The 230,260-nt window shown below is 36.3% G+C and overlaps 42 protein-coding genes and 1 pseudogene across 48 annotated transcripts; 19 read left to right on the top strand and 24 right to left on the bottom strand.

Annotated features, from left to right (window-relative positions):
- The first annotated feature begins 3,217 nt into the window (after window positions 1-3,217).
- On the top strand, window positions 3,218-9,015 carry LOC18610547 (Transmembrane Fragile-X-F-associated protein). The gene is made up of 14 exons (XM_007046255.3): window positions 3,218-3,656; window positions 4,614-4,704; window positions 5,064-5,148; window positions 5,466-5,535; window positions 6,032-6,101; window positions 6,618-6,687; window positions 6,988-7,033; window positions 7,121-7,373; window positions 7,466-7,671; window positions 7,807-7,881; window positions 7,987-8,047; window positions 8,188-8,268; window positions 8,367-8,446; window positions 8,741-9,015. The coding sequence occupies exons 1-14, from the start codon at window positions 3,517-3,519 to the stop codon at window positions 8,817-8,819; spliced, it is 1,407 nt and encodes a 468-aa protein (XP_007046317.3). The 5' UTR covers window positions 3,218-3,516; the 3' UTR covers window positions 8,820-9,015.
- LOC18610546 (Pentatricopeptide repeat (PPR) superfamily protein) lies at window positions 8,955-10,638 on the bottom strand. The gene has a single exon (XM_007046254.3). It carries the CDS (start codon window positions 10,625-10,627, stop codon window positions 9,191-9,193), a length of 1,437 nt encoding a protein of 478 aa, XP_007046316.3. The 5' UTR covers window positions 10,628-10,638; the 3' UTR covers window positions 8,955-9,190.
- Window positions 10,639-10,727: 89 nt separating this feature from the next.
- Window positions 10,728-13,490, bottom strand: LOC18610545 (leucoanthocyanidin reductase-like). The gene is made up of 5 exons (XM_018115860.2): window positions 12,997-13,490; window positions 12,776-12,916; window positions 12,437-12,674; window positions 11,353-11,556; window positions 10,728-11,252 (listed from the first exon to the last, which is right to left on the bottom strand). Exons 1-5 carry the CDS (start codon window positions 13,171-13,173, stop codon window positions 10,993-10,995), a joined length of 1,020 nt encoding a protein of 339 aa, XP_017971349.2. The 5' UTR covers window positions 13,174-13,490; the 3' UTR covers window positions 10,728-10,992.
- A 6,250-nt stretch (window positions 13,491-19,740) lies between these two features.
- On the top strand, window positions 19,741-24,228 carry SOG1 (NAC (No Apical Meristem) domain transcriptional regulator superfamily protein). The gene is made up of 6 exons (XM_007046251.3): window positions 19,741-20,115; window positions 20,956-21,085; window positions 22,334-22,520; window positions 22,598-23,097; window positions 23,400-23,822; window positions 23,917-24,228. The coding sequence occupies exons 1-6, from the start codon at window positions 20,108-20,110 to the stop codon at window positions 23,971-23,973; spliced, it is 1,305 nt and encodes a 434-aa protein (XP_007046313.3). The 5' UTR covers window positions 19,741-20,107; the 3' UTR covers window positions 23,974-24,228.
- A 4,970-nt stretch (window positions 24,229-29,198) lies between these two features.
- On the bottom strand, window positions 29,199-29,674 carry LOC108660746 (small polypeptide DEVIL 4-like). Its single transcript, XM_018115097.2, has one exon. The coding sequence runs from the start codon at window positions 29,548-29,550 to the stop codon at window positions 29,410-29,412; it is 141 nt and encodes a 46-aa protein (XP_017970586.1). The 5' UTR covers window positions 29,551-29,674; the 3' UTR covers window positions 29,199-29,409.
- A 3,319-nt stretch (window positions 29,675-32,993) lies between these two features.
- On the bottom strand, window positions 32,994-37,441 carry STN7 (Serine/Threonine kinase domain protein). The gene is made up of 10 exons (XM_018116335.2): window positions 36,907-37,441; window positions 36,720-36,806; window positions 36,304-36,426; window positions 36,043-36,141; window positions 35,612-35,780; window positions 35,428-35,521; window positions 34,730-34,823; window positions 34,584-34,640; window positions 33,453-33,866; window positions 32,994-33,365 (listed from the first exon to the last, which is right to left on the bottom strand). Exons 1-10 carry the CDS (start codon window positions 37,336-37,338, stop codon window positions 33,204-33,206), a joined length of 1,731 nt encoding a protein of 576 aa, XP_017971824.2. The 5' UTR covers window positions 37,339-37,441; the 3' UTR covers window positions 32,994-33,203.
- A 2,142-nt stretch (window positions 37,442-39,583) lies between these two features.
- On the top strand, window positions 39,584-46,123 carry LOC18610539 (Di-glucose binding protein with Leucine-rich repeat domain-containing protein). The gene is made up of 9 exons (XM_007046244.3): window positions 39,584-39,889; window positions 39,979-41,019; window positions 41,712-41,862; window positions 42,037-42,108; window positions 42,334-42,402; window positions 42,579-42,647; window positions 43,354-43,431; window positions 44,974-45,182; window positions 45,495-46,123. Exons 1-9 carry the CDS (start codon window positions 39,817-39,819, stop codon window positions 45,602-45,604), a joined length of 1,872 nt encoding a protein of 623 aa, XP_007046306.3. The 5' UTR covers window positions 39,584-39,816; the 3' UTR covers window positions 45,605-46,123.
- Window positions 46,124-55,422: 9,299 nt separating this feature from the next.
- LOC18610537 (AP2/ERF and B3 domain-containing transcription factor RAV1-like) lies at window positions 55,423-56,927 on the top strand. Its single transcript, XM_007046242.3, has one exon. It carries the CDS (start codon window positions 55,618-55,620, stop codon window positions 56,692-56,694), a length of 1,077 nt encoding a protein of 358 aa, XP_007046304.3. The 5' UTR covers window positions 55,423-55,617; the 3' UTR covers window positions 56,695-56,927.
- A 3,413-nt stretch (window positions 56,928-60,340) lies between these two features.
- On the bottom strand, window positions 60,341-62,126 carry LOC18610536 (anthocyanidin 3-O-glucosyltransferase 5-like). The gene has a single exon (XM_007046241.3). It carries the CDS (start codon window positions 61,998-62,000, stop codon window positions 60,543-60,545), a length of 1,458 nt encoding a protein of 485 aa, XP_007046303.3. The 5' UTR covers window positions 62,001-62,126; the 3' UTR covers window positions 60,341-60,542.
- Window positions 62,127-65,510: 3,384 nt separating this feature from the next.
- MAP1C (methionine aminopeptidase 1B) lies at window positions 65,511-70,363 on the top strand. The gene is made up of 10 exons (XM_007046239.3): window positions 65,511-65,722; window positions 65,825-65,906; window positions 66,733-66,970; window positions 67,443-67,604; window positions 67,687-67,728; window positions 68,039-68,110; window positions 68,337-68,416; window positions 68,850-68,947; window positions 69,305-69,352; window positions 70,045-70,363. The coding sequence occupies exons 1-10, from the start codon at window positions 65,581-65,583 to the stop codon at window positions 70,188-70,190; spliced, it is 1,110 nt and encodes a 369-aa protein (XP_007046301.3). The 5' UTR covers window positions 65,511-65,580; the 3' UTR covers window positions 70,191-70,363.
- Window positions 70,364-71,055: 692 nt separating this feature from the next.
- On the top strand, window positions 71,056-72,157 carry AOC4 (allene oxide cyclase 4). Its single transcript, XM_007046238.3, has 2 exons — window positions 71,056-71,431; window positions 71,521-72,157. The coding sequence occupies exons 1-2, from the start codon at window positions 71,185-71,187 to the stop codon at window positions 72,042-72,044; spliced, it is 771 nt and encodes a 256-aa protein (XP_007046300.1). The 5' UTR covers window positions 71,056-71,184; the 3' UTR covers window positions 72,045-72,157.
- Window positions 72,158-75,516: 3,359 nt separating this feature from the next.
- Window positions 75,517-77,350, bottom strand: DOT5 (C2H2-like zinc finger protein). The gene is made up of 2 exons (XM_007046237.3): window positions 76,254-77,350; window positions 75,517-76,049 (listed from the first exon to the last, which is right to left on the bottom strand). The coding sequence occupies exons 1-2, from the start codon at window positions 76,647-76,649 to the stop codon at window positions 75,570-75,572; spliced, it is 876 nt and encodes a 291-aa protein (XP_007046299.3). The 5' UTR covers window positions 76,650-77,350; the 3' UTR covers window positions 75,517-75,569.
- Window positions 77,351-84,252: 6,902 nt separating this feature from the next.
- Window positions 84,253-87,022, top strand: LOC18610532 (transcription factor HHO2-like). Its single transcript, XM_007046234.3, has 5 exons — window positions 84,253-84,980; window positions 85,095-85,396; window positions 85,499-85,805; window positions 85,902-85,978; window positions 86,462-87,022. The coding sequence occupies exons 1-5, from the start codon at window positions 84,851-84,853 to the stop codon at window positions 86,810-86,812; spliced, it is 1,167 nt and encodes a 388-aa protein (XP_007046296.1). The 5' UTR covers window positions 84,253-84,850; the 3' UTR covers window positions 86,813-87,022.
- A 3,779-nt stretch (window positions 87,023-90,801) lies between these two features.
- LOC18610531 (Metallo-hydrolase/oxidoreductase superfamily protein) lies at window positions 90,802-93,602 on the bottom strand. The gene is made up of 8 exons (XM_018114639.2): window positions 93,330-93,602; window positions 93,156-93,249; window positions 92,944-93,069; window positions 92,688-92,846; window positions 91,688-91,806; window positions 91,334-91,525; window positions 91,151-91,241; window positions 90,802-90,966 (listed from the first exon to the last, which is right to left on the bottom strand). The coding sequence occupies exons 1-8, from the start codon at window positions 93,482-93,484 to the stop codon at window positions 90,886-90,888; spliced, it is 1,017 nt and encodes a 338-aa protein (XP_017970128.2). The 5' UTR covers window positions 93,485-93,602; the 3' UTR covers window positions 90,802-90,885.
- Window positions 93,603-93,970: 368 nt separating this feature from the next.
- Window positions 93,971-97,512, bottom strand: LOC18610530 (Endosomal targeting BRO1-like domain-containing protein). Its single transcript, XM_007046231.3, has 6 exons — window positions 97,216-97,512; window positions 96,449-96,616; window positions 95,909-96,170; window positions 95,660-95,826; window positions 95,327-95,476; window positions 93,971-94,898 (listed from the first exon to the last, which is right to left on the bottom strand). Exons 1-6 carry the CDS (start codon window positions 97,258-97,260, stop codon window positions 94,551-94,553), a joined length of 1,140 nt encoding a protein of 379 aa, XP_007046293.3. The 5' UTR covers window positions 97,261-97,512; the 3' UTR covers window positions 93,971-94,550.
- A 278-nt stretch (window positions 97,513-97,790) lies between these two features.
- Window positions 97,791-107,703, top strand: PFT1 (phytochrome and flowering time regulatory protein (PFT1)). 2 transcript variants are annotated; one of them, XM_088803456.1, is made up of 15 exons: window positions 97,791-98,071; window positions 99,408-99,438; window positions 99,951-100,014; window positions 100,104-100,234; window positions 100,902-101,111; window positions 101,198-101,263; window positions 101,610-101,787; window positions 102,500-102,567; window positions 102,655-103,494; window positions 104,367-104,420; window positions 104,628-104,656; window positions 104,906-104,974; window positions 105,049-105,133; window positions 106,220-106,306; window positions 106,928-107,703. In XM_088803456.1, the coding sequence occupies exons 1-15, from the start codon at window positions 97,974-97,976 to the stop codon at window positions 107,498-107,500; spliced, it is 2,583 nt and encodes an 860-aa protein (XP_088659582.1). In that variant the 5' UTR covers window positions 97,791-97,973; the 3' UTR covers window positions 107,501-107,703. The 2 variants fall into 2 exon arrangements, with proteins under 2 accessions (XP_088659582.1, XP_007046291.3); XM_007046229.3 differs by having other exon boundaries at window positions 97,792-98,071; window positions 101,610-101,820.
- Window positions 107,704-109,347: 1,644 nt separating this feature from the next.
- Window positions 109,348-112,359, top strand: LOC18610528 (Transmembrane amino acid transporter family protein). The gene is made up of 8 exons (XM_018114613.2): window positions 109,348-109,494; window positions 109,580-109,719; window positions 109,829-110,212; window positions 110,890-111,283; window positions 111,425-111,530; window positions 111,680-111,771; window positions 111,881-111,949; window positions 112,046-112,359. Exons 1-8 carry the CDS (start codon window positions 109,408-109,410, stop codon window positions 112,142-112,144), a joined length of 1,371 nt encoding a protein of 456 aa, XP_017970102.2. The 5' UTR covers window positions 109,348-109,407; the 3' UTR covers window positions 112,145-112,359.
- A 607-nt stretch (window positions 112,360-112,966) lies between these two features.
- On the top strand, window positions 112,967-115,343 carry LOC18610527 (Ribosomal protein L12/ ATP-dependent Clp protease adaptor protein ClpS family protein). The gene is made up of 3 exons (XM_007046225.3): window positions 112,967-113,131; window positions 114,210-114,360; window positions 114,894-115,343. Exons 1-3 carry the CDS (start codon window positions 113,068-113,070, stop codon window positions 115,153-115,155), a joined length of 477 nt encoding a protein of 158 aa, XP_007046287.3. The 5' UTR covers window positions 112,967-113,067; the 3' UTR covers window positions 115,156-115,343.
- A 502-nt stretch (window positions 115,344-115,845) lies between these two features.
- LOC18610526 (GDT1-like protein 4) lies at window positions 115,846-120,939 on the bottom strand. Its single transcript, XM_007046223.3, has 13 exons — window positions 120,746-120,939; window positions 120,574-120,642; window positions 119,248-119,307; window positions 119,081-119,128; window positions 118,333-118,421; window positions 118,151-118,187; window positions 117,996-118,043; window positions 117,413-117,481; window positions 117,287-117,331; window positions 117,126-117,187; window positions 116,912-116,984; window positions 116,724-116,808; window positions 115,846-116,163 (listed from the first exon to the last, which is right to left on the bottom strand). Exons 1-12 carry the CDS (start codon window positions 120,761-120,763, stop codon window positions 116,737-116,739), a joined length of 690 nt encoding a protein of 229 aa, XP_007046285.3. The 5' UTR covers window positions 120,764-120,939; the 3' UTR covers window positions 115,846-116,163; window positions 116,724-116,736.
- A 1,835-nt stretch (window positions 120,940-122,774) lies between these two features.
- Window positions 122,775-124,833, top strand: LOC18610525 (Eukaryotic aspartyl protease family protein). The gene has a single exon (XM_018116439.2). The coding sequence runs from the start codon at window positions 123,030-123,032 to the stop codon at window positions 124,497-124,499; it is 1,470 nt and encodes a 489-aa protein (XP_017971928.1). The 5' UTR covers window positions 122,775-123,029; the 3' UTR covers window positions 124,500-124,833.
- Window positions 124,834-127,596: 2,763 nt separating this feature from the next.
- LOC18610524 (Plasma-membrane choline transporter family protein) lies at window positions 127,597-131,984 on the top strand. The gene is made up of 7 exons (XM_018115974.2): window positions 127,597-128,002; window positions 128,485-128,942; window positions 129,576-129,759; window positions 129,883-130,107; window positions 130,217-130,333; window positions 130,931-131,164; window positions 131,611-131,984. Exons 1-7 carry the CDS (start codon window positions 127,940-127,942, stop codon window positions 131,824-131,826), a joined length of 1,497 nt encoding a protein of 498 aa, XP_017971463.2. The 5' UTR covers window positions 127,597-127,939; the 3' UTR covers window positions 131,827-131,984.
- A 3,252-nt stretch (window positions 131,985-135,236) lies between these two features.
- LOC18610523 (transcription factor TGA2.3) lies at window positions 135,237-139,652 on the top strand. Of its 2 annotated transcripts, XM_007046218.3 has the most exons (12): window positions 135,237-135,470; window positions 135,703-135,809; window positions 135,894-135,967; window positions 136,080-136,274; window positions 136,717-136,794; window positions 136,881-136,940; window positions 137,472-137,549; window positions 137,749-137,806; window positions 138,326-138,597; window positions 138,703-138,948; window positions 139,034-139,158; window positions 139,273-139,652. In XM_007046218.3, the coding sequence occupies exons 1-12, from the start codon at window positions 135,403-135,405 to the stop codon at window positions 139,298-139,300; spliced, it is 1,389 nt and encodes a 462-aa protein (XP_007046280.3). In that variant the 5' UTR covers window positions 135,237-135,402; the 3' UTR covers window positions 139,301-139,652. The 2 variants fall into 2 exon arrangements, with proteins under 2 accessions (XP_007046280.3, XP_017971464.2); XM_018115975.2 differs by having other exon boundaries at window positions 139,034-139,652.
- Window positions 139,653-139,729: 77 nt separating this feature from the next.
- Window positions 139,730-140,535, bottom strand: LOC18610522 (uncharacterized). The gene is made up of 2 exons (XM_007046217.3): window positions 140,005-140,535; window positions 139,730-139,871 (listed from the first exon to the last, which is right to left on the bottom strand). The coding sequence occupies exons 1-2, from the start codon at window positions 140,417-140,419 to the stop codon at window positions 139,819-139,821; spliced, it is 468 nt and encodes a 155-aa protein (XP_007046279.3). The 5' UTR covers window positions 140,420-140,535; the 3' UTR covers window positions 139,730-139,818.
- Window positions 140,536-141,549: 1,014 nt separating this feature from the next.
- Window positions 141,550-142,535, bottom strand: LOC18610521 (PLAC8 family protein). Its single transcript, XM_018115173.2, has 4 exons — window positions 142,394-142,535; window positions 142,212-142,283; window positions 141,883-142,092; window positions 141,550-141,644 (listed from the first exon to the last, which is right to left on the bottom strand). The coding sequence occupies exons 1-4, from the start codon at window positions 142,533-142,535 to the stop codon at window positions 141,550-141,552; spliced, it is 519 nt and encodes a 172-aa protein (XP_017970662.2).
- A 1,453-nt stretch (window positions 142,536-143,988) lies between these two features.
- Window positions 143,989-145,294, bottom strand: LOC148764397 (protein PLANT CADMIUM RESISTANCE 9-like). The gene is made up of 4 exons (XM_088803928.1): window positions 144,959-145,294; window positions 144,786-144,857; window positions 144,431-144,640; window positions 143,989-144,343 (listed from the first exon to the last, which is right to left on the bottom strand). Exons 1-4 carry the CDS (start codon window positions 145,071-145,073, stop codon window positions 144,267-144,269), a joined length of 474 nt encoding a protein of 157 aa, XP_088660054.1. The 5' UTR covers window positions 145,074-145,294; the 3' UTR covers window positions 143,989-144,266.
- A 3,530-nt stretch (window positions 145,295-148,824) lies between these two features.
- Window positions 148,825-149,846, top strand: LOC18610518 (protein PLANT CADMIUM RESISTANCE 2-like). Its single transcript, XM_007046213.3, has 4 exons — window positions 148,825-149,074; window positions 149,179-149,250; window positions 149,363-149,575; window positions 149,770-149,846. The coding sequence occupies exons 1-4, from the start codon at window positions 148,825-148,827 to the stop codon at window positions 149,844-149,846; spliced, it is 612 nt and encodes a 203-aa protein (XP_007046275.3).
- A 2,294-nt stretch (window positions 149,847-152,140) lies between these two features.
- LOC18610517 (alpha/beta-Hydrolases superfamily protein) lies at window positions 152,141-153,665 on the top strand. The gene has a single exon (XM_018114696.2). It carries the CDS (start codon window positions 152,465-152,467, stop codon window positions 153,476-153,478), a length of 1,014 nt encoding a protein of 337 aa, XP_017970185.1. The 5' UTR covers window positions 152,141-152,464; the 3' UTR covers window positions 153,479-153,665.
- Window positions 153,666-157,492: 3,827 nt separating this feature from the next.
- LOC18610516 (uncharacterized) lies at window positions 157,493-165,863 on the bottom strand. Its single transcript, XM_018116437.2, has 13 exons — window positions 165,783-165,863; window positions 164,799-165,231; window positions 163,681-163,927; window positions 162,725-162,837; window positions 160,977-161,056; window positions 160,613-160,754; window positions 160,396-160,476; window positions 160,015-160,119; window positions 159,529-159,711; window positions 158,704-158,796; window positions 158,112-158,251; window positions 157,955-158,021; window positions 157,493-157,832 (listed from the first exon to the last, which is right to left on the bottom strand). Exons 2-13 carry the CDS (start codon window positions 165,189-165,191, stop codon window positions 157,713-157,715), a joined length of 1,764 nt encoding a protein of 587 aa, XP_017971926.2. The 5' UTR covers window positions 165,192-165,231; window positions 165,783-165,863; the 3' UTR covers window positions 157,493-157,712.
- Window positions 165,864-166,862: 999 nt separating this feature from the next.
- On the bottom strand, window positions 166,863-171,717 carry LOC18610515 (aluminum activated malate transporter family protein). Its single transcript, XM_007046209.3, has 7 exons — window positions 171,132-171,717; window positions 170,657-171,022; window positions 170,406-170,543; window positions 170,045-170,314; window positions 169,767-169,903; window positions 169,523-169,669; window positions 166,863-167,899 (listed from the first exon to the last, which is right to left on the bottom strand). Exons 2-7 carry the CDS (start codon window positions 171,018-171,020, stop codon window positions 167,249-167,251), a joined length of 1,707 nt encoding a protein of 568 aa, XP_007046271.3. The 5' UTR covers window positions 171,021-171,022; window positions 171,132-171,717; the 3' UTR covers window positions 166,863-167,248.
- Window positions 171,718-173,842: 2,125 nt separating this feature from the next.
- On the bottom strand, window positions 173,843-177,174 carry LOC18610514 (aluminum-activated malate transporter 4-like). Its single transcript, XM_007046208.3, has 7 exons — window positions 176,867-177,174; window positions 176,253-176,635; window positions 175,999-176,136; window positions 175,634-175,903; window positions 175,406-175,542; window positions 175,166-175,312; window positions 173,843-174,631 (listed from the first exon to the last, which is right to left on the bottom strand). Exons 2-7 carry the CDS (start codon window positions 176,593-176,595, stop codon window positions 174,005-174,007), a joined length of 1,662 nt encoding a protein of 553 aa, XP_007046270.1. The 5' UTR covers window positions 176,596-176,635; window positions 176,867-177,174; the 3' UTR covers window positions 173,843-174,004.
- A 2,352-nt stretch (window positions 177,175-179,526) lies between these two features.
- PSRP3/1 (Ribosomal protein PSRP-3/Ycf65) lies at window positions 179,527-180,474 on the top strand. Its single transcript, XM_007046207.3, has 2 exons — window positions 179,527-179,893; window positions 180,001-180,474. The coding sequence occupies exons 1-2, from the start codon at window positions 179,624-179,626 to the stop codon at window positions 180,274-180,276; spliced, it is 546 nt and encodes a 181-aa protein (XP_007046269.1). The 5' UTR covers window positions 179,527-179,623; the 3' UTR covers window positions 180,277-180,474.
- A 148-nt stretch (window positions 180,475-180,622) lies between these two features.
- LOC18610512 (uncharacterized) lies at window positions 180,623-182,493 on the bottom strand. Its single transcript, XM_007046206.3, has 5 exons — window positions 182,039-182,493; window positions 181,843-181,936; window positions 181,644-181,681; window positions 181,429-181,564; window positions 180,623-181,249 (listed from the first exon to the last, which is right to left on the bottom strand). The coding sequence occupies exons 1-5, from the start codon at window positions 182,387-182,389 to the stop codon at window positions 180,834-180,836; spliced, it is 1,035 nt and encodes a 344-aa protein (XP_007046268.1). The 5' UTR covers window positions 182,390-182,493; the 3' UTR covers window positions 180,623-180,833.
- A 29-nt stretch (window positions 182,494-182,522) lies between these two features.
- Window positions 182,523-184,394, top strand: AHP2 (Tat-binding protein 1(Tbp-1)-interacting protein (TBPIP)). The gene is made up of 6 exons (XM_007046205.3): window positions 182,523-182,687; window positions 182,836-182,861; window positions 183,186-183,453; window positions 183,610-183,680; window positions 183,797-183,985; window positions 184,066-184,394. Exons 1-6 carry the CDS (start codon window positions 182,660-182,662, stop codon window positions 184,162-184,164), a joined length of 681 nt encoding a protein of 226 aa, XP_007046267.3. The 5' UTR covers window positions 182,523-182,659; the 3' UTR covers window positions 184,165-184,394.
- Window positions 184,395-184,748: 354 nt separating this feature from the next.
- Window positions 184,749-190,218, bottom strand: LOC18610509 (Regulator of Vps4 activity in the MVB pathway protein). The gene is made up of 7 exons (XM_018115310.2): window positions 190,195-190,218; window positions 190,065-190,092; window positions 186,843-187,102; window positions 186,663-186,766; window positions 186,414-186,585; window positions 185,806-185,925; window positions 184,749-185,693 (listed from the first exon to the last, which is right to left on the bottom strand). Exons 3-7 carry the CDS (start codon window positions 187,026-187,028, stop codon window positions 184,926-184,928), a joined length of 1,350 nt encoding a protein of 449 aa, XP_017970799.2. The 5' UTR covers window positions 187,029-187,102; window positions 190,065-190,092; window positions 190,195-190,218; the 3' UTR covers window positions 184,749-184,925.
- LOC18610508 (uncharacterized) lies at window positions 188,155-196,890 on the bottom strand. 4 transcript variants are annotated; one of them, XR_016024865.1, is made up of 17 exons: window positions 195,801-195,952; window positions 195,598-195,678; window positions 194,408-195,491; window positions 194,142-194,323; window positions 193,789-193,982; window positions 193,551-193,619; window positions 193,040-193,112; window positions 192,776-192,932; window positions 192,363-192,654; window positions 192,167-192,281; window positions 191,880-192,043; window positions 191,633-191,707; window positions 191,089-191,508; window positions 190,655-190,719; window positions 190,195-190,223; window positions 190,065-190,092; window positions 188,718-188,859 (listed from the first exon to the last, which is right to left on the bottom strand). XR_016024865.1 is itself a non-coding variant. In XM_007046202.3 (12 exons), the coding sequence occupies exons 1-12, from the start codon at window positions 196,599-196,601 to the stop codon at window positions 191,320-191,322; spliced, it is 3,081 nt and encodes a 1,026-aa protein (XP_007046264.3). In that variant the 5' UTR covers window positions 196,602-196,890; the 3' UTR covers window positions 190,957-191,319. The 4 variants fall into 4 exon arrangements, 1 of the variants encoding a protein (XP_007046264.3); XR_016024864.1 differs by lacking the exons at window positions 188,718-188,859; window positions 195,801-195,952 and adding exons at window positions 188,155-188,523; window positions 196,302-196,890 and having other exon boundaries at window positions 194,408-195,678; XR_016024863.1 differs by lacking the exon at window positions 195,801-195,952 and adding an exon at window positions 196,302-196,890 and having other exon boundaries at window positions 194,408-195,678.
- Window positions 196,891-197,706: 816 nt separating this feature from the next.
- LOC108660569 (Copper transport protein family) lies at window positions 197,707-198,730 on the bottom strand. Its single transcript, XM_018114597.2, has 3 exons — window positions 198,719-198,730; window positions 198,485-198,566; window positions 197,707-198,378 (listed from the first exon to the last, which is right to left on the bottom strand). The coding sequence occupies exons 1-3, from the start codon at window positions 198,728-198,730 to the stop codon at window positions 198,200-198,202; spliced, it is 273 nt and encodes a 90-aa protein (XP_017970086.1). The 3' UTR covers window positions 197,707-198,199.
- A 516-nt stretch (window positions 198,731-199,246) lies between these two features.
- On the bottom strand, window positions 199,247-200,603 carry LOC18610507 (uncharacterized). Of its 2 annotated transcripts, none has more exons than XM_018114596.2 (4): window positions 200,446-200,603; window positions 200,196-200,347; window positions 200,018-200,099; window positions 199,247-199,555 (listed from the first exon to the last, which is right to left on the bottom strand). In XM_018114596.2, the coding sequence occupies exons 2-4, from the start codon at window positions 200,310-200,312 to the stop codon at window positions 199,392-199,394; spliced, it is 363 nt and encodes a 120-aa protein (XP_017970085.2). In that variant the 5' UTR covers window positions 200,313-200,347; window positions 200,446-200,603; the 3' UTR covers window positions 199,247-199,391. The 2 variants fall into 2 exon arrangements, with proteins under 2 accessions (XP_017970085.2, XP_017970083.2); XM_018114594.2 differs by having other exon boundaries at window positions 200,443-200,585.
- A 766-nt stretch (window positions 200,604-201,369) lies between these two features.
- LOC18610505 (Agenet and bromo-adjacent homology (BAH) domain-containing protein) lies at window positions 201,370-205,418 on the bottom strand. The gene is made up of 6 exons (XM_007046197.3): window positions 204,991-205,418; window positions 203,850-203,935; window positions 203,643-203,765; window positions 202,680-203,510; window positions 202,350-202,563; window positions 201,370-202,254 (listed from the first exon to the last, which is right to left on the bottom strand). Exons 1-6 carry the CDS (start codon window positions 205,280-205,282, stop codon window positions 201,716-201,718), a joined length of 2,085 nt encoding a protein of 694 aa, XP_007046259.3. The 5' UTR covers window positions 205,283-205,418; the 3' UTR covers window positions 201,370-201,715.
- Window positions 205,419-209,050: 3,632 nt separating this feature from the next.
- Window positions 209,051-212,656, top strand: LTA2 (2-oxoacid dehydrogenases acyltransferase family protein). Its single transcript, XM_018115394.2, has 6 exons — window positions 209,051-210,134; window positions 210,238-210,429; window positions 210,570-210,657; window positions 210,761-210,831; window positions 210,917-211,000; window positions 212,283-212,656. The coding sequence occupies exons 1-6, from the start codon at window positions 209,220-209,222 to the stop codon at window positions 212,385-212,387; spliced, it is 1,455 nt and encodes a 484-aa protein (XP_017970883.1). The 5' UTR covers window positions 209,051-209,219; the 3' UTR covers window positions 212,388-212,656.
- Window positions 212,657-212,994: 338 nt separating this feature from the next.
- Window positions 212,995-216,073, bottom strand: LOC18610504 (Glycolipid transfer protein (GLTP) family protein). Its single transcript, XM_007046196.3, has 4 exons — window positions 215,295-216,073; window positions 214,754-214,926; window positions 214,146-214,291; window positions 212,995-213,514 (listed from the first exon to the last, which is right to left on the bottom strand). The coding sequence occupies exons 1-4, from the start codon at window positions 215,529-215,531 to the stop codon at window positions 213,408-213,410; spliced, it is 663 nt and encodes a 220-aa protein (XP_007046258.3). The 5' UTR covers window positions 215,532-216,073; the 3' UTR covers window positions 212,995-213,407.
- Window positions 216,074-216,200: 127 nt separating this feature from the next.
- On the bottom strand, window positions 216,201-219,575 carry LOC18610502 (protein NRT1/ PTR FAMILY 3.1). The gene is made up of 4 exons (XM_018115393.2): window positions 219,423-219,575; window positions 219,060-219,277; window positions 218,326-218,885; window positions 216,201-217,262 (listed from the first exon to the last, which is right to left on the bottom strand). The coding sequence occupies exons 1-4, from the start codon at window positions 219,505-219,507 to the stop codon at window positions 216,371-216,373; spliced, it is 1,755 nt and encodes a 584-aa protein (XP_017970882.2). The 5' UTR covers window positions 219,508-219,575; the 3' UTR covers window positions 216,201-216,370.
- A 5,364-nt stretch (window positions 219,576-224,939) lies between these two features.
- LOC18610501 (F-box protein At5g49610-like) lies at window positions 224,940-226,203 on the top strand (annotated as a pseudogene).
- A 788-nt stretch (window positions 226,204-226,991) lies between these two features.
- LOC18610500 (protein NRT1/ PTR FAMILY 3.1-like) lies at window positions 226,992-229,664 on the bottom strand. The gene is made up of 5 exons (XM_007046189.3): window positions 229,482-229,664; window positions 229,167-229,389; window positions 228,874-229,091; window positions 228,097-228,656; window positions 226,992-227,995 (listed from the first exon to the last, which is right to left on the bottom strand). Exons 2-5 carry the CDS (start codon window positions 229,273-229,275, stop codon window positions 227,128-227,130), a joined length of 1,755 nt encoding a protein of 584 aa, XP_007046251.3. The 5' UTR covers window positions 229,276-229,389; window positions 229,482-229,664; the 3' UTR covers window positions 226,992-227,127.
- Window positions 229,665-230,260: the final 596 nt, after the last annotated feature.

The raw sequence follows: 230,260 nt of genomic DNA, 5'->3' as shown, positions 1-230,260 counted from the left end.
TTAAATATTTTAATTTCATCTGCTACGATCAAACGGTTGAACTTGACCAAACAAGCCTTGATTAAAATAAATTTACAAAGAGAAAATTATAATAATTTAGAGTTAATCTAAAAGTTATTATCTTTTTTTAAAAAAATATAAAATTGAAGTTGAATTTGAATCCTCTATTTTTTCAATGGATTTCCTCGTGTGTATATTAGAAATTAAAAAATAAACATAAAATTGTAAATATGATAAAAAAAAAGTACTTATCTATGTTGATTCTTTGTATATATATATTCTATTACAAATAAATCTAAAAACAATTGAAGTTAAATCAAAATCGTGAGCTCCTAAAGTGAAGTATATTGAAATGGCTCAAATTTCAATTAATTTTCTACAATTAATGATACTTGAACTCGATTTTAGACTTAACTTGACATTGATATATACAAAATTCATCTTTCCAAAAAAAAAATAATGCCCAAACTCTCCATTCAAAGAAGAAGTGGATCAACCCTGAGCATGCAATGAGTTAAATCCAAGTAAATAACTCATGATTTCACTCACAACCCTAACCATGATGAGTTGAGGCACGATCTCTAACTTAACAAGACAAGAAAAAAAGAACTAAAAAATGGTAAAAATAAAAAATAAAGTGGCATGATCTCTAGCTAGCTAGCTTCCAACATCAAATTTCGTGGAAGTAAATGATGACGAGATATCATCAGAAAGATTTTATATATACTTTAAACAGTGACTAGTAGCTATGCTGAACCCTTGAGTGAACAGGGCTGCATCATATATACTTTTGTAGAGCATAGGGTACAGCTGAAGAATCTAACAAGTGCCATTTGAAGCATAGGCAGTTGGCCTGTTTTCGGGGGGAATCAAGCAGCTTTTTCTCATGCCAGCTGATAAAGGAGACTGTTGTGGTCAACTAAAATTAAGACAAGTTTAAGTAGAATCGAAGCTGAAGTGCTGTGAAAATCGAAGACAAGCCGCTGATGAATATGTACTATAAAACAACTGTTACACGATGTTATAGTTCGAAAACAGGAGCCTGGTGCCCAGGCTCTTCCCTTGTATCTTGAGTCTGATCAGTCTGACTAAAAGAGTAGGCAGCCAGGATTGGTATGCAACTTGAAGTTACTAATATATCCCAATTTAGTCATTCCTGTTCGTATGTAAAGGTAGGGCGTTGTAACTTCCTCTTGGTGTTAGAAATTAGTCATTGTTCATTTCGTTTAGGTGATTATCTTGTTTTTAACTTATGTTTAGGTGTTTAATTTTATTTTGGATCCTTTATAATTGCAATATGAAATAATCGGACAATTAATTTTTTTAATAAACGAAGAACATTATTAGAAATTGGATAACGGTACATAAAATGTTGATCTCAAGTCTGCTGTCATGAACAAACCATTTTCAAACTCAGTACGATATTAAAACAAATAGAATTATATTTTAAGTTGCTTGAATTTTGTATATATCATGTACCATATTTTAATAAAATATTTGGTTAATGAGACTATGGGATACATTGTCCAAAACCCACACGCAAATGTATGTGGAATGTGGGATAAATGAAATGAATATGGTTTGAGAGTGGGAAAGAGGGAGCAACAACAGGGAATGGATAGGTGGTGGCCAAAGAAAGTGGATTTGTGGGTGCTTATAGATTTTTTTTTTTTTGTTTTTTTATCCAGCTACTAGTATATTTATCTTTTCGTACGTACACATATAACTTTGTTTTTGTGTGAATATATAGTACATTTATTTTATCAAATATTTTATAAGAATAGTAGAGAAAAGATCAGGACTAAATATTGCAGCCTCTCTCCATTACTTTAAGTCAAGATATTTGCCAGATTGTGCCGGACTCTATATGTATATGCTCTTGCGCACTTGCCAAGCAATGGCTCCTTTGACTTTTTGTTTGCAGCCAATTAAATCCTTCAACAAGGGCAGTCCCTTTTCAGCTCACAAATCATCGAGTAGTGAGGAAAATTGGGTATTGATCGTGGAGTCCAAACCTGTAAGCCCAACCTATTTGAGGGCAGGCCTTGCTTGAAAGAAGCTGCAGGTTTGGCATGCGGCTGTGCCGAGGTAAAAGCTTGGGCATGAATTGGGTCCTTTCATTGTCCTTTCCAAGGGGAATGAAGCTTCCAGCTGTGGCCTTGCACTTGGGAGTAAACATCACAAACACAGTTGTCCCAACAATTTAGTAGAGAATGAGAAAGTAGGCCTACATTTGAGAATGTCAATGTCAAGGGTGGATGAAGAAATAAACTATTGGCAAAACGAAATGCATTATTGTTTGGTACCTTATTCTATGATGGGAATGCAAACTACCAGATAATCATCAACACATCATCATAATTTTATATATTTATTTATTTATATCATTTTCATTGTACAATTCAACCAGAACATATGATGGATAGATTTAGAATGAAGATTCTAAGTTAGAATCTGATTTTTGAAATTTAATTGAAAAACTTTGAACCTGTAATTTTTTTTTTTTTTTGAAAAACATTCAATCAAAACATAGCCTTTGTAGCAAGACCTGCATGCATGTACACAACATTCCCTGGTTTCAAAGAGAGACAAAGAAAAACCTAGCTAGCAACTGCCTAGTTGAACTGTCAAGTGAATTAGAATCACTAATCCTAGCTAGGGACTTAGCCATTATGAATTTTAGTACAGAGAATATGCACTATTCAGATGTTTGAAGGGAAAAAAATAGAAAGAGTTATGAAAGCTCTTCACATTAATTCTTAATTAATATATGAAAAATGATAATTTTAAATTTAAATCTGTTTAATTCCGTATGTCTAAAATCATCAAAACTCTTTGAAATCATATGCTGACATTAATTTCTAATGAATGAAAAACTGAAAGTAAGGACAATGGAAATCTACTTATGTTTGAAATCTATGTTGTCAGGATGGATTCATTTCATGGTACTGAACAAATGGTATGGAACCGAACATGGATTCACTCTTTGCCCCCTGTTTTACAAGTTTACAGCACAAACCCAAACCCAAACCCAAACAGTGTCCCAAACATTCCCCTTCCCACTATGGAAAGTAAATCCATACGAAACTATCTCCAAATCAAGTACACCTCCAATCTGACTGCCACGTGGCCTATAAGAAATCCATGTCACTATATTCACTTTTTTAAAAACCCCCCCTTAAAAGGATAAATATCTGAGCTTTAACTTTCCTATGTAACTTTCATGAGGGAACCACCCGATGTCTTCTTTACTTGTTCTTCTTGCCCAAATTGCCCTCCCCATTTCCCCAAAACTATCGCCCAGCCTAGCCTCCTCCTTGTCCAAAGGTGAGGGGTAATTTCGTCCGGAAAAAGCTCTCCCACCGTAAACAATGGACCTTGCTTTGGCGTTAAAGTCAAGTTGCCACTTTTGTTGAGTTTGAATGCTCTTCTTTTCTGGGTGTCTTGAGAATTCCGTCAAAATTTTGATATTTCCCTTTCTTTTTTTTTTCTGGAAATTGAGGGAGGGGGCAGGGTATGTTGGTAGAGAGAAGGAGAGTGATGAGCTGGAGGAGAGTGGGGAAGTCGTTGCAGGCGCTGGTAGCCCATGCCTTGCTCTTCTCTTTCACCCTTTTGCTCGCTCTCAAGCTCCACCATGCCGTCTCTCGTTCTTGGTGGTTCGTCTTTCTCTCTCTCTCGATGAATGATGTTACAATTGATTCGATTTGTTTCACAATTGTTGGGTTTTATGTAAAAAGCAATTGTTTTTACTTCGTCATGTTGTTACCTGCATTGACAATATTCACTGTGTTGCTTGCTTCCTTTCACAATATTATTAATTAAATAAAGTTTATATCTTTCGTGTATAATTTCTTATGCAATCGAAGGTTTTTTTTTTTTTTTTGTGATTTGAATTTTGTAGCTGTAAGTTTATTTTTTAGTAATATTTTACTGGATTTTAGAAGTTCGAGTGCAATGCTACGTAAATCACAACAGGCAGTCAAGTTTCTATCAGATAATTCATCAAGGCTGGGGGTTTTCATTGGCAACTTGGGATATACACATGGTTTTGAGACGGAAAAGAAAACCAAAGGGGAAAATTTTTCCTTTCTGAGATGGAAAATGTGAAAGTTTTGTGTGCTTAATCAGTAAAATTTTAAATATTGATTGTGGGATTAACATGTTCTCTGCGGTGAAATATTGACTGGTTTGGCTTGTCTTTGGGGTATCCATGAAAATCAAACATATGGTAAGTGTCATAAAATCTCATAATTAGGGGCTTAGCTGATAGCTTTTTTTCGTCATTCTCATTGGTAACATGGCGGGTACTTGATCTGTTGACTCAGATACTTGTGATCATATATAAAGTTAACGGTTTTAATACACTGAGCTATCAAACATGCGTAGAGGTCCATGTGAAACTGCTAGTTATACACTGACACTTTATAGGTGAATAGTCCAGAAGAGAACACGTAAGTATTTTGTTGCTGGTCAATGTAGATTCAGTAGCTATCTTCAGTAGGTAAGCAGGGAGATGAGAAAATGTAATCATCTTACACTAGTAAAAATTATACTGCTTTTTCTCTGGCTTTCTATTTGTTTAAGACTGCTTGTTTTTTGCCTTTATTGTGCAGGGTTGTATTTGCGCCATTATGGCTATTTCATGCAGTTGTAGCACGTGGAAGGTTTTCTTTGCCTGCTCCATCAATGCCTCATGATCGCCATGTATGACAAATAATCTCTATCTAAGTTTGGATGCTATCTTTAGCTGTGTCAAAATATTTTATGACTTTTATACCTCTTTCGTTTTACTTCTTAAGTTTGATTGTATAATCAATTGGATTACTGTTCAATACAATGAAGTGGAAGACTCCATAAGTTTGTTTATATTTGTGCCTCGTGTATGTTTTACTATAGATAAGGACATTAACTATCAATTGTGACGTTAAAATGTTACTTAAACGGCCCATGACATATATATATATATATATGTATATATAATCCCACTTGTGAAGTCATTGAATCATATTGGCATGTATTTGATAATAATCCAAATAATAATAATGTGTCTTTCTCATGCACAGTGGGCCCCCTTTCACGCAGTCATCGCTATGCCATTGCTTGTCGCTTTTGAGCTACTTTTGTGTATACGTCTTGACAACAGCTATGGTATACAGGCAACATTCCTTGAACATAATAATCTGTTGATACACTTGCTCCTACTTATAAATTTTTATCTTTTAAAATTTTTGTCTTTTGCTTTAATGCTAATCTTTCCGTCTGAGTTGTGCTTTGGTGGAATGTGAATATTTGCATTAATGATTTCATAAATTACTTTATATGTTCAGAGTCAGCATGTTAATAACTGATACGTGTTTGATGCTTCAAAAGCTTACCATATCTCTAAGTAGCTGATTAGAGATTATGAGCATTTAATTTGCTCATCATATTAATTTTGTTTGTTTGTGAAAATGTATGTGTTGCAGTTGTTAATTTGAAGATTGTCTTTCTGCCCCTGCTTGCATTTGAAATAGCTATTTTGATTGATAACATCAGGTACCGTTTATGTTTATCATTATGTTTTGTTGATTAAGTATTTAATGTGTACTCTAAAATCTTATGCCTATCTAAATAACTTGATTTCCTACACCTTTTGGATCCAGCCAACAGGAATCTGAATGAAATCTTACAAATTATTGACACCCTTACGGCTTTTATTAATCCTCTAGGTGATTATATGTATCGTGTGTTGTGGACTGTCTGCCTCATGCCAACTCTCATCTGTTGACTTATTCCAACAAGATTGTAAACATATATTTTCTATTCCAACCCATTCTTGCCGCTCCTATCCTGTATATATGTTGTAAAAAAACTTTTGGATTGAATTGTTTTGACTTATCCAATTCCTCTAACTATAGTATTTAAGCAATGCACTAAGTCAGTTGTAGGCAGGTGTGGGATTGTGGTTTGAAGTGTTACTGTTATTTAATCCCATCGTATCTTATCAAATGTTTCTAGATGCAATAATGATTTTTCTGCAATATTTTTTCAGGATGTGCAGGGCTTTAATGCCTGGAGATGAGGAAAGCATGAGTGATGAAGTGATATGGGAGACCCTTCCTGTAAGTTTGTAATTACTAGTAAATAAAAGATTCATTATGGAGATATCACATGATGCATGAAAAAATTTTCTTGGACATGTGCACCTTAGTGCTTATAATTCCACCTAGTCATAAATTTTATAACTGATGATATCTCCCATGGCTTTCTGCACTTATCATCTTGTAGTTTTCATTGCATCATAATACAACATTTCGTTATATTCCTTACAAGGCTTGAAATATGAAGTTATGTTACTGGTAAACTAATGGTTGCTGTGATCATTCTCTCAACTTTTGTTCTAATATGCATCTAGATTGTAACAATCTCATAAGTTTACATTTATAACGGCGTGTTTTTACGGCATGATACTTTAAAAGTACTCATACTAAACCACAGCAGATGCTCAGATGTGATGTTAGTGATGATACATATGGTCTCTGGAATGATCTAATTGTCTATATCACATGATTCTAAGCAATTGTGCCCTGATAATTGGCGTGATAACTGATGCTAAATTTCTCATATTTGATCTGTAGCATTTTTGGGTTGCAATATCTATGGTCTTCTTCATTGCTGCCACAACTTTCACCCTTTTAAAGTTATGTGGTAAGTATTTTGTTTCTTAGATTAAATGCAAATGGTAGTAGTTGCTTGTACAGTCATTCAAGTTTTTTGTGACCTAGTTTTGTTTGTGTAACTATTTGATGGCTACATTTATTTTACTTGTTTATAAATGTGAATTCTCTGAAGACTGATTTGTCTGTGAATATTCTTTCTTCTCTGTGCTTATTATATTGATAATCTCTGAATTATTCTCCACAAGAATAATGATCACCTTAAAAAGTAGTATATTTTGCAACCATTCAACATATGTGATGCTAATGGTTGATCATCAATGACATGCAGGTGATGTTGCGGCTCTAGGCTGGTGGGATTTATTCATAAATTTTGGGTACAATACATTCATTTTCCTGTTATGATTTTTTGCTCCTTCCGGTGGCATTTTCCTGTTGGAATAACCTCTTATATTGTGTTGCAGTATTGCAGAGTGCTTTGCCTTTCTTGTTTGTACAAAGTGGTATAATCCAGCAATTCATCGAAATTCCCACCTTGGAGAATCCACTCCATCTTCAATGACTATAAGATACCTCGACTGGAACAGAGGTTTTGTAGTATCTTCTGATGAAGACAGGCACCAGAACAGCAGAATGTGCAACCTGCAAGATATTGGAGGACATGTTATGAAAATTCCATTTATTGGTTTTCAAATCATGCTTTTCATGCACTTAGAGGTATAATTATTATTGTTGAGAAGGGCCTTTCTTTGGTAGTTTTTACAAATGTTCAAGTTGTATCTGTATTACACATTAAACTGTGATGTCAGGGAACACCACCTAGTGCAAGAAATATATCACCTCCAGTCCTTTTTTCTCCCCTTCTGCTGCTGCAAGGAGCTGCGGTTATTCTTGCTGCATATAGATTGATTGAGAAAATTGTTATTTTAGTACATGGTGGAGCTGGCTCTGGAAGATACTTTGATGTATCATCAAAAGTTCTTGAGTTTTTTGGGTTCTTGCACCATGGGTCAAGGTAGTGTTTATCAGGACTAGTTTTTAAATTTTGATTAATTTTTTCTCAAGTACCACTGAGCCTGTATCAATTGGAGACAAAATGCAAGCACTGTCAAGTGATAGTCATCATTTCATCTTTCTTTTCTTTCAACAGGTTGTTGGGTTGGTGGTCAATTGATGAAGGAAGTCGAGAGGAACAGGCTAGACTTTACTGTTCAGAGGCATCTGGGTCGGTTTTCTATTGCACTCTAATTCCTTTATGCATGTAATCATATAGCACAATGTCTACGTATCCCCTCCACCCTTTTATTTTCTCTCATCCTCTATCATTCAGGTATAACACTTTCTCACCCGATGTTGTGAAGAAAATGCCAAAATCAGATCTTGTTGAGGAGGTAAACACAGTATTTGTTATGTTCAAATTATGGAAGTATAAGATTCTCCTTTACTTTAAGTCTCTTTAATATTGCAACTGTTTTCATCTGACTTGGAGATTACAATGTTATACTAATATTTCCAATTCTTTTAATTACAGATTTGGAGATTACGAGCTGCACTCAGTGAGCAGACGGAAATCACCAAGTTTAGCCAGCAGGAGTTCGAAAGACTTCAAAATGTATTTTCGGGAGCAAGCTTAAGTTATTTCCAAGTCATTCGTTTTGTTGGACTGCTATCAACTGTAGTTCGTACTTATTAATTTAATGAATCTGTCAGGAAAAGATTCTGTGTAGAGTTTGCTTTGAGGAACAAATCAACGTAGTCCTACTCCCATGTAGGCATCATGTCCTCTGCAGGTATTTGGGTCTACCCTCCAATGTTGCTAATGTTCTTCTATTCTGTCTATTCGTGTTGTCTAACAGTATTGGTTAATGCAGAGATTTATCTCTGAAATTCTTTGGCTTAGGCATCATAAATATATGTTTACAGAAAATAGATAAAGTCAATATTTATAGTAGCATACCATTTTTTTTCCTGAGGCACATGCCTGATATCTGATACTGTGGATATTTCATTTCTTATCCAAAGAAGTTGAACCTGATTTCATTAGTTATTAATTATGGTATTTTTTTCTACTAATTTCATCTCAGTACTTGCTGTGAGAGGTGTAAAAGGTGTCCAATCTGCCGTGTTTCTATTGAGGAGCGTCTGCCGGTGTATGATGTGTAGTCCCAATTTACCTGTAGACAGATTCATGTAAAAATTTTCAAACTGTTAACAAATTGCTTGTGATTTTAGATGACGCAAGCATTGAGAAGCTGGCCATTCTGGTTTCACTGAACATGATATAGTTGTGTAATGTCATTCAAGAAATGTAAATAACTTGGTGCATTATGGAAATGAAATGAAATTAGTGATTTTTACATGTTTCGAGTGCCCCCACTCTTCCCTTCCCTTCCCCCCTTCCCAGCTCTCAAATTCTTCAAATAACAAGAATATGCGGGTTTCTCGCAGGAACAAAAGAGGAAGTGATAAAAAATTATACTACTACTTCATTATCTAGCACTTATTGTAGGAACAAAACAGGAAGTAATAAAACTTCATTGTTTTGTTGAAGAGGAAAGCCAACTCTCCGACTCAATCGAGCTACAACCTGGTACCTTGGATACATTCTTATCCTTCATGAATTCCCTTACTTTCTCAGCGTCATCAAACTTACCAGCAGCAGCATATATATTTGATAAGAGAACATAATATCCAGAGTTCTCTGGCTCTAGACTAATAAGTTTCCTTGCAATTCGTTCACCGACCTGAACGTTGTTATGAACTCGACAGCCAGCTAGAATAGCTCCTAGGATGGCTGCATCAGGCTCCATAGGCATTCGTTTAATAAAATCCTCTGCCTGCTCCAAAAGCCCAGCTCTTGCCAAACAATCAACCATGCTAGCGTAGTGCTTCAGCTCTGGCGTCACCCCATAGTCACCCATCATTTCAAAACAGGAAAGCGCTCTTTCTGCTAGTCCACCATGGGCACAAGCTGATAATATACCAAGAAATGTAACTTGATTGGGTTTGACCCCTTTGGCAACCATATTATCAAAAAGTCGGAAAGCAATACTCACATTGCCACTCAACCCATATCCCAATATAAGAGAGCTCCAAGAAATGACGTCTCTTTGGTTCATCATGTTGAAAACCCTATGAGCATAAGCCAGTGTAGCACATTTTAAGTACATATCAACAATGGCATTCCCTAAATTCAACTCCATCCCCAAACACCTTCTCACACACCATCCATGAACACTCTTCCCTTGCTTTAACCACCCCAATTGTCCACACACCAAAAGCAAGCTCAACATGACCACCCAATCGGGGGCAACCCCAGCATCAACCATTTCTCTAAACAATTCCAAACCCAACATGGGTTCCTCATGCTTCGCATATCCATCCAACATGGCCGTCCACAACACTGCGTCTTTCTTCGGCATTCCATCAAACAAAACTCTCGCATCATAAACCTTCCCGGAACTAACATACAGAAAAACCAAAGCAGAAGCAACAAATAGACTACTTTCCAATCCCATTTTCACGCACAACCCATGGAAAGAAACAGCTAGTTCCACCAGTCCACAACTCACGCACGACCTTAAAACGAGTGGGAGAGTGAAGTCATCGGGCCTGACATCAGAACTCTGCCACATTCGAAGAAACAAATCTATGGCTTTAAGGGGGAAATTTGAGCGGGAGAACTCGCCGATTATGATGTTCCAAGAATAGATATTCTTTTGGGGCATGTGAAAGAAGACAGAGAGAGAGTCAGAGGTGAGCTTGTTGTGTTGGGAGTAGGCCAAAACAAGCTTAGAACTGAGGATAACATCGTCGTACAGCGAGGTTCTGAGCAAGCGAGCGTGAAGGTGGCGTAAATGCTTGCAGTTTGGTGAAGAGTTAACGAGGGAAAAGTAGTAGGAGACGATGTTTAAATTGGTCGGATTCGAACAAGTTAGTGTTGAATAAAGCTTGTTGAACAGAGTCTTCATGGTGCTCTGTCTTGTATCATTCTAAAATCGAAGATTGTTTCTTTTCATTTTTTTTGGGAAAGAAATCATCTTTATTACTAAATGCATGGAGTCTCACAAATCAGAGCAAACCATTTCTTGGTATGACAACCAAGTTGGTGTCTCCTTCTTCCACCTTCGAATAATATTTTGTTTTTCACTAATTTGAGCCTTAGACCAAAGATCCAAGCCCCTTATTCAATTACATTGTTACAATGTCCCTATCACCTAATAAATCAATAGGGAAACGAGAATACATTCACACCAACATGGAATCATCTTTGCAACTTAGACAAACTAGCAGTACTTCGATATGGAAGGATAGTTTGTGTTTGGAAATTTTGACGTCAAGCACATGTTGCTGTGATGGCCAATGCTTCGACCACTGGCTTTGTGGCAGGGATTTCATTACTTTGCTTAATGTTTTCATCCTTCATTTTTACTAGGAAGTCGTTGAAGCAGTCATCCAATGTCCTGAATGGCTCGTTCGGATACAGACTGCTCACTTCAATTTCATTTTGGCCATCGATTGAAAAATTGACTTGACAACCCTTTATGAAGATGTCATGGGTGAATGATGCAACAATACTTTGTGGGATACAATTCTCTGCAGATTCAACGTACAAGAATGGGAAATTAGTGATTATTGATTTTAGATTGAAAACTGATAGTAATAATTATAGATGGTTGCTTTCTGGTCAAATTACCGGCGGCAGCCGAGAGAAGGTCATTTTCAGTGACTGTCACCCTGGGGAGGGTTCGTCCGATTTTCCTTTCCCACAAAGTTGCAAGCTCGTTCATGTTGTAGAAATTGCATGCTGGCCTGAAATGAACTGACTTGTTCAGGGTCCTGATGTCATCAACGGTTCTCATGGTGAATTTCCCTATGTCGGTGCCTGCGACGAAGTAAGCTGCACCAGGAGGAAACACAGAAATTTGCTGAAAATCACCAGCAGATTCAGCGGTAACTAAGAAAACACTTAAAACTTCAGAAAGTTATGGATCATAGTACAATCCAGACACTATCCAGTGAAAAAGAGTAGCCCCAAGCCCACATGCACGGATGAGCCGCAGACAGTTTTGGGACCAGACATGAACCAGGTTTTCCAGGTCACGGATGTGATGTGACAACTGAATGAAATCTTGGAAATCTACCCTATCCTCGTGTGTCAAGTAACTCTTCCTAGTCGAAAAATAAGTCTCTGAAATAAGAGACTGGTAAGTCTGTAAGTGTAAAACCATACGAATTTATGTACCAATCTAATTGCACAGATCATTAATTATTGGGAAATTTCTTAAGGTAGAAGTGAGTATCAGAAACCATAGGAATGTTTTCTCAGGAACACAACACAAACAAACATTGTGTATTGTTGCATGTGTCTCTGTCACAAGAAAAACTCTTTGGAGTTTGACTTTTCAATTCCTTTAAAAAGGGCACTAAGAGGCCACATGTGAGCTGGCCACATTTAATAATTTGCATTATTAGTATTATTTTATGATTATTATTTTAAAAAGGAATAATGTTTACTTTTTCTTCTAAAGGAAATAGCATTAACTAACTAAAAATCAAACACTAGCTCCAGAGGTGTAATGAATGCATGGCCATCTCATTTATTGAAAAGAGTACCCAGTTCTTTCTCTATCTCCATAGTTTTCTTGGGCGAGAAAATTAAAGAAAAGAAAATTTACCAAAATGTGGGGTTTAATAAACTTAATGGAATCGAGGGGGCATGCTTTTGTTGACTGACCTTTATCTTGTTACACGTAGAACGGCAGCAAGTAAAATATTACCTTTCACGCTACCATCCCCATAGATTTTAAACTGATCCAAGGGTGGAATGACCTCCGAAGGGTGCCTGTTGTCGTAGTAGGGCCAGGAAGCAATTGAATTACAGCAAATGTAGGTGAAAGGGATGGCCAACTTTTCAATCACACGCCTGACCTCGCGCTTCTCTTTATACATGGTCAGCCCTGGCTCAACCGGATCAGCCCTGTCCACGTCGTGTCCGAACTCCGACGGCAAGAACCTCTGCATTAATTTTGGTTTTTTTTTTTGTTGAAAGCTTAGGGAAAAAGTAATACTGTACAACTAGCAGTTTAGTCGGCTGAAAAAATGAATGCCTCCTCTACCTTGACTGTACCAGCAGCTTTGATTGCTTCAATTAAACTGAGCTGGTCTAGAATTTTTTCACCACCCACAGCTGATATCACTATCTCAATCTGGTGCTCTTTCAGCAGTTTCTCCATGGATTCCTTCTCATGTGCCAACCCCTGGAAAAACACATGCAACCCATCAGAAGAAATTCATCTCTACAAAGAAAGGAATAATTAACAACTCATAAAAGTATTACATGCAACACTGTGGCGCCTCTGTCCTGAAGGGCTTTGGCTACTTTGTTCTTGGAACTTGGCCTGACCAGAACGTAGGTGGGTCGACCAGCATCTAAGCTGGCCTCTGCCACAAACTGACCAATAAAGCCGGTTGCTCCGACGATGAGGACACGGCCGTTGGCTGTGGAGGCAGTCATGCTCGGTGGTCTTTAATTAATTTTTACTTTTTTCCAAGCAAAGCAAAAACAGCGAGAAAAATTCTAACAGCCCTTTGGGCTTCTTGGCGTGATTGCAAGATTTAGCAAACAGAGAAGAGTTGTTGAGACTTAAAGAAACTGACCACTAGAAGCTTGGGGGTGTTGCTCCATATATAGGAAGGCTAAGGCCCGAAGGGTGCCCAAAATGTAAATCAAAGACCAAGGCTTTCAACTACCGTTCAGGCTTCAACAACTTCAGCCTTGAGCCCCTTGTCAAACTCTGATCCCTATACAATTTGCATTAAAAACATTCCAAGCCGATTGGTTTACACAATTATGTTTGTTTAGTCTGATTGTAAAATGGCTAACATGGGACGTGGTCTAGATCCTTTAATTCTCATGCCTCTCAAGGAATCGTGTTTCTTTTTCTTTTTTTTTTTTTCCTTTGCTTTTTGCCAAAAAAAGGTAGCTATATATATCCTATACTTACTTTACAAGATATTTTTATTATTATTATTTCTCTAATTAAATTTATTAATTAAACAAAGAAATGGATAAAGATGGTGTTTGCCCCTTGACTGATAGCTAAGAAACTCGTGACCGTGACGAGAAGGAAAATAAATTAAATTCGATCGCCCGGTCTTTTGGAGAATGATTGCGAGGGCAATTGCTTCTAACATGGCATTGTCATGCAATCATGGGACTTTTACTTAATTTCTTTAAAAGATTTGAGATGAATACCATTTCTACAAGTTTTTGATAAAATATTCTGATGACCAATTAAGTAGCAGGAGAAAATGGATTACCCACGTTGCTATGTGTTAGCTGTTGATTGTTGATTGGTAATCACTAATCCCTCTCGATCTATCATTAATAAAAAAATCACTCCCAACCATTTTAAGGTGTCTTTGGTTCAGAATTCAAATAGAAAATTGATGAAGTGTGAAGTTTGAACCAACAAACTGAGTCATCAAGCAAAGCTACCAATGGCGGCTAATGGACTTCAACAATTTTTTATTGACTTTAAGGCTTCTGCTTCCCAATCGAAAGGGGTGGTTAAACTGCAAAGGATAATTTATTTCTTGTACCAGTCAAATTAATGCCTTTGGCTACAAGACATTGCAATGAAAAAGTTTAATGAATATTGGTTTAGGGTTTAATGAATAAGTCAAATAAAGGATTATTATTGCTTGTGCTTACAGTAGGTATAAGACCAAAATTAAGATTTTTTTTATATATTTTTATACCTGCTGCAAGTACAAGCAGACAAATCTAGTAAAAAGTGTCCTCGTGATTTATTTCAAGAACTGTACTAATCATTGTTTAAATAAGATTAAATTAAGTCATTTCCCAATAATGTTTACCCTTACCAAGTACCAACCATCCCATTGTATTTTAATATATAATTCGTTTCTCAAATTTTGAACTAATTTCCTTTTATCTTGTCGTTTTTGCCAATTCATTGTCACGTGATCAAGCTCTTCTTTCTTTTTCCTTTAACTAAAAATAATAATAAAGCCAGAAAAAAAAAATAAAACCTATAATGTTCTCTCCCTCTCTTTGTTTCTTCTTTTACTGCTTTCTTCCCATGCTATATATAGTACTGCATTTTATATGTATATAAATTTTTGCTGTATATATAAGATATTCTATAAGATCAAGTTTTTCCCCTTTTTTAATCAAACAAGAATATTGATTACAAACTACACTATATTGATTAATATTTTAATTAGATTAAACAAAAATGATCCAAATTTTGTTTTCTATTAGTATTAAAAAAACCCCATTAAATTTTATTTTATTCTTAGTATGGGAAGTGGATTAATTCCCTGTTTTTTCCTCCCCTTCCTCTTTGTTGTTGTCTCACTATTCTGTCAAATTGAATATTTTCCAATAACCCCAAGACAACAGAAAAACATATAAGCATGTTAATATCCAAACAAAACAAGATCAAAAGGGAGGAAAACTCTATTATTAATTAGATGGCTGGCTTCGTTATATTGCAAGCACATAGATTTAGAAAATAAGTTTTGAATTACCAGATCTCGAAAAATAAGGTAACTTATATTATAGATCAAAGCGTGTCCAAGAACGATTGACAGTCAAATGTTTCTTCACCTTTTTGAATTTATCCATTAAAACATTTAAACTAATGGATTTAGTCAATCCGTACTGCTAGGTGCATGTATGATTTCTTAAAATGGAAGTAAGATTACTTGATGCTAATATTTCACGTTACAAATCTCTTAATTTGGCAACACAATATCTCTAGTAAAGTGAGATATAAAGAAAAAAAAAATTGAAACACATACGATTCCAAGATAAAATCAACAAGAAAAGTTTCAAAATAGATCATTGATCGATCAACACGATACGAAATCAATCCACTGAAAGAAATTTTTTTGATTTCGAGTTCATTAACCGGAATATACCCATCTATCCACGAAGCTAGTAAGGAGAAAATTACATTAAACCAGTCCAAAGACAACGATATACCTTTAACAGTTAGATATACTTTGAAAAGTTTGAAGGTTGCTTCCTCACCTAACGGATCGTGGAACTCACCTAACTTCATCTTTTTAAAATTATTGGTTGCATACATGCATAAGTACAAGTCTTGGCAGTAGTGTTTTTACGTTGTGTCTGTGAATCTTGGAAGTTATATGTAGGTAATAACAGCATGACTGAGCCAGCTGTCTCACGTCACTAAACATATATATATATTCCTGTTTTAGCGAATGTAAGCCAAGCTGTCTACTTGTATTTTGCTGTTTGTCTCTCAAACAATGATTAACGCCGATGGCAATTCTGGTGGGGTTTTCCTGGTGCCTAAGGCATGCGTGAAATGATTACACTTCAACTTTTAGGCCCTAATTAATGGCTTGGAAAAGGTTTCTTTCGTTTTCAAAGACAAAGGCATGTAGTAATCATGGGACTTTGCCCGGTTACAAGGTTAGAGTTTAAAGTAAATATGAAAGGAAATGGGACGGACGGAAAGCCCCCCTCTTACCCAATGATCATAGCATGTTGATGAAGCATTTAATACAATCACACCCAGTTTTGAAATCAATTCGAGGGATAGTCATTTTCATGACGTACGTATATATTTTGAAAAGTAAAAATGTAAGTATATGCCTTTGATATTCTTACCTAACAACTCGTATGCCTTTAGATTGAGTGGACATCTTTTAAAAATAACACTAGGTAGGATAAGGTTTCAAGTTGGAACCAGGCCGTTGTAGAAGGAAAGGAGGAAAGGGTGGAGCTGCTGCAAGGACCGGCAGGTAAGAACAGTGACCGCCGGCTACCTATGTGGTTGATGACAGCAAAACCATGTTGATGTTGGCAAATTTATGGCTCTTTGCCTGTCCATTTGGCACCTAGTGCATGAGCATTTAAAAAACAAAATCTGGCGACCCCAAATCACCAAGAATATGTCAGGGGGACGTTATGCCCATGCCGTCATCTCCTCTTGTTACTTTCCTATATGTCTAGATTTCCTCCTCTTGTTAATCCATTCTCTAGTTATTACTTTGGGGTAAACTGTGTGATTCAATTAATTGGAAAATATGACTTTCACTTTAATGAAATAAATTATAGAATTGATTTCGAACATTTGACCTATTAATTAGTACATAATTTTTTTATTTAAAAATAAAAATTTAAATCCTCTTTTTTAATTAAAAAAAAAATAAATTATGAAATTAAGATAAACAAATTGTCATGATCGTTGAAAATGATTAAGTATCATCGATTGACTATTCAAAAAATGAGGATAAGAAAAAGGAGAAGGAGACAACTTTCCTCTTAAGTTGTTTAAGAGCAAATCTTTTTACTCTTAGTAGCAAGCCTTTTTTGCAACACAATCATTGCTTTTAAGTCGTCTAATAATGTTAATTTGGTTTCTTCTTCCTTCACGCTTGTTCACTAATTTCCAAACTAAAATTATCATCTCATCACCTCATTATTAATCTTCCCAAATATGGTCAAATGCACCCACTATCGTACTTTTAAATTTAAATTATTTCATTTTAATCACATGGGATGCTAGATGATCATCCAACAAAGTCAAAGAATTTCATGAACGTGTCGTTTAACGTGTACCGTTAATATAAGTATATTTTTATATTAAAATTATTATCTGATAATTGATTTGACATTAGGTAAAAGTACTACTAACCATAGAATAGATAGGTAAGGAGGTTAGTTAATTCGTATCCAATTTTCTCTTCCACGATGCCGCCCTCCCCTTTCGGGAAGGAAATGAGATGGCACCAGCGCAACAAAAGGACAACCCTAACATCTGATGTACTCGGTGAAGATACTGTCCATCTGGCGGATAACTAAGAATTATACGAAACTGAGACAAATATTTTTCATCAACGTACTGGTCAGACACGATTAGTCATGTCATCTCTAGTATAAATATGATTAAATATTTACATACGTAATTAAATCAAAATTTCACGTTTGAAAAGATAAAAGATAATATTTATAAAATAGTTATATTAAAAATTTAATATTTTATAAAAATATAAAATTACTTAGATGACAAAAGTTCGTACGAAAATTACACAAATAACTCAAATTGTATATTAAATACAAAATAAATATATTTTTTAACAACTATTTTATGTTACGATTGAATATCTTTAATTGAACTTGATAATCTTTTTAGAGAGTTAAAAATATCTATTACTAAATCAATAAAAAACATTGAATGATTTTTTTTTTCAATGAAAATAATTAACGAATTTTTAAAAAAATCATATGACATTTTATTACGAGTCTTGTTCTTAATTAGTTTCATTACAGAAAATGCATGTTTTGATGTTGAAGTAAAACTGAAAGAATAAAGACAAGTCGGATCAATTTATCAATTAGGAAGTAAACTTTTGATATGTCCATCTTCTTCAATGCTTGATATAATTCAAAAAGTGTAAATACATTTTTCAAAACCTAATTTCGAAGAATGTCAAACTTGAATAAATTCAATTAATAGCTTAAATGCATATTATCATACTTAGCAAAGTTATCACGATAATAATATTTATTTACAAGATTGTAAATATTTTCAATATCAAATGATTTAAAATTCAATTCTTATAAGAGTGTGTCTATTAAAATTAATTATTGATTAATTGTTATATGATATCTCACCAAATAAAAAAATATTATAGAGATAAAATTATAAAATTTTTAAAAAATAAAAATGTATTAGAAAAATTTTAAAATTTGTATAGGAATGATATTATAAAATTTTAAACAAATAAAGATTGTTCATCAAATTTTAGAATGATTGAGGGCAGGGGCCCACTAGCCCACCTTCCCGTACAGCATACTTTACAAGTGTACGTGACGGATAGATGGCGTAAAGGGACAAAGGCAAGTGGCGAGGCCAGTAAGAGCCAGGAAACATTTGCCTTGCTAGGCCCCTCGACCCTCGTGGCTCGTGCTTGAATTGTCTGACGAATTCAATTTTTGTTTTGTTTCTCGTGAACGAGTCAAATGTGAATCACTATCGTTTGAGTCTCTTGATGTTTGGGAGTTGGAGTCCAAGCCCAATGAAGTGGAGAATGGAGATGGTAGGGCAGTCCATTTTCAGTTCATAAGGAATGGGCTGCCAATGAGCCCAAACAACTTTACAAGCCATGGGTTGTAAAGATTTTTATCCTTTTGGAATGATTAATAATGAATCAACACAGTTATAGGTCGCCCGTCGAAGTTTAAGTCCAACATCTGTGTCTTTAAATTTTAAAAATAGATTTTAAATAAATTTATAAATTATGAATTCATATTTTTAAATTAAAAAATATACTTATAAGTGATAAAAAATTTATATTTATATATTAAATATTCATCTCATTTCTTATCGATATGGGATCCGTGACATTTCATTTTATTCAATTATGCAACATCTTATTGTATTAACTCTTTACTTGTAGAGAAAAAAAAACGCTTATATCAGTTCGAGTCTATCTCGATCATTGTATCTCTCATGAGGATTCTACATCAATGAAGATCTAAGTTTGCTCTAATACTAAATGTCAAAGATCGAAATTTAAATTCAACTTCGTGTGATTTTAAATTTTGAAAATAGAATTTAAGTAAGTTTATAAATAAGAATAAGTATTTTTAAATTAAAATCATTTAATTAAAATATTTCTATAAAATAGTATTATTAATTTGATTATGCAATTCATTTGACATCTAAATAATTAAATCAATTAATTCATAATTTTGATTTTGATTTTTTTTTATTAATTGAATTAATTAATCTATTTAATTCGTTAAAACTTTATTTTTGATCCTTTCAATTAATTTTCACAATACATACAAATTAACTATTTGCACATTTCTAATTATAAATAACATTAAGAATTTAAATAATATTTTTAGTAAGAATAAAAAAAAAAGAAAAAACAGAGAGAAACGAGGTGAAGCGTCCAAATCATGATGATACTAATGGCCGTTGATGAAATGGGATCCAGATGATATATGCGAGTCAACGCCAGTGCTTTTTTGACTGAGTCGCATGGAGAATCCTACACCATCCTCAATAGAAGTGGCGCCACTTTCCTTTTTCTTTTTTTCCATTAAAAAACAAACCCTCCATTAAATTAGCTTCTTAACCATTCTAGTACTACTGAGTGCTGGTACCATTTTTATGATAAAAAAATATAATTTTTTCTTTTTTTTAATTACTAAAAAAGGGTCTTTTCTCATTCCTTTTCCCACAGAGAAACAGTAGCAGTAAATAGTAATCCACTAATCTGGTTTCAAATTTCAAAATCCAAAAAAAAAAAAGGTACTACATAAAGGGAATTGAGCAGCAGATACCCTTGTTTTGTTTGCATTCAAAATCCATTTTTAAGAAGCAAACGGGAGAGAGAGAAGAAAAAGTCGATGCTTTGATCCTTTGATCTTTATTTTCATGGCTGGGTGAGTATATACGCTCTCTTTCTCTTGCTTGTGCATGTGCATTTTTTGCTTAATATCATAAGAAAAATGATCCCTTTGGGTACTTAGAGAGGCAGAGCAGTTGCTGATGTTTCTGTTCCTCTCATTTTGATGGGTTTGTACTATGTTTGCGTTTCTGTCTCTCTCTGTTGACTTAAAAAATATTTATCAATTGATTTTCTGTAAATTTGCTAGAAAATGAAAAGACCATTTGGGCAGTAATTAATTCGTTTATTTTCTTGTTTATGATTAGTTTTTCTTTTCTTGGGATTTATGTAGCAGATATAGATGATGTTGGATTTTCTGGGTTTTGGATTTAATGAAATGTTTGATGACTTCACCACTAGAATAGAGAAATAAGAGAACGTGCACTGTGAACTGACTTGGCTTCTTTAGTGCTTTTATTGTGAACTGACATTACTTCTTTGGTGGTTTTAAAAGTTTACTTTGATTAGGTTATGGATTCTTTGTCGTTTCAATGTTCTTTCTTTGCTTGTTTGATGGATAATCTGGGAAAAGAAACAACTTTTAATAATCTCTGATACTGACTTCCGAAGATGGTGCAGGCTACTTTTCCATAACGGTGCTAGTGTTTTCTTTTTATTTGTGATGTTCTGAGTTGAGACCTTGAATCTTATTAGATGGTAAAACATGATGAATAGTTTTGCTAGAAATTACTTTTGTTAGTAGACTTTGCTTTTTCTTGTCATTATTTTTTTTACCCTACGAATTGATAGCCTATAATCTTACTGTCCTTGAAACTTAGACAAACTGATTTCTGATTTCTTTTTGACATTTTCTCATCATTGTTGCTTTATGCAGAACGTGGTTGGTTGACGGTAACAGAATTGCAACAAAAATCAGGAGTGCATCTAATCCTGAAAGGGTGACATGGAAAAGCAATCCAACTAGATCTTGTCCCAGTTGCCATCATACTATTGACAACAGTGATGTAAAAATTCAATCTTTGCTAATGCTTCAAGTTCAAGTTACATGCTTCCCATACCTAAAACAGATTAGTCGAATAAGCATATTGTGATATGTGCAGATCATAATATAATTTGGACTTATCTCTCAAAGCTAATTGCAATCAGGAATTACGAACGTAAATGTGTAGCATGTTCATATTCTGCACATATTTCTGGAAATTTAGTAGTTTCATTCGATTTCTTTACCTTTTATCCTTCTCTAGTTTCTAAGGGCAATATACGTTGTAATCCTAAGGGAAAAAAAAGAAGGAAGCTGGATTAACAAAACTTTAGTTTAAACTATCATGTTTTAGTGAATGAAAATATGTGCGAACCAACTCTCTGTATACCATAACTTTAGATAAATAAAACTGGGCACCTTTTCCCCATGTGTTCACTCTTGAACTTTCTGCTAAGGTGTAATGATTTATTTATTGATTGAAAATTGTTCACACCATGGTTTGATCATGAAGCCTATGCATCATCCAGTCTCTAAGTTCCAGTAAATTCCTTTTAGGTACTGAATTTGCACATTCTTCTATGGCATAAATCAGTTTATATGGTTAGAAATAAGAAATGCTTTTTGCCAAGTTGCTTCCTCCCATTGGGCATCTCTGATATCACTATATGTATACATCTGAAGATTATATTTTAATAGCACAGAACTCTTTTTTAAGTTCTCTATTTGCGACCTGAACATCTTCTATGATATAAACAGTAAAATTCAATGTTCAACTGCTATCTGAAATAATGACCATATACATATCTGTACGGTATCTTTTTCCATGCTTCTATCTGTCAAGCTAGGTAGTCTGTCTTGCAAATACTTCCCTCTACTCTAACTTGTAAAATCCCCATCTCAGCTGAACCAAGTTGTCTTACAAGAATCTATCCCTTGTATAGGAGTAAGATAACTGCCTATGATTATACATAGTTGTTTAGGTGTATATGATTTTACATCTTCTTGCTTCAAATGACTAGATTTATTGTTAACATACCAATTATATTCAATATAATTTGAAGATGTTTCACATTTTTATGGTTTTGACTGCCGCAAACCCAAGTATTGGTTTTTTCATAGAGATGTAACAAAAATGATATTTCTGACTTCACTTGTAACATGTATAGCTTGAGTTAGTAATAACTACGAATATTAGGGCAATGGTTAATATTCATATGAACAGTAGGGCATTGGTAAATGTAGAGAGCAACTAAAAGGTGTCTGTTTCCAGGTCACTCAAGCCTGGCCAGGATTACCACGAGGTGTCAAATTTGATCCATCTGATCAAGAGATCATATGGCATTTACTTACGAAAGTTGGTGTGGAAGATTCAAAACCCCATCCATTCATTAATGAGTTCATTCCAACCATTGAAAATGATGATGGTATCTGTTATACACATCCCCAAAAATTACCAGGTTGGTAAGGTTTAAGGGTGTTTTTCTACATCTTTAAGCATCTTTATTTATATTAATTCAAAAAATTGACACTTTAGGTGTTAAGCAAGATGGAAGTGTGTCCCACTTCTTTCATCGAGCTATCAAAGCTTACAATACTGGAACTCGGAAGCGTCGAAAGATCCATGGTGATGATTTTGGTGATGTCCGCTGGCACAAAACTGGTAGGACAAAACCAGTGTTGTTGGATGGTGTTCAAAGAGGATGCAAGAAGATTATGGTTCTCTATATGACCATGGTCAAAGGTGGAAAGCCTGAGAAGACCAATTGGGTGATGCACCAATATCACCTAGGAACCGAGGAGGATGAAAAGGATGGGGAGTATGTTATATCTAAAATATTTCATCAGCAGCAGCAAATCAAACAGGGCGATAAATGTGAGCAAGATTTACCTGAAATGACTGATACAACTATTGTCAAAGTAGATCCAGTCACACCCAAGTCTGTGACGCCTGATCCTCCACGTACAGGGAGGCAATGTCATGAATATGACCAAGGGCAGGAGTATACTATTGCTTGCATCAATCCCTCTGCTCAGGTTAATTTCTTATTTTTGTTTTCTTAGTAGCCTTGGGATTCTCTATAGATTGGTTTTTTTCTGCTTCATGCAGTAGTTGCATTTGGGACCATATCCCTCTGCATCTACCTTCTCGCAACCGATAAACATATGTTAGTGCTTTGGGATTATTTTCATTTCCCTATAATATAAAAAGAATTGTTTTCTAGGGGAATGTCATGGAATGAATTGTGGCTAATAACTAGTAACAGGCAATATATTCCATATGCACTGTAATGTAAGTGTTCAATTAAAAAGAGGCCCTGATATTTGCCTTTTCTTAGGTTCTTTCACCAAAGCATCCTACAATGCAGTATGTAGAAGACTACGTTCAAACTGAATGTGAAAGTTCCAGTCATAATGATCTACCTGATCCGGAAAATCATCTTAATCAGATGTTAGACAATAATAATGATAATCGTGCTGAGGAAGACCCTAAATGGTGGGATGGTGAGTCACAGTATTTGTTGGATTCACAACAGCTAGTGGAAGGGCTGTCCCTTTGTGATGAGCTTCTTCAAAGCCAGTCACCAAATAGGGATGCTAATGTTGATGATGGAGCACTGAACAGCAAACCCTGTCTTTCTGATTATGCTCAGTTAGGAGCAGAACATCTTAAGAAGGATTTGGAGGAGTGTCAGAACCTGGAAGGTGATCCAGCAAACATAGAGCTTGATACACCACCGGAGTTCCGACTGAGTCAGCTTGTATGTTCTATCCTTTCCTGACTTGTTTTACTATATACTGACTATATCAAATTTTGCTGTTTCCCTATAATGAACTTGTGAAATGGTGTTGCAGGAATTTGGATCACAAGATAGCTTTATTGCTTGGGGTGGGAGCAAGGTGATCGACTAAATACGTTTGTCATGGATTGTGGAGTACGTAGTAAAAATGATTTTGTCAAAACTTTATCCGATCAATCATCATCCTCAGGATTTATGTCAACTGTAAATTTTGCTGGGACGCTGGAACTATGTTTAATGATGGTGAAGATACTGTTGACTTTTTGCTGGCAATGAATTGAAGATACGTAGAGCAAGGATTACTAATGCCCCTACGATCTGTATTCTTAATCACAGTAATGAAGCCTTGTGTTTAGTTATATAAATCTATCCATGACATGCTTTTGAAAAATATTCACCAGACTAGTGTAATATAACAAGCTTCATTATAAACGATGATTCCTTGGCCTTAGACTTTGGAACACGATGCTGCCTGATAAAGATCCATGACTAAGGCTGCTGTTAATGCACGGTTCATTTACTAGAATTATTCGAGGCTTGGTCGGAATCTTTACTGACTAAAGAACAGGGTTAAATTCTATTATTTCCAACTCCATTCGTGAAACCGAGTTAGTTCTTGGAGGGGAGGAGGGACTTGAAGTAGATGTTGTGAATCGATTCACAGCAATAGCTAATCCTTGTTCATAACTAAAGCAGTTGCACAATCCTTAGCAAAGAACTAAAGCAGATTACTCGAGAAACTTTGGGCAATAGGAGGTACATTGTACATATACAACAAAACGAAAATATCCCTGGCTGTCGACCGTTAGCAACCTATCAAGGTATTTTGGTGGAAGCTTGTCTGACAAATTTCATTTCTTTTGAGCTTATCAGGTCAAAAAGGTTGTGTTCTAGGATAGCGAAAACAGCTCCTCGGGAAAATTCAATGCCGTGTGGACCATCTAATTAAAAGGGGAAGTCATGGTCTGTCAGCATCAAGGAAACATAAACGGATCGATTGAACAAACCGATGAAGGCAACACACTCACATAGCTGAAACGTTCATGAACCTGTTGAGCCTTACAGATCATAGAAGTTGGCTCGAATATGGATGGAGAGACCACAGGGCCGGCCCGCCAGGCCACACAAACTGATCAAAAAGGTCCCAACGGCTTTATTGCATTGTTCATTAGGGAAGGGAACATGATTGCTTTTCGGGAGGCTGGGATCAGACCCCCCCCCCCAGTGTCCATAATTGGCTGGCAGCTTGGAAGCTTGTTGTAGGGAAGCGCACTTGCTGAGTGATTGTAGGGCACTTACTTAGGTGTCTGACTGAGGCAGGTCTGCCCTTGAGATTTTCTGAGCTATCGCAGGAGGTTTGGAAAAATGGGCCACAGGGTGTTGTTGAGGAGTTTGAATAGTCAGGGTCTTGTGTCTCGTTGGATGCCATGATGCAAACTGGAGTAGAGACACAAAGGGCCTCAACACCCTGGCCAGTATGGCTACAACAAAGACGCATGCTGACATTGGCTAGCAAGGTCATTCCAGAGGCCATGCACGCCATTGTTCTATCATTTCTAACCAACAGAAACTTCCATTTACTGTACCTGGTAGGAGGAGACTGCCTGACGACACAGAAGGAATTGTTTTATCATGGAACAAACAAACTACCCAATGTTGGTGTTCTGAACATAATCCGGGTTTTACTGGATATATATACAAAGGAAACTAATCCATGTTTTGGTCGCTCAAAACCAGCAGAAAACCTGCTTTCATGTTCTCATAACCGAAATTAATGATTGGCAACGACAACAAAACCATTAAATTATAAACTCTCTTAACCTTTATCAGCATATACACCTGCACCTGCTGTGCCATGAGAATAATTTAATTTAATTTTTTATAATATAAATATTAAAAGGAGACAAGAAATTATCAAGCGCCCCAGTTGTCTATTTCCTGTAGACACAGATTTGACATATCAAGCACCCCCCAAGAAACATATATAGCTTTTCTTTCTTTTAATTAATTGCACACCTAATTAAACCAATTAATTTGTATTAGTTCCTTGCAAGGAGCATAGGGACATAAATTAAGGAATTATCGACAATTTCTCGAAGAAGAAACATTGGGTTTAACAACTTCAGGCAATTATTTGGAAAGATTAATGATTACACTATAAAAAAAACTTGCAGTTTTTTAATATTATATGATCATATTGCAACAAATTCATAGATGGATTATAGCATGTATCGACCAGAATTCTCCCAAGACTTAAGAAAGCTATAAACTTCTTGTTATAATTAAGTATCAGTCTTGTTTTACAAAGTGGGGGCAACTGAGATATTCAGAGGGAGGATTGGATTTGGTTTAAATAATTTTTAAATGTTTCGTTTTTTGTACAATTTTAAAAATATTTCTTTAGCTTCTTATCCATTCGATCCCATTGAAGACTAAGATGCAATAATGCATGGGGTACTGATAAGGAAAAGAAATTTACCAAAAAAAATAAATAATTGATTTAAATTAATGGTTATTATTTCTCGAATTGAGATTTAAACTATACTTCCTTCTACCTTGAGTTAACATGCAAAATCATGAGAGAAAAAGTAAGTCATCATGCAGAACATGATTATACAATTCAAATAATTCAAGATTGTGACATGTACTTATTAGAGATAGCAATTTATAACATGATACGTGTTTAAATATAATTAAATTTTACATATCTTGTCGGTGTTCTAATTGTGTCAATCTAACAATATTACGACAAATTTACATGTTTAATATGAGTTGACGATACACCTAACTTATCATATTTAAAAAGTTAATCGAATCATGTGATATCGAAAAATATATATGACTTGTTTAAATGAAACATATTATTTTATGTTTCAAGAAATATCAAGTTAAGTATACTGGGTTTGACATAATTAATTAATCATATTCGTGTCAAGTATCTTTTCTTACAAAACACAAGAATTATAACATGATCAAACCAATTGTTACTTCGTGATCATATGTTCACATTTCAGTTCTATCCTTAAATGTGTTGGGAGGAACAGAAAGAGGGTAGCTTGTAAGAAAACCTGAAGTTGCTGAAAGCAGGATGCGAAAAGAGAATGGGACAAGGAGAGGCTGAAGCCTGCATTGCATAGCATTCATTCAAGCATGAGAATAGAATAATGAAGAGAGCATAGAGGGGTTTGGGACCCCATTGTTTTTTGTTGATTGAAAAAAGAATCGGACATGCATGTGTGGTGGTGGGGAGGGGTTGAGGATTGGGAGGCGCACGTGGGCTTAGCCAACCCTTCCCTCTTTTTTGACCATTCACCTTTTCTTTGGCTTTTGTCTGTCCTCTCCTTGTTCACACACACACACAGAGTTTGACAGGGTGGCACCTTCCTATGTGGCCGACAACAGAATATTAGATTGCAATTTCAGCTCCTGTTTGCTGCTGACAACCCATGAGTCCATGACCCACCACATCTCTCCTACCTACACCCCCCTGTACAACTCAAAAACACACAAAACTAGACTGAGATTACATTCATGCCCCTGGCGTTACAAGTGTCTTCGATTCAGAGGATGGGGTGTAGCCTTTTTGCGTGAGGCTGAAAGTGTTGGAAGACTGCTAGATTGACCCGAAAGTCACAAGCTGTGGTCAGTCTCTTTTCTCCCCCATTATGTTTTATGTTTTATCAGAAGAAGAGGAGGAAGTGAGGAGAGACAGAGAACAAACAAAAGGGAGTAGTGTTAAAGATGCAGAGGGAAGAGGGTGGGGAGGGGGGCCCATCTTTGCCGTACACGTGGCGCACGTGAATGTGGGTTGTGATCCAATAATTCAACTGCCCCACCACATGCAGCTTTGACCGCAAAACCCACAAACGGCCAAGTTGATCCACCATGGAAATAAGTAAAGCCCTGTATCTGTTTTGGATGCTCTCATTTTTTAACTTAGCCATTTTGGTTAGAAATGATTTCGCTTGCAATGAGAATGGGCTAATGCTGTTTGGTCCAAGGACAAAGAAAACCAAAACAAGGACTTATGATGATGATTGAGACCGCTTAACAACCTTAATTACTTTAGTTTTATATGCATGGTGTTTGATTTTCACCGGAGTTCATTGAGGTTTTGCTGTGAATTGACCTACAGTTGATTTGATCAAATACGTTGACTATTTTTAAGTTTATTATGTCAATTTTTTAGGTCATATGTCACATGAGTTAAGAGAAAAGCCGATCGATATTAGGTTTAATGGTGATTAGATTACTGTTAAGATTAAGAGTTTATTTGGACTGAAAATAAACTGTCATAGGGTTTATCCATCTTTTTTAACTAACAAATATAGTCAAATGGAGAAGGAAAAACAGGAGACAATCAACCATGGGAATTGTTGAGTGAAAATTTTAAGCACTTTTGAAGCTGGTTTTTGGGAATTTGGGAGTGGAAAGAAGGAAATAATTGGAGAATTAAACAAACTCGAATGCATTGTACCATTATTATTTCTTAGTTCATATGATTAAAGGGCCTACGTGATGACCATAAATAGGGGGATCTAATCAATATCTCTTACCCACTTTAGTTGGTTGATTCCTCCTTTATTAGAATTTTGGAGCCCCCCCCTCGAAAGCAGCTACTTACTTTGGATTGGTCAAAACTTTTATCATGTACTAGTACAATTTTGGGATTAAGCTAGAACATGACACAAGCCACCTGTTTTCTTCCTTTTCTTTTCCCCTGAATAATTTTGGAACTAGAAACATCATCCTAATTCCTATCTCAAGTTCATGAAGAAGTTAACAATTTCAATTGAAACCCATAAAAGCAAGCACCCTTGCTTGCCAATTAAAAGTGAGTAAAAATGGCAAGAAATAATGTTGCTAGGACAGTTTGATCATTATCAATCATTAACTTGTGCAACTAACCCCAGAGAGTCAACAACCTGGAGCAGTTCATGAAAAAGGCAGCCCCAAAGACTTTGCAAGATATTCTTCTTTCCCCTGGATTCATCCTCCATAACCAAAACTCATGGAGTCATGGTTGATTTGATCTCTCTTCCACAGTAACATATGGTTGGTACTAATAACTGGAAATAATTTGAGTTTGCATTCTATTTTGAGAACCTTGAATCATATGAATCTCTACTTCAATTTCACTTATCCAAAAACAGAAAAAAAGAAAGAACGATGAAGCTAAAGATCAGTGCTTTGACCTTTCTGATGGAGGGCTTTAATCCCATCCAATCCAATTATGGATCAATCTTCACATCTGGCAGATAGTAGGGAAAGCATCATAGTCCAAGCATAATAAAAAATGGATAACTCAGAGCAGAATTAAAAGAATAAACGACCATATTCTTTGTTGAATGATTATCAAAGATTTAATTCAAGCTATGTAATTTACATCTAGGCCATAAGGCCAAAGGCATACAAAAATTGGGTTCTTAACTCTCCGATAATATCCGCCGCCACTATTTACACTCCACCAAAAGAAGAAGAAAGAAAGAAAGAAAGGAAAAAGAAAGACCCCCAAAATCCCCCATGACTATTAGCATGGCTAGGAGTTTCAATCATGCCAGCAAAGGAGCATAACCACACATCTCCTTATTATGTAAAGCCTTGCCCTTTGCTCCCTGAGGACTCCTCCAAGCCCTCTGCTTGATAGCCTTCTCTTTGAGGCTCCCACGGTGGCACTGCTCATCTTCATCTTTGCTTGTGCTGATGATGAATACTGTGATGAATGTGAATGTGGGAAGGATCAGAAAGTAGAGTTAAGAGTTTGAGAGTTAGAGGAGTCAATGACTTTGGTTGAAGTTAAAGAGGAAATGTTTTGGGGGGGGTCTTCTTATAGGCAGGAAAAGGGGGGTGTGGTCCTGGCTTACATTGGTCTAGTAAAGAGCCAACGATGGGGCATGAAAGGGCGTGCAGTGCCCCCTAACCCACCAGACAACACCGCTTGGACCCCACCCCACTTGGGAATCCATGCTCCATACTCCCTACCGCCAACACCCAAAGCAAAATGATAAACGAATCCAAACAAGCCCCTACCCCTTTCTCTCTCTCACTCTCATTGCCATGTCATACTCTATCTCCTAGCTTCTGCAGGCATCACCCACCAGCACAATGGGTCGGCCATAAATTTTCATTAAGCTTTTAGCATATTTCCTCTTGTTTATGCCTCTGCCTTTCAATATGTGGATGAGTAGTAGGAGGAGATTATTAATGGATGACGAGGAGAGACACCATATTTTTTATTTAGCAAAAAAATATAAAAAATTTCCCTTTCTGTTGTTTCTTTCTTATTTTCTGTTGGAACCAACTCGTTTAAAAAGAAAAAGCTAGTTGAATCCTGCATAACAATTCATATTAACTTCCCACTCAACTTGTTTAATTACAGACTTGACATTTGATAATGAGCTCATCTTATCATCTTTTTTGACCCTAATTTAAGATCATCTATGTGGGGACATGCTGTCATGGATGATTAATTTTTACTTTCTTAAAGTAATCAAACAATAAAGTAATGGGGTTAATGACTTAATGATGTGACAAGAAACTGAGGTCTTTGGAGACACCGTACAGCTACTACTGACAATTAAAATTACATGGCTTGGCTGCATGTTTGTGTCTGTGGAGGAGATGCCAAATATAATCTCAATATCAGAGAATTATATATAATTAATTTCTTCATAGTTGTTATGATTTAACATAATCTTGATTCTTTCTTTCTTTTTTCCGATATCTGGAGATTGATGTTCTTGAGTTTTGACCATTTCTTTTAAAATTTTACTTGTGAGTTTTGAGTGGATGATGCATCAGTTTGTGGTGTTACACATAGCTTAATCATGTAACTATGTAAAGTTGGCAGCAGACACAAATAAGAATAAGATCCCACCGACACTGTAATTCTTGAGATTTGCTAGGAATTAGACTTTCAATTCACATCAGGATGAAATCCTGGTGAAGCATTTGACAGAGTGGTCACATTGGAGATGAGATAATCAATAGGAAATAGTATAATATAAAAGGAATGAAATATTTGCATGCATTTCCGAAATCCAAATCATAGGGTTCTTCCTGTCCTTTGCTAGTTGGCAAGCTCTGGCAAATATTGAGGTCTGGCTTTGCAGGAGTTCGAAGCCACTTTGCAATAAAAATTTTATCAGAAGTACAAAAAAATCCCCTAAAGACCAGTAACCCCACATGCCAAATTCCAGGAAAAAAGAGAAGCAAAGAAGCCATGGAAGTAAAAATCTCAAGGTCTCAAGGTTATGACCAAAGATTCCATTATAATAGTACAAAAATAAGATTGATAAAAGCAAGGTAAGAAGCTCAAAACCCACCTAAGTGATTGATTAAAATACAGTAAACTAGAAGAAAAGCAAGGGCACCCACTTGCTTGGTCTCGTGTTCCTCCCAATTTTCTCATATTGGACGTCAACTTCCATTAACCCTCTCTGCCTCTGTAAACAATTAATCATTTTCTATTCTATCTTTGAACAATATCTTTAGGCTGTCAATATCGGTTTAAGAGCTCTCCTATTCTTTTTATGAGTCTTAAGACAAGATTTTAAGATGCTATTTGTAGTGCCCGCTAACTTATACATAGCAACATACAGTCTCAGGGTTTTCTATTGATTTGGAGCGTTCAAAGCTGCTTAATTATAACATTACAACCTTTGAAGACAAAGAACAGACAACATGTTATGTAATAATTTATGCTTCCGATGAAGGGTTAGTTCTTCTGTGGTCAAATTCAGCGGTTGTTTCCTGGCAGAATATCACAAGAATTATGATATATAGAGAGTGTTAGACACACCCAAAAAAGCATTGGGAATTTCAACTAGATTGTAGAGACAATGTTACATAAACAAATCCATCAAATGCACTGCAATCAAAGTGTTACAGGCTTAGATTACAGTGGCTCCTGCTGCATTTTACATTTATAAACAATGGGTTTTGGCTTGGTTGTATCGCGGTGAACAAGGAGGTCAGAGTTGCACGTGAAGTTATCGTGATTTGCAAATGGCATTGCCTCCATTAAACTCAACATGATTATATATAATTGATATTCTCTCTTCACGTACTGATAAAATAGTTTATTATTAGTTAGTCCCATCACCATGTCATTGTTCTTTGCTGCTTCTTTATTATGCAACTTTCTTTCCCACATGTCGTGCTCCCATCGCTCTCTCCCTTAATTGCAGTTTAACTCTTCAATCATTCAAATGGCTAACGGTTGCCAATGGCCTTGACCGCTTTGCAGTAAAAAGGTTACCCAATTCTCATAGCTGGGGTACTAGTGGGAACCATTAGAACCCCATTGAGAAGGGAGAGATGAGCATGGCATAACTCTTCAATTCTTTTTTCTGAGAGATGTTAAGTTCATCTCACTATATACAAAAAGAAAAAAGGAAAAAAAAGAAAACTCTGATTACAGTTGTCTCCTTTATTACATATAAATTTTAATGGACTTTGCTTAGGGAGAAGCTTGCTTGAGAGTTCATTCAGTACTTTATTAACCACGTACGGATGGATTTTTTTCTTTTAAAAGATGATCATGGAGTCTAAGCAATCAACTTTCCATGGCCGGCAAGCTCATTGCTGGTCACTGTACAATAATAGGTTCTAGCATGTTACTGGATTTAATTTTCCTGCCTGGCCTAGCCAATCAATGCGCTAGTTAATATTGCAGATGGGTTTTTCGGGATTTGGAAAACCCATTCTTTATCTGAGAGCTCTCCATATTTCTTGATAGGGCAGGATGCTCTACTGACAACGCCATTCAACATTATGTTGAAAAGTAAAACAAAAGATGGAGATGGTTAGGTTTTAGGGAGTTGGTTGCCTTAAGTCTTTAGAGTTCTTGATTTAATATCATGTTAAATTTTTAAGACGGATGTGTAATGTAATTCTCGGTTTTATTCGAAAAACTTCGAGGTACTTGCCTTGTTCTGATTCCCAAAAATTAAAAAGAATTTTTTTTCCGAATTCCTTACTCTTTGGAATGGCTAAGAAGTATCTCCAAGATTAAGCAGTGCATAACTCTTGGCAGCTGGCTTAGGAACCTCTGGGGAAAACGGCATGGGAATTGTTTATAGTCTTCAGAAAAATTATGCAAAGACACAGCAGGCTTCATAGCAGTTTCAGTTTAATTCAGAACTGTACTAAACCTTTTATTATTCACAATAGCACTCACACGTGCATTCGAAAGATTCCTGGTATGTTCCTATAGAATTCCAGCTAAATTCCTTTATCATCATTACTGTGTTTCGAAGAGGATGGTCAGTTGTCATTAATACACAAAATTTACATCCAAAAAAGAACAAAAAAGAAATTGTTTGTACTGTATATACAACTCTAATCCTCTCTGGGGATCCACCTGCTCCACCATAAGCTTTTGCCGCGTCTGCTAAGCTCATCCATGCTCTCATTCAATGTTCTAACAATCTTCCTCTGAAGCCGAAGAGCTGACGCAAGAGCATTTCTTTGTGGACTCGGCTTCTTCTTTGGCTTTATATCCTGCACAATAAGGAGAAGACTCAGTTAAAGATTTATCCGGTTTATGATGCTTGCAAGAATGCGTTGGGACTATAGTTTGATACAGACTCTGAGTTCCTGAAGCTGTGCTTCTGTGAAGCCACCTTCTTTCTCTGTCCCAGATTTTGCCATTAAATTGATTACCCAGTTGGCAGCTTCCCCGTAATCCTGCTGTGTAGCCCTGATGAATTGCAGCTTCAGATTCTGTATGAAGGACAAAGCTAGTAGTCCTTCCCTATCGAAGTAAGGGTGAGCCAAAGCTGCTTTTGCGCTGATTCTTTGTCTTGCTTTGTATCGAACCATTGATGTCAGAAGTTCCCATCCTATCCCATTGTCTAAATCCAGCAGCTCAAAGCCCTTCCTGACATCAGGGCTAGCGCGAGGCTCTACAGTTTTCCTCCAAGCAATCAAGTCATAATCACACCTCTTTAGCTGACGGTTGAATTGAATCAAGCTACTGTCTGTCCTTAACGATGGAAATGCCTGTTTGAAGAAGACTATTTCGAGTTTAATAGAGCTAGTGCTTCAATTCTAGCATAATGATTGCAACCAGGGTATCAATATAAAACAATGGTGTTATTATTCACAGATGCTACATCTAGAAATACACATTGACAGGAACAGAATACATTACAGATTCTGCTACTTTAAAAACATAACCAAAGATGTTAAAGCTTAGCTATTGGCATCAGAAGCTATATAAGATTGTTGATGCTTAACTATTCTCAGTATAATGATTTTTGTCTCAAGCAAGCCTAACTTTTGACTATTGAGGATGTCATCTTGAAACTTCCCACATCTTCTCTATGTGATTTTTCATGCACTATGAAATTTGCAGTTTTAAATTTTGATGATGTTTGCAATGGATGCAGGAGAAAATCAGCTTGAAGAATTGGGATATTTTGTCTTTATCTGAATTAATTCCACTAGTCACAAGAATATACAGTTAGTTCAGAATTTAACTTTGGAACCACTCATCCACTACTTAGTGTTTAAGCTTCTCATATCCACTAAAGCTATTTTGTGCAGTATCTGTTATGTTTAAGTTGATTTATCACTTAAATATGTAATCTCTAAAGTGATGTTAATTTCGATAAAGTTAACTTTTTATCTGCTTTCAGCGTCATCTGTTGTGTCAATTTAGCATTAACATTCGAAAAACAATATTAAAGATGACTTTAAGCATCATCTTCCACTCACCATTTGCAGGAAAATGAGACCAGCACTGTAGATATCAAATCTATCTGGCAGATTCATCTGTTTGGGAATAACAACAAAAGTCTCTGTCAACAGAAGCAAAAGAGCAAGGTGATCATAAACTTGGAAGAATCTACTGAGATACAAACCTGCCACAGAACAGGCGAAAGTGCAGTTGCCACTGGCGCCGAGGGTGCAGATGGAGTTTGTGTACTCATGATATATTGCTCTGGTGCAGCATATCTAAGAAACAAAAAAAAATAAATAAATTGTATCCCTAATAAATCAAGAAGAAACTATATGGAGCTGGATGCTATGTTCTGAAGTATCCATCAAAGATGTGCATTTGAGCAGTGGCTTGTGGAAAACTGCAAAACTCCAAACAGAAATTTGTCTCACTTCACTCATTCCAAGCACAAAACTCTTACCACCCCATTGCCCAGCCACTCTTATGTCTCACTACCCTGTAGTTAATTTCTGCTTCAATACTGATCAAGCACTGCTTCAGGACTGAGTAATAGGGATGATTATTACTGAGAAGGTGTTCTAGAGAGAAATTATATTCAAAGTTCATGGATAGTTCTAGGCAAATGTTAAATATGGGAATAATTTTGTTAAATTTTGGGTGTAAAATTTGTTGACTTGTACCGAACGAAGTTCTTGAGCTATTGACTTTGATGATTTGTCTAGGCAAGTGATGCGAGAACAGCATTATTCATGCCATGGACCAAGTCTATTCCTAGGTTAGAGACCTAACAGACATGAATTGTGATGATAGCCATTTTGGATAATACTTGAACATCAGCCTACAATCAGATATCTGTGTTGCTTTCAGATAAGAAATTACCTTGGATCCAAAAGAAATTCCTTTGGAATATAGTTGATGCCCACTCTCAAATCCGCTGCAGCTCCGAGATCAATGATTTTAAATGTACGAGACCCTGCTCAAGTTTTAAAACAGCAAACAATTAATCTAAGAATGGCTGGAACTGGAAAATCTTTATTGGCTAAGTAAAGCCAGCTACCATTACCTTCAGAGAAAATAATATTTTGCGGCTTGATATCCCTGTGCACAATTCCTGTTGAATGAAGACCATCCAAGGCAAATAAGATCTGTCTCATGATAGTTTGAATGATTTGATTTTCCCTTTCCAAGCCCTTCGGCAAATTCTGGACCTCTCCAAGTAGCATGGTTTCTACCTGGTATTATATGAAACAATTACTAGAGTTGGCAATTAAAAGCTAAACTGAGGCAAGATAAACTGCTGATTTTTGAGAACTTTTTGAATTTCTAAGCCAGTCCTTAACATAAAAAACCTGTTAAGATTCAATAATTATTTCAACCATGGCCTATAATCTAACTATCCACCTACAGCATTACATCCATACAGGCAGAGAAAGTACCCTATATAAATATATAAAATTTAATTAAAAAGGAAAACTGATGAGAGAAAGTACCAACATTGTAGGGAAACTCTTTGCTCTGCATCAAATCTGAAAGTGTGGCCTCCCCCTCGAAATTCCATACAAGCCAATATTCTCCTCCTTTCTTTGAGGAATTCTGAAAGATGTTTCAAAGATAACAATTTCAAGTCAGAAAACCAAGAAATGGACAAAAAAAGAAAGAGTAAATGATCAAGACTCAGCAATCAAACTAAACTTTATCTATTGAGATAATGGTACCCTTAATTCATATGGTAGTAGTAGTCATAAAGATGAACACCTCAAGAAAGCCGTATACAAAACTAGCACAGCTGTTTGCACAAGCTCTTCGCACGCGCTCATTCATCCAGATTTCGACTGCACCATATTCAGTAGCCTTTTTCAAGACCAAGTCACCCTCTTTCTGATAATAAACAAAACACCCAAAATTAGTTAACGGCTGACATCTCATATCTATTTCCACCATTGCAGACTTACAAAGAGCCTTTTGAATTACCTCTCAAGAGCCACATACCAAATAAAACAGATCATCAATTCCTTTGTTTTGTAAAATCAAACAATCCTAAACCACTTACTGATAAAAGCAACTAAATTCAACAGCTTAACATCCCAATTCGGATAGCAAATGCAAGTTAAAGAAATGCTGAAATAAATACAGAATTTTTTACAAAGTGGATTTCCTCAAACACGCCATACCTTTGAATTAGGCTTCTTAGCCAATGAAACTCTATAAACCACACCAAAAGCACCCTCGCCTATCTTCTTTCCCAAAACAAAATCATCCTGCAGAACCAGAAAACAAACGCTTTTAACCACAAAACAAATCCCACAAGGAAATGTAACAGATATCCAAAATTGGCCATGAGTTCAAGTGTTCACTCACCTTCTTGAAAGTTGGTCTAAACAGCCTCTCAACAAAGGCAAGAACAAACATGTCAAAAAACCCAGGAGCCACACCGGGAGTAGCCCAGAGATAAGACAAAGCACCCAAAGCCAACATCGCACCAGGTACAGTGAGGGTTAACCCATCAGGCTTGGGCAAAGTGCTTCTATAAATGATATCCCCACACTCCATGACAGTGCATGGCAACCCCACTCCCACTCCCACAAAGAGATCCCGAACTGCATCAATTAGTTCACCTTTCAAGGACAAAGCTCCGAGCGTTTTGGGAATTGAGGGGTTGGTCTTTGTAGAGAGTTTGAGTTTGAGTTTCTTGCCAAGAAATGGAGATGGAGATGGGTGTTTTATCAGTTTCTGGGTGTTGCATGGATTGATAAGACCGATGTTAGCTCCACCGGCTGCAACCGTGGCCATGCCTGTGGAGAGGTATGCTAATTTGGGAGGCTTGGAGCCGTAGAGGAAGTATAGAAACAGAGAAATAGACACTGTAGTTTACACGAATCTGCTTCAAATTTAGACCACTGGTTGCTTTGTCTTTAGTCTATGATATTTTATTTTTTCATTTTAGGATTGATCTTATAGTGACAGTTATTTCCGGTATTTTTTGTGGAAGACAGGGAACTAACTGGATTGAGGAGTCCCGCGCACCACATGCTACACGTTGACAGAAACAGGGAACAAAGGTTTTTTTACTTAACATCCGTTGTGAGTATTATCCACTGCTGATGGGCTGCAACAGGCTTTTCTGCCTGATGAGGCCCTCTCTCTTTTCGGATCAGGATTCAACTATACCCTATAACAATACTATATCAGTGTCATTTACCCATTCATGGGCCGGAATAGATGAATGTAGAGATGATACGGAACATCTTATAATCGGGGTATCACAGCTTCCTTCACTGCCCGTTGATAGGAAAATTTCATCTCTAGCATCTCATCCACCGAGGATAGACGGGCCTAGGGTCCCAAAACCCAACCTGCCAGAACCCATCCTGCCCCAACCAACAACTTATCATTTCTAGTACTCGATCCTCATCCGAAAAAAAATGGACAATTATAACTCAGAATTTCTATTTGATGCAGTTCTCAGAACAAGCACATCTGCCACTTGGTCAGCTTTCCTATAAACAAAACGTATAGGGGGTCCGTCTGCCACTTGTAGTCATGGATTATCACCTTCTTGGAGTAGTGGAGGAACCTGCATCCTGTGAAACATATGAAAGTTGACCTGAAAGAGTCATGCAAATCCAATGAGTAAACACTTTATTAGATTCTGCAGGGCAAATTGAATTCCAGAACGAATGAATTGTCTGCAATTCTGCAAAACTTTTACTAGTGATGCTGATACCAAGCTACAGGGAGTAACCTACAGCAAACTTATTCTGTGCGTCTGTTATATATGAGTTATGACACCCCCACAGCCAGCAAGTTCCAGGTTACGATTTGCCCGAGCTGAAGCTTGACCTTCTGTTTGATTCTATTGAGATTGGACAAGCAAAGAATCTCTTGCAGTTCCAATCTTGTTGTCAGAGAAAACAACAAAGTAAACAAAACCTTAAAACGCGCATGTCACGGGTGAAACTCGAGATTGAGGCTGTCATACTACTTTGTCACTGGAAAGTTCAAAACCTACTAGATCCACCAAAGACAAAGACTTCAGATGCCACTGACTCTTTACGAATTAGTTATCAGTTATGGAAATAAACACTCCCCCCAGTCCCCAAGGCTTCAAATAAGGCATGATCAACGGAACCAGTAGAATATGGCTATCATCATGTTGACTGTGAATCCTGGTATCTCCATTCCAATGTTTCTTTTATGAAGGAGAGAGATTTACATTTATTTCCGATGGGGAATGGAGGCAGAAAATTTTGTAAGCTTCTTGATTAATTTGTTGTCTCAATTGATTTGCCTTTATTGGTGTGGTTGAAGGGTGAGTTAATAATGCCTTCAACGCACCACGTGCAAATTATCAAAGACAATTTATCATCAAAGGCATGTAAAGTTTGCTTCTATGTTCCTCAATCTGGGGTTTTATCCAAAATTAAGCATCTTAATTTTGGTGGTCTTAATTTTTTTTCTTTAATAAAATTTTTGATTTCTTGTACCCAAAGGATATTCGCAGGACAGTTTTGTATTTTGAACTCTAAATTTGTTAATAAATTTATTTTTTTATAATAAAGTAATTATTATTATTTCAATTAATGACTAGATACCAACAATTAATGAAGGTGATATTTATTTAAAAAAAATATTATAATTAATGTAGAGCAATATATGTGTTGGTGGCATGGACGCCACGTGTAAGGACAAGGCTTTCCCAAGGACAGTTTATGAAAAAGGGGTTCAGCTGTGAACCATTTTCTCGTTAAATGCTGCCGATGTGTGTATTTCTATTTTGTCCCATCATTGTCCAAGTCCAAATCCCCTTTCTGAGACCACACCAATTACCAAATGCAAAACAAAACAACCACCCTTTGATTTTTCATCATTTGTGGGGCTCATCACAAAATGCCTATGATATACAATAGTTGGATTGATGGATGCCAATTCATATGTTACATCATATTTTGTTGGGTCAGGTGTATAATTTATTTTAAAAAAAAGTAAGAGACTTTAATAATCCAATTAATAATGCACTAAAAAGGTGGAAAACAGTGCTTTCGATTTTACTTGCCCAAACTTGCAATCAAATCAAAGATTAACAGTCTTGAAGCTTGATTTCAGCAGTCCCACCAGCTCTAGCAAGCCAGAACCAAACCCCTCTCCTCCCGCTAATCTCGGCCCCTTTTCTTCCGCATTCCCATTGTCTCTCTCTCTGCCTTTTTATGTCAGAAAACCCAATCTTGGGCTAATCCTTCAAAGCCTCGAAACCCAGCCCCCATTCGCACCATGTCTATCCTCTTCCTCCTCCTTTTCTTCCCTTTGCTCCTCCCTCCTTCCTTGTCTCTCCCTTACCCTTACAGTAAGGACTTTTCACTTTCTCAACTGGCTTTCAAGTTTGGACTAACGTTTTCAATTCTCACGCTAACTGCATTGCTCTCACTTTTGCAGATGCCAGCTACCGCATTGACTGCGGGGGCCTCACTCCTTCCACCGACTCCTACAACACCTCCTGGTTGGCCGACGAGTTCTTCACGGGCGGTTCCACCGCCGTGGTCTCCGAGCCACTCCACTTCCATCTCCCGCAGGAGAAGACTCTCCGCTACTTCCCGCTTTCCTCGGGCAAGAAGAATTGCTACAACATCCCTGTCCCGCCTGGTCGTTACTACGTCCGGACGTTCACTGTTTACGACAACTACGACGGTAAATCCCATTCCGCTTCCTTCGACGCTTCCGTCGAGGGCACTCTCGTTTTTTCCTGGCGCTCGCCTTGGGTCGAAAATCTAGCTCGCGATGGCGCTTACTCCGATCTCTTCGCTTTCGTCAAAGACCGTCAGCTGGATTTCTGTTTTTACAGCATTGCCACTGACGCTCCCGTCATCGGCTCCCTCGAAGTCGTCCAGATCGATCCTTTGTCTTACAACTCCCCCGAAACCGGAGACAGTTACATTCTAGTCAACTACGGGCGACTCTCTCCCGGGTCACCACAATGGGGACCCGGTTTCACCTCCGACCCGGACCCCTTCGGCCGCTCCTGGCAATCCGATGCTGATTACAGAAACGCGAATTCAGCGTCAGCTAGAGTTATAACCACTAAAGAAAAAATAACCGGTACGGAGCAGGCACCGAATTACTTTCCGATGAAATTGTACCAATCGGCGGTGACAATTGGTGGGGGTTTGGAATACGAGTTAGATGTGGATGCGAAGCTTGATTACTTGGTGTGGTTTCATTTTGCGGAGATTGACTCGACGGTTAAAAAAGCAGGGGAGAGGGTGTTCGATGTGCTGGTCAACGAGAAGAATGTGAGTAGAGTGGATATATACAAGGAAGTGGGGAGCTTTGCAGCATACAGCTTGAATTATACAGAGAAGAATTTGAGTAGTTCTGTGTTGAATGTGAAGTTGGTGCCTGTGATAGGGGCTCCGTTGATCAGTGGACTTGAGAATTACGCCATGGTTCCAGCTGATTTGTCCACGGTTCCCGAGCAGGGTAAAAATATGGAATTTATTTATTTATATGGACTTTCTTTTCGTTGATAATAATGATAATGCTATGCATGTAGAGTTGAAAGTCAATTATGTGAGCTGGTTGGTCCTTGAAGTGATTGATTTCTTCTACGGGAAAATTAGACCTTTTGGGTAGGTTTAGAAGCAACAATTGACAGCGTTATATTTTAATGATTATAATGGTAACTATTACTATGTTAAAGTGGGTGGGGGAGAGACAGGAGTTCTCAGAATGGAAAGTTTGATGTTTTAAGTAAATGTTACAGATTGCTCTTAGGTTATTTTGAATAGTTTTTACCTTTAATTTAAGTGAATTAAAAACAAGGTGTAGCACATTCATGTTTTTGATTTGAGGCTAGGTTTGGTTCAAGGAAATTTCCTAGAGAAATGTTATAATCACTCACAAGGGTTGGTCATCCTTTCACAGCCATTCATCAAGTGGGCCTGACAGCTGATAGATGGCTGTGATTAATTTTTGAGTTTGGCAAGCGAAAATGGTGAATATGCATGTCATTGTTCTAATTTCTGTGGAAACTGCAACAGACCCCTCAATTTGAAGTTGGTGTTAAGGATTCAGAGCTAATTTGAAGGACAAAGCACAGATTCTTGGAAGGCATACTGAATTTTTTTTTCCTTCAAATGCATGTGGTGCTTATGCGGCATTCTGTCTTGTAGTGATTGCAATGAGAGCATTGAAAGATTCGCTCCATGTTCCTGATCGAATGGGTTGGAATGGTGATCCTTGTGCTCCTACTGATTGGGATGCTTGGGAGGGAGTTACATGTCATGCTGACAAGAATGGAACAGGCCTTGTCATAACTCAAATGTAAGTGCGGTCTTTGCTTCTATTCTACAGACCAAAACTCTCTCACTCAAATGAAATAAAAATAAATAAATAAATATGTTAAAGTATAAACCTGTAAGTCTGAAATTGAATGTCTTGTTAACTTTGTATTATTTATGCTTATATCTCTATTTATTGCCTATGCATATACTGCAGAGATCTTGGAAGTCAAGGCTTGAAGGGGTATATCAGTGACCAAATTAGTCTTTTGTCAAACTTGATCAACTTGTAAGTATCAGCTGCCGATCTTTTTATGTCCTCAACTCAGCATCATATATATATTATATAGCAAAGATACGGGGGATAAAAGGTTTTCTTTGTGATGAACAGATATTTATTAAGAATGATTCCTTTCTAACTCATCACACTTGGAGCATTTATCACATAAGTTATAGACCTTTATTGTTACTTCGTTCTGGTTAGTGTAAGTTGTAATTCTTTTTAACTGTTCAGGAACTTAAGTGCTAATGCTTTAGAGGGCACTCTACCGATCGGGCTTGGTCAAAAATCCCTTGCACGACTGTAAGTAGTACATATTTCTTTCCCATTTGTAAACTATTGAAGTGATAATTTTTGTTTTACATATTACATTATGAATGAAAGGCTATGGTTAATGTCCAATTGCTTTTTCATAAATTATGAATCAATTTTCATAAATTTAATCATTTAATGTATTGCTTTTGGATTGTATTTTGCAGGGATTTGTCAAACAATCAATTCTCAGGTTCCATACCAGAAAGTTTAACGTCTTCAAATCTGCAGCTTGTGTATGTGTTGTGCCCGTACTTTTCACAAAATTTAACACAAATTTTCATTTTTGGATAACATCATTGTTTTGCACATGCTTCTTATAATTCCTTTATTCATAAAAACTAAACTTTTTTGCTAATTGCAAGTATCTCTATGTTTTGTTTAATTATTATGATGACATGTTAAGCCTTTTCCAACTATATGATCATATTGCTTCAGTGTTCCCTATGTAAGGTGATATCTTCAGTAAGCTAAGTAAAAATGAGGTCCAATGTTTATAGTTTCTATTCCATGTCATTTTTGGTCTAGATATCCCTCATTAAATCACATACTGTCATGGGGGCATTTGGAAGTCTCCTATTTAGATGTTCAAACCACCTTAAAGATATTTCTCTAATTTTGTTCTCAATTGGTGCAAGTCCCACCTTTTCCCTTGTATACTCATTTCCGTTATTATTTCTCATTGTCTGTACACATCCAGTGTAGCATTTTCATCTCAGCCATATTGCATGAGTAGGATTTGTGGACCTTACGGGTGACATTTCTATATATTTCTCTATCCTTTTGGAAACTTGAGACAAGATACCAAAATTGCTCCTTTGTCTTATGTATCTAAACTCCCTCACTCTCACTCTCACTATGTCTGTGCTTGTATGTGTCCGTATATTTTCTATGCCATGGTTCTTTGCTTTTAACGTTACAACTTGCTTGTGCATTTGTCAGGCGACTTAATAATAACTTATTGGAAGGGCGAGTACCTGAAGAACTTTATTCTGTCGGTGTGCATGGTGGAACCATTGAGTATGTTACACTCCTGAATTTCGTCTTCATTAAGTTTTTATTTTGAATTTCTAGTAAACTTTTAGAGCTTTATAATTCAGTTCCATGCATGATTGCTTTTGTCTGCTTTACATGCATGCATATAGATGTAGATTGTTTGCATTTGCCAACTTTTTCCCCTTTATGTAACTTTTCATCACTCTATTCAACTTGTTTGATGCCTTAGAGGAGATATGACTCTTCCTTGGCTTCATTTATTAATCATAATTTGTGGAAAAATTGATTTCCCTCTTTTCGCCTTGATCGTAATTGTTGAATCTCATGACTACCTTTCCTATTCCTTTGTCCAGTTGTTTCATGTCCTAATTTCATGAAATTGCTTGAAACAACACTTTCGGAGCCTTATATGACTACTTTGACATCCCCCCACCCAAAAAAATAAAAGGAAAAAGCCTCTTGGATCATGATAAATGGATGGGTTTCCATGGCTATTTTAACTTGCTTGCAAAGTGCTGTCTTGTCTTAGAAAGGATTTCTGTCACTATATGGCATAGAATGAGCTTGGGGATTTCTATCTGATTTCCACCAATCTTCACTGAAGTATGTAGATTTCTCTTATTTCATCTTTGAAGTAATTTTGCCATCTATTGGTTTCTCAAAGCTAATGCCTCAGAGATGCATTGCAGTTGCACAGATTACATTATTTTCCTTCTATGTCTTGTTACTTCCCATGTCTTATCTTGGACTATTCATCAATTAAACTGTCCTTTATGTTTAATCTTACAGCCATCTTTTAGAGTTGACTTTGCTAAGGAATACTTATGATGTATAACACTACATTTTGAAAATTGTTGAAATCGTTTTAGTCTTTTATGAAGATTGCAAAGTTACACTTGGGGTATGGACACCAAGTTGACAAATATACATCAGTGCGGAATCTCTTTTGATACTGTCGGACAATAAAATTTTTCGCAGTTACAACTGTTATCAGCATTTATTATTCTGTTAAAAGAATAATTATGCAGAGAGCAGTGGTGTAATAGAGCGGAGCTGACACGAGGCTGTAGCTCAGCTCGAAAAAAATAATTGAGCTACACAAGCTCTCTTGATTCCGTTTAAATATCATAAACTCAAACAGGAGCAGCTCGAAACTTGACTCTGACTCAAACTCACTTAAAATATGTAAATAAATGTTATATATTATTTTAGACATGTATTTTATATGAAAAGATACTATTGAAAGTTTAAAAGCTTAATTAGGCTGGTGAGTTGCTTGAGTTGAGTTTAATGTTTTCGAACTTGGCTCAACTTGGTACTCAAGCTTAGGTTTGTCTTTGATACTAAACAAGTCGAGCTATAGTATACATTGAAGTAGCTCCTAATTGACTTGACTTATTACACTTCTATCTAGGAGTTGCATATAATGGCATGAGAGGAGCCTTATGGTTGATTAATTTATATGTACTTGCCAAATACATGCCTAAAATTGCTAACTTCAATTTTATAAATAGCTACGAATTATACAACTTTTTTATTCAATTAACTTTGATTTATTTTCTCCAGTCTCTCTGGTAACAAAGGCTTGTGTGGGGTACCTTCTTTACCGGATTGTCCTCTGTTTTGGGAGAATGGCCACTTATCTAGGGGTGGCAAAATTGCAATAGGCTTATCATGCTTCATTTTCGTTTTTCTGCTCCTATTGGTGATCTACATATTTTGTATCAGGAGGGGTAAAAATGATTATGATTTTGGTCTACCTTCAGATTTAATGTGTAAGTATTATATCAGAATTTCAATTTTATTGGTTCTCTGTTTGATTTGTTCATCAACATTAAAATATGCTATACATTTTATGCTGTTGAAACCTCAAATCTCTGTTCAGGGGGAAACCGTCAAATTTGATTTGCAGTTTTATATATTAGTTTGAAATTATTCAGACTATTCTATTTTCAATCTAACTTTCACATGAGGTTTTAATTTTATGTAGATCTTTGGTTTTAACACCTAATTGGGTAGTATGCAATGTTCCTTAATTCCTCTATTGCCATTTTGGTATTACCTTTGTATGATGACTTTTTTTCCAGCACTTGCTGCTAAGAGGAACCGGTATCAAAGACAAAAGTCCTTGATGCTTCTTGAAATGGAGAGCCAACATGCCAAAGGATTGCCATCACTTCCTCTCAATCCTCATTAGTAGAGTCTTCTTGAAAAGGAGAGTACTGATTTTGATAGTTGTCCACTCACCAAGAGGGCATAGAGGGGACCATGAATGCAATTATAGAGGATACCATAAAAGATGTCAAATGCTGTGCTTCATAAAAAGGAGTTCCTGAGTTGGGCTTCATTCAACAATTTGAACCAAATGGGGTCTTCGAAAGTCTCATTCTACGGTAAAATGCAATGTATCTCATTCTTTTTTTTCTCACTGATAAACAAAGGGATAAGGTCACTGATGGACCATAACCCATTTTGTGACATTTGGTGAGCATAGATCATAAATCCACACTTCAATTATGTAAATGACACCACTAATGTATACCATGAGGTCCCAGGTTTGTTACTGCTGCCTGATCAACTGTTAGCTGATTCTTATCACAATACTATACATCAACTCTCTCACCTTTGGATATGTATTGTTTCATAAGCTGAATGTTTTGTGCATTCATTGTAAAATATCAACAAACTTCTACATGTTGTTTCACTTCTGCTGCAATCTTGTGTCTATGGATTAAGTGTGACCAAGCTATATGGATGAGTGTGGTTTATACCCTCATTATGCATCTTATTACTCATGAATTCTGCCAATCCAAGGCAGATGAATTGTTGGGATGGACTTTTTATCACTAGGATAGAATGAAAGAGACATCCCTCTGCCAACAAATACGCACTAAATGGGGAAGGAGCGAAAACGGGAACTCATATTAAGCATTTGACAAGCAAGCAAAGTCAAAAGGGTGGCATGCAGTAATCAGAGAGAGGTGGGCAGTTGGTAGCAGTACAGATCAGTTTTTAAGGTCCAAGGTCTCAAGAAACCTCATTGGCAGTATGGTCGTCACGATGAAGATAAATATCCCGGGCTGGGAAAGGGAATCTGCGATGATTTCACATATTGGTTTTAGCCAAAAATGTCAAGACCGCAAAAGCACTAGGAAGGACTTTGAACATTCTGAACGTACTATGGGGAGAAAATGGACGGAGGAGGTGACAATATGCAGGACCCAACGTTCCTATGGCTTTTGTCTGTTAGTTCCTCTTTCCGTCATGGTCGTCGTTTATTGACTCAGTCTCCTTCTGCCTTTATGAAATAAATTTAATCCATAATTCCTCAATCCTCATCTTCTTGAACAAGTCTTCCAAACTCTGTAAACCAAATGATGGTCCTAATTATTACACCATGTCTTGCAGTCTCATCATTCTTCTAACCTTGTGTCCTTGTTAACTAACCTCACCTTTGATTTCACTTAGTCCCATTCTATATATATATATATATATATATATATATATATATATATATATATATATATATATATATATATATATATATATATCTCATTTCAAAAAATTAAAAACCGAAGGAGTATATGTTATTCTGAACAAACGAAAAAAAAAAAAAAAAGAAGAAACGATCGATGGTAAAATTAAGAAATATAATCTAATATAAATATATATAGTTAACCCAATGTCATTTAATAAGTTTGACATCGATGCTCAAGGGTGATCTCTATGATTTCACCCGAATTATGGATTGTCAACTTCATATCATTATCGAAATGCCACCCTTAATTAAATTTAATTTATCCAATTCTTAGAACCCGAGTTTTTTCATCGAATAAGAACAGCTTAGATTGATCAAAAACTTGGAGAGGAAGTGGGCAAACCTAATAAAGAGGGGGGGTCACATTAAAACCCTGGATGAAGGCATTGACTTCACCATCCAAACCACTAAGCCAAGTCAACCTACAAGATAAAGCTCTTTTTTTAATTTTATTTTATTTTAATTTTCGTAAAAATGAAAAAAAAAAATACTTAGAGACGAAAAGAGTAAATCCCACTAATAAGACTTTCCCGAGTATTGATTGTATACGTTAAGAATTATTTTCCTGTCGCTTTTTCGAGGTCAGATTTCACCACCTGTGCCAACTGCAACTATGAATATGCAACTTTGACCATGAGCTATAGCAATCTGAATCCAATCAATTTTTATCTATTTTTCTTTTTGAGTGAAACCCATTCTAAAAATTCCGTACAACTTGATGCCTTAATGAATACGAAGAAGAAGAAGAAAGATGAAGCATACTCCATGTTGTGGTGCATATTTTTTCTGCACTGCAGAGATTTTTCAAACCGGTTTGTTTAATGTTACTATTGCTTGGGAGAAACAAGGCCACGTCGTCCGGTCTGATACAAGGAACAAAATTTTATTTGCACTGCACAATCAACCTTTTGACAGAAAATATTATTATTGCAAAACTAAAACCTCTGGTTTTGGACTAGGGTTTCTTTCAGTTCTTGTTGTTTTCTTCTTTGTTTGTTGGTTTCTGCAAAGAAAATGGGATCCAAACAGATGTTAGGTAGCACATGTTTTTCCCAATTTAATATCTCTTTGCCCTCCCATTTTGGGGCCATTTGATATTAAACACTGACTTTTCTTCTCGAGGGTCTGTCTGAATAACAGGAAAAATATGAGAAGAAACACTGAATGATTCACATTATTAGGTTATGTAGGCTTCAATCTAAAGTTTCTGCAAACATCGAATTGAAACGTTTCAATCGTTTTGTTTTGTGTATCAGTATAGAATATTTGTTGATATTTGATGATTTTATCGATTACTGTAATCAGGATATATATATATATATATATATATATATTGTTCATAATTTAAATGGATATGTAATTAAAAATGTAATTAGTATTATAGCTGTATATGTTCGAAGAATGGGCGTCTCCATGTCCTTATTCAAAGATGGGAGATACGAGTAGTCACCGTCGCCCTTCCCACTTGTTTTCTTCTTCAGTCTTGGCATACATCCCGTGATTTAATTTGGATCTAATTTTGTTGACTTCTCTCTTAAAACTCTTCATAATCTTAATTAAGCAGCAAGCAATGGCTTCTTAAACCTAATTTAATACTCCCCTTGACGTAGCTTAACTCCCAAAACAGTCATTTTTGGCGTACAGAAAACTCTAGTCCACCAGCCTATACCAATTTGGAAAATTCAAAATTATTTGGCAATTTGTTGACTTGGTTGACCTCGATATTTGCATAAGTCCTCTAATGCATTAAATAAAATAATAAGTGAGGAATTATAAAAATTAGACTCCTAATTTTTTTAATATAAATAATAATAAATTTATTTTACAAACAGGATGACAATATTTAATTTAATTTAATTTAATGATAATGATAATATACAGAGTTTACAAGTTGACGGTGATGAAATATACAAAATCGATAATAATAGGAAAAAAAAAACAAAATATATTTAATAAATGGCAAGTAGTGCAGCAAGTAGTAACAGCGGAGATGACGACTGACAAAGATAGATGAGTGCTTATCTGCAACAGAAGAAAACAAAAGGGTGATTTCAAATGCCAGATTGCCAGCCACCCGTAGCTCCCAAGTTGCCAAATTTTATTTGACTTTTGGAACATTGGGTTTATGCGTGCCATGTCGGCAACATAATTTCATTTCCTTTCTTCCTCAAAAGCCAGGCTGCTTGAATTTTTCCACCCAGCAATAAAGGCCAACACTGTCGACTTTGGGCACACTCTGATTGCCATTTATCTAATTCTACAATTAGGCATGTGACCTTTTCAGCTAATTCAGTAACTTTAGTTTCCGCATCGGGTTTATCATATTTAGTATTTACATACAATCATTTAATTATAAAACATTATCTCATAAATATGTAATGAAAATCAAATGTATTTTTGATGCATCATCAGTATATAATACAGTTATACAATCGTTGAATCCTGTCTTGTAATTACTTGACAAGAATCAAGCAGTCTCCAAATATGAATTGGGCAATTGATTTGGCGGAGATTGAATGGTCCTGCATTTGGAGACTTATGAAAACAATAATCATGGAAGAAAGTAACTTGAGACAGCTAATTTGTTTGATCCTTGGACCCATTACTGAGACAGTCATGGAAAGATCAAAAGGTGTTTCGTTCCATTTACTTTATGTAGTCAAAATTGTATGAGGTCCCCCGCGGGTGATCAAAGTCATTAGACTCTCTAGAAGGTTAATCAAATTAGAAATCTTGCTCAATTTTCTTCTCATTGCTGTAAATTCTAGAACATCGAGGTCAGATGTTTCTCCCCATTTCGTTTTCATGACTGTAATTTCTAGAATTTATACTAGCTAGTGGAAAGCAATAGGAGTGGAATATTTTTTTAGGGGGAGGGGTGGGTGCCTAGCTTTCCTTCTATAGCATGTTATCATCATCAAGTCCAGTGTGAACTAAGAAACAGGAGCAGAAAAGGAGAGACAGAGACTAAGACAACTGTTGCCTCATCTCCCCTTCAGTTCTAACCTTCCCCTGTTCAGGGGTCTCTCTGACACAACCTCTCAGCCAATGGGATGACTTCTGTGGCAAATGCCATACAGGGGTGATGGTGGGTCCCTCTCCTTCCAGACCAATGGCTTCTGATATGATTCCTTTCTTTAGTCAACAAAAGCAACTTCCAGTTACATGAAACAGTCAGCCCTATATGCCTATCTATCCTCCCCGGCCCCTTCCTACCCCATTTATTAGCCTTTCTTTTCTTTTCCCCCCATGCTAGTAACAAATATGTTGGCTGCCTTGCCTGTCGCCTTGATTTTGCTTCAACTAGTAACTTTAATACTAGCTATACTATTATAATATATTGCTACTAGTACTATACAAAATATAACCTGTTTTTGACCAAGATTTCCTGCTGGACACTTCCATCCAAAGTTAGGCAACGTCTGGTTTGGTTTCTATCACCACCCCCAAGCTTGGTTAATTATTAACCACACTAGCATCATCCTAAAGTTAACAAACCCGTTTAGGGTTTATTCTATTCTATTCTTATCACGAATTAAGATAATTCGATCTATGAACGTAATTGAATTGATAGATTATTTGTGCCACGATAATACAATGAACAGAAATGAATTTATAGACGGTTTGTATATAGATTATAAATCCTAATTATACATTAATCGATTTACGATTAGGATATCATCACGTGGGTTGACCCCAAAAGGTGGGTCGTTGTCCACGTCGGTAGAGGATGAACCAACAGTCAAAAGAGTTCAGGATTCACTCCGGGTTTGTACTCTATTGGCTCTTAATTTAGATTAAAGCAAAGAATAATTTTACTTTTTTTCTCATGGCCGGATTTGGGGAATGGTTGCGTGTGTGAACAGTGTGCAGAAAACAAGTTGGAAAAGATGAAGAAAAACAAAAACAAAGGGGGCAAGGGAGAGAAGAGGGGGGGGGGGGGGGGGGGAGCATGGAATCATGCGTGTAGTTGACGAGGCAGAAAGTTCCAACAAATCCCAAATTCACATTTTTCTCCTATATTATACTCTATGGCACATAGTTTATTTGTGGGGTACTTACTAACTTTATAATGATAATATTAAATAAAATTATATAGTTTCTTTTGATATGGCTGCCAAATTGCTAAAGTAAAATTTAGGATTGAGTTACTTTTCATCACTCTATGATGTGGCATTATCCCTCGACAAAGTTATCTTTTCCTTTTTGAGGTTCTTTATTTTTTATTTTCAAATTTAGTAGTACATATCTTTCTAATCTCTTTCTGTTTTTGATTCATTTTTAATGAAAATTTATATTCCTTTACATCCATCAATTATCAAGCAACTCGCATAAAATAATTTGTTTTGATGATCATATGAAACTTTGTAAGGATATTGATTTTTCTATTATTTATCACAAGTAATAATTTATTAATAATTGATGACTTAGCAACATATATAAAAAAAAGTTTATGCCCCTTCATCTTTCTGGTCCAATTAATTCTCAATTCCAACTTGTCATAATTTCCATATCATCAAATTTCTAGATACCATGAGATGAGATCATAATACAAAAAGACATACACACACGTAGTCAAGTGCTTTTGGTATTTATGTATGATTATCTTTGTCATATATTAATTCTAGATGTTAGCTTTATACTATCAATAGCCGCTAATTAAACATGCTTAAACCCCAAATTTTTTTTTCCTTAAAGCATGCATCCAAATCCAAGATTCCATAGACATATATTTCTATGATTTCATCACTACCTGGAGAATTACATCTTTTTTTTTATTATTTCTTTTTAATATTGACATGGCATGGGACCTACTTCGGGCGTCTTGAGTCATATATTAGTCATCTACAACCAAAAATGTCCTAAATAGTGAAAAAGAAAAGTGGGTGTGTACTCACACATAAAAAAAGAATTTATAATTCCTTTTGAGATAATCACAATGGTTTTATTTTAATGCAAAAAGTTAATTAAAAGAAGTAGATATATAAACACATGGTTTTGCTTTTGAAGCATACTAGGCACTAACTAAATATAATTAAATTGGGTAGATGGGATTGATGACATTTGAAATATGGTTAGACAAAATTCGTCATGATCCCCTCTCTCAATATAGGAAAAACCAACCTCATCAAAATAAAATTTGTTTGGTTGTTTTATGATAAGGAACTTAAGGGTGTAAGGGATAGCATGTGTTTGAAAGGAAAGGAGCCATATCTTTATGTAAATTAAAGTAAGATTTCTTTTGTTGACAAAAGTGAAAAAACCTTAGTACTCCAACCCAATAGGGGTTTACCTAAACTTGAAATGAATTTTTTATTTTTATTAAAAAACAGAAGAAAAAGAAGAAAGTATATAAGGTTAATAATCAATGTGAAAAGGATAGGTATGGGCAGGCAAAACACAAAGAGATAAAGCACAAGAGATGATGGATGGTCCATCCATTCAGTGAGTTACTCAAAACCCATTATGAAAAAACCAAAAAAAAAAAATGGAGATGAAGAAGATGATGATTAAAGGGAGGAAAGGAAAGGAAACCAATGGAAAGTGCAAGAAACAGTTGTTTATAATGAACTTTATCCCCATGTGAACTTCAATGAGATTTTTTTCTCCCTATTAAACCAGTTAACCCATTGTTTAGTGGAATCAAAGATGCGGTAGCCACGAAGATAATGTAGATTAATCCTTACACCAACAAACAAACTTTAGGTTTTGGTAAGTTTAGATTAAGGCAAAAGGAGGGGAGGGGAGGGGAGGGAATTGTACTTGTTGATTTCATTGTCATAATCGATAGAATTTGACGTCTAAAGCACATCATGCATAAGAGATAGTATGGTAGATAATGGAGGGGGAAGAGTCGTGGCCCCTACCATTTGGATGGATTCAGCCAGCCGACCTAAATGTGGAAAGCTGATAATGTAACAAATGAGAATCCCAAACGAAATCAACATACAAAATCAATCTGGGATTTCTTTCCTGGGAATGGAAAGCAGGGAAGGGAATCTTTCTTTTCTTATGGGAATTCAGATTTCAGTGACACAAGGCACAAACAGAGAGAGAAACACAAAGAGAAAAGAGAATCCTACCGCCCTAAATTAATAAAATAGGCTACAACTATACCTACATACATACATAGATGCTACCATTTGCTTTATTTTTTGACAGCAGGGTATTTACAGTCACAGAATTTGATGTTCATGTGAAAATGAATGCATGGGCATCTCGTGAGATTGAAATGATTCGGTGTGTGTCAGTGTGTGTGTGTGTGTGTGTTTTGCATGGAAATTTAATGCCCTAACATTTTTTATTTTTCCTATATATGCAAAATCTTATCTCTTTCTATACCAAAACAAATCTTATCCTATTTTTTGGAGGTGGAGAGCAAGTCTTTTTCCCCCACAATTATGCGTCAAAGGATGCATATGATTAATATAAAGTTATTTCAATCTTTACTCTCCTCAAAAAACACAAAGAAAACTAAGTTTTATCTTCTAGTCAATGTGTACCATGGATAAACATAATTCCCTTTTGCCATCTTAATGCCCTCGATATATTCTTAAACAAAATCATCTTTTTATCATTCTGAATCGTAAATTATTTAACGTTGGACGATTGTACTTATAAAATTCTTGATATTCTCCGAAAATCCTAAAAGAGATACTTTAATGGTAAAAATTTAAAACTTTAATCTTATATCTTATAATAATGCATATTATATTTATAGAATAAAGAGTTATTTTGTCTTAAAAAAGAATATATGTGATGAGGTAAGGAGTTACAAGATGCACGTTCCAACTTGCAAGGAACAAAGGAGTGGCCACAAACAGAAAGACAGCTTTTCCGTATCATAATACAAACAATACCGTACATCTACTGTCTCTCTCTATATATATATATATAATTAATTTCTTTAATTAAACAAATAAATTAATTAAAAAAACATACAAAATCCCAAAATAAACCAGGTTTCCCACGTAAAGGACAATCCCACCATTTCCACGTCAATCAGTAATCCCCTCGGTCTATAAGGGAAAAATCAAAGCGGAATCTCCAAGCAAGACCCCACCCAAACGAAAACCAAAACCAAACCAAACCAAGACCAAATACCAGAGACCCCCCACCGTCTCCAGCGCTCGGTTTTTCATCAACTTGCTATGTGGGTCCTTATCCTCTTATGGACCAAGGACTACATCCGTACGCTTTCCTCCCATTTTAATACTAATTGATACTTGTATTATCTTAGCATTCGGTTATTGTTTGCTCATTTGCCATGAAAATTAAAGTAATTAAATCAATAAGATAATAAATAATGAGATTGTTAATCATGGTCAGTTCGACGTGATGAATCGATGGTGTAGGGTTTTTTTTTTTTGTTTATAATGAGAATTAATAAGGTACAAAAACTGTTTAGATGCAAGCAGATTGGATATGGGAAGGATGCTATTGAATTATTGGAGTGCATGAACTAAGGAAAGGGTAAAAGAGACAAGGGGAAACCCACTTGGGAGTCAGAAGATGTCCAATGTTGGTTGGAAATAATGGAATGATGAAAATAATAATAGGGGAGATGGGGTTTGGGGTTCGGGAAGAAACTAAGGTGAAAGAACCTAGCCAATAAGACAAACCGAAGCTTGGAGAGTTAGAACGAATCAAATCAAGCCAGGTAATACTTTTATGGGAATTTTCTTGTTGGATGAGCCTTTGTCTTCAATGTCTATCCATCCATCCCCCCCTTTATTAATCCCCCTCCCAAAGGCCCACTACCCCATCCTAGTGGAACTCCAAACCTCAATGTTTATCTAGATTCTAATTGGTTGTAATAAAAGCCAACAGCAAATAATACAGCAGATTTTGGTGAAGCAGCAGCTGCAGCAGCAGTATCAGATAAGATTATCATTCATTCTAAGTATATATATATATAAACAAAACAGATAAATGTTTTAACAGAGAGAGAGAGAGAGAAAGAGAGAGAGGAGGCCATGCTGGTGGTCAGCAGCAAAGCTCAGGGGGGATGAACTTAACTAATACAAGGTCCACAGTCATGTGAACCCCATCAACTTGCTGAGTTGGGTCCCACCTCACATACACAGCCCACAACACTCACATACTATTTGACTCTTTCCTTTGCTTTCTCTCCGAAGAAAATTTAACCATAGCCTACTAGTACAACTATTATTTCCCCCCTTTTTTTTTCTGGCCAAATATCTGTTTTTCTTCTTTCTGTCCCCATTCTCTCTCTCTCTCTCTCTCTCTCTCTCTCTCTCTCTATGAATCTTCCTAGTTCCTTACCATCCCTTCCCCTCACCTTGGGTTGACCCACCACAGCCCACATCCCCATCTCTCAATACTCTCTTACCATAAAAACCCAAGGGAAAAAATATATATATTCTTTTTTATTTGTCAAATTTATTTAATAAATGTACTTATTGTTAAATTATTAATTGAGTTTAGAGCAATTGCCTATCCCCCTATATATATTCAACACATCACCACACAACCCTTCAAACAAACCCAACTCACACCTCTCTTTTCTTGCACCATTTTTAGTGTAAAAAAAAAAAAAAAGGCACAACAACAACAAACAAAACAAGCCTTGTTCTACTACTGCATCCTCTCTCCGTCTCTCTCTTTTTTCCTGGTTGTACAACCCAAAAGCAAGAAAGAAGAAGAAAAACATGGATGGAAGCTGCATAGATGAAAGCACAACTAGTGGTGATTCCATTTCCATTTCTCCATCAAATCTTTCACCTTTGCCTCCCGCTACCAAATCTCCTGACTCTCTCTGCCGAGTTGGGAGTGGAGCCAGCGTGATTGTGGATTCTGAAGCTGGGGTCGAAGCTGAATCGAGAAAGCTCCCTTCTTCCAAGTACAAAGGCGTTGTTCCTCAACCCAACGGCCGATGGGGTGCTCAGATATACGAGAAACACCAGCGTGTCTGGCTTGGAACCTTCAATGAAGAAGACGAGGCTGCCAAAGCCTATGACATAGCTGCACAAAGGTTCCGGGGTCGTGATGCCGTGACTAACTTCAAACACCTCCGAGAAACCGAAGAGGACGACATCGAAATGGCCTTCCTCAATTCACATTCCAAGGCTGAAATCGTTGACATGTTGCGTAAGCATACTTACAATGATGAGCTTGAGCAGAGTCGGAGAAGCTATGGCTTCGACGGGAATGGGAAACGTGTGGTCAGACACGACGGTGGATTCGGTTCCTTTGGTCTCGAGCTGAAAGCGCGTGAACAGCTGTTCGAAAAAGCTGTGACCCCAAGCGATGTGGGCAAGTTGAACCGACTTGTTATACCTAAGCAGCATGCGGAGAAGTACTTCCCTTTGCAAAGCGGAAGTGCTTCTTCCAAAGGAGTTCTGTTGAATTTCGAAGACGTGACTGGCAAAGTCTGGAGGTTCAGGTATTCATATTGGAACAGTAGCCAAAGTTATGTCTTAACAAAAGGATGGAGCCGGTTCGTTAAGGAGAAGAACCTTAAAGCCGGTGACATTGTTAGCTTCCAGAGATCAACAGGGCTGGAGAAGCAGCTTTACATTGACTGGAAGACAAGAACAGGGTTGGGTTCGGGGTTGGAGAACCCGGTTGGGCCGGTTCAAATGGTCAGGCTCTTCGGGGTCAACATATTTAAAATACCAGGAAGTGAAAATGTTGGTATCGTTGGATGTATTGGGAAAAGGACTAGAGAAATGGAGCTGTTGGAATTGGAGTGTAGCAAGAAACAAAGGGTAATCGATGCTTTGTAACATTTCCTAGTTTTCCTTTCTTTTGTAACTTTTTTGGGAATTTTGTGAATGTTAAGAGGGCGTAGGAAGGGAAAAGCAAAGGGAAAGGGGACGTGGGGAGGTGTAGTTGCAAGTTGTAAAAGTTGAATTGTATATTACAAGACAAAAAGCTGAAGAAAGCTGAAATTAGGTGTAATACATTTCTTCCGAGAAAAAGAAGGGGAAAACAAAACAAAACAAAAAAAATTTGAATATGGATAACTGTCTATTTGTTCTGTTCACCCTTTTTGTACTGTTTTAATATTGATCTCATGTTAGCTCCTAGTCGCTTCTTGTGGATTTGTTGCTTTCCAGAAAATATCTCTATCTTGATTTGTTCAACAAACTCTCCCTTCATGTCTCAGAGAAAGTAATTAGGTATGCAAAAGAAGAACCTTTGTCCTCAAAAACGTTGGCTTAAGCTAACTGGTTACTGTGTGTCATGATTTGTCCCATAATAAAGATCTGGTTTGGCCCTTCATGACATGTTCATATCACTTTCTGCCTGCCTTAAAACCATTTGTAGGCCTCGATGGAAAATGGATGAAGATTAGGGTAAATATCTTTAAACTCCTATATTAATAAATAACCAATAAAAGAGTCTCAATATGTTGCAGTCAGATTTAGATGATGATCAAAGGCTGGTGGCAAGTAGAAATGATGTAGGGAATCTTTGGAGATGCATAACGCAAATCAACAATTAGGTCTTGGTCCATAAAGTTTGTAAAGGGCTGAAGTGGCAGAGATTTGATATCTTTTTTTTTTTTTTTTTGTGGTAGTGCTGAGCAGAGATTTAACCAGATTAGTTTAAGTCTAGTTACATAGTTTAAGTAAAAATGTTTTTCTTGCCATCAGCAAGCAACTTGAAAATGGAAAAACTATATATTCTTAATCAGGATGTAATCTTTTTCCACCCAGAAAGAGAGTTCAAAAACCATGGAAACCCATGAATGCAGCAATGGTACTTGGCTCTGATCTGATGCAAAATGCAGCACCTAATTAATCCTGAATCACTAGGTTAGTCAATGCAAAATTTTCATCTCCATTTTTCGTCATGAATTTCGTCAATTGAGATTATGTTAGATAAAGAATAGTAAGACATTACAGTACAACGTAAAACATATTTTATCGTAATACATATATATATTTTTTTACTAATGATTGTTCTTTTAATAAATTTGACATATAAAGTAGTCCAAGTATTCATTCCAATAGTTTTAACTTCTTGTATCTAAATAATTGAGAAGATCTGATGAATATCAGGTTTTATATGATGATATAATACACTAAAACAAATTCGATCTTGGAATCTTTTGACTGAAAAGGCCTTCCCCATAGACACTTAATTGTTTTCCATTACCAATTTTTCAAATACAAGCAAATTCCTAATGGAAAAATGGTTTCATTTACAGTAGAATACTGCAAACATGACATATTATGTAATGAACAAGCAATGGGTTTGTGCCCTATTGCAGAATTGAAATGCTTTTGACATTGTTTTTCAAGTGAAATTTTTTTTCTGTCAAACCCATGGTTTCATGTCAACATAATTGCAGTCAAATCAAATCAAATTCATAATAATCCAATTCTTAATCACTGCACAAATCCAAATGAGATCATTGACATTTTTTTATTACCCTCTAGTCTCTCCCTTAATAATTACTCAACAAGTTCTAGACTTCTAGGTGGAAACATTTATGAATTTTAAAGCATACAAAGATTTGATTCCGATTGGACCTTGTCTACAAGACTTGAAGTAGATATAGAAAGATCTATTCACGATTTCGTCCGTATGAGTTTAAGAATTTTCCATGAATGTTCCTCCTAACTTCCAAATAATTTCTGCACATGATTCATGGCTCAAGGCTCTTCCTTTGAAGTTCATCAACCTCAAGTGTTTTGACTCTATTTTGTTTTTTCATAAACCTCTAGAGTATGAGAAAAAACTTGTTACGATCTGTTGACTTTGAAACAAAATATAGTTTAAAGAATCAACGGTTAACAAATCAATTAATTTTATAAATGTTCAGAATTTGAATTTTAATTTGATTTATGAGATAAGAAAGAATTAATTTCGATTCTATAACAACATACTATCATGCACGAAAGAAATGATAAATAAATTCATTGCATTTTACCTAATTGAACAATGAACTTGGAAGAAATCACATGTGTTAAACCTAACAGATTGTCGGCTCAATTCCTCCATGATCTATTTTGATGCAATGTACCTAACAGTGGCTTCTGTCCTCCACAGCTCTGCCTGCTGTTTTATTATTTTTAAGACATGAACAAGTACTAAAAGTGGGAATTGTTTCATCATTCATGGAACTTGTTAAAGGCTAACTGTGGGCATGCTTTGATTCTCCTTGCAAGTTAAACGAGGCTTTCATGACATAGAATCGTTGCAAGCTAAAGATTAATTGAATAATCTTTCGAGAAAAGAACACAACCCACTGGAAATATAGAACCCAATTCCAATGTACTAGAATGTCTTGTTAGAGGCCCATAGGCCCAATTGAGAGGCTACATAAACATGTTCTGATCATCAAGTCTCATATTCTCACATCAAACAGGAAACAGAAAGAACAGGAGAAGCCCAATTGAGAGGGAACCTTGTTAAATAGAATCGAACTCCCCTATGCTCCATAACTATGGAGATCAAAGATCTTTAATTAGAATTACAATAACGGGATAAAACAAACAATATTTTCAGGTTGCAACAAATGATCATTACAAGAGTCAAGAGAATGGCTCATGTACGAAAAAAATATGATTGTATATAATGAAAGGGAGCTATGGTATGGGATATTTTCATGTTTAAACTGTTAATTTGTATTCTATTCTAGTATATTCAATTATGAAATTAATAAATTAATTAGTTAATAAAATAAAGAGTCAAATACCATGATATTTTAAATTTTAGTTATAATTTCACACGAATTTATTAGTATTCTAAATAAAAAATACGTTTCAAAACAATATTTCGTTGGGCATATAAATCTTATAATTAATCAATTATCAATATTCTCATTAGTGTGATAACATGGTAATATTTTTAGGACAAATTTTCTCTTTATTATTTCAAAAAATTATCACTATATAAAATATAATTTCTTCATTTCTACCTTTTTTTTTTCTCTCTTTACCCAAGCATTCTCTCTGCTTTTCTCATTAAATTATCTCCTTCGTGGACAGCGGCAGTGGACTATAATGATGGCAGATGGCATGACAAGCGCCAGTTAGACGTTCCCTGATCAAATTCGATCGCAAAAATGCCGAATCGAACGTTCCTCGACTAGATTTGACTGCAATAAGACTGGATCTGGTGCTCTCGTGGCTAAATCTGGTTGAGGAGGGCCGACGAGCACAAGATTGCGTTGGAAGGGTGCAATCTGGCATTTGGCTGGCGCAAAGGAGTATCACCGGCCGACCTGAGAGAAAGAAAAAGAACGAAAAAAGATAAAAAATATTTTAAATATTTCACGTTTACCTGTTAATGTCGTTTAATTTTTAAAACAAACTGCTCATTTTGAAAATTGAAATTATGATCAAAGCTTAAAATGTCATGATATTTTACCTTAAAATAAATTGTAATTGCAATAAACTAAGGCATAGCTCATTTCAGTTGTGGTAAAGTACAAACTTGTAGCCGGGGTAGTTTTATTGAAGAAATAGAGGGTCCCGATCTTCAATTATTGTAGGATATATATAATTTGAACATTGACTGCAATAAAACATGTCACTCGAACCATGTCAAAGCAAGCAGGGACAGGGACGACATGACACACCTACAAGACATACATTAATTTCAAATTTTTGTACTGGCTTCAAGGACCAAGGTCATCAGTCTTCCATTGCTTGGCCACAGAAGAGAGTGAATCATAAGAAGACCCGCTGATATCCGGTGCTTTGGCAGCACTTTCTTTCAGTTCCTTAACCCTCTTCCGAATAGTCTTCCCTTCTTCACCGTCCATCACCATCCTCACCATTCTATCTACCTCTTGTCGTCCAACAATGGTCCGTCCTGGCTCCACTTTTGGCTTAACAGCTACTCCAACATCCTCCACCAGCATTGCGGCGTTCATTCTTTGCTCAGCATAAAGAGGCCATGCGATCATTGGCACACCGTGAGCTATGCTTTCCAGGGAAGAGTTCCATCCGCAGTGAGATAGGAATCCGCCTGTTGATGGATGGCCAAGTATGGCAACTTGTGAAGCCCATGATGGCACCACTAATCCCACACCTTGAGTCCTGCTCAAGAACCCTTCGGGCAAATAAGCTTTGGGGTCATTCTCTTCACTTCCTACGTCGAAAAATGAGCCTGCACCGGTCGCATCCGTCGGCTTCCTTACCGCCCATATGAATCTTTGTTGGCTCAGCTCTAGACCCCAAGCCAACTCAGTCTGCTGCTCCAGTGATAAAGTCCCACCGCTGCCGAGTGTCACGAAGAGAACTGAATCAGGTGGTTGCTTGTCCAGCCACTCCAGACACTCAACATCTGATGTGCTTAGTGTTTCTTCTTGCTTGATCAAGGGTCCAACCGGATGGACAGGAGGTGTTGGTATCTGCCTGAAGAAGGGGTTCTCTTTTATGGCTTTCAGTGACACAGGTTCAAGATCCTCCCAGGAATTGAGAAACACCCCAGAGGCTAAAGGCAACCGACTAATATGAAAGAAGAACCATTTGTACTCGTCAATTTTCCTGTTGCGAACCTGGTCTAGCAGGTCTTCAGTCCGAACAGGAATACAACCTGGGACCTGAATCGGTTCCGGAAGATCAATGAATTCACACTCAACATCACTGTCAAGCTTCGGCAGGAATAGTGCGAAGGCGGAGAAGGCAGCAGATGTAGTAGAAAACAAGTAGGCAGGAATTGAAAGTTCATTGCAAACATCAAAAGCTTGTGTAGTGAACAAGTCCGTAACGAGAGCTCTTGGTTTTCCCAAAGCAACGAGGACCGACTTCAGGGACCGAAGGCTCTCCTCTGTAATGAGACAGAGCCGGGTTAGGACAAGCACGTTATCTATGTCGCTGCTGATCACCTTGTCAACATCAACAGGGGGAAGTTTGACGATGTGGAGGTCAGGAGGGAGGTCGGGAGAGCAAAGGAGTTGCTCCTGTGCAGCTAAGGGTGCATTGGTGGTAATGACGAGTAAGCTGACACGCATGCCATGTTCAACCACTAGGCGCTTAGCTAGCTCAAGGAGGGGAATCAGATGGCCCATGCCGACGCTTGGCAGGACTGCAACATGGGGCTTTATATGAGTTTTATTGGCTGCAACCATAGCTGCAACAAACGGCTGCTACTATCAGTACTTGGAGATTGTAGCTGCTGATGAGAATTGGGATCTAGAGAGTAGAATGCTAATGCACTAAAACATCTCTAGATGATCCCAATATATTTTGTGTGAGTGTGTGCCTTTGCTGGCGAACAGGCTGACGCCACTATAAATAAGGCAAATGAAGTAATTTTCTTTTAACCATTCTTCTTTGGTCTTTCATCAATGAGGAGTGGGCCTACGTCTGGTACTCTTGAGACAATGTTGTGGCCATTATAATATTTTATTAATTTCGAGAGGTTGCCATTTCTACAATTGTTTTGTGATGTCAATTTGCGAATCAGGTTCACCGTCTTTCTCAACCCCATTAAAAAGATACATAAAAAGATCACTGAAAAAGAAGTTTCCTTCTTCTCTTTTCAATCCCTACCCTGGACTGTGTTTACACTTTCGTTTTGAACAAGTTTTAGTGTATAACTTGTGAAGGCCCGAGCATACCAACTATTAAACAAACTTATTAGAATTGTTTTTTTGTTTTTGAAATTTCAATTGTGTTGATAAAACGGGAACAGAAGTTCACCTCTTTACAAAAGATTTTGTCAAGTATGCCCCATACAAAATAAAGAGGTATGCCCTCACAAAATCCTTTTCACCAACCAAGAATCAAAAAGAGACTAGCGAAAAGACCCTGTACACTTGCCATACTTGACCGAAAGAGAAGACAACCAACCTAACCCAACCATCTCCACGGAGTCCTAAGGCTAAGAGAAATTAAAAGCCGTTCCCTGTAAGACCAAAGCTCCTACTAGTCAATAATTACCTGCAGTCAAAATATGCGGCTAAAGAGATAAAATGAAATCACCCCTACAAATAGATCCTCTGATGTTACTCCTGCGGAAAGAAGAGGGACCGTGAACCAACTCTCCTCAGGCGGTACTGTTATGATTCGAAGCCTTCCCCCAAAAGGTGAGCAGATTTTCAACCCTTCTTATCCCTGTTTTCGCCAAATTATCAGCTTGTTGATTAGCTTCTCTAAAGACGTGTTGGACCTTCCATTGAAACGCTTTTCTTTTTAACGTCTCAACGTGAAGGATCTACTTTCTCATCCTCCATGGGGCTTTTTCCGGGGCATTAATCCACAGCACAGCATTCGTGGGCTTTTTAACTTATTAGAATTGTGGACATGCAATTGAAAGCTTACAAGATTTCTAAAATGTTTCCTTATTTTTATATTAATTTATCTAATGTCATTTGATCATCACAAATCTATAACATATTTAAAAAAAAAGTCTTAAAGGGATTCTTTCATTAAACCACACATCGACTTTAGAAATTGTTTATAAAAGTTGAACAGCATTTTCAAAAAACATTTGAAATTGATATCGTGAGTTGTAAAAATATAAAGTCTGTGAGAATTGTATGTATAACTGTCTTATATTTGACCCATATATAACTCATGGATAATACTCTAAACTTTGTTCTTATACCGTGTGCTTAGGGACCAAATCCTTCTCATCTAAAGAATAAGCATTGTATTCTTCTCTTTTTAATTAGTAAATGGGGTTACCTTTAAGTCGTAACCCTCCAGTTCCCTGTACAACGAAGCTCCATCAAGAGATAGATTCACCCTTCTTCTCCTTCTTCTTATTCTAACTTTACCCTATGGATGAAGCTCCATGATAGATTGTATGTATATCACCTTATACTTAATTAGTCATGATCCTAATGAATGATTCATTTTCAGAGAAATAAAAAAAAAAAAAATAGTACTGAAAGACAATGAATTGACTTGTCAGAGTCCGAAATCAATCCGGACCGGTTGAAATAAATGTACTTATTCGACAATACATTATCATATTGAAATAAATATATGGTTGCGGTATTATATATAATGAATATATCACAATTATCAGTGTGTACTAAAAAAATATGTCGGATATTTGCAACAGAGAGGAGTATAAGTCCATTACAATTGGACTTTAATAAGTAATAGATCATAGATCGGCTTTTTGGGTATAGGTGGTTTTGAAATTAATTAAATTTAATATTTAATTATTTATAAATAGTACTTGACATGTGAAAAATATATATATATTTTTAATTTTTTTCAACAAATAATAACTATTGGAAGCAAAAAAAATAGATTCTGTTTGATATAAGACACAATTGTGTCTGTTGGTTTAACTATTAAAAACAAAAAAAAATCGTTCTTGTTTGAAACAAATACAGTTGTGTTTGTTGGAAAACTACTTCGGTAATAAAACCCTCCTTTGAAACAGAAAAGACTCAGAAATAACAAAGACAAAACACTCCCTTTTTTCTTTTCAAGATTCTTCAAATTTTCTTTTGTATTATTTTGCTCTAGAAAATTATACAAAAGATTAGATAATTTTACTATTCATTAGTGAATGCTCAATGAATTGACTTCGTCAGTGCAAAATGCAGTCAATAATTGAGTTTCATTGTATTCTCGAAAATTATTGTCGGTAACCTTTTTGTACGCTATTAGTGGGGGCGAACTATAACTCTTTTGCACACTATCAATAAGGGTGAATAAAACCTCAATGACAGTGACACTGTTACATGCCTTGCAGCCATTTCAATATTCTTCAGTTCGGTGTTCTAACAAACCCTACCTTTGATCTCACCTTGTTCATCCTATTAATCTTGATGAGTGTTTTAACATTAACAATTAAGGTTCCAAATCATAATTGATTGATCTCTAACATTTTTTTTAACTAGATTTGTTTGTCGATTTTCTCCTTTTTGGTACATCCAAGTTGATAGTTCACATTCGCAAACTTGGATGGGGATTTATAAATAAAAATTTCAATTACAATAAAATAATTTTCATATTTCATATGTATTGTATTATTACATCCATGTTAAACATTAATAAACAAACAAGTTAATTAAACAAACCGACACAAAAAACCTTTATATATATATATGTATATAATGTTATTTATTGTAAAATTAATGGACGTCATATCTTTCCAAAATTGCATGGCCCATGAGCACGTAATCAAATGAAAATTGCTAACGTCAGGAAAGTTAGGTGACATAATTCGTGGACCATTCATCAAACCTACTCCTAATTTTCTATTTTCTATTTTTTTTCTTTTCTTTCTTTTTTGCCTTTATTTTCCTTTATATTTTTTATTTTTTTCCGCTGTTATTTACATATTTGATATCTTTATTTATCAATGTAAATTTTACATCTAATTAAACATATATCGGTAAAATATTAAGTCTAAATTATAAATTATGATTACTGATTTACTTATATTAATATAAAAAATAATTAATTTTATATGATTTCATATTTTTTTATATTTGCAGGAATTAATTTCTTTGCTAAATGTTGACGACGACGGGTATTGGATGTGCTTGTATGTTGGCCCAGCCCCTAAAAAAGCCCAAAAAATTTTGGAAAATATTTGCTGCATTTTTATTTATCTATTTATTTATTTTTTTTAATTTTAGAAAGAAAAATAGAAATAGTAAAACCCGTATAGAACCCCTGGCGGCTTGCGAGTGGCCGTGGAGGAGCATTATCTTGAAAGCCTTTTAAACTCTGGGGGAAATGGGTTTCTCTGTTTCAGTCTCCCATGGCCTCTCTTCACAACTCTCATCTTCCTTACACGGCCAACACGTGTCATCATCATCGTCTAAATCAACTTTATTCATGGCGTTCCCGCTCACTTCCTCTGCTTCTACTCTCTCTGGTTTGCCACTCCTCAATTTCTGTTAATTTCAATTTCGTACAACTGAAATGATGGGTTGGTCTATCCTTATTTCTGCAACATGTTAATGTTTTAACCATTCAGGGAAAGAGCGTCGTTTTGAACATAAGCTGGTTGTTTATTCCAAGAAGGTGTCGGGTTTAGATGAAGCAATGAGAATAAGGAGGTTTGGTACTGATGCGTTAAAAAGCTTTCACCTTTTTATTCGAAGTTTTCATTTTGTGGTAGATTTTGATGCTATGAACTACAGTGAAATTGGTTATGCTGGATATGAATTTGATGTGGAGTTGTTGAAAGGTAGATATACGTTATAAGAAATCATGCATTCGCTATAACATAATGTATGGTGAAAAGGTTTGGTTGATCATCACATGAGGAGGAGATCTGACAATCTTATGTTATCATTTCAATTAAAATCTAAAAAGGGACTGTTGGATGGCTTCATTTCAATCTGATGCTCTGCTGCCTCCAAGCAGAGAAAATTGTGGGTAGAGGGTTATTTGAGGACTTGTTGAATATTTTTGGCTGCTTGGTTACTTTGAAAGGAGAAAGGAAACTGTGGTCATTACATCTTGCTGGCACTTCCAATACAAAGCTATGTGCATGGAGTATGCAGCGTTTTAGTTTTTGAAATTCTCAAATATTGTGGTTTTGTAAACGTATACATAAAAATTTAGGGACTTTAGATATCCATCCTATATGTCGCCATGGTTTATTAAAGTTGCCCAAGTTGATTGTCTTGGTGCTGTAAGGTTAAAGCCAGAAATTTTGGCTCCCCTTACCCCACTATTCACTTTGGTTCACTCTCTAATTAAGAACGAGGTCACAAGTGAATTAATACTGCAATAAGAGATAAGAATTCATACCATTTGCTTGTTGCATGAAACTTAAAATGCTGCAGAGTACATACTATTATCATCCTTAGTATATAAGTTTGAAGTGGATTCATTTTGCTTCCTTAATTGACTATGAGATTGTTTGAACTTATGCAGAGAGCGTGAACTTCAGAGTACGACAAAGTTTAGAAGAAGGCCTCCTTTGAGGCGCGGGAAGGTGTCATCACGTCTTCCTGTGCCTGGCCATATACCAAAGCCTCCTTATTTAAGTTCAAATATATTGCCCGAAATTTCTAGCGAGCATCAGATTCATGATGCTGAAGGCATTGCTCAAATGAGGGCTGCATGCGAGCTTGCTGCTCAAGTCTTAGACTATGCAGGAACATTAGTTAGGGTGAGAAGTTACAATTCTTTTGTTTTGTTCTACCCCATCAATTTCCTTTTTTAATGGCAGAAGATAAAATTTTCCTGTTTATCTGAAGTTGTTCTAGTCTGCTGGCCATGGGTTGTCACTAGAGTAAGCTTTGATCATCCTCTTTGCTGATTATTATTTTAATTAGAGAATAATTCAGGATGAGATATTTGTTTTTTTTTTCTCTTTTTTTCCATCTTTTGTCTAATTGGAGAGATAGGATTCCTTTTCTTTTTTCTTGGTTATTTTATGTATTAGATTTTGCTTATTAATAAATATACTAATTATCATTTTGGTCGATATCTTTTAAGCACTTTATATACTTTGAAGTCATTTTAACTGCCAACCATGTATATGTGTGTGCACATGCGTGTTTGTGTGTGTATACATATGTATGTATGTATGTTACTTATATAACATTGACATTTTGTATTTTCTTCAAAAATCTTATCAGCCATCAGTGACAACAGATCAAATTGACAAAGCTGTGCACCAGATGATAATTGAGGCGGGTGCTTATCCTTCACCTCTTGGCTATGGTGGGTTTCCCAAGAGTGTATGTACTTCAGTTAATGAGTGCATGTGCCATGGAATACCTGATTCTCGGCAGCTACAGGTCTGCTGTGTGGTCATTCATGTTTGTACAATGTTGCTGATATATCTTATCACTAATGGTCATCTTTGACACTTTGGTGCAGAATGGAGACATAATAAACGTTGACGTGACTGTGTACCTAAATGTATGTCCTTAATTTAAACTCATATGGCTGATGCTCTTAGAAATCAATCTCATCATTTCTTTGTTTCAGTTCACCTGTCATTTTTATCATAGTTGCCAACTTTCCAGAATCTAGAACAAGTTTAAGTATGATGAGTTGGGATCAAATCAGGACAAGGTTCTGGATTTTTTGACCTGTTATCTGTCACATGACATCTCTAGGAATTTATTTACTTTTATTGGCCAGACATATGGTCATCAATTTCTTGACCTTTAGTTGAACTGCACTATCTGACGATGAAAAGCTGCATGGCATATCCTTTGGTTCTTAGGGTTATCATGGAGACACCTCAAAGACATTTCTCTGTGGAGATGTTAGTGGTGCACTTAAGCGCCTTGTAACAGTAAGTTTTACTATGATTTATAAGGACATCTAGAATTCTATTTCTACTATTATTCGAAGAGCTTGTAATATGTATTTGCACTTGTGTTTAGAAATCTTGATTTTCTGTTTTTGGACTTTAAGAATTAGCCATCTTACTAAGGAATATGAATAGTTTTAAACGACAGCTTGTTAACAATATTATTGATGTAATTGACTACTTGTATTCATTCTTACCTTTTTTGAAGGTAACTGAGGAGTGCATGGAGAAAGGCATAGCTGTTTGCAAAGATGGTGCTAGTTTCAAGAAAATTGGAAAAAGAATAAGGTTTCGTATCTCTCCATCTTTCCTCTTTATTATTTTGGACTAGGAAGAAATAAAGATTTCTAAATATAAAATTATACGATAATCTTACCAGGAGAATTGCTGATGCACAGATGTGGTTAAACTATGAGAAATGGTCAAGAGTCATCTGTTAGTGTTACATAATGTAACAGAATTGAAGCAATAACGTTCTAATAATTAGCATTGACAAGTGATAATTTTTTGTTACTCTTTGTCCCCTGTATTTATAATTATTTGGCATGAAGAACAAGCTTACTCTGATATAGCGTAAGTCCACTTGTTGCCTAATGCTCTGGATAAAGTGACATGATGATGAACATGTCATTAACCTCATTCTCTGATTATATGTAGCATGTTGAATGGTTTCCTGAACCTTCATGTCCATTTTAACCACATATTCTTACTATCATCTCAGTGAGCATGCTGAAAAATATGGTTATGGAGTGGTGGAGCGTTTTGTTGGGCATGGTGTCGGGACTGTTTTTCATTCTGAACCAATTATATTGCATCACCGTAAGTATTTTTCAGATGTATAAGGATCTTTTATCTTTTTTGAAGTATTACCAAATTTGGCATTGTTATGGGTTAAAGAAATGCCAAAACTATTCTCAATTGCTCTGCATTGAACTGCTCTGCAATTTGGCTTATATTGAATGCATGAATATAAACTTGAGACAGTGTGAATCCTTTTTGCCATCAAGCAGCTTCTTTGGAGATATCTTCTGCTATATATTTTGCAATTGCTTCTCACGTATGCATGTACATTGCGTTGATCTTTTATTCTTTTGGTTGAGATTGACAATATATATTTTATCTGATTTTTTTTTTTGTCTAAAACTTTTCTAAATGTAATTATTGATTATCTGACAGGTAACGAAAATCCTGGCGTTATGGTTGAAGGTCAAACATTTACCATTGGTGAGCATGATTTTAACTTTGCTAACATGTTAGGTCTTATATAGTCAATAGCTCTAATTCAAAGCATGTCTAGGAGATATTTAGATCAGTTGATCAAGCAATGTCTCTGAACTTTCTGGTTTATTTTGGTTACTTATGTAAGGATGGAGAAGCAGAGAATGAAACATGCATCGTTCTAAAGTTCATATAGCAGAACACAAGTGCACAGCAATTTGCAACTACTTGTTACCATGTCCCCAAGTAATTGTCTTTTAGTATGGCACCCCTGAAGCACGTATTAAGAATTTTAAATCTATTTGTGGCAGCCTCTATAACAGTACAAGATGCTTTGGAATGCACCATCTTTGTGCTTCTACTGCATCTAAGTATTATTCTATCTGCTTATCCATTATAGCTGCGAGACAGCGGTGTAAAATTTAGTTAGTAGGCAGATTGTTAAATGAAGTGAGTGTTCAGTAAGCAATTTATCAGGGTGAAGTCTAAAGTTAATTATTTTACCTGTAACATATAGATCACATGCTTCTTCATGGCTCTTTAAACATACTTTTGATGGTTTTTCTTAACATTTAGACGCTGAGTAGGAAGTTTGGCTTTTCTTCTGAAAGTATCATAGAATATCAGTGGTTGTTATTTTTTTTCTTTAACAAAGTTCTTGTATGTATATTGACCCATATCCCACATTTTCACTGCAGAACCAATTCTTACACTGGGAGGCATCGAGTGTGTCACATGGCCTGACAACTGGACAACTTTGACTGCTGATGGCAGCCCAGCTGCACAATTTGAACATACCATCCTAATTACTAGAACCGGTGCCGAAATTTTGACAAAATGTTGACACACAAATCATTTAATTGATTATATTTTCTTTCCACCATCATGTTTTTCTATATCATGCATATATAGAAAAGGTAAAAAGTGGCTGCCTTCATAGGATTCCTGTAAAGTGACAGAATGTTAAGGTTGTTGGAAAATGGAAATGATATTTTAGACAATGGCAATTCTGATGTATAGTTTAGTGTAAAGAAAGATTGGTAGTTTGTTTTTCCAAGCAATTCATGCATGACTCATCCATAACCGCTCCCTTTTTCCTTCTAGTTGAAATGTGGTTGGCGGTATTTTCTTGCTAATCACCGCTGAGTTTGTTGAGACATGAGAAACTTCTTCTAGCTTTCTCCTGAATGTCCTTGGTTGACCCGAAAATGCCGCTTGATAGTGATTGGATACATAGTAGAAAAGTCCATTTCTAATTAGTCCTTCCCACCTCAAACTCTTCACCATCTAGATCTTTGCCTTGAACCAGAGAAGAAGGGCACTACATCTAGCAGTCGGTCAAACATAGAACATCCATGCGTAGCTGTTTTGTGCATTGTAGTTTTGGCCCATACGGCTGCTCCTATTGAAAAGAAAAAAAATAACGGCTATCCTGCAGCCAGGAACATATTGACAAAATGCCATGGCAGTGAACTATCCCGTGCTTTCCTGTTTTAACTTTTAAGCTAATCATAGAGGTACGATGAAACTAGAGCCTTTCTCCATAAACGAGTCGGTGAAGTTTGGGCCTGAATCAAATGAGATAGGAGTATGCATTTCATCCCCACAGAGCAGCACATACCGACCAGTCTGCACCGTCCATTTATCCTAAAACCCCACGTTTTCATCCATAAAATACGTAATTACTATATATAAACAAATACCCTGTTGAGGTATAATTAAAAACCCCTATTCATTTTCATTTCCTAAGCTGCCCTGGCCCTGCCCATCTCTCCTCTCCCACCCACCAACCTCGTTGGATCTCGCTTCTGTCTTCCCCCACTTTTCCTACAAAGTCAATGGCATCTACCAGCTCTCTGCAAGCAATCTCTTCTGTCAGGTTGGTTGATCGCAGCTCACTTTCCCAACCTCATAGACTTTTAGGTTCCAGCCTCTCGTATTCACAGCCTTTTCCCTCCCATGACCTCAAGATCTCATCAACCCATAGTAGTTCCTTCACCTCGAGAAGCTCCAGGCCTTTCTCTACCACAGCCTTCTTCTTCTTCAACAAGCCAAAGGACTGCACACCAGACACTTCCAAGCCCAGTAAGTGCTTCAAACAAAATTCTCTACTTTTGACCATAATTTTACTGTAAGATTTGTGCTGAAACCAAAATTTTAATGCTTTGTTTCAGCAAAAGTACAAGAACTATGCGTTTATGAAATCAACGAGCGAGACAGGAACAGCCCTGCAGTTCTAAAACTAAGCCAAAAACCTGTCAACTCTCTTGGTGACCTGGTTCCTTTCACCAACAAGCTCTACACCGGAGACCTGCAGAAAAGGTTAGGCATCACAGCTGGACTGTGCGTGCTAATTCAGCACGTTCCGGAGAAACAGGGTGACCGATTCGAGGCCATTTACAGCTTCTACTTTGGTGAATATGGCCATATATCTGTCCAGGGACCATATCTAACGTACGAGGATTCTTACTTGGCTGTGACCGGAGGTTCCGGGATCTTCCAGGGAGTGTACGGACAGGTCAAGTTGCAGCAGATAGTCTTTCCAATCAAGCTGTTTTATACTTTCTACTTGAAAGGGATACCTGATTTGCCAGCTGAGATTCTAGGAAAGCCGGTGGCACCATCGCCTGCCGTCGAGCCCTCTGCGGCTGCTAAAGCCACTGAGCCTCATGGAACTATCCCAAACTTTACCAACTGACCCCATCGCAATTCCTACCTTGAGTTGTTGAGCTAGTTCTTTTTTCCTATTATCTGCGGGTAGATGATCTTTTTCTTTCTATATATGGAGTAATTTCCTTTCTTCTTTTACAATTGTAAGAGATTACCTGTCTGTCTAATCTTCCAGAGCATTTTCAGTCACATGCATGCATCTATGAAATTCCTGAACCACCTCCTCTATATAACCATGGATGCCCAATTTTCTAAAGTAGTCTTAGATTGGGTGACCAATTTTTTATTAAAATCGAATTAAAGGAAGATAGAATCAAAGTCCAAGTCCCTGGAGCTATCCTGAATTGCTCTATTGCCTAGTGTTCATCACTGTGAGGTTTACTGTGATTTCCTTGCGGTGTATGATTAGATTCTAAGAATGCAAACTTATCAAATTATGACCAGCACTCTACTAGCATTTGAAACCAATTTCATTATGTCATCAATCAGCCACGAAATTACGAATGAAAACAATCGACATGAAAAGGATTATTCCACGCTCTCAGCAATAAAATGATGAACTTCTATCATGGGAGTAGCTGTCTGATTTGATGGATGTAAAAAACACAGAAACCAGCCTGGCAGCGGCATTCTTTGGTAGTAGCTGGATCATAGCAACAAGGTCTGCCTAAGTCAGGCAAAGGGATGCAGGCTATAACATTTGGACCTCCTCGATGTTAATTGGACCTCACTCATGTAAAGGCGAAACGACCCAAACCTCAACAAAAATAAACATAAACTCTAAACAAAACCCCAAACCAGAATGGAGACCCTTGACACCATAACGTCAGAAATGACCACGACACCCAAGCTGAAGAAGTAGTAAACAAGAATTGCACGTTAGACCCAAACCAAGCAATCAGAAAGAAGACACTGGTGAAGAAATTCATAAAGTTATTTCCATAGCAATAATGGTTTTTTAAGTTTGTTTTTTCCTTCTTCTGACATTGCTAATAAATTAATATTCCGCAAGCAGGTTCAAATTGGTTCAAAGAACAACACATAAGAATGAAAGCAGCGATTTCAATTGTCTTTTTAGCAGCTGGAATCTGATGATTTGAGATTGGTACAAGGAATAAAAGCTCTCTCTTCAAGCTGAATGATGTGAGTTGTGGGAGTATGTATCTGAATCCTAGTAAATATGAAGTATTTTCACTGGCATTGGGGGCCTCATGTGATTGATGCCACATCAAATTGGTTCAACAATTCCCAAGTAAAAAACGAAAAGGATAAAGTCCCTACTCCAAGTTCGAATCCTTTGACGTATTCTGCTTTTGCTTTTGGCTACCAGCCGGGCAGATACCCCCAAAATGTCCTGGGCCTAGTTACAGGTTTTACAACTGGAAATTCAACTGGAAGAAAAGAAAAAAGAAAAAAAAAACTCGAAGTTGGTGCAGAAATCATCTGCTCGTGTTGGGCTTCTGCTGCCTTAGCTTTGATTATTACAGGAGGGAGCTAGAAAAGTAGAGACTGCTTTATTTTTTAGGTCGCAAAAAGCCTCTTTTAGCCTACACATGTAGTAGAGTGGAGGACCATGTAATTGTGCCAAGAGCTAATTGATTTTTGAAGGATAGAAAGTTTTTTGTTTTTGAAGTACATATACAGGCCATTAACTAAGACAATTGAAAATTAATATAATTAACTATGGAGCAACAACTTAATTAGTGTTTTAAATTAAACTCCATGCAAATTAATGCTTAAGTTTCATGGATCTTTCTCCACTGTATATCAGTTAGTAAATGGAGAAACCATGCATCAATGAATAAAAGGGCAAGGGCTCCTTCCAGAAACTAGCTAGTTGATGTGGAAGCTGTTACTGTGCGCCTGGGATCTTACACTTTCTTACTGCTTCTGCACATTTCCATATCAATATCATACTCGTGAGGACTGAGGAGATCATCAATTAAGAAACAAAGATTTTATTTTTATTTATTTCTTGTCCCAGTTAATCTTAAATGTTTATTTCTTTTAACTTTCACGAAAATTAAGATAAAAATTTTTTAAAAATATTTTTTTTGCCTGAAAAGTAATTAAATGTATAGTATTAACAGTATCGGGATTGCAGCACTCGAAAAGAAAGGGAGGAAAATCTCAATATCAATAACATATGATATCAGTAACTGTATAAACCATAGGCACGCCTGCCTGCCTGCCTGCGTGCTTGGCTATATGTATATCATATATTTAAATTTGTTATCACTCTAAGGACAAAAAATGGAGGATTAATCCAAAGGAGAAGAACAACAAACCATGCATGCCATGCCCATGCACATGTATATAATTAATTAGGCAAGTATTTATAACATGGTTAACGTTAGACAAGGCTGAAGGGCAAGAAGGAACAGGAACCTGAAAAGGGCAAAAGGAGAAATGCAGGACTTTGGGTGAAACCCCAAAAGCAGTAAAAAGAATATATATCAATGTATCAGTGGTCCCTCTCTCGCTCTCAGTGTCTGATATTGCTGAGACTGACAAAAGAGGCTCGATCAAAGTGTTTGTAGTGGTAGTCGAAGCTGAGAGAGACTGATAAAAACAATGACTCACTCTCACTCTCTTACGTGTGAGAGAGTGTGTCACTGAGTCAGAGTTAAACCATAAAAAAGAAGAGGAGACTAAAGAGAGTGAGTCCGGGATTTCTATGGCATTTTTTGTTTTGCAAACGCCATCAACAGTAGAATCTGTGACTCCCACTGCTATTTGTCTCTCTGCTCTCTTTCCTGCACTCCTGAATTTACTTGACCACCTTCCATAAGTAATAAAATACTATGCTCTTCTCTCTCTCTCTGTCTCTCTCTTTCTCTTATAGTATACTTGTCTGTATACTATAAGTATTTATACAAGTACTCAACTATAACCACTAGATCTCAAATTCAACTCCAAGGTTGTGTAGGGTTTTTCTTGTTCCAATTCTGGGCTTTGTTATTTTAGATGGTTTGCTTTACCAATTTTTGTACTTAAATGTTTTTAGGAGTTTTGGTAGAATATTGTGATCAGCATTGAGTACTAATTGGTATGTGTTCACGAGGCATTAAGATATCAGTCCATCGGAGTATATATAACTGGTTTTTGATCAAATTATGTATTATTTTTCATGATTCAATATATATATATATATATTTGGTTTAGTGAAATAATGTATTAATTTTCTAATTATGTCATATTGTTAGTCGTATATATTAGTAGTCAATTATAACTTGTCATCTCATTGAAATTAATATGAATGAATAAAAAATTTTCATTACATGGTGAACTATGATTAGGGTGGGTGATTGTTACCTTAAAAAAGATGCATGGAGAAATTAAAGATACTTGGATTAGATGATTGAAATACCTCATTGAACATTAAATGCATAGGAAAATAAGCTTGGTTTCCACTATATAAATTGGTTGTCATCATCCTTCCTCTTCTGTAGATTGAAACATGCATTTACTAAGCATGCAAAAGGAATCTTAAACCATAATTAGTCACGATCAAAACTTGATTACTTAAAAAGTTAGAAGTACTCCACTATAATTAATTAGAAAAGAAAAGAGGACCATGACTCCCATCTTCATTGTCTTCATCATTATCATCATCATCATCTTCTTCTTCTTCTTCTTCTTCAACCTCACAGTATTCCACGGTATGTGGAGCGTGGCCATCTCCAAAGGCTCGAACATGGTCTTTGAGGGACCTCTTGTGCTTGAAATCAGACCCACAAATGCAAAACCAGAGCTTCCCGCAGTTCTTCTCGTGAGTCCTCCAATCCCCTCTGACAGCAAAAGGCTTACCGCATTTCCGGCACCCAAACGGCTTTGCCCCGTGCTTCCGCTTGTAATGTGTCTGCAAAGTTCTGAAATCCTTCAATGGCCTGGACCTGGGGTGCTCTATATTGTTCTTGCAACCCTCAGCACAGCAGTAACAAGGAAGTCTCAGCATCGAAGAAGCTGGTTTCGTCCCTCTTAAGGAGTCTGGGCCTTTTCGGTACTGCGAACCATGCCCCCACATATGCATCTAAGTATAAAATCAAGAAGAAACAAATGGCACAAAGAATATCACAACACATTCTCATACATGCATGGGGAAAAAGATAAACAAAAAAAAAATTAAAGGAAAAAGAGGAAACACCAAGAAATTCCTTGATGTCATAGAATAATCTAATCAAAGCTTATGATTTTGTCATATAATAATTAATCAGTACTCTCTATAATTTGGAACCTGCATGTTGTTGTATCGATTGAAGGTTTTGTTGCAGACAGCGCAAGAGAACTGAGTGGGACCAACGAGGATCTGCGCGGGTGAAGGAATCCAGTACTGTCCTTCAACAAGTTTATTACTACGAATGTCATTAGAGTTGCTGGAGCTGGTTTCAATGGCTGGTGGACCAATGTGAAGGGCAACTGTCACACCACTTTGATCAGTGCTAGTAGGGTTTGGACAGTTGGGGGCCTTGTTTGAGGCAGGATATGATAAAGGGTATCTGGAAATGTCTTGACCTTGTCCTGGAGGACCAAGAGACAAGATTATGGAATCTTCATCTTCTACATCATCAGCTTCGTAGCAGGCGCTCTCCCTGGAGGATATATTGTTGTAGGTGAAGGAAGAAGATTGCATGATGATGATGATTGCTAATTACATGAAAGAGAGAGAACGATATATATATTTTTTCTCTTATTGAGCATATAAATAATAATATTATATATGTAACGAGAAAAAAGCTTGAGTAAGCTGCTAGAAACACTTTCTAGAATCACTTTCACTACATGCTCTCAAATCATTAATCGTTCATTTTTTGAGAACTTGACCTTATGGATGAAAGAACGCCTTAGAAAGTGAGGAGTATATATCGACAAAGGAGGGAGAGAGAGAGAGAGAGAGAGAGAGAGAAAGTACGTGGAGGAGAGGAAATTGATAGATTGGGTTTTGGCGTGTTTGGGAATGGAGGAGACAAGGAACCGGCAAAGAAGGAGAGAGGGGCGGAGAAAAGATGCATAGAACAGCGTACCAACAGTCACTAACACTCCTTTCACTCTCTCTGCAGCTTGCTCAAACGCTCGATTATCGAGCTCCTAATCCATCCCTCTTTCTGCCTTCTCTTTTGAGTCCTCTTGCTGCCCGCAATTACTCTTTTCTCGCTTCTTTCTCAGCCAAAAAGTGAGAGGGGGTGATGAGAGATGAATGTCCATCATGCAGCAGATATTATGAAGCAATTTTAACTGTAGAAATGGAAGGCGTGAGCACCTCTCTCTCCCACTTTTGTTATTTAAAGAGATAGTGATAGTGATAAAGGCGTTTAGGTGTTCCTGCTGTGTGGAGGTAATTGAGACTAGAGAGAAAGGACTACTTTGCAGAAAAGCAATCAATGAATATATATGTACATGAATGGAAACCAATAACCACAACTTCAAAAACACACAAAATAAATAAATAAATAAATAAAGAAGAAACTACTCCTATGAGTCCTTCCTACTCTCATATAACATACATATCATCAACTACTCTAAATTATCCCTTACAATTACAGTATTAAATATGTTGATTTAGTCAAATTTATCACGACGGGATAAGAACAAAAACCTTTTGCTTTTATTTGGTGTTTCGTTTAATGTCTCTTTTTATAGTATAAAATACGTAAAACAAAATGATGAAAAGATGAAGACACCAAACTGTATACCAAGTGAAGACAAAAGGTTTTTGTTTGGCAGGAAAGAGCTCTACAGCTTGCAGCAATCCATAAAATGTCTTTAGAAGAAAAGGGTAACATGATTCACGATCAATTTGGACAAAAACCCGCAAGAGAGAGAGAGAGAGAGAGTCCCAGTTTGCTCTGCGAGATTCATAATCTTTCAATCCATGCATATGTCTATCATGGCATAGAAATGTGAAGATTCTTCACTGTAGAGGAAAAAGTGAGAGAAAATTTTTGATGATTCTGTCTTTTTTACCTACTCGAATTCAATCAGATATAGAAACAGTTGCCTTCTCATGATTCAACCCCTGGTTTCCAACATTGAATGGTCCAAACTGAAAATTGTTTTGTGGGCCATTCCTTTGATTGGAAAAAGGATCAACACACAAACATACATGCTCCTTCCCTTAAACCATTAATATTGTAATTAGATTGTTCCAGCCAATCCCATCAAATCTATGCCATTCAGCAAAATTCTTACTGGTCGTTTGGTCACCGTAGTCCATGAAATGTTTGGTTTAAGATACGTACTAGGTTTAGCCTAGGGTTCCTGGTGGCTTTACAGCAACCCCATCTGTTTGCTCCATGCCTAAAGTTGCTAATTAATTAGATAAAGAAATAGAATTACCTAATATTCTATATCAAAGAGAGAGTGATACCCATTCATACGTATAAATAAATAATAATTTATCTTTTACGATAATTAAGATTTTAAATTTAAAATCTCGAATTTTAATTCGTTGAAATATACCTTTAAAATTGTATAAATTCTATCCACTATGAATACATAATTAATTGATAAGTGAGACAAAAGAATAATAAAAAGAAAATATAAAAGAGATAATATTACACAATCATGGAAGTAAGGTCGGTTCCTTTTAAAGAACAAACATCAATGAATTCACTAGATTAGAAACTCTAAATTCTTTCGGATAAGGTTCTTCACAGAAAAGCCAAAAGGTGGAATCAACATTTGCTACATGAGTGAGAGTGAGAAAATAAGGACCAACATCAGAAAACAGTCATTTTCGTATATAATAGCTAGCAACCAAACGAGAACTGACATTTCTTTTCTTTTCTGATATCATCATTTGTTTCAAAGCTACATGATAATGCATGCATTATTATGCACTCCAAGAGTTAATGCTAAGCTAGAATTTGGAACCGCCAGGAGGATCATGTGATTGGAACAACAACTTTGTGTATTATCTCCACGTGAAAAGCTGGAACCAGAAGTTTAGAACACAATTCTAGGAGTAGGCTGCAGGACCACTTGTTGTGGCATCTAGCTTTGCGTGTAAATCATCTAAGAAAGTATAGTAGCGCGGCAAATGCTGACAGAGAAAACAAGATAGACTTGGCTGCTCTCTGATCCCTTCCAATTGCAGAGATTAATTCATACATTGATTCCTTGCCCTTCGGTTGAGGCAATCTATGCACCCTCTGAATGATGTAAATGTATATGTTCTTCACTAATTCCTCTGCTTCTTTCATTGCATTATAAGAAGAAGTGATTAATTACAATATACAATGCTGGACGAAACTCTGATGAGAAGTCCAACAGTAAAACATATATGATGTGGCTCCATTCTTATCAAGGCTCACTAAACTAGAGATCTCCCTCCCCTCCCCTCTCCTCTTCTCTTGTCTTTCTTCACTTTGCTTATTGGATTCCGAATTTTGTTTGAATGGACACGAGCCAAGAAAGTACAAAACAAAAACTGTAGCTCACGCATGGCCTTTGCTTTGTAATATTAGTACATGTGTGACATGAATGAGGGGAAAGATAAAGTGAAGATTGCCAATTCTTCGTCTTGTATGAGAAAGGAAACTTGGGAAAGGTAACAGTGAGTGATTGTATTGGAACTCAGGCTTTCATGTCCCCCCCCCTCTCCTCTCTTCATGCGTCACAGTGTACTTTCCCATCTGCCCCACTGCCACCCCAAAACCATAACTCGTCTACTTTTAATTTGCTTTTGTCTTTTTCCCTTCAACTTCCTAGCTATCCATGATTAATATCTCTTTGACCTAGATGTCAGGGAAAAACACAAGACTATAAACCCTAATGAGGAAAGAAATAAGAGAAAACGCATGGTTACTTTTCATTTATTAATGGATATAGCAAATTCGAGTTATTTCTTTCTAGAAAACATAACAAATTTTGGACCACTGCTCAAGAAGCTTTATATTTAATTAAATATTGAGTCTTAGATACTCCTTTTACTATATATCTACTCGGATTTCAAACGTAATATCTTTATCTTAAAATCTCTTGAAATTTCAACATTTATATATCAATTGAGAAATTTAAATGTGTATATACATATAATCTCGTGATCTTATGTGTAAATAGCAATTCAAGAGGGAGCTGAATCACATCGATTGCAAATTTTCTCAAAAAATTGAAGTTCAATAAAAATTTTTGAAAAAAAATATATATGTAATATGGAAATTTAAGCATAAAATTATGGTTATTTTAAATTTAAGGTTAACATAGTCGTCGAAGCTCATAACCCCAACAGCCTATATACATCAAACAAAGAAAAAAAAATACTTGAAGATGAAAACATATCCATTAATTAAACATTATGCTAAATAGTCCGAAAATAAAAAATGGGAGATAAAAATAATGATAGTATTATGTAAATAACACAAACAATATGATGAAAATTTTCATAGGTCTTGTTCCGATTATTCATACTATATTTTTGACTTTTTTTATAATTTCTTATTCATTAATAATCCCTATATTTATTTCTTTATGTATATCTTTAATGAGGGTGCAAGCCACATTGTTAAAAATTAAAAAAGAAAACAAAATTAAAGTTGCATGTTTAATTTGTTAGCCACCACTGAGTAAACCTTTTGTCATTTGTGTTTGTTGTACCCAAAGAGAACCTTTGGAGGGCCCAACACAAGCCTATTTGAAAACTGGTTTGATTTCTTGACAGATTTTAACTGTATAAAGGGCCCATTGACTAATTTGATGGCTTTGATCTCCCATATACTCCGTCGATACAAGCCTGAAACGTTCGAAGATAATGTGGTTTTGTTATAATATAAATTTGATAATTCGTGTAATGGTTTCATCGAGATTTGGCATTCGACATGTTGCGAATGAGTTGATAGATGATTTTATTAATATGAGAGTTTAATGAACACAAGATCTAGGGTTGAATAGTGGACATGTTTGTTTTATGCAATGTAATTGCACTATTTTCTTGTATCTTCTTATATTTATCAATGAAATGATCTTTGCTTTTCAAAATGATTGACATAACTATGCATGATATGGTTCAATAATTGTTTCAAGAAATCCTAATATTAACACAATTTAATTTGTTTTATAATGCATATATATCACAAAACATGATGCAAAATATCTTTTATAATTCAATAAGTCAAGTTAAATAGCTGAACAAATTTAAATATAACCAATCAATTGTTTTAAAAATTCTTGAATATTAAGAACTTAATAACTGGATTCACTTACTAATATGATTAATAAAATATGTCAATCAGTAACGACCCGAGTCCAACCACTGGTCCAATAGTTTTTTGGACCTAAACAACGTGACCTTCAAAAGTTTAAACTCAAATTGCTAATAGTAATGGATTTGGATCATTATATAAGTCTTAACAATCATATTTATATCTAATGTGAGATGTAAGGTATCACACAATCTATGATTTGCCTGCAAATTAGGTAAATTGATCTGTATCAGTTATATATTGGTTTCTTTTAATCATACGTAATCGAGTTGGCACAATTATACATGATAAAATATGATATCCATCGTCTCTCTAATTCAATATAGGGTTGTACACAGATTGTCGATCTTATCTATAATTTTATATATCCAAAGAAAAACATTAAGACTTCGTCCGATCGATTATTTTTATTCTTTAATAAAAGTATGAATCTAATGAAACCAAAACAATCTCAAAGAAGTTGCAATTTAAATTAGTCTGATTTACTAATGGTGGGAGTCCAAATCAATGAAATAAAATTTTGATAGATTAGCTAATAGCTACCAAAGAAAAAAGTATTTTTGTCATTAATTAATCATAAGGACTAGGTGAAGAATATTCTGTTTAGCTTCCTTGTAGTGGACCTCTAGTCATGTCGAGAGTTAGTTTTTGTGCTTGCCATTTAAGCACTAATTTGTTTTGTTTTGGTATAAAGATCAAGATAAGTGGTATATCCGTAGTTCAATGATAATTGTATGTATTTTTTATGTAAAATTGTTTTAAATTATTTAATAAATTTTTTCGTAAAACACCTTTAATTACAACGATTGATAAAAGCATAAGATATTTTTATGAACACTATATAATATTACTCGAACGTGTAATTGAGAATATGAGAATTTTTTAAACATAAAACAATAATGTTTAAAGAAAGTGTGAATAAGTAGAAATTATTAAAAAATGAATTATTTTATATGTAATTTATCGAGAATTTCGCTTGCTTTAAAAAAAAAAATCTGTTACCCTTTATTCTCTGCTTAATTTTACTTGAAAATTACTACATCAAATATCTGAACAGATTTATATAAACAATCAATTATTTTAAAAATTCTTGAATATTAAGAACTTAATAAATGGATTAACTTACTAATATGATTAATAAAAAATGTCAATCTGTAACGACCTGAGTCCAACCACTGATCTAATAATTTTTTGGACCTAAACCACGTGACCTTCAAAAATTTAAACTTAAGTTGCTAATAGTAATGAACTTGGATTGTTATAAAAGTCTTAACAATTATATTTATATCTAATGTGGGATGTGAGGTATCACACGATCTATGACTTGCTTGCAAATTAGGTAAATTGATCTGTATTAGTTATATATTGGTTTCTTTTAATCATACGTAATCGAGTTGACGCAATTATACATGATAAAATATGATATCCATTGTCTCTCTCTAATTCAATATAGGGCTGTACACAGATTGTCGATCTTATCTATAATTTTATATATCCAAAGAAAAACGTTAAGACTTCGTCCGATCGATTATTTTTATTCTTTAATAAAAGTATGAATCTAATGAAACCAAAACAATCCCAAAGAAGTTGCAATTTAAATTTGTCTGATGTACTAATGGTGGGAGTCCAAATCAATGAAATAAAATTTTGATAGATTAGCTAATAGCTACCAAAGAAAAAAGTATTTTTGTCATTAATTAATTATAAGGACTAGGTGAAGAATATTCTGTTTAGCTTCCTTGTAGTGGACCTCTGGTCATGTCGAGAGTTAGTTTTTGTGCTTGCCATTTAAGCACTAATTTGTTTTTGTTTTGGTATAAAGATCAAGATAAGTGGTATATTCGTAATTTAATGATAATTGTATGTATTTTTTATGTAAAATTGTTTTAAATTATTTAATAATTTTTTTTCGTAAAACACCTTTAATTACAATGATTGATAAAAGCATAAGATATTTTTATGAACACTATATAATATTACTCGAATGTGTAATTGAGAATATGAGAATTTTTTAAACATAAAATAATAATCTTTAAATAAAGTGCGTATAAGTAGAAATTATTAAAAAGTAAATTATTTTATATATAATTTATCGAGAATTTCGCTTGCTTTAAAAAAGAAAATCTGTTACCCTTTCTTCTCTGTTTAATTTTACTTGAAAATCACTACATTTTCTTACCCCACAAGTCAATATCAATATCATGGTGAGAAATTGAGAAATACTTATCCCAATTTCCACGGTTGAGAATGATTGATATTTTTCTATGCAAAATCTCTAATCATAATCCCTTTGTTGGTATGACATGGACACTGGGATCTAAATACAGTAACGGAATCAAAATTTCAGATTTAAAGAGGTAAAAATAAAAAATTTAATATTTAAAAGGGTGAAATTATGATTTTTTTTAAAAATAAAAATAAATTTTTAAAATTTAAAAAAAAAACAAAAAAAATATAAATATTTAAAATTTTGGGAGAGTGGGGGCGAGGCCATTACTAGCCCCTCCTCCCTCTGCCAATACTAGTCTCAGTTGGCCAGCTGTCATTGGATCGTGAAATCGATTAGTTCGCTTGTAATTTTTTTATTATTTAATTATACTAAAAAATTATAAAAAACTTATGATTAATAATTATAATTTGTATGTAATATCTGTACGAATTTTATATAATTTAAAATTGTGATGGATTAATTATAATGCATCAATAATAGGAGATATGGTTTGATAAAACGGCCCTTGGAAGAGTTGAAAGGGCAGAATAAGAAGAAGGGCGGGGGGGAAGAGGCAGAAGGGTGATGGATACGCGGCGTGCGAAAGCGTGAGTGCACGCTCACAAGATTCCCCGTCCCTGCCGTAACGCCTCTAGTGATTCCTCACCCTCCCCGGGAATATTCCCTTCTCAATTTCAAATTAAAAGCTTGAAAAGATAAAGAGGACATAATAGGCTGCGAGCGTTCCTATAGATGATCAACATCCTATTTTTCTTAACAATCATAGGAACGATCAGCACACTCCCAAAAAAAGAAAAGGAAAAGAGAAGGAAGTTCCCGAGTTCTAAAAATATGAAGTCATTGATCTTATCTGAAAACAAAATGAGGAAAGGAAGGGGGTGATGTCAATGCCAGCTTACCCCTAAGAAACGACGAAAAGCGAATCACCCATTGGAATATTCAAACTCTTTTCTCTCTTTCTATCTCTTCTCCCCTTTATATATGACTAACTCTCTCTCTCTAACAAAACAGCATCAAGATTCGTCTTGGTACGCGACGCCCCGACCTCGAAGCATATTTTTCTCTTCCATTTTCTCTATTAATTTCCCCTCTAATTCTTTTTCTTACTAATCCATAAATATCCTTGCTTTATATATATGTATCTATTTTTTTTTCTTGGTTCCCAAGTTTATTCTCTTCCTGATTCTGTTTAGATCCCTTTGTTCTTTTATAATTTTTTTTGCGTTCACAGCATCCTTGCCTTTCTCATCTTCGTCGGATCTATCTATGCTATTTGGTCTGAAAACCAACCCTTTTTCCCATATAACTATCCTCCACTATCGCTGTAATTTGGGTGTGGAGAAAAGGAGAAGAAGAAAGAATAGAAGTGAAGAGAGAAGAAGTTTCCTGGGTTAGAAAGAGGCTATGATAAACATGGATTATGCTAAAAAAATGCGCAGATGTCATGAGTATGTGGAAGCTTTAGAAGAAGAAAGACGTAAAATTCAAGTCTTTCAACGCGAGCTTCCTTTGTGTTTAGAGCTTGTTACCCAAGGTTTGTCTTGGAAATTATTTCATCTCCTTGTTTTTTTTTTTTCTTTTCTTTTTGGTTCTTTTGGGTGCTAAAATTTGTGGGCTTTTTTTTTTTTGGTGTGTGTGTTGTTTGTAGCGATTGAGGCATGCAAGAAAGAGATATCGGGGGGTTCAACGACGACGGATTACATGCAAGGGCAATCGGAGTGTTCGGAGCAGACATCGAGTGATGGACCTGTTTTGGAAGAATTTATTCCAATTAAAAGAAGCTCCGATTGCTCTGAGGAAGACGATGAACAAGAATCACGTAAATCCAAAGACCACGATACCAACACCAAAGAGAAGAATGTTGCTGCTGCTGATAAAAAGAAATCAGATTGGCTTAGATCTGTTCAGCTGTGGAATAATAATCAATCCCCAGATCCACCCTTGCAAGAGGTAACCATTTTTTTCTTTCTCATGTTTCATTCATAATTTCCCAACAAGAAAAAAGTTTTAACAATTTCTGGGATTTATTTTTTTTTATTTTTTGAATTGTAGGGTGCGGGTAAAAGTGGGAGTGCGGTGGAAGTGAAGAGAAATGGAGGAGCATTCCAGCCGTTCCACAGAGAGAAAACTGTAGAGAAGAGTGTCCCATCAGTAGGAAAAGCCAATGCCTCAGCTACAAGTACTTCTACAACAGAAAGTGGAAGTAGAGGAGGAGGAGGAGGAGAGGCCAATAATGGGAACACCAACAGTAAAAAAGAAGAAAAGGAAGGGCAGCCTCAGAGAAAGCAAAGGCGGTGTTGGTCACCGGAGTTGCATAGGCGCTTCTTGCATGCCCTCCAGCAGCTCGGTGGTTCACATGGTGAGTCGTTAATTTGTCAAATTATTTCTTTTTTGTTGCAGTGGAATTTGTTTCAAATTATTGATGTCAGGATTTTAATTTGGAATTTGTTTGCAGTTGCTACTCCAAAGCAAATCAGGGAGCTGATGAAGGTTGATGGACTTACAAATGATGAAGTTAAAAGCCATTTACAGGTTTGTAGTACCGGTTAGTTAATCTTCCTGAATCATTAATTACTTTCTGCAGTACATTAAAAAGGGTATTGTGATTTTTGGTTTATTGTAATTTCTTTGGTAATCTTTCTTTAACATTCTGTTAGATTTTGATGGTTTGATCTATCAGGATTGATTCGTCTTTGTCAAATTTCTGCTTTTGAGCAAACACTGCAATTAGACTAGTGAAGTCTCTACCATCTTTAGCAATGTTGACACAGCTTTCCCTAGATGTAGATTTGGTCCGAGTCTGTGAGATACCAATTTTGAAGATGGTTTTCTACTTATCTTAGGCAGCCGTGTTTCTTCACTTATCCAAATAGTAAATATTAGGCAGCAGCTTTGAACGTCTTGTTCAGCTTTGACTTACAATGTAAATGAAACTTGGAATTTCTCTCTGCAGAATTAAACATCAAGGTCCAGCATAGCATAGCCTAAATTTTTCATGTGTTTTATCTGTTTCAGAAATATAGATTGCACACGAGGAGACCAAGCCCAACTGTCCACAACAATGCCAACGCACAAGCACCCCAATTTGTGGTGGTTGGAGGCATATGGGTACCTCCACCAGAATATGCCCCAATGGCTGCGACAACAGCATCAGGGGAAACAGCCAGTGTGACTCCAACCAATGGAATCTACACCCCGGTGGCTGCCCCATTGCCCAAGCTTCCCCAACCATCAGGAGCGATTGTGCAAAGACCGCAACGATCACAATCTGAAGAAAGGGGCAGCCACAGTGAAGGGAGAGTTCATTCAAATTCACCATCAACATCTTCCTCGACTCATACCACTACAGATTCTCCCTTGTTTTAGTTCTCATGGCATGAGAATGGTGTACAATTTTTGTAAGGAAACCTCAGTAGAAAAGTTCTATATGATATAGAGACAGCACTCTTCAGTTTTTTTTTTTTTCTTTTTTTCCTTATTCTTTTTCCCCTTCTTAACTCCTGCTTTTGTTGTTGAGTGTAAACATGGATAGTGACAGTCAGCCTTGAATAAAAGCATCCTTGTAGTTCTACCTCACTTCTGTTTCCAGAATCTGGAATAGTTAAACGAATAATTTGGAATCTTGGTTTTAGAATCATTAGCTAACGTCCTTGCACATGGTCTGATACCCCATTGGTTGATACAATGAATACTTTTCATGCAAGGGTTTCTTTCCCTGGATATTCAGCCCCCAACTTTTCAAGACCCCCAAACGCTATATTTATCAGATTTTCCAATAGTAATCCGAATTCCAGATTGTCCCAAAGCGATGTTTATCCAAATGTTCCAGACAGACCTGGACATACAGGGACAGTGTTTGGTAACTTGGAAAAAGAAAAGGTCAATTTGTGGTTGAAATACATTATGTTAGTGGGCACCACAGTTTATCAAGAAGATATATAAGAATCTTATTAATTACTTCTCTAAACGGAATAACTCTTTCTTCTTTTTCCTAGCAATTGGAAAACGTCAACAAATGACACATGAGAACACAAGAATCTTGACTTACTGAGAAATCTTGTTATTCAAGCAAATAGGCGATCAGAATTGGATAGCTATACAAGTCTTTTCTGTCAGTCCAACAGGTGCCCCATATCCTAGAAACTATGCGGTTGCGTAGAAGGCATTTTACCTCCTCCATGACTTTAAAAAAACGTTGAGACCATATGATTTTCCCCTGTCCCTTCCTACCAGAAAGTAATATATATGATGGAAAATTGCACCAGATTAACTTAAAAGTTTCAATAATGGCAGCATCTATTGTAATCGATGAAGTTTGACTTAACGGTTATTAATTTTTAAAAAAAAAATTAAATTTGAGATTAAAATCTCTTTTAAGAAAACCCCCTTTCACCTTTACTCCAAATTCGAATGATAATCAATCTTGTTCCATGTTTCAGGTACTCAAGATTGCATCAGGGTTTACTGTTCTTCTTCATATTAATGTTAATTTAGCTTCATTTAGAGGTCGAGTTAATAGAAGGTCAAGTTCCAACAAAACTTTTGCTTACTGAAATGGTAAGTCAACCATGCTCGATCGATAATCAGATTCACAGGGAAGAAGAGAAAATGCAAATAAGCTTATATGCAATGTGAAAATGGTGCCATAAACATCAAACTCAACCTTTCCATTTCAACTCATAGTTTAATAATTTTATATCCCTAAAAAGAACTTCGTCAAATTAATTTAAGGTATGTAGAGATATGATTCACGATTTTGTAAACGTCATCTCTGTTCTGGTTTATCGTCATAGATGACATAGAAAGACTCAGAAAGTTTCAACCAAAGGAAATAAAGATGGAAACCCAATTTACTTATGTTATCAGCACCTCCATTATCTAAGTGGCATCCATGAAAGTTCCATGTATGGTGGTACAACAATGCTGGCATTTACACCAGGGCCCACGACAACAAGCCAAAGATGTTCTTGCATGGCGGTGATCTGCTGCTGCCTTTCATTATGAACGTGTCCCCCTTGGGAAAAGAATCTAACTCCAACGAGGCTCATTGGCTCCAAAGAATAGTATATTCATTTACTCAAATTCCACATTCGGACAAAGGCCATTTGGCCTTGTTGCCATGACTTTTCCTCCCTCTCGACCGACCCCATTCAGGTCTTCTGATCAGGAAAGAAAGAGCAACAACAATCAAAGTAAAAATTTGGTTTGTACTTCTGTTTGTGGAGTACTCTCTAGGGGTCCACTTCCGAATATTCTGGTTCTTGGGAGAATATTTTTCTTTTGTTTAATGCTCACATTTTCAATGCAATTTGGATATGTTATCATCTCATTGTCCTAAGTATATTCTCTATTTCTTTAACTTACCTTCTTGCTAAGGAACACAAAAGAGAAAGATATTCCGATCCCAAGAATCTTACCTTGTCCAAGATTCCTTATCAATTTCCCATTTTAATTATCAAAACCAATCAAACTTAACTAATCCATTATCCTTAGGTATCCAGTGCAGGTCTTTCCAAACCAACACATTTATCCTCATTTCGTATCAATGAAATTCATACTCGATTTTTATACATAAACTCAAACCCAATTTTTAATTTATGAAAAAAAAGAGAAATTCGAATTTGATTCTTTATTGCTGCAATAATGATCGATGATCGCAAGAGGATCGATATTACTAGATAATCCAGATGGGGATGATTTGGGGAGTATGGTAGCATGTGGGCAAATTGTGGGCAAGAAAAACCAAATTTGAAAGGAATTTAAAAATGGAAGAAGGTATGGAGATAGACATGGATCCATGGAACGTGGAGTTGGACTAGGGATGAGGGAAATTTAAGGAAGGGCGTCGCTTCAATGAATCTAAAGGCCAAATGACTCTTGCAATCTCATAAAAATATAAATAGTAATAAACAAGATAGACTTTATACAAAAGTCGTTTCTTGGTTAATTGTTTGATCAAAGTGTCACATAGGGTTTGAGTTGAGAATATTCGACTGACCAAACTTAGGTCGAAAAATTTATGACATGCTTATCATCAGCTAGGTCAACACTTTCATACTATATTACGTGAACTCGTCATGAATGAATAAGCTTTTTTTTTTTTTTTTCTTTTTGTGTGCGATTACAGCTAAGATCTCGTTTTTAGTGATAAAAATAAAAAAAAATTACCTCGAGAATGACATAACTATTCTGTGAAATATAGTATTCTGTTTTTCTTAAATGTTATCAAGAATAGAAAAATGAAAATCTTTCAAATTAGGTATTTGTTCATTTGTTATTGTATAAATGAGCTTCAAAAACCCTATTAATCAATTTTTTCGTTAATTAAATTTCATATTTACAATAAAATTTGAGAGAGAGAGAGAGGGGAGGGGAAGGAGGAGGAACATAAATAGTGCGAAGAACTGATTATATTGCTTTGCTATGTCATTGCCAACTGATACACCATGTGTTGTAGACCATATTTGTTGGTTTAATTTGACATTGACTTGAGTGAAATTGGCTAAGTGGCCAATTTGGGTATTGGAATTCTGATAAACTTTAATTAAATATGTATTTTCCTCGTTTTTAAATATTTATCTCTCTTCGATTTTTATGGAGATTAAGAAAAAAAGTACGGAAAGAGTACTACTTTTATATCTCTTTGGTTGCCATTTGTAGGATTGGTATACCTTGAAGAACAGATCGCTACCAAACCCAGTGTTGACTCTCACATTACATTTCAGCTGCCAATTTTCTTAGTACAGCACTGGTCCTAAGTTCTTGCCACAAAATTTGATTATAGACCTAGAAAGTCAAGACCCTAAGTTCAACTAGCTAATTTATGTTAAATTTTGCACGACAAGTTGCTAGTAGAACGAATTAACACATAGCATTACAGCAAGATTCACTGCGAAAGTCAGAAGAGATTTTTTTAATATGGTTTGTTATTAGGAGATTGACGACAAAGCAACCACCCCCACAGGGAAGATATCTAGCCTGTTTGAATAGTGGACAAGGTCCATGGTTGTCTTCTTTACGGGGCATGGTTAGGTTTGAATTCTTGTAAGGAGTGGGTGGAATGATCATCCATTGTTTATTAAGCTACCCATCAAAGTGAATTTCCAATTTGGGTTAGTGCCATACTTTCCAGAGCATTCCTTTTTAGTCCAGAGTTTCACAAACAGGCCATTACCCAGGCCCAGATACCAATTTTTCATCTTTTTTTTTTTTTTTGAAAAAAGAAAAGGTATTGTCCTTCTTCCGCTTTCATGAAAATTAAGATAACAATTTTAATGTATCTAAGACATTCAGAGGACTTCATTTTGGAACATCTCAAAAAGGAAATATGGATAGTGAAAAAGGGACAGAGAGAGTAGCAGAAATACGCGACTGTCATATATAAACTATCTGATATATGCAGTTTCATTAGCAAAGTGTATGAAGGTTTATGAGAAATTTTAAGGGGCAGGAATTTGTAATGGTACACCAGGGGTGGGCTCTAATGCCTGTGCATCTGGTAGTTCCTTTGACAAGAGCTCCTGCATTTTTGAAAAAGGAAAACACATACTCAATCATTGGAAACATAATTAACTTCCTCAGGGCAAAATAGTTGTGGAGTAAATCAGTGAGAAGGACACTTCTTCCTCCTACAATGCTAATATGTTCTAGTCTTAAGAGGGGCCATGGCTCGTTTATTTTTTGTAGAGGGTATAGAAATATGACCTTGAATGATTCAACTGTTCCTTCAGATTGAATTATGCTAGCGAGAAGCCCTTTGCTATCAAGATCTCCATTTTTCATTGGCACAATGTACCTACAAAAGAAGAAAGGGAATGACCAATGCATAAGCACGATAGGGTGTTGTTGATTCAACTTAGCTTCCAGGAATGAGGTCAAATACTGTACTTGGCACGCAGTAGTTTAGCTAGTTGCACTGCATCTTCTTGTCCCGAAACCAAAGTAAAATTAGGAAGAAGCTGCTTCACGACTGGGGTAATAACAATGTCAGCCCGCTCCTTCTCGAGAAAATTTTTGTTGTATATGCAATGAGGTTCATAATAAAGATTCAATTGGCCCTGTGGAGAAATGATGAGATACCTGAAATACATCATGCCAAGACATTGGAGCAACACCTTAGATGTGAATTCAACCATAAGAAAATAACAGAGGACATAAATAAGGTACCAATGGTTAGGAATGGAGGATGCAAGGCATTATACTTAAAGTCACATTGGCAAGTTGAAGCTTGGAAAGCTTTACCCATTCTCAGGTCGTTGCCATGGAGGACCTAGAACTGGCCCGGCAGTAGCTTCAATTCTGACTTTGGAACCGTTTCCTGCTTCAACTTCAGAGTCTTGACCAGGTTCAAGATATGTGACCTGAAAGATTCTAATGTTAAGGATTTTACATGGTAGAGTTAGCGAATTGATGCTAAATCATACGCATGGATTGTACAAATGATAGCACATGAGGTTCAAACTAGTTAAGTTCCAGAGAAAGTCTGAGTAATTGTGCTCTACTACAGAATCGCATAATTAAGTGACAAGTTTTGTTTTGCATTACATTTTGACTCTAGCATCTATATGATAATATATGCCAAGAACAAATTCACAAAGATGAAGTGGAGAGGAAAACTAGGAGCAAACACCTACAAAAACCTCCGAAAACTAAATTACAGGGAATGAGCTGAAAAACTTTCCCCACTTCACTTTACAACTGCAGATGTGTCTTCATACACATATGTGTAAATGCACACACATACACACGGACACACATAAGAGAAAGTCGCATTCAACTTGAGTTGGAAAAACTTAAAGTAGTCTACACATCAGCCACTATCAGGACCTATGAGGACAAGCTATCTCTGATTACTGCAATTAATTGAGATTTAGTTGTTATCTACAAGTAAATTGGCAGGGTCAACATTCTTTCACCATCTTGTAAAGTTCAACAATGTTGGACTTAAATTTTACTGCAAATAAGAAGAAAATGTTCACACCACTAATGCTTTAATACAAATTGACATTCATGTTTCTCATGGGTTATATTTACTTAGACTAAAATAACTTTTTGCAGCTTGTCAATGTATCACCTTGACATAGGGCAAGAATCTATTAGTCCAGATCAAGTGTATCACCTACTTCAGTTACCATTCAAGTTTCATATGCCGATATTCCTATGTAAATGGCTATTAACCATGTACTGTAGCCATTAAACAAAAGACAGGCAGAAAACCATAAAAATTTAAATCTTAACTCACATTTTTGAAAAGAGGATCCAGCAAAGGCTTGGCATTGGGAGTTGCAATGACTCTAAGCTCTGGAGACATTTCTGAGAGCGGTTTCAGGGTTTTCAAATGGCAGTGATCATCAAGGCTTTGTGTAATCAGTAAGCAATCAACTTGAGGAAGATCAGTAAGCTGCAATAAAGTTTTGCATTCCAATTAAAATAAACACATCAATAAAAAAGAACAAAACTGTGTTAAGAAGATCAGTTACATTACATGGATAAATTACCTTGAAATTCTTCAAAAATTTCTTGGCGGCATCATAAAGCCATGGAATACCAAAATCCAAGCTACCCACCAAAATTGGATCAACCAAAATTCTCACCCCACTTACATCCCACAGCCAACTATTCCCCTAAAAACCAAAATTTTGAAAACCATCTCAAAATCCAACAACAAAGGGTCTAAATTAACTGAATTTATAAAACACCCAGATTAAACCTCTAAGTAAGTGAGCTTGAACACATCAGTGCCAGAAGAGCTGGACCCAACTGCACTTTCCTCAGAAACAACAGCAGAAACCACCCTATCCCACCTGTAAAAACCAAAATATTTCTTTTCAAACATTTAAACAAACAGAAACAATCATATTTCTTCAGTTACGTTTTTTTATACCCGCATGTTGAGAGCTTCAACCCATCTGAATGGAAGCTAAATGGGGTTTGAGGAACAGAGCAGAGACGGGTCGGTAAGATTGTGGATATGGGTTTGGTATCCCTGTTTCGCCATGTTTTGCAAGAGAACAGAACGGAGTTGCAATGAACTGCCATGGTAGTTTCTGCTTGGGAATGTTCCCGCAAACTGGGAATTAACTCCGTGTTGCGTCTTGGCGCTCCTTAAACCAACCGAAAACGGCCGAGAAAAGTGGATTTGGCTCCGCCACTTGGCACACTCGCGACCATTTTCCTTCTATAAGTAATTAAAAATATTGTTTATATTTATAAGTAATTTACTAAATTAAAATTTGATTATTAGGACGTGAAATATGAGGACAAAAAAAGAAGCTGAGTATTGATCATTTATAGCAAAAATATATAAATAAAAAATTTATTTATTTTATATTATAATGAATAATCATACACTTATACATAGATAATCAAATTTAGATTTTAGCTATATTAATTTGGTTTGACATATATTTAGTTGCACCATTTGTCGAAGAGTTAAATAAAAATGTAGTCCTTGCTAGTGTACGTAATCTTTGTAGTTGCACCGCGGTTAAATGAAAAAGAAAAAGAAGAAATTAAAGCCAACTCTTAGCAATTATCAGCCACCAACTGATAAGAATTAATGAAAAAGAGGATTACAAAGTGGAGAGTTTAAGCCTTAACTCAGGGGCCTCTGCTTTGCTGCCATGATGCAACTTCACCACTCTTAATTCTATTACAATAAGAGACTTGCTGCTTAAATCAATATTGAAGATGAAAAGCAACAGAGAGGTCCAGCTGAGATGTGCTGTTAGGAACTGAAAAATATGGCAGATTTTAAATGAACATTTATGACAGAAATTTTACTGTCATGGCTACTCTGTTTTTATGCCACTACTCACTACTACAATAGTAGTATAATCTACCAAATATTACAAAAGCCTTCCAAAATACAGTTCAAAAACTCGGCAAAACCTTGGCCCTTTCGGTATTTAACAAACCGTAATCTCTTGTTTAGATGGCCTGTTTAATTACAAAAATAAAGAAGAAAAAGAATTTGCTGGTAGTGGTTTAAAAAACAATGCATCTCTCCTTCTGGCACTTTAGGAAGGAGAGGAAGCTCAAGAAGCTAGTGACTGTTCCTCCCTTAAAACCAATATAGGGTTTACTGTACAAAAGGTATGTACATCTATATCTTGAAAATAAGTTCTTTCTCCAATCTTTTGGGGTTATAAGGTTTAGCATCGACAATCTTCTTACCTTGTGGCAGTGGCAACTCATCGCCACAGGGGATCTTCTCCTGCCAGACAAAATCATTCTCACGTTCGAGTTTGCGTAGCATATCAGCAGCATCATCAATTTCTTTTCTAAATATGGATCTCCATGATTCTTCTCCTGGAACTTTCTTTTTCACGTTGTTTAATGCATCACGAAGAACTCCAACAGCAACCCCAACTTGGTCAGCTATCTTTAGCTCTTCTGCAAGGTATTTCAAACTTCTTAACTCATGTAGAGCTTTGCAAGTTGATAGAAATTCCTGAACAGTTCACAGAGAACACTATCATATCAGCTCCTTCACAGAGGGTAAAATGTCTTAATGCAAGGATAGGCAACGACAAAGAAGAGTTTCTCTCAGCAAATAGAAGTAGTGTATTTGCATTCAATTCACTCTATAATTAGGGATAAAAAAATGGTGCAACACAGTAGGTGAAGACTGTAGACTTTCCGGAGAATGGAGATCAACAATGAATGAGTGCAAAGAAAAGGATCATATGTAGGCCAAGCTCATACTTGTTGAAGGAATAAATTATCCAAAGATTTATGTTAATATAAAAAATGATTAAACATAGTACGATTTATCATTAAAATATTAAAAAGACTACATGGTTAAAATAGAATAGCAGCCATAAAGTACAAAATATAATTATTAATTATTAAATTATAATTATCAGAGTGTATACATACCAAGAAGTGTGATGAAATATCTTTGCACTCTCCAGTATTTGAATATAGAATAGCAGTGGCTTCACCAAGTAACTCTGTAATACCGTAGTGCAGCTTTGTCAAAAGACTAACAGTAGTTCCTTTCTCTTCAGCCCTCCTTATGGTTGCAGCCTGTTATATTTTTATAAAAGAATAATTATCAGAGACAATGAAATTACTAAAGAAGCAGATAAAAATAAACATTTCCAAAACACTTGCATATTAAAAGATTTTTGCAATGAATTTCAGGCCAAGATGCCAGGACCCTGGGATAGAAATCCCACTATATTGAAATGTGAACGCCTTAACACTAACCTGGGCCTCAGCCAAGCAAATTAGGCTCATAACAGTAGACATGGATGGAGTGGCTTCTGGTGGCCTTTCTACAGACTGTGTAGATTGTAAAGAGGGGAAAACCTCATGAGCAAGATGCTGAAAAATACCAGCCGCTTCTCTGAAAAGAGTGGCAGATTGCACCAAATCTAGCACAATGCACAGCAAATAGCAATGTTACAAACACAAGATTCATATAATTGAAGCTGACGTGAGAATGTCCGAGCCTACCTGTTGGAAGAATTTCTACAGCCCTCTCCCGAAGCAATGCAGCATAAAGGTAAAGGGTCATACCAAGCTCATAATGTAGATTATCAATTTGAAAAAGCTTTGGACCCCTAAGGTTAAAAAAAGATGATGAGCTAAGAGTGCTGCTCCAACGGATCTTCAGTTCCGAAATCCAATGAACAACATGGTGGTTGCTGCAGACCAAATCGACATTAAAAATCAACGTTTCCAACCATGGCAGGTATTGTTCCAGTTTCTTAAGGTCCTGAGACATTCATAATAAACAAGGAAATTCAACCAGAATAAACTTCTGTCTCCTCAGTCAAATTTGATTATATATGTACAAATCAAACAAAATGGATTGATAATAAAACTAGTCAAACTTAATATGTGCTTGCCCTCATGGAAAAAAATAACCAGAGAGTTAAAAGCAGGTTTCCGCCTTCAATAATTTATGCATTACAGCAATGGAGATGTTGGAGTGCAAAAGGAAATGTTTATACAGAAATTAAAATGTGAAATTAGCCCCCATTAACAAATTACCCTTAGACATTGAGAAGTCAAGCCTCCAGACATTTCTCTTGCAATAGCCTCAGTAATGGAGCTGCTCTGATTAATGGACTCCTCAATTAATCTACGCCTGGAGCTCAACTCTTTCAGATGTTCAAGTGTGGAACAATCACGTGCAGAAAAAACATCCTCAAAAACAAGCTGCCAATATTGCAAACACATGAATAGCAGCCCAAGATGCCATCAAATTGGAAAATCATCATCTACCATGAATCATACACTCAAAAAATTACATGTCTTCAACCCCAAAAGATCTCCTTTGAGAAAAGAGATAAATAAGTTGGTACAATCAATAAGTGAAGGTGCCCTGTAAATTCGTGAAATCAACAATAACAACAACAACAACAAAGCTTTTTTACTCCGCTAAATGAGCATCCTTTGTAAAATCACATCATTTGGTCCTCAACTGAAACTCATTTTGATTTCAGTTTTATGATCAATCTACCAAAATTAAGCTTAATACTATAACTATCCCATACAAATGTCTTCAGGTGAGGTAGTCAAAAATGAAAGTGTTCATTTCGTATAAGACAGAATGCACCCTGATCCGATTTAGTTTCTTTGTACACTTACTAATTGTTTAACTGTCTGTCAAGAATTCTATCCTTCCCCATCAAAAGGGTTAAATTAAAGATCTCTACCATCAACCATTTCCAATCAAAATCCAAACTTTATTTGAAGAACAATCAAAAGGGATTACAAAAATAACAGTCAGAGGGAGAGCGAGAGAGAAACACTACCTTCTTGGTTTGGAGCTTCGCGGGCTGAAGATAATGCAGCATCATCTTTTCCAAGTGCGCAAAACAAAACCCAAAGCCAGATAAGAATATAAAACACTTGTCTTCTTCCGTAGACCTTCAAATTAACCCAGAAAAAAGGGGGGGAAAATACAGGTGAAACCAAATTTCAGCACAAAAACAAGACCAAAAACTTCCGAGAATGATAGAGAAAAGACAAGTGGAGTGAAACAGATGAAATGTGTGTTCTGTTTTTTTCCTTCGTACTAGTTAGTTACAAGTAGCGAAGAGATATCAATGCGGAAAAGTCCATAAACCAATCATTTTTGATCCGGGTCGTTGTCGATGCATTTTCTTCTTGGCTTCGATTCCTTCTCTACTAAGATTACAACAAGGAGTCCGTAAACGCGGGAGTCTTCCTCCAATGAACTGGGTCCCTGTGGTTCCCGCTGGGCTCCCGCAGAAACCCAAGACTCATTTTTGGGTTGGACTTCACAAATAATTTCGGGCTTTTTTTTTTTTTTTAAATCTTTGGTTATTAAATAAAAAAAACACTAAAATAATAACAACTCAGGTTCCGGTAAAGGTAAGGACTTCTGAGTCCTAAATATTAAATACTTCTTGTCTTCGGGTGAAGATCAAAAATCAAACTTCAAACTCTTTTCTTTTTCGCTCCTAGTTAGTTCATTTCCTATCTCCGTAGCATTTTCTCGCTATGTTGAGTTGCCATTTCCAATAGAAATTGTAACGCAAAGCAGCAGATGGCGGAGAGGCAGCTGATCGTGGCCGTCGAAGGCACCGCGGCCATGGGTCCCTACTGGCAAACCGTCGTCTCTGATTACCTCGACAAGATCATCAGGTCCCACCTTTTCTTTCCCTCTTTCTTCAATTTACATTTTTTTTTCCGCTCAATTTGTGTTTATAGTTTAATTCGATTAATACTAGGTAAGAAAGTTGCAATCTTTGTTAGAAAATAGATGTTTTGAATTTCCATTCTATGTGAAACTTGATGCCAATGTTTGTGAAATACTCTAGTTAAAATTTGAGGATGATTGTTTTGCTTATTAATTCATGCGCTTAGTTTTTCGTTTGTTTTCTTTTCCCCTCTAAATGGTCATTATTTTAAGTATTCTGTGCGTTTATGGTCACATTTCATTGAATTTTTAGTTTGAGAATGAAAATTTATGCTTTAATGTAGTGCCAGAGCAACAGATAGTTCTAGGAGTAAAAATTGATGGTGATTATTTTGCCATCGGAGTTGCTTTTATTGGCTTTTTGTTGCTTGAAACGCTTTTCTGAGGTGAAGGAGAAGGGTTTTTATGTGAACTACTTAATTATTTGATAGAAATGCAAGTTTAGCTCATCCAAGCTATGCCTATTCAGTTTTTGTTTTTGTGCTTTTCTTTTCACCTATACCAAGTGTTCTGAGTGGTTCTTAAGAACCTATCAATATTGATTACTTGAGGCTGTACGTTAGATTTTTTGGACTCTGTGATCTTGAATCTAAGCAGCTCAATTGTTTATGATCATTTGCACTTACTACTTGATGAATGAGGAATTGACTGTTTGCACTTACTGCTTGATGAATGAGTAATTGACTCGTAAAAGCCATTGGTAACGTCAAACCCCTTAGACTAGGGATTTTGATCTATAAATGTAAGGTCCATATGTATGGATTATTTTCTTAATTTCAAAAGTGAGTTGGAAAAGATTATATTCAGTAGAGACCAACTTGACCATTATGTTATATGGTAGAATATGTATGTATGGTTGTAGACTGTCAGTTCCATGTTGAATTTTTTCAAAATTGAGATATTTTGAAATCTTTATTACCAAAATAGATTATTTTAATCTTATTTCTTGAAGGAAGGCATTTTAAGCCTACCAAATTGTCTTTTGTAATTGATATAAAAGTTTAAAACATATGAATTTATCCCACATTTAGTTGAAGTTTTCATACAAATAACATTATGAGAAGCTTGTCATATCCTAGAAAGTTTGTTAAAATGAGAATGTTTGCTTCAGCTTAAATTCAAGACCTAAGGTTCATTGGGGAGAATGACCATACTGCATGTCTCAAAACCCTGCATTGGATTTATGGCTGTTAACCATTGTTATTATTCGTATGTTTTGTACTTAAATATATTTTGGGCATGTATGTTTTTCCTGTCTGATGGATTGCAGTAATTCCACAGGTGTTTCAGTAGTAGCGAGTTGACTGGACAGGTAAAAAGGCTTTTCTCTTCCCTCTTCCTTTCTGATAAGCTACTTTTGTAAATGTATGATCATCCTCTTGTTATACAGCATCAACTGTTACAATGTTGTTAGAGGCATTTTCAGTTGTATTAGGTACTTGTTTTTTTTTATGAAAATTAGTTGTATTAGGTACTTGGCATGCATCTGATAATTACTTGAATATTTATTGTAGATAATTTAGCAAAAGACAATATCATTTTTTTACCATTGCATTTACAAATAACTGATTGTAAGACAACATTTATAGGCAACCCAGTGCTGGCCTCTAAATTTTACATGAGGGAATTAGCATGTATTTGTGTGAATATGGAGAGCCATTTAAGTTTCAATTATTTTTTTGTAACTTTATAACTTTTCTTTTGTTTTGACATTTCAGTAAAAGATAGCATAAAAATATTTACAGTCAGTTTAAGGTATCTAGTTTGCTTGATATTGCCTTTTACATGCACATATATTAATTCAGTCATCTTGTCTGAATACAGAAGACTTCTACATCTAATGTTGAGCTTGCATTGGTCACATTCAACACTCATGGATCATACTGTGGTATGTTCTTTGCTCTATTTTTCAACTTGCAGTGTGTTATTACTATCAAAACTTCATTTTTGTGGAAAATAATGTGGTTCCTTATGCAGCTTGCCTAGTACAACGTAGTGGGTGGACAAAAGATGTTGATATTTTCCTACAATGGCTGTCAGCGATACCTTTTTCTGGTGGTGGTTTCAATGATGCTGCAATTGCTGAAGGGCTTTCTGAAGCGCTGATGGTATGGAGCATCAATCTTTTATGTGATTTTAAGTGCATTTGTGCTTTGATTTATGCACCCCAATTGATAATTATTTGTGCAAGTCTTCTTTAATTAGATTGCTTTATGATTTATCTCCTTAAATTAGATGCTACTTCCAACAAGTTAAGGGCATTGACTTAAATGATTTTTCTTAAGATATAAGTTTCACCTAAAAGCTGGTTTGCTTGAAGATATGTTTTGGTTATAAAGATGCTGTGACTCTGCATATTGTCACAGATGCCATTAAATTTTGGAAGAGCAATTGAGTGAAACCCTAGATATGAGCATCATTGGAGCCTGAATACAGGCCTTTATTTAACTTCTCATTACTGACTCCATGTCAATAGAAAAGAGGGAAAGAAGTGCATATGTGGATTCTGCCTAACATTCTCCCGAGGTAGAACCATGATGTGCCAGTTTAATGTTTTGCTGGAGGTAATGGCAACTTGAAATAGAAAATTTTTGGGGTCATTGTACCAGTGGTCCAAAACCTTTTTAGGTTGGTTCAGTTTTGGTACGTGGTGTCAATGTTGTCCTTCCATCTATTTAGTCAATTAAAGTTGACAGATTTTGTTTATGTAGGCCTGACATGTTATATGACATATCACAACATTTATCCTTTGTACCTATTTGATGTACTGGTCAGATGTTTCCTATTGCACCAAATGGAAACCAAACTCAACAAAATGTTGATGGACAAAGACATTGCATTCTTGTTGCTGCTAGTAATCCTTATCCATTGCCTACACCAGTCTATCGACCACAAATTCAAAACTTGGAGCAGACTGAAAATATTGAAGCACAGACAGAGAGTCGTCTGTCTGATGCTGAAACAGTAGCTAAATCATTTGCTCAGGTAGCTCTATAGTATTTATCTTATCGTGTCTCCTAGTTCTGGCTTGCCCTTTTAGGATGTTAACTGACCCTTTGTTTTCATTGCAGTGTTCTGTTTCTTTATCTGTCATCTGTCCGAAGCAGCTTTCAAAGCTAAAAACAATCTACAGTGCTGTAAGGAATTACGATGAGAACATTTTTTTATCTATTTTCCTTGTGACTCTTTTGGGTGTTTTCTCTCTAACATTGGATATATTGGCCGTGTCTTCCAACATCTACTACTCTCTTCTCTTGAACATTTGATAAAAAATTTATACTAGAGTGATTGTTCCATAGCACCTTTTGGGAACTTGGTCCTGATATATATGAAGCAATGTCTAAGTACAGAGCAGCTTTGGAAGAATATTCATATAAATAAACATCTGGAAAACTATTTACTTAGTAGATTCTACCGGATTTTATTCTAAATTATGTTTTCTTTACATAGTCACTAACATTTCTCTTCTAACTGGAAATACAGGGAAAGCGAAACCCGCGAGCACCAGATCCACCCGTCGACAATGTTAGAAACCCCCCGTTTCTTGTTCTGATTTCGGAGAACTTTATGGAGGGCCGTGCTGCTTTAAGTCGCCCTGGAGTACCAAGTTTGGCATCCAATCAGAGTCCTGTGAAAATGGACATGGCTTCTGTCACTTCGGGTACAGGGCCACCTCCAACTTCTGTTCCGTCAGGTGGTTTAATGCAGAATTTGTTGATCCCTTCTGATTGAATGCAGTTTTTAACTGTATACTGACAATCGCATGTGACTGACTGATTTGTGTGCTTGTTTAGTCAATTTCGTCACTCTGCTCACTTAAGCACATCAGCAAATAGATAAGCAGGGAGCTAACAGATAGTATGCTGGATGCTAAACCTCTCAGTTGTAACCTTGAATTTTCTTATCCTAGTTTTGTAAGGTCTGATTTCATTCAGATCCACAATATTGCCTTTTCAGGTTTCATTATTAGAGAAGGGTACTTTTAAGATTGCCAAGTTGTAGAAGCTCTTGGCTGTATTGATTGATTCATTTCCTCTTCAGCATCTAAGGAGTAAAAAAACAATTATCAGAAAAACCTGGACATATCCCCAATCACAACTTAAGGATTTCTGTAAATTGGAAAGTTTCGCCTTTTATTGCAGAACTTAAGAACAGAAAAGAATACCTGTTCTATATCTGTAACCTTGTTGTGCACCCTGTTTCTTTTAATAATACTAATCTGTAGACAGTGTGACAGATATAGATAGACATACACCATTTGGGAATATAAAAATTGAGCATTAGACAATTAGTCAGGTGTGATTAATTGTAGGTTTATTATGTTATTGTTGTGATCAATTCTTGCTTAAGATTTGTTTTGTTTTGATTTTTAGTGAATGGATCTATGATGAGCCGGCAACCAGTTTCTGTTGGAAATGTTCCCACTGCTACCATAAAAGTTGTAAGGCTCATGTACTTAGTTAATTAAAGGTTGTATCTGTTGTTTGGATATATAAGTTGTTGTAGACTCATTATTCTTATTGTTCAGGAGCCAACAACAATAACATCCATGGGAACTGGACCTGCTTTTCCACATATTCCAGCTGTTCCACGTGCTCCTTCTCCAGCAATCCCAACCATGCAAACTTCTTCACCATCGACGACTTCTCAAGAGGTGATGAACAGTGGTGACAATGTGCAAGAATTAAAACCTTCTGTAAGTGGTATGACACAACCTTTACGTCCTGTGCCTCCTGCTGCAAATGTGAACATATTAAACAATCTTTCTCAAGCACGGGTGATGAACTCTGCTGCTCTCACTGGAGGAACTTCTATAGGACTTCCATCAATGGGTCAAACTCCAGTGGCCATGCATATGTCCAATATGATATCTAGTGGAATGGCATCTTCTGTGCCTCCAGCTCAAACTGTATTTTCATCTGGGCAATCGTGTATGACTTCATTAACTGGCTCAGGAGCTCTTACAGGGACTGTACAGGTCCCACCAAACTCAGGTCTTAGTTCATTTGCTTCTGCAACTTCTAATGTGACTGCAAATTCAAACATTGGAATGTCACAACCGATGGGTAATGTTCAAAGCGGAGTGAGTATGGGCCAATCAGTACCTGGCATGAGCCAAGGAAACCATTCAGGTGCACAAATGGTGCAAAGTGGAGTTGGCATGAGTCAGAACATGAGTGGTCTTGGTCCATCAACTGTCTCTTCTGGAACTGGCACAATGTTTCCTATTCCAGGAATGTCTCAACAAGTACAGTCTGGCATGCAGACACTTGGAGTGAGCAACAGTTCAGCTGCTAGTATGCCGCTATCGCAACAGACATCAAGCGCTTTGCAATCAGCACAATCCAAATATGTTAAAGTCTGGGAGGTAATCTAGGGCTTGATTTTAGACAATAATGACAATTGATTTGCTGTTTTTGGTGGAAAAACCTTCTTAAAATTAGTAGATGTTGAAACTTTATGTGTGAATTCGTTCTAAAATATAGCCATAGTTTATTTATTTTTTGTTTTTACACATGCATCGTCCTAGCAGATTCCATAGTACTTTTGGCTCTTGTAATCTTCTGTGATTTTAGAATCTCCCAATCAACCATATCTTTACTGAGAGCTATTTTTTGCCTTTTGCCTGAGGGAGACATATGTGCTATGTACAATCACTTAGGGTTATTCTTGCTTGGACGTTTGCTGGTATATCATTTTTTTTTCCTGTAATCTTTTGATCCTTCCTTGACCTTTTGTCCTCCTTGAATCAAACGGGATGTTATTTTTAATGACAAGTAGAATTCTCTTAAGGCTCTACATTGGTTGCAAGGCATGTGATGATTTCTGGATGGATGTTGTTGATGCTTGTGCAAAAGTGTTCCGTGCTTTGCCATTTACTTGAGAGGGCCCACAAACCTTTGTTGTCTCCTCCATAAGACATTGCCTCCACTTAAATTAGTAATAAAATGACAGGCTTTGTTAGTTCAACCAAAAAGTGACTGAGAGGGTGATCAAGACAAGAAATTGCCATTCTTTTGACTTTATTTTTCTCCTTGCTTATCTTGATTATACTATATAAATAAATAAATATATATATATATATTGTGATTATTTATTTTTTTCCCAGTCCCTTTTAATTATCTTGAAGTATCATTGATGATTTTTATGCTTTATACTAAATCTCTTGGTACTATTTGCCCCTTCGTTGTTGTAGTTGTGGGATTACTAATATCTCTTGATTGGTCAATATGGATACAGGGAAATTTATCTGGCCAGAGACAAGGGCAGCCAGTGTTTATCACCAGATTGGAAGTATGTTCACAAGCATCTGATGATTATATTATTTCTAATATAACACGCTTTCAATTTTTTCACCTTATTTTATTCGCTATTTTTGTTTGTGATGTTTTTCATGAATGACTTGCATACTGTGTTTCAAACAGACTTTTGACATTGGAGCTATTTCATCTGCATTCTCTAATTTGATGCATAAAGCTTATGCTTTAATTGTTGTTGCAGGGTTATCGGAGTGCCTCAGCTTCCGAGACGTAAGTCTTTGGTTAATTCATGTAACTTTTGAATTTTTTTTTCTTCTCTTTTTCAGATACACTAGCCCCTAGGGGAAATGATAAATGGTAAAATTGCTTTCATTCTGTTTCTTTTAGAGGTGGCCCTACTTTTTCTTGCATGGTTTTGAGTTCTTTCATGGTCACCATACAGAATAAATATTTTTTGTGTATATATTTAATGCCAATCTAGTTTATAGAACCTGAGGATTTTGGTTTTTGTATTTTCAGACTTGCAGCACACTGGCCACAAACCATGCAAATAGTTCGTCTTATTTCTCAGGATCACATGAATAACAAGTAAGTTTTAGTTTGTGAAAACATTTTCCTATGTCTTTCAATTTTCTCATTAACTTTGTTTTATTTAACATCAGGCAATATGTTGGGAAGGCAGATTTTTTAGTTTTCAGGGCAATGAATCAGCATGGATTTCTTGGACAGCTACAAGAGAAGAAGCTTGTAAGTGATTGCAGGATAATTTTCCCTTTGAAGCAATGCAAAATTTCTTGTTTGAATGTCTTGTCAAAATTGATTGTTGAATTACTTGCATTTTTTCGTTGTTGTTTTCTTTTATGGGCATCTATTTTGGCATGCTAATTTTCATTTTTAAGTAATTGTAGAATTGCCGTAAACTTGATTGTCTTTGATGGGAATATAGGATACTATTTATTCAAAAGAAAAAGGGAATATAGGTACACCTTTTGCCATTGTACTGGATGAGTATTGAGTAGTGCTCAGTTGACAGAATATTAGTTGTTCGTCATTACCATTTGTTCACATGTCATTTGTCAAGTGAATTTCTGATTTAACCATGTTAAATGCATGTGGCGGGGATAGTCAAATTTCAATTTGGTTAACCAGGCGATTTGACAAACACTTAAATATTTTCCAAATGGATCTTCTCTATTTTTTACTGGAAACCAGTCAAGGAAGTATCTATGTTGTGTTTTCCTGGAATGGTTCACTAGACTGCTCTCTCTTTCTCTCTCTCTCTCTCTCTCTTTCTCACAATAACATAGCTAACATTGCAGACATTGTATGTAAAAATATTATGTTTGGCAGTACATTTATCCCTAGATTAGCGCAACTTGGATGAGATCACAACCCTTACCAGTCTCATGTAAGTTCTGCTACTTGGTATTCAAGTAATTCTTGATCCACATAGACTAAATGTGATCAAGTTCAGGCCCCACAGGTCAAAGCTGACTTGAGGAATTGAGCCCTTTTTGACCTTTTTCAACATCAACCTGAAAACGCCAACTAACAAGAAGCATCTTGTGTCTTGTAGACCCTCAAATAAGCGAAAGTACTGCTCAGAGTTTTCTTGATACTTACAGATAAAGCTTGATACTTTGTACTTGTATATGAATCTCTTTTAAGTGTTTCTAGGAACCGTGTTAATTTGTGAGTTTAGAATTTCTTAAAATTTTATCCTATCAATTATTTGCAATTGTGTAATTTTTTTTTTAGAAAGGCTTTGCACTTGTGTAATTATGGAATTACAGCTGGATTATTCTGACAGTTTCTCACTTCTCATTTCTGTAGTGTGCTGTAATCCAATTGCCATCACAGACGTTGCTGCTTTCAGTTTCTGACAAAGCATGCCGCTTGATAGGAATGCTTTTCCCTGGGGTGAGAATTTTCTGACCTTCAATCCAAGCTTTAGTTCGTTGAGTGTGCATTACATATCGACACCAGTTTAAGCTTCCACCTTCATTATAAAATTGTGGACTGAATAAAAACAACCTGCAATCATTCCCAACTACACACTTCCAACACCCCACCAGGCCATCATTCCAGTCTCCACAAAACCAAAAAAAAAAAGAATGGAAAAAGCTGCAAACTAGATGAGTAACTTGTGGCTTTTATTTGAATACTCTGTAGGCCCCGTTTAGTTCTTGCTTATGCTATTTGCTTTTAGCCTTTGCTTGTGCTTCCTTAAAAGTTGCTAAAAAGCAAAATGATATTTGATTAACAATGAAAAAAAATACTAAAATGCATATCAATACTAACATAACTATTTAATATAGAAGTACTATCATTCTTTTTTTTCAAACATATTTCAATTTTTAACTTTTAATTACTCGAAGATATTACCTGCTTTTATATCTGAACATGCTTTTGCTTTTTTCTCCAAAATTAACAAGCCAGTAGTAAAAGCAACAGCCATACGGAATCTTAATTTTAATCTTTCTCTATCTGTTAACTTTGAGCTTTGGATTTTATTTCGAGCTAAGCTATTTGTCGAATCAGGATATGGTTGTCTTTAAACCACAAATATCTAGCCAGCATCAACAACAGCAACAATTGCAACAGCAGCAACACCAGCAGATGCAACCACAGCTACAGCAGCAACAGCTGCCGCAACTACAACAACAACAGCAGCAGCTTCCGCAGCTGCAACAACAGCAGCAGCCGCTTCCACAGCTGCAACAACAGCAGCAGCAGCAGCAGCTTCCACAGTTGCAACAACAACAGCTCCCTCACTTGCAGCAGCAGCAGCTCCCTCAGCTGCAACAGCAGCAGCAGCATCCACAGATACAGCAGCAGCAGCAGCTTCCGCAGATACAGCAGCAGCAGCTATCCCAGCTGCAACAACAACAGCAGTTGCCCCAGATGCAGCAACAACAGCAACTTCCACAAATGCAGCAACAGCCGCAGCTTCCCCAGCTGCAGCAACAGCAATTACCTCAGCAACAACAAATGGTGGGGTCAGGAATGGGTCCAGCTTATGTTCAAGGTCCAGGCCGTTCACAATTGGTTTCACAGGGGCAAGTTTCATCACAGGCCCCACCTAATATGCCTGGAGGAGGCTTTATGGGTTAATCAGCTTTGGAATTTGCTGGCTATTAGAACTTATAGTTGTGTAGGGCTTCTAGAAATTAGAAACCACCAGTCTGTTTTTTAGTCCATAGAAACCACCAGTCTATCAGTATCTTTAGTGGCTAAACACGATCATATGTTATGTAACATCTAGGAGAAAGTATTTTACGATCTAATTATTATGATACATTTTGCATTTGCTGTCATTCATGTTTCCATTAATTTTTCCATGTATCATCTATAGTAACTAATGAGGTGAGAACAAAGGCTTCGTTGATGAAAATGAATCAACAATGATGTGAATTTAAAAGGAGATTTGCTGATATTGAATGATCGTTTTATAAGTTACTCACTCATCATCTTATCGTTAAAACTTATATTAGCTGGTTAATAAGGGAGGTTAGGTTGCATGATATCTTTTGGGATAGACAGATAGGCACACCTTATATATATAGGAATCCAATTTCGAATGCCAAGAAGTAATTATGCTATAAATTGTTTCGATGATGGATTTTTGTGATTAATGTCTTATCCACAAGGTTCATTGATTATTGAAGTTCATAGGATCAATCCTTGCTCAGGTACTCAACAAATTGATTGATGTTTACAGCTAAAGTAAAGCATTAACCTTTTGCCAAACCATGAACATAAAGTAGCCAGAAGCCAAAGCATTCAAGAATTTGAAATCACACAACAGCAGAGCTTTGAAAGCTTTATGAGATTTTGGGTATCAACACCCCATACCCCGGCCTCTTTGAAGAAGACTTTTGCCGCTGAGATCTTAGGTTGTAAGTTTGGAATAACCCCTCCTAAAGGAAAGTAAGTAGGAAAGAAAGAGTCCCAGTGAAGTAGACAATGAATAAGATAGTAAAGCTAGCTTAAATTTTAACATAAACCTGTTGCAAGGTTGGGGCCAAGGGGCCAGGTGAACAATTATTAATTTTGACTTAGCAAATCCCTTTTTTGTTTTCTGTAGATTGAACCATTAGAAGAGCCATAGGTCCAAATTCATTGATCAGGAGTCCATGATCAGTGTGATGTAAACCTGACGATAGTGTTAATATGGAAGATTAGTGTAAACCTTTATTTTATCATTTTATGGTAAGCAGTGGTTTGCAGTTGGCTTTCGGCCTCCAAAGCCAATGGGGACACCTCAAAAATGAAGACGATGACCCGCACCAACTTTACATAAACAAGCACCCTCCTCGCTTTAATCATTTTTCCCAGGAACTATGGCCTTTGTATAAAGCTAGGAAAAGAAGTATAATGATTTTAGGATTGATCCAAAGCACCAACCAATAAAACTTCCCATCATTGGCGCTGGGTCCAATCCTTGGAAAAGCAGAAATGCCAACAATGTCCTTTTTCTCAGAGCAGGAAGTTTCTAGTTGAGCTAATGCTGTTGCCTGAAAAAGTCATACGGTTCCTTAACTTAGATCATGGAGGGGTAGACCATATCACCAATTTCTGTTGTCATGAGTCCAAGCTGTCTTATTCCTTTGAAACTCTACATGTTTTGGTTCTTATTTGATTTTATTTTACTGAGTTACTCTTGCAAGTGAAATTAACAAGGATCCTATTATATTTCAAATGAGATTTTTCCGGCTAACCATATTTGCATGGTTTGCTACTTTGTTAAGCTAATTATCTATCACCCCTAATTCTTTACTAGTAAAGGTTTTTGGACAAATGGAAAAAGAAAAATGCCACAAAATGGAAAAGTTTTAAACAAACTGGACAATTGCCTTAATTTGTCCTATGAGATCATGAGGGATAAAGGGTTTTCGGGAGATGGCAGAAGAAATTTTCAAAAGTAGGAAAGGGTTAACCAAAGTAAATGGTATGTCATTTTCTTACCTTTATTCCATCAAGCAGCGCAATCATCAACCACTAGTCCACTACTTAAACACATGATGATGATGACTGAACCCTCACATTCATTGAGGAGGTTATCTCTATCTTACTTTGAAAAAATGGTTTCAACTTCTCCACCGAAGGTGAGCATGGATATAATTCAGCTAGCTAGCCAACACTAGTTAATTACTTTTCACTAAAGCCTGTCTTGCCATTTGAATCTAACAGGAACTTCAATCCAACGGCAAATGGGCAGAAGGAGATCCAGCTCGCCGAGCCAAATGGTGGTACTCAACTTTTCACACTGTCACGGCCATGATAGGTGCAGGCGTCCTCAGCCTGCCCTATGCCATGGCTTACCTGGGATGGTATATATGTTGGAACTTAACTCAGTTCAACAAAAGCCTTAAATCTCAACTGCTTTGAGTTATATATGTGGAAGAACTTTCGGAAACTTGACTTTCTCTTTTCTCTTAGGGGTCCAGGAACAATGGTTTTGGTGTTATCTTGGTGCATGACCTTGAATACAATGTGGCAGATGATACAACTCCATGAGTGTGTCCCTGGAACTCGATTTGATCGATACATTGACCTTGGTCGATATGCTTTTGGACCAAAACTTGGAGGATGGATTGTGCTGCCTCAGCAGCTAGTTGTTCAAGTTGGATGTGACATTGTGTACATGGTTACCGGAGGGAAGTGCCTCAAAAAGTTCATGGAGATAGCCTGCTCCAGCTGCACGCAGCTCAGGCAGTCTTATTGGATCTTGATTTTTGGTGGCATCCATTTCTTCCTGTCTCAGCTTCCCAATTTCAATTCAGTTGCTGGTGTTTCATTAGCTGCAGCAATCATGTCTCTAAGGTAATGTCCGATGACCCTAATCCTTTACCCTTACTAATTAAGCTTCTGCATAGATGAGATGGGACAGGAAAAAAATGGTTTCTAGATCTAGATAGGCTTCACCACTTGTTTATTGCAGATTAGAGTTCCCCATCCAGAGCCAGAAACTAATCCAAGTTTTTGCTAAGTAGATAATCTTTTAAGTTACAATTTATAGCAATTACTAGTACTATTTGTGTTCTCAAGTTGAGAAAACAAGTCTGTCAAACTCAAAGCTAGCTAGCCGCAGAAAGCAATCTGGTTAATCTTGATGAAAGGCATAATCACCAGCCAGATCAGGCAGTGCGGCCCCACTGCTTTAATTATGTTTGCTGTATGCTTGTGAGCATATGTATAATAATCTTTTCTTTCCCTCTAGTTACTGATGGTAAAGTAAGGGAGGGTCATTTGAGAGGCTTTTACGTGTTCTATAGTTTCTCCAATAGCAGCTGAAGACAAAATATATATGAAGCTGCAGTTCAAGGAAAAGGAAGCGAACAAGAAGCATCTGAGACTTACATTACATGAAATACTCTTTCCTAGTTTATCTCTAGAGTCTTTTGATAATGATTTTGCACAAAAATCACAACCATGCAAGCGAAATCCAGCAAACCAAGATGCATTTATCATTGATTTGTAATGTTTCTTCTTAATTGCAGTTACTCAACCATAGCCTGGGCGGGTAGTCTGAGTCATGGTCAGATCGATAATGTCAGCTATGAGTACAAGAACACGAGTCCAACTGATTTCATGTTTCGCGTCTTTAATGCACTGGGTCAAATTTCATTTGCATTTGCTGGCCATGCAGTTGCCCTTGAAATCCAGGCCACAATTCCATCCACTCCGGAAAGGCCTTCAAAAATTCCCATGTGGAAAGGTGCAGTCGGAGCCTATTTCATAAATGCTATATGCTATTTCCCTGTAGCCATGATAGGGTACTGGGCATTCGGGCAAGATGTTGATGATAACGTGCTCATGGCTCTCAAGAAACCTGCATGGCTCATTGCCTCTGCAAACTTGATGGTGGTTGTTCATGTTATTGGAAGCTACCAGGTAAACAAATATAGCGGTTAATTTGATCCTAGGAGTTTCAACTTGGAAAGTATCAGGTTCAAACTGCTGGATAAGAAAATTAAGGCTGTTCGATCCTGTTTGTAGCCCACAAACTTTTGGTGAAAAGGAAATCTTTTGCAGGTTTATGCTATGCCTGTGTTTGACTTGCTGGAGAGGATGCTGATGAAAAGGCTGAACTTCCCACCAGGAATTGCACTGAGACTCATAACTCGATCTGCTTATGTAGGTGAGTTTTCCTCCATTCTTATCCTTGGAAAATGAAACCATAATTACTAAAACAGTTTTTAAGTATAACCACGACCTTGATTCTAGATAGTAACTTTAACTACTGTCTGCTAATGATTGAAACCCACCTGCCTGTTGGAATCTTTGCAGCATTCACACTGTTCGCAGGAGTTACTTTCCCTTTCTTCGGAGATCTTCTGGGTTTCTTTGGTGGATTTGGTTTCGCTCCCACTTCATATTTTGTAAGCCTCCCCTCTCATTGCCGTTCAATGTTTTTTCCCATAATCTCCCTCCTGACCGCACCTTCTGCAATAAAATAACTCAATTTATCCTGACCTGTTGTTCTTCCAGCTTCCCAGCATAATGTGGTTGATCATCAAGAAACCAAAGAGATACAGCCTCAAATGGTTCACCAACTGGGTAATCAAAATTATAAACACCTGCTTCAAACCAACTGCTTAGATAAAAGGCTATAATCTGCTGATAAATTTCTATTTTTTTTTCAATATTTTTCAGAGCTGCATATTCATTGGACTGTTCATCATGATGGCATCAGCAATTGGTGGCTTAAGGAATATCATCACTGACGCTTCAACATATAGTTTTTATACATGAATGTAATCAAACTCAATTAGCAGAGACCTACTTTTCCCAATGATTTATTATCTTGAAAGGGTAGGCATTTATCTTGAGCAAGCAGTAGCATATAAAGATGGAAACAATATTCCAAATGTACCTTTACCCAATTTCTCTTCAACCTTCAATTCCCTCTCATCAGTTGTCTTTGAATGTGGAATTGTAAGTAAATGAAAGAAAGTGGTTGAAGACAATGACAGATTGTTTCTAGTGGCAAACACATTCATGGATACACCATTTGTAAAAAAGTGATAGAACCCTGAGAGCATGAGACTTCAGCTTATCATTGGGTTGCCTTTTTTCTAGGATATCATTCCCAATCAGTTGATTGTTGCATGGTAATTGGAAGGATTTTTTTAAAAAAATAATAATAATAATCACTTATCACAAACTTTTATTATTAATTGTTTTAAATAGTTAAAATCAAAAATTATATTTTAAATTAGAAAAAATAATAAGTTGAGATGTAAAATATTAAAAAAAATTCTAAATGTATTCACAATTTTATATTATTTAATTTTTAATTTCGGCTTTGCTTTCATAAGATTAATGATCATAATTGAATCTTACACACACAAACTGTGATTAAAAATGAATCGAAAAATAACAGACAAAAAAACATAATGAAAAAAGCCAAAATTTAGGGAAGAAGACATCTTTTTTCTTTTATTTTATTTGTATGAATTGTGTGCCTTCATGCTGTTACAAGGCCATAAATGAACCACTAGTTCAAGTTTTAATTTTTCATTTCCCTTTGAGGCCAACAAAAATTAAAAAAAATCATTTTTCCCAAATATTATTAATAAAAAAAAAAACAGTGGTTGGAAAACAGTTTTCATTGGAGAGACAGAAGAGAGAGAGTGTCTGTGCAGAGAGATAGAGATACAGAAAGAGAGAGAGGCATGGAGACTGCGATACGCGGGAGGTTAACTCTCTCACCAAACACTGTCTTTAATCCTAAACCAGGTTCTTCTTTCTTCTCTCTTTTCAATTCCCCCCCACCCCAGTTTTTTTAAATTCTTGTTCTTGATTTTGGGTTATAAAGTTTGTAACTTTTCTTGATTGATTGATGAAAACTCAACGAAACGATCATAAACTCATCTGGGTAGTCGTTGTTACTTAGCTTAGTTGACGATTACTATATCTGTTCTGCTTAATTTTTCTCCTGATAATTCTTCAAACAATCCAAGTTTCACAGGCACGAATGCTTTGTTAACGATTCGGATTTAGAAGGATGGAGTTGGGGGGTGCAAGCTCTAGCTTTCTGCGGATTCATTTGCTGAAGATGGGTGTTTTTGCAGACAGTTTCTTGATTATATCGGAGGAATTAAGAGATAATTTAGTTTTGTAATTAGAAGCTTATCAGCTGGGATTGTTTGAAAAGCTTTCGGCTTTCACCTTGGAATTTTTAAAGGTCTTACGGATTGATGATTGCCAACTTGTTAAGTGCAAGGTTTCGAGTTCACTGCTATGCTTAGGGGGGAATTTAAGCCTTTGCAGGTGAAGCGAAGCAAAATTTGCTGGTTGAGGAAAGAGCCAAGTTGGCATGGATGGAAACTGTTGTAAAAGAACTCACTTTTTTTGAATTTACTGAGGATAAGGTCTTAAATAGGGTAACACTAGCGCGATATGGTCCTTATGGCAGCTTAGTTTGCTGTTGTTTGTTGGTGGGAAAGAGTTCTAGACTCTCTGAGGAATAGGAATGCTTACGTTTAATGATTCTTTAGCTCATTGATCCGTAGTTAGAGATTTTCTGTTCCATGTATTGGTTCTATTGTTAACACATTTGGTTGTTGGTGATTGGATCCCCTTTGAAGTACTTACTTCTTCATCCAAGAAAATGGGAGAGAAAAAAAAATGGAGGAAGCCTGCCATTTCTTTGAATATCTGAATCGTTCACTTGAATCTCTGTCTCAATTTCCTAAATCTTTCTTTGATTCCCTGTTAGTCAAACTTACTTCTTACATTGGTATCACTAGAGCATATAGACGGATGCTTGCATGATTTTCATTAATTATAATAAATTTGATACTACGTAAAACAGGGGAGAAACAGTCTCTGTGCAAAGGACCATGCACCAATCGTGGCATTCTCATGGCTATATCAACCACAGGAGCAGGTAGAGGAGCAGGAGTGTTGGAGAAGCCAGTTATAGAGAGAACCACTCCTGGTCGTGAATCTGAGTTTGATGTGAGGTGTGTGCACTAATTCAAATTTCTTTTGCAGCTTTTGATATGTTGATGTGAAAATATTAGGCATTAATATTTTTTTGTTTATGAGCATTCTTCTCATAAATATGTCGCCATGTTTCCCACTTCTCAGACCATTTTTTAAAGCATCTACCATTTCTTTGGTTGGTCGTACAAAATAAACTTTGCTTAATCTACGAAGTAATACAGTTTTGCATCTTATGAGCAATGGTGATGGGTGCATCTTCTATGGGACATTTCAAATTCCAGAAACCAATTGCAAACCAACTAGATTTCCGTGTGTTCATGTCCTGTGTCCATTTTGCGTTGGCTTTTGTCTCGTATGTCTGACATTTAATTGGAGTTCTTCAATAACTCATATAGCATTCCTTTTCATTAGGTTTATTTTGCATGAATAACGAATGAACTCACATTTCTTCTAATTGGCACAATTAGGTCTAGCTTTATTTGTTTTCTTATATTTCTTTCTCCATAAAGTTGACTTTTTTAGAACATTTTTGTGGGTACGACTTGCATAGGAAATCAAGGAAAATAGCTCCACCTTATCGAGTCATACTGCACAATGACAACTTCAATAAACGGGAATATGTAGTCCAAGTACTGATGAAAGTCATCCCTGGGATGACCCTTGACAATGCTGTTAACATCATGCAAGAAGCACACTACAATGGCTTGGCAGTGGTGATTATTTGTGCTCAGGCCGATGCTGAAGAACACTGCATGCAACTAAGAGGGAATGGGCTTCTGAGTTCAATTGAACCCGCGAGTGGTGGTTGCTGAAGACAGACAACCTAGTAGACCATTTTGGTATTGTTCACTGTTAAATATACCCTTTTTAGAAATGTTAGATGGTGTATATTTCAGTAGTGCTCTTATTGTATGAACCCTGGACATCCCCTATGGTCAAAATTAAAAGACAAAGAGGATGGTACTGATTTTGAATAAACCTGGTTCCATTTACTACTAAATCAAGGGTTGTTTCTATCTTCTCTCCCCGAGGCTTTGTCTTTGTTTATACTGATCAATCTGGAATGACTTCACAACCTGAAAAAAAATCAAGAAAAGAACAAAAATGTGGATAGGGTGAAATGAACCTGAAGAAAGACCAGGAACAGGACACGTCTCAGATGATTCCAATCCAAATCAAGGGACCAGCTGCCATAGAATTATTTAGATCTTTTGTTTTACAAATATTAACTGTCAACCGCAACTGACGGGGAAGACTACCCCAACTTAAACAAGAAAAATAATGGGAAAGGCAATGAATGGCACGAAGGTCTTCATGATTTTTTATCATAACTAAATTTACTTGTCGTTGAATATCTCAACTTTAGCAGATACGAGATTTTATTTACAAGGGTCAGACCATTTACAGTAATTGTTACTTTCCATTTTATCAGATCATGAACAGCAATTGAACCAGTTTGCCTGATTTGACCGAGTTGTTCAAGTATCCCACCATGCATCATATTAGTTCCAAAGATAGTAAAAAGATCCCATTAAGTAACGAAATGGATAAAAGAATCCCGTTTGGTAAGGTATCCAAAGATGGTTAAACAGTTAAGAAAAAATACAGCAATGAGAGTCAGATAAAATACAAAGTAGAAACCATTGGCATGGCCAAAGGTGCTGCCAACATCACATAGGTTTCAATCCTTTGAATATTATTTTTTAAACTCCTTATAGAAGTTCACTTCAGAATTAGCACTTGTGCACAATCATACTCCATGAATTTGGAAAACGAGAATGTCAACATGTGAAATTTGTTAGCTAACCTGTTTGCGATCCCTGTTTGCAACACAATGGGCAGAAGGCAAAGTGATTATCACAGACTATACACTGGGAAGCATTCAACAACAGGATATGCATGTGAGCATGCGGTAGTGCTTGTGGGCAGGCAAAAACACTATAATTCCAAGACAATACTAGTCATTTCTAACTAGGCTCCCATACTCTACTCTCAATGATATTGGTACATTTGCATGTGTGGGTACTACAAGGGGAGAGTGAAAAGGATGAGGGGTGGTTGACGTGTGTGCTGTCATGCATCAGTCTGTGCACGCATGTGTGTGTGTGTGTGTGTGTGTGAGAGAGAGAGAGAGAGAGAGAGAGAGAAAGAACGCTATGCCTGGCCTGGAATGAGAATATAAGAGGTATAAAAACCATTATCTATGAAATACCAAAACAGCGGATCAATTTTGATTTCAGAATATTCAGTAGCTTTATGTGAATGTGAAATATCAAGGTATTCATCGGAAGCCTTCCCCTAAGTGTTAAAACAATAAAAGGCATCCCCCACACCCCTACTCTAATGAACATATTTTCTGGACATCAAAATAGGCACTAACCACCGGTAAGTCATCAAGACTCTACAGTTGAGAGGAAGGATTGGATTCCGAAAACAATGAAAAGAACTCCACTCGAGAGCGCAACCTGCATCAAAATGATAAAAACTTGGTTTTACAAGTTGCTCAAGAGATTAATGTGCAAACCACAGTGGCATGAGGGTAAAAAGAAAAGAATGGATCAGGATTACAAATTTCTCAGATATTTGAGATGCCAAGCTCTTTCCTCCAAGGACAGCAGCAATGGTGCACAATGCTTGTCCGCTGGAAAAAGGGAAACAATACTAATCAGTATATATACAAAAGAAACCAATTATGAGAACATATATACAGAGTGGTTTCAAAATAGGAAGGAAATAGCATTGCTTCAGTAATTACATGGAGATATCAAAAGGTATAACTTACACAATGCCACCAAGAACTACAGCAAACGGGTTCTCTTCTGCAGCCAAACCAATGGTAGCGAGCTGACAAGACATAAACTACTCAGTCCAAAATAATGAAGACGCAAAAGTGACTTGTTTCAAAAGAAAGAGAAATATGCAGTTCATGAGATAAAAATTTACCTGGCTCTTGTCACCCCATTCACCAAAAAATGTGATGGAAAATGCCTGCAAAATAGGTACTGTCAAATTGTTTGAGTAAACGCAGGCTTATCAAGTTTAAAATTAATAAGTTTTAGAAATTATAACCTTCAGAAATATAGGAGAGAAGAACTGTGTGAGAAATGGCCGCCTCTCCTTCTTCAATTCATCATCAGCCTGGGAACATAGAAAACAGTTGAATATCTTCAGAATCTTTCAACCTTCAGAATCTTAATTATTGAGAACTATAACTTGAGAATATCGAATATAATGCAGGTCATGAATTCAGAAGCACATCACAAATAAAACTATCACCACTAACATGAGTACATAATGACTTTTATCATGGAACAGATATGCTAATTCATTGAACAAGACCAATAAAGTACATAATCATTAATTAGGGTCGGTTTGATTCGATTAAGTTTCAGATCAATTGAGGTTCGGGTTGTTGACTTTTAGAGGCAATTCAGGTTGGGTCAAGTTTGATAGGTCTTTCAGGTTCGGTCATGTTTGCGAGCTCTAGTTGTATGCCCGATACACCCTCAAGGAAAGTAGTGGGAAATTTATGTCCTATTAGTAAATCAAATGTGTTTTGATATTCTAACCAAATAAGTTCAACATTGAAAGAAAACATGTCTATGGAGATAACACTATCTCATTATGTGAAATATGCTTGTTGTTGCTGTACCTTATTGCCCTCCTTGACTGTTCCTGTGTTAGCCTTCCAGTCAGCATCCTAATGACACCAATAAAGCAAAGTTTAAATAATGTTAATATTTTTTTTTTGGTAAAAAAAAATGTCAAGTTAAACATCAGGAAATTCATTAGAAGGGAAAACCCTACCAGTTTTGCTTCAACTTCAGCCAATTCTTCAGCCTCCCTGGTGTGGAAACATAGATCACAAAATGATCAATTTAAAGTAAAACAAAAGCTTAACCTACCTAAGCATGATAAATAGAAGTCATGCCCTTGCATATGATAATAAGAGTAATGGAAAAGACTAAAGAGATAAGAGAAAGCATTACCCATCCTCCCTAAATCCATCCCATAAAGACCACAGCCCAAATACCAAGAACAGCACTGTCGTTATGTGATGAGTCCATTTCCTAGAGATCTGCATAATTTGAAATCATACAAGGAGAGAATGAGAGCCTGTTTCACACAAGTTTAAAATTGTTACATGTATAGGACTGTGTGGTACATAATTAAATTCGATTAAATTAATCATCCAAGCAGACTGAGCTTTAACGTATGTTCAGAACAAAGGGCCTCACACTTTTGCACACTAGAGTACAACAAAATCACAGTTACTGATAAAAGTATACACTATAGCAGCTATTACAGGGTTCACTTAGACTAAGAATTTAAAAAGTAAGAACCGCATAAGAATTTAAACAGTATGGATGCCAGGAGGACTATATTGTATCACAGATAGCAGCAGGACCAATATTAAGGCATTTCATATAGCTATAAGTAGCAAAACTAATTCCACGCTGAAGTATCTCCAGTGCATTTCATAAGATGTAACTTTACAAAATTGGAATGAATCAAGTTGAATTCAATTCAGCTCTCATCCTAACACATAGTTACCCTCCTTTCTTCCTAGTTGGCAATTTTCCCAAGCAAAAATGACCAAAACAGCTTAGTTCACTAGATATTGCTTGGAATTAATAAAAACATGCCTTTAGTGTGATTGTTCAGGTCCTTTAAAAGAAATTAAAATCAACCCACACAAAGAAGAAGCCTTTCTCAAACAGCAATCAGACCACTTACAAGATTTGGAGCAGCCCAGCCAACAACAGCAGAAAGAATAGTCATCACCTAAAGATCAGAAATATTACAAATAACGGTAAGGCTAAAGAAGAATAATAAAAATAGTTAATATAATGAACCTGAATGAAATGGCTGAGTGGAAAAAGAAGTAAAAGAAAATCACTTACAACTAAAGATGCCAGGCATCCTGACAAGACAAGTCTCCTTGGATGACGCATTGCCAAGATCTTGAAACAAGTTAAATGAAAGAATTTAAAATATAATGCAGTCAAGCTATAGCAGGAAAAATGCAGTCAAACTGGTATTAAAGTATATCCTAAAGAAGAAGCATAAAAACATGATATATTAAAGCTACAAAATTAAACAGGTTCTTTCTGACAAATAAAAGATGTATTCGTGAAAAATTCACACTCTCATAACATCATGTGTTTGAACAAAATATCTGTCCAGTCCAAGAATCAGCAAAAGACTCATTAGCTTTCTACAGCTTAAACCACGTGCAAAGTTGTCAGTTTCAAAACAATCTATGCTCTCTTTCTTCTTTCATATACAAGGCTTGCTTAGGTTAAAGCAGTAACTTTGAGTTACGATGATAAACACATGAATAATCACCACAGTTAAAGTCAAAGAAGCTGCACTAACTACCAATATCAAAGTTATTAACCTCATGAATGAGAATAACCGTGTATTGTCATTTAAGAAATTCATCCACAAGTTTATTCTAAAAAAACCAGTTGATTATTAGGATCCATATATTCAACACTCATACGAGAGAAAGTTTTACCACAAAGCATTCAGCTAATGATACCATTGTTGCTTAGAAAAGGTTATTCCTGTGAGTCTAAACAAAGACTTCATGTCCTGAATAATCAATGAAGGGTGATACAAGAATGCGGGTACCCCATGTAAAGCCACAGAAACCAACCAGCCAGGTAATTTTTGGGCTAAATTTAAGAAACAAACAGGATTCAGCATGACATGGTGGAATATTAAATAACAGAATGGAGAATTTATTCCTATGCAAGTGTGCCATCTGGGGAATCCCCTATCAAGTAGCTGAACTCCAGTTTTTCATTCAAAATTCATCCATATAAACATAATCTCTTTTTTTCTTCTTCTTCTTTTAAATAACAATCAAAACATAAAATTTCACCCCCAAAACATTTCGTTTTTCTTTTAGCAGCCTTTCAAAAATTTATAATCCAATCAAATATGTGATAAGCAGATGTTTAAAATCTCTAGCTAACTAGTTTTAACTTCCCTTTAGAACATGATCAATTGAAAAAAAAAGAAAAGAAAAATGGATTTGTAAACAAGCTCAATTGAAGTTGAAGTAGGGTAATTGTTCATTATTGACACCATCTACAATTCAATTTTGATTTCAAGTCCTTTTCAAATCAATATTAAATAAAGAAAACTTCCAGTCTCATAAATATAATTTAACCAAACAAAAAAGAAAGAAAATCAATATCAAAATATAAGCTTTAACTAACCGCTGCAGCGAAGAACGTCTTGTCGCCAATCTCCGATAGCACGGTCATCGCCAGAGATTTGGAAAAGCCCTTTCAAAAACCAATAAAAACAATTGATGATTAATCAACACAAATCAAAACTAAATCAGAACAAAAAAGAAAGTCTTTAATTTATCCTAATCAAATTTCTTACTTGCACAAGCGAGCTCATGATTGCAGAGAGGGCTGAAAAGAGAGATCCTATGTTCCCGCAGAAAATACAAAGTGTTTGCTTGTTCTTCTTTTGGTGTTGACTTTCTACTCTCTCTCTCTCCCCCTCTGAGTCCAATTGAAGCTTCTGAGTTTGCGACTCGGGCTAAATCGCTGGGATTTCTAAATGAGCCACTCAGCAGAGACGACGATGACACAACCATAAATACACAGCTCAAATGTGGATAAAATAAAAAATTAAAAAAAAAACGCGTCGTAGAAAGAGAGTTTGCTTTTTGGTGCGTGTTGCTCACTTCCTAGAATAAGGGAATGTCACGGAGAGGGAAGAGATCTGATTGGATGGGGAGAGTTTTAGATTCAGCGGCACGTTGTGATGGCGTTAAGCTCACGCTAGGTTTTTGTCGCGTACCCCACAACTCCGATTCGCTTTTGTTTTTATGCATGCTGACGTGGCTTTTTACTAAATTTCATTTAAAAAATATTTTATTTTTTTTTTCGTTTAAGGTACAAAAAATCACAATATTTGTGAAAATTTTTCTTTATATACATGTTAATTGAAGTGTATATAATTCAATTTCGTATTTATTTAATGAGATTTTAATTTTTCTTAAACAAATATATAATAATACCGATAATCTCATATATTTATATTTTCGACCCAACCCCATGCTCAAATCTTTATGTTAAAGATAAATTAAATTCAATAAACCAAGTAATTATTTATTTGTTTTATCATCTATTTATTCTTTTAAAAGAAGACAATTTTTTTTTAGAATAAATTTCAATATCCATAACAATTGTGCCATAAACAAATCTCTTAATACTTACATAAATTAATTGGGCTAGAAATAGAAAGCCCAAGGCAGCAAAGAAGAGTTGGGAATTTGTGGACCTGGACCCTGTGACCCTCCCAAGTATAGACAGGCAGGCCATTTATGCAAAGAATAAATGTTGTGTGCGTTTTAAGTCTTAAACTCTGTAAATTAAGTTTAAGTAAATCTTAAAATTTATAAAAAATAGTTTAGAGAAATGGAAAAGATTCTTAATTATCAACTTGGTGTTTTAGAAATGGAGTGATTTAATTTGATTTGGAGGATAATATTTAAATTAAATTTTAGTCTAATCTAATTTAATATAAATCTAGATATAAATTAGCAAATCCAATCTAGGAGTTTTAATCAGATTATATTCTAAGTATGTAATTATCATGTTGATATCTTATTATGGTATCGTACCTGAAATTATCCAGTTTAGTATTTGCTGATAATGCGGTAAGATTGATTATTGTTCATAGTCAGACAAGCTAGAGGAATTCACAGCATAGCAGTTAGCAGTCGACGAGGAAGGGTCAACATGGTGCATGAAATCATGGCGAAAGCTGCGGGGGTTTTCTTATTTAGTGTCTTGTTCTTCATGTCATCCGAAGTGTTTAGTGTTAACCAACTGCACTTCCTCAAGTCCATGTTGGCCCTGAACTAGCTGCTGTTCTCCTCTGGCTCTCGCTGGACAATCAAACAGTGTCACAGCCGTGACCTGTGGCTTGAGTTTGTCGTCTCTCTGAAAATGCGGACAAAGCTAGCCAGTTGATTGGGATAATGCAACAAGTTCCTTGTCTGCTTTCAACTTTGGCTGACTTTGGCTCGTGGGTCTAGCTTCTAGTTGATTGGGATCGTTTATTTATTATATGTACTAATTAAAAAGGTTAGGTTTGGTTTATGTCTTGAGCCTTTAGCCATTGACCCCACGCTCAAATCATTGCCAATTTCCCATGTGACCCCCGCCAACTTGCTACCATAATCATGGCTACGAAAATGCATGGGAAAATTATCACAATTCAACTTGTTGTGTGGAACCCCAAGTCTATGGCTTTTAGCTATCAATGTCACGGACCTCATGATACCATTCTGATAAAGAAACAAAGAGAAACAGTGGTCCCACAGAGCAACATGGATTCCATGGATGGTCAAAAGAGCAGATGAGCAAAAGCAAGTTCAAAAAAGGAAAGCCTCTAAATCCTGCTTATTAACAGGATGGCTTGGATAAAAATCCAACATTGACAACCACGCAAAGATAATGACCCCCTCCCAGCCACAAGAACAAATCACCTTGTAAAAAGAATCAAGCTTTGCGTTGGTAACACAAATACATACTTGCCCTACTTTTCCTTTTTTAGATCCCATTCAAAGCTTCCCCACTCTCTACTCTCGATAAAGCCAACCAAAGTTTCCCCCTAGCTTCCTCACACTTCCTCTCTTGCTCAAAAAAAAATGGGGTTTTTTTTCTGGGTTCTCTTCGCAGGTTTCTTCTTTACAGCTCCATTTGTTGGCTGCTCTCGAAGCTTGCCGCAGAGCCACCTGCCGACGACGGTTCTTGATGTTGCTGAAGCACTTGAGAAAACCAGAAATGTCTTCTCATTTGACCCCACAAAGAAACCAGCGTTTAGCCCAGTAGACCAAAGCCTCTCGGCTTCATCTTCCTCTTTGCTTTCCCTTCAGGTTTATTCGAGAGCTTCTGTTCATAAAAGCTCCCACCTTGATTACAAGTCATTAACTTTATCACGACTCAAGCGTGACTCGGGCCGAGTCAGATCACTCACCACTCGGTTAGATCTGGCTGTCAATGGCATTTCAAGGTCGGATCTTGAACCGCTTGATATTGGGTCGGAGTTCAGCGCAGAGGAAATGGAAGGTCCGATTGTGTCGGGTTCGAGCCAAGGCAGTGGTGAGTACTTTTCCCGAGTTGGAATCGGGAAACCACCGAGTCAAGTCTATATGGTACTCGACACCGGCAGTGACGTCAACTGGGTACAATGCGCTCCCTGTGCCGATTGTTACCAACAAGCCGACCCAATTTTCGAGCCGTCTTCATCGTCTACTTACTCGCCTCTGTCTTGCGAAACTCAACAATGCAAGTACCTTGACACGTCCGAATGTCGAAACGACACCTGTCTCTACGAGGTTTCCTACGGTGACGGCTCTTACACCGTCGGTGACTTCGTCACAGAAACCATCACCCTCGGCTCGGCTTCTGTGGATAATGTAGCCATCGGTTGCGGCCATAATAACGAAGGCTTGTTCGTTGGGGCGGCTGGCTTACTTGGTCTCGGCGGCGGCCCGCTATCCTTTTCTTCTCAGCTTAATGCAAGTAGTTTCTCTTACTGTCTGGTAGATCGTGATTCTGACTCAGCGTCGACTCTCGAATTCGACTCGGCTCTCCCACCCAACGCCGTTAAAGCTCCGCTGCTTCGTAATCACCAATTGGACACGTTTTATTATCTCGGTTTAACCGGAATCAGTGTGGGTGGCGAGTTGCTTCCGATTCCTCAGTCAGCTTTCCAAATGGACGAGTCAGGTAATGGCGGGACTATCATCGACTCGGGGACCGCCGTGACTCGGTTGCAGAGCGACACCTACGATATTCTCCGTGACGCCTTCGTTAAGGGGACAAAGAACCTGCCGTCAACAGATAGCGTAGCGTTGTTTGACACGTGTTACGATTTGTCGAAGAGGAGCAGCGTGGATGTGCCGACGGTGTCGTTTCATTTCCCCGAAGGACAAGTATTACCGTTACCGGCTAAGAATTACCTGATACCGGTCGACTCCGAGGGAACCTTCTGCTTCGCGTTTGCGCCAACGTCCTCGTCGCTATCAATCATTGGGAACGTGCAGCAACAGGGAACACGTGTCGGTTTCGATCTCGGTAACTCCCTCGTAGAATTCGTGCCCGACAAATGTTAAAAAAAAAATTAAACGGGAAAACCTTTTTAACTTTTTGACCATTTCTTTTTTTACTGTTTTCACCTTGGTGAAAAGGGGACTTTTACCGTTTGGGAAATCGGCGTGGGCCCATTTCACATATATTCAATAATTGTCAAGATTTTAGCCATCTAGTGTCGTGATGAGGTGGGACCAGGCAAGCGGTGACGGTGTCTGTTTATAGTAAATTAATTGGATGTACGAGGGGAACAGTGGACAGACCTTGGAGGATTAAAAGAGTATGTTGACAGTATTACCGTTACAAATAGTTTTTTTTTTATTTAATCAAAGATAATTTAGTATGGGTCTCAGTGCTTGCATGGCTGGATCAGATTCTTTGTTTTTTTTTATTATTCTTATATATTTGTTAAAATCAGATAAATCTACGTGTAAGCAAATCAAGAATTCATGTTTACATGTTTTTATTATATCATATAAATATAAAGATAATAATAATAATCATACAGATAAATATGAATACAACATGATTGAAAATTTATTAAAATTTCGATTAAAAGAGTTATTTGAGTCGGATATATCTGGATTGGCACCATATCTTGATTCATTATATGGGTTTAATTAGTTTTAAATGAGTTAAAGAGAGTTTAACACATTTAAAGCACCTAATTATCATGTATGAAATTTGATCATCTAGAACTTAAACTCGTTGAATTTTGTATTATTTTTATATCATGTTTAGAATTATTCTGTACAATATTCGAAAGAATACGTGAATAAATTTAGATCTTAGATTTATTGTTTTATGCCAATGGTTTGATTTAAGCTTTCTCTTAACAATTCATTCTCTGATGGAGAAGAGTTTTGCATGTGTGTACATTAATTACTCGTTCCCGTTGGCCTTAGCCTTATTCGTTCTAGGCTTGAACTTACTTTCATTTATTTTTATTGATAATTATGTATATAATTATTTTTTTCCCTTTTTTGTTGTGTTTGGTTTCTATGAAGACAAATATTGGACTATTCGATGGGTACAATGTTCACGTGTTCTTTCATGGCATTTGCCCCAAAGTGGAAACAATTTTCACCCATACAAATTCAATATATTAGGTTGAATTTTAAAATAAAAATTAATAATTTTCTATGGTTAGTCACGGGCTTCAATGTTCATTAATTAGTATGTGAACCCAAGGCTATTACATACATGGGAACAAGCTAATGAAAAACAATAAATAAATTGTTTGTCGATTAGGTCAATGAGATATAATTATATCAATATACCATTGTTATCTTAATACGATTACGCTCGAAATTACTTGATTTGCAAGATTATGATGGATTCGAGATTACGCTTGAAATTACTTGATTTGCAAGATTATGATGGATTCGAGTTGTTTGCTTTTTGTGTTCATTGTTTGTTATTAGATGTTCAATTGTTGACTAAATTTAATTATGTAATGTGATTGTTATTATTTTTTATTTTTTTAAAATAAAAAATCATCTGAAAGTTTGATTTAATAATAACTTAAAAATAAATTTACGTATTTTTTTTAAGTAGTTTAAGTGGCAAGTGTATTTTAGAATTAAAAGGTCACGCTTCTTTCTATGGAATCAAGACTTGGAATCAAAGTAGGCTTAATGCCTTAAACCAATGCATGGAACTAGCACCAACTTAATTAATCAAAATCCCAATTCATTTTCAAGATTCAATCCAAATTCATAAAAAGATTATTCAATATTAGGTTGTCGGAAGAATTTTGAATCTAAAACAAATTATTTTGTAGAAAGAGAACCGAGAAGGTCGAAGAAGGAAAGGATCAAGAGATGAAGACATAAGAAAAGAGGATGAACGATTTAATTTTAAAAAATTGTTTTACGTTTTTTCTTTAGAAATGTAAGATAATTGTTTCGAAATGAAGAATTTAATTTCATTGATCCGAATTTTTATTTTTACTTTAATAGTTGAAATTTTTCTCCTCTCAAACTTTAATTTTGAGTTCGTTCTCACCAAAAAGGGTCGACAGAGAGAATCAATTTAAGTCGAGACACAGATTTGTTTAAAAGGCGAAAAGAAGAGGGACATGTTGCGAGAGCACAGCTAAATTCCACTGGAAGAACAGACAGCGGGTGGAACAGAACATCCCAGTTGGACAGACATGTTCGCAACTGCCACGTGGAATGAGCACAATCTCTGTCGTGTGGAATCCTAAACTCTCAAAGAATAGAACCTTTGAATCAGACAGCCAATGGAAAAATGGACAAAGGACGACCGGTATAAACGGATAAAACACAAATTCAGCATCAGCAACAACGACAGCTTCGAATGATGAATTTCCCCCCACCAGCACACGCGGAGCGTGCAAGACACTTGCCACTTACGAAGGTGTCGCTGCCCCTGGCTGCTGCTGGGATCCAAACGTTTGACCTTTTACCCTTTTGGGCGACGGTCCAATTTAAATTACTATTAAGAATTTGGCGGTGACTTGCATTTGTTAACTATAAATATATAGACTTAGAGACTACAGCCACACCGGCGGCTCAATTAGTAAGAAACTATAATTAGATTTAATATATACATAGCTATCTTATGTGTTCCAAAATTAAAAATATAATGACAAAATTTAATTTTTCTAAATACTTATCATAAATATTTAATATCATATCTCGACTGAACAAATCAATAATAAATAAAACAGTAATAATAGTAATATATAGGGTTGAAATCCTCATATGCTTACTAATTGTTTTGTTCTTCTAATGTAACCCTAAATAAATCAAAATTTACATAATGAAATTAAGTAAAATAACAAAACAAAAAAAATTATGATTGGATATCTTCTATTATTTAATTCGATTAAAAAAATTAAAATATTTTATAATTGAATTTATAGAAATTTTAAATAGTAAAATAATTACTTATTACGAGTTGAATGGTGGTTATAAAATACTTTAAAATTAACGAATATTTACTCATCATTATTTCTATGGAATAATCCATGAATCAAGGAATTCAACACTATAATTGAAGTGAGATAGGGTGCAAAGAAAGTCCAGAAGCGCGTGGCCCCACCGCCCTACCCCCCTTCTCCCCCTCCAATGAAAACAACCCAAAGACAAGCAACAAACCCGCGAATCACCCACCGAACTTCCTTGCTTCTTCACTTTTCTTAACCGTTCTCTTTGAGTTTCAGTTATGAGTAATTATTAATAAAATAATTAAAATTCATAAATCCTCCCAAAATTTCCCCCTTTCTTTCTACCGAATTTCTTCTTGGAAAGAGAAAATAAAAACCCTAATCCATCGTCGCCATTGACCATTCCTCTTTTCCTTGTTAGTCTCAAGGCTTGTTCTTGTTGTTCAACTTTGAAAAATCTCGAGTTTTGATTTAGAATTTGACTGAAGAAACGAAAATGAAAAGCAATGCTTTGATCCAATTGAGTGCAGTGCGTCTCCTCTCTTCGCCATGAGCGACTCCAACGTCTCTTCCTCTTCCTCTGATTCTGCTTCCACCGCCACCGTCGATCGGGTAAAATGCCAGCCAACTTCTCTACCAGTTCTTCTTCACTTCATTTATAGTCAAATTACCATCTTTTAGTCAAACACCCCAACTCTTGGTTCCACCCCCCCCCCCCCCCCCCCCCGCCCCCCCTTAAGTTATATTTCTTGTTGACTTAAATTTAACTGATAATCCGAATTTCCCAGTTTTTCTTTTTTCTGGGATAAAATCATGATCTTCAGTTGTTCAATTACATTGTCGTCTACTTCTTCCTATGATTATTGTTTTTGTTTTGGTGTCGATTTTTAATTTATAATAATAACTAATAGTTTAAAGCTGCAACTTTTATCAATTAATTGTTTCCTTAACACTAGTTTTAACAGGCTAGTATTAGCATGAAATTGTCAATACATAGTTATTTTCCGTACACTTTGTTATTTTGAAAGTGAACGGCTGAATCTCTCTCATGAATTCGTTTTTTTTTTTGTAATAAATTTATTGTTTTATTTCAGAATGTAGGGAGGAGTCAGAGAATTATAGATGGTGGGCAAACGTTTTCTCCAGATCTGCGTCATTGGCGTGATGTTTTCTGGTTAGCCATATTTATAATTCATTTGATTGGGTTAGGATTTGTGCTCGCGGTTCTTGGGCTCAATAGGTTTAAGAAATTAGATAGGCTAAACATTGATAGATACACCAACCGAGTTTGGGAGAATAATAATGGATTGACGGAGAATTATTGGCCCAAGTATGCTGTTGCTGGTGGGGTTGGGACCGCTCTTGGATGGACTTGGTTGTTGTTGCTCGGTTCTCGTGCCAACCAAATGATGAAGGTTTCGGTTCACATTTTGACGACTTACCTTGCTGTGATTAGTGTCTTATGTTTTTGGTGCAAACAGTTTTTCTGGGGTGTGGCATTTGCAACTGGTGCCGCACTGCAGTTCTTGTATGTTATTTCAGTTATAGACAGGTATGAACTCGGGCTAAAGTTGGTTTGTTTTGCTGGTAAAGTGACGTTGAGACGTGTCATTTAGTATTTATTCATCAATAGATGTTGTTAAGAGATTAAACAACAGGTTACTAACTGTTTAGTTGATCACAGAAGTTAACTTTGGATTACAACGTTTAATGAGCCTTTGTTTGTTAAATCACGGTTTGAAATTTCTTTTCTTGACTAAAAAATTGCCTTGTTTAGTTATCATAGGATTTATACCATTGTTATAGAATTGAATCAGCACATACTATATCAACTCAACAAGGATCAGTTTACTATATAGAAATTGCAATTATGAGTCACATTGGCTCATGATTTGTTGAGTAGTCAACCCTTAGCAGGTGGATTTTTAATGTCTAGTCAACCAAGAGTTCTATATTAATTTTCTGTTTATGTTTATAAGATTGTTTTCTCAAGTTATCCACTCCATTCAACAACCTTGCTATGAAAATACCATCTTTTCTGGAGCCATGGTACTGGAGAAATCATATGCATGCTTATATCATGCCAAGCCACATATATCTCTGTTCATTGCAATATGGTTCTGGTTCGGGATAATCAGATCTCATGCAGTCCACCTTGACCAGATTTTTTTTTTTCTGTTGACAGACTTCCATTCACAATGCTGGTCTTGCAAAAAGCTGTAAAGCTGGTATGGAGTCTTCCTGAAGTTATGAGAGTAGCATATGCATTTATGGTAGTCATGCTTTTATGGATGGGTATATGGTCCTTCGGAGCAGCTGGTGTTGTGGCTTCAAGCAGGGGTGACCTTGGACGCTGGTGGCTTCTTGTGGTGAGCTGGCAAGTTTTGCCCTTAATTCCATCTGTTGTTACTGCAATGAGAATTGCAGGAGATTGCTGTAAGAAAAATGGTCAATTAAGTTAACACTAGTAATGATGCCATTTCTACTGGCAGGTTCTCTCTGTGAGCTTATTTTGGACAGGTGCTGTTCTCTGCAATACTGTACATGTTATAGTGTCTGGTTTGGTTTTTCTCATTCTTATTCATGGTGGCCAAAATGCTTCATCAATGCCTCCCAACTCATTGATGAAATCTCTACGATATGCTGTGACAACATCTTTCGGAAGCATTTGCTATGGGTCACTTTTCACAGCTGCTATCCGGACTCTGCGATGGGAGGTAAGCACACCAGCCTTTGCTTTTCTTTAACTGGTTCAATAATTTTGTTTTTAAGATTCAAATAAACGCTTTCTGTTTTCAATATTTAACTTTTCAAAATGCATTTCAGATCAGGGGATTCCGGTCAAAGATAGGCAACAACGAGTGTTTGCTGTGCTGTGTTGATTTTTTGTTTCAACTTGTGGAGACCCTTGTTCGATTTTTCAACAAGTATGCCTATGTCCAGGTAGTATGCATTTCTATTGGTAATCCCTCTAATGTACTATTATCGAAGAACTTCTTCTTCATAGCACATGAATCAATATTACATCAATGATGATCCTGGAAAGCACAATATCTGGTGAGAGAAATCCTCAAGTATGTTAGCTTTTTCATATTAGCATCTCCAGTGGCTTGTCTTTATCAGTCACTAATGTTTTAATTTTGAAGCAACCCTTTTTTGCTTATTATTGCATTGCCTGTCATTAATATATAGGGACCTCTGTTAAGTGTATGTGTTCTGCTCAAGTATGAGGTCGCATTCATTTTACAGATCTCAGGAAATATTTAACATCTTGTACATATTTTATGTTCTGCTTCATGCTTTGCTCTCTATTTCCTTACAAGAACTTGTTTGAAAATGCACACTGATGAAGAAAAGTCATAATTGCACATTTATAGACACAAAAGGATGACATGTTTAGCCACGAAGAAGACTTCTTTTTTACACTTGAATAGTTGGTGTCTTGCATTTTCTCAAAGCAATCTATAAGGCTCCTTCTGCTATAACCTCCTATAATATTACATAACTATAGTATTGTTTTGCATGCTCTGTTCCTACCAGATAGCTATTCATGGTAAAGGCTTTAACCGATCAGCAAGGGATGCCTGGGAGTTATTCCAGTCAACTGGAGTTGAAGCCCTAGTTGCCTATGATTGTTCTGGTGCTGTTCTGCTGATGGGTACTGTTTTGGGTGGGCTTATCACTGGAACTTGTGCTGGTATCTGGACATGGATTAATTGGAGGGACAGGGTGATCATGGTGGGGTCGACTGCAATGTTGATGGGAATGGTCTTGGTTAGTGTATTTTCTATTCTTCAACCATGTTTATTCCCATTGCTAATCAATTTGGAAATCCTTGTTTCACAATTTGTTTTAGGGTTCATGTGCAGTAATGTTTTGTTGAGTTTTTCTTGTTTTGCAGTACTGGATCTATTGACCCCTTAGTTTTCCCTCTATCTTCTTCTAAAATAGACTTTTTGGTTTTCTAAACTCAATCTTTTGGCAGTTTGTCTGTAATCTTATGAGATAGCAGAGCTCTCTTTTGATTATCCTGCCATATTTTTCTTATTCTTGTAGTAGCAAGTACCAATAGACTTATGTGAGCAAAGCACGGTTACAAACTAGTTTCACAGACTCGGCAGAAACCTATATTACTGCTCATAGTCGATCTTTGTGATCAGGCTTATTGCCACACTTCTTTTCGTACTTGAACATTAAAATATGGAAAATGCTTGCTGCAGGTGGGTCTTGCGATGGTCGTTGTGGAAAGCGCCGTGACATCTATATACGTCTGTTATGCAGAAGACCCTTCCTTGATCCAAAGATGGGATCCTCAGTTCTTTAACCAAATGTCGGAGACACTGCACCAGCGTCTTCAACATAGGAGTGCACGAGCCAGGGAAGTATTGTCTCACAACCAACTCGATGGCCACATGCAAGATACATACCCTGTTTAAATTATTCTTCCAGGTTCCAAATATGTTTTCTCTTTTGTCTTTGTTACAAGTTACAACAGGTAATTTGGGTTTTGTAGAGGGATACTCGTATTGTTTGGAAATGGATTGTAACATTCACATGCCTAATAAAAATGCAAAGAAGTTTTTACTTGTTCAAAGATTTATTTCATGTCTATACTTTTTTTGTTAATTATTTTCTTGATAGTGACTAGTCAGAATGTCATGGCTCCTCGTGGGCCAAAGGAGGAGGCAGGAGCTAGCTAGGAATTGGATTGGAAGAACTGAACCCCTGGATGTGCAGATTGGGCTTGAAACAGAACTTACCATTTGTAACTAGAAAATGAATTGTGTGATGGTCCATGACTAAAAAAAGTTGACTCTAACAGTGCAGAATTTACAGTATGTGGTGGCAACATGAATGATGGTTGCAGGTGAGTTATGAGAAAAGGATTCAAGTTTCAATAATCATTCAGACACAGGAGAAACCAACCGAGTAGCAGATATCTGCTTCTGCTCAAGCAACTAATGCATGTTCCATTCCTTTGCTTTTACGTGTCTTTTCCTTTGTATGTATGACAATTATTGCTCGACTGTGCTTGCTTCCTATCTCAGCCTAACCTTTGCCAGTCACACCATGATTGTTTATTTTGCTAATTGTGGTGCAAAGTGGGACGAATATTGAACTAGAATTAGCAAATTTCTGAACCTGCAGAAGAAAAGGGTAACTTTATATTCGCAAAGAGCAAGAGAAAGAAGGATTGGCAAGGTAAGATACTGCAGGCAAAGGCAACAGAGAAAAAGGAAACAAAAAGGCAACACCATTTTCTTTATCACTCTCTCTGCCTTTCCCTTCCCTTCCCTTCCCTTCCAGTCCAAGCCTTGCACATATTGTACATAACCCCATAAACAAACACCCCAAAAAAGACATAGCCAGAGAAACCCTGGCAGGTCATTAACTGTACGATTGCCGTATGGGATGCGTCATAATCTTTTTTCCTCTTGAGTATCTGTCAGAAATCTCCATTAATCAAACCCCATTATTTTTGTTTTTTATTACAGTTATTGTTACTTTAGTACAATGTAGTAAATGTTTTACCATACTATTTTAAACCCGTAAGAAAACAAAGTCTAATTAATAGAAACAATTAATAAAAGGCCTGCTCTGTCTCTGCCTTCTTCTGCTGCTAGTGCTGCTACAACACTCTCCCCTTAGCAGTTGGCTCCTACCATACCCTAGCGGTTGCTTTCAAGCAAACCCTTTAGTTTAAATGACGTGAAATGAATCGTGAATGGGATTCTCATTAAAGTTCATATTGGTCTTTTTCAGCTAACAAGGAACTACTGTTTTGGGATTAAATTATAGATGACATCTCATCACCATCACATCATCAGGCCGCGCAGACACTCTTCCCCAGGGCTATATTTAAGAATCTAAATGCAACAGTACACCAAAGTTTTAGAGAGGGATAGAGAGGGGTGGCCAGAAACAAGAAAAAAGAAGTACAAAAAATGAAAAAGGAATCAAAAGGTAGAAGCGGCTCTTTTCTGAGGCTACTACCAAAAACAGGCAGTAGCAGTATCCTGCTCTCGAACTCAAGAGAGAAGGGAGGGAATCATCCCATCTTCCATATCATCATCTCTCTCATCTCAGGCTGTGAGCTCTGTGAGAGGGAGAGGGAGAGGGAGAGAGAGAGAGAGAGAGAGAGAGACAAAGCTAACAGAGAGGATCAATTGAAGTGAGAGAGAGAGAGAGGAGAAGACAAGTGTTGAACGTTTCTTGTCTTGGGGAGTGGGCTCTTTGCTACTCACTCGCCTGCACAGAGCGTGCAAGTGAAAATTCGCCCACATGAGCAAATTCCATATTACTCTTATGCTCTACGCATCCATGCATGTATATTCACAAGGACATTAAGCTTAGCTCTGACAAAAAAACAATGGATAGTTAATTTCCAACATCAAGGGTAGAAATATTAGCTTTTCTTTTACCTATTCCTTAGCATTTGCTTTTCACAATAACAGGTTGAGTAATTAATAGTTTAGAGTCATCATAATTGAGAATCAAGGTTTTGTTCCGATGGCTCATATCCTTTCCAAAGGCACTAAACTTGCAGCTTTAGGAATCCAGTTGAATGGCTTTGAACCATGTTCTTGATCGACATTGCTAGGGGTCACTCTTATTAATCTATAAGTGATTGTCAAACTTGTTTCTACTTACAGTACCAAACCATTTTTACAATGCAAATCTCTTATCTTTCTCACCCTAAGTGTGATAATTAATCCGATTTGGGCAACCTTTTCCACTGTAACCCAACAACCCATACTCGTACTATAACTTTGCTGCCCATTCATATTTTGTGTTGACATGAAATTCATCGATCATTAGCATCTTTTGGAGTTTGAAACCTTTTTTCCAACACAAGCTGAATTAATTACTTTATTCTCAACATGCATGAATTCCTAATGATGCCCATATGATCTGATTCTTAAATTAAGACATGCATTTACACCAAAAGCTTGGAAGTTGAAATTTGGACACTCTCTCTTCCATCATCAGCCACTTATATATATATATATATATATATATATATATTTATTATGCATGTTCATGAAGTTCCAAACCTCCCTTAGCATTTCACTCTTTTTAGTATGTTATTGTTGGGGTTTTATGAACTCAACTCAAAAATTAATATGAAGGTGAAAGATTATTGTATTTTTTAAGAAATTTGTCAAAAATTTATTGATAAAGATATACTATTTATAAGTGAATTCTTTTGACAAAATTAAATTTGAAAAAAAAAATTTTTTTTAATATTTATTTTGATCATATTAATATTTTTCATATTAATACGTGTCATTGTCTAAAATTATGATTATGTTGACATAAGGGATAGTAATTTTTATTCATTGTAAACAATCTAAATGAACAGAATTTGAGATTTCAATTTAAGAATTTTGAATTAAATCTTCAAAAAGAAAATCATGCCGTGAACTCTTACATGAATTCAACAATTAAAGTCCTCTCTTTTTTTCTCAGGGCCGTACAGGCAATGTACAAGTTGCAAGCTTTATGAATGGACGATGAAACATTGAAAAAAGGAACCTTTTTGCCTTCGAGTTTCTGGCTTTTCTAGTTACACTAAGCAGAGCAAAAATGAACTGAATTTGAGATATAGATGTTGCTGCTACAATCTTCTAGCATGCAAGACAAGTATTTTGGCAGGGAAGAAGCAAATTTAATAGAGTAAGCTGACAGTAAAGAAGGGGGAGAGTGACACAAACGCACAGCAAAGAGAGAATGAGGGAAGTGATATGCAGGAAAACAGTGAGGTTTCATTGGGAAGCTAAAATCCCAAGTCTGAACGCAATAATAAAAAAGCCTGGTGTGTTTTTTAAAGCTCATATAAACAAAAAAGGACCCCTACTGATACGCTATCCTTCCTCCATTAAAGATCCTTCCCCAAGGAGTCTTCTCACACTTCTGTCTCTTTCTCTCAACCTTCCCTTTTCTTCCCTTCCTTTCTTTCTTAGGAACGCAACGGACTCTCACTTTATAGGAAAAAGAGAAAAAAAGAAAAAATGCAGAGCTTCAAAGCTGCAGCTCCTACTAACCCAGACATGTTTTGCCACACTTCTTTTTTCCTCAGGTTCATTTACTTAGTTTGTCATTAAGCTATCATTTTCGTTTTTCTTTTGTTGAAAGTGCATGCCTTTGATTACAAGGCAATAGTTGTACTTTTATATATATGTATATATGTGAAGGAAAAGAAAAAAAGAAAGAAAGTTGGCTGTTGTTTCTGTTGTAGTACAAAGAAAGGAACATGCTTTGTTCTGATCCTTTTGGTATCTCTGTTTCGTTTCTGTTTGAGTTGAAAACAGAGGAGAGGATTGTAATAGCCGTCACCAGACGCGTTTCTCGGATCTTGGAGAGCTTGATCATCCCGCTTCTGCTTTTCAGCACGATGATGCTGTTGATTTAAGCCCAAGTATTCTTTCTTTTCTTTTCTTAACTGCTCTGTGGAAATTAGAGTATCTCTAACTACTTTCTCTGTTTATAAAATTCCTTGTAGGCTCCATTTTTAGTTTAAAATCCAGCAATGTTGCTGTTGTTGCTAATAGCTTCAACTATGGTTCCTTGAACACGGTACTCAACCCCCCACCAAACTCTTTGTACATAAGAGACATAACCTTTTTTTTAGTATATATATTTTGCACTGTTTTGATGCTCTATGCAAATGGTTTCTGCTGTGGTGTAGAGCATTGGGGCAACAGAGATAGTTTCAAGTGGAACGGGGTGTTTGGACACAGGGCAGTTCATGTACCAGAAAGGGACAACGTTTGGTGCCTCGTTGGGAAATGGCCATATTGAAAACTGGGCTGACTCTGGCCTCGCAGATAATAGCCAACAGACTGACACTTCTACTGATGTCGACAATGATGATAAAAACCAGGTTTTGTCCCTGTTTCTTTCATATCCGTACTCTTTTTATGCTGTTTCTTTCTTTCATGTGTTGTTCCAGTGGGAACACCATTTGGCTAGAAATTTAACTTCACAGTAGAATCATGTTTTGTTCTAAAATTCTGCTAGTTGTAATAGAACATTCTGTTCCTTTTTGGGTGATTGTGATGGTGACTTCTTCATTAATAGGACTGCCTAGTTTGCCAAAGGTCATCTTTTAAATTGATTTTGAACATTTGCTGGCTGACAGTTAATTGTTGTTCACTGACCAAAGAAGTTTGATAAACGAATTGTTGCAGATCATAAAAATTTTTAACAATTAGTTTGATAGTGAATCGTTGCTTAAATCGAAGTACTGTTAAAGTATTACTTAAAATTATTTAGCTTGGTTGGGTTTTATTAACTTATGATAGTGGTTCTTGATCGTGTTGTAGCTTAATGGTGTTCGACATGGAGCTATTATAACCGTGGATTCTGTGGATGAGTCCAAGCCAAAAACTGGTGACCAAAAGGTTGTTAACATTATTGGAAAGCCCTTGCGGAATCAGTTTTAATATATGAAAGCTAACTATGTGGCGTCTTGCTTTCTGTTCTTCAGACACTTCGTAGGCTGGCACAGAATCGAGAAGCTGCGAGGAAGAGTAGATTGAGGAAAAAAGTAATGTGTATATCGCTTGTTTATTATGTTTTTCTGGTTCTGTGGTGGATAAATGGGATTCTTGGGCTGTCTGGCATCTTTCTTTTTTTTTTGTTTTTCTCCACTTATAAGTAGATTCAAATGATCTGATAGGCCTCGAATTGTTATTTATGGAATTTGTACAGAAGTTATCAGATGCATTTTTTTGTCTACAGGACAGTCCTCTACTTGTCCTGCAAGGTCATTGTTCTTCTGTACAAATATATAAGGGTTCTCTTTGATATGCTAGTTGTTCTATGTCTTGGTTAGCATTTGGCAGAAGAAAGGAAGAAGTGTTTTGGTTTCTTAATCTCTTATCAGTGCTTTTACTAATGCATGACTCTAGTGATGTGTATGAAAAAGTACTAGTTTTATTTCCTGTGGTTATTTACTTATTTGTTTATGCCTTCTGGTATATATATAAATTTGTTTTGTCATCTGCCTTCAATTTGTTAGTCTAAGTTAATCAATGAAGCATGCTTGGATCATTTATAGGTTTTGGTTTTTACATAGGCATATGTCCAGCAGCTTGAGAATAGTCGACTTAGGCTTACACAACTAGAGCAGGAGCTTCAAAGAGCACGACAGCAGGTATGAGAATTAGTTCTGTTTATTGTAGGGTGGGGCTTAAGGGAGGGAATTTACAATCTCTAGTTCACAATGCACTTTCTTTTGCTTTATTCTTTTGTTCTTATTGATTTAATGCCATAAATTGAAAGGCTATCATATTCATTATTGGTGTATTAACCAAAGTTTTTTTGTCCCTCATTAGCTTGATGTTTTAACGCAGGGTATTTTTATCTCATCTGGACTTTCTGGGGACCATGGCCATTCAGTTGCTGGAAATGGTGAGGAAATTTTAAATACTGATTTGAGTGGCAGTTCAGTGTTGTTTGATCATTCACGGTGGCATCGTGATGGGATGGAGATATTGGCTGTATAACAAACCCAAAGTCATTCACAGTGGCATTATTAGTTGGCTAAGGATATAACAAACCTCAAGTCATTCACTGGCATCGTGATGGGAAAGAGATATTATAGTAGATAAAGAAAATAGCTGATAAAATACATTGTAGTATTTGATAATTATGAACAATATATCTGGCAAGCCAAGTTTTCATCATGCATAAAGAGGCTCATATACCTCTACTATTGTACAGGTGCATGGAATTAGTGGCTTGCTTCTATATGCTAAGGGTCAAAACCTATTCTGTATCTTAGGTGGTGGTGTTGTTCATTGTTTGGGTAGGAGATCTACTGATTGCTAAAAGCTAGTGTATGGATCATTATAGATAGAACTCGTTCATTTTTATTATTTAAAAGATGATTTTTTTTCCACATGGTTTATTTGTTTCTTATGCTTCCAGGGGCCTTGGCCTTTGACATGGACTATGCTCACTGGCTTGACGATCATCAGCGGCTGATAAATGACCTAAGATCTGCTGTAAATTCTCACATGGGAGATAATGAATTGCGCATTCTTGTTGAGGGTGTCATGGCACATTATGATGAGGTTTTCAGGCTAAAAAGCATTGGTGCTAAGGCTGATGTATTTCACATGCTTTCTGGTATGTGGAAAACACCTGCAGAGAGGTGTTTCATGTGGTTGGGAGGATTTCGTTCATCTGAACTTCTCAAGGTGCTTAACTGTTTGATGTTTTAATTCTATTATCTAAATCTGATTTCTTTTGAATTACTTGAAAAATCTGTTTTGGTTGACAAATCCTTTATCTTGGAATTTTAGATCCTTGGAAACCACCTTGAGCCTTTGACAGACCAACAATTAATGGGCATATGTAATCTGCAGCAGTCCTCCCAACAGGCTGAAGATGCCTTATCACAAGGCATGGAAGCGCTGCAACAATCTCTAGTAGACACCCTTTCATCTGCATGTTTGGGTCCTGCTGGTTCTGGAAATGTTGCAGACTATATGGGACAGATGGCAATTGCCATGGGCAAGCTAGCCACATTGGAGAATTTCCTTCACCAGGTAAATAACTTTTACCTCACCCATCTCAAGTACTATGGACTGAACAGCTTGTCGTTGTTTTAATGAGTGCCGCTTCAATTTCCAGGCTGACCTCTTGAGACAACAAACCCTGCAACAAATGCATCGAATTTTGACTACTCGCCAAGCAGCCCGTGCCCTTCTAGTTATTAGTGATTACACTTCTCGGCTCCGGGCACTTAGCTCTTTATGGTTAGCGCGCCCTAGAAATTGATATTCTTTCATTCCATGAAGCTCTTCTTGATTTCATTAATGCTTTGCACAGAATAGTACAGCTATTTCACCTTCTTTTGGAACCCATTGAAGGTGCTTGGAAGGGGATGGTGAAGCATGATGTCATATGTCCCAAAGATAACTGTTGGTTGCTGTGGTTGTAATTTTGTCAGCAATCCTAGGAAAACAAATTATGCCTATTCGCCTACAGAAATGGTAGTATTGAGAAGAGCGCTGTATATTAAGTAGAATCTTAAAATGTATTGTGATTGTCAGTAGTAATCTCACATGTGAGGCATATCATCCAAGGCATTGATGGTGGTAGTAGTGGCCTTGGTGCATTGCTAACTTAGTTCAATGCCCCAAAGCATTTAACGGTATAGATTATACTAACTTGTCAGTTGTTCCATGTACTGGCTGTATCCCAAATTATGGTAATGTTTCAAATCGGAATGGACCAGTGCTTTTAGCAATTTACATGTAGATTCTTGTTATCATGATATTCTGGTGTAGTAAAAGCCCCTATTACATATTCTGATGTAATCAATGATAGGCCAAAGTTATTTACAGCATCTTATTTTTATAAAATAAGATTGTACAATTCCCAGCCTGTCGAACCCACATCAGGTTTCTGCTTGTTCATGATTGTTTGGTCTCTGCCGGCCTGTACAGTTTTCTCTTGTTCATCCTTCCTGCAGGTTACAAGGTCTGTATTAGTCATTGCAGAACAGTCCATTTTGATTACCAAAACTGAAACCAGAAGATCAGAGAAATTGTTGTTTCTTCGAATGAAATCTTGCCCGTATAATCTAGAAATGAGCATACCTGGCCTATGGTGTCTTCTGGATTTGACGATGTGGGGGATAAAAACTCCAGTTCCATTGCCATTTCTCCACAGATTTGCAAGCCAAGTTGGTACTGAGTCTGTGTTCTCGCTTTCCCACGAACTGAAATATCCTCCGTATTGTAACGAAGAAGATAGATTACCAACTGCTCTGTTTGATCCTGGTTTGCCATTGCAGACGGGGTGGAAGCTTTTTGTTTCTTGACAATCTTCGTCATCATCTGCTGTCAAAAGCAGAATCCGTCTTCTGATATCAGCATAGAAAACATCATCTTCATCAATCCCTTCATATTCATAACCAGGCTCCACGTTCCTGTTCATGTCCATGGTAGGCTGGAGTCTGTCCTGAAATTCCCTAAGGAAAAACTTGGTTTCCAAATGGCATGGTTTGGACATTTTTATAGGAGAATCTGGAGCACAAATTACTTTGTTTAGGGTCAATGTTGCAGGTCCAAAGAAACCTGGTGGTTTGAGTCCTCTCCAAATGGATCTTGATCCAGGGAATGTCTCTCTTTTTGTACGTTAGTTCATGTTCCTGTCTTAATCCCCTTTATTCAATATTAAAACCTTCAAGGACTGGTTTGTTAAACCAAGTGGATTAGAATGGACTTGGGACCTTTACATTTCAAGCACTTCACGTTCAAATGCAGTCAATTTTGACTAAGAAAATGATTTTAAGTTCACGGAACCTGAGTCTTTTTTTTATTGCTTAAACAAGTGGTTAAAAATAATTTGGGGTATCAAATCAAATATGCCCTGGTTGACTGCTATGGCAGATAACTCTATCAGTTGAGTGGTTGGACCATAAAAACATGAATATTTGGGGATGGGAAGTTGATCAACCCCCCTAGCAACCTACCCTTTGAATTTGGAAATTTGTGGGATTCTCTGTTTCTAAACAAAAAGAAAAAACTTGGTTCAAAGAATGGACTTGAGTTATTAACATTTCTCAGGAGTTGGACTTAATTTAGCTATGGAGAAATTAATCATAGAACTAGGCATTTCCTTTTCCAGCCCAATCCATTATACAACAATAGGTTATGATTAGATTGTGTGATTTTTATTTTTAATTGAATTTTAATTTTTTTAACGTAAATATCAATTGTCATATCATATATGTAAATAGACATGATTAATTTGTATCGAAAAATTAAAGTGCATATAAATATAAAGTCATTTTATAAAATTTTCTCCTATGAGCTTTTTTTTTTATTATTTTTTTAAGATTATTGAAATAAATAAATTATTTGGTCAATTAATGTCTTGAAAGTTGAAACCAAATTAGTTCATCCATCTTAACTATGTTAATCCACCTAATGTAAGGATAACTTCTAGCTAAATATAGAACTTTCTATATTTATAAACAACTTCATTGCCATACTTTTTCTCTAAAAACAGATGTCTTTGGCATGTAAAGGGCTTTGTAATTTATGGAAGGATGAATTTGGGGTGGGATTTACAGAACCAGAAGATGAAGAAGATGAGAATTTCACACACACACACACACATAGCACAGAAAGAAAATGTCATTTCTGAGTTCTATACAAACACGCCATGCGATGTACAACAATGGGGGGAGTCATTGCTTCCTCTTTCCACTTGGTCACATTCCCCTCCCAACCTTCAAAAAGGCCATTCAATTATAAATTGCAACTTATAGTTAGCTTCATGAAATTTGAGACAAATACTATTAAATATGAATATAACTATAGAGATTGCATATATTGGTAAAGACGGACAGGTAGAATATTTGTGTTAACTTCAAGAAGAATTGTTGGGATCAAATTTGGGCATAATCTGCTCTGACCGAGTAGAATTTCTCAACAAAGAATAATAGGAATTCAGGGTGATAGATTTACCTAAGCTTGGATCAGCTCCGCGGGTTCGGAGTTCTCTGTGCTCTTGACAAAGAGCGCACCGCATGTACAGAAGGTGAGTGGACCAATCCGGCAATGGTGACTCTGGCAATGAGAAGTGTTGCCTCAAGCTTGTACGGTTTGTCGAACCAAATATCCACCCAAACAGCACAACCCCCGTAGCAACGTGAAGGAGGCTTGCCCATGTGCAAGCTGCTCATGCAACTTATAAGGAAAATCGGTTGCAATAATTGGATAGTCGTAACAACAATTTCAACTGTGTTTCAATTCGGGAAAGTTGTTGATAATCCTATAACAAGAGTTTTGCTTACATATTTCTCCTCTGTTGACGATCTCGGAGTTTTGTCCCATGGTGATGCATGGACACAAGCAGGTAAAGAAACCTTCACCAGGACAGATAAATTACATCAAACTTTGCATTAATTACTAGAGGAAATAGAAAATGTAAAGAAAAAAAAAGGATAAATTAAGAGATTGAATGGAAGCAAATTACAATTAGAAAGATCCTCGTAACACTCGCAAATACTGGTTGTCCACAGTCCTTCTGGCAACTGCTTCATCATGTATGCTTGATATGAAGCTTCAGGGTCCGGAACGAACACCGGAATTGCAGTTTCAGTTTTAGGTAGAAACATTGCAGCTAGCTTTCTGCTCGACAAACAAAACATAAATAGGTAAAAAACCAATGACTATCGTACAAAAAACAAGAACTCCCTTACTGCATTATGTCAATGTGTTTCTTCCATTAAAAAAACAAAAAAAATTCTGGGTTTTGGCTCTAATTAGGTCAACTGTTCATGCCACTGCAGATAGATACATTGTAAATAATTGGTGCAATCGGAACATGCTTGAACTAGCCAACGGCTAAATATGGAACCAATTTAGCAGAAGAGAAGACCCCTTTTGTTTCCCTTTTTTCCTCCCTAAATATAGTGCTTATAATCTAGTACTAGGATTAAAGATTGCTTCGGTCAAAACAGTACTATTGTCGGCCCTGGATTATAGGAAAAATTGAAAGGACAATTTACCTAGTTTATAGAGATTAATATCATCGTGCCCCTTAAAATACAGAGACGATGGTAATTGGCTGTGTTCTTTTTAGTACATGTTATCTTAAGATATACTCATCCAACTTATTTGAAGGCTAGAAAATCGAATGTATAACCCTTTATACCTAGTTTTTTGTTTTGAAAAGATGGGGTGAGGTCCGGGAGGAATAGTTAACGAGAATCATGACTACGTATCATTTGTTAAATACTCAATAAAATTTTATTTAAATGAGTAAAAGAAATATATGCAGGTTAATTGGATCTGAAGAGGGTAATAAACTTCATTAGGATTCATACCTTCAACTTCTTTTACTTTGTCCTTGGCCCTGAAAACCACGGTTTGAGATGTTTCACCGCCCTTGTTCCAATCCTCCAATTATGACTGATTGTTTTCGCATTCAAATGATGTTTGGAACTCCTTATAGTTAAACCCTCTTGAGGAAAGTCTCTTTCATTACACTTTGTTGTACAAATTTAAAGGGATTTGTGGTTGGGATAGATGAGAGAAATCAGAAAGAATTTCAGGATTCTTTTTGGATAACCAAAAGAGATATGAATCTAAATTCCATACTTCCGCATATGCTTGAGTCGAAGTTAGATTCATTTGGATTGGATATTATATATATATATATAGTTATTTTTGGATTAAAGGCTTCTTTAAGCGATTTTAATTAGGCTAATTAATTAATAAGCAAAACAATCTTAGAGATCCTGAGATAATGCGAAGAATTTGCATGATCCGGTATGCTATATGAGTAGATCTATAAGTAGCTTCCAAAGTGAAGGGTCGATAATCAGGGTACTCGATCCTTGGATTGAGATCCAATATATAGTAGGTTAATTTCTATTTCAAGCTATTAATTATTGTTTATGTGTGTGGAGACATCAAAACTATTACGTCAGTATAAATTTCACGTATAAAGATAATAAGTCTAATTTGATATTTACTTGATAAATATATTTATTTTACTGATAATTAATTAATGCATGTTGAGATGTATACACAGAAGAAATTTGGGATGATAGATAACAAGCAACATCTTCTGTTTGTAGGACTATGGAAACCGTTTCAGTATAATTTAAAGTTTAAACAATACAAAAGGATACAAAGATCAAACTACAAGGCAATCCAAAGTAACATTAAGTACTATAAAGTTTCAAAGCAACTCTGAACAAAAGAACCAAACGACTCTGGACAAATCAGGATACAAATGGACTAGAATTAAATACATGAAATGATGAAACACCCATGTTTAAGATATGCTGAAAAGAATCACGATCAAGCACCCTTTCTGTAGATGCAGATACCCAACCAAGTCAACGGTCCATTCCTGGAGGGGCAATTGGTGGTTTGAGTCCATCCCGTTTCCACTTGTCAACATTAGCTTGCCAACCTTCAGAAATCAGTCACCAGTACTTGTTAAAATTATATATGGCGTCCAGTGTGTTTTAATGATTTGGATGAGGATAGGATGAATTACCTATGGAGGGATCAACCCCTCGGTTCTTGAGCTCTCTGTACTCTTGAGAGAGGGAGCAGAGGCAGCAGCAGCGATGAACCAGCTTATCTCCGCGTGGAGTCTCAGGAAGTGAAAAGAGTTGTCGTAGTTGGGTTCGGTATATGCCGCCGTAGAGCCATGCACAATGGATGGAGTGCATAGCAAAGTAGACGAGGCACGAGAGTCCACATGCTGCTCATGCAATGTCGAAAATTTCAATCCAATTAATGTATAATTGAGATTTAACAATATCATAATGGTTTGGTAATATAACAAAATCTCATTGATTTAATTAATCCCTCAAATATATATGGAGATAAAGTTGATAAGAGCTTACATCTATCCCCTCTATCAATTATCTCAGCTATCCGGCCGAATGTGATGCATGGACAGAAACAGGTGGTTAAGCCTTCAGAAAAAAAAAATTTGACATCTTGATTACTGACAAGGAGATAGAAAAAAGCAGCAATAAGAAACAGCAAACTTGAATATGAGTAAAGCTGCAGTTACAATTAGAGGGATCGTCGCAACAATCATAGAGACCAGTCGTCCATTGCCCTTCGGGATACTGCTCCGGATGTGGAGCAGATTTTGGACTGGCGGCTTCGAGATTTTTGGGATGCATGACAGATAATTGTCCTGCCAGATAGAAATTAACAAGGGTGTTGATGATCTACGAGGGAGGTTAGTGTGTATGAGCCATGTCATTGACTTCTCAGATATATATAGGATGTCTGGCTTCCCTCTGGTGCGTTTCAGGTTTGAATTTGAATGGAAACTTCAGATTAAATTATTACCATAAGTAATGTGATTGACCATCCACACTGCTATTGCTTTGAACAAAGCAGGTTTCATATTGCTGATAATTAAATTATGGCTTGAGATCTGTCATAGGAAACTAACTAAGATGATGTACGAATCAAAATTTACATGAGATTCCTGGAAAATTCCTGAACTCAAAACAGATAAGAACAAAGTTTCAGTCAGAAACGCAAATAGCAGAGTGACACTCAACCCCATTTTTAATAAAAATTTGCTGCCATTGTTAATGTTGATTGGGACCTTTATTTATTTTTTCTCAGTCAATTCAGATTCATGTCATTAATTGATAAAAATATATACAAGCTTGGCAAGGTCAAGATAGAACAGGCCTATGGCCATAAGGCCCATAATACACCTGTCCAGACGAAATTGGGACCTTTAAGAATAGGTGTTATAAATATGCTGCATTGTCCCCCAGTTTCGCCTTGGACAAAGGCTTTTTTTAATTGGTCATTGACTTCAACCATGAGAAGAACTAGAGAAATTATACTCCGGGACTTCATTCCAGTTACATGCTGGTAAGGAAATTGGCGCTCTCACTTTCCATGAATATATCTACTATATATATTATCATGCATGGTTGAAGAATTCAAGTCTTTTTAAATTAATGTGCAAATATCAGTCCTTGGCATGGCAGTGATTCTGGTTCTCAAGGTTGTGTCTAGCTGATTCTGTTTGAGATCCAACATGACATCGATGACAATATAAATGTCAGAAGCAAAGGCTAGCAATACCAGTCTTTTCCCAGAATGGAGGATTTCTTGATCTTTTTCCTGAACAATATTTGTATACTTGTTCTTTGATTGTTTCATACACTTTTAGATTTACATTCTCCATTAGCTGACTCTCATCACAGTTGGAGTTTTTGCATTAAAAAAGTAAAAGAGGTTAGAGTATTTTTCCATTTGTGTAAGCAATTCCCTGTCCTGTAGCCAATGCCCAACAGAATGAATGGATCAATCAATGGAAAAACCATGCAATAGAATATCTCGAAAGACATTTCCTCCATATTTTAAGATTTTGTAATTTAAATAGGTTGTTTTCAAAGTCTATCACAAATATATATATTGAATTCAAAAGTTTAACTTGATGGGTTTAGAAGATATATATTTATCGTAATCAAATTTTAATATAGGTACATATATTCATACATATATACGGTTAAAGTTTATGTTAACCAGTTGATAAGCTAATTGCCTGTCTCTATCTCAATTTTCCAATTTTAGCTTAGCTAGCTTAAATGAAATGGCTCCTCATAAAGTCAATTCTCTGCTAATCAAACAAAGTCAATTCCAGCTTCATGCCTCGGGACTGCTGAAATCTTTCGGTGGTTGGTGCAATATCATTAGTATAATTACTTGATTCCATGGTTTTACATTCTGTTATTACAAGTCAACTAAACAAACCTAGTTGATCACAATTGATTACGCTTTTGGTACCCTTAGTCAACCAAGCCAGGAATCAAGTGTGTCTACTGTAATTTACAGTGCAAGAAACAGAAGGAGAAGCAAGCCTAAGCCTAATTGCCCAAGATCAGGAAGATGGGGAGAATACAGATGGAATCCCAGCTCCGGCCAGTTCAATCTCCTCAGCCACACCCACAGCAAGCCATCATTTACCCTCAGCCTCAAAATATTGTTAATCATGTTGTTCAGGTTCCAACATAGCAACAAAGCATTCGTCCAATGCCGATGCCACAAAATCAACTTGTCACTACTATTCCCTCCAATGGCTCATTGCAAAGCAATGCAGGTGGTGCGGCCGCCGCTGGAATGCCCATGCGACTCATGCCAATGCCTTCTCCACCAGTCAAAGTCGTTCCCACTGGTCCTTGGACCACCGAGCTCTTTGATTGCATGGAAGATCCAACCAACGGTGAGTTCCTTCGTTTGCTCATCTTCATAATTAAATTTGTACTTCCAGCCGTTCACTTTGTCTAATTTTTAGTTTGATGTTTGATAAATTAGTAACATTGAGGTTGATTTAGAGTAACATTCATCAGATAGTAATAAAGATAATTTCACGTTACTCCAAACGACAAGATTTGAAATTTTACTTCGAGATTTAAAATTTATCATAATATATGATCACTTTGTTATTTTTATACACGATGATTTTCGAAAAGAATTTAAATTTGATCCGATAATTGTTATTTGAATGCCCTCTCTCCCTTCAGATTTTGAAACGACATGAGATTTTACTTTTAAAAAATATTCAATAAAATCAAACCCGTTTCATGTGTATTAGCGCTATGGTATCAAACACTTAAGCAGGATTATTGATGGGTTTAATTTCTTGTAATGGTCTTGCAGCTCTCATCACAGCTAGCATTGTTCCCTTGTGTGACTTTTGGGCAGATAGCAGATGTCCTACACAACGGGCACACAAGTAATAGCAGTATATACCATTAATTAAAACTTTGGTTTATTTTTTGAATATGAATTTCCCATTTGAAACCACTTGGTTTGCAGCTCGTTGACTAGTAATTTGTGCAACGAATAAAAACGCAGCTTGTGCCACTAGTGGAATTATCTATGCTTTAGCGCCTTGCTTGGTGTCTGGCCCCTATCGTAAAAAGCTGAGGCGGCGTTTTGGGTTGGTGGAGGCCCCTGCCTCAGATTGGATTACTCACACCATGTTCGGGCCATATGCTCTCCGTCAAGAATATCGAGAAGTCAAATACCAAGGGATCAACCTGCACTTGGTAATTTTATACAAACATACGACGGATTGTGTTCATATTTTGATCATAGCATATTGTATTCATATGCTAAACATCATATGGCTTGGGAGACCCTTTTTTCCAGTCACATTTGATTTCGTCAATACCAATCATTTTTATGTAGCTGCGTTCGGTGAGTCGATGCCCCTACGGTGCCGATATCTTAAAAAAAACTTCTAAAAAAAAATCATTTTTATTTATTTATACATAGATTTCATCCGTCTATTCACATGATAATTGATATTTACAATGGAAAACTAAAACATGCTTAATCATTTTTGGGTTGGTGCAAACAGGACACCATGGAAATCTGAATAAACAACAAATTTCACCCATAATGGTGCCCCCAAGGAATCAAATGATGACCTAAAAAATGTTGACATTGCGTTTCTGAAGTTATATAGACATGTGGTTTTTTTTTTTAAAGTGGTTTGGATTGAGATAAACAATATATATTCTATCTCTATTATTCTTCAAATTTGTGGAAAAAGTAGAAAATGACCAAGAATAAATAATGAGGTCACTTGGCTGACCAAATTGATTTTTATTTTATAACGGAATATGTGCATAATAGATTGTTCTTTCTATCCATTTTTCATGCATGGCAGATTAATTTATAAGTTATTTCAATGGTGTTCATGGACTATCTTTCTATTTATTTATTTGAACGTAATTTTCCATCAAATCAATAATTATAATGCTTTAACGGTTTCCCAACTGTTTTTCTTTGAAACGACATGTTCCTCCTCAATGCAATATTAATTTGGAAAACCGAACACTTTTGAACATAGGAACCAATTCTTCGATCTTTCCCTGTCACTTGATAAACATAATGTATACTCCTAGTTCCATGGAGTTTGGAAACGAGTCACCATTTCCGACACCCACAGCGCCTCCATATCCACCATCGCCTCCGGTAGCGTCCCTTCCTTCTCACGTGGAGCATTCAACGGTTACAACCACTGGTCTACCATTGAACAAAACTAAGCCATCGAATCCTCCAACTGCTCCTAATCCAGATTCTCATTCTCCAGTACCATGGTCCACTGGCCTTTGTGATTGTTGCGACGATTGTAACAGTTGTAAGTTACACTTTGATCATGGCCTCTTCGATTTAAAAATTGGTTGAATATGATTGAATTTTATATTTCTTTGACAGAATTACCAATCTGATTGAATATGACAGGTTGCTTGACTTGTTGGTGTCCATGTGTAACATTTGGTCGAATTGCAGAAATGGTTGACAGAGGATCTACCTGTAATTTTTTTTTGTAAAAAAAATAGAAATTACTCTTTTAATCAGGCAGAATTTCCCTTTAATTGCCAATAAATTATAAGTTTTTTAATCCAAAAATGGTGTGTTGGTGCAGCATGTGGAGTGAGCGGAGCACTTTACATGTTGATACTGTGCGTGACGGGTTGCTCCTGCTTGTACTCATGCTTCTATCGATCCAAGTTGAGAGGGCAATATTTCTTGAAGGAGAGCCCTTGCACCGATTGCTGTATCCATTGTTGCTGTGAAGAATGTGCACTGTGCCAAGAGTACAGAGAGCTCAAAAATCGCGGTTTCGACATGTCGATAGGTCTGTATATACATTTAGAGATCAAATATCTTCTTTATCCGATTCTCAGGAATCAATAAAAAGACATGAACTACTCACAAATGACATAATTTTGAGTTAAAACTCATTATTAGATTGTGAGAGTCGGATCAATAATGAATATGTTTTGTGTTTACTTTGATTTATTTTTTATTTTGTTTATGATAATGGCATAGGGTGGCATGGAAACATGGAAAGGAAGAAACGAATGGCTGCATTGCCTCCATCAATACAAGTCGGCATGTTTCGATAGAGCTAATAACTAATGAAGGATTTGATTTAATTTTAGTTATTTTTCATTTTTTTTCCTGTTAATCTACACTGTATACAAATATCGTCAAACCTTAGCATGCATGAACCACATTCTAACTAAGTAATTTCCCACTTTCTGTCATTGTTTTTCCATCGTTTGATATTTCTCAATCTCTCTCTAAGCCCATAGATTTCACAAGGCCGACGTAAGGCAGTAAATTGTTAACAAGAAAAGTGGGTAGGTGTGCAAACAGAGTACCAGCGAGACTTATGTATGGTTTATCTAAGTTTTTCCAATTGATATAATAACTTCTGGACGATAATTTACACTGTTCTATTACTTAATGATTGATGTTATCAAATTACTACTATTAAGAATGAATATATATATATACTTCATGGGACAAGGCTGGAGAGAAAGAAGAACCTATGAAAATTGGCATCCCTGACTCCATGACCTAAAGCCAAGAGGAGATTATTTAAAATATATATATAAAAAACAATAATAAAATAAAACATTCTAGAAATTAAGGATTCAAATTGTTGGCATTGAAGAATTTGAATATTCGGATTGTATTTTTTTTTATTTTTTCTACATGGATAATTGGTGATAATTATTCTATTGTTCCATGCCACGTGAACATCACCTGATTTTCTTTTTCTTTTTCTTTCTTATCTACTTTGAGGTACAGTGTAAGTAGTCTAAAAAGAACAAAGGGAAATGCAAATGTTTGAAGAATAATTAAAGGATAGCTGCCCATTTGCATGTACTTAAAAAGATTTCATCCTCACCAATATCTTAATTGCACTGTCTTTTGTTTCTCTCTTCTTTTTTCTTCCCCATATATACTTGGAATCAATTATTGAGGAAACAAACACATCAAAAAACAGAAACAGATCAAGGCTCAATGGCAGAGATCTCCGTTACTTTAGTTTCTATTAAGAGTTTAATATGTAAAAATTTTTATCCGAACTTTTGACTCAATGATAAATGTGTATGTATAAAATTTAGCCCCGAGCTTTATTAGGTAGGCTCTTTGTCGTTTGTATTCATACAAACATAACTATATATTGAATATTGAGATTACTTTATAAATGAGATATTTTTGACCATTTGAAAACACCCAATTCAATGGCCATGCATGAATGTGAATCAATGACACCATGACTATCCTAAGCCCTTATCGACAAAACTAAAGTACCTTTTCGCCTATGAAAAAAAAGTCCATTAGTTGAACAGCATTTTCCATGGTAGTCCATTAGTTATCATCTAGATATTCCTTCCTTTTTGTGTACATAATCTCTAATTAGTTCAAAAATTGTTCATATCACTTATAATAATTTTTATTATAAATCCTAAAAATTGTTCAATAATGTGAATAATTTATAGTAAGAGGATTATTAGTGTGATCATTAATTACCTCGAGCTCACCTAAATTCTCCAATCTATATACTTAGAATTTTATGATTAAGACTTTTCCAATCCTAAAGGTTCACATGTCTATCAGTCAGTGGCAGAGAAATTGAGAATGGCTTCTCCCCTAATTTGATAGAAAAATGACTCAAACAGTACTTTGAAAAGATGGTATTGGGAGGCCACCTATAAAGTTTGGGGCAGCGGTGTTTTGACGCCACTACATGTCTTGTCTCTCAAATCGTCAACATTATCAGGCCACATATTCTAAAGCGAAAGTTTTTTTCCACTGCTGCAAAACTATCTGATACAATGTATAATGCTTGAATATCTCTTCCTAATTCTTCAGACTTAGGCCTTTAATTCAAGGAAAATTATACGTCCAGAACGCAGGTTGACAGAAGAAAGAGAGACCCTTCGAAGTAGAGAAATTTATTGTACACGGAATCTCAACTTTTGTCGGTCTATCAGTGAACGAGTGAGTTGAGTTAATCTTTCTTGAAATGTGAGGAAGGAAACTGAAACGTAAGATCTAAAAGATTCAACCTGGTCAGCATGATGAATATCTTAATCCCTGAATTGTGGCATAAGTTCAATGTTTTTGTTATTTGTCATACATCAGTGGGGATGGCGGCTTTAAGGCTATTGCAATGGTAGTGGAGATGAGATAAGCGGAATTACCTAGAGGCTAGAGGGTTCTAAACTTGAAAAATCTAATCATAGTTAAAGCCTGGACCTCGTGGAGACCTTGAGAAACGTGTATGACCAAATTTAAAAGTCAGACTTCCAGGGCCTCGATTGACTTCTTAGTATTTTAATCTTGAGGGAAGACCTCTTTTTTCATAACTCAAAAATGTCATGTTAATTTTTCCTTTGCAATCAGGCCGACCAAAATTTGCTCCGACATGACAGTGGACCATAACAAAAACTTAAACCCATCAAAGCCTCGAAGTGCTTGACAACAAAGATCAAAGGCATAACCACAATAATTCAGGCAAAACGCTAGACCCCCCTACCTTGATTCCATGTGAAGACATGTGGCTTCTCCCCAATTGCCCACTTGGCAGCCAAGGATATTCTGAGCACCTCTCTTTCTCTATGTCCTTTCGTCGTAGCTTCCTATATAAGCTGTCTTAAGCAACCGTAGTATTCCAATCTCTGATTAGCTTGTTTAATTTGATTTTCATTCTATGTGAAGAAGAAGAATGGCTACCATTGCTGTGGATCATCAAAGTCTAGGCATGCAGATAGGGAGAGGCTCGAATCAACATGGTGCTGTGGTAGAAGAGATTCCAGGGCTGATCAAAGTGTCCAAAGATGGACATGTGGAAAGACCACAAATCGTTCCGAATGTTAGCACTGCATTGGCTCCAGAGCTTGGTGTGACATCGAAAGACATGGTTATTGACGAGTTCACAAATGTTTGGGCACGTTTTTATGTCCCCAAGTCCAATCGGAAGCTCCCTTTGGTCGTTTACTTCCATGGGGGAGGGTTCTGTGTCGGCTCAGCTGCTTGGAGTTGCTACCACGAGTTTCTAGCAAAGCTAGCAGCCAAAGCTGGTTGCTTGATCATGTCTGTTAACTATCGTTTAGCCCCAGAAAACCCTCTTCCTGCTGCTTATGAAGATGGGTTCAAGTGTCTTACGTGGTTAAAACAGGAAGCATGGAATGGATCCGGTGAATGGTGGTCAAACCACTGCAATTTCTCTAGCGTCTTCTTAGCCGGTGACAGCGCCGGTGCCAATATCGCCCACAATGTGGCCGCAAGACTTGGCTCTCACAACCCATACCCTTTAACTCTCAATGGTACTATCTTAATACAACCCTTTGTCGGAGGAGAAACACGTACGAATTCCGAAAGGAATATGGTCCAATCGCCTCGCTCTGCCCTCAGCCTAGCAGCTTCGGATACATATTGGCGATTAGCTTTGCCATGTGGCTCGAACCGTGACCATCCATGGTGCAATCCTTTGGGAAAAGGGTCAGCAAAAATGGAGGAGATGAGGCTCTTGCCCACCCTAGTGTGCGTATCAGAGATGGATATATTGAAAGACAGGAACCTGGAGTTCTGCACTGCCTTGGGTAGAGCAGGGAAGAAGGTGGAGCATGTGTTGTATGGAGGTGTTGGTCATGCATTTCAGGTCCTTAGCAAGTCTCAGCTCTCACAAACTCGAACCCATGAAATGATTGGCCATATCAAGGCCTTCATCTGTCAGTGATTATGATCTTCCTTATATTTTGATTTTCCAAACATCTAAGTGTAATTTGTGTGTCATAGGCAATAGCTAGTGCTAAGGAAAAGTGAAATGTACATCCCTAAATTCAGAAATTCCGTGTATAGACAAGTGTAATTCAATTTATATCTCTGGTTTGTTAAGTGGTGGAAAGGGTCCCTTTTTTTTGTCATTTGATTGATTGATATGCGCTTCCGTATATAGAGCAATAAGAACAGCAAAGAGAGGCCTATGCACTGTAATGGCCACTAACATATAGTTTTCTCTAGAGTGGACCCTAACTCCATATATAACTCCTTCCAATCCTTCAAATGATCTTGAAAATTATGAAAACTCTTTCATTAAATAGATACCGTGCTTAATTTTACTACAGGTGTTTTCTTTAGAGAAGTTAGTCATTTTACCCATTTTTTTATAAAAAACAGAATAGACAAAAATGATTTGTGAGTTGCGATGTGTTGATTTTGATCTTATATTATTTTTGTTTACGTTTTTATATTGTGATTTTGAATATGTGAAAAAAAAAATTCCAAGATTTGTATTTTCTTTACATGACATCTTTGCTCGGGGGCTTTCTTCCAATGAATGTTACCAAAGGAAGACTAAAATTTAAGTACTTGTTTATATAATTTAACATATTCGTTATATTCGTTATTTGAAAAGTTAGTCCAAATTTCTCTTTTAAAATAATTAAAATAAGTAATTAATTTGTATAGAAGTGTTCTATTTGTTCTTTTTTTGTGAGTAATAGATGGAAATAGTTATTCTTCATGGCAAAAAATGTAACTCGTCTTACCCATTGGACATGGAGAAACTCCCTACTTACCCAAAAAGTGGATTTATTTCAATTGGTCATTATTGTCTTAAGGTTATCTGCCTACTAGAAACCTTTTGACTTGTGCATTATAGGCAATGGCATCTGCCCCATTGTTGCAATGAGACTTAGAGGAAACCATCGAACATGGCCATTGGCCCCCACACTGATCTGATTGCTATTTGGAATCAGCTTAATGCTCAAGGATTTCATCAATGGAACTCGACAAGTTGCCTGGACTTCGATGCTTGGGATATGGAACCATCCTTTGTAGGGGATTCCCCTGGAATATATTTTCTTCTTGATAATATATACCAAACTTGAAGCGAATCATCACTAAAGTAAAGCACTAACATCAAATAGGGATCGTCTCCTAGCTTCTAATGGTTTTTCTCAAGCTTACCACGGATGTCTGTTTGGGCAATTTAGGGTGAAGCTGGTATTCAAGTATTTGGCTTATTGATTATAAAAATTAGGGTGAAACTGGTGCAGAAGCATAATCAGACATCAAAAATGGGAAGTTTATTGCTTCTTTCTCACCTAAGTTAGGCGCCTCATGAAGTCTTGGTGTTGAGTTATTATGAACTAATAATTACTCTAAATACAATAATTGGAAAGATAACAAGCAAAATAATAAAACCTTCATTAAAAGAGAGTAAGATCTTGTAGTGCAATTTACTCGAAATTACTCATGCAAACCATACATAATATAAATCTTTTGTCTATTATAGACAAGTAGTAAAGATTCAATATACAATGGTATAAACTAATACATATATGTCAAAAAAAATTAAAAAAACTTAAACAATAAAAAAGTTTCCGAATTATACTCATTTATGAATTAAACCCTTATTTTTTTTTCGAACTAATCTTTTGATTTGTATCCGTACAAATCTTTAACCTTAATATAAAAAATTTGACAATCCTCGAACTTAATATCAACCGATTTAACATTAATTGATACGTGATCGTATCAAATATCACAATCTTGACAAAAGATTTTTCGAGTGTAATGAAATTTTAAAATATATTAATAAACTCAATAATCCATGTCTACCAAGTGGTAGGGTGACAAGTATTTATTACCATAAAAATTAAAAAGAAAATGACATATTGATCACCTTAAAAATAGAAAGGAGAGTACCATGTCATTCAAAAGTCTAAACTTGTCTCGAGTCTAGGGTTTGAGAATAACCATAATTTGTCCGACTATCCAAATATGGGGAGGTTGTATATACACTTTTGAAGGAAAGGTACCACAACAACCCTAAACCTTTGTTAAGGTCCGAGGTCGAGGTTCTTTACAACCTCGTTGTTGGTACCTTCATGTTTTCCTTCATGCCTTGATATTCTTGCTCAAATGAATGTTCCATGTATATCTAACATGTCCAAAAGAAATGATCTATAAGTATATTTTCAAAGAGAAAAGATCAAGATTACTTTTATATATGTAAATAAAGATGATGATGATGAGTACCTGTCGAATTTCAGAACAAATTAATATCGTTTGGGATTTCTTGTTGTTCTTCATCTTGGGTTGCTTCTATATTATTGACGGAATTAAATCTGTCGATAAAATTCCGTCGACAATTATCGATGGAATAGCATGTATTTCTTGCAAGGAAATGACGAAGGGACTGTCATTATGAGTTCACGAATGAATTAATATTTCATTGTGGTAGGTCTTCTATATTTATGTATATTTATAATTATTTATGGTAATGAATAGAGAGCTTTGGTGGTTGGGCTAAATGTGGCTGAGCCACCAGTCCAAGGTGACAAATGCTTCAACCACCAAAATCTACTTATTATAAAAGCCTTCAGTAGCGCTCGCCTTTGTCAATGAAGACTTCTTATTTTAGTTTATTTTATATTAAAATTTGATATTTTTTTAGAAGTTTAATATTTAATGTTTTTTTAGATGGAGTAAAGTTATTTAAATGTACTATTTTACAAAATTATATAAACTATACATTAAATACATTTTCTTTTTACGACATAAATATATAACATTTTAATAAATCAATGTCTATAAATATAAGTTACAATTAATGTTTTATTAAACGAGAAAGAAATTATGTTCGGTCCGTTGATTCCTGATTAACCACTTGATACATAATTACATGAACTGATTGGCAACTAAAAATTCCCTCAATAATTTGATTTGAAATTTGGCAAACAAAAATTAAAAAAAACTATTTAAAAAAAATAGTAGATTTTTTTTAATTGAGAAAAAGAGATTCGAATCTTATTCTTTAAATAAGAAATTCATGTACTAATGTCAAATGCTCAAATGTTCAAAAAAAAAAAATAGATAAAACACGTGCTGTGACAAGTACGTGTGGTCTGCTGCCAGTTGACAAACTTAGCTCCAAATATTTATTACACTTAGGCAAAATCATTCCCGAGTTCAACTTGATGTCTTATTACTTTTCAATTTCAATATCGTACTTATAAGTAGAAACGTAGGTATTCTTTTTTCAATTTTATAAAAAAAATTTTTATTAGTGTTTTTGCATACATACGATGTTTTCAATTTAAGATTTAAACTCGAGATCTAAAGTTTAAATTTTAACTGTTATTTATATTTTTAAAATACATAATTTAGTATTTTTTTTTAAAAAAAAAGGCATACTAAAATTTTACATACTCGAAGATTTATTTTGTTATTTTCTCATCGGAGAAAACAAACACTTTCTTTTTTATTCAAACTCCAAAGTTCAAATTATTCTTTTACATAACAGACTAGTCTTTTTGTATGGAGTTTAGGCACAACTTCCTTTCAAATTCAAATGCCCCCCAGCACAGCAATACAAATTGAGATTCACATGGTGGTCGCCACTCCGCAGCACAGCTGAACCTCATTTTTCATTTCTCTTTTTATATGCAACAAAATCAAAGCACTATTCTGTTTTTTTTCTCTACGAGAAATCAGAAGAGGTATGTTTCTAATCTTTTAGTTGGCCCAAGGCTAACACGTACCAATCACTAGGTGTCCGTGGGTTGGGCCGGGTCAAGTTTGGGTTAAGTCCATCGGACCTACTTTTTAAAGTCAAACCGAAGCTCAATCCGGCTGACTTTTTTAATTATTATTTTATACTTAGACTTTTAAATAGATTGTAGGAAAAAACTATAATATTAAAAGAAATAAGAAACCAAAAAAAAAAAAAAAAATCAATAGAATATAAACAACAAAAATCACATATATAAAAAATTAATTAGGGATATGCCTCTCAAGCTTGAGCACATTTTCAGTAGCCAAAAAAAGCTTGAGCATATGGTCAGCCACAATGATACAACAAAGCTACCAATCAGAGCATTAGGAAAGAGAAAACCAACCTAATGAGGAAGAATAAAGTACCTCCGGTGACGAGGTCGTTGATGATTGGGTGAAACAGGTCTATCCTAGCTGGACATCATGACATGGTCGATAGACTGAAGTGCTTGGTTAGCGAAATAGCGGACATCAACATCTGGGTCCTCGCTGAGCTCCACCAAGCATGGACGGATTGTCTTCTCCACCACCTAGGGCAACAAACGGTAGGCCAGTGCAAACCAATTAGAAAAGAAAAAGGTGGAAACAAGATGGGGGAAAACATACAAAAGGGAAAAAGGTGGGAAAGTATGATCGAAATCGGAATACTTACAGACTGATCAACTATGGGAATGAGAGACTGCAAAACCTTTGCCACATTAAACTTAATGTTGGGGACCCTGCAGAAAGCAAAAATGCGGTCTGTCAATTATGGATCACTCTGATCAGAATACTAAACTTTTCCCATTGATTTTGCAAATTTTGCAAACCTGTCCTTTGATGCATTGATGACGACTGGCAACAGTTTAGAACATGTTATTTCTGACTCCATAATAGGAGCCAGGAGAGAAATGGCACGTAGAATGGTCATCCGATACAGATAGTGCGAATTGTTAACCATCTCTAATACCTGCTCAGGAAAGACCCTGACTTCCATGTTAAACAAAACTGTAAACTGAATAATAAGTAAATTAAACAGGGCAAAACAAAAACCAAAACACAATGCAAAGGTCAAACAAAATGACAAGAACATATGCATCCGGATTATCAACAAGCCAAAGGATGAAAAAACTATTCAAAAATCCACACGAAAGTTATCAAATCATTTCTCACTAAAACAAAGTGTGTTAGTGCACAGCATAAAAGAAAAAAGGTCAGTACAGACCTAGCAGGACTTTGTGCAAAAACTATGTAAAGCATAACTGCCACTCACAATTCTCATAAAAACTAAGCAAAGCTTGAACGACTAGCACAAACATCTATTTACTTTCAGCAGTAAAACTGTTATGGTTTTTCTTCTTTCACTTTACTATCCATTTTCTTTTTTTTACTGAAGATCAATTGTAAAATTATTGGACAGACCTGTGGAATAATGTGCTGCATAGCCCATTCTGGGCCAAATTCTTCAGCAAGACGCTTTAAATTGTTAGCAGCTGCATCTCGAATAGAATAAACCTGCAATAATACCATGCAAAATAGAGCTTGGATTAAAATCATATCATTTTTTGCCATCAGGAAGTAAATATTAACAATGCAGTGAGCAAAGTCTTCACATATTAAAAATAGACTTTTAGAAGTTTACTCCCTCCTTGCCAGCAATATAGTCCTTCCGCTATCTAGCTGCCCTAAATATGTTCCCCTTTCAACATACAGGCTGCTCATAGCCTCCTATATTATAGTACAAATCACAAGCCAAAAGCATTCTGAAATAACTAAGGATAAATACAGAACTAAACCAACGAAAGATATGGATGGATTTACTACACTTTTTTTTGAACTCATACATTATCAAACCAGACAATCTTAGAAGGGCAGAATATTTCATAATTAATAAACAGTATCAGGAATCCCATCGTTTAATTATTTAAAAATTTAAATTTTCTTATCCCATCATGAAGCCTTCCATAGCAATATAACCTGAAGATCCCATTTTGGGTCTTTTCTCAATGCATAGTCCCCAAAAATATCAGTCTACTTAAAGCAAATATTAAACAATCAAGAGAGAAACATACATATACATAAAAGGTTCTAAGGAGATTAAATTAAAAACAAAAGAAAATAAGATATAAAAACATAAAGAGTACAGAAAAATGCAAACAAAACATTTGTATGCAAGGGCGAATACAGAAAAGCAACAAGTCCTTTAAACTTATAGCTATTACACAGGCAAGATAGGAAGGCACCAACCTTATCCTGCATCCATTGCATGCAAAGGGCACCAAGTTTATCATCAAAAAACCCAACACCCAACTGACTTGCCAATAATGGTATATACTCAATTATTGCAAGCCGAACCCTCCAATGTCTATCCTCTGCAAGCTCAACAATGGCTGGTAATAAGGATTGGGACAATAGATCAATTCCAATAACCTGCCAGAAAAAGTTTATTTAACAACTTGAAAGCTGCTTAAGAGAATGCAGTTAACTTGAATATAATGGTTACACATAGAATGCACCGATAGCATGTACACCAAATAATAAGTTGTGATTAAAACTTAATTCTATTCACTGTTAGTAGCCACTTCTGAGACCCTGATGCCATTTTGCTTCAACTGTTTTTGTTTGTTTGATAAAAGTTGCAATCTCAAGCAAAAGCCAAACAACTAAGGTAGCAAAAAATAAGCAGATCAGCACACACAGAAAACAGCGGTGAAGCTTTAAATGGTGCCAAACCTGATTAACTTGATCAAGCTTGCTGATTATGTTGAGGCGCACATCAGGAAATTCATCCTTCAGAAGGGAGAGAAATATTGGAAGAAGCTGCTCGATAGTTGCATCCTGCAAGGACCATCAGATGAAGTTCAATAATCCCATAAAAGCAATTTAAACCAGTATCTTGATGCATCCAGCAAGAACATTGAGAAATCAACTAAAACAAACACAACTTAACAATAACAATAAAAAGACCTCATATCAGCCCAAATCCACTTGTAGGAGAAAATTTATGTTGCTACTTTTTTGTAAAATCAATCATTTCTAGCTTGTATCAGCATAAAATGAACCTTGAATTTTTCTTGCATACTTCCTCATCGAGGAATTACTTTATGTTCTTACCTTACCAAGGACAGGAGCCATTCCCATTATAACTGAAGCCAAAGCAGAGCGGACATGTTGGGAAGAATCTGATGACAGGTCCTGCAAAGGGCGTTTGCAATGCATCGAGATGAGTAGATGACCAATATTAAACATCACTTGAAACAAATACAAGTTTCTTCTCTAACGTAAAGTCATACAGGATAAGAAGCTTCTAAGTAATCATAAACGTCTGTACCTTCACACAAGGAAGAATGTGTTGGATTGCAAGCTCTGGACTCAAAATTCGACAAAATTTAGTTACTTTCCCGGCAGCTGCTATGCGGACTTCAGCCTCATTATCACGAAGTAACCGCACATATGCAGGCACCAAGTCCGTCCTTAAACATAAATAAAATGTTACAAACAAAGACCACCTCAGGTTAGTGTGACTAATAATCAAGAGAAAATAACATAAAGAATCATAATTACTGGCCAAAACACAATAAAAACCCTCTGAACCATTGATCACGTAACCTTGTAAGATAGTGATACATATGGTTACATCCTCGTTTGGTAAGGGGCAAAAGTCAATCTATATAGCATCAGCAATAAATAAATACCTAGTAGGCTCTGGCCCCACAGCTTCACAAAGCTCATATAATTGATTTGCAACCATATAACGCACACGCCAAGATTTATCCTGTTAGATACAAGAAATAGAACAAATATAAGAGCATGTAGTATCAACAAAACTATTTTCAGGCTAAAGATGCCTGAAACCATTCATAGAAATTGTTTCATATGCTACAGAATACTCAGGACACCCAATAGCATTCCCTCCCCGACACCCTTTAAAAAAATGTTTAATAAATCATGAAAATAGATCAAATCAGCAGTATAACTACATGATAAATATTGCTAATACAATAGAATGAAGTCTTTTAGTCACTACTTAAAGACTGACTTCTAAACTTCCACCTCAACAAAAGTTAGTTAGGGCTAAAAATTTAATATACATAAACAGGCCCCATGTCTCCTCTTACAGTTTTGATCCATATCATCTTTGATCTGAGGCACATTAACTTGATCAACTCGAACAAACCCCTAAGTGGCACAAAAATCGGTTTCTATTGTTCCTCAAGGCATATAAATTAATTTATTTTGCATGATCAAACCAACTTAGCTGATTATTCTTGCATGTCCTTCCATGCTTCATTCTGACTAAATGAAGCTTTAAAGAAAAGGATATTGATCATGCCAAAACTTTCTTCAAATTCCAAACACCTTACTCTCAAAAGAGTGCCAGTATGCACTTCTAGGCCCTAGCAATTGACATCGTATTCCTACTCATTTAAAACATATTTTGAACCCAAATTCCTTAAGAACTTGTAACATCACTCCAGGCCATGGGGGAAATAACAGAATAGCACCCAAGAAACAATGAACTATGAGTGGGTGAACCCTGCAAGGCTTCTATAGGAGAACCCTTGTCATGGCTAAAGTATAGGCTTCAATACAGTCAAAAGGCAGTAAGGCTTTAAAGAAAATATTAGAATAACTAATAGCAGACTAACAATACAGTCAACACTAAAAATTCATCATGCCCGGTAATGTCCTTCCTCATAATCTCTATCGCATTCTTCTTTGACTTCCTCTCACTCTCTCGCACTACCTTTGCCAAATAAAGTCAGTTAGTCCCTCCATGGGCTGGTTTGGAGTGGACAGAAAGGTGGAAGGCAGCAGGGAAGGTTTCATTCATCCTTCCCTCTTCAAAGCTATTTTGATTTTTGAAAATCTCATGCTACCCTCATCTACCTTCGGATTATTTTAAAGGTAAGTACATAGGTGCAATCCCACCATTCTCATAACGTCATTCTCATTAGTTGTAAAACTCCAAAACTTTGTCTTCGATTAAATCAACTGGATAACTCTTGAATTACTTCTCCCCAATCTGTAAACAGTTTTCTCCTACTATTCCACAAACCTTCCATTTTTATTCAATATTTTTTTAAATTCCATCATTGACCAACCCTTTTACTCCACTAAGTCTTTGGCTTGTAGACAATCCCAAGTACAATTTCTGCCACTGGTGTTACCATGAACCATAGCTTATGTGTTTTGATTAAGATGCCCATAGATCATGCAAAACAACAAAAACTATTACATTATTACTAGAAAAAGTACAAATGACCAGCCACAAAACTATGCTAATACATGGCAACAATTAACACAAGGTTATCAACAGTTTAACTATTCCATAACACATGCCCTACTAAATTATCAGAAACAAAGACAAGCAAGAAACAAAATTGTAAATTCACAAAAAATTAATGTAAACGAGAGAAATATACATCAGCTATGCATATACCTGAGAGAAATTGACAATAACGGGGAGAATGTGTGCAACGCAATCCTGGGACTCTAACAACTTTCCAAGAGCAGCGCATCCCTCAACAGCCAATAATCGAACTGAATCTTGATCTGACATACAAATTTAATAAAAGCTTCTAGCGTAAATTCACAACAAATGAATGTAAGATATAAAAACAGTTCAGCTATTACTAATACTATTTTTATCACGAACCTATAATTGAACAATTCCTGCATAATAAATCCAAGATTCGTAAAATGTATTGAATTTGAAAATCAACACCCTGTTCTTATAATTGCAGGGTTTCTTTGGCCTTGGGTGTAAGACTAGCTATTAAACCTGTAAGTTATATAGTACCAATCTAATTGAGGAGACAATTAAAGTTCCCCTGGAATTAAAAGAGTATCTTCAAGAGAAGAGACATCTGGTCAATCTTCCAATACGCCAAAAGAAAGGCTCTAAGAAGATTTTTTTTTTCTTTTTTTGTTTATTGCCTAATTGAACAAACAGCACATTTGATCCATCTCAATATAAGAAGTTTGACATTTCTGCTGCTGAGACTTGTCTGCCAAGCTATCAGGTGTCTTCACCTATGCCCATACCCTTGCAGGTTGCAGCAGCCATGGGAAGATGACTAACCTTTTAGCTGTTGCTAGATTTACACCCAACAATATTCTACTTTTTTCAGCTAACACAAAATAACTTTGATGTAGAATGCTAAGAAGCCCTACATCAAATTTTCTATAAAACACTAGTCTATTTCCGAATAGAAAAACACTATCTAAGCTTACTACATTCCACTATTTAAGCAACAAATTCATTTACTTTAAACATGGAGAAGGGGCAGGGAAGGAGAAGAAGCACATAAAGCAGTATCCATCTGTGGATATATAATGTAACCAAACCTAACAAGTAGGGAGATTTTTAAATCAAGTCTTAAATATTCAAATTACCATCTTGTGTAAGATCCTCAAAGATTTGCATGATGTCAGCCTTCAAATGAGCAGATTCCACTGTTGCAGCAAATTTCCCCAGATTTGATGCGGCAGACCTCCTTACCATAGGCATGTCATCTTGACACAACTGATTGTATATTGACCGTAATTCTGTTTTCAACATCTCAGGGGCACTTGGATAAGCAATATGAAACAGCCCGCAAGCTGAAACTCGAGCTGTAAACCATTCACCAGCAGCCAGCCTCTGAATATTTAAATATAAATTATAAAAAAATATCAAAAAACATGGCAGTTACTGAGAATAATGTGAATAAGAACTAGCATGACACATGAAAATAGAAGGAAACACATTCATGTAGGATGCAAATACAAGTAATGTCCGCATGCAAGTTACTCCAGTATATAAGATGAGATTGTTTTCCTTTTTCCCTTTCATTGTTATCCACTCTCTTTACCTTCTGTCCATGAATGTCTGCAAACATGCTTAAGAGAGGGGGAGGGAATAGATGAAAACTTCTAACCAGAAGAATAGCAATATTAGCTGTAGATAGGTGTTTGATAACATTATAAAGTGTTAAAATTAACAGTTGTAGTGATTTGATCTTTTAAGCATGTTTGGTTGTGCAAGTAAATAATAATTGGAAAGGATATTTTTAAGTGACAAAGGGAAAGTATTGAATATGGATGAGCCTACTTCTTACTGAAGGCAAAATGCATTTATTCAGAACCATTTTAAAAACTTATAATCACAAATCATGTTACTCCTTATTATTATTATTTAAATTTCCTTAGTATTATTGTTTAAATTGTCCTTCACATTAGCAATGTTTCACAAATAGTTAGTGTATTATGATCATAAAGCAGAAGTTGAAAGGCTTTTTAAAATTCATTGTATGCAGTTACTAAATAGCTTGCTTAACTAAATTCATCACCTCAATCTAAGACCTGTACCAAACAGTTTTTGGCATGTAATTAGCATCTAAGAAAACCTTAAAACTTTTTTCCACTGCTAAAACTTATAGTTGCATCAAAAACAGCAGCTAAATCTCACTAACGAGTAGGAAGAAATAGCTTTAAAACAAATAATAGAAAATTAAGAAAAAAAAAAGTCTAACCTTTACTAGAGGAATAAACCATTCAACCAAGTCATTCTCCCTCATTTGAGACCCAATTCTACACAATGATTCGACAGCTTTGTCCCTCACACAGGTTTCCTCAACAGTGCAAAGGGTTTCCAAAGGTGGCAGCAAAACATGTGCATGCTCAACACCCCCAACATAGGGAATAAACACTCCCAACTCCTCAGCCATTGCAAGAAGCACCTCGTCATCGTCGTCATTGTTTTCACTCAGAAATGGAATTAATTCCTTCCTGGTTCGCTCTTCCCCAAGAGCACATGCAATCGTTGATAGCCTACGGATTGAGTTCAAACGTAGTTGAATGTCATCATTTTTTAGCTCATCTATAAGGACAGCTATTGGATACAACGGTTCTTCAGCCATAGACATCCTAAATCGATTTCTGGCAGCTTCAATCGACTTGTTATATCTGTATGAGTACAGAAAAAAAAAATCTGTAACCAATCATTAATCACGAGTCATGTCAAATTATATTATAACAGTGTTCATCTTTGATCCTTAAATATCATAATTCCATCCACAATACTTCTAACTATATTCATCGCATTCTTCTTCAAACTTCTCAGCAATAAAAACATATAAAATTTGATAAATAGATCAATTCCAAACAGCATGATCCAAAAGAGGCCCTAAAATTCAAATCCAGGAACTGAAAAAAAATGTTATAACGAAAAATAAACAAGAATGAAAAAAGAAATGCTGAAAACACCGATTCCAAGCTAAAATCCCACTGCCTTGTTTGGCTTCCGAGGAGAAAAACAAAAACAAGGAGAACGGAATAGGAAATTTGAGAATTGAAAATACCAGGAACTGTAAGATCGGGAGAATCACAACATGAGAGTAACGGAGGTTAACACAAGTCAAAGATTAATAACTAAATAAATCAATATTTATTTATAATAATAAATTGAAAAATGTTAGAGAAGGGCGATAAAACTGAGAAATGGAAGCGGTTCTTACCGATCTCTAAGCCTTCCCGCCGGCCGTGTCGCGAGAAAAAAGAAAGAACGAAAGAGAAATGAAATATGTTCGTTTGTATTTATTTATTGTTTTATTTGCAAATTTGAATTTTTTTGTAATAGTTGGATTTCGAGGCCCATGATGATGGGCCTATTTGGATTGAAGGCCCACCATGTTTTTGGTCAACGGTCAATGGGCTTAAATACGCAAAGGTTTTTGGGTAATTTACATCTAGATCGCCCCTAATTTCAATTTTTTTTCATATAACACTTTGTAATTTCATTTTTCTAGGTTAATAATCTGTTCCTCCATTTGCATCTTGAGAATAACTTCTCTATCCCTACAAAGGGTTAAACCGTTAATTTTATCTAATAAATTAATAATTTAATCTTCTAACTGTAACAAAAGTTATCCACATAATATTGATAAGGAAAAAAAATCATGAGATATCATGTAAATAAAATTAAAATTATGAAGGATGGAGATAAAATATACTCCGTATTAATTTGACCTTCTATAAGATTCTTAATGTGATTCCTTTTGTGAATTTTGTAATTGATATGATAAACTTTTTAACTTGTTAACATTTTTATAATTTTAAATTCACTTAAATTTAAACATAATATCTAAAAAAATCTCTTTAAATTTTCAAAAAAATTAAAATAAATTTTTATTTTTTTATTGTGTTGAATCAAATTTTTATATTTTTATTTTGAGTCAAATAAATATTTATAATTAATGGTTGATTAGCCATTATTAATTAAAATACTATTTATCATTTTATATCATGTAACATTAATGCAACATATTGACCTACTAAAATGGATGACGACGTGACATAATTATGTGTTTGACATGCTAATGTGACATAATTATGTCAGCTTTCCTGTCAATGTTATATGAATAAAAAATGATAAATTACAATTTAATTAATGATAATTAATTTATCATTAAAAGATTTATTTGACATCAAATAAAATTATAAAAATTTAATTAAATAGAATAAAAAAATAAGAGGTTTCTTTTTTTTATTTTCTTAACAGAGTTCAAGCTTCAGCTGAAATAAAATGAAAGAACACGTAGCAAAAAACATTAACTCTCTATCTCGCCTTATACTTTTATTACTATCAGAAAGGAAAGTATGTTGACAGAACCCAACTTGATCATCATCATTGATTTTACCCTTCTTTCAGTTTCTCATGTATTTACCTCTGAATTTTGATTGCTGTGCTTCACCATCAACAATATAAAGTAACAACTTCAAGAAAGAAGCTGATCAGAGCAATTTCGGTAGCTAGGCTCACCCCTTCACATGAAGGTTCTTCCCAACTGCATTACTATATTTGTGTAGGCAAGCTACAAGAAAGCAGAAAACAATGTAAACCCTGACTTGTTTACTGTATTCGAATCAATTTAGTTCCATGGTTGAAGCCCAAAGTATGATCCTTGACCAAGTTTTCAAGAATTCAGTTCTTTGAGTGAAAGCAACTTCTTAGTCTGTTCCAAAAGCCTACCACCTCTTTTCCAGCTGGTTGGTCGATGGGTACCTTGAAATTTGCTTTCTCACTGAGCTCTTGAAATGCGTCGACAAGGTTTTGAAGCCTTGCAACAAACTCAATCAAGAGTGATGCAAATGTTGCTAAGGATAAAGAGCTAGCACTTTCATATATTTTGGATTCCTGTTGGCTCAGCAAGGCATCTGCAGTGAATGACAGACGCGGCCATGATGGTTTCTTGAGCATACTGTCTGAGGAAATTAAATCTGGAATGCGAGAGTCCATGCCCGTGTTTGGGTTCTGAACATCAAACATATCACTCAGGGATTTGATCACTTTGTTCTCATCATCTTTAACATCGATTATGCTCATCAAAGGTTCTTCATATTCCTTGAACTGCGGTGCAGTTGCCCAGCTTTCTGAATTGACTAGAAGGTATGATTTTTCGTCTATCTTCATTTGCAAATCCTCTCCTGCCTCATGTATTTCCTTGAGTATCTCTGCAGAGCTTAACTTTTCCATCTTTTCAATCTTGTCTCCAAGTTCACGCAGTACTTTAGCTCCTGCATTACCAACCCTCTGAAGCTCGCCGGCAAACACTTGTCTCTTCTCCGGTTGTGCCTGCAGGTACAAATTTACAAAATCTGATTATAGCTGTAAGGAAGTTGTCCAAAACTGTCAATAGCAAAACATGTGCTAGCACAAAGTTGTAGCTACAAGTGAAACAGCATTAGTCTTATGGCCGATTGGGATTCTTGTTGTAAGATTGAATACATTTTACCTTCTCGGCAAAAAAAAAAAAAAAAAGGAGCATTAAGTGCAGCCTATGATGAACAGATCATTCAAATTTTCAAAAGATTAATCCATTGTCGATGAACAGTGTTGGCCAATACGTGCCAATGCACCATTGTAGCCGCAAAGGAAAGGAGACAGCTTTGATTTTGTGGCTAATTGGGATTCTTATGCAAGATTGCATCCTTCTTCCCTTCTTGTCAAAAAATGGAGTGTTAAGTGCAATCTACGGTAAAAAGAGTAATGCAGAGTTCAAAAGTCGAAACAGTCTCCCATTGTCCATGAATGTTGCTTGTGGCATCCTAACCACTGTCGCATTTTATATCAGAGGAAACTGCAAATCTTAGTTACACCTAATCTTTCCACTACAAGCCCCTGATTGCTAAGAGAAGTGAAAATAATTTCTAATAATGAGTACCACATGTTTGTTAGATTAGACTAAACCTTGAAACTTTTCAGGTTAAACCAATTAAAACTACAGGATGATACAGTGAAAATCTTCGGTTTGATTGTATCTCCATATGAACAGCCAAAGTCAATCATAGATCCTGCACCCTTGTTTGTGCCTATAAGCAGCTTCAATAAACCCCGATTTTCTGTCAGCATTAATGCGAAATGGCTCGTACAGATCAGAAACTTTACCAGCATAGCACAAACAAGTGAACATATTTAGCAGTAGATATCATGATACCCAAAACCAAGAGACTGTTACGAAGATTAGAGGTTTCTGCTCTGCTATCATCCTGGATATACAAGCACCTTTTATGCCCTTCAGGAACTGTTTTTCATTTACTATTAAACATCACCATTTTGCTTCTTATCATCAAGTTGAGGACATAAAATGATGAACGCCACTGTAATAGTTGAAATAAACAGGAAAAGTATGATAAAGGAAGGTTTGTATCACTGCATAACTGGAAAGCACATGATTGTGTTGGAAATTCCTAAGCTTTGCCAGATTGATGGGGTCTTGTGGTTTTCCTTTGATGAGGACCTATCATATACAAATAAGGGCCCGCAACAAGCACAGATTACGTTTCTGTTTAAAGTATATAACCCTTCTTCCGATTGCTTAATAACTCAATGAAGTGACAAACGATGAGCAATAAATTTATAGAAGGCAGTTTTTCTTGATATTAAACGAAACTATGGGCCCTTTACAGCTGTAGGATATGGGTGTCCACAACTCTGGCGTGGCATCCTAGAGAGGGAGGGAATCATAAACAAGTGACTTATGCTGGAGCCTGGAAGGCATAGTCTACCAACCTTGCTTACTACTTTGAAAAAGAGAGGTCTAGCAGAAGTCAAACAGAGAAGTTTGAAATATATACTTTATAAAAGGATCTGCTAAAAATGTGGTAAAGCTATAATCTCTGCGGATCTTTCAATAAATATACCAGGGGATTGAAAATGTTGCTATTTGAAACAATGCAATGAGATAGGTCTTCTCACCTGAATTTCTGAAAGTATGCACCCATGCATTGCCATCACCATGAAAGCACAATGCCTCAGTGCACCGCTTACTTTGACATAATTTCTCCAAGGGTAGTTGAATGTTCTGTAAGGACCGTGTGGAGGCTCCCATAAGGCAAAATCTAGCTGGAAAAAGACAATGGTACTAAAAATAAATGAACAATTCCTTCATTCTGGGCCTGATAATGAAGACAGGATGGAAATCTGACATAAGAGAACATACCAGAGATTCCTCCTGGCTTGAAGACTGCACAACTGATCTATAAGCACTATACAATGGATCATCAGATGCTTGGTATGTAAGAATTTTGGAAGGGATCCTCTCATATTCAACACATTGCAGGTATCCATTAACACAGCCTAGAAAACAAAAATCAAGGGTATGAACCAAGCAAGTCATCACAGTAAGTAGTAAAACTTCAAAAAGGAAAAAACTGATAATTTGACAAAGAAACTACTCAAGCAGTTCTCAGAAAAGCATAAAATAGAGCTGGATCAAACCTTCCAACGAAGTAGCAACACTCTTGAAATTTTTAACCACCAATTTATGTAAATCCTCCCCTGACCATATGGGGTATATACATATATTTACAACCAAGCAAATGCCAGCACCAATCCCAATAAGCAACAATCGATAAAAAGCAGTGTCGAAGAAGGTTCTTGTGTTGTTTCCAGACACCAGTACGATACAATATGTCAACAAGAATACCCGAAAACCATATTCATATGTCTTCATGGGAGGGTACAATTTCGCATAACTTGCACAAAATCCTAAACCAGAAGGAATTTAAGGGTTATAAAAGCAGAATGAAACTTCTCATGTGGAATTATAATTCATACTATTAGCTGCTAGAACTCCAACCTGCTATGAAAATGCTAATCACAATGATAACTTCTTCAAACTTTCCAGCCAATATTGATAATTCTGCAATGCCTAAAGCAAGGGCTCCAGCAGAGAAAGTCCCCAAAGCTCGATTGAATCCTTTGTTAAGAGTTGCACCTACAATAGAGAAAGTGATTTCATCACCACAGTCCATGAACAAAAGCAAAGAAAAAAGTCAAGTCACAAATTTTGGATTGCCAGAAATGGGGCATGAATATTGAAGCAAATACCGACGCTGAATTCGAAAACCACGACAACAGTAAGAATTGCCCATATCGAGTATTGACTAGCATTCCTTAGAGGCTCTTTGAAAAATATAAGCAGTGATACCATAGCTAGCGAAAAGCCCATTTTCGCAGCGAAAAAGACCTTCCGAGGATCTGATTGACCCATTTCATATAACTTGACAGAGCTTTCTTGCAAACCATCCCAGAATTTATTAATTGAATCAGAACACGATCGAAAACACCTGCATTTAACTCCATCCTCACTACCATCAGAGCTGTTCAAACCGAATTCCGAATACCCTTTCCTTGAAAGCAATCTTTCTTTACTCTCATCGGTTGAACTCCGCAGAAAAGACCTCCCTGCCATCTCTGCATCAACATACAACAGAACGAAAAATACAATCAGAAACAGTAATTCAGAAGACCCCACAAATCTTTTTTCTTTTCTTAATCATAAATCGAACTTCTTCAAACATACCTGGTAAAGGGTGAGTAACAGATCAGATGAAAGTTATTGATGGAACTACAATTCCGAAGAAGATACGAGTCTATACATCTAGATTCCAGAGAGACAACGAAGGTGGTGGGAGGTGGGAATCTTTCATACGATGTCGTTTGCTTACGTGACGATGCTATACATGGAAGCTTGAAAAGTAGTTGGCAATTGTCACAAGAACGGGAAAGATGTAAACAACTATCCAAATTCAGGAGAGAGGCTTGGACTGGTAGGAGAGATCATCAGGTTTCCTAATCATCATTCCCTCCACGCGTCACCCGCCACTTGGTTTCAATTAAATAATTTTAGTTGAATAAATTGTTGACTTTGAGAGAAGCCCGTCGGACCTCAAAAAACCATTACCCCCACCTTCTCCTTTCCCCTGCTTTTGTTTTTGCATTATCTGCAAAATAACAGCTTGAACGTAAACACAGCACATTCAAGGGAAGACTTTCAATCTACGGAAAATGATTTTCTGTTTCATGCTTGGCATCATTGAAGAAAGTGACACTCACCATGTTGAACAAATTATTAGAAAGATAAGAACAAATTGTCTCCACTCGTCTTTTGTTTTACTTTGTGGCGAGCAATGGGTTACTTTTCTCCTCTGCTATATATCAGTTGGAACTGTTCCTTTCTTTGTCGGTTTCGAGATTGGTTTTTCGTCCTTAATCATGCGAGGATTAACAAGGATTATTACCAATAAAATTGGGTGGAATCCGATCTAAATCAGATTCATGCGACTTCCCTTAATCTGTTCCATGTTCGTAATTACAATCACTGCCCTGACCCGCATGTCCTTATGCTTTATTTTATTGCATAATCGAGATTTGACACCTGGTGTGGGGTCTGAACTCTGAACTACTATCTCATCTAGTCTGGTCTAGAAAATAAAAATGGCATGGGGTTATTGACCATACCTTTCTTGAACTTGAAAGCATCACTTTCATCCTACTCAGAAACCAAGATGCCTGCAGGTAAATGATTACTGGAAGAAATGAAGAAATTCCATGGTGGTTTAGCTTTTCTTTACTGAGATTTTCAGAGAGTATTTACTTATATATCAGATTCTGAAAAACAGAATTGCTCCTTCCGAACTTCAATAGACGATCTCTGCCTAATCCAGCCGCATCACAGATCATACCACTATTTGCTAATGGCTTGCTACCATGTGAATGAATATAACCAATCCATAACGAAGACAAAGTATATTCAGAAGCAAACAAATTTGAGACAATTGGTTTTTTTTGCTCTTAATTATAATTTTTTTACAGAAAAAAGGTATAATATTCAAAAAAAAGTTTATAAATTATTTTTAAAAAATCAAATAAATTATTATTTCAATTGTATTTAATTAAGTTTATTTATTTTTATTTTAAATCAAATAAATATTTATAATTAAAATAAAAAGTAAAAATATCAAATAATAATGTCATTATACTACATCAACGTATAACGTTATTATCATGATATGTTAATATACTGCGTGGCAACGAATAACATGTTACATTTTATTTGATTCGAAATAAAAGTAAAAAAATTTAATTTACATAATAAAAAAATAAAATTTTATTTAAATTTTTTTAATAGTTTAAAGATTTTTTTAAATATTATACCTAAAAAAATATGTATTTACATAGAAAAATAACTGAGTTTTCAAGGCTAATATCCTTTATAAGCACTTTTTTTTGTTATTATAGTAACCAAATTTTGGAGGAATTATAGTAACTGAGTTTTCAATGCTTTTTTTTTTATGGTAATTGTATAAGAGTCTTTCCGTTTTAGGTTTGGGACCACTCTATATTCTTGTTGATAGCTTATATTTTTTTTGGAAAATTCATTGTATACTTTTAGGTCTTATTACCTTTTCGAATAACTTACGTAGATGTTTTTTAAAAATGTCTTAAAGTCGAATTATTTGCTTAAACTCATAAATCCGTTCACCGAACCCACCCTGAGTTGAGTTTGAGTACAAAATTTTAAGCTCGAGCCCAACTTCAATTCTATATGTGAATATTATTAATATTACTTAAAGAGCAAGCTACTAATTCTTATCCTAATTTGATCCATGGATATCTCATGCTTTAAAACATCATGAAAGCATACTTTATTCAACCTTTTTAACTAAGATGAAATGTTTGTAACCCCTAATTTTCCATATTCATAAAAAATATGAGATAATTAATCCTTCATAGAATTATACATAAATTTGTTTCAATCAAAATTAATTTGAATTCCATATTCTTAAATTTACCATATAAGTGGATAACTTTTTTTGTATAATTGTGATCCTAGCAATGAAACATAATGTTAGCCCAAAATGTCTATATATATTGTGCTTAATCCAACTATTTAACATCAATCTTTACTGTAATTCTTCCATGGCTGCCCCTCTCCAAATCAAGCCAGGGCCATCTCCTACTTCTCCTTGGGGACCATGGCAATCTAAGATAATGTAGTGGGTGGTCAAGGGAGAAAGAGTCTCGTGAAGAGATAGGTGCCTAGATAGGAAAGATCATATAATTTGTGTGAACATTAGTCCAATGGCTTCAACCCAATCACGGATTTGGAGAGGGTGAAAGCAAGCTCTTCATCATTATCTTTCGATTAATTTGTTGAATATTTTGAACCAACTTTCACATGCTTGACAGTTAACAGTAGCAATAAGTCCACTGATTGAGCTGGGTAGATGCTTTGGAGTGAGAACTTTTGGCTCTTGACCGAATTATTATCGATTTGACAATCAGACGGGACACAAGATCTATCACCAAATCTAATGGAAATTCCTGTAAATATGGTTGTCGTTGAACCAAGAATGACCCCACCACCCTGTAATAATGAACGACATGATCACCCTAGACAACCCAAGTGCCGACCCTTTTCTTACCAGTTGGCATGTTGATGACAGGCTCCTTGAAGTTGGCTTTCTGACTCAGTTCTTCAAAGGAGTCCACCAGATTGCCTAGTCTAGCAACAAATTCTATCAGAAGCGAAGCAAATGTTGCCAAGGACAGAGCACTGGCGCTTTCGTATGTTTTGCTTTCGTCTCCCTTGACGAATGATTCAGCCTTAGATGAAAGGTTCGAGGGCCATCTCCTGAACATATTTTGTGCAGTCTCGGATGGAGGTAGAGAAGCTGTCCTGGCAGGAATTGACCTCACGTCCAGCACAGCCTCACTCAATGATTTAAAGCCCAGCTGCATGTTCTCATCTTCCTGTGCGTCCACGAGGTTTTTAAGGTCTTCGAGTTCCTTGGGCCTTGCCCGAATTTCCCAGCTCTCAGAATTCACTAGAAGGTAAGACTTTTGGTCTATCTTTTTCTGCAACTGCTCGGCTGCCTCATGGACAGTTTGAAGTATGTCACCAGGACTCAGTTTCTCCATTCTCTCTATTTTGTTTCCGAGCTCTCGTAACACTTTAGCACCTTCTGTCCCAACCCTCTGAAGCTCGCTAGAGAATACTTTTCTTCTTTCGGGGGAGGCCTGCATTGTGAACATCATGACAGGAATGATGTGAAGAAAAAAAGGAAGTGAGTTATGGCTTGTCAGCTATGGCCTACACCATAAAGTTACATAGCCTCCATAATTCAAATTTTTGTCAAAACTCTCAACCATACGTTTAAATTTAATGTTGATCTTAAGCGCATGCAGTTCAGATTGTAAAAGTAAACATAATTCTTCAAAAATACACATTGAACCAACCAGGACAAAACCAATTTCAGAATGCTGAGAATCATTCAGATAGAATGACCATATTTTCCTAACTACTGAACTGAATTGAAGCACTCCTGTTTTGGGAAATTGAGGAGCAGGTTTCCTAGGTGTTGCTCTGCATTGAGAAATCAGAAGGCAGCAGTCTGCAGCCTATTTTGGGAGTCCTAAAACTGTAAAGATTTTTGTGTGTTAAATTCATCAATTCATCTTATCTGCTACTTTCAGTTGATTTTCCAGCATTATTGTGCTTCTATGTAACGGTATCAAAGAAAGAAATATGGGCAGAATTGTGGATATAGTCACCTGTATTTCTGAAAGGATGCACCCATGCAGTGCCATTACCATGAATGCACAATGCCTCACTGCACCACTTACTTTGACATAGTTCTCCCAAGGATAATTACGCATTCTGTAACGGCCATGGGGTGGTTCCCAAACTGCAAATCCAAGCTGCAAAAGATTTGAAAATCCTTACAATCCCTGGAATCATTTGCCCAACAAGCCAAACTGTTGCATAAACCTATTATGGCAATTGCAACGTACCAAAGTATCTTCTTGGCTTGTAGACTGCACCACTGATCGATAACAATTATAAAGTGGATCATCAGAAGCTTGGTATGTAAGAATTTTCGAGGGAATTCTCTCATATTCAACACACTTCAAGTATCCATTAACACAGCCTGGAAAAAACGAGATGGTGAACAAAGAAATGTAAGATTGATGCACCTATTGGTAGATTAAAGAACTTTCTGAAATTGAAAAAAAATCAACCTTCCAAAGAAGTGGCAAGATCCTTAAAATTTTTCACCACTAAGTTATGCAGAGATTCACCAGCCCAAATCGGATATATACATATATTTACAACAAAACAAACACCAGCCCCAACTGCAATGAGTACCAATCGAGTCAAAATTGCCTCAGTATATGCCCTAGTCCTGTTACCGGCTATCATAAGGATGCAATATGTTAATACAAATACTCGGAATCCGTAATCATAAGGCTTCATGGTCGGATACAGCCTCAAATAGGATGCACAGAATCCTATCCACAGCAAAGAAACACAATTAAAAATGGAGGAATTGAGTTTGTTTTGGCTTCAAGCTAAACAGTTTATTAACCTTTCCAATCACACTGACCTGCTACGAAAATACTTATAACAATAACACCTTCCTCGAACTTGCCAGCCACCAATGATAGCTCAGCAAAGCAAAATGCAAGTATTCCAGCACAGAGGGTTCCCAACCCGCGATTGAATCCTTTGATAAAGGTTGCACCTGCTTAAAAGAAATTAATGAACTTTTTCTGGGAATTCAGCAAAACTGATTTTGAAACAGAAAAGACAGTCAAAAATTAATCTAGGGTAATGTTGAATCGATGAGGATGCTAATACCTATACTGAATTCAAACATCACTATGACTGTGAGTATTGCCCAAATTGAATACTGTGCAATATCCTCAAATGATCCTTTCCAGAATATGAGCAAAGACACAATTGACAATGCCAGTCCCATTTTCATTGCAAATATGACTTTCCTGGGATCAGAACGACCCATTTCCAATGCTTTCCTTCCAAAATCTTTCAAATCATCCCAAGAGTTCTTGATTTTTGCTCTCGTAACTTTCAGATACGTCCATCGGCTACCTGTATCTTCATCTCCCCTAAAGCTGACCAAAAGAGGCAGCCTTGCCTGACTGTTATCTGCCCAATCATGCTTCAGAGACCCCATTTTCATCACCCTTTTCTCCCCTTCTCTTCTTCACCGGACAACAAATCTGCATGTTCAATCCCAGACGTTTGCAAGAGAAAGATCAAACAAAGTCTAAACAATTAAAACAAGTTCTTGACAGATGATGCACCCAAATCATTAAACAAGCACCATACACCAGTCAACTTAACCAAAAAAAAATCTGCATATTGAAGTCTTGTTTCGGACAAGAATATTACTTTGGAAGCCATTGATTTAGTAACTGACACAGTTAGGAACAAAGAAAAGGGCAACTTACAGAAGTACAATCGATCGGGACTAAATTTGTAGGGTTTGTACCAATGATGGAAGCTTCAGTTTCCTGCCTACAGAAGCTTGCTATAGACTAGCATTTTCCCAGCAAAATACAGCATCCATGTACAGATGATGAAGACCGTGTCTATAGTAAAACCTCACACCAACAATCCTTTTCCCCTTTATCTAATTCTATACCACATGCACTTCCAGCCAAGAATGGCACTTTCTTTACCAATTGCTAGCAACATTGCTCTTTTTCCTTTTTGACCTTGTTCTTTCCTGCTTGAGCTTTCAGGATTCAAGCATGCTTTCAACATATACCGTTCTCTGATTTGAATAAAACAGGGCTTTAACTATCCTATTTATACACCAGGATTATTTTATGTTGATTAAAATGTCACATGGAGGTTTAGCTAATACTGTTACAAAAACACATGTGAAACCAGAAGGAATTTGGTCGCAATACTGAGGAACTGTCATTTTTTCTTTCTTTCTTTTTCTTTTTCATGGTGGGGTCGTATAATTCCACTGATCTTCCATGACTGTGACTTTTCCACACGAAATTACCTTACCTTTTGGTCTATGAGATGAGTTACCAACGCACAGAGACATGGAGGATATTCTGTCATCATCATCTACAAGCGGGACCATGCTCATTGGAAATCTAGAATTTATCCCCACAATCATAAATCAGATGAGACAATGAGAGGGTCTACCATAATCTTCATGCTGTACCTTATCTGTGGCTCTCAAGTTTCAGACAATTGTTCCCCTTTGTTATCCAGGTACCAACTGTTTCGATTATGGAAAGTATCCATGTGCAATGTTGAATGTTCACTTAGCCCCAATCATGTAAAGGGATGAAATCTTTGGTCATTCTTACACTTCCTGACTTTCCTTTGCTTTTTTTCCCCTTTTAATGAATCTAAGTGTCCATATTTTTTCAGTACATATGATAGATTACACAATAAAGATAAGTCACTCATCACATCATAAATTTCAGTCCTTTCTCGAAATAAATTGTACAATTCATATTATACCTGCAATGCAATATTTTCATATATTTTATTCATAATTTTAAATTTTGATCAAAAAACATATTTTATTTTGTAGACAAGGACTTGGTCAAGTGAATTGATGTCCAAATGTACAAATTTCACTTTCAAAGAAAAGGAAAAAGAGCCAATAATTAGTGCATGGTATCCACTTGAATCCCCAAGTATCCCCCACCAATAGGGCCAATACCATACCTTCTCTTTGGCTTAGGCACTTTAAAAATCTTTGTATTATGTCTATTTCATGCAATTAAGTTTTTATTCTTTTATTGTATCTAAAAAAATTATTATTTTTTCATTTATAATTACATAAATCCTTAATTTTAACAAAAAATTAATAACTCATTAACCCATCAAATCTAATACTTGTTGAAATATTTTATTTACGTGGTAACATATCGTATATCACGTGAAAGACATTGCAGTTAAGTGTAATTAATTTTTTTTGTTAAAATTAAAAGTTTCTATAAGTATAAATAAAAAGATAAGAGTTTGTTTAAGTTTAATCTATGATTCAAAGATTTTTTTAATGATTTAAGTCATTTTCTTGTTTCTTTTCTAATGAAGACAAATAATCTACAGATAAAATCCGGAAGGGTTGGGGCAGGAAGGTTCCTATCAACAAGCTACCAAATAATGGTCCTACCAATACAAGTTACATTAATCACTTTTTTGGGTTTAGGGATGTCACCATTGCTTTATACATAACTAAGATGTGAACCAATAAATTGAAATCTCTTCAATTATTCAAAGCAATATAAAGCCTAAGAATTTTTAAATTCTTACAGTGATACAAAATAATTCCCTTAAATTATTAAAGTATGGGGCATGCACTCGAATTAAATGTTCATTACATGGATGCATGGTACATAATTTATATCACATGCTAGAATAACGAAATATTACAATTAATTTTAGAAAAAACAGAAAAAAAAAAGGCAGTTTAACTTAAAACCACATAATTGCTTGGTTCATAATTATGAATTATTCATAATTATGAATTATGACTATTTTTCAATTAATTAAGCTTGAAAAAAAATATACAAAAGTAATCTAAGGATAGGGGTGAGCAAAATTGAACAGGACTAATGATCAAACCGAATCGAATGTAATTTGAGTAAAATGATTCAGTCCAATTAGTCCATTAAGTCTATTAGTTCAAAAAATTTGGTTCAATAGGTTATTTGATCAATTCTCGATTTTAAAATTTTTAGATCAAAATGAGCAAAAGATCAAATTAATTATACATATTATTTTTAAATTTATGTAAAATATATATTTTCATTATTAATTTTCATATCTTATAATTATGGATGAAATTTATGAATTTTAATATTTTAATTTATAAAAAATAATAAAATTTTAATTTTTTAATTTAAAATCAAACCAATTCAATATTTAATTAATTTTTTAAAATATTTAATCTATAAATATGACGAATCAAACCGTAGACGTAAGAGGTTGAGAATTGTTGCCAGGGTTGATCTGTTTTGGGGAGTTGAATGGACCTTGGGAAAAGGCCCAAGCCTGGTCAAAAGCCCATAAACCTCCTCCTACCCAGAGAGCAAAGCCCCACTGCCACCGCCCCATGTCCCTTATCCAATCCCAAACTCTTTCTGATCAGTGGGAGAGAGACACGATGGAGTAACTTGAGACATAAACACACTCTTTCTCTCTCTGTGTCTCTCTTTCTGCTGTAGAAGATGTTATCCATGGCAACTCAATCTAGTGTTAATAGTACTCTCACTTGGCATTCACTTCCTTATCAGAAACCCGCCTTGAAATCATTCAACACCGCCATTTTCTTTAAGACAAAGGCCGGTTTGAGACAGTCATCGACCGGTCTGGCAAAAAGAATCACACCCACTTCGAGAATTGAAAGACTAACTGCTTCAGCAGCCCCTGAGACACTCACAGCTGAGACATCCACAGAAACTGAAATACCATCTGTCACGACCTCTCCAGAAACTGAGGTTCAAATCCCCTGCTTTCTCTTACTACAGCTACCTGCTACACCTGCAGATGCTTTCTTGCGTTTATGTGTTTTGCTTGATATAACGAGTTGTTGTCTATTTTGCAGAAGGTGGTAGTGAAGCAGGTTGAGAAGTCGAGGCTGGTTTTGAAATTCATATGGATGGAAAAGAACATCGGGCTTGGTCTTGATCAGGTGATACCTGGGCATGGCACTGTTCCTCTAAGTCCATATTTCTTTTGGCCAAGGAAAGATGCATGGGAAGAGCTCAAGGCCACTCTAGAAAGTAAGCCATGGATATCTCAGAAGAAGATGATTATCCTTCTTAATCAGGCCACTGACATCATCAACCTATGGCAGCAAAGTGGTGGCAACCTCTCCTAGATGTGCAATGTAGGATATACTCTGGCTTTTCTTCTTCTTTTTGGCCTGCTTGTTATATTTCAGCTATTGGATTTTGATTTACAATTGAGATCTCGTTATGCCTGCATTTGTTGCATTTCAATCAGCTCTGTAGAATGGCCTCATTGTGCAGCATTGATCAGCTTCTTAATCTTGTATTTTAGCTAAACTTTCCTGTCACTTTTATTTTCTCAATTTGCTTTTGGCTCTGTTTAATTTTTTTTTTCTTAATCAATATATGAGGAAGCCCATAATGGCTACATTACACCATTCCAACAATGAGACTTCTCTCCTTCTTTGAATTAACTACTTAACAAAGTGAAACAGAAGCAAGGAAAGCTTCATCTCTTATCAGAACTTCATTGTCAATTACATATCTCTGTTCAAGAATTCTCACCATGGAAAAAAATTGGGACAGTTTTCATTAGCTCTCTTTTACAGAAAAGATAGCTACAAACTTCTCCTCTTCATACATCAAGATTCATAAGGCTTTTCTAGACTCCAATCCGTCAGAAATCGCTGCAATATGTAGCATCAAACTATTTTTCCTCCTCCAGCTCCAAAAAGAGAAGATAGGCAACTAAGCCAACCACAGGGATAAATTTAAGGTAATTTACTAGAGGTACCCTGCTTTTCTGAACATTTTGTAGGTTCTCACCTATCAACCAAGGCTGGAAGATTATGTAAAAGCATATATCCCAAATGAAGGCATATGCCAGCCTTTCTGATCCCAAATAACTTATCAGGAACTGCCATCTATCTGTTATGCTCCCAAAATCACCATCCATTCGCCCAATGAGAGCCCATATTGCAGATAACAGACATACAGCACCACCAATCAATCCCACCACGGGTGCACCATTTGTCATCACAGAGCCTAGTGGAGAGCGCTTGCTAGGAGGGCCGTCTGCATCAGCTTCATTCAGCCGGATTGCCATGTAAGGAATTAAGAATGCTGGCATCACATAAAGGAGGAATTAAGCATTTGCTTCAAAAATAAACTATAATATCCTGTTGATGATCCATTGTATAATCGCAAAAGTGATGCACAAGCAACAGTAAAACATTTTAATTGCTAATCAAATGTGAAGTGATCGAATTAACATAAGCTTGAGAGTTTGGAAGGAAGCATACTGTTTGTAAGGAACATCTGCAGACCCCAAAGAACATCAAGGGAACCTTTGTATCTGTCTCTCTTGCAATCCGTGTACAACAATGGAGCAAACATTAGCGTCCACCCAATAACAAAGTTGAACAATCCCTCAGACATCTGACATATATTAGATTGAATAAGCCTTCATGGGAAAGAACAAAACTTTCACTTCACCTAAATATGATGTGATGCTTACCGGGTGAAGAACTGGGGCATCAATCAGACGAATGCCAACTACTCTGCCAAAAAAGGTTCATTGTTTGTATTGATAATCATATCATGGAAAGAAAACAATAAAAAAAGATTTTTTTTGTCCAAATCCGACTAGAAATGTAAACAAAATTTTGCTTTGCAAAACTAAATACTATAGCAATCCAAGGAGCTGTCGAGTGTACCAGCATTCGTCAAAGGCAAGATGAAAAGGAAATTGAGAGAAAGGCCGATGAGAGCGTTAATTGTCTCTGAACTGATTGCCCATACGGGATCTCCCTGGTAAACTCCAAAAAAGAAAAAGAGAAATTGACCATCAATCTTTTTGTTTGTAAGAAATGAAGAGAAGCTGAGAAAAGAAAAAGAAGTAGCAATGCATACAGGAGCATAAGGCAGCAAAAAGAGCCACGAGATGTAAACAGCCTCAGCGGTCCAGAGAGCCACCTGAAAGACTCGCCGCAGACTATCACCGTCGCCTTCTTCCGAGGCGGGACTCACAGCGGTGGACTTACGGCGAGACTCGCGGCATACGGGGGCCGTCGAATGTTGGGACGTTGGGTTCGTGGGGATAGAAAAGGAGATTGCAGGCCATGTTTTTCCGGGATGTTTGCAATAATAGAGGTGGTGACGAGAGAGTGAAGAAGGGTCGGAATCGAAAGATCTAGGTCTGGGTCCTGGAAGAAACGTGCCATGGGTGTTGCAGAGCAAAGCTTGAGTTGCTATCAAAGCCATGTCCTTCACCGTTTCACTTCCTCTTCATCTCCTTGCTTAGCTGATGAAATTGGGGCTGAGTTTGTCATACGTGGTTCACCCATCATCCACACTGACCAGGCAAATTTCCGCCTTTGGTGTAATTTTTTTTTTATTCAAGAATGTCATGCGGCGTCGTTTTAAATCCTACTACTACCTTATTTTGCCCAACGCTCCTCCATTTCGAGGCAAAACAAATTTCTCAGAGGACATCGACTTTCCCGCGCATTTGAATTGAAAATTCTCCGATCGATGGCTCCGAAATCCGATAGCGCCGAAGGTATCACCGCCGACTCTCTCTCTCTCCGTCTAAAGCTTCTTTGCTGATTTCCGACGCTGATTTTCAATTATAATTTCTCCCCTTATATTATCCTCATTGATCAAAGCTTGCCTCTTACGTTTATCCTTTTTCTAATTTTAATATGCAGCAATCGTGCTCAACTACGTGAACGAGGTAAGCTTCTTCTTTTTCTTCTTTCGTTTGCAGATTCCTATTAAAAATCTTGCGTTACTTGTTCTGGTTTCAATTAGGTTTAAATAAACTGATTGCTAGAGGAAACCGATTAAAGCTTAGATTTCTCTAACAAGATTGCATTAAGGTCATTGTTTTCGTGATTTTTTCCTGCCTCACTCACCTCTTCTTTTCTTCTTCTTGTTTCATTTTCTTGGCAACCAAACGGAGAATTTTTCTGTTTTTTGATATTTAGGTCCTTCAGCTGTAGTAAACCTAACTTGGGTTTGTTATTATTATTTTTTTTTTTTGGTTTTTCTAAACTAGCAAAATCGGCCTTTAAATTCTCAAAACGTGGCTGATTCTCTGCAAAAGTTTAACCTCAAAAAGGCATCCATTCAAAAAACACTGGATACACTTGCTGATAGCGGGAAGATTTCATTCAAAGAGTATGGTAAGCAGAAGATATACCTTGCCCGTCAAGACCAGTTCAATATCCCCAACAATGAAGAGCTTGCTTCTATGAAGGAAGAGAATGCCAAACTGCAGGAACAGCTCGAACAACAAAAGAAAGCAATCACTGGGGTTGAGGGAGGTAATAATCCTTGAACATCAGATTATTGTTCTTGCTGAAGGGGTAGCAGATACTCTTTCTAACATGTCAGCACTGGTCTTTAGATTCTAATCCTTTTGGTTATGTGAATGTTCTCGAATTGAGTTATGCAAGCACGGATGTATACTGTTGTTGCAGAAATTAAAATTTTGCAGTCAAATTTAACACTGGAACAGATATATGACAAGGAAGAAAAACTGAGGAAAGAGGTAAGGGTTATGGCTAAATTATGGAAGCTTTTCCTTTCACTTTGTAAAGATTAGCTGCAGAAATGTTTTAACCCAAACAAGTGGGAAAATTTTTTACGTTATTTATTATGCATCAGGTCAAGGAAATGGAGGACAAATTAGTTAAATTGCGTGGAGGAGTTACCCTGGTTAGGCCAGAGGAAAAAAGGGCAGTTGAAGCCATCTATTCAGAGAAAATGAGCCAGTGGAGAAGGCGTAAAAGGATGTTCAAGGATCTCTGGGATGCTATCACTGAGAACTCACCTAAGGATCTAAAGGAATTCAAGGTTCGAAAATGTCATTCTGTTGGCAAGAACCCACATATGGCGTCATAAAGGTTCTCTCTGACAGTGTTTAATGTTCGCAGGAGAAACTGGGAATTGAATATGATGAAGATGTTGGTGTGAATTTGCAATCATTCTCGGAGCTCCTTCAGCATGGGAAGAAGCGGGCCAGAGGCCAGTAACTTAACTCGTTCATCAACTCAGACATAGATTTTGGCATTTCCCTAGAGATAAATTAGTTCCAGATATTTGTAGATTTTTCATCGTTGTTAGATCTAAATCTTTACTTCTGGATCCTACAGAGTGAGTTTCACATTTCATAAGCATTACATGCCAATGTTTTGTCACGATATAAAATGGTGGATGATACTAGTTTTAATAGAATTACCTTTGAACAATATTACAAGCCAAAGCATTGTTCTATGAGCTACATATTAGATCACAGTTTGTAACCGTAACCCTTAATTGATCTACTTTTTTGCCTGTGGATGCATATGCATTTGCCTATATAGATGAATGATGTTTTTAACTTACATTACAGAGAAATGAATTAATGTTTCCACTAAGTAAATCGACAATTTTTATCACATTAGTTGAGGCTGCAAATTCATTCCCATGAAATGCACCTTTATTCCTTTGTGCCTTTGCCTGCTATATTCATTAAGCTTGTTCAAGCAGTGCTTGAATTCTGGTTTTAGAGAGTCTAAGCCTTGGGGATTATCCATATTTTGATTGTAGGTCGTATTATCTTTAGGAACTTTACATGTTTCTCCAAAATTTTCGCTTCACAAAAACTTTCAAAATCATTACAAGACAATTACATTGAGTTACATCTTACAAAAATTAACAAAAACAAATCAAAGAACAAAAACCAACCTGCAGATTCAACCAATGCTATCATGCAACTCACCAAACTTACAAACATTTAATATACCCATGCTCTTCAGTAACCCCGCACTTGTCTAGTCCTCACAGAAAAAGGCCCCTTGTTTATGGTAAAGTGTTGTTTACCTTTCATCTCAGAACTTTTGGCTGCATGTGCTGTGGGGTTCTCAGTTTCAGTCTCCACCTTCAGGCCGGCACGAAGGCTTGAAGGGATTTGCTTATTTGATGAGTACTGAAATGTCAGTCCAGTTTTTTCTGAGGGCTCATCATCCTTATCTGTATCTTGGACCTTGTCTTTTAGCTTCCTTGTGTTCATATCAAAACTCAAATCATGGGAATCATAGGTTTCATCGTCACTCTCATGAATAACTACTTCCTTTTCCAATAGCTTGATTGGGTCCACTTCGTCCAAGGACATTGTCCTAAGGTCCAGGGTTCCTTCTGCGGAACCTTCACTTGAAGGACTTGAGATTTCTGGTGTCTTCTTGTTCTGATTCAACCCCTCTGCTTGACCACCAAGATGAGTTTGCTTATATTTAGAATTAGATTCATGTCTGTCAGACACTCTTTTTCCTTGACTATTGGGACTGTTCTGATCATCAGGATCATGAGAATCAGACCGAGAGAGTTCCACAGCTGCTCTTGCAGCTGCTGCAGCATAAGCAGCTGACTCAAATGCTGCTTGAGCTGCATCAGCCACATCCCTGTACTTTTTCCTTCCTTTCATTGAATCAGTGAACTCATCATCATCTCCTCCAATGCCACCTGCCTTAGCTGATGTGTCTAGCTTGGGCTGGCTTTGCTTCTTGCTTCCGTCCAAATTTTCCTGTATCAATAACACAATAGCCATGCCATGAGTTTTCATTTCTATATTTTCAGCATATAACAAAAACTGATTTTTCTCAAAGCCTGTTGATCATCAATAGTAAATTGCATACCTCACTGGAACCAGAGGTCTCCTCGAACTGTAAAGCAATGCCATTCTCAGCAGCAATCTCCTTAAGAACATCCCTTCTACTCTTCAAGTCTGGTTGTCTGGTTGACAGCTTTTGTATAATCTGTATGACCCAAAGATCATGTTATTGCATACTGCAGAATTCAACTAAACACAATTCACAAAGAATAGCTAGGAGATTTTTATTACTATGTTCATTTATGCACATATCTCATATCCTTATTCTGTGAGAACCATTCATAACTCAAATTAATCATTTTAGCATCTTCCGTCAGCAACAGAAGTGGTTCCCTCTACTTTTCTGGTTTATCTGACTAGCCTAGTACTTCTTCACCAATACATACACTATGTCTTGCCACCGAGTGCAATCATATCAGTACTAAAACTTGAAAAACTGGTTCATCTCAGGAATGTTAACATATCCGATAACCAAACTATAAAGTGCCAATTAAAAATTTTTCAGGTCTTATTAGAAGGGACTGTTAGAATCTTCTTTCTTGTGTTGGGGTGATGGGGGGTTGGTGGGAGATTGACTAAGCATACAACTTCTGATCCTATCCAATTTGATAATCCGAATCAAGATTCTTTTACCTTAGTGTTCACTCCACAGTTGTTGCGCAACTCGATGGCACGAGCAGCGAATTCTTTGCCATAGCGAGACATGAAAACCCCACGAATCTCTTGAAGCTCGGGGAAATCCCCACACCTCGAAGATGCAAAGAGCAAGCCAGATATTGCCTCCTGAAGCTCGTCAGGGCATACCCTGCAAAAAAAATACAATTCCAGGGTTATCAAGAACTCTGACAGGAAAAAACAGGAAAAATGATCAACGAAACTAACCTGTCTTGCTCGATGAGATGGACCCTTTCGATGACGAGATTACAATACCCTTCCAGCATAACAAACACGTCCAACGTGTTTTGCTCCTTGATCACCTGCTCAACCTGTCCCAAAAAGAAACCCAGAGTTTAGCTCGAAACTAGAAAACAGAAAAAACAAAGAATGTAGATCAAATCTTACTCGAAGAAGAGCCCGATCATGTTGGCCAAGTTCAAGCATCTGCACGACATCAGAGCGAGCCTGGTTGCAACGGGACTGATGCTTGTTCTTGAAAACAGCAAGACGAGAAATGGCAAGGCTTATAAGTGACTTGAACTTGGAGGGTTTGAAGGCTCTTCCAAGCAGGGCATCAAGCTTCTTCCCCATAATAAGCCTGCTCCTTTTGTGACTGATGGATGAACAAACTGTTGAATCAGTCTCTCTCTCTCTCTGCGAGGCCTCTAACAGACAGAAGAGAACAAACAAGGTAAGGCTTGTTTCAACCTTTCTGTGCTGACGCGAGACAGACAGACAGACGACAGCGTGGTCTTTATGGTATTGTTTACGTGTTTTGGTGAGATTTCTTACATGCTAAGTCTATTTGAAAGAATAGCAGAAGGGTGGTAATTTGCCAGGAAAAACCATATGAGAAACCGAGATACACAGAGTAGAGACACGGTTGGGCCATCAATTTCCAGGAAGTGGGCGCCGGAACTGACTCTTTATGCCCCAGTTTTTGTTAGAACAGACGCAGGTCAGGGACGTGAAGAACAATCCGCATTGACCACAATTATTGCTACAGGTGCCATTAACATGCTTACCAGAGCTAAATTTACAACCAAAGCGTGCGTGGCACAAGGGGCCGGGGAGCGTGGGATGTCTATGGACCACGAGAAGCTTCTTAATGATTTCCCAGGGGCAATGAAGTCAGAAACGTACAGATTAAAATATGTGCTCCATCCGAGTTATCGTCTCATAAACCATCATTAACTTTATTTGCTTTGATGACCAAAGACAAGTTCATATGGTAGAAATACTGATTGACGCCTCCATCTCCATCCAGCTCTCTTCGCATTATTATTATTATTGATCTAAAGCCCATGCCGAGGGCAGCAGGGTTCTTTTTTCCTTTTTAATTTTTGTGGTCTTTAGATTAGAGAAAGAGAAATTACAGTTAATTATGTACTTAAAACGATTTTATCTTTGAACCACATATGACACATTTAACCTCATAATTAATTATATTATTATACCAATTCGTATAATATAATTTATCTAGCTCATACAAATTTATCATGTTGTAAGAATATCATCCATCCGTTTTCAACAATCATCGTATTCATGTTTATTTAATACAATACGATTACGTTATGATTGGACAGGCTACCACAAAGCTATGCAAATTAGAAGTCTAAGGCTTTAAGACAATGACTTTTAAGCTTGATGTGCTGAAACCGCGTTATGCATTGATTCACAATTAGGTTAAGAAAAAACAAACAAACAAACAATAAAATAGGATCGTGACAGTATGATTTCTGATGAACTCATACTAACAGTATGATTTACAACACCATTATTGCTTTCAAAATAATAAGATATTAATGATCTAGATCGTATACAAGTACAAAATTGTAAACTTATACGCAACAATACAAAGGCAATTACCCACAATGACAGGATAATCAATTCAGTAACCTTTTCTCAAAGGAGAGTGCCATGAATGCGAGGGTGAGATGAATTTCAGCTCATTCAGGTTGGCATACATCACAACCTCACAGCAGCAAGAACTCCAACTAATATAAACTAAGCTGCTTCTCAAAGTTTAAACTAACCTAAAACCACCCTACACCCACCATGTATCCTGATTCAACACCCACCCCACCTAAAAAGATTATACTGACAGTCAAATGATCCATCAGACACCCGATAACATGTAATCAAACCAAGAGCAATATAATGACACTTTTAATAGTGCAGTTCTCTAAACTTTTAATTATCATTTCAACATATTAAACCATAAAGTAACACAAGAAATGATGGACTCACACTTGGATTCAACTTAAAAATAGTAAAAGACACAAATCAATGTCATACGAATTATCATCATATAATTGGAAACAGGTAACCACGCTACTCACTGGTCAATCTAAACTATCAGGCACCATACAGAACAAAAAGAAATAGTGCTTCCCATCCAGCCAACCCGGACCACCATTGTCTAATTAAAATCCACATCATAGATTTAGCTTCCATCTCACAAGTTTACAAGATCAACAAAGTACAGAAAATAATTTTTTTTTTTTAAAAAAAAGGTACAGAAACCACAGGTAAGACAAGGAAGATAAAAACAGGGAAAGAGGAAAACAAAAATAATAAAGAACAAGAAATCAAAGAGGGATACAAGAAATGAACGTTAGACTCCATTAAAGTGACAAAGAAGAAAATGGCAATTCCCCCTTTCCATTGAAATAGGGAGGGCCTCGCAAAAAGCCAGCCTGTGTGCATTAACCAACCCATCACATCACAACCCTATATGCATACCTGATTGTATAGCAATCCTAGATAATAATAATAATAATATATTGCAATACTGTTCCTTACAAGAAAATAAAGGGAATATGTAAATAAAATTTCCTTTTCAATTTTTTTTTGCAACAGAAAAAACAAAGTCTTTGTTTTAAAAAGCTTTTCAGCAATCAAATTGAACCTTAACTATTATTACCTTCCCTTAAGGTGCACCACAGTGCCTCAGCAAGACATCTACATTCAATTCGAGAATTCTCTTGCCCTTAGGCTCTTAGGATTCTAAGTTGCTTTTCCAGAAGCTAGAAAAAATCCCCAGCAACACATTCAAGAAGATCACGCACTTTAAAACTCATCAATAATACTCTAAATGACAACCTTTGAAATTAAAAAGGTCCCAAATGGAAAAAGATTGAACAAATCATAGACTAAAATTAACAAGCACCAGAAACATGATGATAAAATTGAAAGACACATTTCCTTGTTCATTTATGAACTAAAATTAAAATCAATAAACTAAAACCAGATCATCTCTCCAAGCCTAATGAGTAAAAAATAAGACCTTACAAGGAATAAAGCTACAATAAGTAGGTGAGCCTCTTGTGACTTTGCAGCACTAATTTTATTGGTACACCACCTAAGTTTTACAGAAAGATTTTCAGCCATGAGTAATAAACTAGCTCAGCCAATTCATGAGAATTCGAGGGCAAATAAGACAGGTACAAAGTTAAAATCTCTAGTTATGGAGAGATGAGTCTGGCTTTGAGAATTAATAAGACAGATTTTAGAGCATGAGTCACACCAAGTTTCCAGAACATTTAAGTAAGGAACACCACTCAAGCATTCCTGAAAACGCACAATATAGACAATGCTGAGATAATGATATTGAAAAATACTTACAAGAGGTGGGAGGCACAGGTTTTACACCCTAAAAACAAAATAACAAAATAAAATCACATTAACACATTTATGGTTTCAACAAGATACGATTGCAAATTAATTCAGAGGAACTAGGAACGGGATTACTCACTGAGATGGACTTTCCCTTCAAGCTGACTCCTAGACGACCAGCGCAAGTGCCCCCAGAATAATTGAACCATGGATCAGATGTAATGCAATTTCATTAGGACATGCATATCTCTAGAAAAAGTAAAACGAACTTAAACAAAAAAAAAAAAACATAAAAAGCACTCAAATATAGGCTACCTAAATGAGCAGAAACCAACCACAACAGAAATGTATCACCAAGTAACCATTAAACCATACACAAGGTACAAAACAAAAAAATCGGGTGAAAGCAGACTATGAAAGAATGGAAGCAAGCATTCCTCATCATGCATTAAAACCCAATCATCCTTATACAAGCATGTCAGTAGGAACACACTCAGAAGCTATCAAAATACATCTCTCTTGCAAATCACAACAAAAAAGAATCAAGATAATCAATTTTTAGGGTGTCAAAACAGCTCCTAATAAACAAACCAAGGTACCTTCTCCTGGGTGCCTTTTAAGCATTTAAGCACTGGAGGGTTGCCTCAAAGCTGTAGCAGATATCCTGAATGAAAAATCAAATTAGACTTCCCAGGGCCCAAACAATTCTGATTAAATAGGGAAAAAAAAAAAACAATTGGCAACACGAAAAGAAATGGGACCAGCAAGCATTACAAATAATTAATGCAAAGGCAACCAACAACCGTAAAAGATCAGTAAAACTAAAACACAAGGCAAAAAGGAAAAAGGAAGAGTCACCTTGCCTAGTTTAAAGAACAAATTTTGTTCTATAAACCCATAGTAAACTGAATATATATTTTTGTCATTATTTTCCAACAAGTACGGCAGGAGAAAATATAATAACAAATTTTCACAATGGCCATAATCAAGAATGATTACAAGAGAGAAAAACGCCTTTGGCTAGTTGTCTTACAATAGAAAAAGTACATTCCACTGAAAGAATCGCCAGTAAAGTGTACTCCTGACCAAACATCACCCTTTTGACTTCAACCACGCCAGAAACTGTGTCCAAAGCTCTTAGTCCAGCACAGAGAAGATAAAGACAGACAATTCCCAATGATTAGATATCTAAATATCAGTTAGGTCATAATGTACAAATATCTAGCGCAACACATTTCTGGAGTCATAAAATCAGCAACATGTTTCACTTGCCCGTGATGAATGGATGAGCCAATGCCTGTGTTACTGTCATTCTCTTCTCTGGATCCAACACAAAAATTTTTTCTAGGAGGTCTTTGAAGTTGGCTACCATCTTGGGATCCTCACCAGGAAAGCCAACAATAATTGAATTGATATCTTTTGGCTTTATGTTAAGAATCATCCTCTTTATAGTCTGAAAGCAGGATTAGAATTGTGGTCAACACAACAGCAACCATGTCAATTTCTATCCAAGTTTCAAACATGTGACATTGATAAATGTTAAACATGTCAAAAAAAAAGAAAGAAAAGAACAACACCTTTTTAGTAACAGGATCCTCTTCTGTAGCATGAAAATTCAGATCTTGATCGAAGTGTTGTTCTGCAAATGCTCCCTGAAAAAAAAAACAAAAACAAAATTAGAATAAAAAACTATCAGCACAAGCCAAGAAAGTTATATAATACAAGTGAAGGTTAAATAGCAAATATGAAACCAAAAAAGTACAAAGGCAATGTACAATATATCTATCAGAAAATAAATATCACTAACACAAATTAGCAATGTACCTTACGCAGCATCTTCTTCGGAAAAGGGCCTTTTAGTTCCATGTGAAGGCGTAGCATGTCATTGTTTGTAGGACCAGGGAAAAGAACCTTTCCGGTATAAAGCTCATACAAACAGCAACCGACAGACCATATATCCATTGGATGATCATATGGCAAACCAAGAACTGCACCATGGAGAAATATGCATCAAAAACTATTACCATAGATATAATCATGTAAAGATTATCAAACAAAAGACAAAATCCTCCATCCACACTATAAACTATCAGCTTCATGTTACAACTTACTTATTTCTGGGGCACGATAAAAGCGGCTTACAAGATATGGTGTAATTTCATTTTTACCAGCAAACATGGCATTACCAAAATCGCAAAGCTTCAGCACATTTTTTGCCTCATTTACCTGAAAAGAAGAGCGATAAGTTAAAAAGAGAAATCAATTCAAAAAATAAACTACAACAATGGATAAATAGAAAAGACATACCAGCATATTATCAGGCTTTATATCACAATGAAGAACACCACAATTTTTGAGATGCTTAAGCGCAATAAAAAGTTGCTTAGCATATGCTCTGACAGCAGTTAGTTTAAGACCAATATTGCGACCAAACTTTTTGAGAACTTCACGCAGGTTCATATGAAGCGACTCAAAAACTAAACAGAGATGATTCCTGTACTTGAAACTTGAAAGAAAACAAACACAATGGCGCTTATTGTCTGGATCTGCACCTGCCAATTTTTTCAATATTTGAACCTCCAGCTGACCAGCCTTGTGCCTGCATCAAACCATTATTAATACAAGCAAGTAGTAAAATCAACAAAATCAGAGAACTTGATATAATAAAATAAAAAAATTTACAAACATAAGCATCAATGAGCAGGCAACTGATCACTCACATTGTTTCATTATTACGAATGATCTTTATAGCCACTTCTTCAGGATCACTAGTACCAGCCTTAAGATCCTTTGCACGTACAACAGTTGAAAAAACACCTTTGCCATGAGCAGCAGTCACTTCATATCGGCTGTCAAGTAGCTCACCAAACCGATAGCCTAGACAGGAAAACCACAGTTATACTAATACAGACATATATCTGAGAATTTGGTTTGAATATATACATGTGTGTATTTAAATTACAACAATAAATCTAAAAACTTACTATAATATCCTTCTGCATCATCCCAATTGTCGTGAAGACCACTCCTTATAACCAGCAAGCCATCACCTTTACCCTGCAAATACACCATTTACAGACATTCTCAGCCATATCATCCTAGCTCTCAATTTACATATGCTAAGACAAAACAAGTGAACTTATTTTCCACTGGAAGCACCTTGTTAAGACTCGCTAACCCATCCAAAAAGTCAATTATGTTACAAAAGCTTCTCCAAAGCAAAAAACACAAGAAAAGCAAATGACAAACCAAATTGCAAACATGGTTAGACCAGCACACACAGTTATTTATCAGGCTTGCCTTTAGCAATCAACTTTATGCAAAGGATTAATTCACTTCATACCCTTGTAGCATATCATCATCAGAATCATTATATAATGTCAAGAGAACTGATTCAAGGTTAACAAGAAACCATGGAGTGGAAACCAAGTTGTTCAACTCATAATTATATAGAGATACAACACATAAAAGCAAACAGCCAAATGTGATTCATACCAATTTACGAACTCCAGTAGGTGTTTCCCCAAATATATCATCACAGAAAATATCATCTGATCTCTCACTCTGCACAAAAAATTAAATAAAAATTATGCATCTCAAAAACCTAAGAAAGCAAAGGCCAAACTACAGCACATCCAAATTAAGATATTAAAAAAAGAATGCAGGTTCAGGAAAAAATAGTAAGTTGAGATGATATAAGATTCAAATGTCATAGAATAGAAAACCAATGCACCTTCGGGGTACCCTCACCAAGCCCAGCAGCACCAGATGTCCTCTCAGCAGCAGCATGCCCATTTTCTGGAGGTGACTTCCTAACTGACAGTGATGGGTCAGCAACAATGAGATCTCCATGTCCACCACCAAGAACATCTGGACCAGTGTTACCACCATCGACTGTTTGCCCACGGTTCTCTACAGGCTCATTATCTGGTTTAGATTACGAAATTATTAGGCTATTTAACAGCCTCAAAAACAGGTAACACAGAATATAAACATAGTATTAGCCTAGATCAAAGCTCAATTACAACTTACAATTAAGGCTAAAAAAATTAAGTCAGCAAAATAAAATAAATAAATAATAAAAACCTTTATTCACATCCTCTGAATGAGACAGAGTCTGCTGCTGTAAATGCTGATTCTTATATTTCTCTAAGATGGCTTGTCTTCGCTTCCTACTTTCCTCTTTAATCCTGCTGAGTTCATCCTCTTCTTGTTCAGCAAGTTTTAATGTAATCCTTTCTTCAAAATCATCTTGCTCCTCTTCATCTCTGCATCAATCAAAAATATACAAAATAGTAAGCTAATGAGAGAACAAAATAACATGAAAAACATCTTTTTCTGATAACCAATACCTTTTTCTTTTATCTGCATCTCCTTCCAATGGATCACTGTTAGAACCATAAACCTTTTCTGTTTCATTCTTCCTTCTGTCCCGGTAAGTTTCAGTTTCATCCCGTTTCGGGAGCTTATAATTCTTATACCTATCTCGATCACTATAGCCATCATTTTCAATCTCCATGTCCCTCCCTTTATCCCTACTCCTGTCACTTCTCCTCTCCCTCTCTCGCTCTTGGTTCCGTTCTTCATTTTTTTCCTTTTTCCTATCTCTTTCTCTGTCATTAGCTTTACTACGATCCCTGCTCCAATCCCTTTCCTTCTTCCTGTTCCTATCTCTATCCAATTCCCTATCCCAGCTCCTATCAAGCACCTTCTCCCTTACCCTTCCACTCTCTAGATCCCTATCCCTGCTTTTCCCTCGCTCCTTCTCCCTTGTCCTTTCACCCTCCAGTTCTCTATCCCTACTCCTTTCTCGCTCCTTCTCCCTTCTCCTTTCACCACTCATGTCTCTATCTCTGCTCCTTGCTCGCTCTTTCTCCCTTCTCCTCTCACCATCAATATCTCTGTCCTTGTCCCGGTCCCTTCTCCATTCAATATCAATCTCCCTCTCTCTGCTTCTTTCATGCTCCTTCTCCCTTCTTCGTTCCCTGTCTATCTCCCTCTCCCTGCTCCTTTCGCTACCTCGTGTCTCCATACTCTGATGCCTTTTTTCGCCTACATATCTGCCATAACTGACACTTCGTTCCCTATCATCACCCCTTACAGGGTTTCTACTACTGTGCCGTCCATCCCGACTAGGATCTCGTTCATGGTGGCGGCTTCTTTTCAAAAGAGCCTCCTCATCTACAATGCTTTGGGAACGTGACCTTTCTCTAGCAAGATCATCTGACTCAGATCTAGTCCTAGTATAATCGTGATCTCTCGAATCAAAAGGTGAGCTAGCTGATTTCTTGTACTTTTCCCCAGAACTTTCAGAGGACAATGACTTTCTCATGTCACTTGGCTTCGTGTCATTAGCCTCTTCAACATCCTCATGGTAACTTATTTTCTTGCCACTTCTTGAAGGCGACCTAGACTGCCGATGCCGCCTTCCATCCTCTACATTATATTTAGAAGGGAAATCCCCATTGATATGACCATCAGGGACAACTCTATAGGCTAATTCTCCTTGAGACTCAACACTTAAATTTCTAGACAAACCAACCTGATTTTGATTCCTCTCACCGCTGCTGTCACCACTCTTCCTTACTTGCTCATCCACAAAATTACTATTTTCACCAACTCCCTGCCAAAAAGGAAAATGCAAATAAAAATACTGAGTGCACAAATTCACTATGCATCATTCTGAAAAGCTGAAAGAACAGTAATTACAAACATATATATGCAATAACTGTAACTAGCTCTTACAAATGAATAGTAAGCCACCAGTCTCCATTGAAACGCCTAGGGATACTTCTTTTTGCAATTCACACATGTTCTTTGTGCAGTAGTGCATATGCATGGGATATCACTCAGTAATCTAACAAGCTCTCACAAACCAAATATTCATTATCCCAATTCCATTAAAAAAAAGTAAAATCAAATCACATGATAATTTCCAACAAAGGTCCTCCTTCAGGCCACTGAGAAAAAAGGGTTCAATGAAAAAAGTCAGATTTTTCACACTTAGTCAGCAACAAAACTTTTTTCAAGCACTTCCCAACATTCAAATTTCAAAATTTGCTTGATAAAATTTAAACCAAGCAAGGGGAGAAACGATTTAAATTCTTTCCCAATAAACTAAAGACAAGCCCAAATTATTTTTCCCCATTTCCTCAGTACCAAACGACAATAGGTAATACAATAATATTAACCACGAAGAGAAAAGCCGTGACGAATTAAAACAAGCAAAGGGTAAACATAACACACCGGATTGGGAACACCGAGGCCTTCACGAGATTCAACGACCTTGATTTCAGCCGCCAGTTCCTCATCAAGAATCTCTCCTTCCTCGACGTCATCATCAGGTCGAGGAACCGAAGGGGGAAGAGGGAGGGGATCTTCGACACCATCTTTGCCCTCATCTTCGTGCTTCTTGCTGCGGTGGCGGTGGTGACGGTGTTTGTGGTGGCGATGCTTGTGACGCTTCGAGGATTTATCAATTTCCTCGTCGTCGGACGGAGAACGACGGTGCTTTCGGCGATGAGAATCTGGGGTGTCGCTAGCCATCGAAAATTAATTGGAAGAAAACCTAGGTTTAGGGTTAGGGTTTTTCAGCGTCTGATTTTTCTTTTATTTTTCTTCAACGTCTTTTGGAGCCAAAGGAAAGGGAGTTCACCGGTGAAATTGGATTTCCTTTGGTTTTTGTGTTGCCTGATTTGGGGGGATCGCAACTCGCGCCGCACGTGCCGGGTTAAAACGTGTCGGCGGCTCGGCTTTTCACTGGTGGATTAAAGTTCCGGCGATCGAAATTTTCAGTTAGCGGTGAAATTTGCTATCACCAAATTTGAGGAGTCTCCAAAATATAACGAAAAGGGCTTCCTTTTGTTTATATGAAGTGAGGCAGACCACATTCAGGGTTGGGTTTGAGGCAAACCCAAGCCTCTAAGGTAACTAGGCTTATTTCCTTATGGAAATAGGAAATCGTTAACTGGGCCTTAGGCCCAACCCGAGCTAATTTGGATCAAGACAAGTCATTGATGGTAACAATATCAGCCTCATTTTCTGGTTTATAGGTGAACATTTGATCGGTTCGATTTTAAAATATTAAAATTTGAGTTAATTATATTTTTATAAAAAAATAATTAAAATCAATTTATAATAATAAAAAATTAAAAATAATTGAAATCGATTTACTTTTATTTAATCAAACTGTTATTTCGGTTTGAATAGAAATACTTTTAAATTTATTTTAATATTTTTATATGTAATTTATTTAATACATATATTATTAATGATTAGCTTTTTAATCATTTCGGTTGTAAACTTTAGATATTAAAAATTGATCGAAATAATTAAATAAATTACTACGCTTAACCGATTAATCGAACTCAATTAATTTCGATTTAAATCGATTTATACTTATCTTAATCCTATTCGCATTCCTATCTTTTTTTCCCTAGGATACAGATATGACTTGTTGTTAAGCTTGAACGAAGTGGAAGGCATTGCCATCAAAGAAAGTGTAAGTTTTCCCCTGGAAAAATACAGAAAGAGAATCAAAATTATTGTCCAAAATTAGACTTTCCCATTTGCAATTCATGATTTGTTAGGATGAGAAAGTGCCGTGAGAGCGCAATTTCAGCAATGGGCGATGGAGGGACATCATGAAAAGTTGGAAAAATGCATCATTCCCTGGATCTTTGCCTGCCTCCAAAACAAATCAATGATTAAGCACAAAGACCCAAGGACAAAAGCAAGTTTGTTTAATCCACTCCGAGGGGATGAATAGCAGTATGGAAATCTAAGATAATGCTACACATTTTCTATGTTCGGAATCATCTGCTGAAAGTGTCCATTGTTCCTGGCAAGCAACAAGAGTTTTGGGAGCAGACAGCTAGAATCCCGGTTTTTACTGAACATTGAATTATGGTCACATTCTATGGTAATCCTGCAGAACCCTTTTCTGTCAAAAGCTTTTCAAGGTATGATACGGACTGGCTTTCATTGTTCCTGACAAGAAACAAGAGTTTTGGTATCAGATAGCTAGAATCCCAGTTTTTACTGAACATTGAATTATGGTAACAATCTATAATAATCCTGCAGAACCCTTTTCTGTTTTCATGGCTTTCATAGCCTGACATAAAACTTGAAAGAGTTGAGCACAATCACTGGCTGCTGACCATCGGCGTTTGGTCTGTTTGTTCTTCGCTGATCTCCTGGATTTCCAGTATCTCTACTCTACGGTTCATCCTCTTTCTTATCTTTATTGCCACATCTGATGGTCCAAACCTCCCGCATATGCTTACCCTGCATTGCTGCTTCTCGATCACATGTGTCTCTACTTCTTCAATGTGAAATGACAGAAAAGATTTTCAAGTTCATGAACGCAGAAAAACTGAAACTTGTCCAAATGGAGGGGACATTTTGAAGTGTGTTAATGGAGAACTTACCTTTTATATTAAGAAGGATTCTTCTCATTTTCCTGTAACAGCCATGGCAGTCTATGTTAACTCTCATCACCATGCAACAGAGCTGCTACCATACAAAGAAAAAAACAGAAAGTGTCATTAGTATTGAACTCTTCTGAAATTTAGTGAAAAAAGATCAGTGTGAGCTAATATCTAGCTTTGAATAAGCAGGGAAATGAGAAGAAATGGCTCATGAAGATGCTGTCTTAAACTTGCCCTTCCTGACATGAACTTGGGAACTGAAAAGAATTGAAGATCAATGATTGGAATTGATTTTGATGGTATTTCGAAAAAGTTTTAGAAAAGGAAATGTGGAATTTAGAGAATTCAAGGGATCAAGGACCAAGAATATCTCTACTTTTGGCTCTATCATAGGAATTTCTTTGCTGCATTTTGGAATCTGATTCTGCCTAGACCAGCAGAAAAGCTGCAAACTTGGTTAATTAACCCATAACTTGAATACCAAGTTTTCTTTACTTCCTAACAGAAAATTAAGAGGGAGCATCCTTTCATGAAAATGCTGGGTTACCCTGCACAGGATTGTGAAGTATCCTTTTCTTATTCACAAAGATTTCTGGTTGCATTAAATTTTAAGCATCAGTTACCTTGGATTTTGGTTTTCCTGAAAGACAAGTATCAGAAATAGGTTTCTTCAATTAGAAAAGATCATGAACTTGGCTGATCAATTCAGACACATCCAACCATTCACTGTGTTTCTATATACATTGCCATTCAAGTGAGACATTACCAAAAACCAGAACATAACTGCATGTATTATTCTTTTTTATTTTTTGTACAACAGTAGGTATATATACAGAGAATTAAGGCTACAACAAACAGTCTTTATACAAAAAATTCTGTAGCATGTTCGATGTTTCTTGATAGGTATTCACCTCCGGGAAGAGCGAAAAATCCTCTTGATCATGGCCATTGTGCTTACAGGATTCCTGTAAATAACAGGAACCTGCCTTGAAGCTAAGTTAACAATACCAGGGTATCTACAAGTGAGTGTCACCTTCTTCTCCAACACATTCACCAAAACAGAATCTGTGTCTGCCAATCCAAAAGAAGAGATACAAATTCATGAAATTTTCTAATTCTGGGTTAAGACCATGATCCTGGCTAAATCTGATGCAACTAACTATGATGTAATATGTCATTATATAAACTTCACTGTCATACAAGGTGTTTTGTTTTTCTTTCTTTCCCTTTTGTTGGATTAACAGTGTCGAGAGCCGTCTTTACCTTACTAAAGACAAAGAAAAAGGCATCAAGCATAATTTTAAAGAAACTTTTACAAAATCAAAAGTTACCCTTCCCAATTTCCAGACATTTTCGACTCGTTTCTGTTTCCTTAAAGAAAGTTCTACCAAGATGACTTCTTTGAAACTAGATACTCCATACAGTACTTCACCATTGTTCAAACTCCCTTGTCATCTAAAGTTCCTCGGAATCGCATTTCATGAAGCTGAAATATATCTAATTAGCACAGTTAAGATATTGAAGAACACTTACCATTCATTCTTGACATTATGTCTGCTATTCTTCTTTGACACTCTGCACATCGGATATCTGCTGAGAGAACAACTTCGTGGACCTGTTCGTCAGCAAAGAAGCAAAGAAGTACCAAAATCTCTTAGGAACTTCACTCAACAGGGAATAAAAAAAGAATACAGAGAGAGAGAGTACAAACAAGAGGCATCGATAAGGATTCAACAGAGGCAAGGCAAGTTCCAGGAAGCAACAAGCTCTTTGGCTTGTTGAGTTCAACTCTCGGGACCTCCTTCTTAGCCTGACCAGGAAAAACCATAGCTTCTCTATGCCTTATGTAAACACTGAAAAGGTCTTCATACAGAAGAAGAAGAAGGTACCAAGGTTCAATCCCAAGACTGCAAGAAGGAACCGAAAAAGGGAGAATGGAAAAGGATCTAAGAACACACCACCTCCTGCCTCCTGTTGTAGCTGCTGAACTACTGATGGAGCAACCCCATCTCTTTGAGATGCTTCAGTTTGGAGGGTGAAGAAAGAGCATCTCAAGCCGATAACAAGAAAGTGGAAAGGGTCTTTCTTATGCTTAGTTGAAAAAGATGCTTCAAGGTGACCCACACCCAGCTTTTTCCTGTAATTTTTTCTCATCCGTAATAATTCTTTAAAGAGGTTGCTTATTGCACCAAACTCATATCCCATGTCCAACTTTTAGTTCATTTAATCCATCATGTCATAGTTAGATTATGTACGACCTCCCACAAAGAAACCACTAGTGAGATTTGCTTTAGAATAAGACAGAAACTCTTCAGAATTTTAAGAGGATCTTCCCTAAATTGCCCCAACTCCTCTATACACTTAAAAGTGATTGTTTATTTAGCAAAATTAAAAGAAGAAAAATGGCTGGTTCTTGTTTCCAATTGAAATAAATTCCCAATTTTATAGAAAGAAAGAACTCCTTTATTAAAAGCGTAATCTTTTAGTTTCTAATCAACAGATAGAATGGCCCAACAATGGAAAGTGATAATGACAGGGATTAAACTCCTTAATATTGATATTTACACGACAACTACTAGACCCGCAATGGTTTTTCCTAAACGATGTCGTTTTTTGAAAGGTGGGAACCACTGCCATTATTCTGCCTATGGACTGATGCTCTCTGTACGAAACATAAGATCAGAAACAGTGTGAACAGTCCTGGAATTGGCAGCTAAGACTAAACAAAATTCCTACCAACGAAACAGAGTTGCTGCACAGGGGAACCAAAGTTCACAAAACAAGACATTAAATGTTGTCGACTGTCGAGAAGCCACGCAATGCTGTTCGCAAGTTACAATTTGAGACCATTTAACCCAAAGAGCTCGCAGTTGAAACATGCAACAGAAGGAAAGTGTAAATTTTTATTACCAGACAAATGATATACAGATTACATGAAAGCAGGAATCCTTCTGCAAACATCCTAAACAAATCAGGCTGAGTAGGTTAGAGATCTACGAGGTTAGTTGTGCTGCATCCAAAATTGTGGCCTGAAATCTGTTAGACTCTAGTTAGAGACCCAAAGGGCAAAGTTACATACAAGTACATAAACGAGGAGATGGATACCATGGACCTCTCAAATGAACATTTCCAACACAACATTGCATCCAGGAGGAGCACTATATGAAGGAAAAGCAAATCGAACTAAAAAACTGAGAGCAACACGTCCAAATCTCCAATGAGAAAAGTCAATCACCTAGTCATAACCAAGCTTGTTAGAGGCGGCACTACTGAAGAACTGAATAAGGGATCACCCCTGTACTTGCAGTTATCATTATCAAGTTTTAAGGATGCAGGGATCAAAAATCTTTCACAAGTAACAGACCGTGTAACTTCTGCAGTGCTTTTGATACGTTTACAACCGCAATTCTGCTTCTGTACAGAGGTCCCAGTCCCACGTCTTCTCTTCCTAGATGACTTCCACTTCAACTGGGAAAGCAGATCATCCTTCGAAAGATCTGGAACAAGACCCACATCTTTTGCCCTGTCATTTCCAGGTTCAACAGGAGAATCATTACAACCAATGGTGGCACCCTTAGCAAACTGTCCACCATCACCAACGGTGGTTTTGACCAAATTGCAATCATAGGATTTGCCTGCATCTTGCTTTCTGCCCCTAAGTATGGAACTCACAAGATCATGCCTCTCCTTTATATTTATCCACCGGTTTCCCAGCCATTCCTGAGAAGGTCTTACATCACCACTGTCAAAGACTGATTCCCGCTTTTCTCCTGCAAATAATATAACAAATCAGAGCTGGAAAAAAAAAACTAAAAAACAATACAATATCAAACATTTACATTCAGATTTGAAGTATTTTACAAACCTGGGAAATAAACATGAAGTTTATCTTCTGAATCCTTCTTAAAGACAATGCCTTCCCACCACCCACCATGCCACCAGACATCAACAACTGACCCAACATCAATACATGAAGCACTGCCTTTAGGGTTTTGTGGAGATGGACGTATAGTTGTTCTTCCACCAAAGCGGATACCCATTTGATCAGGAACAGCAACCCTAGACGCCAAAATCCATTCCTACAACATAAAACCATGAACCATTTAGCAACTTCAGAAGAAAGGGTCAATAATATGAGTTTCATTATTACTACATCCTGTTAAGTCCGTAAATTAAAAACAATAAAAATATATACCTCTAATTTATTAGCTTCATCAGCTGCATCCTGAAGGTCTTGGTATTGCACCTTCACCTTATCTTTGTGCTTCTTGATTATCAGAGCTCTAAACCAGCACCCCCTAATACCACTATCTTGAGCTAGTATTTCAACCTGGGAACCTACTTTTAAATGCTGAGAAAAATTTTGCTTAGCCCCATCAGCAGACAAGAATGCAGAACTCCCTCCACTTAAACTGAATGATTCAGTTCCATTTTTTCCATTCCCCATATCTAGCACATCTGCACATGATGCATCCATTGACTCTCTGCTGCCACTGAAATGCAAGCACACATCATCATCTTTTGACTGACGATATTTCTTTCTAGGCCTGATCCCAACACCATCATCAACATTCCAATCTGCCTTCTGGTCATCAGCACGTTGCTGATGACTCACGCAATCATTCGAGAGAGAAAGACTATACATATATCTAAGTATATCTTGTTTCCAATAACCCTTAACTTGAGTCACATCAAAAGGCTTGACATCATCATTTTCGAACTGCTTGCAGCATACAAATGGCTCCAGCTGAGTATGCATTGCCTCGTTCAAATATTTCTTGAAATGCTCAGGACTAAGGACAGTAGCCAATCCATCTATGCATTCAATACTGAGATCTTGAAGACAAAGAGAAGAGAAAATCTCTCTGGAATTATAATTGTGAGGCAAAACAATACCAACCTCATCAATTTTGTGAAACCATCGTACCACAACCATCTTGTTGCCTTTAGAGTCCTCATACAAATCTTCCAAGTACGCAACAAGTCGTTTATCCTCCTCAGCTAAGACATAGACAAAGTCGTGAATCTGAGAAGGTTTTAGGAGAATGGAACGGAAAACGCCAAAAATGAGTTAGATAATGAAGCCATAGAATGCACAAAACCTTAAATGACAAAGCACAAAAAAAAAAAGAGGATTAATAAAGACAATTACACTCACCGAAATTATTACACCATTCCTACGGAAGGACTGATAATGTTTTCTTTTTTTCCTGCATGTCCATGAAAAACCTAACCAAAATAATTCTTTAGTATATTGGCCCAGCTTCCGTGATTGAAAATCCTGTAGGAGGGACAAATTCAGATATTATCACATGAATTTTATAATGGCCAGAAGAAATCCACAAACTCATAAAAGCATCCATACCTTGAGGGCTCCAAAATCCAAATTGTTCACATCTTTGCCATAACGAAAGCCATCAACCGAACAATATGGCTCATGAGAAGGTAAATCTGTAAATTTTAAATAACAATTAGCAAACACAAAGATGTATATTCCACGCCATGAGATTACTCGCAAAAGAAGAAAACCACAGAAAGACCAGACGAGAAAAGACACTGATACTCCAGAGAGGACCCAAGCAAAAACCAGATGCACACAATAATAACAGGTAATATATATCTTAACAGGATTTTTTTTTAGCATTCAAAACGAATTAACAGCTGATTTTGTGGAGATGAAACTTTGTTTATTGAAAGATGTTGACCTAGATATTTGAGGGCGGTGACGCTTTCAATCAGCTCTTAAAAATTGAATTAGCATTCCTGCAGCCCAGATCATAGTCAGTTAACATTTACCACGGTCAAGGGTTGAACCAAATGGAACAACCCACGCCAACCACAGAAATACACGACCCCAGCCAAAACGAAAGCCCCCAAAAAAACCAAAAAAAAAAAAAAGGAGAGGGAGGGAGAGAAGAAAAGCCCCAGCTTACTTGAGAACAAGAAAACAAAAAAAATCTTCAGTGTAAAGGCCAAAATAAGCAATCAAGATAAAGGGAAAATATTTTTAAAAAGAAGAAATTTTACAAATCTTCCAATTGGTAAATATAAAGAAAAAAAACAATAAAATATCTCAGGCCGGCCGACACCTTCGTTTCTTCAGGCGAAAAGAACCAGCAAACTTGCAACGAAAATAATATATAAAAATTAAAAAAAAAAAAAACCATCCTGGGAAAAGCAACCAAAAAGCTTGATAATATTCATCAACCCGTATACCAAATTATATTTTAAAGAAATATCGAAATTTGAAACTAAATTAAAGCAGAGGAGTTTAAAAATCCAATACAGAAAAACTGCTTGTTTAAAAGAGAAAGCGAAAGCCCTAATAAAATCAAATCCCAACACAATCCTATCAATAATCACCAGAAACGCTCAGATCTAGCAAAAACCCTAATAATTTGAGCTCGCCGCAATCTCCAAAAACCCCTGAATCTCCAAAAACCCCTGAATCCGATACCTAAAGAATAAAAAAAACAGATAACAATAACAACAGTAACAGTAATTACCTGAAACGACAGAATTAAGCCAATCGACAACCTCCCTGCGAGACTTGAGCTTGTGAAAAGACGTCGAAGAGAAGAAAAGGGAACGATTCTTAATAGCGAAATGATAAGACATATGCCTCACGCTTTTCTCTTTCCCAACCACAGCCAGATCCGAAGCCCCATCCCTTTTCTTCAAATAATAATGAACCTCCCTCATTCCTTTATCGCTCGAAACATTCACCTCCTCCCAGCTTACATACGCCGCCGTGCTCGACGCAGGCGACGCCGCCGATGCCACCGCCACTCTCTCCATCTCTAATTCCAAGAAAGAAGAAGTTTCGAGAGGAAGATGAGAATTTTCAGATAAAGGAGCTTCAAATTCGTGCGAAAAAATAAATAAAAATAAAATTTTCGTGCGCTTTGAGAGGGAATTTGAAAATTTATATGCTGGAGGGTTTTGGGAGATTGGGAATCAACGGTGAGGATTACATATACGAGGATGGCAGGGGAGGGAAATCAATAGGAAATTTCGGGGGTATTGCCCGAAGAGTGGGGCAATTTTGGATTCCTAAAATACCCTTGATAAGGCTTTGGATTTACTTACCCCTTTGTTGTTTATTTTATTCGTCACATGTCGCATTGGGGAGAACAGGACAAAACACAAGTTGAGGGAAAAGGAGTAGTGGAGCCCGCAATTAGCGGTCTAGGAAAAGGTAGACGCTCTCAGTTTGATCGCCAGCTGTCGGATTTGATGTATTTTCTATTTTCAATTAATTATTTATATATAATTCAGTAAAAAAAATTTCCCCATTTTTACCTCAATTTTTTTTTAAGGATAAGATAAGTCAAAAATTATAATATTAGCACATTTCCTAATTTTTAGAACAAATTTTGAAAACAGAAAAAATAAATTAAGGATTGAATTGAAAATTTTGAAAATTGAATCAAGGATTTGGCTCTTCTTCATTATTATTTGTTTTCTTAAATAAGTAAATAGTTTTTCTATCATCTTACAATCCCATTATTTCATTACCAAAATTTAAATTTTAAAATTTTTAAAGATAAATTTCAAATTTTAATTGTTAAGATATTCATATTAAAACCCTTTTTAATGTGCTTATCATCATCATCTATCATTTAGGATTGAGGCATTAATTTTTCATGAATTATATATCTATATATATGAATAGTGATAATGGACATATTGAAATAAAAATACTAAGTGAATTTGTGTTATACAAAATATAGTTCAAATAGAGATAAAATTAAATGCTTTCAAAGTTTGATTTCGGTTTTTTTATAAAAGGAATTCAGTTTTTTTAATTTTAGAATTTTCAAAACATATTTCACCAAATTAATCATTTACACATCTTATTAAGAGAAAAGCATTTCATCTATAATTTTTTTTATTACTATCTTATATTTTTTCAATTACGGTAAAAATTTATGTAGAGATCCATCACACAAACATGACATATGTTTAGTTTTTCACTCAAAAAATTTATTTTATTAAATCGAATTAATAAAATAAAATATTAATCAATCTTAACGATTTTTCAATTGAACAAATATAATACATTAAAGTAAAGGTCGAATCTTTTTATTTATCCCATACCAAAAAAAAATATTAATCAAAATAAATGTTGAATACAAAATGTAAATATATCATTAAAAAAATTTTATAATCTTTTAATTCCCTTTATTTTTTTTTATATATTACTCTTTAATTCCCTTGTGTATTTACCATATAATCTATATTTTTTAAGGCATTAGTGAGACGCACGTTTGAACTACGCCTACATGCAAGGCATGCTTGCAACTAATATGGCGTTTTGTACAAAATGATATTATTGCTTCTTCTTTTTTTTTATTAAAGAAAGGTTGGAAGGTTCACTTGTAGTTATATTATTATATAAACAAATTATTGAATTTAGTGTCTCAAGTAATCAATTCATTTAAAATTATTTTATATTATAATAACAAATATAAAATTAAAGTTATTGAAAATAAAAATAGATATATTTGATTTTAAAAAATTTTAAAATGAAGTAATCGAAATAGGTTTTAAAATCAAAATAATTAAAATTGACTTATATTCCATCGGTTCAGTGGATTTTAATATTTTTTAATTTTAGTATATATTAGTAACATTTATATAATATACATTATATGTACAAAATTTTGAAAAATATTTATTAATAATGATTAGTTTTTGATAAATTTAATTATAAATTTTAAATACTAAAAATCATCTAAAAAATAGAATCAAATTATAAATTAAAATCACAAATCGAAAACATATTCGGTCGGATCCGAATTAATTTTCACCGTTAAAGTGAAAACGGCAGCATTAACCGTTGATAACCGTTTCTTACCGTAACGTTATCGAGGCCCTTTTGATAATTAAAGGTAAAAAAAAAAAGGGCTAAAAATAGAGCGGGACAAGTCCCATCAAGGCCGTCCTGCTGATATTCTTTTCTTTCTTTTGGTCCCGTCCTTTAGCAGCCACAATGGAATACGGAGAGAGAGAGAAACAAATTTTAATACGGCAGATTGTACTCTCCACCGCGCGATTCCATCTGACCATCTGACGGGGCAAATCAAGTGGTTGCGGCGCAGCATCAGCATCGTCATGCTTGGTTTTCAATAGCAATCTTAACAATACCCACCGAATGAAGGCAAAGGAGATGACGTGGTCTATCCGGCATGGCGCCAAAATGACAGCTAAGCCGGCCCGCGTATGTGGGACTTATCTTATTTTCTCATGGCGGGAGGTTTGAAAACAAATTCTGACCGGTCGCCTTTGCTCAAAGGGAAGGGTTGTTTCCACAGGTATTTGCCGGTAACCAGAGACAAAATGCTCTTCATCCAATTTTAACGGGCCAGTGCTCAAGTCAAATCGGATCCACTTGTTTTACGGCCCAAGGCATCGATCTACAGATAAAAAATTGGGGTTAAACAACAGAAGTTCAAAGCCCAAGGCTCAAATGGCTGCCCCTGCAATTAAGATCGGTAAGAAAAAGTGGGTTAGGTTTTGCTTGGTTTGGACTGAAAGTGGTTAGCCTAACTACCTATCTCCTCTTCCTTTTTTTTAAAAATATTTAATACATCATAAATACATAAATTTTATATATTATCCGTAAATCAAATAATATTACCTCATAAATACATAAATCATTGATAACATATAACTCTTAATCATGCAAGTCTTTTGAATTAAAAATATAAACCCATAATAAGTAATATCAAAACCACTTAAATCTTCATTAATGTTGATATTCTATAAGAGATATTAGAACTAAAATAAACTCGGACCAAATTAAATCTCATTATTTATGAGTTCCTTTTTTCAAAACGCGTCTTTTTTATTAAAAATGTGATCCAACTTTGACACTTTCCCACCTAAATTAGAAGCATCAATGAGTAATTAGCCAAAGTCCATGGCTCTTTTCAATCCTTTAAGAAAATTATCTTATTATACAATATTTATAGGATAAAAGAATATTTTGCAAAAACCTAGATTCCTTCATTGTCCTTCGTATAATCATCTTAAAATATGCTATGAACCATTGACTTGAAAATCTCAAACAATGCTAATTAGAGATTCAAAAGATGTATTTTTTTGCACTAACCTTCATAACATAGAAAGAGCCCAAGTTTTATAACATAAAGATTCACTCCACTTATCCAACGATTTATTAATTAATGATATTAACTCAACTATAATCAACTCTCAAATAATAATTTGTATTCTCAAACTCAACATCGTGTATTCGTATTTCTTTTATATATTTTTAAATAGAAGAAATTATACATCAATTATTATATCAAATGTTCTTATACTTAAATTCTTTCATCCCAAATCAAAAGATATCTATATATATATATATATAGAATTCTAATTTTCAAAGGTAATAGCAAATTTCAAATTAAGCCTTAAAAAACATAAATAATTTAGATCCAAAATTCCAAATATATTGGAAAAAGAAGGGGTCCAATTGAAAAGAAGAAAAAAGTTGCTAGCCCATAGTGTGAAATTAAAAAAACCAAAATCTAGTTAACGAACTCTAGTAAGGGGCGATGGAAACACAGTTGGGTAGTTCATAGCTTCCAACCAACTTCTCCTCGTCTTCTCCGCCGCTCTCTCCCTTCTCACTGTTATTTTCCCTCCATTCATTTCCCTCATCAATCATTTCCTTCCTCTCTGTTTATCTCCGAATCATCTCCAGAGGCAAAGAAACGAGAAAACAATGGCTTCTCCTTTCCTCTCCAACACCACCATCTCTTTCTCTTCTTCCCTCTCTTCCTCCCATCTTCCTCGTCTTCTCCCATCCATTTCTTTCTCCCCGATTCGTTTCAAATCAAACCCAAGACGAATCCTGATCGTCCGATCCAAGATCAGGGAGATTTTCATGCCCGCACTCAGTTCCACCATGACTGAGGGCAAGATCGTCTCCTGGGTTAAATCCGAAGGCGATAAGCTCTCCAAGGGAGAAAGCGTCGTCGTTGTCGAATCCGACAAGGCCGACATGGATGTCGAGACTTTCTATGACGGCATTCTCGCTGCCATCGTTGTTGGGGAAGGCGAAACTGCCCCTGTTGGCGCCGCCATTGGTATCCTTGCTGAGACTGAAGATGAAATTGCCGAGGCTAAAGCCAAAGCTGCCTCGAAATCAGGTGCTTCAACCCCATCTGCTCCTCCTCCTTCTCCAGCTCCGGCTGCTACTTCAACTCTAGCTCCCCCGAAGCCAGCGCCGGCTCCCGCGCCTGCGCCAGTTGCGGAGGGACCGAGGAAGACCGTTGCGACACCTCACGCAAAGAAGTTAGCGAAGCAGCACAAGGTGGATATTGAATCCGTGGTGGGAACAGGGCCGTATGGTAGGATTACCCCTGCGGATATCGAGGCAGCCGCCGGGATCGCGCCTTCGAAGACAAATGTGGGACCTGCAGTGGTCGTTGAAACTACGCCTGCTGCTCCACCGAAAGCTACAGCTGCTGCTGCCGCCCCTTCTAGCCTGCCTCCTCCAGTTCCGGGGTCTACGGTAGTGCCATTTACGACAATGCAGGCTGCCGTTTCGAAGAACATGGTGGAGAGTCTTTCAGTGCCCACATTTCGAGTGGGGTATCCGGTGACTACAGATGCGCTTGATGCCTTGTATGCGAAGGTATATTGAGTTGGATTCTTTGATTTATCGAATTGGATTATTTTTGTTTTGGGATGGCAAATTCGTTTTAATACATTGGTGTGTTTTTTTTTTTTTTTTATAGGTGAAGCCTAAGGGTGTGACAATGACTGCTCTGTTAGCGAAAGCTGCTGCAATGGCACTTGCGCAGCACCCTGTTGTGAATGCAAGTTGCAAAGATGGCAAGAGTTTTACTTACAATAGTAACATCAACATAGCAGTAGCTGTGGCTATCAATGGTGGCTTGATTACCCCTGTTCTTCAAGATGCAGATAAGGTTAGTGATTATATGTTTTGATCTTTAATTATTGGAATCAAGTATATAAATTGCTTGTTTTAAATGATTATATGGTTGGTTTTTCTATTGGTTTCTTATAGATTCTAATATCTTGACTCACTGGAATTGTTTTGGCTCAGTTGGATTTGTATCTATTGTCTCAAAAATGGAAAGAGCTGGTGGAAAAAGCCCGGGCAAAGCAGCTTCAGCCCCAAGAGTATAATTCAGGTTCTTACTGCTTAATGGCTTTACTTCTGGTTGTAGTTTGAGTAGGTAATTGAGATTTGACGTGTAGTTAATATAGAGTAAATCATAATTGACTTGCTTGCAGGGACATTCACTCTGTCCAATCTGGGCATGTTTGGAGTGGACAGGTTTGATGCCATTCTTCCCCCAGGACAGGTGAGTGTTGTGGATGGACTTTCTGCCTCCCCTGATGGGTTTGATTTCTCTACAGTTGCTAATTATTTTTTGGAATGATGATCAGGGAGCTATCATGGCTGTTGGAGCATCAAAGCCAACTGTTGTAGCTGATGCTGATGGATTCTTCAGTGTGAAAAACAAAATGCTGGTGAGTCCAGTTTCTATTTCTGTGCCAAAAACAATCCCTTTTGAATTAAATTATCTTCTGAACTTTAGGAAAACATATAAATTAGGACAACTGATTTCACATCTATTGCGAAAGACATACTATTATTTAGTGTTAATACATTTAAAGTTATTGTGTTGTGGCAGAATTGCATATTTCATTCATAATTTTAGTCCATGCAAATATAACAGTAAAAAAAACTGCAAGGATCTGAGTCTATCTCAGCAAAGTACATTTTAGGTACTAGTACTCTAATTTTGTGGAGTAATCATCTTGCTGTGTTGAAGAGTTCACCTGTTATTACTCTTCATAATTTATACGTTATAGCTTGTTAATTGATATAGAAACTTTTGAGGATGATACTGGATACAAATCACAAGAAAATGAAATCAATGGACTAAAAGGGAATTAGTAGGAGGAAAAGATTCTTACCAACAATGGCTCCCTCCCAAACTAGATAATTTTCATTCCATCTTCTCGCATTTTCTTCATTGGTTTTAGCCCTTTCAAATTTCCAAGTTCACTTTCTTCCTTATGAAAAACAATGGCCAGCTCTAGACGTGCAGCCTTCAACACATTGTTAGTTATGATTGATTGCTATCTTGACCTCATACTTCTTTGCTGTTAAGTTTAATTAACTTGTTAGAAAATTCATTTAGTCTTGAAATCTGCCACTGAAAAAAAAGTAAGGGCCCATTAAATTTTGGAAAATGTGTTCCGCTTTCCTTCTCAACTTTTACCCTAAATATGATCAATAAAATGAGGTAAATAACAAATTGGAAAACAAGGTTTCCAAACTTAGCTAAAAAGTTGACAAACAACTTAAAATACTTGTCCATTTTTCTATCAAATTGGAAAGCAGGAGTTTGCAAATTTAATTGTTTACTTTATTTCATTGATCATATATGGAGGAAATATTACTCCAAAGCTGAATGGGCTCTAATATTTCTTGCTGGCGTTGCATACTTTTATTTTTCCAAATAAATTATCTGTTACATGAGAGTGGTTAGAAGTCTTCTTTGTCACCATAATCATATTACTGTTAAAGGTATGTGCTACAAATGTTATCATGAAGTTTTGAAAGAATATTAATCAGAAATAATTAGTTTAATTGTTACATTAGGTCCTTCCGTATACTAGTGAATATTGTATGCCTTTCATTTTTAATATTTAATATAGAGGAGTCCTTTCTAAACTTTTGTCATAGCTAAATATTTCTAAAGAACAACTTAAACTTGGTTGGAATGTGATTCTTCTGTTTCAGGTGAATGTAACTGCTGATCACCGTATTGTCTATGGTGCTGATTTGGCTGCCTTCCTTCAGACCTTCTCAAAGATTGTTGAGAACCCAGAAAGCCTGACTTTGTAGATGATGCCGAGGTGTTTATGCAATGAAGTCACACTGAGTATTCTAATTTGGCCACTAAGCAGAGATGATTTTCTCTCTATTTAAACAGATTGCCTAGCTAAGGAGCCTGTTTTTTTCTTTTTTGTAGCAGTCCATTGTGTTTGTATTCCATTTTGTTTTCTTTTTAAGGATTTCAGGTGCCATTTCAGATACAGTGGAGTTAGATTTTGAAAGAAAGGAATAACAACTTGGAAGTTTTTGACAGAATGAAATGAAAATTGTTTTGGTAAGAGCCGTGGTTTCAAACTTTATTTTGAAGTGTTACTAGATTTGGCAATGAACATGAGTATTTAGGCCACCATCATAGATTCACAGGTAATGATGGCAATGTGTAAAAACTTAAATTTAACTTTGGAAATATGAAATGTTTGTAGAGCCTAGAGGAATAGAAATGTGAATATTATAGATCTCGATTAACTATTTCAGAACAAGTAAGAAGATATCGTAATGGATTTGATTCGGATTTAGATATCAAATGATCTTCTGTTTCAGAACTAGGAAGAAGAATTTGAACAAAAACAGAAAAATGAAGAACAAGAAGATATGATTCCAAAGAAAAACAAATGAGTATAATGAAACATTGTTGTATAGATTTTCTTGTTTTCGGTCAGCTGTTCATAACCAGTAATATTTGGAGTCAGTTGTTTGTCTACAAATAACCTGAGCTTCTTTCTTACATGAATAATTAAAAAATATTGGTTACAACTTCTGCTCTTGATCTCAAGAATATACTCCAACAATCGCAGCAAAACTGATATTATGTGACTACTTCAATAGAAATAAGCAGAATGAACAATGAAAAAGAAGGGTGGTGTCATAGATTGTTGCAGTAAAATGTTAAGATGCTTCCAGGCAGGTGCAAAGAATTCACCTTTGGCAACAGGCAACTAGCTAGAACAATGAGATGCATGAAGGATTTTGTTGCTGCTTGAATGGAAGATTCTGTGCATTTTTCTCTGACACTCTCTTAGCTGATATAATTCACCAGTCCAAGGTGATGTTCCTAGAAATATAAAGCTTGTCAATGTACTCTATTACAGCGCGTGAAGCTTTGATATACCTTCTCATTTTCTTCTCTGCTGTATGATCTGCAAAAAATGTTGATTAATACATATAAAGAAAAAGGATCATGTCAGCTGAATCTTAGATTTCTCATTTTCTTCTCTGCTATTAGAACATGATATTTTCTGATTGACTTAAAATCTGTCATAGGAAGTGCATCATATCTTGTTGAAGATTAATTCTAAGCCTCTGGGAACATCTGATGTAAATCACAGTTTAAGCTTCCAACCCAGATGTTATTGATGGCTTTGGCCCCTTACCAGTTAGAAGAGGAAAAAGTGAGATAGGGTGTGTGCACCAGCAAAGTTTTCATAGATGCCAATTCAAGGGAAACAAAAGCTTGAGAAAGCATGAGCAGGTTAAACCCTTTTCCCCTTTGTCTGGTTAAATAGTTATATGCTGTCATTATAATTTATCTATAGATATTTGTAGGCAGGTATTAATTAAGTATCCATCTGCTATCTTGCTCTCTCCTGAATCAGACAAATGTGCAGGCATTGATCAAGATTCAAGACAAAATGTTATGAGGAGAGCACAGCTAATCCTTACTCCTGAAATACATTGTTTCTTCAAAGGTGCAGAATTTCGTAAAACATTTATCCATTGGACTATATTAGCCAGCCAAGAACTTCATGCATAAATTTCATTCAAACTCACCTGTCTCATTGAGCTTCAGCAAAAGCTGTTCCCTTGTTGGAAGAGTATACATTCCAGCAGAAACAGCAGTCCTGATAGCCCATGTGTGGTATGGGGCACACACTTGAGCATAAGCTGTTGAAGCTGCTTCCCTTAAAGAGTAATCCCTAGAATTCAGAAAGAAAAACCGAAGCATTAGATGACAGGATTACAAGGAGAATTACTTGCTTGTAACAAAAGAACATGTAGCTCTCCAAGAAGAAGACCTAAACTAATGAGGCAAACAGAAAACAGACTTTTCTTTTCGATTACATTGATTAGGTTATCACCAATGCTACAAACAGTTGCATCGCAGATAGACTATGAAATTGCAATAAAAAAAAAGCAGTCACAGATAGATCATCCATGATGCATGAAAATCAGTCATTGATGTCTAAGAAATGCATGTTCTTATATACTAAACCAGAGCAAGCAACAAGCATTGCAAGACTCAAAAAGTCTAAACTCTCTGCCTCTATTTTCTTTTCCTCAGTTTCAGGTGTTATTCTGTCAGAGAAAGCACCGGGAATCATTTTGCATCTTTGGAATTTAAGTGCATGAAAAAGGGAAAAAAAAATGCAAAAACATACTCAGATGACAGAAATTCCTCAAATAAAGCCCGGATGAGGTCAAGACCCTGTCTAACTCGACGCAGATTACGCGAATGGCTTCCAGGCTTTTTCACTGTGTCATGTGCAACATCTAGATCAAGTACGTTTTCTAGAGTGGCAAATCTCTTCGATGCTTCCACAAGATCATTTACCTGAAAACATTAAATCATTCGTCAGATCAAGGTAATGGGTATTCATAAAGAATGCAAGAGCACAAAGTAGATCAGATTTGGGAGAGCATCAGCTCATGCAAATAACAGAACACCCTGACTTTGATCAAATGGTGGGGTGCAAATCAAACCCAAAATGAACATCGAATTCATTGATACAAATCCCAGGAAACTAGACCTTGACAAAGTGGAAGAAGTTCCTCATTATGTAACATGTAAGGTTTGCATTGATTGGCACCAGTCACAGGTTCAATGGATTCCAAAAGGAGATTTCAAAATGCTATCAATGTTCATAGTCCAACGTACAAGGAATCAAGTTTAAAGAATTAAAAAAAAATAGGGCAATGAACCTTGGCGACGTACTCCATCTCTGCAAACTTGAAAGCAAGGCCGAGGCAGCTGAAAAGAACAGAAACTAAAGAACATGCATCACAGAATTTATCCAACCGAAGCTCTTCATCCTTCATCTGACACTCCAAGAACTCCGACAGCTCCTCAAACGCCTCCACTATAGCCGACAAAGGCGTTTTCGTTGTCATTGCCATCGTCGTTCGAGAATCATCAAAATCATTGTCTGCTTCATCCATGGCTATATATGATTTTTTTTGGTTTTACAATTTCATGTTCTAAGAATTAACCATTCACTCTGGGAATCATCATAGGATCAAGAAAAGGTAGAGAAAGACGTCAAAGGTTAATTTGGACTAGAGCTTTTACGTGTTGGGATTGATTCATATCTCTTCCCGTTGTGGAAAAACATGACAACTTGACAAGTGTATGGGAATATGTTAGAGGTCATACTAGAAACACGGTTAGCCTGAGGAAAGAACTCGGGGCATTGGGTTAGGAAAAAGCTTCACAGACATATGGTCCTCGATTCCATGTTGTTTCCCTTTTCGGTCGTTACTCGTTGCTTTCTTGCCTGTTCGATGAGATGGAAGGAAAATTTTGGGTCACAATTAATTTTGGCCGAAAATGCAAGTAGACTCCCTTAATCAATTATCATCATTATTGTTTAATTGAATCAGTTGGGAACTTGGGATGGACAATTGCCCTTCTGCCATCAATTTTCCATAACTAAGACCAGCCAAATTTGAAAATCAGGACACCCCACTTTTCCTTCTAGTTTAAGACAAAAAAGAAAGACGATATTGATTGTTTAGTATTAAGGAATGTTCTTGTCTCTCTTGCTCTTGCTTAATTTGCTTGGTAAACCAAAATTAATAGAAAGAAAAAAAGAGAAAGAAAAAACAGAGTGGTTTCGAAATTCTTTATGATTCATCTATCAGAAAATGTAATTCTAGCAGTGCGTTTTTTTTTCTATTATTATTTAGTATTTTACATGCTTATGATTCAGATTAAAATCTCCTAAACTTACTCTACAAGATGTATCATTAACTAGCTAGATAGACCCTGGAAATGCAGACTAAACCTTGCTTGCAAGCTCTAATCCATCTTTTTCAGGTTCGCTGTCTTTGCTATGGATTTGAATCGGCTTGTAAGTATAGACCTTGGCGCAACAGATGTAGTAAAGAAGATTAACAACCTGCAATCCGGTGAGCAACCAGTAAAAATACTCCAACTTTCCCTTGTTTAAGTTATTATCCGGAAGCCAATTTGATCCATCAGGTCCAGCACTGAATTTGTGCACTAAAGAAACCAGCAGCGTGCTTACGTAGTTCCCAACTGAAATTGAAGTCCAAAACAGTGCAGTAGCAGTGCTCCTCATGCTTTCAGGTGACTGATCATAAAAGAATTCCAAGTGTCCGATCGACATGAAAGCTTCAGCTATTCCATGGAGGGCGTACTGTGGCACGAGCCAGATAACTGAGATGGGGATGATACCGTGAGCCTTGTCTTGAAGCCCGTGAGCGAAAGCTGCTTGTTTACGCTTTATTTCGATGAAGCCTGCTACAAGAGTGGCTAACACTGATATCACGAATCCGATTCCCATCCGGTGCAAGAAGGTGATACCCCGGTCGAGCCCCGTGAATCTGCGGGCAATGCGGACTAGAACCCGGTCGTAAAGGGCTATGGTGAAGAGCATGAAGACCATGGTGAAGACAGACATGGAACCAGCAGGGATTTCGAAGGATTTTGTCAGGTGCCTGTCCATGGTTTTGGCTTGTTGGAGGGAGAATGTGCTCTGCTGAGCATAAGCTGTGATGAGGAGGATTCCTGCTGCCCATATTGGTCCCATTCGGATCACAGATTTCAGTTCCTCAACTCGATGCACAGTGTTTAGTCTCCATAGATTAGGAGCTTGAGAGGATTTCACATTATCTTCCTCAGTCACAATGGCTGCCTTGTCAAGAAATCTGCAATTCACCCATATACATTACTTAGACCCATATCATTACTTTCAAGCTAAAACCATGTTATTGCAAGCAAATTTAAGCTTTAATAACATACTATATGTTTTTGGTATCAATCAATGTTTGGTCTAATACACATGCAAACAAAAGACAAGTCAACTTTTTCAACTTATTTCAGCATTATCAGAGGGCAGATATTCATAATTTCCATGGCTTTCCTCTCCAGGCCAAGCCTGCCAGGGGCCAGCTAAGGAGCAGATAATCCCACAAATTGCACTCAGTGTCCGCTGGAATTTGCAGGTGTATTAGTTTCTGATAAAGACACTAAAAAAGCTCTTCTGTTTTCTTTGCTAACATGCAATTATGGTAGGGATCAAGTGTGTCTGTGGTGGTGCTGAAAGGATTTGAGGGTTGTGGCCCTAGCTCCCAATTATTGTACAATTCAGAAATAATTGACTCTTTTTTCCCATCCTAACAATTAAAACTGACTCTGACTAATAAAGAAAGTTGGGTAACGATCAAATCCTCGAAGCAGATCTTATCTACTTCCCAGTTTTCCATTTTAGAAAACTGAAAAGAAGATATGAGAAGACCTGATCAATTGCAAAGTGAGAGATTTTATCATTAATTTGCATTTACTGCATCAGTCGTTCATGTTAGACTTGACATGGGAAAAAATTAATGCCCTTTTTTACTTTTAATATTAAAAAATTAATATGAACTATAAAAAAGTAAGAGTTATAAATGGTTAAAAAAAGAGTAAACTACAAATAATTAAAGAATTTTTAATTTTTTTAGTTTTTATTTTATATAATTAATATTAATTTAATAAGATAAGATAGATACTTTATTATTTTGTTTTATGTCTCAAATCATAAGGTACTATTCTCTTTAAACAACATGGTCTGAATCTGATGTTACTATTCTATTTATTATTACGGTCGGTTTCTAGACCGATTCGATTTCATTGATGAGTAGCCTGTTTTTCCTCTTAATTATGACAATGAACTAATGCAAATTTGTCTGTTTGTTGGAGGAGACGAAGGAAGGAAAAGACACAACTCACGTCATTTGTTCTGTGTGAACAAGTTTTCCACCTAAAGAAATTGCTGCGTCAAGCTCTTCATTCCGGTACAGCAACTGTGGATCAGTAACCATGGTCAATTTCCTCTTCTTGAAAGCTGCCACCGAAACCTGTAACAAGCGGGTGAACGGACTCCCTGCCGGATCCATGTGCCGGTAAAGTGGGTAACCGGCGATGAAAGTGATGATCGAAAGGAACATGGCAATGGTGGGGATTCCGAGGCCCCATCCCCACCCGAAGTTGTCCTGAATGTAGACAAGAACTGTCACAGCCACCAGTATTGATGCCCCCATGACGAAGTAGTACCAATTGAAGTATTTCCATGTCTTGGTTGATTGCTTTGGGTCGGTTTCATCGAACTGGTCTGCCCCAAATGCAACCACACAAGGTCTGATCCCTCCTGACCCCAAGGCTCCTAGTAGGAGAGATCCATACAGGATTGCCAACTGTCCTGCCGTAGCTTGCTGGCACACTTCCTCACCTTTACATGGTGGCGGCCTGAATTGTGGAAGTATAGCTGATAGAGTTAAAGATGTCATCCCCTGATTCAAGAGCAAAGCTTTTGTTAATAATTACGACTTCAGAAACCCAAAAAGGAAAGGGAAGGGAAGGCTAGCTTGATGTTGACATAAAGCAACACAGAATCTTTGATCCTTCCTCTAGCGAGAATTCTCGACTACAAGCCAAAGGTTAAGTATCTCTTTCATGGATCTTACCATTTGATATATGATGGAAGCGACTGTTATAGTCCAGAAACGTCCGGCGTATGAATCGGCTATGAAGGCACCAAGCAGCGGTGTCAAGCTAGCAGTTCCACCGAAGTTCGTCACAGTGTTGGCAGCTTTGGTTAATGGCATATGAATCTGAGTCGTTAGGTAGCTAATCATATTAGTATTGAATCCTACCACAGCCAATTTCTCACAGACCTCATTTGCTGCATCCATAAACAAAACCAGCAATAAATTAAGCCAAAGTCGAAAATACAATAAGAAATTTCATAATTCATTATACACACGTAATTACGCATAAACGCATGCACGTACACACATGCATATACACATAAAATTAACAAAACTTACAAAAAATGAAAGGCATGGTGATCATTCCTCCCTTCTGCCTTTTAACATTGGTTTCTTTTTTATTACTCTCCTCCATTTTCTCCATTTTTGTGCTCTAGACCTTGCTAGTGTGCCTGGAATGAAATGGTGTACATGGAAGCCTATTTATAAGGGCTAATTGAAGTGGGTTTTTTACCTCTTGTAAACAGAGAATTCACTGCAAAATATCCATGGCCACAGATTGAGCAGTGTCAAGAGTTGGATGGATGACAGCGAACTTTCACAAATATTAAATATAAAAGTGACATATGGACAGGCAAGGGACAAAGAAATTTTGTTATTTTAATCATTTTTGTTGGTTTGTATATATATATTATCCTCCATTGCTACATGGGGGGAATGGACTTGACCCAACCTCTCTGAATAATTGTATGAGAAAGACTGTTCAAAAGCCATAAAGAGATAAGATATCAGACAATTTAATTTCGTCATCTTTTGTATGGTGGGTTACGGGGGTGCCAACACTTCTTGAAGCATTGAAAAATAAAAATAAAAATAAAAATGTGAAGAATGAGGAAAACAATAGATGAATGGGTAAAATTTTTCACTTTAACTTGACTTGAGGATATTAAATTCAATTCCCACATAGCAATAATTCTTGTACAATTTACTGTTAATTTTCTTCTATAAAAAAAAATTACAGATTCAGAATAATCAATTTCGTCGAAAAAAATCATTTATTTTTTATTTTTTGTTGAGAGGGAATAGTGGACTGAATATTCTATGCAGGATACATTACTTGGCTAACTAGCTACGCCTACATGCCCTACTCTTTTCCCCCTTGGTATGTCAACTTCTCCATGGCATCCATGTTGTTTGTGTTTTGGCCATAAATCACCACAAAAATCATTGCACTCTTCTATTTTGATTCAAACTTTAAATGAAAAAAAAAATGAAAAGTTGTGTAAGAACAATTGTTTAAAATATTGGACCATCAGTGACGAAAAAATTACTTTACTCCTAATTCGATTTGAGCCAAATAAAAGCTCAATATATTTAAAATATGTACAAATTTTAAAAAATTTGATGACTAAATCCTGCTTTATCCCTTGTTTAAATTAATAAAATATTTTTTTATCTAATGCATAAAAATTATCTAATGAGAAAACATTTTCCTATATAGTATATATATATATAATACCTTAACAATTCCTTGATTTACAAACACTCATTATCATTGGCCTAACCACATTTTTAGGTCCAAAAGGGGAAACAATTTGGTATGATCAATGCAAACATTTTTACAAATAAGTAATCTAACAAAAAATGCTTGCAATTCTTGATTTTACATTTAAAAGAAAATATTATTATTGTATATACCAATACTTATGTATAAGATATTTCTGTAAGAAATTTTATTTTTTATTTTTTGAATTTAAGAGAAGGGGATTCAAATCCGTAGAGAAATTATGTATCAGCCAATAAACCAAAAACTCGAATGCTTTTAAAAAATTTCAATTGAGTATATAGTACATAAAAATGGCTTGCAGTGGGGGGTTATTGCTTTGTTTGGTAAGTATCACGAAGGCTGAACATTTGGTGATTAGCATAAAGCTAAAGAATTGCTTCAGCATTATTCATAGAAAATGATGGAAAAACCTACTAATTAAGACGTTGAAGGGTTCGATAATCTTCTAGATGACTCCTTTATTAACCTTTTTTCACAGCAATTAACAAAGGAAAACTCTCATGGACTTGACGTGTGAGATGATGCAAGCACAATCCAGGAGAGGATGCTTGTCGATCAGAACGAAATTGTAAGAAAAAAAAATCTCTTACCAAAACAGAGAAATACCAATAGGACTTCGTTTTTGTTCTTTGATGGAAGTAGCATGAATGGTATGGTTTGTCTCTACCACATGTTGCAACTTTGCTTAGTCTCCCGTGATTGGAATCAGGTCAAAATCAAATCAATTGTTTCATCATTATTTTCTTTTCTTTTTTTTTTTTGTTTTAAACGTTGCTAATAATTTGTCTGCTCCTTGATTAATCTGGGTAACTCACCAAGTAGGGTGGCTTATGGCCAAGAAGTCTAAAGATGGACCCTTCTTGAAATACTTAGCCGACCAAGTGGACCTTAAAAGTTTTGGTTTTTTTATAGATAAGACCAACCCCATTGCCTGAACCAATTTGATCTGTTTCAGTTTATGGAGTTCTAGAAAGGGATGTTAATTTCTGAGTTTGGGTATGCTGCACCTGCTATCTTTTTGCATAAACATGGCAGGGAAAATGGAAACGAAAAAGAGCACGTAACCATATGAGAAAGGGGGGGCCGGTGACAGCATATGTGTGTGTCCTTTGGAAAGGGCACGTAGTCCTTAGGGTCTCTTTCAGCGTGCGTTGTGCTTATTGATTTAGTGAAAAAAGAAATGAACCCAGATCTGGCGGTAGGTCGTTGAGTCATTTCAAAAGAGCAAATTCGATCTTTCTTCCATGATTTTGTTGGCTGGAACTGTGGAGGAATCTTTGATCACCACTCTGAATTTCGATTTTCCATGCCGAAAGGTAGATTTTCTGCATTACATGTAAGGTCTTGGATCATCGCAACACCTTACGAACCAGACCGATAGAACAAAAATGAATCAGCATTCCAACAAATGGAATTATTTCATCATCACTTAAAACACCCCCGGCACTAAACAGTATAAAAAACAGTTAATGCGTATTCTACACCGGATCAACCAGAGTAGGGCTAAGGAGAATAGCCATCGAAGCGTAGCAATCACCTAGCTTATAAATGAACATGGAACTAGCAAAGAAAACGTTGCGCCAATGCCTAATTGCTATACTGGAAAAAAAAAAACCAAGTCAAGAAAGTCTCAATCCATGGGGAAAAATGGAGCTGGTTTGGAAGATTAGTTGTGACCTTCCCTGGGATGATCACTTTATAAAATTTTATTATGCTTTTTCGGGTTCAAATGCTGAATTAATTTAATGGAAAATGCTTTAATTAATTTGGAAAATTGTTCAAAACTGCCTTTATGACACTCCCGTTAAGGCTTTTTCAGAAAGAGACCACACGAAACTTAATTGGCACCCACATGATAGATGACAAGGTTGTACTAATTAATGGCAATGGTTTTCTTTTTTCTCTCTTCTTTTGTTTTTCGTTTTTGTTATTTATTCTTTTAATTAAGGATTTTTTGTTTCTTCACTATGGAGGCCATATGAATTATCTAGATGAAAATTTCCATTTAGGAATATTTTGATGAAATTTTAGTCAAGAGAGACGTTTCTAATGATATGTACCTCAATCACATAGTTAAGCTATATAAGACAAGTAATTAAATTATTATAAACTCATTTAGATGAATTTTATGAAATTTTTCATGGAGAATTAGTAACTTAAATGAGGAAAAAATGTCGATTGTTGAAAAGCCACGGGGGAGTCATTGCTTCATTAGCTTCCTCTTATATTGTATATATGTTAATTCAAGCGTATCACAAATCCTTAAGGGAGATTTGCTTCCTAAGGAATCATGCATTGAAGGTGTTATGTTATAGAAAGAATTTTGTAATTAATGTATTGTTTTCTCTTCATATTTGATAAAAAAACAAAGCATTAAATAGAAAAAAGAAATCCTTACGTCTAAAAGACATATTGTATTAGAATTTATTGAATTTATAATCGACATAATATATATGTAATGATTTGGGTTCAAGTATACGTCTTAATCTTCACACATTCATATTCAATCTAGGATGGGATACGTATACGTCTTAATCTTCTATTCACACATTCATATCCAATTTAAGATTAGATACGTATATATAGGTGACGCAACGAATTAGCATAAAAATAAAAATTTGCACTCGACAGAGCCTTTAAGATTGATAAATAAGTTTCTAACATAGAAACTTACATTCAAAATTTGAGAGAAAATATATTATCATTCAATAATTCATAAAAGATAAGTTTAAATTGTCTAAGCCTAAGTGTGTTATTTATAATAGTTTAATCCTATTTAACCTAAATTTGGAGTGTAAGTAAAGTAAGTTAAAATAAGAAAGTATTCTACCATAAACCTATATTTACTTGTTGTCCAAGTAAAATAAAATAAAATAAAATCTATTGTATCTACTATTCTTATGTAAGACTCTTAATTAAACAAGACAAATACTAAAATTATGAATATGCCCATTTATGATTTTTAAATTTTTATCTTGACTTCTAACGTTCAGTTTGCTTTAAAAAATTGTTTGCTGCACGTTCTCCATCATAATCTTCTTATTCATATTCAATCTAAGATGAGATTTGTTGATGCGGAATGATGTGTGCCATAATATAAAGAGGACATTACACAATAATTCTCTTGCTTTGGACTATATTGCACAAAAATGCCGAGATTGGTTTTAGATCACGTTGAGACGAGACGCAAAAAGAACAGATAACGGCAGGTTTCTTATGCACATGCATTTGAAAAAATAATCAAAAGGGTATTGTTTTTGAGGCTGAAAAGAAAGGGGGGAGGCATTTCTGTTCAACTCACATGAACAGCAGGGTGAAGTTTTGGTCCCTAGTGTTAGCAAATGCCAAAATTGTGGTCCTCAACTTCATGCTAAAAGTTGCTTGCACTATGATTTTGGCTAAGCCACAGTTCTGATACTGGAAAAGTTATAAAGAAAGTGGGATGCTTTGACAGACACAAGAGAACACACATCACGATAACTAAGGTTGATATATGCCCAAATGTCGGCAAATTGCAACCTTTTTTTGTTTTTTGTTTTAGATTATTACAATTTGAAGTAATCATTTTCGAGACAATGATTTAAGAATTTTAAGATAATATTGGTTTTTTTATTTCTGATGATCTGAGGTTGTCTTCTTCTGTCACAATAGCTGCCATGTCAACAAAATCTGCACTCTGGTACAAATTAGTATATGATGAAACACCCCATGCATCTTTGGATATTGAGGCATCAAGTTCTTCATTCCAACACAACAAGTTTGAACCAGAACCCAGGAGAGCCTCTTTCTTCCTGAATCAGATTTCGATAAAGTGAGTAACCAATAAAAAACAGGATTACGGATGCTGTTTGGTGCAATGCCTGCCTGTTCTTTGTCCTGGTGTGTTTCATTTGCTTTTGTTCCTCGGTTGCTGTAATTTGTCTGTAGCTTGACTGGTTTTCACTAGTCTCTCCCTTACATAGTACCTGTTCAAAAACTTAATAGAATTGTTGGCTGTATATATCAAGATTGGTGCTGTCTTCCAATAACCTGTCCTCATGCTCGATGTTAAGATAAATATTGATAATTTTTCTACCCGTTAAGATAAATATACAAATTATTTAATTAGAGTTATTATATAATACTATTACGTAATTAGATTATAATATTTTATTAGAGTTATATTATAATATTGTTAATTAATTAGAATTAAATTATGAATAAAATTATTATTAATCTATATATAATTTACAGTTTTATATTGTTGAGGTTAGGTTGCAGCTTGTGGGGTGAGGAAAGCTCGAGTTAAAATGGATAAAAGAAAGAAGCTGACTAACTATGGGAACAAAAATAACATTTACATGGATCTAAAAGACATAATAGGGGAGATTGCTCGTCGTTACCTTCCTGCTAAATCGCTTTTTCAGTGCACTGGAGTTTGTCGGGGATGGAAGCATCAAATATCAACACCTTTCTTTGCTCACAATCAATCAATTTATTTGCATTCTACCTCTGGCTTCTTTTATCAAACACAAGCAGGCGAGCCATCGTTCATGTCTCTTGATCCCATGGCTTATGGTGTTCCAGACCCATCTTTAACGTTTCTGCCTGAACCTGTAGATATTCGGACCTCCTGCAATGGGCTATTGTGTTGCCAGGGACCTGCTGGGTACCAGGCTTACTATATCTGCAACGCTGTTACCAAGCAATGGTAGAAACTTCCAAATTAAACCAGATGCTCATCATGGGCCAGACCCTGCTTTAGTGCTCCTATTTGAACCGTCATTGCTGATTATAAGCTGGTTTGTGCCGTTCCATCTGAACTTGGTGGATATGAGTTTGACATATATTCCTCTGAAAAAGGATCACGGAGAACTTCTGGTGAGATTTACTTTGGTGATAGGAAGCTCCTGCCGAAGTCGGGTGTTCATGTGAATGGCACTGTTTATTGGCTGTCGAGTCAAGGAGTTATTGCATTTGATCTCACATCAGAGAGGTCTCAGATCCTCTCTTTTGCATCTCGGGGCATAATGAATGGGGCCTTAGACATGATGAATGGACAGCTTTGTGTAGCTTATGTACTTGGTCGGAGCTTATACGTGAGTGTGCTGTCTAATTCTTACTCGAATACCATGCGATTGCGCAGCGATGCCAGGACCTGGGTAAAAATCCGATCTGACATCAATCTGGATACTTCCTATCAATTTTCCAGCAGTTATGGTCATGGTCTTGGAAGTGTGGTGTTTGTAAGCGGTGACACGCATGGTGTTGCTTCGGAATGGGAACACATTATATTCTTACGACATGAAGAAAAAGGGCTCTTATTCTTTGGGTGAAATTAACATTGATAGCAAAGCAAGTATTGTTGGTTATGTCAATAGCCTTGTTGAGCTCTAATTGGTCTCTTTTCTCTTTCCAATGCTATACTGTATGTCTGGCTTTAAGAAGAACACCAAACAATCTCTGATTCTTTAAGATATATGTAAATTTAGTGCAACTTTTTGGTATATGTTTCTGTGTCTTCTTTCTTTTCTTTTCTTTTCTTTTCTTTTTGGGTCATTGTCCTATACTCCCAATGAGCTGTAATTTTTGTTCCGACTATTAAAGATAATAGTATTGTATATTAACTCTAGTTAAATAATTTGTATATTTATTTTAATACTAGAGATTGAACAAAAAGATAAACAGAAATCACATGCAGAAAGACAGAGACGATATAAATATAAATATAAATATATAAGATAAATATAGAGACAACGCATCTCATCGAATATAAATTTTTTTAACAATTTGATAATTAAGAAAACGAAAGGGAATTTAATTTATTTCTTTTTTATTTTTACTAACATAATTGTTGGTTGTTACTTGTATGAATATTTAATCTATTAATGCATTGTTTTCGTCAATAATGACAAAAGTATGAAATATTAATGTTTGTCATAAAACTTATGCATTCCTATAAATGATCAACGATTATCAATCATTAAATACAAATAGTAGAGAAAATACTTAATTAAATACAAATGGTGTATAGAGATTAGACTTGTTTGTATATAGTCAGTCAAGGGTCAATATTCAATATGGTTTGGTAGCTTAAAATTATGAGGGTTTGAAAGTCATGGTAATCAATAAACATAGTCAATCACTTGTTCAATTATAAAGTATATTAAACAAAAAATACAGGTTGGTCTCATTTTTTATGGTATCATTACATTAAACTACATGTCAATGGAGTTTGAGATTATGCATGAGCTTGACTTAATTTTACAATTATATGTATCAGATCCAAGTACAATTTGGGCTTAAGCATTAGAACAATTTATTGGTTTGAGTCAAGCACAAAGTTCAGAACTAGAGACAAATTATATACGAGGAAACAAGGTCATCATATATAGGTAGCAATACGTTCTAGCCAGGCGTACATTAACCATGTTATTTTTTTGTGTACAAAGCTATGCTTGGTGTTCCTAATCATGGTGATTAAGCAAATGCATGAAGCTAAACCTGGCTAGCGAGCTCAACCCCTTCACCGCAATCTTCTGTTTTCTTACTCTGAAGGGGCTTGAAAGTATAAAATTTTGCACACATTAAGTAGTATACAATATTTAGAACTTGCAAAACTGTGAGCAACCAGTAAAAATACTCCAACTTTCCCTTATTCAAGTTCTTATTAGGAAGCCAGTCGGTGAACTTGTGCACTAGGGTAACCAGGAGTGTGCTTGTGTAGTCCCCAGCCGAGATCGATGTCCAGAACAAAGCTGAAGCTGTGCTCCTCATGCTCTCCGGGGCTTGGTTATAGAAAAATTCCAGGTGACCAATCATCATGAAAGCCTCGGCAATACCATGGAGGCTATGTTGTGGCACAAGCCAGAAAACTGAGATGGGAATTGTGGATTTTGGGCTGTTAATAAGACCATTCACTGAGGCTGCATGTTTCCTCTTCACTTCAATGAATCCAGCGACTAGAGTTGCTAGAATTGAAATGAAAAAGCCTATAGCCATCCGGTGCAGGAAGTTTATGCCTCGGTCGAGCCCTGTTAACCTGCGGGCAACAGGGACCAGCAGGCGGTCGTATAAGACTATTGTGATGAGCATGGAGAACATGGCGAAGAAGGACATGGAGGCGGAAGGGATTTCAAAGGACTTCGTGAGGTGTCTGTCCATTGAGTTGGCTTGCTGAAGTGAAAACGTGCTTTGTTGAGCAGAGGATGTTGCAAAGAGAATACCAGCTGCCCAAATTGGGAACATTCTTAATATAGATTTCAACTCTTCAACTCTATGAACGGTGTTCAGTCTCCAAAAATTCGGTTTTTCTGACGATTTGAGGGTATCAGCTTCAGTCACGATTGCAGCCTTGTCCAAAAATCTGCAGTACAAGATGAGTTAGAGACAGCTTAACTTTCATCATTATGAAATTAGGCTGGTTAACAACTTGACAACTATTCATTTTTGAAGTGTGCAACTTACTTGAATTGTTTTGTATGAAGAAGCAGACCATCGGTGGAAATTGAGGCATCAAGCTCCTCGTTCACATACAAAAATTTAGGATCAGAAATCAAGGGAATCTTTCTCTTCTTAAATGCGGAAACAAAGACTTGTAACACACGAGTGTACGGAGATCCGGCAGGATCCAGATTTCGGTAAAGAGGGTAACCAATCAGAAAAACGATTATTGACGAGGCCATGGCAACGGTAGGAATCCCGAGGCCCCAGCTCCATCCAACATTGTCTTGAACATAGACAAGCACAGTTGATGCCAATAGTATTGAGGCTCCCAATACAAAGTAGTACCAATTGAAGAACACCCATGTCTTCTTAGGATGCCTAGGGTCCTCCTCAACAAATTGGTCCGCCCCAAACGCCGCCACGCATGGCCGGATCCCGCCTGATCCTATTGCTGCAAGTAGAAGAGACAGGTAGAGAACAGCCAGTTGTCTGCCATTGGCTTCTTGGCAAACTTGGTCACCTTCACATGGTGGTGGCCTTAGCTGTGGCAGCGCTGCTGAGAGTGTTAGGCTTATCATTCCCTGGTCAGATGGAAAAAAATTTTAACACTCGGTTTTGTTAAACTGATTGAACCAAATTTTAGTAGCCTATCTTGGAAAGTTCAACTGAGTTTTGGCTAAGATTCGAAGCTTCTTCCCAACTATAAAAACAATGGAATCGCTCTCACAAAATGAAAGTAACATGCATTCCAGGGAAATCTCTAAAAACAATAAATGGGAAAATGAATCTATCTCTTACTAGCAGGTATATAGCTGTTGCAAGAGTGATAGTCCAGAATTTCCCAGCATATGAATCAGCAATGAAAGCCCCAAGCAATGGCGTTAAGCTGGAGGTACCATTGAAGTTAGTGACTGTGTTGGCTGCTTTTGTCAGTGGCATATGAAGCTGCTCTGTCAGGTAGTTAACCATGTTTTTAATGAATCCCACCATTGCGAATTTCTCGCATATTTCATTCACTGCATCAAGTAATGTCAGCTTAAAAAAATAACAATCTTAGATTTCAACCGCTATCAACTATAAATGAAGCTTACCTAAGATGAAGGGCATTGTCTTAATCCCACCCTTATTCTCATCGACAGGTCTGTCACTCTGCTGATCAGCCACATTTTCAGAACCTCCAAAGCTATCTTTCTTCTCCATAATTCCACTCTCTCCCTTCTTTCTCCACTGTGTCAAATCTCGAGCTCTATTTTCAGTACTTTCCACTCAACTCTTGGATCATCAATGGGAATGGGGATGCCATAAATGCAATTTCTGGCGGGAAAACATAGTCAAAAAGGAAGAAACAATCAGGTAGACTTAAACCTGTAAAGGACAGAAACAAATGAACTTTTCTTCTACCTTACCTGCTTTTTCTGTTCCTATAATCAAAGCTTATATATGTACATATCTTTCCTCTCTCTTTTTTTTCTTTTGATTGTTTTCGGGTGGTTTTCACATTGAATTATTGAGGGGTAGATATAGGAAGTGAAGATTGGTAAGGTGAGGAATCGGTTCACGAAATAGGGAATTGGACTTTCCTTAATCATTGCTGGAAGACAGACAGTACTGTTACAATTTGAGTGGCCTTAAAAATATCGTAAAAACAAGAAAAGATTGGGAATATTTGGGGATTGAGACAAGTTCAACCATCCAATCCTTACACGTTGCACTCTGACGGCACTTCCTCATTGGTAGGCCTCATTGATAATGGCTAACAAGATAATTTTCTTTTTTTGGTACAGCGGTAGCAAAAATATAATTATTCAATAATTAATTAAATTTTTTTTTAAAATGCTAGAATTGAGTTGTTTAAGTACTTAGTATTTTAATTAAAGACTCGAAACCTTAATTAGATTTTAAAACATTAAAACATGAAACCAAACTTTTTAAAATAACTTAAACATAAACTTATTCGAAAAAACCCTAATCTTATCAATAACATTTGAGGTTAAACCATCCATTTCACAGCATGATTTCATATATGCAGCACCCGCAACACATGTTGAGAACAAAAGAGTTAAAGTTTTTTTCTTTTATTATTAACAAATTAAACAATAATTTTGTATATATAACATTGCTTGACCAGGCTATATAGGGTTATCCTTTTTCTTTTTTTTATTCCCTTAAGAAATCTTGTGGAAGC

The sequence above is a fragment of the Theobroma cacao genome, chromosome 2 (genome assembly GCF_053813885.1).
Source record: "Theobroma cacao isolate CCN51 chromosome 2, ASM5381388v1, whole genome shotgun sequence".
In the NCBI taxonomy this organism is placed as follows: Eukaryota; Viridiplantae; Streptophyta; class Magnoliopsida; order Malvales; family Malvaceae; genus Theobroma; species Theobroma cacao.
This window is presented reverse-complemented; position numbering and strand designations above follow the sequence as displayed.

Excerpts from the sequence above, each read along its gene's own strand:
- LOC148764397 (XM_088803928.1), bottom strand. The coding sequence starts at position 145,073 with ATGCATCCCAAAAATCTCGAAGCCGCCAGTCCAAAATCTGCTCCACAT. Across the intron at positions 144,858-144,958 it reads TTGCGACGATCCCTCTAATT|GCTTAACCACCTGTTTCTGT; the intron begins GTAACTGCAGCT and ends TTTTTTCTGAAG. Across the intron at positions 144,344-144,430 it reads AGGGGTTGATCCCTCCATAG|GTTGGCAAGCTAATGTTGAC; the intron begins GTAATTCATCCT and ends TGATTTCTGAAG.
- AHP2 (XM_007046205.3), top strand. The coding sequence starts at position 182,660 with ATGGCTCCGAAATCCGATAGCGCCGAAG. Across the intron at positions 183,454-183,609 it reads AATCACTGGGGTTGAGGGAG|AAATTAAAATTTTGCAGTCA; the intron begins GTAATAATCCTT and ends CTGTTGTTGCAG. Across the intron at positions 183,681-183,796 it reads AAGAAAAACTGAGGAAAGAG|GTCAAGGAAATGGAGGACAA; the intron begins GTAAGGGTTATG and ends ATTATGCATCAG.
- LOC18610531 (XM_018114639.2), bottom strand. The coding sequence starts at position 93,484 with ATGGCAGTTCATTGCAACTCCGTTCTGTTCTCTTGCAAAACATGGCGA. Across the intron at positions 93,250-93,329 it reads TTGAAGCTCTCAACATGCGG|GTGGGATAGGGTGGTTTCTG; the intron begins GTATAAAAAAAC and ends TGGTTTTTACAG. Across the intron at positions 90,967-91,150 it reads GAACAGTTGAATCATTCAAG|GAGCTCTTGTCAAAGGAACT; the intron begins GTCATATTTCTA and ends TCAAAAATGCAG.
- LOC108660746 (XM_018115097.2), bottom strand. The coding sequence starts at position 29,550 with ATGAAGATGAGCAGTGCCACCGTGGGAGCCTCAAAGAGAAGGCTATCA.
- LOC108660569 (XM_018114597.2), bottom strand. Across the intron at positions 198,379-198,484 it reads AATCCTTCTTAATATAAAAG|AAGTAGAGACACATGTGATC; the intron begins GTAAGTTCTCCA and ends TTCACATTGAAG.
- LOC18610517 (XM_018114696.2), top strand. The coding sequence starts at position 152,465 with ATGGCTACCATTGCTGTGGATCATCAAAGTCTAGGCATGCAGATAGGG.
- LOC18610521 (XM_018115173.2), bottom strand. The coding sequence starts at position 142,535 with ATGTTTCTACCTAAAACTGAAACTGCAATTCCGGTGTTCGTTCCGGAC. Across the intron at positions 142,284-142,393 it reads TTACGAGGATCTTTCTAATT|GTTTCTTTACCTGCTTGTGT; the intron begins GTAATTTGCTTC and ends GTCCTGGTGAAG. Across the intron at positions 141,645-141,882 it reads CGGAGCTGATCCAAGCTTAG|GTTGGGAGGGGAATGTGACC; the intron begins GTAAATCTATCA and ends GCCTTTTTGAAG.
- LOC18610518 (XM_007046213.3), top strand. The coding sequence starts at position 148,825 with ATGTATACTCCTAGTTCCATGGAGTTTGGAAACGAGTCACCATTTCCG. Across the intron at positions 149,251-149,362 it reads GGTTGACAGAGGATCTACCT|CATGTGGAGTGAGCGGAGCA; the intron begins GTAATTTTTTTT and ends GTGTTGGTGCAG. Across the intron at positions 149,576-149,769 it reads CGGTTTCGACATGTCGATAG|GGTGGCATGGAAACATGGAA; the intron begins GTCTGTATATAC and ends ATAATGGCATAG.
- LOC18610504 (XM_007046196.3), bottom strand. The coding sequence starts at position 215,531 with ATGGATGAAGCAGACAATGATTTTGATGATTCTCGAACGACGATGGCA. Across the intron at positions 214,292-214,753 it reads GAGGAATTTCTGTCATCTGA|GGATTACTCTTTAAGGGAAG; the intron begins GTATGTTTTTGC and ends TCTGAATTCTAG. Across the intron at positions 213,515-214,145 it reads GCTGAAGCTCAATGAGACAG|ATCATACAGCAGAGAAGAAA; the intron begins GTGAGTTTGAAT and ends CATTTTTTGCAG.
- LOC18610546 (XM_007046254.3), bottom strand. The coding sequence starts at position 10,627 with ATGAAGACTCTGTTCAACAAGCTTTATTCAACACTAACTTGTTCGAAT.
- LOC18610537 (XM_007046242.3), top strand. The coding sequence starts at position 55,618 with ATGGATGGAAGCTGCATAGATGAAAGCACAACTAGTGGTGATTCCATT.
- DOT5 (XM_007046237.3), bottom strand. The coding sequence starts at position 76,649 with ATGCAATCTTCTTCCTTCACCTACAACAATATATCCTCCAGGGAGAGC. Across the intron at positions 76,050-76,253 it reads ATCGATACAACAACATGCAG|ATGCATATGTGGGGGCATGG; the intron begins GTTCCAAATTAT and ends TTTTATACTTAG.
- PSRP3/1 (XM_007046207.3), top strand. The coding sequence starts at position 179,624 with ATGTTATCCATGGCAACTCAATCTAGTGTTAATAGTACTCTCACTTGG. Across the intron at positions 179,894-180,000 it reads CGACCTCTCCAGAAACTGAG|AAGGTGGTAGTGAAGCAGGT; the intron begins GTTCAAATCCCC and ends TCTATTTTGCAG.
- LTA2 (XM_018115394.2), top strand. The coding sequence starts at position 209,220 with ATGGCTTCTCCTTTCCTCTCCAACACCACCATCTCTTTCTCTTCTTCC. Across the intron at positions 210,135-210,237 it reads TTGATGCCTTGTATGCGAAG|GTGAAGCCTAAGGGTGTGAC; the intron begins GTATATTGAGTT and ends TTTTTTTTATAG. Across the intron at positions 210,832-210,916 it reads CCATTCTTCCCCCAGGACAG|GGAGCTATCATGGCTGTTGG; the intron begins GTGAGTGTTGTG and ends AATGATGATCAG.
- LOC18610500 (XM_007046189.3), bottom strand. The coding sequence starts at position 229,275 with ATGGAGAAGAAAGATAGCTTTGGAGGTTCTGAAAATGTGGCTGATCAG. Across the intron at positions 229,092-229,166 it reads GACAATGCCCTTCATCTTAG|TGAATGAAATATGCGAGAAA; the intron begins GTAAGCTTCATT and ends TACTTGATGCAG. Across the intron at positions 228,657-228,873 it reads CAACAGCTATATACCTGCTA|GGAATGATAAGCCTAACACT; the intron begins GTAAGAGATAGA and ends CCATCTGACCAG.
- LOC18610514 (XM_007046208.3), bottom strand. The coding sequence starts at position 176,595 with ATGAAAATGGGGTCTCTGAAGCATGATTGGGCAGATAACAGTCAGGCA. Across the intron at positions 175,313-175,405 it reads CAAGCCAAGAAGATACTTTG|CTTGGATTTGCAGTTTGGGA; the intron begins GTACGTTGCAAT and ends AATCTTTTGCAG. Across the intron at positions 174,632-175,165 it reads GCATCCTTTCAGAAATACAG|GCCTCCCCCGAAAGAAGAAA; the intron begins GTGACTATATCC and ends TTCACAATGCAG.
- LOC18610508 (XM_007046202.3), bottom strand. The coding sequence starts at position 196,601 with ATGGCTAGCGACACCCCAGATTCTCATCGCCGAAAGCACCGTCGTTCT. Across the intron at positions 193,113-193,550 it reads CTACTGGAGTTCGTAAATTG|GGTAAAGGTGATGGCTTGCT; the intron begins GTATGAATCACA and ends GTGTATTTGCAG. Across the intron at positions 191,509-191,632 it reads AGGATCCTGTTACTAAAAAG|ACTATAAAGAGGATGATTCT; the intron begins GTGTTGTTCTTT and ends TCCTGCTTTCAG.
- LOC18610525 (XM_018116439.2), top strand. The coding sequence starts at position 123,030 with ATGGGGTTTTTTTTCTGGGTTCTCTTCGCAGGTTTCTTCTTTACAGCT.
- LOC18610532 (XM_007046234.3), top strand. The coding sequence starts at position 84,851 with ATGATAAACATGGATTATGCTAAAAAAATGCGCAGATGTCATGAGTAT. Across the intron at positions 85,397-85,498 it reads CAGATCCACCCTTGCAAGAG|GGTGCGGGTAAAAGTGGGAG; the intron begins GTAACCATTTTT and ends TTTGAATTGTAG. Across the intron at positions 85,979-86,461 it reads AAGTTAAAAGCCATTTACAG|AAATATAGATTGCACACGAG; the intron begins GTTTGTAGTACC and ends TATCTGTTTCAG.
- LOC18610528 (XM_018114613.2), top strand. The coding sequence starts at position 109,408 with ATGATGATGATGACTGAACCCTCACATTCATTGAGGAGGTTATCTCTA. Across the intron at positions 111,284-111,424 it reads ATGTTATTGGAAGCTACCAG|GTTTATGCTATGCCTGTGTT; the intron begins GTAAACAAATAT and ends AATCTTTTGCAG. Across the intron at positions 111,950-112,045 it reads TCAAATGGTTCACCAACTGG|AGCTGCATATTCATTGGACT; the intron begins GTAATCAAAATT and ends AATATTTTTCAG.
- LOC18610505 (XM_007046197.3), bottom strand. The coding sequence starts at position 205,282 with ATGGAGAGAGTGGCGGTGGCATCGGCGGCGTCGCCTGCGTCGAGCACG. Across the intron at positions 203,511-203,642 it reads GGAATGGTGTAATAATTTCG|ATTCACGACTTTGTCTATGT; the intron begins GTGAGTGTAATT and ends AAACCTTCTCAG. Across the intron at positions 202,255-202,349 it reads ACTTCATGTTTATTTCCCAG|GAGAAAAGCGGGAATCAGTC; the intron begins GTTTGTAAAATA and ends TATTATTTGCAG.
- LOC18610523 (XM_007046218.3), top strand. The coding sequence starts at position 135,403 with ATGCAGAGCTTCAAAGCTGCAGCTCCTACTAACCCAGACATGTTTTGC. Across the intron at positions 135,471-135,702 it reads CACACTTCTTTTTTCCTCAG|AGGAGAGGATTGTAATAGCC; the intron begins GTTCATTTACTT and ends AGTTGAAAACAG. Across the intron at positions 137,550-137,748 it reads TTCAAAGAGCACGACAGCAG|GGTATTTTTATCTCATCTGG; the intron begins GTATGAGAATTA and ends GTTTTAACGCAG.
- LOC18610530 (XM_007046231.3), bottom strand. The coding sequence starts at position 97,260 with ATGATGCTGCATTATCTTCAGCCCGCGAAGCTCCAAACCAAGAAG. Across the intron at positions 96,617-97,215 it reads CGAAGCTCCAAACCAAGAAG|CTTGTTTTTGAGGATGTTTT; the intron begins GTAGTGTTTCTC and ends CAATATTGGCAG. Across the intron at positions 95,827-95,908 it reads TGTAGAAATTCTTCCAACAG|ATTTGGTGCAATCTGCCACT; the intron begins GTAGGCTCGGAC and ends GCATTGTGCTAG.
- PFT1 (XM_007046229.3), top strand. The coding sequence starts at position 97,974 with ATGGCGGAGAGGCAGCTGATCGTGGCCGTCGAAGGCACCGCGGCCATG. Across the intron at positions 98,072-99,407 it reads TACCTCGACAAGATCATCAG|GTGTTTCAGTAGTAGCGAGT; the intron begins GTCCCACCTTTT and ends GTAATTCCACAG. Across the intron at positions 101,112-101,197 it reads TAGCTAAATCATTTGCTCAG|TGTTCTGTTTCTTTATCTGT; the intron begins GTAGCTCTATAG and ends TTTTCATTGCAG.
- LOC18610539 (XM_007046244.3), top strand. The coding sequence starts at position 39,817 with ATGTCTATCCTCTTCCTCCTCCTTTTCTTCCCTTTGCTCCTCCCTCCT. Across the intron at positions 41,020-41,711 it reads GTCCACGGTTCCCGAGCAGG|TGATTGCAATGAGAGCATTG; the intron begins GTAAAAATATGG and ends TCTGTCTTGTAG. Across the intron at positions 43,432-44,973 it reads GTGCATGGTGGAACCATTGA|TCTCTCTGGTAACAAAGGCT; the intron begins GTATGTTACACT and ends TATTTTCTCCAG.
- AOC4 (XM_007046238.3), top strand. The coding sequence starts at position 71,185 with ATGGCATCTACCAGCTCTCTGCAAGCAATCTCTTCTGTCAGGTTGGTT. Across the intron at positions 71,432-71,520 it reads ACCAGACACTTCCAAGCCCA|CAAAAGTACAAGAACTATGC; the intron begins GTAAGTGCTTCA and ends GCTTTGTTTCAG.
- LOC18610516 (XM_018116437.2), bottom strand. The coding sequence starts at position 165,191 with ATGTCTATGGCTGAAGAACCGTTGTATCCAATAGCTGTCCTTATAGAT. Across the intron at positions 158,797-159,528 it reads TGCAATGGATGCAGGATAAG|GTTTATTCTATTCGAGATGC; the intron begins GTTGGTGCCTTC and ends GTATTATTGCAG. Across the intron at positions 158,252-158,703 it reads TGCAGCACATTATTCCACAG|GTATTAGAGATGGTTAACAA; the intron begins GTCTGTCCAATA and ends TTTCCTGAGCAG.
- LOC18610522 (XM_007046217.3), bottom strand. The coding sequence starts at position 140,419 with ATGTCCAAACCATGCCATTTGGAAACCAAGTTTTTCCTTAGGGAATTT. Across the intron at positions 139,872-140,004 it reads CAGAAGACACCATAGGCCAG|GAAGGATGAACAAGAGAAAA; the intron begins GTATGCTCATTT and ends TGTAACCTGCAG.
- LOC18610536 (XM_007046241.3), bottom strand. The coding sequence starts at position 62,000 with ATGGTTGCAGCCAATAAAACTCATATAAAGCCCCATGTTGCAGTCCTG.
- LOC18610526 (XM_007046223.3), bottom strand. Across the intron at positions 118,422-119,080 it reads GCTGGGCTGCTCCAAATCTT|ATCTCTAGGAAATGGACTCA; the intron begins GTAAGTGGTCTG and ends CAAATTATGCAG. Across the intron at positions 116,809-116,911 it reads CTCAAATATCTGAGAAATTT|GTTGCGCTCTCGAGTGGAGT; the intron begins GTAATCCTGATC and ends ATTTTGATGCAG.
- LOC18610545 (XM_018115860.2), bottom strand. The coding sequence starts at position 13,173 with ATGACTGCCTCCACAGCCAACGGCCGTGTCCTCATCGTCGGAGCAACC. Across the intron at positions 12,917-12,996 it reads GAGGCGCCACAGTGTTGCAT|GGGTTGGCACATGAGAAGGA; the intron begins GTAATACTTTTA and ends GTGTTTTTCCAG. Across the intron at positions 11,557-12,436 it reads TGGGGATGGTAGCGTGAAAG|CTTACTTCGTCGCAGGCACC; the intron begins GTAATATTTTAC and ends CTCCTGGTGCAG.
- LOC18610527 (XM_007046225.3), top strand. The coding sequence starts at position 113,068 with ATGGAGACTGCGATACGCGGGAGGTTAACTCTCTCACCAAACACTGTC. Across the intron at positions 113,132-114,209 it reads TGTCTTTAATCCTAAACCAG|GGGAGAAACAGTCTCTGTGC; the intron begins GTTCTTCTTTCT and ends TACGTAAAACAG. Across the intron at positions 114,361-114,893 it reads GAATCTGAGTTTGATGTGAG|GAAATCAAGGAAAATAGCTC; the intron begins GTGTGTGCACTA and ends CGACTTGCATAG.
- STN7 (XM_018116335.2), bottom strand. The coding sequence starts at position 37,338 with ATGGCCACGGTTGCAGCCGGTGGAGCTAACATCGGTCTTATCAATCCA. Across the intron at positions 36,807-36,906 it reads TTAGACCAACTTTCAAGAAG|GATGATTTTGTTTTGGGAAA; the intron begins GTGAGTGAACAC and ends CTGGTTCTGCAG. Across the intron at positions 34,824-35,427 it reads GAATTTCTTTTGGATCCAAG|ATATGCTGCACCAGAGCAAT; the intron begins GTAATTTCTTAT and ends TTTGTTTCTTAG.
- LOC18610512 (XM_007046206.3), bottom strand. The coding sequence starts at position 182,389 with ATGGCTTTGATAGCAACTCAAGCTTTGCTCTGCAACACCCATGGCACG. Across the intron at positions 181,937-182,038 it reads TTTTGCTGCCTTATGCTCCT|GGAGATCCCGTATGGGCAAT; the intron begins GTATGCATTGCT and ends GGAGTTTACCAG. Across the intron at positions 181,250-181,428 it reads GCAGATGTTCCTTACAAACA|CATTCTTAATTCCTTACATG; the intron begins GTATGCTTCCTT and ends ATGTGATGCCAG.
- LOC18610524 (XM_018115974.2), top strand. The coding sequence starts at position 127,940 with ATGAGCGACTCCAACGTCTCTTCCTCTTCCTCTGATTCTGCTTCCACC. Across the intron at positions 128,003-128,484 it reads CCACCGCCACCGTCGATCGG|AATGTAGGGAGGAGTCAGAG; the intron begins GTAAAATGCCAG and ends GTTTTATTTCAG. Across the intron at positions 130,334-130,930 it reads ACAAGTATGCCTATGTCCAG|ATAGCTATTCATGGTAAAGG; the intron begins GTAGTATGCATT and ends TGTTCCTACCAG.
- LOC18610509 (XM_018115310.2), bottom strand. The coding sequence starts at position 187,028 with ATGGGGAAGAAGCTTGATGCCCTGCTTGGAAGAGCCTTCAAACCCTCC. Across the intron at positions 186,767-186,842 it reads ATGATCGGGCTCTTCTTCGA|GTTGAGCAGGTGATCAAGGA; the intron begins GTAAGATTTGAT and ends TTTTTGGGACAG. Across the intron at positions 185,926-186,413 it reads ACTGTGGAGTGAACACTAAG|ATTATACAAAAGCTGTCAAC; the intron begins GTAAAAGAATCT and ends TGGGTCATACAG.
- LOC18610507 (XM_018114596.2), bottom strand. The coding sequence starts at position 200,312 with ATGGTTTTTCCTGGTCAGGCTAAGAAGGAGGTCCCGAGAGTTGAACTC. Across the intron at positions 200,100-200,195 it reads AATCCTTATCGATGCCTCTT|GTCCACGAAGTTGTTCTCTC; the intron begins GTTTGTACTCTC and ends GCTGACGAACAG. Across the intron at positions 199,556-200,017 it reads CATAATGTCAAGAATGAATG|ACACAGATTCTGTTTTGGTG; the intron begins GTAAGTGTTCTT and ends TTGGATTGGCAG.
- LOC18610547 (XM_007046255.3), top strand. The coding sequence starts at position 3,517 with ATGTTGGTAGAGAGAAGGAGAGTGATGAGCTGGAGGAGAGTGGGGAAG. Across the intron at positions 5,149-5,465 it reads ACGTCTTGACAACAGCTATG|TTGTTAATTTGAAGATTGTC; the intron begins GTATACAGGCAA and ends TATGTGTTGCAG. Across the intron at positions 8,447-8,740 it reads AGGCATCATGTCCTCTGCAG|TACTTGCTGTGAGAGGTGTA; the intron begins GTATTTGGGTCT and ends ATTTCATCTCAG.
- SOG1 (XM_007046251.3), top strand. Across the intron at positions 22,521-22,597 it reads ACATCCCCAAAAATTACCAG|GTGTTAAGCAAGATGGAAGT; the intron begins GTTGGTAAGGTT and ends TTGACACTTTAG. Across the intron at positions 23,823-23,916 it reads AGTTCCGACTGAGTCAGCTT|GAATTTGGATCACAAGATAG; the intron begins GTATGTTCTATC and ends ATGGTGTTGCAG.
- LOC18610515 (XM_007046209.3), bottom strand. The coding sequence starts at position 171,020 with ATGGCAGGGAGGTCTTTTCTGCGGAGTTCAACCGATGAGAGTAAAGAA. Across the intron at positions 169,670-169,766 it reads CAAGCCAGGAGGAATCTCTG|CTAGATTTTGCCTTATGGGA; the intron begins GTATGTTCTCTT and ends GTCTTTTTCCAG. Across the intron at positions 167,900-169,522 it reads GCATACTTTCAGAAATTCAG|GCACAACCGGAGAAGAGACA; the intron begins GTGAGAAGACCT and ends TTGTACCTGCAG.
- LOC18610502 (XM_018115393.2), bottom strand. The coding sequence starts at position 219,507 with ATGGAGAAAATGGAGGAGAGTAATAAAAAAGAAACCAATGTTAAAAGG. Across the intron at positions 219,278-219,422 it reads CACCATGCCTTTCATTTTTT|CAAATGAGGTCTGTGAGAAA; the intron begins GTAAGTTTTGTT and ends TTATGGATGCAG. Across the intron at positions 218,886-219,059 it reads CTTCCATCATATATCAAATG|GGGATGACATCTTTAACTCT; the intron begins GTAAGATCCATG and ends CTCTTGAATCAG.
- MAP1C (XM_007046239.3), top strand. The coding sequence starts at position 65,581 with ATGGGTTTCTCTGTTTCAGTCTCCCATGGCCTCTCTTCACAACTCTCA. Across the intron at positions 66,971-67,442 it reads ATGCAGGAACATTAGTTAGG|CCATCAGTGACAACAGATCA; the intron begins GTGAGAAGTTAC and ends AAATCTTATCAG. Across the intron at positions 69,353-70,044 it reads AGGTCAAACATTTACCATTG|AACCAATTCTTACACTGGGA; the intron begins GTGAGCATGATT and ends TTTTCACTGCAG.